The sequence below is a fragment of the Catharus ustulatus genome, chromosome 5, assembly GCF_009819885.2.
Source record: "Catharus ustulatus isolate bCatUst1 chromosome 5, bCatUst1.pri.v2, whole genome shotgun sequence".
Classification (NCBI taxonomy): Eukaryota; Metazoa; Chordata; class Aves; order Passeriformes; family Turdidae; genus Catharus; species Catharus ustulatus.
In genome coordinates this window covers 67227741-67449560 of record NC_046225.1, presented here as the reverse complement: position 1 = coordinate 67449560, position 221820 = coordinate 67227741, and the positions used below count along the sequence as shown (strand labels likewise).

Here is a 221820-nt window from a genome sequence, read left to right as displayed (position 1 = left end):
CCACAGCACTGTGGTGATTTTTAAAAGAAACTGAACAGGATTTCAGAAAAAAAGGTTTAATAAAATAGATACTGTTTGAAAGTTTTTGAGTTATATTGGAAATTACCTTAGTTCTGATAAAAGTCTAATTCCAGGCAGTGAGATATAATGCCCTGTGTTTGCACTAAGGGGTAATATAGATCACTCTTCCCTTTTGTAATCACCAATAATCGTTTTGTACTGTAAACCCACACACCAGTCAGTTTTTGTATGATATATAGTTTAAGTGAAGATATTTTTGTAAGCTATTTTCCAGAATTTAAAATAGATTTTAATATATTTTTTAAGCATCAGGTTAGTCAAATTCTCACCGTATAACAGTATATGTTGTGTTATGAAACTGTTAAATTCCTCATAACTTTAAGCTCCTCATGATTAACACAAGACCAGCTGGTTACTTTACCTTGGGATCACAGGAGCTAGACCCTTTGTGAAACTTTCCAAACCAGCTTGGGACTTGCTATAGAATCTTTCAAGCCAGTGAAGAAATACATTGAATTAAGCAGTCAGCACAGCTGGGTGAAAAACATCAGATGTGCCAGACTCCCATTCCTCAAATGCCCCTTGCCAGCCTTAGAGCAAATATTTGCATTACCTGTTTCAAGACAAGCTCTAGAGCTGATGCACCCAGTTCTAACTTCACACAGATTCACTGGTAGTAATAACTTCATCTGTTTTAACCTCTCTTTGAGATTTGTTGTAGTATATATACCTCCTGTAATTGTCCTAAGTGTCTAAAGAAGGGCACCTCCTCTTAGGAAATTCTCTGTGACCTGAAGGAGTTGTAGCTTAAGGGTCTTCCTAGTGTGAGAGCACACTGCAGTAGTGCTTCAGTTCAGTCATTTCACTGCAGCACACTTTCCTGCCTTCTTCCTAGACATTCTTTCCTCATTTCTTTTGGAATGAAATCATACTCAAAATCACTCCTGTCTGCTTTTAGTGACACAAGCCATGACATGTGCCACAGGGGCAGTAACAGTAGAAAGTGGCCATTAAGGGATTCTGATGCTGGATTGAAAGGAAATGCAAATACTGCTTGTCTTTTGAGATTGACTCTATGCAAGATTTTATTTCACAGAGTGTTTTTAACTTGCTGTAAACAGAAAGCTAACTGTGAAAATCAGGCTGTTCATATTTTCAATGAGATCAGGGTAGAAATGTGTTTGTCGTAAGATGTACATTTTGTGTCCTGGCTTAACAAAGCAGACACCATCTTTAATGTGCTTTGCAGTGAAAGTGGCTTCTTTGCAGCCTTACAAGATGAGAGGTATGGCATGGCTGGGAGCATACTTGAGACAGATTAATATTTAAAACTTCAGTTACAATTCAGTTGTCAAAGAAACTACATTACTGAATCTATAATGTGGCCCTCCGCTAAGAACACTGTATGCCAGCCAACTTGTTACAAATAGCTTTTGGACCAGCTACCCACTGGCCCATTAAATAAAGTTTGCTTTGTGTTACATTTCAGCATGTCCCCTCCCTTGCACTGAGTACAAGCGTGAGGAGTTGTAGGCGACAACTTATTGTAAACCAGTTCTTATTTGCAGGATTCAAAGTATTTTCTTTACTATTTAAGTTGTTTTCCAGTTGCAATTGAATGTGAGTTTATTTAAATCTTCTCTGAAGTGTGTACTCAGATGTAATTTCTTCCCTAAAGCATGTAGTAAACGATTGTGTGTTACTTTTGCTTTGGTAGGAATGCCTTCTTAGCACCAAGACATTGCTTGTTTTTTAACCACCAGCAGCGTTCCGAAAGCACTGAGTAATGGGTGAACAGATTTAGGTTAAATGAAGGGGGAAACAAGTGGAACCTTTTGGGTTAAAAGTAATTTGTTGGTATTTGGTAGATTTGCCTTAAGAGCATTTTGTCTTGCCATTCTCCTTTTTCAATGGCTATTAACTATATAGCAGATAAGGAAGTTATGTCAAAAACACTGCAAAGACAGTTCTCCAAGAGCAGCAGACCTGGTTTGTCTTAAGGTTTTGTGGAGCTGTCAGGGCTGAGCTTATGCTTCCATAATAAAAGAAATTTTAGGGTATAATGAGCAATAAATAATAGCAATAAGCAGTTTAATTAAATTCAGTCATTCAGGATCTTACCCGGTTGATGAAAGGGGTGGAATGAGACAGGGAACAAATTGACTACATTCTTTGCATAAATTAGACTTTTTCTGTGTACAATCCCAACTAAACTTTCTTCTGAAGGTAGAAATCAACTGAGTGACAATGGTAGGTTCTTTTCTCTTTTAAAAGAGTTTTGGTTATAAGGACACAATTGATAAAAGTTACAAGAGGGCAAAATACTTTGATAGTTTTTAAGAAGTTTAAGTATTTTAAAGTGAAAACAAGCTGCTGTAAAAACTTGAGTAAGCAATGTAGCAAGATTTTGGAAAAATTAATTACGTTAATTTAACCTAATACAAAGATTTTGGTTGAACTCTTTGTGCATGCTACCTAAGTATCCATTTAAAAATCTTGAGAATCCCACAGTCATACCCAGGGGAGCTTCTACTGTACATCAAGTTTTTAGCTGCATTCAGGTAACTGGGTATAAATGCTGCAGAGCATTTGTGAAGCATGTGCTGCTTTTGTCATGTGCATTTTGTGTGAGCTTATCATTCCCATCAGTCTGTGTATACACACCATCAAGTTGGATAAACTTGACAAGGATAAGGTAATGCACCCTGTGATGGGGTATAGTTTGAGGGCAATGATGAGCAAAAGCTTGGAGCCCCAATCTGAAAAGTAATTGTACTCAAGGAAAAAGGAAAGCGTATAATTTTAGATGTATGTTTAAAAAAAAATGCTGAAAATACTGCTCATTGAAACTAAAAGAGAAAATAAAATGCAACTATTACTGTAAGCGATTTTTCTCTGGTTATTTAAAAAAAAAAGAACTTGATGCATTCTTATTAGAGTTTTTCCCCAGTATCTCTTCTTTTCAGCAACTATCAAATACTAAATTAAGATATGCAAGAATACTTGAACTCTCTGCAAATGTAGCTATGCTGCACAATCACTATGCTGTGTGCAATTAACCAAGAACTCTCACAGTTGAGCTTTTAATTGTATCTAATAGTCATGCTTGCCAAAACTTCTCTGGGATTCTAGATGAGATCAGAAAAGGCAAAATTTAACTGTACAGCTGTATTTGTGAATGAGAGTGTATTTATCCACAGCAGTCCTGGGGAGGGATAATGTTACACAGGAGAAGAAATGGTTTAACTTGCCGAAGCTTGGTTTCCCAGCTGTTGGGCTTGCATCTTGAAAGAAATTTCTGGGTGGTCCTGCTGAACACTGGAGGATCTCTTGCACTACTCAACAGCTCAGAGACATCTTGTTTTGATTAACTTTGCAGCACTTGGCTGTTCCCTAGAAACTCTGGCATAAAGTTTGAAGTAGTAGCTTGATGTAGAAAGCACGTGCTGGTTTTGTCCTCAGTCAAAGTAATTTCTTTTACATCTTGTTTTTCCTTGTCGGCGTTGGTGGCGACTGATCCGCCGCTGTGTCACCTTTTAGTGTAGCTGTGGAGCTGAGGGACAGATCTGTGCTGTGGTAAGTGCCTTTGTCTGCAGAGCTGGAGACTTGAGTAATAAAGTCTTCATCTTTTTGTCACTCAGAGAATAAAATCTATTTAATTTCTGGAAATACTAGCCCTATAGATGAATCGCCAGGCACAGGGGGATGAAGCATTGCACTTTGTAGACTAGAACGTCTTAATTTACTAGAACTTTTTTGTTTTCCCCACTGCCTTTCCTGTCCTGGATAGGTATTGTGCTTTTTTTCGCTACTTTTTAGGCAGTGAAGTTGTAAAGAGTATTGCAGCCATCATTTGGGAATTGGCAGGGCTCCACCCCAGTTACAAGACAAAAAGCTTTGATTGCCTGTAGAATTCAACATAATTATACCATAAGTTTTGCATAACTGTTTGAAGAGATGAAAAGATTTGTAACTTGCAGGTTTGTTAAAAAGTTGGAAGTAGGAACATGAAAAAGTTCATGCAGTTTATATAGAATACTACCTTCAGAGTGAGCCAAACCTTCTGCTCTTCTATTGCAGCTGTAATTCTGCCTTAATTTTGTTTCTGATCTTTCCCATGGTGTACACATCCAAGTACAGAGCAGTCCCTCACCCCAGGTGCTGTTTTCGTATCCTTCGAGCTGCAAATGTCATGGGTAGATTTTGATCAAGTGCAACCTGATTGTTTTACCTCATTATTTACATTTTGGAGTTCTTTCAGCCAGGCTTCAGTGTTTGGGCTCCAAGCAAAATGCATCCCTGAGGGCTGGGTTTGACCATGCACTAGATGTCCACAGAGCTGTGAGCCCGATTAAGTCACACCATTTAAATACAAGGTTATTGCTAATCTAGCTCATCTTGAATTACATGCACTGTAAAACTTCCAGTCAATGTTGAAATAACATCTCCAAATTAGAATCTTAGTTTTTTTCTACCCCTTTCTTCCCCTGAGGAAGAGGCACTAAATGTGTTTTCATCCCTGTCTTGCTGTTTAATGGCTCTAGGATTGAAGCATCTGTCTTGTCCGGTGGAAAGGCAAAAAGCTTGCTAACTTAACTTTTCTTGGTGTGTCTTGTTAATGTTGACATTTCAAATACCATCTTTGGCATTTGATTTAACATCTATGAAAATAGCACAGTTCATTGTTTAACTTTTATTTCAGGCAAGTTCAGGCAGATACTCTTTTAATTACACTTTGTTCATAGTAATTTTTCTTTGCTGCCTTAACTGCTTCTAACTAGCACTGTTTTAAATGAACACTGGATGCTGCAGATCTGGGAGGTATTTTTAAGTGCTTTTGAGGCTTCTCATCCTTCCATCTCTTGGTAATGTGGCTTGAGCTCATTCCTTCTCCTCCTGTCTTCTTTGCTTGGCTGCCAGAGTAAATATTTCACCTGTTGAATGTTTTACAATAAAAGTTGTATGTCATCAATAGATTGGTATATGACTAAGTAACAGGGTAAGACTGAGTGATCCAAAGTACTTGGAGTTTATGAATTAATTGGGAGTCCTGAAGAGGTGAATCTTTAGAAGGGGACTAAATAAACCTGCAACGTTTTTGCTTTCACATTTTTGCTACACGATTGCGTGTAGCAATTTAAGAATATTGTTCAGATGTTTATCTTCATCAGTACCAAAATCAAATGCTTTCACAAATGATGTTTCAGTCTGTACTTTTGCTGCTTTACTGCTTTTGTGGTTATCTTGGGGATGGTTCTATCTATGCTCACTGAAGCAGCATATTTATATACTGCAGTTACTTAAATGTGAGCTTGTTGATAATACCTGTTCCCACTGCAGTGTGATCTGATAATATTTTTTAAAAAGTGAGAAACGTGATCTGGCAACTGGGAAATCTGCAGGCAGCACTAGCAGTAATAGTGAAAGGACCTGCTGCTTCAGAAAACATTATCTGGGACCCAGTCACTTTATCAATGGTAAACAGAGGCTGGTATTATGCTGACAGGTTAATTTTGCAACTCCCACTGGCCTGCTGAGGGGTTTGAGAGTATCCCTGCATGGGAAAGATACAGCAAACCTGGTTTGATTTGAGTTGTCTCAGATGACAGGATCAAGCAAATCTATGTTTCTTAGATCCATAAAAATCCAAACTGCATGTTATACCTTTGAAAATGGCGATGAATCCAGGGGTGATGATGGAGTTATAAGAAGTCATGTTGAGTTATCGTGTTACACTTGAAAAGATTGCTGCACCTATGTACTGGTGAAAGTATGAATTCATTGCAGTGAGACTTAGAGTGCCCAGAGTTTTTAATGATGGGTTAAATATCGTCAAAGTGGTTATTAATTATTAACTTAGTGAGGTCTGGCTCTCCTTTGTCTGTGCTGCTTTTGTTCTCGGTTTGACTGCATTAACTCTGGATGAAATATAAATGCCAGTCCCAAACTAACAATGATTAAACTGTATTATTCTGTGTAGCTTAATTACATGAAAAAAAATCAGGACAGGAGATCAAATTTATTATTTCATGTGTACTCAGTCATGTTTTATTGGCTGTAAAATCTCATGTAGACAGGATAACTTTGGAAGCCGGGTAGCATAAACAAGAGTTTAGCCCTAAATTGCGTATTTTGAAGAGATTTTCAAAGCCTGTCATGAGATGGGCATTCATTCAAAAGAAAATAATTAAAAGTTGACATTTTAGCAGGGCCCAAAAAGGGGTAGTGGTGAGGGTTGCCTGACATATTTTTTTTCCCTTGTGCTTTTCTGCTCTAAAGCTCCAGGATGTGATGCAGGAAGGAAGGATAGGATTTGTGCAGCAGCCTGGTGTGTGCTGTATGTGAGTAAAGGACCTTTTGTCTGCTGAGGGCCAGTTATGTACAGGAAGAAAGTATCCCTGTTTGTTAAAAAAAAAATATTCTCAACCATGAGCAGTTGGATGGTTCATTTCTGCCTGTTGCAGGTTGTTACTTTTTCTCTGTGCAAATATATGTGCAGATACATGACATGTCATCACCTGGATATATCATGTGTAATACGTCACTATCCAGGCAGTTTGTGGACCTTGAAGAGGTCTCCTTGGAGACAAAACAGCTGTGGTGCACCCAGGGACAGAGAAGCATTTGTGACACTTTCAAGGACATTGCATAACAGAGCCAGGATGATTCCTCCTGGGAAAGGGAGGCTTCATGTAATTGGTTACAAGATACAGCCCAGGGACCCAGGAATGGCAGGAAACAGCTTCTTCTCATCTTCACCTTCAATGGCTTTGTCCACTTCATATTATGCCTGAAAATGTTGAAGGTTCCTGTTATTAAAGGTGTGAGAGCATTTTTAGGTTGCTCCCAGCTTTTGTGTTTAGTTTTGTCTTGCACTATGGGTGCTTACAGAACAGCAAGGAAAAGAAACCCATTTTCAGTAAGCTGTGATAGTAAGTTGAAGGAAGGTTGCAGAACTTGAAACTGCTTCTTAGTAGTGTTCTTTATCCTTAGACCTTGAGTGTTCCTTTATATTTCATTATGAAAATAATAAATACTTTATTTTTTCTTTGAACTACAATTTTCCCTGTAAATTACTATTCAAGAGTCAGCCAGAACTGTCTTTCTTCTTTTTATACAGGTGCCTTTCATCCACTTGAGGAAAGCAAATGTGCTTTTTTTTTCCCCCCTCTCCTGAAAATCAAAAATACTAAAAGTTTTTCTCCTTTTTCTAGTTACAGTTGCATCTCCTCATGTTGCTGCATTTTTCTTTAGTGAGAGTCTGATGTTTTGAATTTTCACAGGTGATATTCTTGCCTTATTTGGTTTCTTGATCACATTCCAGAAAGTTTCTTCTTTGAAAAGATGTTACTTTTAAGTTACACAGTTTTGATGTACCAAGGGTTCTTTAAGGCAACATTAAGGCTTATCAGACACTGGTTTCCCAGATTCTCCTCCTGAAGGACAGAAGTGATGCTTGCTTCCAGTCCTCAGGAACCTCCCCTGATGGCCACAGCCTGTCTGACATCAGCCAGATTGCTCAGCCCCATGGGTGCATCCCACATCACCCTGTGGAGCTGTGTATCCTATCTTGTCTAAACATTCCCCAGTTTCATTCTCTTCCATTGAGGGTGAGCCTTCGTGGCTCCAGACCTTCCCATGGGTGGAACTGGGGTTCCTGGAATCCTCCACCTCATTTGCTGCTACTGGACATGAGCTTTGGTTGTAATTTTCATTTCAAAAACATGTTTTTATTATGCTTTTGGTACTTAACAAGAGTGCTGAGCCCAGGCTTTTCTCACAGCAGCCCAGCAGAGAGCAGGCACAGCCCCCAGTGCAGCCGAGGGCTCCCTGTGCTGCTGCTCCCCATGGCCCTCCCATCCAGGACAGGGCTGGGGCTGGAACCAGCTGCCTTTGAGGCCTGGGGAGGGAGAGCCTGTCAGGGACTGCTGTGACAGATTAAAACCTGAATTCACAGCCAGCTGCTGAAGTGGCCTCTTCCCAAGGTAAAGGCTTTTGTAGCTTTTCCAGTTAACTTGGAGCACTCCTGCCTTTCCCGCTCGCGCGGTTTAGCTTTGACTTTCTTCTCCTTATCTGTCACTAGAGAGTAATTGCCCCTTTCATAAGGACCTTGCTGTAACCTTGAACAGCAGTTCCCGTGGCACCTGATGTGCATTATGAACTATATATACTGATGAAAGAGTGAGGTACAGTCCTAATGTCTTCCTTGATGTTTCCATTTCAAATCTGTTTCAAGGAGCCCTTTCAGATGGGACATGAAAGCTCTCCCATTATTATAAAATTCCATATGAAATATTTTTGTTTTGAAAAAAGACATGTTTAGAATAATAGGGAAAAAGCACAGCCTTATCAGGCTGAAGCTGCAATATCCAAGCTGTTTCCAGTTGCTATTATCTGTCCTTTCATCTGGTTCTAAACATGAAATGGGCATTTCATTTTTAAATGCATACAGAGCCTTTTATTCTGGGGGATACTTCTGCACACACTTCAATGGAGATTTTTGCAGTATGTGGTAACTTAGAAGCAAAAGGTAGATGTTTTTATAACAATACTCTGACAGGGAGTGCTGCAACAGGATTCTGTACTGCAGAAGGAGAACTCTCCTTTCAGAATGTGGTTGAGGAGACTCAGAGAATCATAGAATGAGGTTGGAAGTGTTATAAATTCATGAGAAATTATGATCTCTCCAATGATTATTTATTAATAGAAAAAGCAGTAAGCAAACAGCGCTGGGTGTGCCGGGGAGTCACCGCTCCACCAACAACGCACACTACGCAGCATTAGTTCAGCTCTTTTATCCAGTCTGAGTTCTTGTTTTCCCTGTAATCCCTCTCTTCTTTCATTTCCTTGATTTCATGTTGATGGTTGTCTTCTGCACAGGTGTTAACTGTTGCTAGGGGGTCGTTTGCCCTCTTTGGAGGACTTTTGGATGAAGGCTCATCATCTTCCTCAATATCTTTTTCATGACCTTTTCTTTCTGCATGCATAGTTATCAGCTATTTATATAACTACAGTTATTTGCTTAATTCAGTTTTCCCAATTTGCTTATTTTTTATTCTATGCAAGCAGATATAACCACAAGTTCCTTATTTTTATGCAAGCAGACATAACCACAAGCAAGCAAATATAACCGCAAGTTCTCTTAAGCAAGCATTTCTCTTAAGTAAGCATAACTACAATTTTCTCTTAAGTAAGCTACAATTTCTCTTATCTTTTGTTCCTTGCCTTATTTGACTTTCTTAAAATTGATTCTTATAATCATCCCAAGCACTTATTACACAGCATTAGCATGGTTTTACTCTTGCCTCACAACATGAATCACACATGCATTTCTCACAGAAGGGACCACGTTGGGGCATCTGGTGAAGTGGGGTCAGCCCAGAGCACATGGCACAGGATTGTGTCCAGATGGTTCTTGAATATCTCCAGGGAGGGAAACTCTACACTCCCTCTGTGCAGCCTGTGCCAGTGCTCAGAACAGTAAAGTTCTTCCTCATATTCAGGTGGAACTTCCTGTGCATCAGTTTCTGCCCCTTTCCTCTTGTCCTGTTGCTTGGTACCACTGAGAAGAGTCTGATCCCTCTTCTTGACACTGTCCCTGCAGACACTGACAGACATTGATGAGCTCCCCTCTCAGTCTGAGGCTGAACAGGCTCAGCCTTTCCTCATCAGAGAGACTCTCCAGACCTTTCATCATCTTTGTCACACTCTATGGACCCACTCCAGGATCTCCATGTCTTTCCGGTCCTGAGGAGCCCAGACCTGTTCACAGCACTCCAGATGTGTCTCCCCAGGGCTGAGCACAGGGGCAGCATCACCTCCCTTGACCTGCTGGCACTGTTCCTCCTAACACACCCCAGGGCTCCATTGCCCTTCTTGGCCACAAGGACTCACTGCTGGTCCATGGACAGGACCCCCAGGTCCTTCTCTGCAGAGCTGCCTTCCAGCAGGTCAGCCCCAGCCTGTGCTGCTCCGTGGGTTTGTTCCTCCCCAGGTGCAGGACCTGGGTTTGCCCTTGCTGAATTTCAGAAGGTTCCTCTCTGCCCATCTCTCCAGCCTGTCGAAGTCCTGCACAACTCCCTGGGGTATTGACCACTCCTCCCAGCTTTGTGTTGGCAGGGAACTTGCAGAGGAAGCATCCAAGTCATTGATAAACAAGTTAAACAACACAGGGCCCAGTATTGTACCCAGGGGGACACCTCTGGTGACAAGTCTCCAGCTGGACCCTGTGCCACTAATCACAACCCTCTGAGTCTGCCACTCAGCCAGTTCTCAGTCCACCTCCCTGCCCACTCCCCCAGCCCACAGCTCCTGAGTTTGCCTACCAGGATTAGTGAGACACGGTGTTGAAAGCCCTGCTGAAGTCAAGGTAGAGAAAATCCATTGCTCTCCCCTCAGCCATCCAGGTAGTTGTTTCTCTGTAGAAGGCAGTCAGGTGGTCAAGCTTGATTTACCTTTAGTGAATCCATGCTGGCTGCTGATTACCTTGTCTTCCATGTGGATATATGGCCCATGCTTGCAGGAACAAAACGGAGTTGTTCTGGAGCCAGGTACCTTTTTGTGCTTGCAGACATGAGCTGGCTGTGGCAGCTGTTGTACCCATCTGTGGGTACAACCAGAAATTCAGAATTGCTTCGTGATTGGAGGGAACTGTGAAGGCTCCTAGGCTTTCTGCTTCAGCTGGACTTGGAGGAAAAGAAATGGGTGCAGAAACTCAGCTTTATTTAGCTTATAAGAGGAAAGCTGCAGAACTGCCAGGCGTGCAGAAAAAGGAAAAGCAAGAAAAAGAGTAGATGTGTTGTTAAGGGTAATGAGCAATGCACATTCTCTAGCAGGATTAGGATGGAACAGGAATAGACTTGCCAAGCTAAGGGAAAATCCTATTTTTGAAAAATGAAGGAGAAAAAAATCCTTTAATGAGTTTTGATAGGAAAATTGACAAGTATTAACAAGAATCAGGAAAAGTAGCAGTTGAATAGCCAAGCTATGCAAGATGTTCACAAATCTTCAAGATGAACTCAGCAGTGATTATGGGGAATAAAAACTTGAGCAAAAAGGCTGGAGAGTACTTGAACTTGTTGTTAGCTCAGTAATGTCTGTGATCCTTGCTGATGCTGTTTGTACAATTATAAGCTGGGCAGATGTGAGCCCAATGATCACTGCAAGTGCTGCCCTTCTGTAGAATCAAGGCCAGGATGAGAAGTCCCAGTGAGGAGTAGGATGTGTTAGTTCTGCCCAGCATTGCACTGATGCAGTTGTTTGATGGGGCATGGGTACAGTAAACTTTCTACTCCCCAGAATTTAAGACATGGATTCTCCTGCCCATCTCCCACAGCCTGCAGGACCTGTGTAGAACTTCTGGGGAGGAAGGGAGTATGCAGGCAAAGAAAATTTATGAGATAGCTCAGAGACATAATGGGAAACTCTTTGAGTGCTCCTATGTCTGTGCAAAGGCAAGACACAAAGACATCAAGAGGGGGAAGTAAAATGTAGTGAATAAAGTTAGAGAAGAGAAATGCATTGAGACACAAGTGGTGGCTGGGAGAATCAGACTGTACAGGTAGGAGCAGTGCAAAGCAGCAGAAGTGATTAGTGAAGCACAGAGCATGTGCCTGGGGAAAGCAGCACTGCTGCCATCACCACAGTGGGCAGGGATGCAGGGATGGACATGTGGGGTCCAGGGACTTCCTCTGCCTAATGTGAGAGAAGAGAAACTCGCAGGATGCCAAGTGAAAATTGAATGGCAGTGTGATTGTTGTGTGGTAAGGACACAATAAGTGGCATACAGGGTATTTTGGAATTCCAGCATGCTGGGATTAGAGGTCACGTGCTTAATACATGTGGAAGTAGAAACCTGCCTTTATTAATTGTGTTCAAATTGTTTTAGTAATACATAGCCAGACAAAACAGATCCTAATAATTCATAGAGCAGTGAAAGCAGCATCATGAATTCACTAGTTTCTTTAGCCTGAAAGTTCCTTCAGTCACCTCCCACGTGATGCAATAGCTGTACTTGATTAGCAAAAAATAAATGTGGGGGGAAGGAAGCAGCACAGGAAAACAGATACAGCCCCTGCCTTGGGAGGGCACAGAGGTGAAGGTAGCAGCAGAGAATGGGGTTTGATGCAAGTTCTCCAGGGAACGACAGGGCTTTCCCATGAAAAGCCTTCTTGACCTGAGGCCAAAGACTTCAACAAAGAAGAGACTTCTGCTCCTGATACTACCTTTTTTTTCTCTCTTTTCTTCCCTGAAGAAAAAGAGGACTGGTGAGTGATCTAAGATTAAAGGTGCAGGGTTGCAATTTTGGGGCATTATGTCAGTTGTGAGAGATCAGACCGTGAATTAAGGAAAAAAAAGTCAATTCAGAGGCATTACTAGAAACCCCATTATTAGAAAACCCAGACGTAATCTTTGATAAACCCATGAATATTTGCCAAGCAAAAGAAATTCCCTGGTGCATATGAAAGCTTAAGAGACAGCAGGCAGTGCTCTGAGCATGATAAAAAATTAAAAGCACTACAAGAGAGAGACCTGGGGTAGTATGTCCTGCAGAGCTAAAATGCTGATCCCCAGGGAGCTGCAATGCAAGCCAAGCAGCAGGCCAGTTCTGGGGGGAGAAAAAGAGGTAAAATCTGCCACAGATTGTGTAGTTTTGCTGCAGGTGTACAGCGTGGGCCAGGAGAGGAGGGCTGGCAGGGAGGGCTCCTTGGCAGGGGGAGCTGCTGCTGCTGCAGCAGGAGATCATCAGCCTGAAAGGAAAATTGGGCTCTTGTGGAGCTGGATGCTGTGTGCAAGCCAGTGTGAAGTTAGCAATACTGAAAGGGATTCACAGTCAGGAGACAGTAAATAATGAAATGCAGGGTTAGAGCTGTACATTTATCCCTGCAGAGGGAAAAGGGCAACAAGCACACATGACAAATGGGGAAAGTTACATTTGCTTGCCAGGATGTTAAAAGACTGTGCCATCCTCCTGAATCCATGGGGGGAAATTATTGCTGTGTTCAGGGAGTCTGAGGAGCAAGGAGATTGCTTAGCAAGGTAACATAAAGTATCCAGAGAACTCAGTCTTTAGCTATGATTCTGAGACAAGGATCAATCTTAGCTAATCAGACCTTTTAACAGTCAGTTTACAGGTACATACTTCCTGCTGTCAGCTCAGGCACTGGATTTACTGTCCAGTACTCCTTGGAGATACATACCCTGTGGATGATGCTGTGTCTGATACCAGTGTCCCAGCTTTCCACTCCAGGCACTGGGATGGCCACAAAGGAAGGACAACTTCACAGAGAAAACAAGTCTATGGCTAAATCCCAGCTCTGCCCACCTGTTCCTATAGCTGTCCTGTCAGCAATATAAACCTGGAAACACCCAGAGCCTTGCCCTGGTTTGCTTGCAAGCTGGGCTGCAGCCCTGGGGAGGCTCCTTTCACAGTCTTTCATACAGGGAAAATCCAGCAGAGGCCCTGGTGATGAGGGGTGGAGAGGACAGCAGCTGCCTCTCATTGTGGTGCTGTTCTGGCTGGATTGTGTCCAGGCAGTTTGTTAGCACTGCCTGCAGGTACCACCACCCCTGCCCTTAGTTACCCACTAAATCCTCTCTGGAGCATTAATATGAGTTACTTACATCTCTTCTGCTGCTTTTATTTAGCCTGGTTTGAGTTGCCAAGGAGCTTATTACACTTTGCACTGAACCCAGAGCAGCTGTGCAAGGCGACCCCCAGCCCATGCATCCAGCTCTGGAATGGCAGGCACCAGCCACTGGTGAGTCTGGATTTTGGAATGGTTTGTGAAACCCCCCATCGTGTCCTGGTCACCACTGGGCTGCTCCTGCTGGGCCCAGCCTTGTGGCTGGGATGATCTCCTGCCAGCTGCAGCATGGTCCAGCCCAGAGCTCCATCTCTGTGGGGTGGGGGGAGTTTTGCCTCAGCCAGCATTTCCAGGTCCTGTTAAACCTGAAAAACCACAATCCAGGATTCTTGCTTCAAATACATTGAGTGAAAATGAGGGCTCCCAAAGCTCAAGTGAAGTAAATTTGTCTCTTCAGATACTGCTTATGCACCAGGTATTTTTTTTTCCTCCTTTTAGAAAGAAATGGATGCATGGATTATAGTTGACAGTATTAGTGTCTGCTCTTAATTTTTATACTTTCACACACTTACCACTGCAGATACTAAAAGGTTTGTGTGAAGGGTTCACTCCCAGGACTCTCACAGGGAGTTTTCAGTATGCAAAGCTCCCTACCCTCCCATGTACCAACAGCCAGTGACTGCCAGGTCACATCTGCATTAAAAGCCACATTTGTTTTAAGTTAAACTTTGAAATCTTTAGTTAAACTAAAGTTAAACTTTGAAATCTGTTTAATTACACTGGTGTAAAACCGTTTGTGGATGCTCCTCTGTGTTTTAATTGAAATGTGATTTGCAGTGTTTTTTCTTTTGGAAAGCTGAATCTGCTTAAGAGTATCCACATGGCTTTGCAATTGGTTTCAATAAATACAATTAAAACCAGGTTTTTGCTTAAATTGCTGCAAGCTTTAATGCAAACAGGGTCTCTGCAAAACTGAAAATCCCCCAGTTATTCTGGAGCATTTTTCTTTCCTGGGAGACTGAACATTTTCATGAGCGCAGTGTGGACGTTCTCCAGTATCCAACCTTTTCCTGAAACAAGCAACCTACTTTGAGTTTAGCAGCCTCTCCCCTGCCCCTGACTGGCTCTTGTGCTTCCAATCAGGCACAGAGGAAACATTTAAACACGCAGCCCCTTTGCTTAGCCTCCCTGGCTCTGCTCAGAGCAGGAATCAGCCATGCAGCTCAGCCCAGGTAAGGCCACACTTACCATCCCCATTGCAGCCATGTCACATTTAACAGCTTTTCCCTCTCTAAGTGCCCTGGTTTACTCTCCCCCTCTCTCTGTGCAGTGAGGGGGCAAAGAGTAAGCCCCTCCCAGGAAGGCAAAGGCATGGTGAGAGCAGCTTGCACACAGCTGCAGCTTCACCTGGTGCAGCTTTCCTGGATGAGAGCTCAGGGCTGGGGTGGGAGAAGCTGGGGATGGGACAGGAGAGCTGCCAGGTGCTGCTGAGCCAGCCCAGGTCCATACCCCACCTCTGCACAAGGCTGGTGAGGATACTTTGGGCATGTGGCAGCTCCCTGCTCACCCTCTGGTGCAGCTGGGTGTGTTTTCCAGCACTGTGTGATGCAGTACCAGGGTTGCCACCCACGGATGAGCAGATCCTTTGAAAATCCACGGGAGCTTGCACCTCCTAAAACCCTCCTCTCTTCCATTTCCACATGCTGTTAAATTGCCCTGATGCCTAAGTGTAATCTTCTGGCTGTTCCCTGTGCCCATGAATTACTCAACATGGCATGCTGGATCCTTAGCTGCAGGACAGTTTTTCCAGTTGTTTGTTTTGAAAGCTCTTAAGAGCAATATACCATCAGCTGAGGTTTCTAATTAACTCTGAATAGCTAGTCTGCTGCCACTCAAGTATAATTCTCATTAGCATCTCAGCTAACAAGCTTCAGTGTTTGCCCTCCTAATTAGCTTCTAGTTAGAAGCCTTTCCCTATCCTAAGATGTGCTGTTGTTAATTGCAGTTCCAATTGCTTTTACAGCAAACTCCTGAGAGGCTGCTAAAGCTCTGGTTTATACAGCCTAATAGAGACCAGGGTCTGGGCTGCTCACAGCTACAGGTTCTGTGTTCTCCTCTAAGTGTGTGTCTTTACCACATGCTATGCAGAGAGAAGAGGGGACAGAGCCACAGCTCTTGAAATGAATGAGGAATTATTTTGCCTTTTAAACAGGTGGTGGAACTCGAGATGAGTCTGCCTAAAGCAAAGTACAACTTCCACAGCTAATGCTGCATTAAATGGCTGTCCAGGTGTTTCCCTGTGCAGCTGTCCATGCAGTGGCTGGTTTTCCATGCCCTGGGTTTCCAGGGGCTCCTGAGAGCCCCACGAATGCCCTGCTGCTGCTGATCCCAAAGCCACAGTATTTGTCTGTTGCCTGGACACAGAGTTTGTCAGGTTGGCTATTCCTTCTGGGCTCTGGCTCTGGATGGTATTTCTGTGGAATGCTCTCAGCACGGTTCAATGTATGCCTGCATTAACCCCTTGGCTCCCAGGGCTCAGGAGCCCTTAGAGCAGAGCTGTGCCCTGCAGAATGGGGAATTGGGCTCAGGGGAGGGGGGTCCCACTGGAGCACTGTGGAGCTTGCAGAGGAGAAAGGTGAATCTTGAGTTTCACAGGGCACCTGGAAGTAAAACTATTCTGTGCCTTTTCAAATCACACATTTGCTTCTCAAAGACAGGGAAAATATTGCTCAGCCTGTGAAGATTTACTAGGAGGCTGTTGACTGCAGACATGCCCAGGGCCCACCTGCTCCCAGCTCCTAAACTGAAACCCCCTTTTGCTGAGCCTTCAAAATGGGTTTAACACATCCCGTGCATCCTGCTGCTCTGTGTAGGATAAAAAGGGGCCTGCACTGAAACCAAATTCTGAATTTTATCATGGGGTGCCTGGATCCTTCTGCCTTGGTAATTTTTTCCTTCTCTTTTTTGAAGCTGAAGGGTAAGGTTTCGATGTTGCCAGGATAAAGTTAGAAGGTTAAGGTGAGTCTGTATTTGTCTTGGCAGAATGACTGTAATCCTGTGATCCTTTATCCTGCTGTGACTGGAGGTTCTGGGGGACCCTTGCATGGAAGCAGAGTCCCCCTGCAGCAACATGCAGGTGTAAGGATGTGCCCCATCAGACCAATTAGAGTATCCAATTCTATTCTAGAAAGAGAGAAATTCTGGTAATGAATATGTTTATGGTTCATAACTTATTAAAATTTAATTTAAGCAGGGCCTACTCACACTAATAGCAATAGATTTAATTAGTCATAGGTCCTTCAAATCTGCTTTAGAAAAACATGTAAGAGCTTTAGATGGACCTGAGGTAACTGGGCAAGTTGAAAGGGCGAGAGTGTTTACACAATGCTGCATGTCTGGTGCCATTCATATCAGGTCTAATATTCTGGTGCCAAATTATTCATTATCATTTTGTTAAAAATTCATTATCATCATGTTAAAAAAATTCAGAATTTAAAACACAGTCCTTGATGAGAAATCCTTTCTTGATTTGCCTTCCTATATCCAAATAATGTGTTGGAAAGTGAGAGAAATGATGGTGAGCAAATCTCAGTGTTTGAATCTATTTCAGTTATGTATCAAAGAAGTATATTTAAATGAGCTGCTTGACCTCTGTTATCTGCAAAACTGGATTCCAAATCACAAATATGTCATTTACTGTGCTGTACTTTAGTTACAGATGGCACCATGAAGTGAAGCACATGATATGATAAAACTTTTTTTAGAAGCTTTAAAGGAAAACTTGAGTTTGGGTTTAGGGAAAGAAAAGAAATATTTCCAGTGAGGGATCTGTAGAGTAAGTAATAAATACAGATTAAGACAAATGATTGATCAAAGGTAATAGAAAGAAGAATTCAGAACAAAGGGTTATTTTGGTAAAGCAGAGAAAGGCATAAAGCACTAAAGTGAAAGTTTCTAGGTGTACCATCTATATCCACCTATTGAGGGGCTTTACCTTCAGGGGAAAAAACCCCAAACCAACCAAAAGAACCCTTTCAGATCAAAATTGTGCAGATGCTACCACCATGTTAGTGTGAGCTGTCAGACATGAACTTGTATGTCCTGCATATTATATCCATTTGTGATAATAAAGTAATTCCTTCTTCTAATTATGTCCACTTTGTGAGGACTTTGATGCTCTTAATTTCTGGGAGAAAAGCCACCAAACACCACCAGAGCCTGGGCTGTAACAACTACAGCCCTTGCAAATTGCTGAACAGATCAAGCCAAGTGTGGAGGGCATCTCATGATCTCTGTCCTCTCTTACATGGTCTGCCCTAAGTATTTTTGTTATCAAACCAGTTTATGCATTGCTGGCTTATTCCCAGATTTGTCACATAAAGTGTTTTTCTTGATGTGATTATCAGCTAAATTGGTGTCATGATCTTTTTTCTTAAGGCAAGCAATAAATTAAATTGTGAGATAGAAAAATGGTGACAAAGTACCATTTATGCTGACAGCACAGAAAGAATAATGTTGAAACAACTCATAAACACTGATTGAGTAGGTCCCTCTACCTTGACTCTGTTTGGTTCAGAAAATGTTCATGAGGTTTTTTGAGTCTGGAAATGGAAAGGATGTTATAGTCTTGATACTTCTTTCTTCTAACAAGGCTGTGATCCAGGCAGTTCCTTACTGCAGAACAGCCTTTCTGCATAGATTGTTAGAGAGGGCATCCCCTTAATTATTTATACTACACATACCAGGTGTGCTGATTATGAAATTTCCCTGGAGGCTCCAGAAGGAAATGAAATCCTAATAAATGCATGAGATAGTGGAACAATGCTAGAATCTCCTGGATGAAAATCAGTCATCCATGTCAGTGATCCTCCTTACAGTGGTTTTTAGAAAGCATTACAAAAGCTAATCTTCTTAGGCTTGTCATCCAAACTGTCCTGGAGGTGTGAAGAAACTGCCCTTCCAGGGAACTTCAGTTCTCTTGTGGGAAGCAAGGGGAAAAAAGGCTACAGGAATACATTTCTTGTCTCAGGGAGGTGTGGAGGTGGCAGTGTTGATATTGATGTTGACTGAGCTTGTAATTGGTGTCATTGCACAGTGATGACTGAAACATGGTCGTGAAACTGTCTGGGAAATTTTACATCAAAATGCTGGCTGAGAAAATATGAGGACCCTGTTTTGGATATACGGGCTGTCCCTGCCTTGGCAAGTGGAGCATTTTAATTTGGAGGAGAGACTGGTATTTGTTTGAGATGCCTGTTATCCAGAGAGATCAGTGGGAAGAAAGGGTCCTTCTCTGCAGAGCTAAATGGAGAAATACCAAAGCCACTGAACTGAGGGTCAGAAAAGGAGAAAGACTTTGATGTGAGAGACAACAGGAAAAGCAACACAGGGGTGGGAAACAACCAAAAATTGTTCTGTGATTCTGTGATTTAATGTAATGGGGAAAAGACAACGCTGGTTTTAACCCAGAGCAATGTGCAATGACCATGACAAACTCAGTTCTCTTGTCCCTGTGCAAACAATACTATTTTAAAGAGGTGGAATGGGTAAATATATGAATGATTATATGAATTTTGCTGTTCTAAGGAGCAGCTAAAAGGGTGAGATACTTGCAGAGAACAGGCAGCTGGTGAGAAGACTTCATAATATGAGCTCAAAGAAGTGTGTATCCTCTTCTATGAAAAGGATTGAGGAGGACTCAATCAAGCTGGTGTTGCTCAGTAGAAGAGCAGAATGATGTTAGGAGTGCAAAGACATCCTTCAGAAAGTGGAGGTTGTGTTTGAACAGAGAAAATAGAAAAGAGCATACAGGCAAGTTAAATAAGGCAAGTTAAACAAGGCAGGTAAATCGATTTTGAGAAGCAACTTGGAAAACTCATAGAAACAATGAGCTAACCCCTTCAAACACATGAAGGGTAGGGAGCCTGTCCATCAGCAGGCTTGATAGGCAATTGCAGTGTAATAAGAACACTCAAAGTACACAGGGCTGTTGCAGCAAGGCTAAATAAATCTTTGCTTTGCTGTTCATTATAAAACATCTCAGGGAGTTCTCTTTTCTGGAGAATTTTGGTATCTGAAAGCATCTAAAAGTGGGTTTTAAACTGAAGTGTCAGCAGAACAGGTTTAGAACAATTGGATAAATGCGTAATACTATTGATAAAAATAGGTGGTAGCCATGGTAGCCACCCAAGAGTCCCAAATGTGGAGTTTTTAAATTAATGGTTTCCTTTGATATGAGCTAAATAATGGATGTGGCAAGTGAAGGTGGCAAATGCAAATGTTTAAAGGGCTGGGTACACTGGTAAATCGAGCCTGCCTCAGTCGAATTTATGGAAAATAAAATGGAGACTTGTGAATATGACATATTGGGTCAATGTAAAAATGAATTTTGTAGAAGGAAGCTGTCACATATCTGTGTGATTTGAAGCCCAGCAGCCCTTGTGCAGAGGTGATTCAGCTGATAAGGCACAGCTGGGCTTCCAAGGTCCCTTATCAAGTCATCAAACCCCTAAACAGTAAAGATACAAAAGGGAATGTGTTCCTGTAGTTTTGAACTGGTAATGGTTCTAATTAGGTAAAGGTAAAAACAGAGGGTGGGATTGAGTCATCCTTTTTCAAACTGCAGGACATCACCAGGTGGCAAGAAACAAAACTCTGTTGGTTTCTCTATTGTTAAATGACTTACTAAACTCTAGGAAGAAAAGGAGAATTGACAAACTCACCACTAAGAAATTTTCAAGGTAGGTTAAAATTGTGTTAAAATTAGGTTAAAATTAAATGGCTGTAAAAAATCTCCATTTTGTCACCTAATCTGGACATCTGCAAAGTAATGAAGAAAGGAAAAAGAACCATACATAGGCATCCAGAGAGATGTCACCATTCAGGAAAATATCTTGTCATTGTGAGTAGCTCTTGGAAGGTATCAGCTCAATCCTTAGGGGTGATCAAGATGATATATAGCATGTAAAAGACTTCAAAGAAGACCTAAAATTAACAAAGAGTTTGTGTGTAATCCCACAATGTGCCCAAGTGTTGCGCAGTGGAATAACTGTGTCTTGAATACAGAAGTGCAAACAGGACATATGACAGCTGCAAGGATGGTCATAGGCACAGAAGGGTTTCTCTGCCAAGAGATTTAAACACAGGTTGGAAAGGACCCCTGGGATCACCGTGTCCAGACTCTAGTCCTGCTGGCACCATGGCACACAGCTTTTCCATGTGCTTCATGTGTTTCTCAAATGCTGCCAGAGAACTGTCTGGTCCCTGAATGCACAGAGCTTGTTCAGCTCTGCCTGCATGTCAGTAGACAGCTGTCCTACTCTTGTTTCACCACCTATTGTGCATTCCCCCCTTGTTCAGCAGTGTCACTCATCCTGAAAACTGAGCTGGATCCTAAAACAATTTTTTTTGGGTTGCATCTGAATTATCTATCATATCCACTGAAAAGCTGCCCAATTTTCTCTTCCCTGTCTCTTCTAAGTTTGTGAAAATCCTTTTTCATATTTATTTTGACATCAGGGAAGGGAAATTTTTGAGTTTTGGCATCTGTGGGACATATGGGGAGTGGTAGGCATGTAAAGTGTGTGATTCTCTGCTGTTTCCCATAGTCCTCATTAAAGGAAGGTACAGAGGAATTTTTTTGCTTGTACCATTTAGAGAGATGGTTGAGATAACCATTGGGAGAGAAGAGTTCATAGTTGTTTCTGTTGCAAAATAATTGGTGACAAAATCCCCATATAGCTATAGTTAAAAGAATTATTCTCTTTTTTTAAATATCAGTTTTTCTTTATCTGAGGAACAATTCCATACCAGTGAACCCCTTTTCCCATACTAAAAATCAAGTCTGTGCAATAATGAATCAGTCATAACAAAACCACTACCTCACTGTAGCCAGTCACAATTGTCATTGAGGATGTGTTTTAGGTGGGCCAAAATTTTTTAGATTGTCCATGTAGGAAAAAAATTCTTTCATTTTCATTGCTTGATGCATCTTATTTTCTTGCTTGTATCACGAATCAGTGGAAGATGCCTTCAGTGATCCACACAACCATTTTACACCTGTGCTATTACAATACAGCCTAGAGACTGCTTTCTGGGAGTCAGGGGAGCTGGGAAGGCTCTGGGCACTCTCTGACTGTGACACTAGGACTGTGTCAGGAGAGGAAAGGAGAGGTACTGCCCTGGTCTATGGAAAAAAATCTGCAGTTCTGGTGCTGCTGCTTGTTTGAAGCAAGCAGATTAATCTCAGTTAGTGCCAAGCCCAGAAAAGGCATCCACTTGGATCAAATAAAATAAAATTTAGAATTTGATTTGTTTCAGAGGCCACACCAGTCTCCTGATGAACCACCCTTTCTGTCTAGGGACATAGATTAAATCTGAGCAGAAGCTGTCTTTTTTAGCATTCATTGGGAGTTTCTGCCTCTTAGGGCTACTGAGGGCTGTACCAACACCCAGTCTCCAGCTTGTGTGGAGCATCTTTGGTGACTGACCTAGACTGAAGTGTGAACTGGAGGGGATATTTGTTCAGATTTTGGCTGTGTTTTGCAATCACAGAAGTGACCGTGTCATTGATGAAGCTCTGTGTGAGTGTCCATCTCTCTACAACACTTGCCCAGGAGCTGGGCTGGAGGGTTTGGAGGTTTGAAGGCTGCTGTAGGAGAGCTCCACAGTGCTCTGTAGGAGTGCTGGGCTTCCCTCACCTGCTCTTTGCTTCCATGTTTTGGGAGAATGATGGTGGTCAGTCTGAGGAAACAAATGCTGCCAAATTGTTTAATCTGGGGAGTCAAATCAATGCTGAGCTCCAGTATCAATGTCAAATCAATGCCAAGCAGGAAAATTGTCAGCTGAGATGTGAAGAGGAGGAAGGATGCAGGGCAATGAGAGGAATAGGGGTGGTGGCACCAGCCTTGGGTGGCAGCCCACACTGGGAGTGACACAGTGGGGACAAAGCTTTCCTCACAGCTGGATCCAGAGGAAGGGGATGGTGTGTGCAGCTGGGTTTTCTGCAGTCTGGATTCTCTTTCCTTGTGGTGCAGAACACACATGGACAGACAGCACAGCAACTGCTGTGGATATCGGGCAAGCTCTGATCTGCACCTTGGTGCTGTGTGGGAAAAAAAGCCTGAGCTCAGATATCCCCTGTGGGGAGTGGATCCATCCTGTGAAATGCATGTGGGAAATCCCTCTCAACAGGCAGAGGGCACAGCTCATTCAAGTGGAGCATATTTACAGAGAGTTTTAGTTACAAAAGTATAACCTGACCCTGATCTAGGGCTGGTAAGACTGCACTCTGTATTGGCATGTGGTATAATTAAGTTTTGGATATTTGATTAAATAATGTGATAGTGCAAGGAGGATTGGCTGGCATTGCTCTCCAAAAGACAAAAGCAATATTAAACTTTGTAATGCTCCCACACCACTGCAAATGCTGAAAAACTAGCTGTAGCAAGCCACTGGAGACACAACCATGTGATATTTCTTCTGTAGCCATCAGGCTGGATGGACCATAGGCTGTATCTGTGTCCTTATCCTCAGACTTAGCAAAATGCAGGATTCACTTTCCTTAGAATGAAAAAAAAAAAAAAAGGGGGGGTGCTTCCAAGAAATTTAATCTCTGTGCAACTGTGTCCATCTTCCTAACTCAAGTCTCCCTAACACTTTGTGGTGCTCTAGATATCAAATTCCAGCAGCAGATGTGTTCAGAGCTGCGGGGGTCCAGTGAGGAGGTTGTGTTCCTTGGCAGAGATTTTTTAATTATCACCTTGCTAAGGTGAGTGGGAAATTCTGTCTAAAAATCATCAGCGTGGAATGACAGAGAGTTTTACCTCTCACTTTCTTATTCTGTGGGAGGGAGTTTAGGGCACTTGCTGTTCACTTTTAATGCTGCTGGATAAACTAGTGGCTGTGTCACCGAGAGGAGTCTGAAATCTAAATCAAAGTATTGTGTCAGATTTTATTTCTGAATGGGCCTGCAACAAATTCTGGAGATCCTGTACACATCTACCTACAAAACTATCTTGCCAAATATCTAAAATGAATTGCAAAGATTTCAATTTATTCACTGTTTAGAGGGATACCTCCTCTGTTTTGTAAAAAAGTGCCACTTTTCTACCTCATACCTCCTATTCTTAGGGTTAGTCTGTTTCTATGAGATTAAAATGTATTTATTTTCTCAAAATACTTACTTGCAACTTCCAAATAGTGCTGCCTGCCCTTCTCTTCTTTCAAATGTATATCTAAAGAATTGGAAGAAACAACAACTTTGAAGAAAATCAGGCTTACAGTATTTAAAAACACATGTGTAGACTTCCTCTTTTTAATTAAAACCTTTTTCCTAACAATAACATAGAGAGCTAACTGATACTAATTGTGTTGGGTTGTGACAGAAACACATTGGCAAACAGCTACTCTAAGCTGTTAACCAGTGTGTTTTAACAGCCACTCTAAAAATTCCTTTAAGAAATGCCTTTAGTTAAACTTTTGCAGCTAAGCTCTTTTAGTTCGAAGATGAAAGAGGTGCAAGAAGCTAACTAGGCACACAATCATTGGGAAAACTTGGAAACTTTCTACAGCCTATTGTACTGCAGAGAGTTTTATCATCTGCTTAGCAGTCAAGGAGCCCAGACTCTTTTTAACCTCAGCTTAAACAAACGCTTAAAAATTCAAGGTAAAAGCACTTTGGTGGTGACAAGAGAGATTTTCGTTTGACATTTTAACCCTGAAGTAAGGTTAGGACTTCAAATGGGGGGAACAGATGCTGTTTGCAGGATCTGGTTCCCTCCACAGTCTGTTTTTTGGTGTCAGCTCAGACTCCTGGAGCCCCTTTCCCCACCTGTATGCCCATGCCAGCTCTCACGCTGCGTCCCATGAGCAGCTCCCACACTCTGCAAGCTCCAAACCCAGCCAGGTGAGTCAAACCTGCCCCTGCTGCTCAGGTCTCGGCTCACAGCCTCGCACTTGCTGCTTAAGATACAAATGATTGGTGTGGTGGTTTTCATATAATAACTTAATGGTTTTAATACTCATCTCAGAAGTGGTCGAACTTGGGTTTGGGTCCTCCTTCTCCCAAGGGATATTCAAATCCACCTGTCCCTTCCCAGGCTGTAGGCAACCTCTCAGCCCTTCCTATTGAAGTTGTGCCATGGTGCAGAGAAGGATTCGCAGACCCGGAGAGGAGAAGCAAGTGGGGGCCTGACTGTTGCCTACCTAAAGGGGGGTGGGGAGCAGGTATCTGGCAGCATTCCCAAGGCTGCTTACTATATAATTTGCATTAAAACATCTCTGGATAAAAATCAAAACCAGCCCTGGAGGCAGAGTACAAACCCAGTGCCTCTATCCACAGCGGGAGGTTGCAACCACCTTGCCCTGGCAGCGGGCGCTGTGTCGGTACCACCCCAGCCACTCCCTCCTCCCCAGCCACATCTTTAAATGAACTCAGGGACTGCTCCTCACACCAGCACCAGAGCCAGCTGAGGAGAGCTGGCTGTGCCCACCACTCCCCAGAACCCAGGGGGCTTCACAGGCATCAGTGCTGAGAGGTTCAGCTTGGCCACAATGCTCGGATCTCAGCACGGAGGAAAGAAAAGTTGAGGTACCCAAATACCTTCTTTTGGTGGACTCTTAGGTTGGAGGAGGGGTGAAGTCATGGCTCATTTAGCTCTGCATTTTAGACTTGGAATTTCCTGTTGTGATACTCTTCAGGTCCCTGTGTGGCTTTGAAAGCCTTGCCTGAAGTGAATTAAGGGCGTTTCATTGTGAGATGTGACTGAAGGACGTGCAAGGTTAACTTCAGCTCTGGAGTGTCCAATTCTCTTTTGAAAATCACTGCAGTTTCACAGTCATTTAGAAGCTTTAGAAATTTCCCCCTTTGCTTGTCTCTGCCTTCTCCTTGTGTAAAACAGAGATTACAGTACCTTCAGGACCCACCATATGCTCAAGAAAGATTTGTGATTGCCTGAAGGACAGCAGGCTGAGCATTGAGTGTAAACTTGCTAATGGAAAAGTTGGGCAGATGAGAAAAGCTGGGAGAAATTAAACCTGCTGGTGCCCTGGGTGAGACTGAAATGACTTTCAGAGAGACATCTCTGGTGGTGAGGTGTGCAGATGAGAGTGTCTGTCATATTCTTTAGGCTTCAAGTGAGCAGCTTTCAGCACACAGGAATGAGTTTGTTGAAGGCTTATGGGCAGATCCAGGTTACTTATGATGGGACTGGGGATTGGGAAGGCTTTGTTGGTGGTTGAAAGGATAAAGTTTGAAAACCAAACCAAACCCAAAGGCTAGACCTTTACAAGATAGCCCTGGCAGAGTGTGGGTGACCCTCCTGGGCTGGTAGGAAATGTCTCCTGGCTCCCCTCCCCACGAGGTGCCTTGTCCTGCCAAACTCTCTCTCCCCAGATGCCAAGTTCTGCTCTGGGGCGCTGATCTGCTGTGAGGAGCCCTGCGCTGACTTTAAGGCTCATGGAGGATCTTCTGTTCCTAGGACAGCAGGTACTGAAGCTTTTCTTAGTTATAGAAGTGCTGGTTTGTGTGTTGAGCTTTTCTTTCCTTCTGCTCTTCTGAAAGCTGGGGAAGGGAATGGAGCCAGGTGGCTCGGGGTTGCAACTTCTGAATGTGTAGAAGGTGCTGTGCTGTCTCCTCTTAGCCAGAGGGGGTCAAGCTGGTCACTGTTTCAGTCCCTTGCAGGGAGTCACTTCACAGGTTGGTACCTGCTGGGCAGAGGAGCCCCTGATGTGACTCTGCTTTCTGTGATCACTGACCTGAGTTTTCACAGGGTTTAACTGGTCAGTGCTTTGTCCTTCAACCATTTGATTCCTTCTGATGCACTGGCTCTGGGGGTGCTCTGTGGATGGACCATTTCAGAGATTTTGGCCAGTAGGCTGGAGGGGTGTACTTTCAAATGTGTTGGCTTTTTCCTTCATGGTTTTGAGTCCAGCAACTTTTTGTGCCTCATGGGGGACAGGCCTTTTTGCAGCTCCATATTGGACTTAATATTTCCCCAAACTTTTACTTGCAGAATTCCCTATGAGAATGTTGCTTTAAAGACAGGCAAAGTAAATTCTTTTTGTTTTTGGTGATGCTTGTGTAACGTTACAGGACACAGAAAAACAACCTGTGTCATCCGAACATGGTTTTGATTTTTAGTAGTCTTGGTTTTGTCCTGAGATGGTGCAGTCTGTAAGGACATGCAATGCATTTCTGAGTTTTTGGAGGGAAAATATGATGCTCTTCCACTTTGTGAGGTTTAATGTGCCTGTAGAGAGACCTTTCCCTGGGCTCTATGGTGAGGCCATGGCCTGGTCTTGCCTCAGCTGCTCCTTCTTCTCTCCCAAGTCTGAAGTTGGAATAGTTACTGTTAGAAAGCAACCAGGTAAAATGTGTGTGTATATATATACATGTGTATATATATATTACAAAAACCATAAAAACTGTGTGTATTTATATGTGTGTGTATAAATAAATAGCAACACAGATGTTGGCTCTCTGTCAAGTTCAAATGAAAACCTTATTCACAAGATTTGCTTACAGTTTTACTGTGGTTTCATACTGAAATGAGCAATTGGGAATGAAAGAGAGTTGATTTTTTTACCATTTCTGAGTGCACTGCAATCATTATGTTAATAATCAAAACCAAAACTGATCTTGCTTTCTCATATTGTGGTACATTGAAAGTATTGAGAGGCATCTCAATTATCTTAAAAGCCAGAGTGATTCCAGAAACTTTGGCTGATTCCAGAAACTCACACCGCCTGTAGGATTTTAAATGCTTAGATGGGAACTTGTATGTGATGCCTGTCTTAAAGAGTTCTCACTTGTCAGATAAAAACAACATAGAGAGGCAGAGTAGAATATAGCACAAAAATGTTTCTAAAACATTTACTGTAATGAGATGTATAAAATACTCTCAGAATAATCCTGATAGTTGTGGTGACCAATATTCAGGGTCCTCTTCTGCTTTTACAGTAGAAGAGGCTTGAAAATATGTATTCTTTTCAAGCCAAACACTAGGAAGTGTAAGTCTGATCCTGATTTTGGGACCATTAATTTTATTATTGAGTGAAGTGTCTGGTCTGGTTCTGTCATTCCAGGGAGTGTTTTCTGTTGCTTCAAAACAAAACAAACCAAAAAAAATAAAGCTTTTTGGACCTTTCTTTCTGCTTTCATATCTGGATAAATGACTCCTTTAACCCTGCAAGGCACTGCAGAAATAGTACATTAATTTTTTCATCTGCCATGCCCCAGTGGTTATGGCTTTTACCCCGAGGTTGAGGAAGGCTGGATGTCAGTTGTTGTTACCTGATAGCTGTGTACAATACCCAGAGAGCACTGGGCAGATCAGAGGTCAGGGATGAGCTACAGATCAGGCAATGAAAGAATCTGGCTATTGTGAAAGCAGGTTGAAACAGGGATCAACACAAGCTGCAGAGGCTGGTAATTGGTGGCTGCTTGTGGTATTCTCCAGATTTCAGGCAGAGAAGATCAGAGAGTTCTACAGGAATATTTTGTGTAATATCAAGCAGCTCTTGTCAGACTTGCTCCTTTGTTTTGAGGAAGGCAGGATGTTCTTTTGGAAAACACCACCATTTTGCTAGGCTGGTTTTAACAGCCAGAAGAAATGGATAAAGGTTGGTCTTGTCTCACTTACAGAGCATGTCTGAAGTCCTTGTTTCTCACATGTGAGTTGGGCTGTCCAGTCACCCCAGCTCGTGTGTTCAGTGGTCCTGCCAGATCAGCACTTCACTTAAGTTCTCCTTAATGGATTCGCAAAAAGTGATAAAACACTCCAGTAGAGGCCTCAAGGAATGATTAGTTTAATCTTCAATTAGTTCCTGCTGAGACTTGATGAGAAATCATTTGACAGAGTAGGCATGAGCTTTAATACAATCTGCCTGTCCAGTTATCATGGAGTGCACTGTGCAGAGAGGAAAGAAGCTGCAAATGGAGAAAACCAGGACATAAGCATTGAATGTTTTACACTGCTGCCTGTGATGCATTTTTGGTCTGCTTGAGTGCCTTCTGGCATATTGCTCCTGGGCATTAAAGTCAGCATGTGGAATACTTTCATCTGTATGGCTGGTGAGATGCTGACAAGAGGCAGTTGTACTTTTTCTGCCCTTGCTTGGCAAGGTTTGTAGATCAGGCTGTTGAGCTCTTTTAAAACCACAGCAAAAGAGGAGCTAAAGCCAGACCAAGTAGTTTTTACAATAAGATGAGTGAGGTGGGGGGAGGAGAGGGCTGACATTTTAAATCCTTTGGAGTTGGCCAATTGCCCCTAATAGCAGTTGCATGAGAGTTCCTCCCCTGGGAAACACACTGTGTCCTCCTGAGAATGGAAAACACTGGCCACTAAAAGAGAATGAGACACTGTGCTGTGAACTGGTTTGGTTTTCTGTAAATTGTTTAGTCTTGTTTCTCTGCAATCAGATGGTGGTTCCTTGTTTCTTTGTTTAGGCCCCTTGTCCTACAGTCATCAAAGCTGTATTTTGTAACAAAGAATCCCAACCTTGCTAAGAACATGGGGATCCTTCTGGCTATGCAGAAGTCTGTCAGCTAAATGTTCAGGGATGAAACAAAATTAGAATTCCCTGGTGCCATTCACATCTGTCACAGACTCCCTTCCCTCTCTTGCTTGTCTGTACTTGTATCTTCACACTGTGTGTCTCCTGCATCTGTGTGGTGTTAGGTTCCATGCATTTCAGGTCTGCACTTCCACCTCAAACATCCCAGTTAGGTTTCTTATTTAAGCTGTATATGTCTCAGCTGGAAATAGGTTCAGTTTTCCAGTACTGAAAATCTGGTCTGTAGCTCTTCAGTTTTGTTACTCTTGAGAAAAAACTTTGCTGGCTTACTGGAGGCAGCTTTTCTGCCAAAAAGAAGTAATTTGAGTGCTTGCTAATCTGCCACAGGTGAACTGAGGCCAGTTGATCCATAATTTAAATTAATCTTTTTGATTGCACTTGCATGATTGACTCAGCTGAGAAATGGGTGATGGCAGGCACACAGTCACTCCTTTCAGTGTAGTCTTAGCTTTGCTTGCATCCAAATCTGCATCAGGGGAAGTTCAGATTGGGCATTAGAAAGGGATTCTTCACTGAGAGGGTGGTTAGTTACTGAACAGGCTCCCAGGAAGGTGGTCATGGCAATAAGCCTGGCTTAGTTCAAGGAGAGTGTGGACAATGCTCTTGGCTATATTGTTCAGTTTTTGGTAGTCCTGTGAATAGCAGGGAGTTGAAGATCCTGCTGGGTCCTTTCCCAGTTGAGATAGTCTATGATTCTGTGAATAATTGGACAATTAACCCCAATATGTAAATGGACCAAAACTTATGAAAGTGTGAAAATGTGTGACTGGTCATCCATCTTGGGTGTAGCCTCAGCCAGGCTCTTGTACTGCCCAAGGTGTATCCTTTGAAGGCCTTTTTAATAAATACCTACTTCATTCCTTTAACACCATCTAGATCTGTTCTAGGCAGCCTTTCAAGGCATTAGGATCACAGGACCCCAAATGCTGCAAATCTCAGTGTTAAAAGGGGCAATATTACATATGCATATTGCAATAAACCTTTCTACATGGAGATGGGTCATCCTGCCTATCATGAGACCTGAGAGGGCATCCTGAAGTTCCCAATTTTGTCTTTGTCTTGGAGATGGTAGCTGAAGAATTTGTGTGGATCATCTGCACAAAGGCAGAAGTCATCCTTTTGGGGGAAGGATTTGCAAACACAGACCACACAGGACTCCACAGGCTCCATCAGTAGCTCTCAGGGGAACTTAACTCCCCTGAAACAGTTTGAGCATGGCATTGGTAATACAGTGTAGTTCACTTGGAAGATGTTCATGCTTCCAGAGTAAGGACATGGGTGCTGTGGGATGGGTGATGTTGCTGTCAGCCCATCCCAGAAATGGCATCTACTGCAGTAGATATGCTTGTTTTCTATCTCAATGTGAGGGTGCTGGTGAATTTGGTTTTACTTGCCTTTTTGGCAGCTCTCAGATGAGGCAGGCTTTTAAGAACACTTTTAAGAGCACTGTCTGAACTTTATAGGTTGCAACACTTTTCTTGAATTTCCACTCCTGAGGCTGCCTTGCAGTAATACCCAAAACACCATCTACATTTTAGTATTTGAATCTTTTATGAACTGATATGAAAATCTCCAGTGCCCTAAATATTTTATCTGAAATATTTTTTAAAAAAATCTTTAAATTTTCCTCTGAGGAGCTGGAGAGCTGAGTGAACCCTTTTATAGGGGGCTGCAGCTGGGGGTAGCCTTGGGTCCCCAGGCAGAAATGCAAGATAGGCAGAAGCATTTCTGACTTTCTGCACTTGGCAGACATCTCTGGATTTTGGTGATTTTTGTTTTGGGTGATTAGACTGCAGAACAGCAGGGGCTAATCCCGTGCTGTCCCCCGGGGGCTGTTCCCGGGAGGGCTCACCTGGAGCTCTGGGCTCAGGGCAGGGATGCCAAGGGGCTGCTCCGTCCTTCCCACGGCCACTGCCAGCCTTGGCAGGGATCAGGGAGAGGCAGAGGGGCTGCACCAGCTGCGGGGTGGATGCAGCAGTGCCAAGGCAGTAGCAGGCTGCGAGCAGCGAGCCCGGGCTGCTGGCAGCGAATTGCCGGCAAACCGCGCTGCTACCCCGGAGCTGCTGGAAAAGAGCCCGCACAGCTCCTCTCCTCTCCTCTCCTTTCTCTGCAGCAGCAGCGAGCTCAGAGCCGCTTTTCCAGCACAGCCTCGGCTGCACAGAGCGGAGCCAGCCTGGGCTCGCTCCCTGCTCGGCTCCATCCCCGCTCCAGCCCGGGGGATGCTCCTGCTGAGGATCCAGCGCCCGTCGCTCCTCCCATTGTTTATCGGATTTACAGCGCTGCTCCCACCCAGCAGTGCCCGTTCTTGTGGGGCACAGGCGATGCTGTGTCACCTGTGCTTCGTGACACGGCTCTTCCCTCCTGCCCTGCCGAGTCACCGAGCGTCACAAGGCTCCGCCACGACAGGGATGGTTTTTCTTCTTTTGTCACACATCTCAAATCCAAACTGGATTAACTCGCGGTTTATGTCTAAAGCGGAGTGTTTAGGACAGGTTCTCAGAGGAATTTGCTTCTGGAAGAGTAATATTTGCATAGCGTTGTAGGAGCTGTTTTTAATGAATTAGACACTTTTCAGCATGTAACTTGCTCAAATGTGCTAAAACCCAAACAAGGCAGGAGGACTTATTGACTAACCCCAGTAAGTAAGCAGGGCAAAAATAGTTTATTTCAAGTAGGATTTGGGAAACCATTCATTGGAAACTGAGCGATTTTCATTGTAATTCTTGCTTGCTTGCAAGAAAAAGAGTATGTCTGATACTGTGTACTGCAGAGTTGTTCCATATCCTAAGGACCTGCAAATGATTTCTTAAGAGTAAGGAAATCTAGGAAATTCTCTGTGTGTTATAAATTGGGAGCATGACACACGTAGAACTGATGTGCTTTGCTTTCAATACTATATAACTAAATTTTTAATAACATAGACAGTCTTTTCCTGTATGTTTGAAAATTTAGGCACATGTGTGACTCAAAGTCCATCTAGTTTGGCATCCTGCCTGCATAATATTGTAAGTGCCAGACGTTTAGGCAGTGATTACTTGTACCTTCTGGACATAAGGGATTTTATTTTTTCCCTCTCCAATATGCTAACCTAGGGTCTGTAGCACAAGTGTCTGTGTTTCTGCTAAACTTAAAAAAATTAATAAAAAAAAAAAATAATCCCTCGTATTGCAATTTTAAATCTAATTGCTATGAACATACCAGTCTGTACCTGGTTTCTCCAAACAGTGACTTCTCAGGGTTCGCTGCAGTCCATGAGCTCCTTCTTCTAAAGCCCCATGTAATTCCAGTTTCCCCCCTTGCCTGCTAATGCTTCCTGATCTGACCACAAAAACTGCTGAAGCCTCATTTCCCAGCTTGTCTGCATTCACCTCGCTGTCTCTCGCCATCCTCTCTCCAACTGAATGTCGGTGCAAAGCTGGCTTCCATGGTTACTACTAAAATAGGCAAAGGAGATATTTTTGGTCAGAATCTGCCAGTTCAGCAAGATCAAAATGCTTTTGGGAAGTGTTCTGAATACAGTGAAATTTAAGCAGGATGTTTCTTGCAAAATGAAATAAAAACACCTCTCAAAAAAAAAAGTTCCCTCCAGCTCATCTGCACTTTCACAGAATAGAGTCCTGGGCTGCCCAGTGCCCTGCTCCACCACCAGGAAAATCTGTCACTCAGCCCTGTGGCAGGGCTTTTGTGTGGAAACCTTTATTTTTCTTGGTTTTGTTCTAAGTGTTGTCATACCAAAATCTGCCCAGCCCCACATCAGCCAGGATGCTTTCCCTCCAGCCAGCCTCCTCCACAGCACCATTTCTGCTGTCAGAATTCTGGACAGGTGTTATTTATTTTAGATGTACATAAAATCTATCCAACCTCACAATGGCTCTTGCTCAGTGATGTGTTGCTGTCACTTGTCCCTTCAGGTCTCTCCTGTTTGTTTCCCTTGTGGCACGTCCCAATTAAGTTGCAGTCCCTCTGAGGAAAGGGACTGCCCTTTTTAATGTATCTTGAGACACCTACAGTTTTTCCTCAGCCTGAATAATTTTTTTTTGTTCAGTATTTGAAATAGACCCTCCTGCAGTTAGGATAGCTCTGGGCTTCCTTTGCAAATGTTACTGTGCTGTTAAAATTCCCTGACAGGCATGAGCTGTGTCTGTGTGCAGCTCCACAACACTGACCTGGTGGCTCTGTGTTCACAGCCCTATGGTTTTCTGTTCTTTCTGCGCCTTTACAACCCCCCATGACCCCATCACCCAAAGAGACTGGCAGACTGAACAGTGCATGGACCTTACTGGAGTTCCTAAGCCAGGCACCACTGCCTGCAAGCTGCTTTCCTATTTCTGGGTGAGCTCCTCATTTCCAGCACTCTCCTGAGCACAGCAGCTTCATTGCTGGTCTAATGGAGGAGAAAAAAGGCAGCTTCTCCTCCTGATCATCTGCCCCAGCCTATCTTCTCTGGCCAAGCTTTTCAGAAGTGTTGGTAGAATATTTCCTCTCCCACAGAGTATTTCTTCTCTCATAGAGGGTCATAGCATCTCAGAATATCCTGAGTTGGAAGGGATTGACAAGAATGCATGGCAGGGATGATCCTCATGTCTGCCAGGGCACTGCTGACTCATATTCAACTTGCCATTGACCAGGACTCCCAGGTTCTTTTTCACACTTGTTGCTCTCCAGTGTCTCATTCCCCAGCCTGTCTGTACTGGCATTGCATTTAATCTTCTTTGCAAATTGCAGTAGGCAGCAGTCAGAAATACTAAACCCATAATTCTCTGTAAGACTTTAGAAAGTGGGCCTTCTAGCCCAGTGGATAACAGATTGTGGGGCAGGGGACAGCCTCCCAACACATGCAGCCTTTTTGAACCTACAGCATAGTATCCCCCTGCAATGCAAACTCCAACTGCTTTTGGACAAACACGTACACAGTACTGCACCCTTTCAAGCACAGTTATCAAGGTGTGTCTGCACTGAAATTCCCAGAGAATGAACACATGCTCTGCAGTAACTACCCAGTTCCAAGATTTATTATTACCCACATGTGTTAAGCTCCTGGTGGGTCAGACCAGAGGACTGCAAGGAGCAGTGACCTGCCTGTGCTTTGGAAAATCTTGCTTTTAACAGCTTGTCCCTGCCAAAAAGGGTGAAAGCAGCTTCGTTTGGTTGGTGGGGGGTTTCATTTTTTTATTTTAGTTTTATGTAATCAAGACATTACAAAATAATCTACTGAGTTACTCATATGTTGTAGAGTTGGACCTGTGTCTTTGAGGGGTGATGCTCCTCCAGCAGGAAACTCCTCTTCCTGGTGTCACTGCTCCAAGCTGCTGCCTGGAGGGTGTTTGCTGCCATTTGGTATCAAGACTCTCCTGAACCAAAGCTACTGTTCTCCCATTTCTAAAAATCCCTGTAGGCAGTGACCTGTGTGTCAGCATCCCTGTAGCCAGCTCCCACGGGGATTTCAGACACAGAAGTACATTTAGGAGACGCTGGAGATATCTCTTGTGATTTGCCCAGAAATTTCTGCCTGACTTCTACCACAGTCCCCATCAGCAGGATGGGACATGCTCCTCTGGAATCCCGGTGGAATGGCTGTTTGTGGGCTGGGCTCTGGTGCTTGAGTGACTGGAGCCGTTATTCCCCTGCAGGCACAGGGGAAAACACCATTCCCTAAAAGTTGGCTAAAGGAAGTTTTATTTGGCATGCATTAGCCCACCCTTGCAAAGCTGAAGGCTGTGTACACAGTCAGTTAGCACAGATCACCTGAGGTTTAGTCAACAGATAAGTAAGGATTAATGGAGTTGTCTGAACTCTGTGAGAGCAGCATTTAGAGGGGAACTTCATTAGATCCACAGCTGCAAATTATAAACCCTTCTACTCTGTTTGAGGTTTGTTATCTTTAGAGATATCACCATGAAAGGTGGAACAGCTGTGAGAGCTATTATTCAAGCTGATATATAACGATTGCAAGAAAGGTAGGGTGTTTAGACAGATGATATGAAGAACAGATTTGCAAGAGGATCTTTAAATTCGTGTTCCTCTGAGCTGGTGTGCATTGAGAAGAAAGGCACAAGTGAGATACTCAAGCACAGTGAGGTGTTCACAAGAATATCTTCTGAACTTGTCACAGCAGTGCCCATCAGAGGAGGGACTGGGGTGAGCAGGAGAGTGGAGAACAACTACAGAGGGAAGTCATGCACAAAGGTGTACTCAGTAGCTCTGTTAGGAAATTTAAGCAGGATGCTTATCAGCGTATATCAGTGGTTTCCAGGACTTTAATATCCTTATTTTATTGATGAGAACAGTTGCAGCTTCAGTTGCTTGCGTGGTGCTTGGTGCCAGGTTGGTCCTTGGCCTGGAGGACTCTGCCTTCAGGTGTCAGAGGGACTGCAGGAGGGTATCAGTGCCTTCAGCCTGGCAGAGCTGCAGCTTGTCATGTCACCAGTTACTCTGGGTTCGGTGACCAGCCAGTCTTTGAGGTAGATAACAAATCTTGACTGCCTCTAACTCGAGAGGGGCAGCTGAGTGCTAACAGAGCTGCTCCTCCCAGTGCCCTTGTTCTGGGCAGGGATTGCTCTTGCTGACACAGAGCTGCTCTTCCCCTAAAAGGTTTGCTGCTCCTGTCTTAGCTGTTTGTCCCAACTCAGGGACCTGGACAAGGGCTTGGTGATGCCTAGGGATTGCACAGATCTGCAGAACATCAGCAGAGAAGTACAGGCTGGAGAGCTGCAGGAATTATTTGGGGATAAAAACACTTCTCTTGCTTTTAGACCTACGTAGAAAACAGTCTCTTTATCAACCACTTGGCACATGTGCTTTGGCGAGGCAGAGGAGGCATGTGGGGTCTCTATAATTATTATCAACAACTTTTTAAGAGGAGGGGGTAGAACCTGAGTCCTTGAAACTTAGATTCCCTTCAGGTGCTGAGAGGAGGGGAATAAGGGAGGTATTATTAGAAAGCATTTCTTTTATTTAACAGATGTTAAATAGCACTATACCACTATATCAATCTGTCAAGTACACTAATAGGAAACAGCATATAGAAAAGTTGAGATGTGATTTTCACAGGGGAACAAATGCCCCCCTTCTGCAGGATCCCGGGGTCTGGGGGCCAGCACGGAGCACAAGGAGCAGCCACACATATGCCAGGCACATGTGGATGGAGAAGGGAAGGAATAGTTGTGGACTAGGACAGAGAAAACTTGGTGCATCTGGAAAGGTTTTCATCCACCCTGTCCTGGTTGTTGTACTTGAAACTGGATTAAAAATATCCTTAAAGCAGAGACCACACATACCTTTGGGTTTTGACAAGTTGTGTGTATCGTGCTATGGGTTTCAGCGGCGTTAATCGGCATTTTCACAACGTAGGTGGTTTAAAGTCTGAGGGAGAAAAACAAACCTCTAATGGATGGTTAAAGGTTGAAAAGCAAGCCTGGCTTTACAGTGGTGTGTGTTAGTTCCGAGTGAGACCCAAAGCCATGGCATTTTCCTCTTGGACTCTGCATTGCTTCCTTAAACCTGTCCTGGTGATCCCCAGCCACTGGCAGCCACAGGCAGCCGAGGTTGGTACGGTTTGATTAAAAGAGCTGCCTGAAGCCCAAGGTTAAGTGACGGGAATTTCAAAACAAAACAATAAATTAATAAAATGAATGTGTCATCAGCTGATCCTCTTCTGACCACCATCTGTCCCCTGATCATGTGACGTCTCCCAGCTGGCCACCCAAGAGACAAACCATGCAAGATCATCACCACAACATATGCTGCTATTTACACATTTTTAAAGGTAATAGTTGCTAGGCTGTCATATTAGTAGTTAAAAGCAGTTATTTGAAAGCTAGGGGAGTTTTTTCTTTATTTCTCTCCTTTTCATTTTTTCCCTTAGGAAGGCAGTGACTCAGCAGGTATATTTCTGACAGAGACATGTTCAGGGTTGGATCAGTGGAAGTTCCTGTGTAAAGTATATGTAATTCTAACCCCCCACACCCCCACCTTGTTCTGTGGTATGCTGTCGTGCCTTTTGTAATATGCAGTAGAATAAATAAGAAAGAAGGCAATGGTCCCACAAATGTCACTGGTGTACCTTTTAGGGACATTATGTACTCTCTTTGCCATCTCCAGGATGCAAACCAAGCCGTGCATTTTTAAACTATTGTTAAGATCAAGGATGTGGTTATGAGAAGACTTACAATTTATAGGATACTTAAGCATTAAGGATTGAGGCACAGAACATTTCCTGGGGATTAACGACTGACTGGGTGAGCCTCGGGCCATTAACCCCTGCCTGCCATTAATCTTCAGGAAATGCCCTGCAGTGAGGTCGTTATTGCTGTTGTATGCTGAAACAGAAAAATAATAATAAGAAAGGTCCGTGGATTATTTATTTATATTTTACATAACACAATTCTATTGGGACTGTAGGAAATGAACATCTTCCTATTTAGCTGGTCGTACTGCTGGAATAAATGCAGTTCCTGCATCTCACTCTTTTGTAGAAGATTATTGTCAGATTGCAGGAGTGTAAGTGGGGCAGGATTTGGCCCAGTGCTTGTATTGCAGTGTTTCATACAATGAATAAGCCCTGCTTCTCTGATATAACTGCTGGCACAATTTAGCCCTATATAAAAACCAGCTCAAAATGCTTGTTTTACAGCAAAGCAATTTATTCACAGTTCTAAGCATCTCACAGCCTTTTTTTAACTCGTTGAATAATCCTTTTAGGTTGCCCATAAAGCAGGTGAAATGCTTCTGCTGCAGTCCTAAGGCAGAACACAGGCTGCATAAATAGCATCTAAATTACTAGGAATACAAAATACACATACAGTAATACATACCTACAAAGGCAAATTCATACTGACAGGACTGCAGTGTGTGCTTATCAGCAGCAAAACATCTCGGGGAAAAAAAAAGTGGCTTTATATTGAAATTTTGTATATATTTCTCTCTATATAAACACTTAAATACTATTTTTGCATGTTCTAAAGCCCAGATGCAGGCTCCTTTTTAATGAGCCTGCCTGCTTAAACATTTATTAGCTTAGAGATGTATAGTTTTTATAAAGCTGGCTGAATCTTTTTGCAGAATATCTTTGCAAAAAAAAAAAAGCTTTTTTTTTTTTTTTTTTTTTTTTTTGTGTACATGGCCTCAGTCCTTGCAACCTCCTAGAGAGTCTGTCAAGGCACAACTTAAAAGCTCGTTCAGGCGACCATGACCCCCTGCTAGCAGATTGTCTGCCTAAAAGGTAAGGGAAAGCTAAAAAAGAAGTAGAAACTTAAAAGTAGCTTCTCAAAGGCTGCATAGATCTTTTTTTTTTTTGTTAAACCTAAAGTGTTTAAAAGCTTTAATATTGATGGCCTGTCAACTTTGTCCTGATTCTTTGGCTTTCAGTTAAAAGGTTTTTGTTGTTGTAGCTTATGCAGTTGCTCTGTTGCTATGGAAACGTGACATCAAAATGACGTTTCTCTGTTTAAAAGCTTTTAACTAAATTCCTGCCTGTCAGATGTAGGCCCCATTTTGTGCACTCAAGCTTCAAGCTGTTGCAAAAAGGTTTCATATGTTCTGTTGTCATTCAAATTCTTTATCCACATATGCATGTCTTGCACTACAAAAAACCTAAACTAAAAACTCAATCTATATTAAGTGTCCTCTTTTAAAACCCTTTTAGGTCAGTCAGCAATGGCTGCAGCAGAAATTCCCAGTTACATTGTCTCTTCTCAGACTGAGAAACACAGGAGGGCCAGAAACTGGACTGATGCAGAAATGAGAGGTTTAATGCTGGTTTGGGAAGAATTTTTTGATGAGCTGAAACAAACTAAAAGGAATGCCAAAGTTTATGAGAAAATGGCTAACAAACTCTTTGAAATGACTGGAGAAATTCGCCACGGAGAGGAAATAAAGATAAAAATTACAAATATGACATTCCAGTACAGGTAAGCTTCAGTTAATTCTTTTTATTTTAAGAGATTTTAGCAGGGACGGCGCAGTGATTTTTGCCTTTCAGAAAGAAGTCTCCTAGAGGAAATCTGTCGATAAAAGATTAAAGATTGTTCATATCGCTTTTAAAATTCTCTCTTGCCAATGCTGTTACGTCATTGTTAATTTGTTCCCCCGATTTCATGTCAAACTCTGGGACAACTTTGTTTCTTTAAAATTAACTGGTGTTGTTATGATGCAGAGGGATGGAAATGTATTTAATGGGGAAAAGAGATTTTTTTTTTTTTTTTTTTTTTTGCTCTTTGCTGAGGGGACTGATTGTGTTAGCTTGGCAGCCAATTCCTTGCAGTGAAACTCCTGCAGTTTCAAGTGGCCACTGAGGATCGGAATTGCAAGGCAAACTTAAAAAAAAAAAAAAAAAAAAAAAAAAAAAGAAGAAAACTAGAACAGAATAATGTTTGGGGGGGCTGATGCTCCTCGATTTTGGTCTCGTGAGTTGAAGGGTTACACTTCACGGGGCCAAGAAAAATTGAATGTCTTATTACTGAGTGACACACTTTGCTATAATTATGAGCAGCAGCAGTGAAAGAACTATTATATCTGCAGAGAGAATCAATGTGCACCGTCAATACTGCTCCAAAGGAGCCGGGGGGAGGGCGGAGGTGTCTATGAGGGGATGATAAAGAACAGGCAAGCAGTCAGGAGGGGAAGTTGGCTTCAGAAAATGTGAGGCATTTGTGAATTTGTTGTTCGCAGGGAGAAAAATAATTAGAACTTAACAGAAATATTTCCATTTTCTTTTTTTCTTTTTCTCTCTCTCTCTTTTTTTTTTTTTTTTTTTAATTCTTATCTCTATGAAGCACAAACTGCCTCATACTGGAAGTCCTGAGTGGTGATTTGAGCTAGGTGCTTGTAATGCAAGAAAATCAAATATGTGACTCTTTTATTTAATCTCTCCTCAAAGCTCATATTAATAATAAAAAAGGTTATTACAGCAGGCAACCATGTTAAAACTGCTCGCTTTTCTGTAAGGCACCCTTACTGTATTTAATGCAAAGGCTGCTCTTCAAATAGGAAACTAAGGAAAATCCTATAAACCCCTTAACTTTGAATGTCCTTCTACATTTCTACGATCCACAAGCATGATGTTTAACATCATTTGCCATAATATTAAACCTGATATTTTGTGGCAAATGCTAACGTCTCCACAATGTTTTACCAACCCTGCTGCAATCCTTACAGTTTTCTTCACCCAGACCACAGATGAGAAAGCTGGAAGTGAGAAAAATTTTTATCCAGCATCACCCAGCAATTCCCACTTGGATGCAGATTTAGGAGTCGGGAGTTGCTGGCTACCAGGCTTTTGCTTAGTCTGCTAAATCTGCAGTCCTCCCTGCTGGGAATTGCAGCTCTGAGATTTTACAGGTGTCTGTAGCAGCAACACTGCGCGATAGTTAAGTGCCGTAATTGCCAAGTGGAATAGGTTATTTCTGTCAGCCTTTGTTCTAAATTTACAGTGTTGTCATCAATCAGAGAGTCTCATTTTTTCCCTAATTAATGTTTTTACTTTAAAGTTGCACTGGGGGAAGGGAAGAAATAAAATCACTCGCATACATGCACTGTGTGAGGAACTGCACTTTTAAGAAATATCCTTCCATTTCTGTGAACTTCTCTGATTGCTTCTGTTGCATGCTGTCAATCTGTTTTTCTATTTTGCAGTGCATGCTTATTGATTGAGATGCTAATTTAGGAGAGTTAAAAACTGCCTTGTGTTGTCACAGAGCTGTTTCATTTTGTGCTCTGGAATATAAAATGCATTTTCTTATTGTTTGTTCACACATTGCTGTCAAGGTAAGGTGGTGTGGAGAACAGGGACAAGCAGAAGCTGTTACAATTTCTAGTTTTCTGGGTACTTTTTGGTGGTGTGTGAGGATAGGGAAGGTTGTGGTGAAACTGTAAATGATGTGAGTGGCCACTGACTGCTGGCTTTGCTGTGAGGCAGCCGAGTTTTAATCTGCGTTTGGGTGCCTGCAGGACACTGGAGGAAGATGCTTTACATCACTGTAATTCTGAGCATCATCTGCACTGTGGCACAAACTGGAAAAGAAGATCCTGAGAGTGGGAAAGTGCTCTATTTTGAGATAGTATTTTGTAATGATTACCTTGGGTTAGTGAGTGTAGCATAGCACCAGCAGCAGGAGTGAGGAGGGTGTTCTGCACCTAGGAGCATATTTCTTGCCCCACTTCAGGATCCTGTTCTTCTTTAGGCAACTTTGAACAGTTCTGCAGAGGTGGAGTGGCCGCTGCTCCTCCTTTAACAGTCAGAAATAAACTGCATTAAAACATTTAATTAGATCATATTATTTAGCTATGCATCACAATTTAATAAAGGAAGATAAAACCCCTGTCCTACAAATTACTGCACATACATATATGGATGAATACATATATATGTATTTTTTCCATGAAAGGAAAATACTTCTTGAATACTTCTACTAGTCTTTTTAACAAAGTTCAGTTTTAAAAGTGCTGTCACTGGCATGTCTTAGCCTGGGACATCTGTTGAAACAGATATTGATGATCGGAAACACATAAGGTTCTGAAATAGAAAGCAGTGAACATGTTTATAACAGTGCTCTCCAATTTGAGGATCCCATGGCATTCTAAGAGGCAGTTCAGTAAATATTGTTTTCTTTATTCTGCTTAGTGCAAGCCATTCATTATGAGTAGAAGGTGTCCAAGTCAGACAAACATATGTGTAAGAAGGGAAGGAGTGTTCTTTGGCCAATAATTATTGCAGTCTGCAGCAAGGGCAGCCTACACGGGTGTGTGCAGAGGCAGGAGGCTCAGAAGGGGCTCCCACCCCAGGTATTCACCCTGTTCTGGGTGTGTTTGGATCCCATGTGGGATCTTGTGCTGCCAGGTAAAGTTACTTCAGGTGTAGCTCAGTGTGCATGAGCATCTCTCACATAAGCAATTCTAGCGTGATCATATCTCATTCCTCCACATCTGAGGTGAAAACTTTATTCAGGTGTTAAAATGCCAAACAGAAATCTATTTTATCTCATTATTTCCTCCTTGAATTCTTGTGTTTATTTCTGCCTGCCCTATATTTCAGCAAGGTGACAAGAGAATGAGAAGATGTTTAGGGAACAGTTAGGCTGAGATGTGGAAAGCTTTCTTTATTAAGAGAAGTGAAAAGTTTGTGAATGCTAAAGGAGATTTAGAGGTGCATAAAATATGCACTATTTTTCAGAATGTAAAGCAGATATTTTTTTGCCGTAATACAAGAAGTTATTTATAAGAATTGCAAGGCAAGAAATGTAAAACTAGTTAAAGTCATATAAATCTGTATTGCACTGCATAATAAGCACATGGAACTCATTGACTGAAAATCATTGACACTAAGAGAGCAGCAGGTTATTTTATTATTATTATTATTATTATTATTTTTACTAAAGATTAGATCTATTAAATAAAAAAACAGATGTTGTTTGTCTTCCAATTAGGTAGAGTTATGAAAGACAGCAGGTTCCAGAATATTACTGGCTATTGATGGAAAAAAATCATGTGTTTTTATGGGTGAATGTGCCCTCAAAAGCTGTCTGTCAAATTCTTCAAGTATTCAGCACTGACCTTTGTCAGAAGAGACTGAGACGATGGACTGATCTGGCAGTGGTTCCTGTATTCCTCTGCATTATTGTAGTGCAAGTGCATTTGGAGGAAACTAATCAGGGAAAAATATACCATGACCTGAAGTAATTCTTACTGGAGTCTCAGTATATTAAGGGACCATTTCATCTACCATGGAAATTGACTGGGTGGAAAATTCTGCACAGCACCATAGGTGGAAGGAAAATTCTTTCTGCACCTGTATTTGAGTAAAGTTCTGCTTTTAGGGATTGCTGTAAAATGTGAAATATCTGCTGTGGATAGATCAGCCACCAGGTTTTTAATGCTCCACTTCAAAGATACCTGTGTGGTGAGCTGCATGAACCTCCCCATTTATCCATCCTGGAAGAAGGAAGGGCTGAGGCAAGCTCCTGGAATTCAAAGTTAAGCTTTCAAATGTGCTGGTCATCAAAAGTTTTCCTGAGATTAACATGCCAGCTCTTGAGGTTTAGCATCCCTCAGAGTATGTGCCCAGTTCTTTGTGTTGTGCAGCCTGCTCAGGGCTATCAGTTCATGTGAACCTGTAATTATTCCTTCTCAAAGAAAGCACTGTCCTGTCACTGCTAACGTGCTGATCTCACTGTGTCACAGTGCTCTGTGACTGCTGCTGTAACGTTGCCACTGACACAATACACACTGCCTTAGCAAAAGGAAGCAGGGTTTGCACAGCTTGCACACTGGTCCACAGTTTTGACTGATTCCTTCTGATGTTTAAAAATAAGAACTGTGTGAATGCAAATTTATTATTTTCAAAAACATCACCCTTCCCAAAGCCTAGAAAACAGGATGCAGCTGTTGCTCTTTGATTTGAATCACAGTCAATTAATGTTAATGATTGGTAAATTTGAATCAGTCTCATGATTTGAATGAAAGAGTAGTCTAATTTTTTATTTTCATGTGTACATGATAGCAATTAAACATTTTTGCTTGTGTAATCCGTTGCTATACTCTTTGACATTATGCAACTGGAAAATTTGACCTCTGTTACAGCAAATGATAAAATATGAGTGCAGCCAAATTACTGCAAAAAGTTGAATTTGAATATTTTACTATCTTTCTCTTTAATTTCAATAATTTATAGCAGATGCACAACTCAGTATTGTACTTTCATCATCTTTCTTTTCCTCACCATTCATTGGTTCATAAACAGTTGCTATTTATTATTTATTTTGAAAGCTTTTCCTAGAAACCCCAGGAGATGGATCTTGTATCCATTCCTTAAGGCTAGTAGTATCAAATGCTGCAATAATAATAAAAAAAGGGCAATACTGCTTTGAGCAAAGTCCAAAAAAATGAAGCAAATTATAGATTGCTTGCTTTTTGCTGACTAAATAATGATTTAAGAAAAAAAAACCTCTTTAGAACATAATATTGTGATAGTTTTATTTTAGAAGGTGGATTAATAGGCACAGAGAATAAAGTCTGAAAAAAGGCCAATGGCAGCACAAATAACTCAACAGTTGTCTCAGTTTATTCAGTGGAGCATTTTGGCAGTGGGATCTCAAAGTCTATTAATTTATTCACTTCTCTGGAATAAGACAAGCAATCACCTTTCAAATTAACTCAGTTGGCATGGTCTGGGTATTTGTCCACTGGAAATTTGACTTTGATCCCTGAGTTTTTGGAGAGCTCTCAGTTGCCTCTGCTCTCAGCTGGATTTTAATAGAGCCTCATGAAACAGCAACAGGTCTAGATAAACTCGGTGTGAATTTATTTTTCAAGCTCTGCTGACTTTCTCGCTTACCTCTGTTCCTTACCTCATTTTTCCTGCCGGGTTTGCTCACTCAGGCAGTGATGTGACCAATTTCAAAGTGTTAATGTATGGCTCATCTTGCTCTCTCGTTTCTGGACTATTGCATTCCAGCCTTTGTAGTGTCCTGTTTCTTTTAACATCCTCATGTTCCATTAAAACAAAACCCCAGCTCTATCTCTTGGAAGTGACCAAGATTGCTGTGAGGAGTAACACCAATGACTGAGGGCAGTAAATTCATCTCTGCTTTAGACTCCAAATTCTCCAGGCTTGCATTTACTTCAATGCAGGCAAAAGCTCTCAGCTGTCTCATGAGGTTTTCTGGACTTTTGCCAGTTGTAGAAAAAATATTTAAAAGTCAGTAAATCCTGGAACCTGATATTAGTATTATGAAAGTAGCTATTTGGTTTGTGTTAACCAGAAAGCTGAACCATCAATACTATTGCAGTGAATGTTCTCCCTATTTACCTCCATCTGCAGCATTTCTACTGCTCTTCCACAGGACTGACACTCCCTTTCCACTTATCTTCTCATCCCTTCCCCTGTTTTATCCTTTTTTTCAGTGTGTTTGAGCCAGACTCCATACAGGTAGATGATTGCTGCTAGTGCTGCTTTTAAGCTAACAGAGTTCTCTTGTCTACCTTCTGGTAGTGATCCCTTTTATTTAGCTCAGAGCTATGGTAAGCAGTCAGAAGTAGCATTAGTATTCATTCAATGCATTGAGAGCCAGAGAAATACCTGCGTTTATATTACTGCAATTCTACAGCTCTGTGAGCACACAATAACAGCTCTTCCTTCAAAATTGTCACAATTCTGTAAAAAAGGGGGTTCAGGGTACACAGCTGAGCTCAAACAACAAAAAGGTACTGACCTACTCAGGCAAAATATCTATTCCTGGAAACTTTCCACTGAATCATAGAATGGTTCAGGTTGGAAGGGACCTTTAAAGACCATCTCTTTCCAACCCCCTCCCATGGACAGGGGCACCTTCCCTAAACCAGACTGCTCAAAACCCCATCCAAATTGGCTTTGAACACTGCCAGGATGCAGCATCCACAGCTTCCATCACAGGGACAGCCTGTTTCAGTGGCTCACCACTCTTACTAAAAATTTCTTCCTTATATCCAGTCTGAACCTACAGTAAGGTCTTCCAGAGCCTTCTCTTCTCCAGGCTGAACAATCCTGACTCTCTCAGCCTGTCTCCATGGCAGAGCTGCTCCTGCCCTCTGAGTATTTTTGTAGCCATCCAGGTGGGATCTCAGGAGAGCAGAGAGGAAGAATCCCCTGCCTCAACCTGCTGGCCATGCTGCTTCTGCTGCAGCCCAGGAGAGTGGTTGGCTTTGTGGGCTGTGAGCACATTGCTGGCTCATGTCCAGCCTCTCACTGACCAGCACCCCCAGCTCCTTTTCTGTAGGACTGCCCTGGATCTCTTCATCCCCCAGACTGTAGTTATACCTGGCTCACCCAAAAATCACCGCAGGGGGAGGTGATTTAATGAAAGCAGATGCAAGTAATGTGGCTGGGGATACTTGGTGTCTTTATTTCAGCCTTCACTGCCCAGATGTCTCAGTCGGGTGTGCCTGCAGCAGAATTATCAGAAATACCAGCAGTAGAGAAGAACTGAGTCAGGAATCATCTCTGAAAGTTTGTGAAGATTGAGGGAAGTCTCTAGGGACCAGAAAAAGGCTGTTGAATCTTCAGAAAGGCAGGAACAGGAATTAAGAGCTCTTCTTTTCAACTCTTTAGAAGATCATTGAGCAAGAAGTTTTGGAAGCAGTTTTCAGTCACATAAAGGAGAAGGTGGTGACTGGGAATAGTCAGAATGGATTTACCAGCACAGAATCACATCTGACTGGCCTGCTTGCTTTCTTTTGAAAAAGACTAGATCTGTGGATGAGCATAGAGCCTTTTAAAAAGTTATTTATTTATTTTATTTTATTGTCTAGCTTGACAGTACCAACCCTTTTGACACAGTCTCCAAGAACATCCTTGTATCCAAGCTGGGATGTTATCCTTCAGATGGAAGGACTACCACCTGGCTAGAAAACTATCTGGATCTCTGGGCCCAGAGTAGTTGTTAATGGTTTGTATTCTGCCTAGAGGCTCATTCCCAGTGAGGACTGCAGGTGTTTTTTACTGGGACATGCCCTGTTTAATATCAACAATCCAAAGGTGGAGCCCATGTTCAGTATTCTGCAGATGATGCCAAGCTGGGAACTGCAGTGAGGGCAGGACTGCCACACACAGGGACCTAGACAGAGAAACAGGCTGACATGGACGCCATCAAATCCAACAAGGACAAATGCAATGTCCTGCTCCTGGGATGGCCAAATGCTGGGGCAGGCAGGGGTGGCCTGGCTGGGCAGCAGCTCTGCTGATGGGGCTTGGGGCTCCTGTCTGACTTTAGGCTGAATACAAGTTCTCAGAGCAGCCAGCAGAGTGCCAGCTCTAAGCTTATCCTGCCCTTTCTGATTTGCAGCCTAAAGGCTCAAGCCATGTCCCAGGGAGTGTGAATGCAGCTGCTGGACTTGGCAGTGGCCTGGCTGAGCTGTGGTCACTCCTGGCTTTTGCCATCTCACCCGTGGGGATGACTGACCACAGTGGATGCACTGCATAATTGCAATTCACTTTAAACCCCAGAGCTTGAACACTTTGGGATTTTCAACACAGGCAATCAAATGTGGCATGTAGGCTTGGCTACTAGCTTACAGTGGCATAATTGATATGTTTTTCATGCAAACAGCCTCAACAATTGAACTAAAAATAATCAATATTAATTGATGGTTGTTGTCAGGCCTGTGTTTAGCTATTTTCTGTCTGTGCTGGCTGGATATGCATGTATTTTCAGGCTGTGCTCAATATTCTCTGACTATGAAATTGCAGCAGTAGGTTGTGAAATATGTATGAAATTAAAATTTTGAATGCATAGAGGGCATAAAAGTATGGATGGCTGTGAGGCTTTGCTTTGCAGGACTATGATGTGCATTTCTAAATAGCTGGAAAAGCTCATCAGACCTTGCAAGGACAAGGAAAAAAGAATCCTTAAATGGCTTTAAAATCTAAGCAAATCTTACTGCCTTCTTTTCTCACTAGTGGATTTCCCCTTACTCTAGGCTGACAGTGGTTTAAAAGGAAGAACTTCAAGTTCTCACTTTTAAGTTTGGCACCATTTTTTAAATGTTTACATGTTATTTAATTCTACCCCTTGCAGGACTGGTGTGGGCAGGATGGATTGTGAGAAGGAAAAACCTGTAAAGCTTCAAGAAAAAAAGGGTGGGCCAGGTGTCCAGGAGTAGTTTTTATCCCCTTTTGTTTTCTTTTTTCTAAAAATGCAAACTTCTACCTTTGAGAATCAGATTTGGTTCAGCTTTTTGTTAATTTGAATGAAATCTGGTTTATGAAAATGGGGCATTTGTTATTGTTCTTGCCTTTCCTGTTGTATTCCCTTCCTGCATGTTGATTTAGAGTAACAAGATCCGAACTGGGAGAGGCAAATGGAAAGAAAGTTCAGGACTCTAGCTGGGCTCTGGAATTTCTTAGAGATGTATACTACAACTATATACCTCAGTTTTATATTTCTAAGTAAAAGAAAATAAAATAGCACTGGATAACTACTGGGATAGCAGCAAACTTGTCTGAGGACTGAATAATAAATCTCATAATAAAACATGTGAAAGACAAGATCATGGCTAATAGTCCACTGTAATGTAATTGTAATGTTTTTGTGCATGCTGTTTCTAATGCATTATTAACTGTTTTAGTTGTGATTGTTTGTTTTTTGGGTTTTTTTGTAAATTAATGAAACTCTGTACTTTTGCCTACCCTGATCTTTATTCTGTAACAAATGAACAGACGTCTGTATCTCATGGTTGTTACGGGCATATTTACCAAGGCATTTCTGGGCTTTTAGGCAATATTAGAAAAAGGATATGTATTATGTTGAGAGCCACTTGTATTCATTATAGAAAATAAATATTCATTCTTCAAAGCATGGAAGTGCAGGGCTGCCCTTAGTTGTTTAGTAAAGGCTGTGGTGTGCTGCCTAGTCCAGCTGTCAGGGACTGCTGTCAGATTGGTTAGTTGGGTATTCTTTAAGGGGAAGAAAATTATTCAACCACCAACACAGTCCTGTTTCCATTAGAAGTTGTATGGTTCTTTATTTGTATTGAATTTCATTTGGGGTTTACATGCAACTTTTTATAACAGGTCAAACCTAGGAAAAGAACCTGAAAGGCTTCACTGGAAGTTAAAGAAAAGTGGCTCATTCAGTTTGACTCCTAAATGTGACCAGAACAAATGTTTAGAGATAGATTTGTATGAAAAGTACTTTTTGTAGGAAAACAAGCTTTAATGTTGTGTGCCTTTTCTTCCAGGAAATTAAAATGCATGACTGACAGTGAAACTGTGGCACCTGACTGGCCTTACTACAAAACCATTGATAGGATCTTATCCAAAGTGACAGACCACAGCGATGTGAAAATGCATGAAAATCAGCAACCAGGTCCTTCTACATCACAGACAGAGGCCTCACAGTCTCCATCAGCTAAGTCTACACCTCTGTATTTGCCATATAACCAGTTTACATATGAAGGAAGGGAAGAATGCTTTGAAGATGAACATTCAGAGAGCTCATCAAGCTTGCTTTCTTACAAGCTGAGGTAGCATCTATTTTCCCCTCTTTTTAGTATTTTGCAGAATGAACTGAATTTGCTGTGTAGAGGGAACACCCTCACACATTTTTTCTCTAACAGCTCTTGTATTTTTTCTGTAAATCACAAATGAGATCTGTTCCCCAATCTCAGCCACTTTGCTGAATTAGGGCATTTTCTTTATTCCTTTATGAAAGATTGGAAGGGAGTAGGAGAACTGGGCAAAAAGTTGTATATTATTGCCAAAACTCAGCATGCATGTCACGGCTCACATCAGGGAGAGTGTTCATAAAAGGAGTACAGGCATGTTCAAGGGAGTCCTGTGGTGCAATCAGAGATATAACATACTGCTTAGATGATTTTTTGGCTTGCTCTAGTTTTGCTCTTGATATGAGTATGAAATTTCTCTGGCTTCAGTTATTATTTAAATAGTGAAAAGATGCAAAATAAATATTTCTGTGGACGCTGAAAAGCTGCCCATGCAGTTTGAAAGTACATTGTAACATTTTAAATACAATTGAGAATGTAATTATTTTCAAAGTAAATGCTAGTTTGAGATGTAAACATTTGATTCCTTTTTTTTTTGGATACGATTGGAGTTCCCTGGAAGGCAGGATTTTAACATAAGGCAGGGTTGTATTCTTGATACAAATTTTAGACTTTACTAGTTTCATTTTTCATCCAGAGTGGTGTGAAATAAGAGTTGATTACAGTTTTCTGGCAGGAAAAAAGTTGATCTTAGAGATCTTTATCATGAGTCTGTGAGGCTTTAACTGTAACAGTAAAATTACCTGTCAGTCATGCAACTGTAAAGATGTTGAGCTGGAAGAAGAACCAATCGAGCAAGTTTGAATTATTGCTTCCAGACCCACTCTTGGATGAATAAAACGAAGGTAAATTCATTCAATCATTCAAGCAAATAGTCCTTGAATAGCTGATTGTTTTTAAAAACTTTTTCCTTTTTTTGGCAATGAATATTTGTTAGGGTGCATAACTTGAACTATAGCAACCTATTTTTTGTTGTTGTTCATAAGCAACAATTTTTTTAAAATCCTAGTTTATTGTAAGTAGTTGATACTCCTGATACAGAAACTCACTTCGAGATTTGAGAACTCCACAGTCACATTTCAGATGCAATAACTTTATTCCCAATTGGATTTACAATAATATTATTTAATATTTAATTAGAAGGTCACATTTCCTCAGACGTTGTGGAGTTTATTCACTCCAGTACTTGATAACATCAGGCTTTAAAAAATGTTGGATGTTAAGTTTTTTTAGCTTAGGGACAACTCCAGGACAACACGGATTTTTGTACCATAAGAGATCAGAGGCCACCACACCAGGTTTCACTGCAGAACATAGACAGCCCTCACAGAGATCAAGTAAATCAACCCCAAACCCACATTTGCTGTGCCCACAGTTTGCAGGTGCACCCCCACTCATAGATGCTTTCATTTACAGCTAAAGTTGACTTAAGTCAGTAACTAAATCATAACTCTGGAAAATTTAGGCTATGATCCATTTTAGCCAGCTTCAGGTTTACTGGTTTATTTTTTAAAATTTGATCCAAGGAAATAACCTAACCTGTTTTAGTAAAAAGTATTTTAACTTTACTTGGCTAAATTTAGAAACTGCAGCTCATTTACATCTAGCCTGTGGTGGCACAGGCTGGCTTTCAGCTGCTGCAGGACTGGGGCAGGTAATGCCACTGAGCCCTTGTGGTGCTGCTGTTCCCTGCAGGGAGTGGCTGTTCTGGGGCTCAGGAGGATCTGGGAGCTGGAGGGAAGGGCAGGGCAGCTCTCAGGGTGGTAGGACCTCCACAACATTGGAGTTCAGCCATGCCCTTGTAGTCTCCACCATGAAAGAATTTTGTGCAATAGAACATTGTGCATATCACTTAACAGCAAGGTAGTTACACAGTCACAAGTTAAAATGCAGTTCCCCATTTAAAAAACAAAGGAGTTGAGCAGTAGATACCACATGAGAGATCAGTGTAATATTCAGGTGAGCATTGTGATTGGGTTAAAAATTAGAAACCACTTGTGATAGTGGAGCATGTCTGGAAAGAGAAAAAGTGTAATTCCAATAGTCATAGGGGGTTTGAAAAGCTTGTCCAGCTTTGACCTGTTTAATTTAGGCTGATGAATGAGAGCAGAGTAGGGAACCCTTTCTTTGCCAGAAGAAAATGCAGTGCTTGCTAATGATACTACATGGGTTAAAATCACTTAGAGCTGCCATGGTTAGACAAGGAAGTTAATTCTTTTAGAGTTACTAATGGAAAATTATGAACTGAGGAAGCAATTTTCAGCTTAAGCAATTAGTGCATCATCCTGTATTTGAAAAACACTTTGAAACAGCCAACAAGAGAGAAAAGAATTAGCATAAAAAATTAGGGTCCACCTTGGCTATTTTATCAATGCCCTTGCCTCTGAACAGTAGACAATTGATTCAACAGATTCAAACAAGAAACTAAGACAATTCTGGGAATTGCAATCAAAATGTTTTAGGTCCTCAATTTCCCTATTTTTTCTACTTCATGACTATGCAAAACAATTACTTTGATACACATTTTGAAAAATACACACTCATGTCTATATGTAAAATACAGACATGTTTTGCAGCTGTATATTTTACAACTTACATTATGGGATTTTTTTTCTTCAGTAATGAAAATCCTAATGTTATGGCAACAATTGATAGAGAAAAAAACTTTCAAACAGTAGTTCTTACAAAATAACTTTTAAACTTCTGAAAACTGTCCTGTAATTCCTTTAAACTCTCCAACACAGCTTTAGAGTGTCAGCTTTGTGTTTTCCACTGTATCTTTGAACATAGCAGGAGGCTACTTGGCTATATAAATTACAGCTTTAAAAAAAAATTCAATTGAATGTTTAACTTTCATGATAGCGAAAAATGTCAAGTTTTGTACTTCAATCACTACGTACATATTGTCAAGCTAAAAATAGTTGAAACTGGTTTTCTTTGCATTATGTTTGAAAAACTTTGACTTTGGGACCTCATAAAAAACCCCAAATTTTTCTGGTTGTGATACTTCAATTAATATGAGATAATACTAATTTTTGTTTCAAGTAGATGAGGAAAACATTGGGAATCCCTTTAAAGGGTCACCTGCCATTTGCTCAGTACTGTTCTAACACTGCTTCTAACACTGTTATACAGTACAAAACATCTGACAATAATAGAATTATTCTATTATGGTCATAAAATACAATGCAATGTGGTGGAGTCTTGTACTGCAGCTTAAACTTTTAAAATCCAAATTTCTGACACAACTATAAATGTCCTTTTATCTAATTGAAAACAGTGGTTTTTCACCCTGTGGATTAATTTACGGTCTTTGTTTTCACAGTTAAGTAATGACAGAACCTGATTATACAGGCTGTGAATGTAGTTCAGACTTCAAGTGTTCTGCCATTTCTACTGTACTGAAAATGGGGGTGAAGAGTTACTTTCATAGGTTAAAGGACCATAATAAAACCACTGTGTTATCTAGTCTGACTTCTTGTTAGATATTGTTTGAATTTGGTCATTCTGATGTGGAGCACAGAAATGTTGTGGAGAGGGTTCTGTGCCATCCTTCCCTCAGAAGTGCACTCAGGAGCCCTGTCTCTGCTGTCCTCCTCTTCTTTGTTTCTGTGATTTGCTTGACCCTGGGAAATACTAAATGTCTGGTCTAGACCTGATAAATTCAGAAGATGGAGAATTCACTCTTCCCTTCTTTCTAGTGGATAAGCAAAGCCTTGTTTAAGCCAGCCCCTTGTCTCTAACATGAATTTAATGAATAAAACTTTCAGATGTTACTTCCACTTACCTTTCTTTTCCGTATATTGGAGAACCTTTCAGTATGTTTTGCTTTCTGACAAGGTGGTTGTGTGTTGTGTGCCATGATTGTAGTGTTTTCGGTATTTTTAAATTTTTAAATGTAGATTAATTAATTTGGTATAGAAGGTTTACACAAGAAGAAAAAGCAAGAATTGTAACATGAATTAGCCAAGATAGGGATTAAAAGAAGTGCATTAACACTTGGTGATGATGCTAATTTGGGAAACAATATCTTTGGCAGAGACGTTACTATTTCTAAAATTATGCTACGGCTATTTAAATCTGAATGGGCATCATCTACAAAGAAGTTTGAGCTTTAGGCTATGTGCATTTTGTGGTGCTTCTTAACTTATTATGTAGACTTGTTATCCTAGCAAGGTGCTTTGCCCAGGCTCCAAGCCATTTTTGTGGTTCTTTTCTGTGCTTTACTTCAAGGATGAGTCTCATTAATCCCTGAATGCATTTGAATGGTTGAATGAGCCTAGTTTACCAGAGGATCCAGGTTGCCTCATTCTCAGTTCCTATGCTCTGAAGATCTTTATATAATCTCTAATATTAGTATTGTTTATATCCAGACCATTGTTAATATTTTTAATAAAGATATGGATTATGGAGGTCTGCTCAGAATTTGTATGTAGCTAAAAAAACCTCAAACAAGTGAGAAACAGCTTTTAAGTGTTAAAAGCCATAAATTCCAAGAACTGATGGTACAGGAGATCTGTTTGCCATGAAGTAGTCAGAAATGAGGAATTGTTGTTAGGGTTTTGTGAAGATAATACATTGTGATAAATAGAGAACTCTTTGTATTCAACTCCTGCTTCATTAATTATTCACACACATCCCTGAAACAAGCTGTATTGGATAAGTGTAAGCAATCAATCAAGGAAGTTTTAATTGAACAATGAATTAAATTAGTATTAGGTAGGCAGACAGCATTTGAGACTTGCCTAATATGTTGCCTGATTGTATCTGGAGGTTTTGTTTTGTTCCCTCTCATGTCCATTACACACAGTCAGTCATTTCTGCTCAGTCCCCTAGGTGAGATGGAACAATTTCTTTCCCTTGGTTTGCTTCTTTGGAACCCTGCCTGTCTGATTTAGAGCATAGCAGGGAAACAGCTTTGTGAGGCTCTGTTTGGAATACAGTCCCAGTGCCAGAGCTCTTCCACACTTTGCTCATGTGGTCAGAGGAATACCAGTGCCAATCTCTTGTAGGCACTGGAAGCCCAGCAGAAGAGTACCAGTGGATTGTATTTGAGGTTCTTTCTTCCCTAGACCTCTCTTTCCTGAGATTTTCCTCAAAATCTCCCTTCAGAGACTAAGCTTGGCAAAGAGGGAGGTGCTTCTTCAGCAGCTTGTGGATCTGTCAGGATCTGCTGCACCCCTGTTGTCGGAGGTGTTGGCTGACCAGGAATGTAGCATGGAAAATGGGCAACAGGAACTGACTGATGCTATACCAATCATCAGTCGCTGCTTATCTTGTGCCTGTACTTTGGCAAAGTACACATGCTCCCAGCTGGAACTGTTTGGGGATACTGATTCTGCTTGGGTTACATGATGCTGAACCCATATTCCTATCCTTGCTTCCCTCTTGAATTTGTTATTAAAAATTATTGACAGAGAGGGGTTTCTGACATGCTGCCCAGGACATCTCAAGAAAGATGGCTCAGTCTCTGAGGAAACACTTCAGTATTCGAATAACTCATCACTGGATGGGCATCACTGGACATTTTGCATTGTTTCACGTTGCAAGTGCTCTTTGCTAGTAAATTAGATTCTTTAGAGACTTCTTTTGTAGAGCCTTTCTCAAGAGCTCCCTTTCAGTAGCTGTTCTGCAAGAGGAGAGGACTGTAAGTGCCAAGTCCTTACTGTGAACTTGTGAGTGACCATAGAACCCTTTCACTATCAGTCAGTGGAGAGAAAAGGAGACTGGGAGCATCACCAAAGCTAGGGCTTTCTGAAAATTTCTGAAGTAAGTATTTCTTCATTTCTTTTCAATGAAGGCTAATAACCATGTTGTGTTTGTTATTGTCAACAAATGTAGAGAGTACTTGGGAGACCTTGAAGAATCCTTATGTCATTGCTTTTGGGAGCACTTCTCTGTGCTGAAACACAGTTCTGAGCTAGCACTCTTCAGTGGGTACTTTTTTAGTTATTAGCAGACTGCAGATGCTGTCGACAGATTACAGATTTCCTGCTCTTTTCTCTCTGGAGCTGTGCAAGGCACTTACTGTCTCGGATATATGGTTTCATGTCTTACAGTTCTTTGATGGATTTAACTGAAAAAAAAATCAGGTAAAATTCTTTACAGACTCTAGGAAAACACTTCAAAGATTATTTTCTCTTAAAAATAAGCCTTATTTTAGATCTTTCAATATAAATCACTCCATCTTGTTTCTTGTTTGTTTGTTTATTTTTTGTTTGTTTTTTTTTGGTCTCAGTTGAAATTCAAACCCAAATGGTGGCTACTGTTACCGAGAAAGACACACAATACTCAGTGCATCTCAGCCCCATGGACAAGCCTCAGACTTCCTTTCTCATTCCTTATTAAGGACCATTCTCACTAGTGCTTGCATTGACAACACACAAGCCCTCTTGTGGAGTGAGGTCGTACTGGTTTCAGAACAAGAGGTCTTACCACAGTTAATTTCTAACGCTGTAGAGGGAAGAGAACAGAGATTCATCAAGTTTCCAACATTGAAATCCTGTGTGAAGAAAAGTTTAAATTCAAAAGGTGACTTTGGCTGTAATAACATCACCATTTCAGAAAGTTTCTTGCTCTGCCTACCACAACGGATGCACTCTTTGTGGATGTGGTACAGTGATGGGAACCTTAGAGTAACAGAGTAACAGATTCAGCACTGTCCTAGACTGCTGTAGATATTTTCCACTTGCTTGGCCTCTTTGAGAATCACATTTGAAGTAATTCTGGCCGTTAGAGTTAAGGGAGACAAACAGAATTCAGTGTTAGCCAAGACTCATTCTCACAAGATTGTGAGGCTGTGATAATTTCAGTGATCAGCAGTAAGCTTGACCCACAGCTTGAGCAGAGCAGCATGTATTTATTTTATTCACATTTATTTGATGCCCCAAATGTGCTATATAGATGCTTCAAAGCTGAGTTTATTGTATACCTTCCAAAGTAGATAGTATCTCACCTTTCTTGGGTCACTGCACTCTTAAATGTCAAGGGGCTTCTGTCTTTTTCTTATATTTGCATTAAGCCTTTCAGGTGCTAAGGATTGTTTATCTCTCCTGCTGACAGATCTGAATGTCACAGTCACTGCAGCACAAAGCCTGTCAAGTAGGATGAGAACATGAATCAAATTATGATACAAATCTGCCACAGCTGAGTGACCTCACCCCATTACCCTTCTTCACATTACTAAAAACACATTCCTCAAGAGTTCAAGTTATGTTTATTCAAGGATGTCTTAAAATCTGCAGCATGTTGACATGGCATACTAGTCACAATTGTACTATCTCATTATTGCATTTCACCTAGAAGGGATACTGCATTTGGCAGAACACGACTGAGATTGCTGTTTATGTCAAGGGACTTCAAGACACATCATCAGATATCTTTGATGTTGGGGACTCCAGTCTGGAGTTACAAAAAGTGTAAATGAAGACATGGTCTCTAAGTTAGGAAAGAAGTTATCCAGCTCTAGCTGGAGGTTTCTCAGATGCCTTCTACTTGCTTTTCTTTCTCTTTACATTTTAGCATGATTCCTTCTTATGCTGCAGGCTGGCACAGATCTGTGTGTGTGTGTTCTCACTTGTGTGCCACGTGGGCTGGTTTTGACTGTGTTGCTCTGTCACCCCAATTCAGAACAGCCATGTGACCTTTACACCTCGAGAACACTGTCTTTATTGCCATGTCTATCTCTCTTCCAAACCAGAAACCCAGCATGACAAAGCATGGAGGAAATTCTCAAAGTATTCCCCAAATTGCACATGGCAGCTCTGCATATTTCAGATGAGGATGTCCATTGCCCTTCTCTGCACAAGCTGCAGCTCCTCAGTGTTTTTCTTGTCATGAGTGGCCCAAAAATGGAGACAGGACTGGAGGTGTGGCCTCACCAGTGCTGAGTACAGGGTGACAGTCACTGCCCTGGTCCTGCTGGCCACACCATTGCTGATCCAGGCCAGGTGCCATTGGCCTTCTTGGCCACCTGGGCACACCTGGCTCATGCTCAGCTGCTGTACACCAGCACCCCCAGGTATTTTTCTGTCTTTTCAGGCTTTTCTGTTGTTTCTAATGTTTTGTGATTGAATATAAAAAAAAGAGTGGTCAGTGCCACTGCTGTGTCTTGGCACAAGGGCAAATTCTGAGACTCGTATTCTGGCGTGGGACCAGCCTTACTGATGCAATGCTTTAAAAAACAAGTTGTAAGATACCACCACATGTAACCATGCAGCACTTTCTCTGGATTGGAATGGTTATTGCAGCTTTAAAATTGGAGTTTCAATGGCCAGATAAGCCCAATGTCTCTTCCAGTACAGTGTATAAATTCAATGTGTAAGACAAGTCAAGATTTTTAAAAAAAAATAAAAAATCCTGGTGTTCTGCAGGGAAAATTCTTATTAAAAACAATGGGATGTAAAACTTTAAATGCTTATGCTTTGGCACAAACTTGAGAGGGAATTTATTGGAGAACACAGGAGTTAAAAATATGACTAGGCTGTAGCTTGGCCAAGAATATGCTATCGAATTTTTGATTCTTTCTTTTTAAAAATATGAGTTTAATTTCTAACAAATATTCACATTTCAGAGCTGAAGAAAGACCAGTTAAAAAAAGAAAAATGCAAAACTGCAGTTTCCAAAAGAAGAAGCTAAAATTAATGGAAGCCATGTTGGAAGAACAAAAGAAGTTGAGTAGAGCTATGGAAGAAACCTGTAGAGAAGTGCGCAGGATCCTGGATCAGCAGAACATCATTCAAGTTCAAAGCTTACAGTTACAGGAGAGAATGATGAATCTACTGGAGAAAATGATCTCCAAGTCTAATGTGTAGTTTCCTTTGTGAATGCCTCTGAGATTACTATTGCTATTATAGATAACCATTTATTGCACACCATATGTGTGTCTGTTGCCCTATTCCCAGGTTTTCCATGGAAATTAAAACCCTAGTGTAATCCTAGTTCAGCAAAGAAAACAATGCAGGGTGAGAGCTATCCAGTATGATAAAATTAGTGCAATATATGCCTAAGTTGAATTATTTTTATACAGAAAGGTTAAGGGATAAATAGCTCGGGGAACTGAAGTACTATTTATGCCTAAGTCAGGTATTGTTTTGCAAACAGTGGTGTTGTGTATTGCTTCACATCAAGGACTGCAGCTTAATCTGTTTTAGGAGAATGAAATAGTGCATTTCTAAACATGGTTATTGCACCTTGACTTTCCTGATGATTAAACCCTGTTTTGAAACATATGCCTGATTTTATAAGTGACCTATGGTTCTTCTGAAGAACTAGTTGGGACCATGAGATACATAATTTTAAACTCCATGCCTGATATGAATAGTACTCTAAAGTAAGAAGGTAAAAATAGTCTATTCAAATACATTTTTGATATAAAAAGAAACCCCCCCAACCACCTTACTATATACTGAATACTAAAATGTACAGAAGATACTTGAAGTTGCTTTTGATATTAAACGTTTAATTTTTTTCATTATTAACTGGAATATGTTGATTTTACAAACAACCAGCAATGAAAATTTTCATTTATTCTCTATTACAAAAGTATTGTACTGTGTGTATATACATATATATAATGTCTATCAAATGAAATAAAGAAAAAGAAGAAACTTACTCCTTATTGCTGGGCAGATGGTATGCTTTGGGACACAAAGGATACTGGGAATGTTAAGTGCAGTGAGAGGTTCCCAGCTGCTGATTGCAGGGTAGAGATACCCAGATGGACAGGGATGCACCACACGAGGGAGCCGCAGCACGGAGGATTGTACCAGGGAGCTGAGATGGAGCACCAGCTCACCTTTGGCTCCTCCATGGAACCTGACATTTAAATCATCTTTCACTTACATTGGAAAACTGGCCGGCAGAATTCCCTATATGCCTTTTCCTTTTGTGTTCTCTTTTAAAAACCCCATATTTCTGCCTGTTTTACTGTATAGGCAAGAGCAAAGCTTGGATTCCAGCATAGAAATTAAAGGATTAGTACAAGGAACTCAGGCCATTTTCCATTCTCACTATTGAATAATGTCCCCTCTTGAAACTTTGTCTTTGAAGATGTTTGCATTCTCCTTTATAATTTAATGTGTTGTTGCCTAAAGGTGAGCTAAAATATTTTAAATCCTGACACAACAAATTAATCTCTAATTATGCTTGCTGAACAGGATAAAGGTTATACTCACCAAGCAAATGAATAATATGTGGAAATATTTCTTAGAAGATCGTCCAGGTATGAAGATTAAGAATTAATAAACATCTAAATTTGGCCCATTCCTACAAAGTTTAATGAATGATAACAGGATAAGGAAAATGTAGTAGAAGACTGAACTTGGAGAAAATGGTGGCTGCTGAAATATAAACAAACTGTCCCTCACCCCACCTTTACTACAGTGATTACATGATTGGAAAAATGCAAAGTTTCTTTTCTGATTCTGCAAAGATAGTTGTGCACATTTCAAATGAAGGTCTGTCACAGATTCAGGTAGGCTACATGTTCAGTGCTTCCTGACACTTTAACTTGTTTATGCAAGATATAATGAAATTCCCCCCTGACTCCACAGGAATTAATAGTATTTACTATGACTATCTGCTTGAATCATATAGCAATTAAATCCAATTAATGAGCAATAACAATGGCAGCACAGCTGAACTTTGTGCTGTAGTAGAGTAGGTAACCCTGCTCCTTCCATGTTATTACAGCTCCAGATCTGTAGGAACACAAGAATGGAGAAAATCTCATTCCTTGCCTGCTACCACAACGAACCATGTAATATAATAATTTTTGTAAATGTGTGGACCTGTATCTTAATTTGAGTTAGGTGTTTTGTCCCCAGAATTATATGAAGAGCTGCATTGCAAACAGGTAAATGCAATTTATAAGATTGCTTCTATGATTATTCCTGACTAATTCATACAAATTTCTTCTTGTATCGACACTGATTTTGCTGCTTTATGGAGCATTTACTCTTGAGAGCCAGAGGTCATGCCCGATGTAACCCTTCTTCTGATGGATAATACTCTTTTATAAGGTAGGATTTTGATGACTTGCTAATTTTGCTCTTTTGAGTTCATCCATTTTAAAGGTGAGTGACTAGAATGATACACAGCATTCCAGATGAGACTCTGAACTTTGTCTTGCCTAACTGCTTTAAAGGAAATGATGTTTTCTGGTGGCTGTGAGATTTTTTCCTAGATAAAATGTCACTTTTAGTAGTTACCTTTAGAAGCTCAACTTTAAACCATCATCTCTTTAACAAAAGGCTTTATTCCCATCCATGCAGATTACCTGTGTTCTAGCCCTGTTTTTGCCCAGAGAGTGAACACAGAAAAGCTGTAGACAAATATGACAAGTTTCATGTATGTCAGAACTTTTCTAATGCTTTTTGACAAGTTGAAAATTTCCCACCTACCCAGAGTTTCTTTTTGCTGCTGTTTCTTTTGTTCCTGTGAAGACTTAATGTTTACCTGAAAAAAATAAGTTGAGTGTTTTTTGTGGGGGAATTATTTTTTTTGTTTAAGGTAGTCACAGCCTTTTCATCTGTATGGGACAGTTAGCTGCAGGTACAGATATTTGAATATTTGTGATACTCAGACAAATTGTAACTTGAAAGACCTGCCTAGAATTAAAATTCTTGGTAGAATTCCTGGTTCTGCAAAAGAGACAGACACTGCTTCTGTGTCTGTATGAGTAGGGAGTTGAGTATAATAAGTATTCAAGGGGAGCACATGAGGGGTTACCCGAGTTTATAATTTTAACTATGACGTTAAAGGAACTCCCTCATGGCTTCTAGAAGTGTGATCAACAAAGAAACTAGCATAGGAAAACAAATTTCTTATTTTCAGGGCAGTAACAGGGTCAACTCAATTTGATATCACTTTCACCAAATGAAGTGCTTGTGTTACACATACGCACGCAGATGGTGCAAATGGAAAAATTAAAGAGGGGAGGAAATACACTGCCTGGAGGCAGGTGACTTTGTAAGTGATGTGACAATAAAGGAAAAGGAACCTGAGGAGGCAGATGAGAAAATGAGACATTGAGAAACATGCAAGTAATTGAAAAGGTTTTGATGAAAGATGGGAAAAAATATGTTGGACAAAGGGGCAATGTAAATGCCTTCAAAAAAATCCAGTAATGGCAGGGATGTGGAAACACAACACTTTAGAAAGTGAAAATAAAAGAAAAAACATAAAGTTGAAAGAGAAAACCTTGAGTATGAAAAGCTAACACTAGTAAAATTCTGTATATTTTGAATAGAGAGTCCCTACAGATAACTTAAACAAATTACAAACAGTGTAGAGCAAGGAGTGATGGGTTTTCCCACCAGAGGAAAATAAGGCTCTGAACAAACATTTGGAATCAAGGATATTTTTCACAGATGAGAGAGGTTAAGTAATTTGTAGGAGGATCCTGTTATAATTAAGCAGCATTTTCTCATGCTGGTATTAACAATTTGATGGGTAAAAATGTTTGCAAATGTTGGGGTTTTTTTTCTTTTTACTCCTTGACTTCAAACTGGAGAAGCATTTTAAGACTTCAGTTTATTTCAGGCCCTGCCAAGTTTAACAGTTATCCACCAGCCCAGGAGATAGATTAATGGATGGGGAATGTCTTTTATCATATCCTTCATAAACTGCTTTTACAAAGAAGAAAACCAGAACAAAAACACATATACAGGATTTATTTTTTTCCCCCCAAAGACTTAGCCTGTCCAGTTTGGTGTAGGCAAATAAGTCTGTAGACTTACCCTAAGCTGACAGCCTGGTTCTGTGAACAGTTGTCTGTTCTAAAGTAAATGGGACTACCAAAATGAATAAATACATTGAAATCCTTATGTATATGTTTGCAAGATCAGTTCCTATTCTGATAATGTAATGCGAAAGACAAATTTAAAAAAGAAATTTAGGAACATTTGGTGGTGTTATGTCAGCAAGTAAATACTAACCATCTGGTCTCTAGATTGCTAATCTATTTCCCCTGATTTTATGGTAGCATGCTTCCTGTGTCTGCAAGCTTGAGACTACATCATTAAACTTTTGTGTTGATCTTTTTTAGTGTTTTAACAGAAACATTTGAAATACTTTGCCATTTTGGGTGTGAAATTTTCTTCTATGCATATTTTTTCTGGCTGGAAATTTTTCATTCTGTTACAGCTTATTTTAAGTTGTTTATTGAACCATATTTCTAATAAGGATGAATATTTTCAGGTATGTTCTATAAAAAGCAGACCAGTCATGCACAGTGAATGACATCCAGTTATGTAGGGCTGATTAACTACTACCTGTAATTAGGCTGTAAGATCTCAGTTTGATCCTAGTATCACACAGTACCAGGTTGAAGGGACCCTGGTCCAGCCTTTCTTGGCTTTCTTTGCTGCAGCAGCAGCCTCTGGTCACTCATACTGAGCTTGCAGTCTACCAGGACCCTCAGGTCCCTTGCCACAGGTCCCCTGTCCCAACCCAGTCACATCCTCACCTATGCTGGACTCCTGGATTCTATTTTCCCAGGTGCAAATTCTTGTCCTTGGAGAACTTCATAAAACATATCAGAAGCCTTGGAGACATTGTCCACTGCTCACCCCAAATCAACTGAGCAGGTCATTGTGTTGTCAGAAGGTGAGCAGGTTTGCCAAGCATGACTTGCCGTTGGTGAATTCCCTACTGGATTTCCCAATCATGTGCTTCATTTGACTTGTGATAGCCCCTAGGAGAATTTGTTCCCTAACTTTCCCAGGGAATGGAGTAAAACTGACAGGCCTGTAATTTCCTGGATCCTCCTTTAAGCCCTTCTTGTAGATGGGGAGACATAAGCCTTCTTCCAGTCTTCTGGGACATCCCCTGATATCCACAACTTCTCCAGGATTATGGAGAGCATCCCTGCAGGATTATGGAGAGCATCCTTGGAATGACATCAGACAGCTCTCTTAAAACCCTTGGACATTTAACAACAGTTTGTAGGGGTCAGGCTCCTGTGATAGTTCACAGACAAGCTCTTCTTTCAGTGACAGTGTTTGTATAAACCTGGAGTTTTGATCCCTGGACCTGTGTCCCTAGGTGAAGACAGGGGTGAAGAATGTGCTGGGAACCTCTGCCTTTTCAGCACTATGGGTGACCAATTCACCTCTGCTGCATATCAGTGGGCCAGTATTTCCTTCTGTTAGTTGTTTATGTACCTAAAGAACCTTTCTTGGGTTTTTTTGACCTCTCTAGCCAATTTCAATTTGAGCTAAGATTTTGCTTTTGTAACTGCATCTGCTCACCCTGGCAATGTCCTTGTAGTTCTCAAAGGGTTTTCCATCTCTGGTACACTTCTCTTTCAGTTCTGCAGACTCAAAAGCTCACATTTAAGCCAAGGGAGTCTTTTATTCCATCTATTTTCCTTACCTGGTTTTGTGCAACTAGGAATGTCCTTGAAAAACTGACAGCACTCACAAGTTCCTTCATCTTCCATGGAAGCCTCCCAGGGAATCTATCCCAGCTGAGCTCGGAGCGAGCTAAAATTCTTGACTGTGTGTTGTTACCTTAGGGTAAGTTCTGGATTGCTATGCATTGCAAGAAAAAAAATGAATTGGTGCATACTATTAAAGGTATAAAATTTCCAACAGACTGAAATGTTGAGAAGCACTTATCACAGCTTGAGGAAGGCTTGTTTCACTGAGGGAAGCTATAGGAATATCAATTTTCTATGAACTGCAAAGTAAACATATTTAGAAAATTAATTAAAACTACTTTAAAAACTCTCCATGATCCTCATTCTTCTCCCTAGAGGTTTAACTATAATTTATCTTTAATTCAATATAATCAGATCAAATGCAATCTCCTTTATGAATCCATAAAACCTTGCCCACACAAACTTATATTAACTATAATGCCTATGATTTCTTTAAACTTACATGAATAAGGTTTTATGTATTTCCTTTTCATTTAACTTAACTTAGAACTTCACTAAATGAAGATGAAATACACCAGTGTTAATTGTTTAACAAAACTAACTGTCCACACAGGGTTTAAATCTGCAGTTCATCTATTCAAGGAGTTAAGCCTATTTAGAGCTAGTTTACATTTGTTAACATTTAGTAAAAAATGAGACTGAATTTCACCAGAGTTAAAATGGCATAATGCAGATTCTACCAGAAATGATGCACTTGTTTTGTTTCTCCTTGCTGCCAAGAAGTTCTTGTGATTTGGTTTGTGCATTCTATTGAGAATAACTCATGGCCTTAGCTTAGGAAGCTGGTTAAAAAAACACATACTGTACATTGAAGAACTTTACTCTTAAGCAGGCTTTCCCTCTATAAGATTATCAGCACGTGTTCATTGTGCAATGAACTCCACACTACATCCCACACATTGTGGTTTGTGTGCAGAAGGGTACCAGCATCTTCAGGTGACAGCCCTGTGCTGGAACCAGGAACCAGCTACAGCTGTGCCTGAGTCTCCTAGCTGGAGACACAGCAAAGTCTTGTGATCTCTTGCCCACTCCAAATGAAAAGGAAGTACTTTTGATTAGGTTTAAATCCACTGTTAACTAAAATATATCTTATGAAAAAAAAAATAGGCTAATTTTCTATTTCAGATGAAATTAGGATGTTATGCTAGGCAATACCTTGGAGGATGCCAGTTATCAAGGAAAGAACGTGAGAATGCTTATGGAAGGCCAGCCACAATCACCAGGACTGCCTGGATCACCTGGATCATGCAATTCACCACAGATGTTGTATCCTTAAAAAGGTGAAAAGGGAAGTAGGCCTGCCACAGGTTGAAATAAATAATCCATTAACATTCAACTTTTACTATGGGACTGAAATTTTAGCAGGAGGTAAGACCTTAACCTAGTTCTGAGAGGAACTTAAGAAGCCATGGTGAAGGTACTGAGAAGAACTCCACATGTGCTGTCAAGGCCAAAATGACTCTTAGCAAATGAACTTTCACTTCAGAAGGTCATTCAGAATAACTGCAAGTCTAGTCTTAAACCAAAGTTTTGGTGGAGCACAAAAAAATGATCCTCTTTTATGTAAGTATATCTCAGTGCATTTTATGAGAGTTTTAATTGCTGAAGTTATGCTAATAATCATGATGGTTTTTACCTGGAATGAGGAAGTATCTTCTAATTTAATTTAAAAGCCATTCAGAATCCAGTTATGAGCTAGGGGAAGATGAGGTTAGTCTGAGCTAAAGCAGATTTGAGAACCAGGGCAGAATCTTGTCATTCTGCATTATGGGTGGTGTTTGTACAAAACCACCTTTGCCAAGGTGGACCTAAGTATCACTCAGTCATGCCATGCCTTGTCAGCTAAGAGAGAGATCTCTTCTGAAGACAGATCTCTTCTCTTCAGAAGATACAACCACAAGCAGAGCTGTGTTTCTGGCAGGTGCTGTAAAGACAGACTGAACTTGGTCCAAAAGGAATTTCTATTTTTTCCAAAGTTTGGAGTAAAAAGCTTAGATGAGGAAATGAAAAAATGCTTGGACTTGACTTTGCCACATACCGACTGGAGCAAGGTAAAATGTGTTCTCTGGTTCTTGGGTTAACTGCTGAGAGAGAGGATCCCTCCTCCTCACTTTAATGCTGCATAGTTTGTCCTGCAGCCAGGGTCTTCTATCAGGGGAATTACGTTAAATAGGAATATGCAAAGTAGATTTCTCTGTCTATTACTCATGTCACCTCTGCAGTGCCTCAGGCTCTTATTTTCACTCAGTTTCTTTTCCTGTAGTCATACATGAATATGGAGAACTCTCAGCATGTTTTTCCCAAGGTTTAAGGATATGAGGGGCATTTGTCCCTCATCACTTAGGACATGTGCTTAGCGATACCTCAGCCAGCAGAGTCCTGATGTGTCACTCTTGGATGGTGCATGAACCTGGGAGTCACACTGGAAATGGTTCTAAAAGGAAAAAAGAGGGACACAGGAGCAGAACACTAGAGGATGTCATGCATGATCCTAGCTTGCTGTTTAGGTGCAAAGATAGAACTTGCTTGCTCTGAGCATTGCAGAATAAGACAATGACTTCTTTGGCATGATAGCTGGAGCCATGAGGAATAATTTCCTGAGATACCCCTTTCCCTTACAGCACCAAATATACATAAAAATTCTTCAGAATATGTAAATTCAGCTGCTGGATGATACACATTTTTAAGCCCAATGGAACTAAAGACACTCCGCTTAAATGAGCCCAGTGGGACAAGAGACACAGCTTTAATGGAGCCACAAAGTCCAGGTTAATTAGTCAGGCAATTTTGAATTAGAAAATGAAAGCTTCAAGGCTTAAGATCAACTAAACAAACAAAACCAACAATCCCTTTAGAAAGGGAAAAAAAATATAAAAAGGGAAAGAAATACACTAGAATATTTTTTTTCATTTGGGTGTATGTGTTTTGAAAATATTAGGTGTCCATGACACAATATGAAATTAAAAATTTGCACTAATTTAGGCTCAGCAAAGCATTTATCAGAAACTGAGGAATCTTGGGTATAGACTATTTGCCTACAAGAAACGGTGGGGTAGAAGTTTCTGTGCTTTCACTGATAACAAGTAAGGCCAAGCTCAATTCTTGGGTTTCCAGTTGTTGACAGAAGTGCATTAAGTATGCTTGTGTCCTTGAAGTAGGTGTTTTATCAGATGTTTTGGTTCTATAGAGCACTGAAGGTTTAACACGACATCACCTTTAATAACATGTAACCATACTTAAGGGAAGAAAAACTGACATCAGAACCCTTCTTTGTTTCTAGTTTTTGACTACAGCAAAATGTTTTATTTGAATTCTGTTAGTGATTTTGGAAAAATAAATACAGCCCATTCTACTACAGGGGAATACATTTTCTTAGGATATTAAATAATTATATTTATATTGTGGTGCTTTACAAAGGGACAGTCAGGACCTTGGCTGTGCCTGTTTTCTCACACAAAAAATTTGTTCCAGACAGTTTACCATTTGAACCTTCAATTTTGCAAGTGGCACCATTCACACATTTAAGTGCACAAAAGAATCTTTCCACACAAAATCTATTTAACTATATTTTAATGTTTAATTAAATATCATAGTAGGTAAGGACACAATTACAAAGCCAAGTAGATGCACAAGGATCAATTCTTTTAACCCTAAATAGGATTTGGGAGGCTATGTCCTCTACTGGCCAGTCAAGATTTAACAGAATGAGTATCCACCCCCCTTTATTTCTATTACTTCACAGCTCCTTGTAAGGGTTTTGTTCATAAGCATGCATGGATGGGAAACACCATCATCCAAACCAAAATACATTTATACAAAAATATTTTCTTCCCTTTCCCACTGCCAAGAGGGTCTCATACCAGGTAAAAGCTGTATTTGAAATAATGGGGAAAAGTATTTCTAAATATTAGATGAACTACTAAGCCAAGGTAGTTCCTGATGGCTGTGTGTTCATACAGTCCTCAGTGTACAAAACATGATCTTTACTGACCCTTTGAACTGGCTGGTTAATAGAAAGCAGATAAGCTTTTGGAATTAAAAAAATACTGAGTTCTGTAACAACAATTTTGCTCCCAACTATGTATTAACTGGCCAACAGCTACCTACAATGTATATGACACACAGTCTTCCTTGCTGTTCAGAACAAGCTAGGAAAGTTTGAGTCGTGTTTGTAAACTGAACAAGTATTTGATACTTACAATCATGTACAATTTTATTATTTTAAACAGGTTAAAAACATTAAATTATATAAGTGATATTTATGTGAGGATTTTTCTGTATGTCTAAAAACCCTTTCTGGAACAACCAATACTTGCATTCCTTTAACTAAGGTAATTAAACAATGGTAAAACCACAGACTTCGTGTCAGATGCTGGACTATGTTTATTTTCTGACTTCTCATCTGATGTTTGTGACAGCAGTAATCACACTCCATTACAGGATGCATTGTAAACCTCTCCAGATGAAGCCTGACAAGCTGCTTGTGACAGCCACCCTGTGATTGAGATGTCTGTATGCCCAACATTAAGCTACTTAGCCTTATAAGCCAAAGCTTTTCCAGCCCCAAAGCCACAAATCCTTATCACTTTGTTTCACACTCTTCCTTCCTTTATTGTCTCCAACAGTGGTGAAAACAGTAAGTTACAGCTGAGACCTTGTGTGGATTTTTGAGGGACCATTAATCACTTTGTTCCAGATTATAACATGAAGTCTTAATCACCGTTTCTGAAAGCACTGAAGCAAAGCACTAAATTGATTCAGGATGAGTTGGATTTTTCTGGCTGCAAGTAGTGTGTGAGCACACCTGTTGGCATGTCAGTCTTCAGCTCTCACTTCTTCCTTCCTGAGCACTCCTTAAGTAGGAAATTCTGCTGTAGTACAAAATAGCCTTCTCTGAAGCCAGACTAATCACATGCTCCTGTGCTATTATAATAGAGCAAGCAGATTGTTGGATATCACAAATATAACAGGTTCAGTACATCTGGAAGGGGTAATCTAACCCTGCCATGGAGTAATCAGTTTATAGTTGGCAGATGCTGATGGCACTTTTTAGCATCCCTCCTCTTTGAAACAAAGCATCATTCCTGTGTATTAACTCCATAAAGACACAGTGGGAGACCAGCAGTTACCTCTGTGGGATACTTACAATTCCACTTTACTTGTCACTTGCCAAGGGATTTTCTTCAGTTACAGCTGTTTACAAGGTCAGACTGAAATACATTGATCCATTTTCCATTCTATAGGCAAGGAGGTCGTGCAAGTCAGTCTTGGATCTGTTGGGGTAACATGGCAACAGAGGCAGAGGCAAAAGAGATAAAGTCTTGACAACCTCATGTGGAAGCTGGAAATAATTGGGCTGTTAAGAGATGTCAGCCCAAACCAACACCTTTGATTTGTGGAATGCAATTCTTTGCCTGTGACATCCTCCCAGTCAAAAAGATGAAGAATTATAGCTTCTTTGGGCAAACTTAAATCACTGGAGTAGTTTTTAAAATTACTGTCCCTCACCTGAAAGAATCAACTGCGGGGTTTAAAAAAATCAACCGCTCAATTTTCTTCCTTATGCTTTGAATTTTTAGCCTCCCTAAGGACTTAATAATTATTTTTATGAGACACAGGACATCTGAAGACGTTTGGAACTCTGTCACACTGATCTGCCATGATGTCCTCTGTGAAGATGAGAAAAAGAAATAGTGCTTATTTTAATTTTTTTTTTTTCCCAGAAGCTTTTCCCATAAAACAGGATAAGAGAGATAACAAAACTCAGATTGGTAGTAATCTCCTTGGGATAGATTGAAAAAGAAAAAAAAAAAAAGCAGAACGAGGAGGTGAAGGCCAGACTAGAGGAGCATGATGCTCTGTTTTTCCAAAGAGCTTTTTCCTTTGTGCTATGTTTTTGTTTTTCCTGAAGACTCTGGTGTCCTGTAAGCATTGCAGCTCAGGAAGGAGTTATTAAGAAACAATTTCCTAGACTGGATAAGAATTAGACCATTTACTGAAGTTAAACCATTAAGCAATAGTATTACAAGTTAGATGTTATCTTACAGACATAACAGCAACACTGAGTAGTGGGATAGATATCCTGCTCTGGAGATGGGAAAAAAACCACAACAAAACCCCAGAAAAAGGCAAGAATTCTCCTTCAACTTCTGCCTGGTAGGTTCAGTGTCAGGTTTTCTGTGCACAGAGAAATAAAATTAAACACCCTGCATAAAAAGGATTTCTACAAGTACACGTTAACAATTAAAGGGACTTTCTTTCAGCTAATCACAAAATCCTTTCAGGTTCTGTAGGAAAGTCAAAGAGATTTGGTTAATTTTTCCCTTTTTCTGACTCTTATATTCCTTACGAATTTCTTAACAGGTGTCAACTTCTTTTTCCCTCTTCTGTTTCTCCTATTTAAAACAAGGGCTGCCAGTGTTACCCTTTGGAAGTGCTGTCCGTGTGTATTTGGAACACTTGCTGCCGGTGCCCTGCTCCATCCGGGCGGCAAACCTCCTTAATTACTTAATTACCACCAAGCGCCTTAATTACCATCTCCTCACCCTCCCGGGATAAAAGGCCATGCTGCTCCCTCCCATTTGTACCTTTACCTTGCGCGCTCTGTCTCGCTTTATTCCCGGGCTTCAAAGGCGCGGCACACCTGTCTGAGGCAGCTCCCTGCCCCGTCTGCGCTGCGAGCCGCGGGCTCTCAGTCCCTCCTCGCACCGTCCTGGGGCCGGGCCGCGCTGTTCCCCGGACGCGCCGGGCCCGCGGTGAGAGCCCGAGCCTGAGGCCGAGCCGGTCCCGCTCCCGGCCCGGGCCGCTCCCAGCCCCGTTCGAACGGCCGCCGCCAGCCCGCGCCTGCGCACTGCCCGCCCCGCCGGAGCCCAGGGCGAGGCGAAGCGGCTCGGGGACACCAGCGAACTACGCTCCCCGTCATGCCCCGCGCGGCCAGCTCCCCACGGCTGGAGCGAGCGGCCGGAGCGCAAGGCACGCCGGGAGTTGTAGTCCTCCGGCGCGGGGTATTGTCTCTCCCCTTTCTCTGTCCGGGAACCCGACCGCCACCCCGCCGGGCGAGCGCGGTGACTGACAGCGCCGGGCAGCCAGTGGCCGCAGCGCCGTGCGGCCGAGCCCGGCGCCGTCTCCCCGGTGACCGGGGCAGCCGCTGTCTCGGCGGAGTAACCGGAGTCCCGTGGGACAGAGGTGAGTGTGTCCGAGCGGGGCAGCGCCCACCGCAGCCCGCCCGGCTCTCCCATCCCCCTCGCCGCCGAGCGCCCGGCCCGGGACCCCGCTGGGATGCGGCGAGAGGAGCGGGGACGGCAGATGGACGGCGGGAGGGGGGCGAGGGGGGAGGGGAGCGCGGCGCCGGGCCGAGGGGAGGGAGGGGCAGCCGGGAGCCCCCGGCCGCCCCTGAGCGCGCCCCTCGGGCTGCGGCGCTGCCCCGACCCCCGGCGCGCAGCGGGTCCGCCCGGGGGGGCGCGGGCGCTCCGTGCCCTCCCGTCTTTTACCGCTTGATTTTTCAAACCGTCCCTGCGGGCTCAGGTGCCGCTTCTCCCCTCCCCGCAGCTCCACCCCCCGGGAAGCGGCTGCCCCGGGAGCCGGGCAGTTAATGGGTAACCCCGCGGGGCGCTGCTCCAGCCGGGGACCCGGTGTCCGTGGGGTCACCCGCGGGATGTCCCCCGGGATGTGCCCGCACCGGGAGCGGGGCTGTGGGAGCGGGTGTGCGGAGCTGCGGCGAGCCCGCCGTGCCCTCCTGCTGCCCCGAGCCCGTCCCGCCTGGCTGGCGCTGCTGCCGCGGCGTCCCAGCACTTCTGGAACGAGTTTGCAAGAAAAGTAAGGGGGGAAAAAAAAGCCTAACTGACAACGAAACCTTCCCACCTTCTTAAATACAGCAAATAAATTAGTCTGAATTGTAGGCGCATGACTCTCTGTGCAGTAGCTTTAGAAAACTTTGTCCTTACTCACATGAGTCTTGTCAGACAAAACAGCAAATGTCCCATTTGTATCCCTTACATTTCCTACGCTGTCTTCAGTGGGAGAAGAGTTTTTATTAACAGCTGTGTTTTAGCCTGCTGTTATTAATTACAGACAGTATATTTTTAATGATCACACTAGGTACACCTAAAGGAAACAAAGTCTGTCTTGCTAATTGTGAAATGCTGATGAGATTTTTTGTTTTATTAAAACACTGTCATGCCCAAGTTCTCAAACAACTGGTAGTTGTCTTCTGCAGGTTGTGCTGTTACATTTCTTGTGTAACTTGTCTATAAACGTGTACCACATTTGAATAGTTAGTGGAATTCAAATGTTACAGCTTCATTTAGGCTTTGTGGGGACTTGGCATCAGTTCTGCCTCAACTGGCATCCCTGCTGAAGAGTCTTTTGCATTACTTCAAGACCTGTGTGAGGGATGGGGGAACAGTCTCTCTCCCCTGTGCACTTCCACTTTGCATACTTTATTCTCTTACAGTCCCACTATTGAAAAACAAAGTGAAGCCAGACAGCGTCTGTGCACATTAGCATGGATCCTGCAGTGCTGAGTGCTGCTCATTTCCAGAGGCTTTTGGGAGCAGGGGTGGTCAGTCGTGTACTCCTGATCCTGGCTGCCTCTGTAGCTGCTAAGTTACACTTTAACATAGACTGCAGCAGGAGTGTGCCTCCTGTTTCTATTCTTTTTGTTGCTATGAGATAACAAGACCAGAAGCAGGAAACAAACCACCCCTCTCCCTTGAAAGTAAGCAAATACATGTTATTTTCTTTGGAGAAGAGGGTTTGAAAATGTCAGGAAAAGCTAGCGTGGATATGTAAAAACATTCCATACAGAAATGCTGTGTTTGTGGGATGCAGTGCAATTCAACTGTAACTTTTGGTGGTTTTTTGGTGGTTTATACCCCACAAATAATTGATTCAAATGGTAGACCAGAATGTATACTGGCAGAAAACTTGAATGCTTTGTTTTGTTTTGCAGTTCTGTGTCAAAGCTGATGTGTATGGGCAAATTGTATTATTTCACATACTTGAACAACTCTTAATGTGTACATACTAGTGTTTTTGCCTGAATGTTCTGTGAAATATTTTGTAGTTATAAAGCTATGAAGCTTTATATGAGTGCAAGTGAATTGTTTTTTGTTTCACTGGATATGCTACGCTTTTTGTAATTTATTACTGGAAAATGATATTCTGACATGATTACTTTGGAGGTGTGGAAGTTTGTGCCACTTCTGTGCCATATCTCTTCAACTCTAGATTTTAAGCCTGCAAAGAAATTAAAAAAAAAGTTAGCAATTAGATAACTTGATTATTTAGTTTTGAGCTAGTCTGTTAACAGTTTGGCAATCTCTGTTTATGAGAAACTCTATTTTCATGATTTTTTTATTTACCTGTCATGCCATTATTGCAGTAAAAGATACTTGGATGCTGAGGGTTCTTGCAGAAGAGATACATTTGTCCTTCGTCTTGAACTCTTCTAGATAAATTTAATGAGCTGTTGTTTGTCCTGGGTGTAATTAGCATAAAAATTGCACAGTAATATTCAGGTACTGAGGGAGGGAAGAGGTGATCTAGTGAAGTAATACAGTTTTTCTTTGGTTAGCATTTTTTTGTCTTGAGTTTTTTAATGTATAGACACATTAATAGCAAAAACCCTTTGATGATGAGTTAGTTCTTAAGTTTACACCTACAAAATTTCACAAATATATTAATAGCTGAAAGTCTTCACACCTCTGGAACATCATTATTAGAGGAAAAGTAGCATCTTAGCAGCCTGTTTCATTTTTATAATTGTCAGGTTTTTGAATAACACTTTATTATCAGTGCTTATCACCTACAATAAATGCTTGATGTGTAAGAGTCATAGGTTAGGAAGACAAGTAGGTAAATTGACTTGTGAGTGGAGTTAAAAGGAAAACCTCTCTTAGCAAATGCAGAATTGTGAGGTAAGACAGCATTGGGGTTTGCCTCTTCCCCAACCTAACTACATTTTCATTGTGTGTTTTTTATAGTGGCATTTAGGATATTTTTTTACAGATCAGAGAGATAGCTGTAAAAATATCTGTTTTTCTTATCAACCACTTCAACATTACAAGAGTGAATCTTAAGTTTTTTAGTAGCAACTGCTTTTTATTTCATTTTTAAAAGGAGATTATTTATAATCTCATACTCTTGTAATTGTTTCTTTTCCTCTTGCAAGCTACTTGCACAGTTTTAGGTGCCAGATACTATTGGGCAGCAATAGCAGTGACCAGCACAGTTTTGGAGGGTACTCAGGGATCCTATTAGACTATTCTCCAGCTGAGAACAGGAATATTCATTATAAGGTAAATCATAACATATTCATGCTCCTAGACAGAAGATTTTTATTTACTGTTGGGCATTTCTTAGCTCTATTTTTTTTTTTTGAGAACTATATATTGAACTATTTAATGATGATTCTCAAAAAGTACTAGACCTAATTAGAGATAGCTGAATGCAGAGTGGCCTCTTGGTTCCCAAGTTTAGCCTCATCAGGAAAGGGTCAAACTACATGTAAGATATGAGACTGGACGTAAGTTGTTGGGACTTTCTTACAGCAATGTAAGGGTTAAGTTTGGGTAAATGTTTGCAAAGCACTTCTTATATTATGATTTCCATTTAAAGGTTAAGTGTGAAGTTCCATTACTTCTTAAAGCCAAGGTTTTTTTTTCCCCCTCTAATTATAGGAAAAGTATTGTTAATGAAACTGGATAATTGCTATATTAAAACAATTTGCAAAAACCATACTGCACTGAATAGTCACAGCTGCACCGTGGAGACATAAAAACCTGATCTCCCTTTGTTCAAAAATATAAAAACTAAACCTCCAAAAGTAAAGCCAACTGGATGTCTTCTGATATCTTGAAATCTGTCCTGTTTTGTGTTTGGAAGGATCCTATGGGAATTGCATCCTTCAGTTGAGTATTTAGCAGAATATTTCAGAAACAGCAGTGGTTTCTTAAATTTGGTAATCAAGATAAGTAGTTAAGGCGATCATCCTGAATAGTATTTTAGTTTTGGTTTGGTTTTTAATTGGTAGAACTTTGGAAATAATTGCCTTGTTTCTTCTAACCCAGACAGAAATACTGTGAAAGTAGTGTCACATTCTGAAAGTTACAGTAGTTTCACGAATACAAGCCGCACGGATTATAAGCCGCACTTCCGGTGCCTCGACAATGTTGCTGTCTTTGTCAATAGATAAGCCGCACCCCGAATATTAGCCGCACTTTCGTTCGTCGCGAGAATCCGTGCGCAGCTTTCACAAATTGGCCAATTAGTAACAGGATCGCGGCATAGCGGGCTTTACTGGCTCGGGGCGGGGCCAGGAAGGCTCGGCCCGCTCATGGTTGCCGACGGGGCCGGGTGGCCCAGCTCAGCGCCACGGCTCGGCGGGGCTGGCCGGGTGGTGCTGCCGCCGCCGCCGGGCTCGCTGGCCCCCCTCTCCCGTCAGCACCGCCCCGCTGCTGCGTTCGCTCGCCCGGCCGGCGGGCTGCCGCCGCCGGGCTCGCCGGCCGCCCCCTCCCGTCTGCACCGCCGCCGCGTTTCCTCGCCCTGGCCGGCACTGCAGGCCCCCGCACCGCCGGGCTCCCCCACGCTGCTGGCCCCAATTCTGCTGGGCTTCCCCCGCTGCCAGGCAGCCCCACCCGCCGGCCTTCCTGCTTCTGCCATGCTCCCCTGCACTGCTAGCCCCAGTTCTCCCGGGCTCCCCCGCCCTGCTGGCTCAGGCTCTGCCGCCCCCCTGCCCCGCCCTGCTGGCTCAGGCTCTGCCGCCCGCCCCCCACACTGCTGGCCCCGCCTCTGCCAGGCTTTCCCACCTCTGCCGGGGCCGGCCGGGCTCCAGCTTGGCTTGGGGCTGCCGCGGGCTCTCACTTCCGTGTTGGCAGCTTTTAGAATTTTGTTAATGTATTAGCCACCCCGGAATATTGGCCGCACTTCCGGGTTTCCACCAAAATTTTGGTCAAATTGGTGCGGCTTGTATTCGTGAAATTACTGTAATCACATTCTGAGCGTGGGTTTTTTGTTATTTGTGTAGCTGAGAGCAATGTCAGTAGGATTTCTTGGTCATTTTTTTGTCCAAGCAAGTAGGGGGTGAGACACCACTAATTTATCACATTTGATATGATAAATAAATGTGTTGTCTCTGTGGGTATGTATATTTATGTCTTTATGGGAGTGTATTTATCTAAAATGTTGCCTGCATTTTGTCCACATGCACAAGATACTTGCTTTCAAGTACCTTATACACTTTAAATATGTTACAATGTGTCTGAGTTAGGAATAAATCTGTGGACCAACTTGAAATACAGTAATTTCACGAATACAAGCCGCACCAATTTGACCAAAATTTTGGTGGAAACCCGGAAGTGCGGCCAATATTCCGGGGCGGCTAATACATTAACAAAATTCTAAAAGCTGCCAACACGGAAGTGAGAGCCCGCGGCAGCCCCAAGCCAAGCTGGAGCCCGGCCGGCCCCGGCAGAGGTGGGAAAGCCTGGCAGAGGCGGGGCCAGCAGTGTGGGGGGCGGGCGGCAGAGCCTGAGCCAGCAGGGCGGGGCAGGGGGGAGGCAGAGCCCGGGCCAGCAGGGCGGGGGAGCCCGGGAGAACTGGGGCTAGCAGTGCAGGGGAGCATGGCAGAAGCAGGAAGGCCAGCGGGTGGGGCTGCCTGGCAGCGGGGGAAGCCCAGCAGAATCGGGGCCAGCAGCGTGGGGGAGCCCGGCGGTGCGGGGGCCTGCAGTGCCGGCCAGGGTGAGGAAACGCGGCGGCGGTGCAGACGGGAGGGGGCGGCCGGCGAGCCCGGCGGCGGGGCTAGGGAACGCGGCGCGGCCGGCGAGCCCGGCGGCGGGGCTAGCGAACGCGGCGCGCCGTGGCCGGCGAGCCCGGCGGCGGGGCTAGGGAACGCGGCGCGGCCGGCGAGCCCGGCGGCGGGGCTAGGGAACGCGACGCGGCCGGCGAGCCCGGCGGCGGGGCTAGGGAACGCGGCAGCAGGGCGGTGCTGACGGGAGAGGGGGGCCAGCGAGCCCGGCGGCGGCGGCAGTACCACCCGGCCAGCCCCGCCGAGCCGTGGCGCTGAGCTGGGCCACCCGGCCCCGTCGGCAACCATGAGCGGGCCGAGCCTTCCTGGCCCTGCCCCGAGCCAGTAAAGCCCGCTATGCCGCGATCCTGTTACTAATTGGCCAATTTGTGAAAGCTGCGCACGGATTCTCGCGACGAACGAAAGTGCGGCTAATATTCGGGGTGCGGCTTATCTATTGACAAAGACAGCAACATTGTCGAGGCACCGGGGGTGCGGCTTATAATCCGTGCGGCTTGTATTCGTGAAACTACTGTAATTATTGTCAGATTAGTTCTCACTTGCTCAGATGGAGTTTATTGTAATTTTATGTAGCTGTAGTCCCGTGGTTACTTCTGCCAGTCATCCTCCAGACCTATGGAAGTGAGGGTTCATATCATGCAACAAGGGGGTAGTTTAAAGAGTTGAACAAGTCGTAATTTCTTTTATTTGTGTTAGTCATTTTCATGCATTTTAACCTGATTAGTGGGAGAACCTCTCTTAAAACAATGGAATTTGCCCAAGTATATTTAGAACAAGACATCCAGACTTCAGCGCTGACACCAAAATGTAGTGAGATATTCTTCTTCTTGCTGTTCATACAAAGCTGTTGTAAGTTAATTGCAAAGTCATGACTAGACTAATACTGGCAGCATGTGTCTTTTTCACTCCTTTTTTTTTTCTTTTTTTTTGAATTTTTAAGCTAAACTAAAACACATGGATGTTGGAATGATGGTCTGAAATGCATTTTTACAGTGTTTGCTGTCTGACAAATCGTTTTGAGTAGATTAATTGATGGGTGTAACAGTAAATCTGATTTTGGATCCCTTTGGTCTGATACATGACTGAATGTCCACTTGTCATTGCATATGTAAGTGAAATGCATGTAAGGAAGTTGAAGACTGAGGTATTTATTTTAAGCTGCTATTACAGTCAGTGGAGAGATACAGGCAACTCTAGGGGTAATTAATCTCTTTTAAATGATACATGTGGTACCTTTACACCTTGAGTGTAAAGGGTGTGGATGAGCATAAGCCCTCATTTTTATTTTGCTGGGAAAGGATGCATGAGCTTAAAGAAAGATTTTCTCCATGCTGTAAAATGTGGTACTACAAGGGTGCAGTAAACCAGAAGGTAACTGAATAGTAGGCAGTTTGGGGGAGTTGGGGAAGACATAACATGCTTAGTATAAAAAACACTGACTGTACATCAAAAGGCTTGGATCCTGTTCTTTGCCCTTCTGTCATGTTGTCATTTTGTCCAGCCACTTTATTTATTTAGTTGCAAATCCTTTCTCATCACTAACACTGTGGTACCTGTTATTTTTCAAACTGTTTTGAGTGTTTTGTTAATAGTTTTTGGTGGAGTTCACTAAGAATTTTTCTGAACAGTAAAGGGAATAGTGAGTACTAAAAAACTTGAAATATGGTGAGAATTAAAATGTCCTTTTTTTCTTTCTTTCTTTAGATCTTCATCAGATGGAGTGATGAAGTGATACTCTTGAAACATGATAAAAAACTGGACTAAATAAAAGCTTTCCTATTTTAGGAAAAAATGTCCAAAATGTACAGACCAGGAGAAACGGTCAAACGTCGACTCAACATGCACGCTCCTCCACGGATACGAAGTGTGGAAGTTGCTCGAGGAAGAGCAGGTTATGGGTTTACCCTTTCTGGACAAGCTCCTTGTGTTCTTAGTTGTGTGATGAAAGGAAGCCCTGCAGATTATGTTGGACTTAAAGCAGGAGATCAGATATTTGCAGTTAATGAAATCAATGTGAAAAAAGCCTCTCATGAAGACGTAGTGAAACTTATAGGGAAGTGTTCTGGAGTCCTGCACATGGTCATTGCTGAAGGGATTAGTCATATGGATTCGTGTTCAAGTGATGAAGAAGTTGGTTTTTATGATGGGAAGGGGTGGCTGAAACCCAAACCTGACTCTAAAGCACTGGGTATAAACAGAGCAGAGAAAGTTGTTGAAGAAATGCAGTCTGGTGGCATCTTCAACATGATCTTTGAGAATCCTGCTCTTTGTGCTGGTAACTCAGATAATTCTGCACCAAAACAAAGATCATTTTCAGTTTCTGCTGCTATGAAATTTGAAACTGGCAATGAAAGTGTAATGTCAAAGGAAGAAATAGCCAAAGTTCTGAATGACGATTCAGTTTTTAGAGTTGGACTGGAGAGTGCAGAAGATTTTGGATTAGATGCAAGCATTTTGAATGTTGCCATGATTGTAGGTTATTTAGGCTCCATTGAACTTCCTTCAACGACCGCAAATTTGGAAACCGAGAGTTTGCAGGCCATTCGTGGGTGCATGAGACGTCTGCGGGCAGAGCAAAAAATCCATTCCCTGGTGATGATGAAGATAATGCATGACTGTATTCAGCTGTGCAGTGACAAATCAGGAGTTGTGGCAGAATATCCTGCAGAGAAACTGGCATTCAGTGCTGTTTGCCCGGATGATAGAAGATTCTTTGGGCTAGTCACAATGCAGACAAACGATGATGCAAGCTTGGCTCAGGAAGATGAAGGGGTCCTGAGGACATCTTGCCATGTTTTTATGGTGGATCCGGAATTATTTCATCATAAAATTCACCAGGGTATTGCAAGACGTTTTGGACTGGAATGTACAGCGGATCCAGATACAAATGGCTGTCTGGAGTTTCCAACATCATCTCTGCCTGTCCTGCAGTTTATTTCTGTCCTCTACAGGGATATGGGGGAATTGATCGAGGGAATGCGTGCGAGGGCTTTCCTTGATGGTGATGCAGATGCTCATCAGAATAATAGTACAAGCAGTAACAGTGATAGTGGAATTGGAAACTTCAACCAAGAAGAAAAGAATAATAGAGTTCTGGTGGTTGATTTAGGGACCAATCCAAGTAAACACATTCCTAGCAGCATATGGGAAAACCCAGTAGGAAGGGGACATAATCAACCTGCTTCCCACTGGAATGGTTTCTGTCATGAGCAAGAGGGGAACATGCCTTTAGAAGTAATTCAGAATGATAAGTCTCAAAATGTAGGCAAACACTTGAGCCCTTCTGCTCGTATTGAAGTTCCACTGGTTTCCTCCCGAAATTCAGTGCCCCCATCAAAGAAAAACGCTGCAGGCACGGGCAATCAGAGGTGGCTGCCTGTGCACGTTTTACAGGAGTGGCAGCACGGAAATGCCAGCGACCAGGAGTCGTACACGGACTCCACGGACGGCTGGTCCAGTGTGAACTGTGGCACCCTCCCCCCACCAATGAGCAAGATTCCAGCTGACAGGTACAGGGTCGATGGCAGCTTTGGTCAGCCACAGCTCAAATCACACAAAAGTGAATGGTCCAAGAAGATGTTCTGCATTCAGAACAAATTTGGCCCGCCACACAGTATCAGGAAATCTAAAGAAGATAAAAAGGTAAGAATATGCTGGTGTTGATCCTTAACAATACCAAAAAAAACCCCTCACATTGAAACCCATCTGCCTGTGGCACTTTTACACAGTAATACTTGGATATTAAAATTTAAATGTGCATTATATAATTTGCACAATTTCAGATGAAGAAAATAATGCATTTCTCGTCTGCAGAGGCATTGCATATTCCTCTTTAATTGAGAGCAGCTCTGGAATTGTACTTCTGCTGGAAGTGTCTGTTAGGGCTTTCTCACTTCTCTTCTTGTTTCTTCATTGTTTCCAAATGTTTCAGTGGCACTGAAATGAAAAGGAGGCATGACATTTTAGCAACTTCAGTTTCTTCTGACCTTCAGCTACAAAAGAATGGAAACAGTCTGCATCTTTAGTCAGGTTCCTTTTTGTAGAAGGCTTGCAAATGTTGTTTTAGTGGCATCTATTTTATAGAGACATAGTCTAATCATTAGTCAAAAATCTGGATTATACACTTTTAACTGAATAAGACTGTTTTATTACAAAACTTCACTCCAGCAAACCTCTCAGTAAAAGCAGCATTAAAAACTGACATAAAAACCTGGGAGTGGTAGGTCACAAATCTTACATTCTGCCAGCAAGCCTGTAATTCAAATTTTATTTCAAATTACTGTTTCTTCATGTTTTGTCTACTATTAGAGAAAACAAGGAGACTTAAAAACCAATGAAAGGTGTGGGAAGAGTATTCAGCATGATATTACATACCCTTTGTAACACAACATTTTGCTGTTGAGGGAGCTAATCTCAGGGGAGTCTTTTGTTGATAATTGGAATTCAAGTAAAGTGGAGGCCATTGTTCTGATACTGAAAGGATCAGTAGCACTTTTGTATCTGAAATGTTTGCTGACTCCAGGGAAAGACAGAATCTTATACTCGAATCTTGCACTCCAAATTAGCCTTTGAGAAGCTTTGTCATTCCATGCTTGCATTAATGTTCACCTTTACAATACACCAGTGTATAACTACTATATGTACTAGTTTCTTTAAAACAATCTTCAGCACAAGAAGCATACAAAAGACTGTATGTAAAAGTTTTGTGTATTGCTTTTATGATTGTTTCAGATATCCATCATGCTATCCAAATCTGTTTTGAAAAAAATGTGTTTTTTTCTCACTTGATTAAAAATATACAACTGCTGATCAAGTGGACAATAGTAGAGGGTCATCAGTTGTTTCATACTGTTAGAAACAAAACCTTTTTGGGGATTAGGTTGCAGAACTTCAGAAAATTTTGGGTTTGGTATGGAATAAGAAATCATTTTTTGTTGATTTTACTGCACGGTAGAGCAAACAACTTTAGTGTACATTCTATTGTACGCTTTTTGTGCTGAAAATAAAAAGAAATAAACTATTATGTATAATAGTTATACACTGTTAAAGTGAACACTGCTACAGGCAGCAATGTTTTTCAGACCCACAATAAAATTGAATTTCAAGTGTTCTTAAATACAAAGTGATTCACACTTTCAAAAGCCGAACAGAAACGCTAAATTTGTAAACGTTGCCCACCACGCCACTTGACTCAATCCTATGTGCTGCTGTGAAGTCTGTGTGCTTCCTGATCTCTTTGCTGCTGGACCAAGGAAAAGGCAGCACCTGGTGCAGGTACAGGGTGGATGTTGGTGTCCCAAGTGCTGCACTGGATGCTGCTGGAATTCCTTTGGGGTCTCTGTAATAAGTTTGTGTCTGCAGTGTTGTCCATGACAGTAATATGGATTACATGTTTTTCAGAAACGCTTATTTCATGGAAGTTAAAATTAGACTAATTAAAATCTCTCAGAAAATTTTACACTTTGAGATGAAAGATGTATCTATAGAGAGAGATAAGTGGGTAAATAGTAATATTTCACCTACTGTATCATTCAGATCAGCATAAACCAACACAAAGTATCTCAGTCTTCCATTTTAAGTTTATCTGATAATAGACATTCTGTTCTTTGATTAATGGCAAATTTGTTTACAAGACACATTTAAAATGTTCCTGCATGGCTTTAGCATTTAATCTCTTCATTAAGGCTACAGACCCTCTTTTGCATTTGAATTTAATTTTTCAGTACTGTTGAAACTGATGAGAAAAGCTCATAAAGATTATTTGAAGTAATTCACAGAGATGAAATTGTACAATGTTCTCATCTGAAATCTTTCACAAAAATGATCAGGGGATGTCATTACTGATGATCATACCTCTGTACATCAGGTGCTGCAGAAATAGGGAAAATCTGTATTTGCACCTTAGAGCTCTAGTTCATTTTCATATGGGAGAAATTCAGACTTTGTTATTACTTTGCATGAAGGGATGAGGTAAAACTGCCCATTCCAAACCATTGTTCAGGTGGGTTAGCTCCTGTGTTCTAGAAAATTACATGTTCTCAGTTCCTGTGACCATTTTAAGTGGCAAGGACTTATTTTACACAGCTTGCTCAGACTCATTCCAGTTACTGCATAAAGTGACCACATAGGATTACATTCATATTTTTATAACCTGGTGGTTGAGTCTGTCTTTGGCAGAACAGTACTTATACTGCTTTAAATTGTCTTTTACATCAATACTGAAGGTAAAACATCCTATGAGTGGGAATGTAGAAGCCACTAGAGGGAGAAAAGTTTATCAAAGCTAGAGATTCTTGTGATGGATTCTGTGCTTCCATATGAAACATTGTCTTCCTTGGAATTTTCATTACATGTGGATTTCTGGATGCAATTCTGCTCTAGCAGAGCTGCTGTGCAGATAAACAGTGATGATCACAGCATGTAATTCTGAAAAATATGCTGTACTGTACAATGCTAGTGGGGGGTAAGATGGGCATAAACTACTCCCAGATTTTATAGCTGCACTTACAAAACATTTGTGAATTGTATAGCACGCAAGAGCAGATGTGAGAAAGTGTTAGTGAACATATCTATTCAAAATTGCACTTTCAGAACTGAGCCTGGGATGTGCTTCTTGTAAGTAGGAATAGACATGGGATTTCAGACCTCGGGTTACAAGCAAGTAAACACATTTTTTGAGCTTTGTTTTCCCTTTAGTGATGTTTTCAGCTCACAGGCTAGAATTGTGAATAATTTTGTGATAATTGGCAAACCCACTTTTAAAATATTAGTTTTCTTTATGCTGCTATAAGGCATTTTAAAATTCAATATAGGTGTGAATTGTAAAAAATAGTTAAGAATGCCTGATTTTATTGTTAGTGAAAGCATGAGGTTTCTTGTTTTCTTTAAAATGTTGTAATTATGAATTATCCCCAAATTACTGAATACATACTTTCACAATTGCTGTATATTTGATTTTCTTTTCTAAAACCTTTTAAAAAGGTTTCTGTGCTAACTAAATCAGGGAGATTTTGGTTCTAGTCCACCTCTGGGCCTTACTAGAAGATATCTCTGGCCCTGTGTACCTCTCATTTTGTTCCCTGCACTGAACTTCACGTTTTTGGTGTTTCTTAAAAGTGTCACATGAACAGATTTCTATTGAAACACCTAATGAGAATTTTTTGGTGGGATCCATGTCTTCTGTAGGTCTTAGATGAACAAGCAAGGAGAGGCCTGATGATTTTGCTGAAATTTACTGAAAAAGCAAATCATGGAAGGCAAGGTGCTTTTCATCTGAAAACAGCTAAGGAAGATTTCTGGTGCCAAGAAGCTCCTAAATTGCTCTAAGATCGATGCTGGGTTGGGTGTGTGCTCTTGTGAAGTCTGAGATACCAACGTGAGGAGCCTGGTTATGGTTTCAGTGGGGATGGAATAATACCTGCTTTTTTTGTTTGTAATCCCAGTTGCACTGTCCTGCCTTTGCTGTTGCATTGCTCTTTCCACCTTCTTCAGCATCCCACTAAGTTCCAGTCACTCACCTGCTTGCTCTTGTGCATGATTTTTGGGTGACGCAAATGAAAAGCACCATAAGCAATATGAAAACATCAGGGGATGTTAGAATTGGCAAGGGACTTAAGGAATTGCTGAACAGGGAAGCATTCCTTTCCCTCTAGACTAAATTAATATAAATAGGTTTGATTTTGTTCAACCCTCACTCTCTGTTTTCAGGCTAGTGCCTGGCCAAAAATATGTCCACCCATTACTGTTTTAAATTAAGTTTTACTGGGAAAATACTCCCTTTTCCACTGGAAAGCTTCACAACAGTCACTTTAGTCTTTGAGTTCTCTCTCCATAAGGACAGAATCCTAGGCATTGACCTCTCACCATTCTCTTTTTAGGAAAATAAAGTCTGTTTTTAATAGTGTGACAGTGAGTATAACATTGAAGATCAAAAGAGGTTTTACAATCTGAGCCTGATAACTAGCACTTGGGTCCTAGGTTTATTCCAAGTGAATATGACAAACCTATTGAAATGTAATTAAAAAGCTTTTTAAAATTTTAGGTATTGGCTTTTAGAAATCCTTTACTATTTCACACTTTTTATACTTCTATCTTGAGCACATTATTGTTTGTGCTGATGCAAAGTGTCAATTTGTAGTTGGGTCCTCTTTGTCGACCTTAGAGGAAGACAAAATAGGAAATCTTATTTTATGAGACTCATTGGATAATGGTATTGCAAAGGTGTATTTTTTTTAAACAATAAAATATATCAACTGCTTGGTAACCTTCTTAATTTAGGCTCCTGAAACTGTTGTAAAAATGTAGAAGACAGAAGTTAGTAAGCAGTGCTCTGGGGTTCACTAAGGCATCTTTCCTTGCTAATCTAGTTCATGGACAACTATTTTTGTTCCTTTGTTTTCATCAGAAGTTTAACTGTAACTCCTTCGGAGATGTCTTTGTTTCCAAAGCAAGTGTTACTGAAAAAGATATGCTCTCCAAGTTATTTTTATTTATTATTTTTTTTGTTTGTAATTTGCTTCAGATCCAAGAATTGCAGTTTTTTACTGTTGGTAACTGGATGGTGAACTAACTGCAAAGCAGATATTTTAGATGCAGAAACAATGTTGGCAAAGCTTTGTGGTTCCCATATTTGTTATTTGTTGTATAATTACATGGTTTTTTCCCTTTCCTTTAGAATTCTGTTTGCTCACTAGTTTAAATTGTTCCACCACAGCTGTTCTTAAGCAGAATTAATGGCAGCTGGATTGCTATTCTTATGCAGTACAATTTAATGTTAGCTTTCGAGTTTATAGGCTTTGATCTGATTTGAGATCTACCTATATACCTTAAAGAGAGCTCAAGAAAAATCCAAACCACCAAACTAGATCTGAGAATGTGCTACTGTGAATTAGTTTGCAAAGAGGCATCTGTAGGAAATAGATCTTCTGACTTTTCCTTATATCATGTAGCCTTTTCATATAAATTGTAATCTTCTAAAATTTTTTTTAAAATGTTTCTAGGATCTTCAGTGTATAAAAAGCCCAAATAATGCTGGCTGTGTTTCTTTGAAAAAGAAATTAGATAAGATCTGGACAGTAAATGTCTGTAGAACGATACTGACTTTTGTGAAATGTCCTCATTTCAATCTGTGTGCCAGAAAGAAAATGGCTTGGAAAAAAATATTTAGCACAGAATGAATTGAAATAATGAAAAAAGGCTTGATATTTATGTTTTAAACATAAAAGCTTTGAGATGGGAGATAATAAAGTTATTGTCTGTACTAAGAAAGATCTGAATCCCTTGAAGTTAAGAAGCTTTAGAGGAGAAAAGGAGTTGTAAAATACCAGTTTTTTCACTGGACAAGAAATAGGGCCATAGGGAATAAAGATCTTTAATTAACAAAAATAAATATGGAATTGCTAAAACTTACGTGAACTTGTACTTTTGGCATTCCTGATATCACTTGACTTATATATTCTGCAGTTTAATGGTATGGAAAGAAAACACCACCTAATTGTGTTTTCTGTATAGTTTCATTTCATACCTGCTAATATTTGTCCTGAGAAATACCAACAATCTTTCTCTCTACTTAGTGATATTTTTTTTGTTTTAAACCTCAGTCACCAATTACTTTCTTTCCAATCAGAAGTTAGCTTAGTCTTATCCTGTCCAGTTTTTTCAGAATTGTAATATAATTGGTTACTATAATATTATTTTTGAGATGGGTTACCAGGGTTATAAGCAGTTTTAAAAATGTGTGGACAGACAATGTATTCATAAGGCTTCTTTCTTATTTTACTTTTTTTCTTTTATGATGATTCCTGGTCCGAGTTTTGATTGTTACTGATCATTTGGCAACACTGAATTAATGTTCCCAGCTAATGCCTACCTAGTATTTAAGAAGATTTGAAACTAGTTGTTATGTCCTTTTTTGTATTTTTCTTCACATTTTCCCATAGTGTAGTAAGGTCTTTCTGTTGCTCTCTGATTTCAAACTACCAGTCTTCCAACTTATAGAAGATACTTTTATCTAGGTATACTGAGAAAATGACCTTACTTTTTCATATGCATAAAGAGCATCAACATTTGTGATTTTTTTTAAGTGATTAGGATAGTACTGAAGTGTAGATGGATGAGTATTTTATACCTAATATCCTTAGTACAGAGGACAAGCATTAAATTTAATTTACTTGGAGGTTCTGGTCAGGACAGTCTTTTTTCTGTATCTTCCTGGAGTCCATATAGATCTTACATGAAATTTTGCAACATTCTTCATTGTGTCATGGGCCAAACTGGCATTTAAAATGCCATTGTAATGGTTAGAAGGGAGTGAAATGTGTCATTATAATCTGATCAGTAAAGAAGTGTTCTTAAAAATCATCAAGTCTGTTGAGCAGCATTGATGAATATAGTGTTGGAATTCTTTGTCATCCTGGTGTACCTCAACCAAAAAAAAAAAAAACAAACCAGAAATTGCAGAGTAATTAGAGCAGTCTGGAGGGTGTCACATCATTCTGCTTTTGTCCATAGCACCTGGAGCCCTCTGTGCCAGCCCAGATTCCTGATCCCTGTGCCCCAGGACTTACTGTGACAGCCCAGGGGATGGGATCACACCAGCTCTGCTCCCTGGCTGCTTTATCTCTTTCAGAATGCAAGAAGACCTCACCCAACATATCCCATATTTCAATCTATGCTGTTCTCAGGCCCCACAGACCCTCCTTTTACAAGACCTGTGGGTTTCACTGCCAGTTTTGGGTGGGTGCACATGATGCTGGCAGGTGGGACAAAGGGGGTCAGGACCTGCTGTGCCCTGCACTGTCCAGAGGGACAGGCAGTCAGGAAAGTGGGTGCTTAGGGTGGGAGTGGGCAAGAGAGGAAGACAAAGCCACACAGTCCAGAGCAGGATTTGAGACTAATATTGATGGCAGAATAATATTTGCATCAGCTGCTTTTTTTCTGTGATACTTCCACTTTTTTTCAGATTTTGTGTGCTTTTTTGGCATTAACGTGGCAAACCTGTCTCCCATCCCTTTTCAGAAAGGTCTAAATCAGGAACTTTCTTTCTGAAGTCTTAAACCTGCATTCTTTTTAAAGATGAGCTTCCAATCCATATTGACCCTTCTGCTGAGGGGCTCAACAGCCAGGATTAAATTTGGCAAATTTTGAATATTCACAGAAGTAAGTATCAAATTATATGGTCAGTGTATCTGGGTTCCAAACAGTTATGCACTTCACCATACAGAGTCACAGAATCAAACCTAAAAACAGTGGGAGTTTTTAAAAGCTTCAATAGCTGGAAATAGGACAAATTAAAATTTGGTGATTATATAGTTTGTATGATTAAGTTCTCTGACACATAGAATGTACCAAATTCTATTGAGCTCCTTAATTAGTTGAGCTCCTTAAATTGAGGCAAGCAGTTCTGTGTGACCATTCTAGCATGGAGTGTGGTCCTTTTGTATTCTCTTAAAAGGCCAGCCCATAGGATAGTTTACTTGTTCCACCTGGACAGGAGGAAAAACATTTTCTCTGAAACTCAGTGCTCACTGGTAATGATATTTTTGTCTTAGAGCTCCTAGAACTTTGTTCATCACATTTAATTACCTTCTAATGTTTTTTAAAATCAAACACTTAAACTTTTAAAACTAATTCACTCCAATCTTGTGAGATTGATTTTTGTGGTGAAACAGTTTTGAAAGCATAGATCTATAAATGTAATGATCAGGCTTGTCAGTGTTTTCTAAACATTTTTGGTTATTAGCTTTCCTTCTTATATTTTGCTTTTCCTTCTTGCTGCTGTTCCACAGAGCAGGCAAAATCTCTGTTCCATCAGATTTAGTCCCTTTAGTTTCCTCTCAATATCACACTGTGATGTGTTTTCCATGAAAAGTTGTAAATTTGCTGGAAGCTGGCCTAAAGCCTCACAGTTTTTTCTCCTTTTCTCTCCTTTCTGGAGTCCTGCTGCCAGCTCACTGTATTTTTTTGTTGTCAGGGATGCCTGAACTCCTAACAAAAGTTTCCCCCTTCCTTTGTCTCTTTTACTCCAATACCTGCCTGTCTCCTTCCTTGCTAACCCCTTCCTGCACCTTCAGCTTTAGAACTGGTACCAGAGGGAAGGAAAATTATTAGTAATATCCAGACAGTAACTGCAGAGAGGCACAAGACTATTTAGCACAAAATGGAAATTTCAGGTTGTTGCATATGCTAATTTGTTACAAAGTTGTGATACTCATAATTGCACTTGCTGGAGTATAAAGGAGCATGGTACAGCTCATGCTATAGCTGGGAATTAGCTTTAAGCTAATTGAAGATGTTTTCTGAAGGTGTTTGGTTTCTTTGTGTTCTGAATAATTGATCAGGTTTCATTGACTTCTGTGCACTCAGGCTCCAGGTTACAGTCACATATTGGCTGGCACAGTTTCACCTTGCATTTCTTTGGCAGTTCCAGCTTAACAGAGTTCCTGTTGTGCTCGGGTTGGAGTTGGCAGCGAATACATGAGTTGTGCTGGCATGGCTGTCTGGGGATGTGCCTTAGAAACAGGATTATTTAATTCTGTAAACTCTAAACTCTAGTTTACTGTTAGTGGGGATGAGGGCACAGCCTGCTGCAAATTGTGAGCTTGCAGGACTCATGAAAACCCTTAAGCTGCCACAGCTGTTGAAAATCTTATATGGAACTGCTGCCTAACTTGTTTATCAGTTAAAAATACTTTTAAGAGCCCATCCTTTTTGGTTCTATGTTTAAATAATTAGAGTGATGCAAATCATCTCATATTGGAACCTTTTTGTTCTTTCTGTCCATCTGTTTGCAGTCTAACATGAATCACATCTTTCTTCACTCCCTCTGCCTTGCTAATACATGAAGTACAACGTTTTCCACTTTCTCATTTGTACTTGTACATCATTCTTGTTCTCAGACAGAAAATGTTCTCACTTGGACATGTTCACAAAATGCTGCTATATCAGTCCTCCCCTGGTGACCTGTTTTCAGTGCTCTCCTTGTCATATTTGCACTTGCCATTTCCTGTTACCCTAAAAAAATGGGTGATCTAGTAATTTATTTAAAAATATAAAGGACACTAACCCCATTAATTGTACTTTTTCTCTTACAATTATACATTAACTGGTATTTCAATCTGTTCTAATTTTTACTTTTTTTTATAAGAGTAGAAAAAGGAATGGATTTTTTTAGAGCATCAGCACTTTAATTCTTTTAATCCCTTGTTTTTTTCCTCTCCATCTGCCAAATCATAACAGGATAAAGGCTTTTAGAGATATGTTCTTTTATACTTTCACCATGATAGATAGTAGTAGCAAGGTGGCAAGTATCTGCATTGCAAATAGGATAGGATGTGTAGCTGTAGCACATACCTTTCACTGATCAACTAGTTTTCACAAATTTCTGTGCTTTTTGGTCAGCTTCTGAATTCCTAAAATTTCTGAGGTGAAGGCACTTAGTGACATGTCAGGTGGACTTTAGTTTCTGTTCTCTGATAGAATTTCTTATATCTTCTTGACTATTTAGATATTTTTGGAGTTTCATGGATTTAGCAACACTTTTTGGAGGAGAATCTTTAAGGTAGGATAATAAACAGTTCTAGGGCTTATAGGCAATCTGTACTTAAAAAAAAAACCCAATCAACCCTACAGCCTAATGTTGATGTAGCAAATTTCAGTGTTTCAGCTCAACAGCTAACAGAGAATGAAACAGGATATTTTTCCTAAGGTGGTTTAGGTTGGAAGGGATCTTAACATCATCTCGTTCCAAGCCCTTTGCCATGGGCAGAGACATCTCCCACTGCTCCAACCTGGCCATTTTTTGGGTCATACCTGTGTTGTTCTGAAATGTTTGTGGATAATTTAGTGGTTTTTAATATCTGTTTAACAGTGTAGTAAAGGCTTTTAGAAGTATGATGATTTCTTTTTGTCTAAGAGATTGCACAAATGACATTAATATCAGTCATTGCAGTAACAACCTCCCTGTGCTCAAATACTGTGGATTTCTTTAGCCATGCTGATTAGTACATTCTAGTTTTAATGGCTGTTTTCTCTTTAAGTCATGGATACTTTTATTTCCAGCTCTTCAGAATCCCATGAAAAACATTTGCCAAAATGGTGCTGTTTGCATAAGATGATTCTTTCCTTATTTGTGTGCATGTGTGTATGCACAACCATTTTTAAATTGATCTGGAGAAGGTGGTCTGCCTTCATAGTCTGACTGTCTGGAATAGAGTCAAGAAAAGATGAAAAGGGAGACTTCCCAGGAAATTAAATACTTGTGAATTGCAGTCTTTTTGGGTTTTTTAGTAATGTCCTCCTTAATTTCCTAGATTATTAATTTTTCAGAGCAAGGAAGAGATTTTTGTCAGTCGAAAATATTTTCTTAATTGCAATTGTTTTCCAGATGGGCTGGGGAAATGGTTAACTAAGTGCATTTTTATATTTTGTAATCATTGCTTAAGCATTGTTTTATCCCCAGGGTCACTTTTTTCTTAACCTGTTCTGATCTTTACTGTTCTACCCAGGGCTCAGTAGTCAGTTTTGTATAACAATGTCAAAAACCATAAATAAAAGCTTTGATTGGATACTAATTTACTTTCTCTTTTCTAATACCACACAATTTACAAGTGTTTTTTGTCTGCTCTCCCTCCTTTCTCTTTGTTATGCTTCTGACCACAAATAGGTAGGCAATGTTTATTTCCAAAATGGGGCATCTGGTGATAATTAATCTTATCTGGAATCTGCTTCTCAGTGAAATCTAATTAGATTTGTCTTTAGGCAGTTGGTTCTTCTTCCTTCAATTTGTAATGTTACTGTTTGAAAAAGTTTTTGAGTCTTGTCTTACTTTCCCAGAATCATAGATGGCAGTCTCTACTATTTAAATATACACTGGACAATTTATATTCTTTTTTGGGGACAAATTAGAATGAAAATGTATTTGTTACTTTTAATAGATATGTCTGCTACTGATAGGTTTTTATTTTTTTCCTTTCACCCTTTTATTTTCAATGAAAGATGAGGTTCTCTCAGGCATACATCTACTTTTAAGAAACACATCAAAGGCCATTAAGCATCCATAATGTGTTTCATTAGTTTCAAAGAACCAGTTGTACTCACACTAATGATGCCATTAATTTGCTGAGTTGTTGGTAGTCTGAGAGTTTTATCACTAATTCTCAGATTAAAAATGAACAAAAAATTAAAAATCACAGAACTAGCATGGTCATACTTGACTAATGGTGAAATAGAGAAGATGTACATGTATATTCATGTTGCTCTAACAGAAACATTCATACAGGAGGAGCCTTGCTAATGTTTTGATCAGCTGTGCAGCACAGTAATGGGTGTTGCTGAATTTAGTCAGGGGTTGAGGTGAAGCTCACAGTGTGGCACAGATTCCTGCACCAGGTGTAAGCTTTCCTTTCCCACAGAAAGGCTGTGAGGGATGGGGCAGGTCTGAACCACCTCAGCAGTACCTGCCTGGATGAACAGATGATTTTAAAAGTTGCTCAAAAACACAGGAACTGTCCTCATTCCACTGGGTCTTGCTTGTCGGCATTTACAGAGAGCAATTTTCCTCTCTTCACATTTATATAATCATTTAGCAAAAGCCATCTTAGCTTGTTTATACTGCACTTTTAAATGCTCTCTTAAAACCTTGGAAGCTAATATCCTGTCACTAGATTTTCAGGTTGCTTTGGCAGAACCTGCCCATTTCTCAGCCAATTAAAAAAGAAAAACAATCCAAACCAAACCCTCAGTAAATCGAAAACTGGGAGGGAAAGAGATTTAATAGAAAAATGGATCCCTTTTAATACTGAATGAAGTTGGTCTCTCAAGCCTGTTGAGGGGATGAACCCTGCTGCATACTTTGGATCCAGATTCCTGTTTTGTCTTGGCAATTCTCTGAGCTTGTGAACAGAATCTGTTGAGAGCACTGGTGATGGCCAAAGCCCAGTTCCTGTAGAACAGTTTTATCTCCATGGGAATTAGCAAACAGGCTGACATCTCCAAGGCTGTACAATACTCTGCTGCTCTTCTCTGCTTTGTATGAGTGGTTGTTGGCATGAGGCTGTGAAGATGTGAAATTTGTGGTTGTTCTTTTGATTAATGTGACCTGTATAGATTTTCCAATGAGTGATCAAAGGGAGACCAAAATACTTCAGAACTATGAGCACAGAAATTTGCCCAAAGGAAGAAATGAACATAAGTAGAAAATTTAATAAATATAACAAATCTGCCAAATCAGCAATTATAAAAGTACTAATAAATATATTTTTAAGCTTGCTATCATGAAGAAAGATGCTGACATGAAACAGAGGAATTTGCTCTGCTTTAAAGTTTTTTTTATTTTCTGAAGCAAAAAAGCATCAGTAGACAGGGAGGAATTTTCCCCACATTGAAGGGAATCCAAATTTTCAGGCACATAATCACAAGGTTTTGTAATGCAGTGAGTTTATGTACATCTGCTTAGCACCAGTCACTGACTGTGTGCCTAATTTTAGGTTCAAGCTTACACTTTGCCATTTGGAATAAACTTGTACATGCTGAGTAGCTTAACTGACATCTGGTGACTTTTTAGGGAGAAAGAGTATGATTATGGGGACAAGAGAAAACCATTGGATTTAATTACTGCAGCACCAATTCTAGTAATGGCACATCCAAGTGAGGGAGTTGCTTTTCTCAGAACAAAAGTTCCTGCAATTTTGTACTGTGTGATTTAAAAAGTTGGACTTTGCAGCAGCAAGGCTTTAAAAAAAAACCAGCAGTGAAAGTAAGATTTTTAAAAATGTGGAGAAACATTCCAAGAGAAGCTGGGTGAGATGATTTCTGGGATGGTAATTTCCTATAGAAAACGCAAATATTTTGTAGTAAAAAAGTTTCCAGTTAAGACAGGAAAGAGCCAGGATGGTCTTGCTTTTATTGCTGACATGTATCATGTGTGCATTTTAGCAGCCTTACTGATGACTCATGTTAGTACTTAGTAAATTCATGCTGAATATTTAAGGTACTTGACTTAAGACTGGAAAAGTCAACTTTTATGAATTTTGGAATGTGATTTTACAGGGGCATGGCAAATGACCAATGTGTTTTGAAATTGTGGTCCTGTTACATTTCCTTAAAACTCAGATATCACTATGATCAGCAATGTACTAAAATTAAAGAAGTAAATTGATATATATTTTCTGTTTTGTTTAGGGTGCAAAATTTGGACATTCAATGGGATTAAATCAGGCTCCTCCTCCACGCTCTTCTGCTCGAAGATCATTTGGAAGATCGAAGCGATTTAGTATTACTCGCTCTCTGGATGACCTTGAGGTAATTAACTGTCATTTAAGATTTAGAAGTGAGCCTTAGAGAACTTAACAGTAGATAATTGCTGAAAGAAAGTAATGTATTAGTGTAATAAAGTTACTTACTATCATATGACATTTTTGTGAGGGGAATACAGATTTCAGGTATCAACCTGTCTTTTTCAATATTTCTTTAAAAGGTTACATTGGTGCCAGCAGTGGGGAATTCTGACTTTATTTTCCCTGTATGGTCCTGTATAGATCCAAACAATACACTTTGCTGATCAAAATGTCTTAGAAATGAATGTATCATGATATATTGAAAAATCAAGTGTTCATCATATATTTTTGTTCAGCTGATGAATTTTGACAACAGTTGAGGAAAGGGAATTCCTAATCAACTTTGTGATTTTGGGTCCTTTTAAGTAAGTGTAATATTTTACATTGGTGTAACATCAGCTGATGTCTGGCTCTCAAACCCATATTAGATTTGGAGAAAACAAGGAATGAAAAGCCATCCTCCTGTTCTGCTGTAGGAGCCACCTGTAGGAATATGGCTTCATTGTATCTTTGCTCCTAGTGTGCCTCCTCAGGCAGGGATGAGAAGGTGAATGGAGAGATTCCTCCCTTACTTCTTTTCCATGCTTATTTGGAGGAAGGCTGGTGACTGGGGAGAAACAAAAATCTGTGCAGAACTCTTGGCACAAGAGCTATGGAATACATACACACCACTCTTCAGCAAGAGAGGGAATGTGGCACACTGAGCCCTCTAAATGGGAAGGAGGTGTTTAAAAAGCATTTGAGATGGGAGGAGGAAAGAAGGAGACACTGAGTTTTCTGCTGTGGGAAAATGTAGGAAGAATCAGTGCAGTGGATTTTTGGGAGCAGAATATATGGAGGAGCTTCTGGCATGCTTAGGGAATGCAGGTAGGAAGTGTACTTATTTCTCAGATTTTTTCTATTTTCTCTGTTTTTCATAGTGGTCTATTTTTATGTTCTCTGAAGCTTTTGCCTTTTTTTTCTAGTTATGGAAAATAATTTCTTTACACTCATAACTTTAATACAGTAACTGCATAACTTAAATACAGCAAGAAGTTCTGGATAAAGGTGTTTGGGAACCATTTAGCTACATCTTTCTTAATCAGAAAATGATAATTTTTCTAAGTTGAAAAAGTTTGCTGTTATATATATCCATTATTGACAGAATTTCTGGTTGCAGTAAGAGTGAATTCTCTCAAAATACCAAAGAGTCTAGTGCTGGTAATTCACATGCAGCAGGAAAAACATGGTTCTTTCCACAATCGTCCAGACTGAAATTTCATGCATGTTTTTTGCACATCTCATGTTTTGAGTGTTTTAAACATGAAAAATAAAATTTAATTTCTCTTGTTGGTGCTGTTTCACATTGTGTAAATATTCATTTAAATAGGCACTTGGGACTTGCCATTAATTTCAGAAAGATATGATAGTAACTGGCCTAAAAAGTCCTTTTTTCCCCTCATTATGTCCTAGTTGGTATTTGTTAGTGTATGTAAACAGAGTAGCACCAACAGGAGGGATTAAGAGTTGATCTGTGTCCCAACATTCTCATTGCTGCTGCAGTTACTCTGGGAGGGAAAACTTTCATTCTGGGTCACAATATGAATTGGACAAAGGGATGGTCTGTACTCAAGTCTGTATTTGGATGAATGCCCTTACTACATGTAGCTATGTGGGTGTGGACTGTTCTGTCCAACGACTTCTTTTCACTTTGAAATCTTTTTTTTTTTCTCTGCATACTGTAAGAGAATGATATCTTAGATATCCCAGCCACCAGGAGAAACATTAATACAGAGAAGAATTCCAAAAGCTTTGTATGTCAAAATAAAATAGTGTTGAGGTGTTTTAATTTTGGTTCAAACTTCAACACTGCTGCTTCAGCACTTGTCCCAAGTGCTCTTACACTATGTGTAGTAGAACACAATGTTGTTAGTACATGTTTACTTTATTTCAGGCTGTCTATTTAGGGTTGGTGGAAGAGGAAATAACAATAGCAGGAAATTCTTGGAGACTCCACCTTTGGAATAATGACCATGAATGTATTGTATAGGCTACTTGCTTGCTTTTGTGTTCTTTTTAGTTATCTTAGAAGAATGAGTGAGGTAATGATTCCAACATGAAATTTGGAAGCTAATATGCTTCTCTGAGCTTGTGGGTTTGATTCCTGCTGGCATCCAAGTTATTCTTCTAAATTGAGCAGTGTAAGTAGGTTCCATAGAGTTTCTTTTATGGGTGATTGCTGAAAACTGTTCATGGCTTACAGGTTTAAAAAGGCTGTATTTGGATTTTCTGTAGAAGTATGAGCAGTGTGTGAAACACCAGCAGTCAGTGTTGCTGAGTGCTGCCATAAGGTGGCGTGATTTCTTTGAAATTTGTTATTTATTTATTTTTCAAAATAATCTGTCCAAGAATACAGAACATTCATAGATATTTTAATAAACAAAAATATGATTTCATGAGAAAATATCACTTTTTCATTTAACTTGTTAGATTGCATCTGGCTATATGTGCACAGACAGAATTCTTGTAAGATTAGAATTAATGGTGTAGTTGCCCCTCCTTAAGTATTTTCCTCTTACCTGCAGAAGCTGTATTATACATAGAACAAACCAGACAACTTCATAGGATTAATGTCTAGGTGATGTTTTTACTACTAGAAGCTGTATACAAGATTATTTTAAAAATGCACAGATCAAAATGGGATGAGAATGCAAAATTAATGGTGCAGTTGTGCTATAATTGTGGTAGGCAAAACGTCTCACAAAATAGAAAATGAATAAATTTATTTCAGAACTGTGGAAAGTGTGCTTGTTCACAGTAGGACTGATTATGATTATTCTTTAAATTGGAACTGAATTCAGAAAATGAGCATATCTGGTATGTCCCCTAGTTATGTTGTTTTCACATGAAATATATTTAGAAAGTTTTCTTTATTAAATTACAAGAAATCTGGTTTTGTTAAGAACAGATTTATCTTTTATCTACCAATAAATTTTCCTATGTGAATAATTTGTTGGTGTGAAATAGTGTCCATTAACAACCATGTTAACATTCTGGTGATTTGGACCAATATTACTTTTTAGCATATCTTCTTGTTCATATTTTCAAGGTGTAACTTAAGCTAAAAGACCTTATGATTCTTTAATATTTGGCTTAATGAAAGGGCATGATCCTGTCTTTCTTCCCACTTTTCTAAATGCTACTACTCTCATCCTCTTGCACAACTCTGTTCTGCAAAAGATGTTTATAAATTTATAAACACATTAAAGGTGTCTCTGTGAGACTGCAGGCAGTAGAACACTAGCCATGTAAAAGTTTACCTTAAACACAGTAATTGTAATTCTTCTATTCATCACCAGTTTTGGTAACATTTTCAACTGTAGCCTATTCCACTCATCTTTTAATTTTTCTTGAAGTCTATTAAAATGGGGGAACCTTGCAGTATTTTCTTGAAGTCAAAAAATTTAGGTTCCTCTTCACCAAGAAGAACATTGAAAGCTGTTTTTTCCTGAAAATAATTGTACTTTTTGTATCTCTCTGTGGTTAAGAATAGGGCAGAGTAGCGTAATGAGAGACATAATTTCGTAGGGAAACCAGTGTCAAATTCTTTAGGTATTGCTAAATAATAATTTAATGCAGAGATATTTTAAAAAATAAAGATGATTTAATTCTTTTAACTAAATATCAGGACAAGAAAAGATGGCTGTTGCAGCTTTTCTTCTTTTCTCATCCTGTTTTGGAAACTTTAAAGCTATATTGTATATTATAACTACATTTGTTGAATCAAATTTTTGGAGTTTAGTAATGTTTTCAAAGTTGGAATATATCATGTATTTTTTTAAAAAATCTGTGTGAGGACTTTTTGTTAGAATGTTCCATCTTAATTATAACCATTAATAATGCAGTATTATTAGGTGTTATTATAGATAATAATACTTGATTTTCTTTTTCTGTTTTGTTAATTCTACTGAATCAACTTTTTGCATTTCATCTGCTCTTTGAAAGCAAACAGCACATCTCTTTGGTATGAGGTTTTTACACTAATGAATGACATGTCTCTGCTGGATATTAGCTTTGGCATCTGTGGGTGGCAAAACTCCCCCTAAATGCTCATTTGATTTAATAAAGAGTTTTTCAGTGGGTACCTGTTTTTGTTTGACTGATTTAAATTATCAGACAAGGCTTACACAGGGACATAATAGCTTACATTATACCAACTAGTATAGTGGACAATCAGATGAGATCTAAACATGCCCCAAACTTTTCCCACCCTCTCATATGATCTAATAAAAAGTATTAACTCTCCCTGCAGAGATTGCTTTATTGATATTCTTAGGTCATCACCATGGCCACAATGCCACCACTATGGCCAGTGTAAGCACATGATTTAAATCAAGAGGCCTCTTAATTCTCAGCTAATATCAGTGAATTCAAAATTTTTAAAGAATGTATAGTTTTGTCTTAGATTTCACCGATTAGTTAAAAATAAATTATGTTCTACTCTGTACCCCCTTTAAGTACTGCATCTTTGGCAGTATTTTGTCTCAGTTTTTATCTAAGATACATAACCAGCCAATTGGCAGTTTTGCTGTCAGCTTTTGTAAAAGGGGAAGGAAAGACCAAATGTAAAATAGCAGTGCATGCATGAGAAAATCTCCATTTTTGTATGTAAAAGGCAGCACTGTATTTTTAGCATGCTGATAATGAGTTCCTAAAGGCTTGATCCAATCTCATATATGGATATTCTGAAGTCTGAGTGCTCTACTGTGTTGGAAACTTCACCGACCTGTGTCCACAGATGAGCTTCTTGTTTCTCTTTTCCCTTGGCACCAGGGGTCACTTCTGGAGCAGTCAGAGGTGTGTTTAGTGATTTCAGACTCCCTGACTATACTGGCTCAAACCCTTTTCTGAACCATGATGTCTAGCTGTAAATACTGTAAGTCAGTCATGACATCACACATGGATGTTTTTACCTTGAATTCCTGATGTGGTCATGCAGCTGATCAGTAAGAAAAACATCCAGTGCTTTGTGCCAGGCATTCTTCTGCTTTGTTCAGACCCTGGGCTGCTGCAGTCCTGGCTGGAGTTGTTCACCTGCTGGGCTGCACAGTGGCCACAACCTGTGCTGGTAAGGGAAACACTGCCAGGACCTGGGGGCAGGCAGGGGATTGCTAGTCATGCTGTCCAGCATCATTTGGTTTCACATTTCCTGCTCTAGACTGCTCTGTTAAGAATTTCAGACTCACCATCCTGCTCTAGAGGATCATCCTCAGGCTTTTACTTTGGCATGTGGGATCTTATCAGGTAGTTTATTTTTATCTCTTTGAAGAAAGGAACATACTAGTAGTAGTATGCCATTTATTTTTCTTCACAGATTGTGCTCTAGCATTACTGTTAGGCTTTTTCTAGTATTTTTTACTATACCATAATTTTAAAGAGATTTTCACTATCTGCTCTTAAGTTTACATTTATAGACTTTTTCATGGAAAGTTCTTGTACTCCACTGTTTTGTAAAGGATCTGACAAACGTGGGTTGGTCAACAGATCAATACACTTGGGTGCAACCTCTTTATTGTGGATTTGAGGTACTTATTTCTACATACAATCCAGAAGTAAATTGGAGTTTTTTAAACTGGATTTTTTTTTTTTTTTAAAACAGACTTAAACTGTGCATTTTTTCCTCAGACACTGAGAATAGTGGGATTTGTTTTCTGTTACTGCAGTTGGTGAAATGACTGTCCTACTGTTTTCTCCTGCGTTTGGGTTATTTTCTTTACTTAAGTTTCTGTACAAATTTGCCATGTAAATTTGCATGTAAAAAGCAGAGTGGTCAGAGAATGTGCTGAGAGCTGGATCTCATCTGTGCTTTTTTTGTGAGGTGCATATGGGCAATGCTCACCCCATGCTGTGGTGCTTGAGAAGAAACCAACAGTGTTGCCTAGGATGAATTCCTTAGGGAATTAGGTCCCCATATGTGCAAAGGCAGTTGGCACTGTATAGAGAAATTTCTTCTGAGGAGGCAATCAGGAGATTGTCTGACCTTGTCTGACCCTGCCATTCAAGTGCTGTCCAAGCCTTGTTGCCTCCAGGCTTGGCTCTCCAGCACAAGCCCATTTCTGCCACCAGAACCAGAGACACAATATGTGCTTTCAGGGACGAGAGATAAACTTGTATTCTGTCTAAATTAATCTTGTAGCAGCCAGTACTGCCATTCTTAAGGTGTGTGACTAAAGGGACACAGGTGAATTCCCAGGCTGTAAATACCTCTGCAGTTTGTGGAACTACAAGGATCAGACAGGGTGAGCAAGTTCAAGAGAGCAGCTGAAGCTACAGAGGGGCTGCATTCCTCAGTTCAGCAATGTAAGATACTGGACTTTGGCATTGGCTCTGTTATTTTGGTTCTGGTTTCCTTGAGTAGAGACAGAACTCTTGATGCTCACACAAAAGGAGCTCTTACTAGGCTGGCAACCTCTCTGGAGTGTCTTTCTCCCTAACCCTAGCATTCTTCAAAAATTGGGCTTATTCTCTTTGAAGTGAAGCTGTTCCCTCTTCTGGGTCTGAGGCATGTGACATTAAGGCAGAATAATGCTGCTTTTTACTGCAGTGATTCTGAAATGCAGAACTATTTGCTGCTTAAGGGTGATTCTTGCTGGAGTTTCTTATATTACATTTGTTGATCCCAGGGCATCTTTTAAGGCTCTTCCTAAGAAGGTGAGCAGTGAGGTAAAGTTACTCCAGGTAGTAAGGATGAGAGCAGTCTCTGAAGATGAGACCAGGCTGCTTTTATAAGACTGAATGATTGGGCAACAAAATGGCAGATGAAAATGTATGCAGATAAATTTACAGTAATACAAATGAGGCAAAATAGCTCTAACTTCATATAAGAAATGATATATATGTTTCTCAGCACACTGTTTCTTCTCAGAAGTGAGGCCTCTGAGTTAAAAGGGAGAGTTGCATGTAAACAACAGCTCAGTACAGTAGCAATGAAGCAAAATCCTATATTACAGATTATTATGGAAGGAATAAATTATTCCATTGCATACAACTGTGGTTTGTTTTTCTATACCTGGTCTCCTTATTTTAAAATGTTCTGGTATATTAGAAGAAGAAAAGATTAGGAAAGGTGTAAGAAAGAGTGGAAAATCATGGGTGGCATAGGAAAAGTAGTTGGGATTGATTGCTCACTCTCCTTCGGGACAAGAAGTCGACACCATTAATTAAAGATAGCTGGAGCCAGGAGCAAAACAAACAGAGGAACAAGATTGTTCATGTGGGAGGTGAGTTGGTCTGTGGGATGCCTCACCACTGAGTGCTGTGGATGCAAGAAATTTGCATGTCCTGGAGGGAAAGTGGACAGGTATTTGGAAAAGAGAGCCACTGGGGATTATTAAGGAGACAAGCCACACCAGGTTGAGGAAATCTCTTGAACTAAAAATACCTGGAGTCGGGGAGAGTGTCATCAGGGAAATGTCTGATGAGTGTCCTTGTGCTGCTCATTGCTAGACTTCCTTGTGTGGCCACTACTGGAAACATAATACTATACTGTACATAATACTTTGTTAAAGCCATGATATGAACTGGCCCTGTGCAGAGCTGTGAGGGTGGGCAGGGCTTTTCCCTGGCTGTGGGACTGTGGGTGTCCCCTTGGCACAGGGAGCAGGGCCACCTTTCCCTTGCGGTGAGGTGGCTGGGAAGGGCTGGCTGGCTGCAGCATCTGCTGGTGCTGGGTGCCTGCCCTGGCACTGGGAGCTCTCATTCCCTGGTTGTGCCATTGCCCTGCCCAGAGCTGCTGCTCAGATTGTCCAGGCAGCTCCTGCAATGAGTGGGAATGAGGAACTGCCTGGCTGGTTTGGTGCCTCTCCATCCCTGCCCTCCCTCGCTGGAATGTCTTCTTGTCACATGACGAAATAATGACTAAGGAGGGATTTTTGCTCCGTGATGAGACCTGGTTGGTGTTAGAGAATAAATCTCTATTGAATGAACTGGATTGGTATTTCTAGAGCATAATCACAGAATACATACAGCACAAATTGATAGCATCTGCAAATTGTTTATGATTCTCTCTCATGCTTAAACTGCTGGGATTTTGGGTAGGAGTTTGTACCACCTAATTTTCACTGTCTTATCTCTCCAGTGAAACTTAAGAAAGAAAAAGAAGTCAGCTAAAACTTTTACTAGAATCTTTCAATTTACTTAATACAATTTTTATTCACAATTAAATACTTCTAAAACTTTAAAAGTACAGTGAAAAGCCCATCTGCAACTGCCTTCTTGACAAAAGAACTGGTGAAGGACGATAAAGATTATTTTGGGCAGAAAGGGCATGAGGTTTTTTTTCTGAAAATGCGCAGATATTGTGGGTCTGTCTGGAGAGTAGGTGTGGTATTTAAAATTATGAGAGTACTGTTTCACTTGGAACGTGATCCTTGTAAATGCCAATGCTCTGCTTGCTCAGAAGAACACGGAGAGTTTTGGTAGGATGAGATAGGTTGCACAATATGCATACATGTGATTGTAATCACACCGAGACACGTACATACATGCCAGAAACGGCAAGAAGTGTGCTGTGAGTCTTACATGTTTTAACAATATTTTTTTAAAAAGTATTTTTAGATTATATTTTAATTATTTTCAGTAGAGATTGGTGACTCGGTTCGTTCAGGTAATAGGCTCCTCAAAGGGGAATGTATTAAAAAGGGAATACTTTGGATGAGAAAGCGATGTTGACTCAATGCTTAAACAAGTTCGGACAAACCTTTAGGACAGAGTCCTGTGGGCCCTCAGTGAATGTATTTTACATTAGCAGATTGCTCAGCAGGGCTGGTGTCTTTACAGAAGCTTTATTGTTACGCAGGACCTGCCTAAACACCATTTTGAGAGCTGCCTGTTCCTTTTGATGAGAAGATACAGAACCAGTACTGAGGGCGGGGAATGTGCTGGGGAGGGAGGAGAACAGAGAGGTGTTGATAGGGCAGCAGACAGAGAAGCCTCATTTTTTTACTGGACTCTGGAAGAAGTAAATATGTGTTCAGAAAGAGCGTAATAATAAAGTTGAAGGACTGTTTCTTAACAATGAGATATTAAACCATTTATACATGGAGAAAACTTTTACTGGTAGTCAAGTGTCTGTAAGTATAAAGTTTTGTTTGTCTAAAGCGAGCAGAAAACAGGAATATGATTTAATGAGTAGTCTTCTGAGCTAAGAAATCTTGCTGTGAAATATAAAAAATTATGCTTCTAAGGATTCAATGAGGTTTTAAAGAGACAAAGTTCGTAAGTATAAGTATTTAAGTTGACTCTCTATATAAGCTCTGTTTTAAAATTAAGAATACACCATTTTTACAGTTATGTTTAAAATTCTTTTGCAGCATTGTATTGTTTTTAAAATGAGTGTAGTAGATATATAGATATTTCTCTTCTTTTTTTGTAAACCTTAATCTAATTTTTATTATACTTGTACATGTTTCCGTAAAGCAAAAATGTTGTTACAGATATGTTACCTTTTGTTACAGTGCTTTTTAAAAAGTTGTTCAGCTAAAGGGATTTTTCTTCTTGCAGCTGGATTTTTATCCAATAAAACAGAATCCAGATGGTGTGAGTTACTAAAATAACTGAAAATAAATGAAAGGTATTTATAGAATCCAAAATTTTTGAGGTATAGAGGCTTAGACCAGTTTTGGGTTCTTGTTGCTCAGAAAACACTTATTTTGCAAGTAAGCATCCTAGTTGTATTGTCAGATTTTGACATTATAGTAATTATATTTATGTCTATATATCTCAGAATAAGATTGTCTTAAATGCTAAAAGTATGGCAGCAAAATTTTCATATTTTAAAATCAGGAGGGAAATAAATAATTGCAAAGCATGGGAAAATATTATATGTGTTATTTACTTAAAATATAACCTTTTTCATGCTCACTTTTACATTGATTTCCTCCGAATCTTAACTTTTAGAGGCTACATCAGTATCAGGAAATTCAGAAGTGACTAAATGTGTTTCAGTGATCTGTCACTTAATCATTTCCTCTTTAATATTCGGTATAATTTTAGTTTACTCTTGCATTATAAGTTACCTTCCATCTGGATGTGCAAGTTATGCTGTTTCTGCAAGTATTTATTAATGGAGAGAATTCAGTTGTCATAAGATGTTGATCAACAGAAGGGGAAAACAAAACCAGGAATTGTTCACAAACATTTTTGCAGAAGTGTGTTTTTTAAATTTTCAGTTTGCAATCCTATAGAATTATTTTTCACACTTTACAATGTGGCTCATATAACCAGATATATTTTTTTAGAGCAGATTTCTGGATGGCAAAGCTTGAACTGAGCACTTGAGAAGGTGCTCAGGAGTCTGAGCAGTGTGGCAGACAGCAGAGGGCACTCGGAGCAGTCGTTTGCATCCTTCCCTTTGCTTCACAGGATTTACTGTAGGGGAAGTCTCAGTGTCTGACAAGGCAGCTTGTACTTCACTTGTTTATACACAAGCAAGTTCCTGCTGGTTTGGCTTCAAAATATTTTTTTGTTAATATTGCATTGGAATAGGAAGGACTCATTTCAGAATTCATAGAGGGAATTCACAATGCTGTAAATGAGAGAATCTTTTCTCATCAGCAGCACATATGGGGTCTGTTTATTGTTGAGTAACTGACAAATTATTGACAAAAATATATTTAGACAGATTACAGGAAATCTGGAGAATTAGGGGAGAAATAATTTTATTTTATGGCAGAGTTTTCTTAATTTATGTGTGAGCTTTTTGATGCTCCTGCTTTTTATTTCAGTAACTGGGGTCAGTGAGTTAAATCATATTCTTAACATGTGGCTGTCATGCAAGTAGTTGTTAATTTATTATGACATTAAAAAAAATCAATGCTTTATTAGATTTAAGATTTTTGGTGGTGCATTCTGCCAATGTCTCATTTAGTTTAGGACTCTGTGTGACGAGGAGCTGGTCCAGGGGATTGCCTCTTTCTGGTTGCCTGGTGGTTTTTGTGTGTTTTCTTCTTCTAGGAGTCAGGCATACAATAAATCCTATTAATCTTCTGACAAGTTAAAACTTATCCAGGCTCCCTGTCATTCTGTCTTTCTCTTCAGCTTTTTCTGCTCTGAAAACAAATGTACAAAAGCAAATTTGAGCAGGAAGTGGAGGGGAGGGTAGGAGGGAAAAACAGATCAACCTTATCTGGGGTCGCTACCCCTTCCCACAGTTTAGCTCCTAAGCAGATGGATGTGGGTTTACAAATGTCATCTTTGGTGTATCCAAATAAGGCTTTTAAAGCTGTTCTACCATATTTTAACACTTGCCATTAATAGCTTTGCAAATTAGCATTCCTTCTGCTTGTGACCTTTGACCTCTGAGTTGCCTGCCTGATTTACAAATATGCTACACAGAATCACAAGATTTTATATCTGTAGCTGCTGAAATAAGCTGTGAAAATGTAGAGGGATATGAATTTTTTAAAGGGCTTTCAGTGCCACATGACACTTCATAGCCATGATCATTAACTGCTGCTGGCTAATTGCTAGAGCTTATTTTTCAGTGTTAGTCGAGTCACTGCATGGAAAAAACGTGGACATGTAATGCTTAGTTCAGTGAAACAAAATCAACAATTCTTACTGTCTGTTTAAATGAAGGGATTATTAGGTTTACAGTGCTGAGTGTGAGTGCCTAGGATGTGTAAAACATTGCCCACCCACAGTGTTCCCAGCAATGCTCACTGCAGTTGCTCCAGTGAGCTGCTGGTCCTGTGTCCCACTGTTACACGTGGGGTTATTTTTCTCTTATTCCTTCCTATGGGTAACATTCTCATCTGTTCAAATAGTACTTTTGGTCTTTCTAGGTGATTCCTAGAGGATTTAGGTTGGGTGTTAAGTGTAAGTGCTATTGATAAAAGTCCTGTTTTGTGTTACCCCAAGGAGGTGTTACAGAGAAGTTTTTCAAGCATTTCTGATCCATTTGTGATTTTTACTCATCCATTGTAAGGATTATTATGCACCTGATTATTTATAATATTGTTGCTATTTGGTTAAAGTATTGAAAATGAAAATGCATTCTGCATCCCACTTGGTTTAATGTCAAACAAAATGCAGTATTTAAACAGCTCTGACATCTTTTTCTTTGTAAAGTTGCACATTTTGAATACTTATCCACACGCAGTAAAACTTCTGTGCAAGTATCATATGGCACTTGCTTCTGAAATCCTAGAATAATGGAGGGCGTAATTTGTAATTTTTAAAACACATTTCTTCCTGTTGACCCACCCACTTGTTTCCATTGCATTTTGTCATGGTATTAAATGCTTGTAGGAACATTCAGAACTTCAGTGGTGTGCCTGAACAAACAAGTAATCAATCAAAAAATTAACTGTCCATCACAGCAATTGGCTTATGCCTCTAAAATTCTAGTTAGAATAGGCTTCATCTGCATGTGAATTAAATTTCTTCCCTGATTGCTCTAAATTAAATTGAGAAGATTGAGTTTTTCTGTTAACCAAGTTTCTTCATCCTAAATGCAAAATGGGAAGATGTGCAGGCTTGTACATACTGGCTGTAGCAAGTCAGTCTCACCATGAAATATTGAGTAAAGGCTCTTCTCTTTCCTCATTTTCTCTCTTTATAAGTTCCAAGCAATATTTGCCCTCTTTATAGGGTTGGTTGTATGTTAGGGGCTCAACCTAGGAACTGTGTGAATGTGGGGGATTCCACATGCTGCACTGAACAAGGGAGAAAGTTCCTCTTCCCTAAATGTCTGCTAGCACGTCCACCTAGGGCTTAAGGACATCCCACTAGCATAAAAATGCCCAATAATCTCTCCCAGATTGCAATTCTGGTGTTTATTTTTGGCAGAAAGTTGTGTTCTGATTGCTTTAAAAATAACAGCAGTGAGTGATTTAGGTACTGTCACTGTTGTGGACAGCAGCAAACTTCCTGAAATGCTGTACTTTCCATATAGAGTCTCTTGAAGACACCGCTGTCACAGGCAAGTGAATTGCACTTCCCTCTTTCATTACAAGGAGCCAATTTTGCTCTCTGTTCCTGAGGCTCTGTGCACAGAACTCTCTTGGCATCAGCTGAGCACAGGTTCAGGTCGTGAGGGAGGAAGGGCAGAATAGCAGTTGGGTTCTGAAAGAAGAATTTTGTCTTTAGGGACAAGAGGCTACTCCTAGGTTTAATGAAATGCACCAAGTCTCCTTGTATTGTGGATTTTCATGTGCAGTTTATAGTGTTAACCACTGAAAAGTTAAGCAGATGGACTATTTGAGGTCCTATTTTGTTCTGGCTTGCATTATGTAAACCTCTGAAAATAGTGATTTACTATGTAAATGTTTCTCTAACTAATGTTAGGGTGATTAACTAGTGTTTTTTTGGAAACTGTCTTGGAAATCTGCTTTATTGAATACAGGACTACCATACGGTTCAGCGTCATTTTATTTTCCTGATTTGTTATAGGAAACGTTCTCAAATACAATCAGCATGATTTATATAAAATGATCGAGCTTTTCTGGTGAGAGATAATTGAGATCTAATCTGAATCCCTGACGAACCACAGCTTCCTGCATTGGCCTGTTGCTATTGGTAACATAAAGGGAGTAAAATAGAACTTCATACGAAATGCCTTTAAACTTTACTGGCATGTACAGGCATGGAGCAGCGTTGAATTTTTAGTTTAATCTTTGAGAAGCCGACGTGTTAAGGAAATGCTTTTTCCATATTAAGTGAAGATGAATTTAGGAAGAGTACTGCTAGGAAAAATAACTGCTGTTTCTTACGAGGAGCGGGTAAGTGATATGAATTATATTTAGCTAAAGCAAGGCATTGTTGCAGTGAGAAATTAGAATAGACTATTGTTATTGGCAAGAAATTAGAGAAGAATGGTATCAGCTTCAGAATGCTTTTTGCTTAGCCTTTAAGCTTTTTTACTTTAAAGTATTTGGGTTAAAATTCCTTAGTGAATGCAAACATTGGGTTTTATTCTCAGAGTAAAGTAATTTTGTTATACAAACTAATACTGAGATTTTGATATGTATTTATGAACTATACACGATATGTATAAAGCTAAAACCCCAATATGTTTATAATGTGTGCCTATTATTTAATTATGTGCAATGTATTTTGTACATGCTTTCTGTACCAGTATATCAATATTATATCCTTAGGTAAGGATGTATATATCTTGTATATATTTTCATAAAAATAATTTTAGGGATGGATTTGGCACTTAAGGCACTGTATTTATATGTGATAGGATTGGTTTTGTTTGGGGTAAAAAGTTGAACATTTATTTCTTAAAGGAATTTCAAATGTCACATCATTTATTCTTCATATGTTGTTTTTATAGATTCAAATATTTGACAAAATTATACTGAATGTATTCAGTGAAGTTATTGTACAGTAGTTGTACAGTATGTTTTTCCTCAGAACTATTACTTATATAATGCTTTTTTGTTAACTGTAGAGAATTGAAAAGTGAAATTGTCTAATAGTCCTCCTTTAAGTGCCGTTATGAAGGGGCACTCTTCTCACACAATTCTAAATCATTAAATTAATTGCAGTAATATTTTCAAATGGAGATAAAAAACCTGTAATGTTATGCTACTTTTTAGGTGAGAAGTACACTTGAGATTATTTATTAGAAGGAAAAACCAGCAATAACTGATGAATAATATGGCTTTATTTTTTATTTAAAATGTTAGAACTGTATATACCATATTGTGAGGCATGATCTCCCTCCCCCCCAGAGACCACTGGAGTTTATGGCATGAATTATATTGATGCTGTAATATATTTAAAAATACATTTATATCATGTAAATCCTGGAGTAAGGAGACTGAAGACCTTGGAATCTGCTTGTAACTCATACCTTGGTAAAAGGAGAAGTTGCTTCAGGTGATTTAAGAAGTAGTTTGAACAAAGCTAGATGCCAGCAGATGGTCAACTGGATGACAGGCTTTCCCTGAGATAAATGACAGAATGTTTGGAAATTGGCTCTTTGTATTCAGCCTGTAAATCTTCAGAACCCAGCATATTTCCTAGCATTATCCTCTATACTGAAACCTTAGGAGAAAATTAGTTTAGAAGGTTGGTGGAGTTAGGTGTGCTGTTCTAACCTGAAAGGCTTTTTTATAGGGACTTTATAAAATAGTGTGTAAAGTGATGCTGTGCTGTGCTAGATTCTGGCAGCACTCAGAGACTTCTGTGGATGCAGCAAGAAGTCGATGTCTGTATTGCAAGAATACAATGTGTGCTTTGGAAAGGCAACAGAGGGATCATTTTAAATCCCTTTTATTCTGAATCTTTCTGGATGCCAAGGAAAAAAATAGATGTTTCTGTTTAGTCTGTGATTCTGTCATTGTTAGAATAGGAGACAGAAATACGTCTTCACTCTCCTTACAGATTTCACCCTCTGTGTCTCAGGAGGATGGGAAACAGAGATGTCTTTTTGACTCAGGAAGGCACTCACCCCCACTGTAATGGCACAGATGATTTCATGTTGTTCCATTATATTGCTAAGACCTGGCATTTCCCAGTGTGTGTCACCCCTGCCAGTATTCCCCCTCTTTGCCTTTGTTCTGCTCCAGTATTTGAGCATGACTTTGACTTGAGTGATACATCTTGAGGGGAGAAAAAGGACATTTTTGTATTGTGCTACCTGGGTAGTTGTACACATGGGTTTATTTGCTCAATATAATGTCTGGGCTATAGGTATGGTAATTTTTTTGTTTTCGGCACATGTTGTTATGGCAGAATGGGACAATTCTCTGGGACTTGACCCATGTAAAATGGAACATATAAGATGGAGCTAAGTGGGTAAGAGTTTCTGTCACCTGAAAGATGTCATCAGACAAGCTTCATGCAGAGGTGCACACGTCTAGCAAGTTACAGGCCATGAAAGCTAAAAGATACAGCCTGTGCCAACCTTATGAACTTTGAGCCTTATGAATTATTCTCCTCTGTGCCCTCTCTCCCTTGTTGTTGGTGCAAGTTACTATGTTGTCTACTTCTGGAAAAAAAGCGAGGTACTCACAAAGTAGTTTTCTCCCTGATAATTACTGTAAGCATAAACTATTTTAGATTTGTTGATGGCAGATCCTGAACACAACATCAAAAGCTCACGGGCACTTCTGGTTTTTCCACCTAGCGAAGAGAGATGATGCAAAGGGAAATGTAACATGTTTTCTCTTACTCAGAACTTTGTGCTATGAAATATATGCTGAAGCATTTGCCAGTTTAGAGAGACCTAGAGCATCTTTTATGCTGTATGGTAAGTGGGAAGCCACTCTTCAGCTTGCTGGCCCTGGCACTGAGGTTCTCTTTCAATTCACAGGGATCAAGATCCTGCCCTGAAGTCCCAGGAGCAGAGTTGCATCCCAACACTGCGGGGTGTGTGTTGGTGTCTGTGTAACTCAGCTGCTAATCCAGCTGGATGAGCAAGCAGAGCTCCCATGAAGACATATACTGGAAGGCATTTTAGCTGTCCTAAATTAGATTTATTTTTTAAATTTTCGTAATTTGTTACCATCAGACTCCTGGCATATACCATGGGCTTTTTTCCTAAACCAATTTGGTAACTGGGGTAATTTGAAGAACCAATTTCAGTTCTTATCTGTCACTGACAGATTTGCTGGTTTCATACAATTAGATTTTATCTCTGGGTGATACCTCATATGTACATTCTCAACATATATGTTCTTTCATTTGGAGTTAATCACTTAAATACTATTTTAAAAATCTTCACATTAGCCCTAACTGGCACAGAGTTGTGCCCTGTTCTTCCTCCTCTTCCAGAAATGGCTTCTTACAGTTCAATTTTATAGCTTCAAAAGGAGCTGTTCAATTGTACAGCTTTCTGATACATAAGTTTTTCAATAGGTCGTTATTAATATATGTGTAGTGTTAAATTTAATCAAATAATCAAACTTTTTATGTGTAGTAGATCAAATTTTGTCCTGAAGAGCCTCCAGTGGTGGGAAACATCAGTGCTGAAGAATGAAAAACAGCCCCCAACATAAAGTGTATTTTTGAAATGAGATCATCACAGTATTTAAAAAAATCTGGTCTTGCAACTTATACCTTTCAAAGACAAATCTAGACAAGTTTCAGCTGAACAGTTTAGAGGAGAAACTTCTTTGTCTGAATGTGGACTGCATGCATTTTCTGACAGGTTTATACTGAGATTTCTAAGTACTCACAAATGTAGTTTGAACATAGTTCTGTGAATTCTTACACAGTAATTGCAAGCATTAGTTTCTTGGTTTTATTGAATTAGGTGGACTTGGTTACACAGATAAATTGAAAGAAAGGTTCTTAAATTATATTTTATTCTGGATCTATAGAAATACATGGATAATACTCATGGATAATACTTGTAACACAATAGATATATTTAGTGACTCTGTAATGTAAAGTGTATTCCTCCTATAGGTGCTTCCCTAAAATGTTCTAACAGAAATTACTGAGGCCTTGCTTGGAGAGACTTTAAGATGCCGATACATGTAATGTAATGTGCAGTAGACAAAGCATTTAAAATAAACATGAAAAATGAACCCGTGGTGTGTAGAAAGTTCACTGCATTAACTTATGCTAAGTGGATTGAGAAAAAACTCTGTGTCCATTATGATTGAGCTTTTCTGTGAAATGGCATAATTTTCTCTTTTAAATTATATTTTACAATTGTTAACTTCAGTTTTTGACAGAAGTAGTATGAGTATTCTTTCTGCTGTCATGAAAATCCTATTAATTTTGCTTCATACCTTGCAAAACCATGGAGAATTGTACTTGTTGTTTGAACCTAGGTTAATGAAAGCTGACAAAATAAATGACCATTCCTAAAATATAGGTATTTTGGAAGTGCTTTGGTTTGTTTTTGTCTAATGTATAAACTGATACTATTACTTTACTTTGAGTCATCCTTTTCTTTGTTCTTTGAGAAATGACATTGAAGCTGTTTATTCATTAACGTGCTATACAGTGATGTGACTAAAAAATTAGAAGCAAACACATTTATAAACCAGATTTCAGTAATGCAAATTAAATTTTCTAAATTACAAACATTAATTAAGTTATGGCTTCTGAATGCATAACATGATCACTAGACTTATGTGCAAAATAGAAAAAATGTCCTAAGCCCCACTAAAGGATTGTAACCAGAACTATGTTTTTGATACCTGAAACAAAGCTGTTAAAGGGAGATGCTTGGATATACTTTTCATTATGTTATTATGCCTCACAGATGCAGAAGCATTTATGTAGTTAAGCAAGAAGTGTCAATGTTTTTCCACTTAAAAAATCTTTTTCATGAGAAGTGTGTTTATGTTTATCTGAACTAGCACCAGGGGAATGATGTCAATAGAGGTTAGTTTAGACTTTGAAAGTCCCAGAATACTTGTGTCAAGCACCAGATCAAATCCTCTCCTGATGATGGGAATGGTGAGGCCACAACAGCTTGTAGCAAACTCTTCAGAGTGTTAATAGCAGTGTGAGAGCCTGCAGTGAAAGAAGATAATACTAAAGGTTTTTGTGGATTTTGAAGAAGAGTGGGAGTATTTGTTGCCAAGGCTGAAAAATACAAACTATGAAGAGGTAGCTGTTAGCTTGAATTGTGTATATATTTGTGCTTTTTTTGTGTGTTTCTGACCTTGAAGAAGATGTGGACACTGCAGGGCATTCTTTCCTAGCTTTTTAACAAGCAGTACAAATGGAAAGAGTATTTTTTTTACCATTTAGAAGGTTTCCTAAAGGTTCAAGGACACTTTCAATGACCAAGAAAAGATTGGCCAAACAAAAATAAAAATACTTTCTATTAGTCATTAAAAAATCAATGCAAAGTTAAATCTAAAAATCACTTGTCCTCCAGACTTCACTCAGCTGAGTGTCAAGGTTCAAGCATTGGAGTAGCTATTTGGGAAGTGGTCAGTACTTGGATTTAATGAGGTGTCAGATGCCTTGAGGTCATTTATGATCAAAGTTGAGAAGTTTAGGGTAGATAAGCACATAAACTTCTTCATTTCACTAGAATGCTAATCGTCCTTGAAATCTGATGTACAATATAGGAAGAGGTGGTGAGGAGTTCTTACTTACTGGAAGATAAGTTCCAGCTTATTGCAAGCATTCTGAACATCCTTTTGTTTCTGGGACAATCAGAAGTCACTGTCAGGGAAAGTTTTTAGAGTCACCTGATGACAAAACACTGAATTTTAATTTTTATGCCACATATCTCCAAATACTACAGCAAATTAAAGTGCATGAGATACTCTTTTGATTCATATTGTTTTCCATCAGGTCAGTTTTAGGTATCTACCTTGTCACAAGTACCAACTGATTGTGCCCATCTGAGAAGGGCTTTTGGGAGCAGCGTAGTTGCCACAGCAGAAATTGCTTCTTCCAGTAAATATTTGTGGGATCAAATCCCTGGACAGCAGTGGTTGAAAGGCCTGGGGTGAATTTCATGCTGGAGAAAAAACAACTGTGAGAAAGAACAGCTGGCTGCTTTAGATGCTCCTCTCTAATATTTTCTGTTATTAATAAGATGATAAAAGTAGCTGGCACTGCAAATACTGAGTGAAGCTCAAAGATTTCTGTTACTTGCCATGAAACTTCAGTAACACTTCTTTTTTCTTTTTTATTGCAGTCAGCAACTGTTTCTGATGGAGGTAAGCTGAAACTTGTCTTTACTTTTATAATGAAAAATAATCAATTTTCCACATTAAGCCATGTAGTATGTGCTAAATTATGTGATATATTACAAGATGTAAGTCCAACGTGGTGCAGAAGTCTGTGGCTGCTTTTTGGGAACTGTGCCACAGTGAAAATATTGCAGGATTATGTTCACATACTTTCACTGGTTTATTTGCATAACATTTTTTATGGTACATTTATATGTGCGCTTTTTTTATAACTAGGCTTCTTCATTCATAGTAATAGAGGCAGAGCTGGTAGACTTCTGTGCAATTGGATGGTAGATAAAATCTCATTCTGTTTTATTGTCCTTTACATACCTTGTTTGCTTTTAAAAAGCTGCTGTAGCTTCTGAGTTGTAAACTGTATTGGCACTTTTGTTGAGGTTGAACTTTAAGTGTAATCCTTTTGAGAAGGGGGTGAGTAATTTGATATTTGTAAAATCCCATCATGGAGCTTTTGCACTTCTGGAGTACTTCTAAGTAAACTCCTCTTTATTGCATATAAGCTAGTTTGTTTTGATTTTAACATGTCTTTAATGTTTTAAAGGATGTGTCCACTCTTTGTTAAACATTAGAAGACAATTTCTCTGAAGCTTTGAAATTAATTGAAACAGTTTAAAATGGCTTCCTTAATGGAATAAAGGAATTTGTATAGTGTAGGCTATCCAGGAGGTGGCTTTTCTCCTTGTCTTCTCTGGCAGGAGTGCACTTGATCTTGCAGAGAAGCTCAATGAATTTTTTGCATTTGCTGTTCTTTGACAACATTTCAAGACAAACTTATTAAATAGAAAGGGCCAAAGGGAACAAGCTGTGTTGCAGTAATTGTGTTGTGCTGTGTTGTAATCAGTGTAGTAAAATTGGAAAAAATATTTGGAATGGTAAGGATAATTTTTTTATATTGCATGCAAATGTAAATGAAAATTAGCAAAAACTTCTTCATATCCTAATTTCTGATTCCTTGCAACAATAAAACTTCCCTTGAAAAAAACATTACAGTTTTGGTCCTTTTGCTGGAGTGGGTGACTTTGTCAGGTATTTTCTCTACTTCTGACACAGTCTAATGCTCTACTGTACCTCTGTCTGTATGAGAAGGTAGACTCTGTGTTGTATCTGTCTGTAAATGACAAAACAACAAACCAGAAAATAGTAGTGTTATTCTGCATTCTATTTCTAAAACATAGCCTATGTTCTTCTGGGAAAAGTACATTTTTTTTTTGCCCCACACGTTACCTACTTGATATAAAAATCAAAGCAGACCACAGACTTTCTGATAGTATATGTAGTTGCTGAGGACCAAAAATCTGATTGATCTTTTTGTAGGTAAAATGCAATGTACTTGTTTCTTGTCTCCACAAGGGTTCTTGTTCTGTGTTAATGAAAGTAATTTAGTTGCTTATCCAGACTTTGAAATCTCTGTGATAGTACAATACAGTAATAATTTCAAGATTTTTATCATTCCAGCTGAAAATTTATTTTAAAAATTCTACTTATTATCAGTTCTTCCAGTATGACTTGTGTCTTATTCCAAATCCATAGGTAACTGTTTTCACAGTTAATTCTATACAGTTTTTTTAACTCATGAAATTTGGGGGCCGTGTAAGGTCACAGAGGTGAAAGAACAGCCAAGAAGTTATCTACAATTTTCTGCTGAGTTGTATTCCCTACTTTTTAGCTGGTTCAGAATTGAACATAAACTCTCTCTTCATTGCTAAATGCTACTTAAGAAGGGGTATAATTTGTGTAAAAAGCGGTAGTTGAACTATATTGAATAATATTGAATCAATGCATAAATACCCAGCTAGTGGGTTGGGAAAACAGGAGCCAGAGAGACTGTAACCAGAAAAAGTGAAATTAAATAAATTCCTAATTCATTTCGAGCTGCATTGAGTAAAAAGTTCTGATTCATGTGTGAATTACATTTTCTAGCATTTGCTTTCATTGAGTATGGCACAGCACTGAAATTTTTTCAGTTTTCCTTAATCTCACCAATATGCAAATAGATCCACAGACTTAGACATTTTAGGGTATGTCTGTTTCAGAGAAATTTTCACCAGTGTAACCAATAGTACAGCACTGCATACTTCCCTTCCTAGACTCAATCTTTATCATCACAGAATCACAGAATGATTTGGGTTGGAAGGGACTGTAAAGGTCAACTCCTTCCAACCCCTGTGCCATCCAAGCTGGCCTTGACATTTCCAGGGATGGGACATCTACAGTTTCTCTGGGCAACCTGTTCCAGTGTTATCATTGCTGTCAGAGTGAAAAATTTCTTATATTATAATCTAAATCTACCCTCCTTCAGTTTATAGCCATTACCTTTGTCTGCTCTTGTCACAAGTCCCTCTCCAGCTCTCTTGTAGCCCCCTTCAGGTACTAAAAGTGCTCTAAGGCCTCTCCAGGACATTCTCTTCTGTTTGGTATTATTAATTTTAGTATTTGTACATATAATTAGATACTATAAATACTATTGTTATGCTTTAGTTTGAGAAGAAAATTCATCTGTAAAAAGCAATTATGTGTTTATACAGATCTCTTCAGTATGGTGAGAGGCACAACAGTTCTTTGTACATTTTCTTTCCAAAGTTAATGAAGATTTATGTCATATGGCTTTTATTATGTTAGAGCCTGGCCCTGGAAACCATTGGTAGACATATCTTGTTGTGTTTATTTGATATTTTACATCCCAGCTTGTGCAAGGCTGGGATGTTCTTATCAGCCAAGCTCTGCACTTGGGCATTACAAGATAGCTGATGTGTAAATTAGTGTTGTTTCCAGACATGCTGACCAGTGGCAGCTCTTAACTGTAATTGATTTGTGTAATGAATTGCAGACAATCAGAATGCAAACTGTAATAATGCTTAGATGCAAGATTAGTGCTGTAAATCAACTAATCTGCAGCACCTCAGCTCCAGGAGTGGCAGGAACCATTTCATGTTACTACAGAGACCTGTAATTAGCAGGTTTCTCCTATTTCCCACCTCAGAAAGTGTCCTTTGCTCTGACTGTGGGAGCAGTGGCAGTGTGTACACAGCATGCAGGCTGTGCCTGATGTTCTGAGCACTGTGCCATCTGAATTGTCACAGGGATGATCAATAGTCCCCAGCTAATGTCTGACTTGGCTATTTATACCTGGGAGGCACTTTAGAAAGGGAAAACCTTAAGGTCAGAGGATGTCTAACAGAAGTGCCATCATCATTCATCTCCCAGACAGAGGTGGTGAGGTATCTGAGCTAGTGAGAATGTCTGAGTCAGTTCTCACCTGCTGTTCCCTGCAGAGATCAGTTCCACAAAGCTGAAGTCTGTTATTTCCAAATACTTCAGCCTAACAGATACTACATGCACATTTTTTTTCCCCTAAGATACTACTTTGTTGTAGTGTCTGCTGTTTTTTTGCTTTTAGTGTTCATCACTTGGAAAGAATTTTTGTAAGGAAAAGTGTTCCTAAAGACCTTTCTGAAAGGAATCTGATGTTTGCAGCAATAAATAATGCAGAACTGTATTTAAAAAGTAACTGAAGAAGGTAAGGCGAAAATTTTGCAATGAAGTGCAAAATAAAGCAAAACACTGTTTGCTTTTTGCACTATAAATACAGATGATTATTTCCTCTAACAGGTCTATGACTTATTTGTCAGTTCTGCTGCTGGTGCGTGCTCACTGTAGCTGTGTTCCACTGTAGCATAAATAATTCAAGTTCCTTTAGCAGCAGTGGCAAAAGGTCTTTTCTTTAAATTATTTATGTAGCATTTTATAATGCTTTGTGTTAAGTATACTATTGCTTCCCTCTGCTTGAAGCCACGAGGGTAAGGAATCAATTTGTTTAGAATGGTGTTAGAGGCTCCCAGGAATTGCTGTGGGGAAATGCATTAGCTTCCCTCATCCCAAAATTGCAGAGGAACAATGATGTGCTGTACAGTCAGACTAATCTGCACCCAATGGGTTCCGGGACGTTTCAGCTGAACTTGGTATGGATTCAGAAGGATGGCTTTCAGTGAAGGGCTTGAAGTATTTGATTAAGTGGCACCACAGTGGTTCTTATCAGCTTTATCCAGGTAATGTATTTAGTGATTAACTAGAATATCTTAATTATATGATTTGTGTGCCTTTCTATGATTATGAGGAATGTGCTTAGCTTCTCACAACAATAAAACGTATTTGTAGGCTGAAAAATGTATACATAATACATGCAAATGCATACAAAACAGCCTTCATGTATGGTATTCAGGCTTATGGCTTTACATTATCTAACCCAAAACTTCTGAAGCCATCCTATCCTGAATACTTTCAAGACTGAGTTGATTAAATGCCTGTTTTCTTACATAAAGCTGTTTTTGAAAAAGAAATAAAACCAAGACTCTCCATGGAATGTGTAAACCCAAAAAGTGCAAAACATTGTGTTTTGAGGATTTCTTAGATAGCATTTTTGTCAATTCTGCATTTCCAAAAGATAATAAATGAAACTGAATGAATTTGCCCTCAAAGTGGTTTTTCCTCAGTAGGTATGGTTGCTATCAAGCTGAACAAAAATAAAGTTAGGTCCCTGGGATTGGAAATGTTTGATCAAGGAGCCTCCTTTTACAGGGAATACAAGGTAAGCCGGTGGTGACGAAGGAAGGCAGGCATTTGGAAACTTCCCAGCCCTGCTACAGTCCATGCTGTCCATGCAGAGCTGGGATTTTTCACTTTAAACTCCTCTGGCATCCTGAGACTCCCAATTGCATTTTTTCTTTTTTAAAATACTTTACAAGGAGGAGGAAGAGGAGGAGGAGTCCACTTTGCAGAAACAGCCCTGTGGTGAGAACATTTGAGGGTGGGAGTCAGGGCTCTGTGTTTCCTCTGCTGATCATCACAGAGGGCTCCTTACATGAAATGTGTGACCTGGTTGAAAAGTTTCTCCTTTCCAAGGTGGGCTGTGTGTACCTAGGAATGCATCAGCTGGGAGAGTCAGGAAACCTGATGCTGGAGTCTTACATTGGGAACATTCCTCTGCAGGAGTGAAGCAGGAGTTATGCCTTATACAGTCTTAATTTAAGTGTGATTTGGATAAATTGGGTACTAATGTTAGAGTTGGGAAGGTGTTTTTCCTTCCATCTGACTTCCTTTTTCTCCAGTTCTAAATGGTATATCTGCACTGGGCTGTAACTGTTCTAATTGCAACTGATGATCTGGGTGGTAAAAGGAGCTAGAGTAACCAAGCCTTTTCTGGCAAACAACTTTTTCTGTGTTGTTTTCAGTTTGACAGGAGCCACAGCAGAAAACTCTACAGATTTTAAAAGTAAACTGACTGCACTTCTTCATTAAGGGAAACCAAAGCTGTGCCAGGGTTAAATATAAATGAAAATAGTTACTGTTGAAAAAAAGCCTGAATTACCTAAATTTAATCTACCAGAACAGAGACAGTTTACTGGGAATGAGTAATCCCTTAATGCTGTGTTAACACGTTGGAGGACCTGTGCCAGTAGTTCTTAGGTTGTTGGAAATAGAGTCTTATTTTGGCTCATTTGTTTTCATGGGATCTCCAGAGTGGGGAGCATATCAGAGGAGGGAGAACCCAGTGCAGTTTTGTAACTCTGAGGAGCTGGAGAGAGCAGCTGGTAGCAATTAAAGGTAGTTAGCAGTTACCACTGGTGTAAGCACTGGAGGCTGTAATTGCAGTTTGGTTTCCCTGCTGCCATGGGGAAATTGAACCCCTGCCACTGGGAGGGAGGTGATGCTGACTGGCTGGTGATTGCTGTGCTGCCACTTCCCCATCCCTTCTGAGTCCTGAGGCACTGGGACTCCAGGATCCAGAGCTGAGCACTTGGTGTGGCTGCTCCCTAATTCCTCTCTGCCAGCCAAGTAGGTTTCAGGGGTTTGGTATGTGGGATGAGTTTGCCTTTCTGACTTTGCCTGAAAGGAACAAGGAGATTTTCATCACTCATCACTGGAGAACACTGGGGATTGAACCCTGCAGGAGTGAGGCAGTATCTGAAATTGTTCCAGATCTATTAAGTGGGTGTGTATTTATATCCTGGACTGCAAAATAGAACATATCCACCTGCAGAGTTAAAGCAAAATATTTCAGATAATAAATATCATTCTCTTCAGAGTCACAGTAATGTCTTTCACAATAGTTTCACTGTGGTGACAGGTCTTCTCTGATGAAGTTAACAGTTGACTTGGTTATGCTCTTTCATATGTCTTAAGGGAAAAAGTGAGTAAATATTTATATAAGAAAATTTGGCATTATTTGCTGAATGTTTGTAATTAGCTTTGATTAATATGGTGATTAGCAAAGAAAATTATTTATATACCTGATTTGTTACTAGTGTCCTTACATATTATCATTGTTGAAAATAAAAATTTACATTTTGTTCTTCCCTCATCTATTTCTGTATCTTCATCTTACTTGTTTTATTTTTGTCTTAAAAAATAGTTTTGCTTACAGAAACTCAGAGTAGTAAACTGTTACATCTTCTGAGCTAAGAATATGTTTCAGAACTTTCAGAACTCTTATATTTTTTTTCCTTATCTTTACAGCTATCTTTGTAACTTTTCCCAGTGCTTGTAACTGTTTTTGAATGGGGCATTTTTTCAAAGCTCTTATTTCTAGGGAGGAACAGTAATGTTTTGTAATGTTTGGAAATGCAAAGTGCTTTTAAGTACTTCTAACATGAAAGGAGACTGTGGGAGATTGTATAAAGTAGGTTATTTTTTGGTGAAATTACTCATTGCTGTAGTTAATCTCAGTGATTAAATGAGGAAAATCATAAAAATGTCCCTGTGAAGCACAGTCCATTTCTGACTGGTTTTGAATTCAATTTTCTCAAACAAATTCCATCTCTAGTGAGCTGCATACTTGCTTTTCCATTTGGCATAAAATTGCTGAATATATAATCTATTTAATTTGATGGTATTATTTTCTCACATCTGTTACTGCAAAATTTTTCAAATAATTGAATGTCTCTGTTTTTTTCATCCCTTCATCAAAGTATCTCATTCAGTTTGGCATCTATGTGCAGCCTGTCCTGCTCAAAGCAGGGAGATCAGACCAGGTAGCTCAGGCTTTAGTTGTGTCTCCACAGTAAATAAAACCTTACATCCCCTCTGTGAAGTGTGTAGCTGTGAGTTCAGCATTACAGGTGTTACATCTGTGTACACTGGGAGGTGGAGGGATCATCCTGTAAAAGGGTGTGCAAGAAGCAAATGACAAATCTGTGAATAGAGCCCTGTTATAAACAGTTCCCACTCTTACTTAGATCAGTCGTTTCTTTCCCCTTTCTACTTCTGTGAACAAATGGTCACTTTGACATTTTTTGTGTGCCTGTTTTGTTTACTGACATGACAAAGATGACCTGGGGTTAATGCTTGAAACTGTTAGGCTGCTACACAAGGGGGATTTTTATGTTTCCCTGAATTCTCCATGGGTTCTTGTTAATTTGGGTCTCAGAATAAAAAATCACTTCCGTTTTTTCAAGATCTAAAGAATCTGGTAATTTCTCATTTTGAGGTCTCTAGATTATTCCAGTATGTTGGCTGGAGTCTGCAAGGGATCCCTATTTTTATCAGAAACCATAATAAATTGAGCATCTATGGTTTGATGTCTCTTACTTCCTGTGGATGTGGAAGGCATCCCTTACTAGCTCATGTTCCTAATGTTCTTTTCCACAATTGACTCCTCTCCTAAATTTTTAGTATTAATGGGCATCTTGTATTTCCATGTAAAATTTCACAGATTGCCTGTCTACCAATTGAAGTGTGTATGAAATTTTGTTGTTTGCTATCACCTAATAGGTTTTTGCCCACATTGTGGTGATTCTGAGTTCTTGAAGGTCAACTTTCCTTGGATAAACTTATGAAGGAGTGCAGTCCATAGCATGAGAAATATAAAGAGGAAAATGTGGTTTATTTTGGAGAACAAGAAAAAAAGATTTTGTTTTGGACCTGCCCCGTTTGCTTCAGTCAAGGGACTGCTGTTAAGACACTCATTTAATTTTACATTTAATTTTTTTTAAATTTACAGTGGAACAGAAGAAATTTGAGAGGTGTTTGGAGTGTTTTTTACTAAGGTATTCTTAATAAAAATGGAGAGGGTTATTTAGAAGTCTGCACCACTGTGAGCTTGAGCAGGAGGTGTGATAAATAAACAACACTGAAGGGTAAAAGTGAGTGTTACTTTATTGACAGATTTATTTTCCTTTATTAACAGAGCTGAACAGCACTGAATTGAAAGACTGCATCAGTGAAAACAGCCTCAGTAGCAATGCCAGCCTCCCCAGCGTGCAGAGCTGCCGGCGGCTGCGAGAAAGGAGAGTTGCGAGCTGGGCTGTGTCCTTTGAGCGTCTTCTTCAGGATTCTGTTGGTGTTAAATATTTCTCGGTGAGTTTTGAGGGACAATAAGAGGCTTTCCAAAATACCTGATACTGCTGCAGTAATTTTTCCTATATTTTTTTTTCTTGATGCTCTCCTTGCACAGGACAGAGACAGGAGTTCATTCATGCTCTGTTGTTATCTGAGCATCTTTGAGTTTACACAGGTTCACTGTTGAGTTCAAGAGTTCAGAGTAATGTTCAGATTGCCATGCATTTCTGCACAGCAGAAGTTTCAGGTGAAAATGGAAGCTATATTTGGCTTTGCCTGGGAGCTTCTAGAATGCTTCTCCATTTTGTAAAATGTTTTGGTTTTTTTTTTTTTTTTGTATCTGTAGCCTTTGTACAAGAAGAAGGAAGTACTTCTGGTAGTTTTCCTAAGAATGGGTTGTTCACATCTGGTTGTGAAACATTGGAAGCCACATAGAAGATTTTTTCAATGATAGAGTGGCTTATTTTCCTGCAGAAGGTTTTGAGAAATACTTTTTGGAAGTAGTTATGGTAATTAAGAACACTGGTTAAAACTGCAGCTTGAAGGAGTAATGCTGAGTATTTGCAAAGCATAAATACTTTGCAATACATAAATACTGTTCTGCACTGCACATTTATGAAGTTGTAAATAGCATCATCTCTATTTTGCATGCAAGGAAGCTGAGGATATAAAGTTTTACTTTGTTCCACTGAGAGTATGTTGCTGGTTTTGAATGTGTACACAGGGACAGTTTGTGCTGCCCAAGTAATTTTTACAATGCGAATATAAGGAAACCTGTGGTATGGGACAGGTAGATTATTGGAATCTGTGGTAACTGAGAAAGACTCTTTTGCTTGATATGAAAGTATTAAGAGATCAGAATGATTAATAAACAGATTTCCCAGCTAACTGATAGGGGAACCCAAAACCCACATTAACAGTGAACATCTGTTTGTGGAAACAGAAGAGGAAAGCAAAATAATAAATCCTGGATATTATGTTCCTTGTTTTAGCAGAGCAGTCTTAGAGTTAATACCATTTCTGCTTTCATACTGAGACTTCTTGTCAGGCTGGAAGGAAAATTACAATTCTGATCTCATGTTAGAGTCCATATAAAAAATGATGTAGTTCATGGGGCTGCTACTGAAAGTTCAGTTGACTTTACAATTACTTGTAAACCTCCAGTAAACTTGTGTACACTTACAGAATTGCTGCATTAAATTTTTAGCTGCTAAAAATTGATGATGCTTCAAAACTTACATTATAAACATTAAAAGTAGCTCCTATAGTTTTAATAAATTTCCAGATTAAACGGTTAAAGGTACATTTCATTTCTTCAAAAGCCAACCTCAGTTATTCTGGAAGTTTTACTTTTCCCCCCCATTTTACTCTAATTAGAACTTCTTTTTTTAAACACTGAAAAAGTGCATGTCTTAAAGAAATAACCATTTTAAAAAACAATTAGGGAATATTAAAGTTTGTTGTGTGCACCACCATTTTCTTGAGACCCAGGAGATGCCCAGAGCCATTGCTAAGATTTATTAACCTGGTTGCCAAAACACTGTGCAGTTACAGATTGCTGCCAGTATCCAGGAACACTGAGGCACCAGCATTTAATTCATGGCTCCATAGCAAATGTCCTGGTGCATTTGGCATCCAGCATCTGCTTTTCCTGAGGACAGCTTTGTCACAGAGCAGGAATTACTTTTTAAGGAGAGATTTTGCATATTTTGCAAATACTCACACTTTGCATAATAGCTGCTGCTTAGAGCAGTCAGCCAGGAGGTGGGAGAGCTGTTTGCAGGTTCCCCTCTCCAGGGGTTCAGTCCAGCCTCTGCAGCTTCCCAGCCATTCCCAACAAGTGCCTGATGCTCCAGCTGGGCACCACTCAGCCTCCTGGTGAAGCTGGGTTGTTGGACAGCCAGCTGTGCCCAAATCCTGTGGCTGCAGGGAAGCAAGTGGGAGCTGGACTCCAAGTTCACAGGGAATGTGCCAAGGGGGAAGTAGGCAGTTGGGTTCCAGTTCTTGCTCACTGATTTGATTCTCTTTTAATATGTAATTACATGTAAAGAGCAGAAATGTTCCCCTGACTGCTCTTTGGATTGTCTTTTATGTGTTTGGTGGCTCAGCTTATGTATCTGAACAACTGTAAATTCAGAGCTTGCTTGGGCATTTAGATTCCCTGTATTGTAGTTTATCTCAATTGCTTTCTTACAGCTGGACTCCCTAAACTCTATGTAAATCTAAAAAGCACAAATAAACTCAAGTTTAATTCTGTGGAGATTATTCTTACACAGCTTTCTGAGGCTGCTTTGTATGATCAGGAAACTTCACTGGTACCCATGTGATGATTGAGTGAAGGTTGTGGTGGATGAAGTGTTTTTTTCTTATATCTTTGTTTTTCCCCTGATGGTTAAAATGCTTTTAAGATGCTGAGAGAATATTGAATTACACATATTTGAATACAAACCAGTTTGTGCTTGCAGAATTTTCCAACTGAATGAGTACCAGTGTTCATTTGGACTTTAGGATGCTGTAATATAAATGTCCTGATTGTTGTGTGTTGTACTGGGAGATTTTTTTCCTCTCAGTATTTTCCAAAGAGAAACCATGTAACCACATCAAACATACTGAACAGTGATAAAGGATTTTTCTTTTATAGTTACCATGTGATACAAAAGACACTGTAATGAATCCAGAACTGATTGTGGGCACTTCTTGATAAACATCTACTCTGTTAGCACTGCAATAAATGACAGTTTATAGTGTCACTTTTAAATCTAGTTTATAAACTATTTAAATTTTTATTAATAGTTTGTTCACCAGTTTAAGCACTACTTTGCATGACATTTTAAACTTCGTACTTGCAAATGATTTGATTTTAACTTGAGCTATTCTTCTCAGTTATATGCATTTAAAAAGAAATGAGAAAGAGGAGAGCACCAGGTATGTATTGGACATACATTGATTTTTTACTTTAGAAGAAAACTGGATTGTGAGACTGATTGAAAACTTAATTTTCTGCAAACTTTTCAAGCATCATAAATATGTTGTTTAAGCTGGAAAGTAAATTTTATTTCAGAAATTTATTTATTTGCTTATTTTTTCCCCTAGGAATTTCTACGGAAAGAATTTAGTGAAGAAAATATTTTATTTTGGCAGGCCTGTGAATATTTTAACCATGTACCTGCACATGATAAGAAAGAGGTAAGTCAATGTTATATTTCAGTACCTTGTTTTACTTCAAAAATTATTACTCCTTTGAGATTATTGAAATTAATGGAGCTGTGCTTCATCTGTGTACTCTGACATCACTAAAATAGGGTGGGATGATCTAAATTGAAGATGTTGGATATATTTAAAGTGCAGCAAAGTGCAGAGGCAGCTCTGTAAGAATGAGGAAAGGTATCCTGGATGTAATGGCCAGCAGTGGTAGCCCAGTGCATGGAAGTGCAGAGCAAGTTAATTGAACATACCAAGGAGAGGCTCTTACCCTCTTTTAGCTGGACTGCCTCCACCAACCAAGACTGTGCTTCTAAATAACTTGCATTATCTGCTGCTCAAAGGGTAGGGCTCCCATGTTTGTTCACAAATTATGAGAATCTCCGTCTCATCCTTTTGAGGGAATCCTACATTGGTCAGACAGTTTGGGTGAAGTTTGAACTGTGTACTGGTTGGCAACACTTCTGTCTACACCACAGCCAAATCTAGTCAGGTTTATGTGGTGGAAACAGTTTAATCTTCCAAGTCTCTCTTAACTCTTTTGTCTACTAATGAGGTTTTCTTCTTCTACTTTCTTCTGTCTTCAAACAATGTATTTTCTGAACACCACCCTTAAGGGCTGTGGGCTCATCTTGGTGGGTTTTTCATTATTTTTGTGATGTGGCTGTTTCAAAGTAAACAAGTTTAAAACGAGTGGTTTTAACTGTAAATATTCATATATATACTTACCTTTTTCTCACTTCTAGAAATTGAATCTTAGAGGATGTATTTAAATAGTAACTGTTATATAAAAGGTCTAAAATCTAAAAAAATCTTCTCTCCATTTTACTTGCTGTGCTTCACTGCTTGATTATTTTATTTTTTATTTGGAGGACAACTTTTACTGTTTAGGAAATATTTGATGAATATTTGTAATCTTAAAGTAAAACCCTATTTATGTGCCTAAAACTGGCAAAGGCTGATATATGAAAAATACATATATAAAAGATTCAGGAGTGACTATCTGTTTTTGGGTGGAATATATCAGTGTAAGGAATGCCTAGCTAAAAATAAGGTTTGAAAACCAACATACATTTAGCATTTCTTTTCTGTAGCTTTCTTACAGGGCTCGAGAGATCTTCAGTAAGTTCTTGTGTAGCAAAGCTACAACCCCAGTTAATATTGACAGCCAGGCACAGCTGGCAGATGATATTCTCAATTCTCCCCATCCAGATATGTTCAAGGAACAGCAACTTCAGGTAACTATAGTAACCATAAATGCTCTATGTTTATGTTATCCTTTGCTTTATAACCTACAAAAATAGTTTTACATGCTGTATATTTTAGACTCCATTAGAAGAACAGAAAAAAGGCTGCTTGACTGTTTTTCTGTTACTTGTAGAGAAAATTGTCATTTAACTAAAAAATAATCTGAAAAGTACTATTATTGAAATAAGTGTTTAGTGCAAGTAAATAATTCCATGTGTTACAGCACCATTGCATAGAGTGTTTGCTGGTTTTCTTTTCTTTAGTGGAGGGTTGAGTCTAATTTTGGTTTCTAAGATGTCAGTTGTATTAAAGGAGTTCTTCTCTTATGCTTTAATACTACTGTGAGGAAAAGAGCTTTTAAAACTGTTGGAGTCTGAAGACCTCCGAAGTGGATGTATTTTAAATAATTATTGATAATCAGAAGAATTATGCAACAACACGATACACTTTAAATTTCCTTTAGAAGTTAAGTTTCCAGTGTTTTTTCCTAAGTCATCTCTTTGGTAACTCTTCCACCCTACCAGTTTATTAGTAGAAGTAATTTTGTTATCATCATTTTGAAATCAAGGCCATGGCTTTAGTGAACCAAGTGACAATCTTAGGACACAATCTCAGACCACATGGGCAATCTGAGCAGCTAGGTATAGTGTCACCTTCCTGCAAAGTGGAGATAGAAAAGTAGGTCTGACTGCTGGTCAGGTAGCTTCCAGCAATACAGCTACTCCTTACGCACCTCCCAAGCCTGAGCCTTCTGTGGGAGTTACCAGTCACCACCTTCCCAGACATTTTTCCATGCATTTGTCATCCTGGTGTTGTGGAGACTATGCCTGAATCCCTCCTTATCCTTTCCCATTTATTTGTTGGAGTACAGGGTGTCCTGATGAGTCAGATGGCAGGGCTGATGCAGGTTTTGTCCCTTTGAAGATGCTGTATCCTTAGTTGGAGGGCTGATAATGCAGGAGAAAATGCTCATGAGAAGTGCTGCTGTGGGATCAGTCCCACCACAAGGCCTATCTGTACCTGACCTGCTTCTGTCAAATTGGCAGTCAGACCCCTCAGCCAGACCTGTTCCTCTCACTGAAAAATGAAGTGAAGCAGGATGAGAGTTACTTCTGCTGAAGGACGTGGTCTGGGAGCTTGTCTGAAGTGCTTTTGTGTTGCCTGGCTGAGGTCAGTGCTGGGCAATCAGCTGCTTGGTGGCCCTTAATTTCTTGGTTTCAGTGAGTGGTTCTGCAGGTCAGTTTGTGGTCTTGGTGGATGGCACCACCTTGAGAACACACAGCTGTGGGTGGTGTAGTTACTGCAACACACCCACAGACTCTCAAAGTTCAGCTCATGGTGGTGACACAACCTTAATAAAGAGAAAGCTCTGCATTTATGCTCTTTCACAAGGTTTTTTAGATTTGAACACTGACTGCAGAGTGCCAGGATGCTGCTCTGGGTGGTTGTTGGATGAGTATGGTGCTGGGGAATAGGGGATGCTGCTGTGAGGCTGCAGAGGAGTTGCAGGAGTGTGTGGGAAGGTGGCTTGGAAACACTTGCAGCCCATTCTCTCACTGCCTGTTGGGAATGCACCTGGAAGTTGCTTTCTGTCCATGACCTGACAAATTTGTCCATGATCTTGTTGTTAGAGGTTGTAATGGCAGTGTGGATGCAGCCAAAGTACCTAGATAGGATTTTGTTCCTTTTTGTAAATTAAGAACAAGAATTTTCAGCTTTTCTGGATGGAGGACAATGTAGGTCACTTGAACATACTAAAATAAGAATAACATGGCATGTATTTCATGCAGAGTTGATAATGAATATAAATTTTTCTATTCTTGTTTATCTGAAGTTTTCAAATTATGCTTTTAAAATATGTGTTTCTCATTTGTAAGAGCAAGAACTAGCATCTGCTAACCTTTTCCAAATAAGCAGAAATCATTGAAATGTTTAAATATTATAATAATGCTAAATATAGGAAATCATGGCTGTAGTGTTGGCTAGAAACATAGGGCAGATGCTAATCAACTCAAGGGAAATTAATTATGCTCTCATGACTCTGTCCAGCAGAGTTAAAATGTTGTAATTTTTCTGCTGTATAAGTATGTTTAATTTGCAGACTGTCAAAGCTAGCATATACAGAAGTATTTTTCTATAGCTTTCCATGTGGAAAAGGGTACATTAGAAGGCCCAACAAAGATGACAAGCAGCACCTGAGCAGGAGTGGGAGTAGTCAAAAACATGAAGTCAAAAACATGGAAGTTGGCATTTCAGTTTGAGTTAAGTTTCTGTGATGCTGCAGGATCAAGTTCTCTCTGCTCTATCTTGTTAATAAGACAAGTTTTGGGCTAAAGTCTGTTGAGGAGGGTGTGTGCACCATCTGAAGCATGGTTTCCATCTCTGATGGATCACTGTCTCAGTGATGGCCTTTCCTTTATACTCCTGGGAATGCCATAACCTGCTGGGTGGTGCATACCTTCCTTTTTCTGTGGGGAATTTGTCATGTCCAAAGAGGCAGCCATTCATACTGCTTCTTCAGATCAACTGAATCATGGGAGGAGGTACAGAGCTAAAAGTGTGAATTCACTTAAAACAGCAGGTTTGCAAAAATGAAACAAAAAATTTAAACATGATTTAGCATTTAAGAAAAAGCTCTTTTTCACTTTCATAAATTTAGGTTTGGTTGAATCAGCCTCACATATTTGCTCCAGGCCTGGTATAGGGCTGCTTTCTTCCTCTGTGGTTAAAGATAAATGTTGGTCATTTAATGTAAACTGTTCTCTTTCAAGAACTACAGCACCTTGATTATTGAATTGTCCAGAGACACTGATGGGTTTTTTCCTCATCATTGGGCACATGACTGTGCTTTACTGTTAACACTTGTCAGTTCTGGGTTAATGGACATTATGATCTTAGAGGTCTTTTCCAGCCTAAATGATTCCAGGATTCTGTGAGCATTATATATGTTGTAAAGGACTCTCAGCTTCTCCTCTCATCAGCAATTAACTGTGTATCTTGTATCATTGCCTATTATTATATATTGTGATTGTATAATATTTGTGTGTTTGTTTTAAAACAAACTTTTCTTGTTCACAGCTACCTCAAAACACATTTGTATAACTTAATCCTGTCACATTCAGTTTAGCATGTTTTAAATGGCCAGCTTGCTACATGCTCCACATAGAATGGCATCAACCCAATGAAAGAGGATGGAGTTGTCAAGACTCCACAGCATCTCAGCTGGCACTTTGCACAAATCATAACTTTTTTTCTGAACTTGTAATAACAGAATAGATCAAATTATGTTTCACTTGGAAATGGATGCAGAGTATTTAGCCAGGTCTAAACAATATCATACCTATGCTCTTTACCTGATGTCCTGAATTTTGTGGGAGTTTCCTGTTGCAAAGTAGCTTCATTTTCTTGATGTGTTACTGGAATGCATGTAACCATTATCCACTGTGGTTTCATTTCAGATATTTAACCTGATGAAGTTTGATAGCTATACTCGCTTCCTCAAATCCCCCCTTTACCAAGAATGCATCTTAGCTGAGGTGGAAGGACGTCCTCTGCCTGATCCTCAGCGTGTTCCCAGCAGCCCCACTTCTAAACACAGCGTCAGTTCAGACAAGTCCAACATATCAACACCAAAAAAGGTGACCTTTGCATTGTTGTTATCTCAAAACCATGTTTTTAAAGAATGTTTTTCAAGTTCTCTGAAAATCAAAGATAATATATAAGATAAAATTAAAATGTGTGGTTAGAGATGCTGGCAAATACAATTGCAAAATTTTTGTATAGTCAGGAATATACATATTTTTTTATCCTTGCCTTCGAATCAATTTTCTAGATATTGAATTTCTGAATAAAATTTAAAATCTTCATTATTATTTAACTATATGTGTGTACAAATAAAAAGTAAGGGTTATTTTGCTAATGCACTAGTTCAGAAGCTTATTTTGGTTGAATATGGGAATTAAGATGTCATAATTTAACCTTTGCTGAGAGAAGACATTTTTCCAGAAGTTTTGGAGAAGCCTTAACCTAAACAAACTCATTTTTGCAGAGGGTAGTTTTTAATTTCTTAACTCCTACTAAACTAAGATAATTCTGTGTTAAGTAAGTACAGTTGCTTAAAAATTAGACCACTAGTCTTACTTGACTGATCCCTTGACATTATTTAGGGTTTATTTTTTCTTCTTGTAGATAATACCACCATAGCATTACATAACTGTATGGGTAAATTATAACTTTTCATTTTTCATGTCAATCACTACAGATTATCCCATCTGCCTTTATGTATTCTTCTGACTAGGAAACTTTAAAAAGGAGCATTTCAAGGAATATTCTAGTAATCTAACAAGAATACTAGCTTGTTACAAGCAAGTTTAGTTTAATTTCAAACATTCTTGACATTTGTATTCTTCAACTCTAATAAATACTTGATTATACTTGTAAATGTTAAACAGTACTTTGTCATTGTCTTTGAAAGTTGTTCATGTTCAAGCCTAGCCTAGGAAAAATACCAAGTGAAATTCAGTGTTTTAAAAGCAAGGCAAATGGCCTTTCCACATTAACTTAGGCATTACTGGTGAGCTGGGGACAGTTCTTTCATATTTGCTGGAGCTCTCCAATGGCTCATTTCCAGCTACTGTTTTGTACTCCTTACCAATTAGCATATTTCCATCTCTCTATTTCTTTTTGTTGCCACTGGTGAGGTTTTTTTGGGTTTTTTTGATTGCTTCTGAGAGGGATGCTGGCACAGAGACTTGTGCGTGGGGTAAAGAAAGCAGCTAACCTGGCCATCACACTCTTGTTTTAGGAAGAAGTGTGGGAAGGTTTATTTTAGACAATATACTCAAAACTGTGATCTAACCAGTGATTTAATTGTGTTTTGGTGATAGCTAAGTGGTAAGTCAAAGTCAGGAAGATCTCTAAATGAAGAGTCAGGAGAGGAGGACACTGAGAAGAAAAAAAGGGGAACATTCTTCTCATGGTCAAGAAGCAAGAGTTTGGGAAAATCACAGAAGAGAAGAGAAAATGGTGATTATCCAAACGGTGAGTATCACACTCCACTTTGTTTCAAGGTTGTTTCAGTAGATGTGACTGATCTCACCATGAGTAGTTGCTATCTAAGTGCATCCTTGGGAGTGACAGAGGAAAAGAACTGTCTAGTCAGAAGGCCATAGCATAGCTAATATTGCTGCAGTTTTGTGGAAGATGATGTACAAATAAACAGATAAAAACATGAAAATATTTAAATTTGTTTTTTTACTGACTTCCAAAAGACATTTTTTTTCTACTTTTTGGCACATTCTGCCTTTTTGTGTGCTGGTAATTGCTTTTTCAAGTACAGCGCTACTATTTTTATAGAAAGATAATTTCAAATCTTTACAGAAGAGTCCAGGAGCATAACAGTAAATAGTGCTATAGTTACAACTATTTAAAAATTCCTCCATCTGTGTTATCCTACTTTGCTTTCTTTTATCAGTAACACACAGGTATGTTCACTTTTGAACAGTCACCATCTGTTTTCACCTTCTCTGACTAAAATGAAGAAAGGAGAGTCAGAGGTGTGAAAGCCCTTGTAACCTGCTGTTTTGTTACTTAATTGTGTTTGAGAGTTCAAGGAAGAGTTCTCTTATGAAAGCACCTGTACATGTCTTCTAGAGGAGACAAAAGTTTTGCAGTAAATTATTGTTGAGTTAAAAATAATGAAGAAATTTCAGCGAAGCACCAAATTTGGTCCATATTTGATACTGTAGTTTTTGCTTCTGATAAATGCCCAGATCCACAAGATACCTTTGATCATAGGGATAATTTGAGTGTTCTTAGTACATTCATATGTGAAAAGTTATCAGAGGCATTTGCTGAGATCATAGACATAACCTTCTGAAAGTGACTACTGAATGTCTTAGATTTTAGTGTTCTAACACCATACTTGCCCTTTTAAAAATATTTATCTCCATTGAGAATATCTAAGGTAGTAGAATAATTTTTAAGATGAAATATTGAAATCTTGTTAAATCTAACTAAACTAATATTTTTTTTAAGAAGAGATTAGTTTTTTCTTTTTTAATATAAAAGCAAGTGGGTTTATTCAGGGGTTACATAACCAAGAAATACTTGACCAAAAGTTGCTTTGGTTTCCATGTTTCTGTGCACAGGATGAAGATTTGGTGGTTTCTTTGCCTTTAATGAAAAAAAGAAACATTTGTCACCCAACAAACTATATTTGAAATAGTTTTCTGTATTATGATAAATAATAAATAAACCTCTTTACTGATTGCTGATTCTTTGCACAAACAGATTCTTTTCAGTCCAATGGATTGTCATACAGACGGGAATCACAAGGCTCCATGTCATCCACCGCTAGCCTCGACTTGGTAATGGTGCCTCTTACTAATGAACCACTGGGGGAACAGATAAAACTGAATCACTCATTTTCTAAGTAGTGTGATGTAGGTTGTTTGCTGTAATGCCTTGGGGGAAAGAGTTTTTGAGTGATACAGTTGGAGCACAAGATGTAATTTTAGAGCAATTTTAGTGTTAGAAATTCAATGTAGGTTGTATTCATTTATTGCTTCTTACCCTGTCCTTGGATATGGTTTGCACCACATGTCTGTCTTAACATCAGGCACCAGTGAACTACCAGAATAAAGTTTCCCTTTTAAAGACTGTAGCTCTTTAAAAACATAAAAACAATTTGTTCTTCTGGCAAGAGAGAGAATCTGTTTTGAGAAACCACAAGTTAAAGCTTTCCCTCTTCTTGGCCTATGCAATATAGGGGATGCAAGTTGCATTAGGTTGATTTTTGTTGTGCCAGTGTCTGTAGTACTTCTCTGTTTCTTTTGAAGTTGTGTGTTCTTGTCATTATGACATGACTTGGTCCTAAAAACCTGAGAAGTTTGTTGCAAACACTGTCATGCTAAGAAATTAACAGTGAAGACACTGATTTCTAACTATCGAGTTCTACCTCACAGTGTAAAACTAATGAGGTACAAAATTAAAACAGTATTAATAAAACATAGATGTAATACTTTATTGCTGTTGATATGGAGGAAGAATCTAAAAAGAAAGAGATTTTAAAGTTTTTTTGTGCTTTTGTATCCCTCTAATAGACTAGATTCTGCGTAATTAACCATTAACTAGTAACTGTGTAATTTTATCTATGCTAAAAATATTGATCAGGGAAACAAGCATGGTGAAGTCATGTTTATTTCTGTTGCAGAAAAGTCTTGTCTTAAAAAATAGAAAATGCAAAGCCTCCCTAAAGCATCAACCCCTCATTTCTTTCCCACTCCCACCCAATGTAAGGCAGAAAGTTACTGTGGTTTGAATGAGAAGCACTAAGCTAAAGAAAAGAGAAAAAGCACGATGAGTACCCTAAAAGGCTGTCAAAACCAGTACTTTTTAGTGTCCTTTTAAGTTATAAGTGAGCTTTTTGTTAAATTTTTAGATATAATTTTCATATTTAGTAGTAGTGTTACTATTCTACTGTTACTCTAGAATAAAGGTTAGTGCCTAGCCCATAACATTGTAGTTCTAATTTCCTTTAATAAAAACAATTAATGGTCAAGAAGCAAATATTTTTAAAATTTTAATTTCTCTGTGGTGCATTTGTGCATAGAATTTTTATTATGTTGAAAGAAGAGGAAATTCTGAGAGGAAAGATTGAGGAACTTGGTGTTTAAAGGCATTCCTTAAATGTTGAGTCACAGGGTGCCAATGGTAATTTTTACATAAGCAGGACACTATTGAGCACGGACATTTAACTATTTGGATGCTTAATATGATTTTATTTACTTTTATACTTTAAACTTAGGAGTTCTGTAGCTGTTTTACACACTTGCTGTGTAAAACTTCATCTGTTCTTGAAATAAATTTAGATTGGTGCAGTAGTGTGTTCTTTATCTATTTTTTCCCCCCCAGGATTTAAATTTATCTGATATTTGTGGTGTTTGGAAGGATATCTAAAGCATGTTCTTGGCGTGGTTTGATCTATGCAGACTCTAAAAGTTTATACCCAGTCCTAATTTTCTCATTGGACACTGACCTTTCTTTCTTTTTCCTTTCAAGTCTGAAACCTCAAGATTGCCTGCATTTGTACCAGATAAAGACAAATCCCCCAAATACTGCTGTGTAAACCTTCCTGATGGCTCATCGAGCAAAATGGCTGTGAAATCAGGGTTCTCCATCAAAGAGGTGCTCTCTGGGGTCTGTGAGAAACATGGCATCAACATAGCTGCAGTGGACCTGTTTCTAGTTGGAGGTGATAAGGTACTGCATGTTCCTGGGCCTTTTTGGAAGCATTTCCATCCCCATTTTACAAATAAGGAATTCTGGTCTCTCCACACTGACATGCATCTCCTGGTACTGCCCATAGCTTTACATTGGCAGTGCTGGTTAATTGAAGGAGAACTGAATTATCCACAAAGAAAACAAATGTCTGGCTGTAGATGCTACTGCATCAAAGCCCAAAAACATTGTGACATTCAACTGTTCAAAGAGGAATGAGATGCATTAATGCTAGAAATTAGGTACAGGTTTTAATATGGAGGAAAATTTCCAAGAGAGCAATCTGTGTGGATGGTGCAGTGTGTGTGTGATGGCCCTTAGTCCAACAGAAGTGTCTCCAGTTCAAAGAGAAGCAGTGGACAGAAGTATTTATTCTCTTAAATTCATGCTTTTGATCCTTCCAGATGATTATGATGACAAAAATCAATGAATGTTCATAGTTACGGGATTTTTCTTGTAAAGGTTTTAAACACTGTTAGCTGGCTGTATTTGCTAATGCAATATTCTGTGTAATTTCTGTAAGTTGAAGAATCTAGGTTTGTTTTAAAAAACCAAGTTCCTGAAAACCTGCTGACTCCAGTGGAAATTGAGTTTTGCTCATTGGTCATCATTTCACACTAGCCAAAAAAACCCATGCTTTAATCATGTTCCATAGTGTAAAGGAGCAGTCACTAGCATGCATGCAACCTGTATTAATAAGATTCTGAATTACCTTAAGAAAATTTAACAACACAGTTGCTCTTTTTTACATAGTTTAAAATGAATTTGCTGTCTCTTCTTTTACCCCTGACGTGCTCTGTAGCCCCTGGTCTTGCACCAGGACAGCAGTATCCTGGAGTCTCGGGACCTGCGCTTAGAAAAACGCACTTTATTTCGGTAAGAGGCAAAAATGATGTCTTCCTCTGGCCTTTTCCACCCCCTTTTCCATTTTACTTTTTATAAGTGCAGTAAAGGATATGTTGCCAGTTACCTGTGCCGTGAAACAGGGGCTGTGCAGCTGGAGGAGGGGCTTTCTGGATTGCTCTTAGGATGCAAGTGGGATTTTGATGCCAGTGTTCCAGTTTAGGGATGTTTAAATATTATTGTGATGTCAAAATACTCAAACTCAGGCAGCTGTGAAAGCATTGGACAGATCTGTGGGTCCAGAAGGACCTTCCAGTTCAGAAAGAGACATGATTAGTAGGATGGAGTAGCACAAGAAAGATTTGGAAATTGAGCTGTGAGTCTCTTAGTGTTAAAATTAAATGGATATATTTATTGATGGCATGTTCCCATTCAGTTGTATCTGTAATTATATGCCCACCTGGAAAATTATAGTAAGAGAAATTGTATAAATAAAATTTATCTGATGAACACTGAATCTTTAACAAGTCAATTTTAAATTATTAGTATGGATATAATATAATGCAGTACATGATACATGTGGTTTTAGGTAATATATTTGTTAGTGTGTGTTTTTTTCAAAAGAACATTTGTATTTTTTTCCAAAATGAATCCAGACTAATCTGCTTGTTCAGCTAATCCAGCTTGTCTGGATTCTCTCCTGAAATAATTATTTCAGGAAAAAGTATTGAAGTAAAATGTATTACATTACTGACCTGGACTTTTGAAGTGAATAAAGTTTATTTTGTCAGGCATTCCTTATTTTGTCTCTATATTAGTTTTCCTTAGGAAGCTGGGCTAGTTTCTATTTAAAGGTACTTCAGGGTAATAAATACTGCATAGCATATTCAATTCTGAAATTGAGATTGAGCAGTCTTTTATTAGGTGTGAGCTTGTTGAGTCTCCAAGTTAAAAAGGAACTTTCAGTAGGCAGTACCATATGTTATTTGTGTGTTAATTAAAATGTAGAAATGTTCTACGCTATTCCCTTCTCTGGGTAGATGCTATGTAAGCAAATAGAGTCAAATATTTGGAATGTTTTCAGACAAAGGAGAAATACTTTGTGCCTATACTTAGTTACCTCAATATTTGCCACTTCTGTTTCAGTTGCCAGCTAATGATTAAAATGGATCATTTCAATTTAGTAAATGTTGAATTAAATAAAATATGAAAGACAAAGTTTCATTTATTCTGGCTTCCTGTGGAAAAGTCAACATGGCTAAACATCTTGTATTTAAGTAATTTTTGTGAGATTAAACGTGAGTTTTGTATTTAAATGTGACTGACAAAATTACTGATAATAGTAAGTATCTGATGATGATGTGCATTTCTTCTGATTGTTTTGTTAGTAATAAGCTTGATTTCATACCACAGTACTGTTGCAATCAAATGAGGCTTATGGAGGATGCAGGGCAAAGATGAAGGGTATTTAAAAAAAAAAACAACCAAACCAAAGCTAGGCACAGCTACGTGCAGGGGAATAGATACTGATGATTTAGTTGTTTGGGTTTAATTTTTTTTTTTTTAATTTTGTATTTCATTATTTTTGCTGTTTTAATAATGCAAAATTTTAAAATAGGTTCTGAAGAGCTGAAGAGAGCTGTCTTTAGCAGTAAATTCTAAGTTAATTACTTTTTCAGTTTGGTATATAAATTACTCTTACACCAATATTGCATCATCTGGTGCCACCAGCCCTAAAGAAGTGGCATCATCTGGAAGTCCACTGTGTTAGTCTGATTAAATATTAAAATACTTGTCCAAATCCATCTCATGTAATTGCATAAGATGTTGTGAGTTTGCCTTGTGGAACTGAGAAGAAATATTTTTCTTGCATCATGTTTATAGTCCAGGCATGGAGTCACTTTGGAAGGACTCCTGGATCAAACTGGTCAGAGTAATCTCCCTGTGAATGTGGAAGTGCTGTGGAATGCTTTTCCTTGGTCTGAAATAGACTGGATCAGGCCTTCACTGAGCCCTGCCAAGGGAAACAGTACAACTTTTATTTGTGTTAAATTTAAATAATAATAAATCCAATATAATAACAAAGAAATAAAGTCGCTTCAGTTTAGCAGAGATTCATGCTACTGCAATTCCAGCTAGTTACTAGCTGTAAATTGGTTTAACTTTGCCATAGATTGGATTTTACATATTTCTGTTCACTTTATTTATTGGAATGTTTCCCACTTAATGTTACAATTGCTGTGTTTCAGGTTGGATCTTGTTCCTATCAATCGGTCAGTTGGTCTGAAGGCAAAACCCACCAAACCAGTAACAGAGGTCTTAAGGCCTGTTGTTGCAAAATATGGTCTAAATCTTAATGAACTTGTGGCAAGACTAGTAAGTATTCTTTGATGTAATTCAAGCAGTATTTTTTTGTCTGGAGAAGGTCATATGATAGTTCCTGGAATGATTTCTCTCCTGAGAATTAGGCATTTAAATATCTACAGCTACATTTTGAGATTAAATATCTAATAGTTATAACCATTATGTAATAGTAGTTACTCAAATATTTAGTCTATGTCTGTTTTATGTTCTCTTCAGAACAAATCCAACATCCTAAATAAGCAAGCCTGAACTTTGCTTCCTCCAGAGCTCAACTCCCATTATTAGCCAGAGAAAGTTGTTTGGATTAAAGCTTTTGTTCCATTATCCTGGGAATCATGAAAATTGCTATAAATCCCCTTGCAGAAATTTTTTGTGAAACCAGACTGATTTAATATCTCTGCTACTGAACTCTTCGCTAGCATGGTCTCTTTTCTATTATGCTGGAATACCTAGGAATTTCAAGTTGATTTTGTAGTATTTCTAGTATGTATGCTGTCTTAGCTGAACCAGTCCAAGTTTTTCAGAAAACTGAAAAGCATGTTGGTTTAAAGCTGACTTAATTTAATGAAATTACAAAATTAATGAAATACTAGCAATATAGAATGAAAAATAATCTTCAGTGTCCTCCAAAAAACACGATTTGCTGAACGTACACACTAATGCTGCTAGAGTATTTGAGCACTTACAAATTTGATGATTTTTTTTTCTCCATGAATGTTGTTTTCCTGAAATACCATTCTTCTGACAGAACAGGGTTACACTCATTGAAATCAAGGTAGTTTTACACCACTGGAATAAACATTTTTTAGAATGGTAGAAGGATATATTGAAGCTACTTTGAAGCATAAAAATGCTTTGCTTGTTTTCTTTCAAAAATGTCAGACTGCATAAATTTGTTCTGAAAACAGCTTTTTCTCTATTACATACAAACTGTGATCCGACTTTAGAGTGGTGAGCAGGAACCACTTGATCTTGGTGTCCCTATATCTAATCTGGATGGTCAACGGGTTGTTCTAGATGAAAAAGAACCATCCAAGGGTAGAGGTAAGTTTGTATGAAAGCTTTTGTTTATGGTTCCAAGTCAGTTTTCTAAACCCTGACTATGGTCAGTTTTTCCTGTTGAGTGAAGGTGAGGTAAATGTGATTAAATTTAGATCTATCACATGTAGCATATATTCTTATTAACTAAAAAGCAGTGTAGTTTCTAAAGATTGATTAATATAATCTGTGATAGCAAGTACTTTTACTGTTGCTGTAAGAAATTTTGCAGTAGTAATGTTTGAATTTTTTGTTTGGACTCAATCACAGATCCACACACAGACTTAGGAGCACAGCACCCAGTAATAATACTGAGGATAAAGTGCCAAATATCTTTTGTGCATTTGTCAGTTATTCAGTAAGGAACATTCTGTGTAAGGAAAACAGATGCAGTTCTACAGCAGCTATATATACTGCTATCATAATATTCTTAACTATAAGAAAGTGGCAGAGCCTATTTCTCCAGTTTTTAGTGATGATTCCTGAAAATAATACCAAAAAGGATAAAACCCATGATTACCCTAGGCAACATAATTGGAAAAATAAGTTTATCAGCTAATCAGTTGATAATCTCTTGGCACAATTAACACTTTAGATTAATGTAAGCAGCCTTGAGAGTAAAGGTTGGGTTTCATTAGGAGACTTTTTCACAGATATTGAACATTTATTTTCAAAAACTAAATTAGGTATGGTTAAATTAAATAGATTTAGAGCACAGATCCTCTTTGAGGAAAAACAGGGATTATAAAGATGAGGGTATTTATTGAGGAGACTCAGATTTGTCATTTTTCTAACCAACAGAACCAATTGTTGTTTTGAAAAAAGCTTTCAATCTAAATACTCCCACAGATAATTAGTTTAAGGATTGCAAGTGAAGCCTAATCCAGTGTGCTGCCAGCAGCTATAAACGCCTAAGTCATAGAAGATCATTTTGGCAGTGGGTTTGTTCTGTGTCAATGTACCAGTGAAAGAGGGCTATGATTTTGTGTTACTATATTTGCTGTAGGCAGATTTAATTTGGTGGAGCCTTTTGGTGACTTAGAAGATGGCAAGGAAGATACAACAGTGTCTACAAAATAGTTGATGCATGAAACAGGATGGAAAAGATTCAACATGGCCTTTCAATGGTCTTTTCTGCTGATTTTCTTTTTTAAACTAAAATTCTGAGAATTGCAAACTTAATTACCAAAATGTTATAATTATTTGATCTAAAACAACTGAAAATGTAGTATGTAAGTGAAACTTCAGCATCTTTTAACTTTGAAACTCATGTCAGTGTGAGGAAAATCTGAAGATGGGAAGGAGATTCTGGTAGGTTTTTATTCTAAGTATCAGGGTTATCAACTGTGCTGACTCTTTATTTTCTGAGTACAGTAATTTCACAAGTATAAGGCACACCGGAGTATAAGACGCGCTTCCGGGTGTCGGCAAATTTCCAAACTTTGTCCATGTATAAGGCGCACCGGCGTATAAGGGGCACTCTTTCTTTTTTTTTTTTTTTTTTTTCTGCGAGGATCCGCGTGCAACAAAGTAATGAATTAGTAACGGAATTGCGTGATCGCGGGATTTATTGGCTCGGCTCAGGGCCAGGCGGGCTTGGCCCTGCTCGGGGCTGCTGCAGGCTCACACTTCCGGATTGGCAGATTTCCGAACTTTGTCCATGTATAAGGCGATCCGGATTATAAGGCGCATTTCTGGGTTCGGACCAAAATTTTAGTCAAAAGGGTGCACCTTACAGTCGTGAAATTACTGTACATGTTAGAGCAATTTTAAAGCAAAATTCTGTTGTGTCCATCATTGTCCCTTAAATCTTGCTTCTTTGGGGAATTATGAATCCCTAGTTACAGAAGGTATATTTTTATGTTCAATGTTTACAGAGAAACAAAGGGGCGTGTTAGTAAAACAGACTGCAACTGTATCTTCAAGAAGTCAAGGATCTACTGTAAGTCTTCTGCAACGGTTTTTCTCCATTAGATCATCTTCTGTTTCCTTCTAGAATTCTATATCAAAGGCTGCATTCACACATGATTTTGAATCGGCCAAATTATGTAACTAGACTGAATATAGCTGTAATCTGTCTGATATTTTTCCACTGTCAACAGCATTTTTTTTTGTCAAGAACTTTATCTTCATGATGAATCAGTTAACTCTTTCACTGTGTTGTGTTTGTTGTTTTGTGTCTCATTGGCTTATCTATGTTTGAAAATGATTGAACTACTTTGTAGTTCAAAGGCCCTTTCTGTTATGTGAATTCTTCAGAGTAAACAATATTATATTTATTTCTACATTTTTTGGGAGCTGCTATGGCAAATGCTCTTTGCCATAATCAAGACTAAACTAAAATGTTTGTCATGGTGTTAGAGAAATGTGTTTCCAGAAATAATTTTCCTCATTCCTTTAGGCCATATTATGTATAAAATAACAGAACCTGAATGTCAGTAGTACCTTAACTTTCCTTCTAATGCAGGGAGAGGGAAGAACTCTAGGAAAGTCTAATTCTATCAAAATGAAAGGCGAAAATGGAAAAAATGCTAGGGAAGTCCGGCTGTCAAAGAGAGAAGACTCTATTGCAAAGATTGGGAAAAAAAAATGTCAGAAAATAAATTTGGATGAAGCAGAGGGTATGTGAACTTTCTAGCTTACATATTAACATAAGTAGTCTTAGAAAAATTTTGTGTGTGTGTAGGTACCATGTGTTTAATAGTGTGTTGTGCAAATCATAGTCATGACCATTATAGTCTTGTTTGGTGTGTTTGAATTGTCAAGATTCTGAAGCTGAAGGTAAAATCTTAATACCTAAACACCGTTGTAGGTGCTCAGTGGGATTTTCAAAAGTGAGGGGTACCTAATTCCTGTAAAATAAAAAGGAATTAGTTACTCAACTGCAGTTGAACATCCCATTTGATACTCTTTGTAAGCTGTGTAGAAGCTTGGCTTTCTGTTCACATCTATATAAGTGTTTGACAGGCAATGTACTCAGGTAAGAATTTTTGTAAGTTTTCTACTGAACTCTGTAACAGCCAGGGCAGTGCAGTCTGGCTGTGGAGGAGATGTGATGGGCAACAGGAAAACCTGATTCAGCAAATGAACTGAAAAGTGTTTAGAGGTAGAAATAAGCAGAGGTTATTGGTAATCTTGCATTTCTTGAGTCCTGTTTTTACCTTTGTAACATCTTAATAGTTCTGGTGATATCACTGGAAAAAATCTCATAGGAGAATTTGCTTTCATATAGAAAGATGTCTATGGGCAAAAGAGAAGTAAAAACGATGTAGCACTTAGAAATTTTGGCATAACACCCCGTGCCCTAGGACATGGGCTGAAGTGATGGCCTGTCTGTCAGCCCTACACGCTCCTCCCTATCTTCCCATGTAGAAAAAAAAACCCTCAAAGGACATATTTGACGCACAGACTAAAATTTACTGCTGAAGTTACCCCATATGCATATCCAAAACCTGGTTATGCACATTTATACAGCAAATGAATGTTTACCTGTGAATGTTCATCTGTGAATAAATGTCCACGGACGAGAACTGAAAAAAAATGCAATGACTAAAACTTCTACTGCAAAATAGATGTTTTCTAATATAAGTGTCATTACAAAATATTAGTGCATTTTAAATTATTTTCTCTTGCTTACTCTTTTGTTAACTTGTTTTCCACATTTTAATACTTTCATTTTTTTTCCTAGGACTGAGTAAAACATTAACATAATTTGAAAACTTCAGAATTCGAGGCTTTCACATTTTATTTTGAGTTTTGTGAAATTTGTCTAAGTTTGGAAAATGCGTGCCAAATGTTGTAGACTGTTTTTTTAATGCAAAAACAAACAACTGTTCTATGAACTTTGAAATTTCAGAAACATTTTTGTATGACACATCTTAGAAATGTTGCATGTTTTAATATGCCTACCGCCATTTTGCAAAACTTTGGCAATAAGAAGCATTTTGAAGCTTCCATCTTGGCTACATTCAGATTTTATGGCATTTGAAAAAGCATGTTAAAAAGTCATTCTTACTAATACATTGCAAAGCCTGCCAAATATGAGTAGAAGATTTAGGAATAAGGTCATACAAGTGCAAGTGTATGACTGTATTATGCTAAGTTAAAACTAATGTTCTATTGCTTTATTTCTTTATGGCTTTTGCTTCAAACAGTATTTATAAGCTGGGTTGGAACTCTTGATTTTAATTAATCTGTTGGAGATGGCCTTTTAAAGCATCTTTTAATATTCTGTAGTTAAAGTGCTTTCTTCTTGAAAAATTAGGACATGCAGAGACCCTATATTAAGAACTACATATTTTTATATGTCTATGTTTTGTACCAAAGAGTTTGTTTATTGTTGCAATGCTTCTTTTTTGAGGAGTGGTATAATTCTTAGCTTACAATTGATAAGTTTCTTGTTGCCAAGTTTTGAAACTTTTTAGAACAGTGTTGATCTACTATGAGTATTATTTATACATAGAAGCATATTAAACCATTGGATATCATTAGGGACATGATCAGAAAATCACTTCTAATTGTGTTAAAACCTCTTTAAAAAGCTGCCCCATTGCTTTTGATAATGGTTCCTTGGATGATTACTGACTACCTGTAAGCTACTGATTCACTGCAGCTCCAGGTAAAATGGGGTTACTTAAATCATCATCTGATCATACCCTGTGATGATAACATCCTGGTTTAAAACTACATCATGAATCAAATTTAAGCTGTGATAAAATAGAATTACTCTGAGAGAAAGTCAATATAACGAGGAAGTTTGCAACATTCTGAATCTTTGAATGTTCAAATGGCATGCTATTTTTGAGTTAAGATGGGTAAAACCCATCCAGAATATAAAAACGTGCACCCATTGTCTGTAAGACTAGAGCCTTGTTTTGTATAGAGAATTAAAAAATCCGGCGTGTGTGTACAGATTTATTAACTGCGTAAAATAGAAGACGTGTTCAAGGCTCAGTGGAATGCAGCTGTTCTAAACTGCAAAACTCTTACAATAGCAATGCTGATGGTCTTAATTATAGTGATGCTAGTGAACATTGCTGCAATTGAAAAAGTTCCTAATTAACATGGGATCTTATTTCAAGGCAGCATTGAAAGAATTGAAGATCTTCATGGAAAATAAATGTGCTGAAAATGTACGTTTTAATGGCATTGCACTTTCTGACAAAAACTTGTCAATTTTGGGTTTTTCCCCAATAGAATTTTTTGAACTCATATCCAAAGCACAAAGTAACAGAGCAGATGACCAACGTGGACTGCTAAGGAAAGAAGACCTTATTCTTCCAGATTTTCTTCGTTTACCACCCACTGGACCAGAACCATCCTCATCTACTCCCGCAGGTCCTAAGGGCCTCAGCAAGCGAGCTTCAAAAAGTGATGGCAGTGATGGATGTACATCACCCAGTGGAAAACAGGAACCCGTGCAAAACTTTAATGAAAATTCAGTAAAGAAAATGGGTTACTCAGAAAACAAACATAAGTCTGCCTTGGCAGCACTCCACAGCCAGAAGACTTTCAGTGTTCCTTTCAGTCCTCCCTTGTCTCCAATTCCGCACACACAGGAGAACAATGCCACGGTGTGGAAAAGGCAGTCCAGAGAGCTGCAGGCTGAAGGCATTCAGATGGTAGATGATGAGAATGTGGCAGACTTGACTCTTGTGGCTGAAGGAGATATCAGCAGCCCTAACAGCACTTTGCTACCACCACCACCGCCAACGCCACCGTCAGACATCAGTAAACTCACGGAAGCCAACTATCCACCCCCAACTCCTTTTGCAGGTAATCAGGAAAAATCTGGATATCAAAGATCCAATTCAGGTATTTCTAGATTTTAATAGTCTTTCTTTTTGTGTGAAACTACTTTTCCTTGGCACTGTTTAATCAGTATTTGGCACCCATTAAAACGACAGAAAATTCTCTCTGCACCTTAATTTTATTTTATTTTTTAACCAAAAAAAAAGAAGGAAAACAGATTTTAATTGCCTTAGTCTGTTCTAACTGTAATACTTCTGGTTGCCTTTAACAATGTACTTTTGTTTGGATTTGGCATGTAACCAAATATGGCCACATGCAGACAAACCTTTGAAATACATCCACGTGCTATAATTATCTCATTCACCCTCAGAGTACAAAACAGCACATCAGCATTTTGAGCTCCATAGCACTGTTGTGTTCCAGATTTTCTGATCCATTTCTCATAATGAGATACATGATTAGGGTTTGGAAGTTTAAGTACTTTAACAAAAACCCTAATTATGTGTTGAAAATTGCAGTATTGTTGATGATTAAAATTTTAAATGGATAAGCCTCAACTTAAAATATATTTCACTAATAAATTTGATATTTGTGACTAAAAATAAAAATGTTATTTTTTTTAATCCGTACTTTGCTACACAGAGAAATAGATTGCATCTATCACACTTTCTCCCAGAATATTCACATATTGAGAAGCTTTCTATTAGATAATTTTAAAGAAAATATGTGACTTTTTTAGGATGTAAGTTTCATGGTCTAGCAATATCACAGAGCAATATTAGCCAAGGCTCAAGTATGGAATTTCTTTATAAACATGGACTCTAATAATAATTGCTATTACCAGAAACAGGATTTTGAAGACAATGGGTGTTGTGACATTGGCATTTTACAGTCATTGAACTGTGCATTTTAATGTAAAATATAAGAAGAGGTATCTATGTGCTACATTTATTTTTGATGTTTCACAAACATATGGTGCCATATTTGTATGATCACATTTCTTTGTGATGTGGGAATATACATTTTAATTATTTATCTTTTTACACAGAGTATTTGATACTGTTCTTTATCTGTATGGTTGATGATTTGTAAATACTTCTTTGGTTGTTGGATGCTTATAAATGGCAATGCAAATTATTTCATCCTCTTGGTATTTTAAAAGCCAATTCCTTTATTAGTAGTATCTGAGAAATGTTCTATAAACGCTACCACTTAATTTCTGAAAATGAGTATTGGACAGACTTGTAACCAGTGCCTATGAATAACAGAACCACAAAATGTACTTCAGACATATTGATGTATATATGCATAGATTTGTGTTGGTGTCTTTCTGATAATATGTCAAGTGTACAACATAGGTATTAATTTGCATATTTTTCAGTGAGAACTGTTAAAAAAACCATTTGCACTTAAAAAAAACTTCATGAATTTACAATATTTTAATGCATGCCATAAGTTTCTGTGTAACCACTGAGCTGTAGCTTTCCCTTTTCCCACTTTCTACTTTTTACTTTGTAGAAATCTTTGTGTAGTTTTCACATGTATTTTGTATCCTTGTTCTCTCAGGAGTAATAAATTCTAGCTCTAGTTACGCAAACTGGTTTTAAGCTTTCATTTTCTTCATTATTTTAAAATTCTGGTTCTGGATTAAGATTCTGATTGAAATTATAACAAACAGATTAATAGATATGAACTAGCAATTACCATGAGACAAAGCTGACAAATGTTAGATTTTTAAATAATTATACATCAAAGGTCAAATACTGTCTTGAAATGCTGATGGGTCACATGCAAAATCCGTAGCATTGGCGTGTGCTCCAGAAGCCAGATAAGGCAAGAGATTTCTTTTAATTACTCATAACACGAACTCCTGAAAGGAGAATTTCTTCTGTCTTTGGGTTCTTGGGCTAAACTTTATATTCATTACTTTCCTTCTTATTTTAAACTAAAGCAACTCTTCCCTGGTCTTTAAGAAGTGAGCTGGTGATCTCAGCTCATTTGGTGTGTAGTAACCAAAGTAACCACCTCTTTATTTGGTATCTTGGGTAAGAATGAGGGGTTGGTTGAGTGCTGGAGACCACACTACTCTCTTCACTGTTTGAGATGGGTCCTACCTAACAGCTCTGTGAAGCCTAATTTAAAATAAATAAATAAATAAATCTGCAGAGAGGCTTGTTGTGCTGTTAACTAGGTCTCATTGTGTTCTGGGGGCTGAAAATCCAGTTTTTCCAAAAGTCACTGTGTTCCCGCATGTTTGTGGGTCTCCATGAAAGAAAATTAAGCAGTTGAAAGTTCTGTAGCAGTTCCCCTCCTAAAATGATTCAGACTTTTTCACAACAAATAGCTAATACCCTTCATATTGAATTGGTTTTTTTTAATGGATTTTAATTAGCATGCATTCCAACTAATGTTCTCTACTTTCAGTGGTGATTGTGTCTTATTCTGTCATAGTCACCCATGAGAATTAGTAATCAAACTAATTTTGAAAACTAAAAATCTAAATTTCTTTTAGCTTTCTGACAAAACAGATTTATTTTTTTTAGGAATAACAAAAATTTTAAAAATGCATAAAACATCTTTTTTTACTACAATCTTATTGCACATATTAACTGTATTCTACACTCCTCTCACAATGCACTACTATTTAATGGGAACTGTATTCTATAAAAGAACGGTGATTTTATGGAAAAAATGTGGGCTGAAATAAAACTTTTCTATTTTCATGATTGGAGTTTGCATGGAAAGGCTGTTTGATGATGTACACAATGATAATAAAGACTTCTGGAACCTCTCTCCGGTCAAGAATCGAAATCTCAAAGGACTAAATCATTAATAATGGTTGCTTTTTTAAGTGCTTTAATGGTTCTTCATTCATAACCCCTATCAATGAAAATCGCATTTCTGATTGGTTTATTCCATTAAAATGTTAGGATATAAAGAAAAATAATGACTACATAATTTGAAGAGGTCTCTAGTCTTGGTTCCAAATTGACCAAAAGAAAAATGACGTGTGTGCTTGCCCTGCACAAGCTGGACCTATAAGTGCTGGGAGAAGGACTGGGAGGAGTGAAGGGATCCCTCGTGTTCTGTAGAGGGCAATTTGCTGTTGTAGTAAAGCCAGGCCAGTGTCCATCCCTCTAGTGGGCAATGCTTGAGGTTTTTTCCACCTGATCTAGAAAACGAAATCTGAACAATGGAAGGCGGCAAAATAAGGTTTGCATCACTCGGAGCTTTTGAGAACACATTTTCAAACTCAGTTCTTAATTTCTGAAATAAATGAAATGTTTTTATACCGTGTTAATACTTAGCTGTGAGGTAAATAGTAAATCAGTTAGCAACACAGGAGTCATTACTGATTCTAGTTGCGTTACTCATCAAGAGGAAATGTCTTTGTTTTGAATAAGCTTGCTAGTTCTGGCAAATTTCCCACTTTAAAAATCAGAGGTTTCTGGAATCTGAAGACATTCTTTCATGTCTCTGCATATAATGGTGGTCCCCATCTGTGGAAGAAATAATTATTGTGTGGTGTGATTGGCTTGAAGTAATGTATTCATTTTTGAAAGTGTTAAAATGGCAATTTAATCTCCTTGGCTTTTTTTGTTTGTTTGTTTTATTTTTCTTTTTTTAATTGCCTGGTACAGTCTGGGTACTTTGAATGTTGTCCAGTTTTTCCCAAGGGATTGGGCACATGCATTAGCCAAGTGCAAAATAGCTGCCATGGGGAACGGCAGCCTCCCAGACCTTTAGTCTCCTTAAGAACTGCGAGTACAGTAATTTCAGGACCATAAGGCGCACTGGACTATAAGGCGCACCCTCCAGGAGTCGGCAACTTTCGCAACTTTGTAGATCAGATAAGGCACACCGGACTATAAGGCACACTATTCTTTTTGCAGCGAGGAGCCGTGCAGCGTGCAACAAAGTAACGAATTGCTGGCAGGTGCTCAATTTGCAAACATTTTTCAAAGATCGGTGTAGCCTTTAAATGCAGCCCCAGGTGCCCTCCCCGTGCAGCGGGCCCCGGCACTCCTGCCCACCCCTGGCGCCGGCTGGTGCGGCTCCCGGCTCCCACCACACGACTGCGCTGCATCCCGGCTTCCCCTCGGCCGGTGGCGGCGCCGCTTCTCGACACTTTCCCATGACGCTTTTTCGCCACTTCTCGGTGCTTTCCCGCGTCGCTTTTTTGCCGCTTTTCTGCGGCTCTTTGTCGCCACTTCTTGGCGCTTTCCTGCAGCACTTTTTCGCCACTTTTCGGCGCTTTTTCGCTGTGCTTTTTCGCCGCTTCTCGGTGCTTTCCCGCGGTGATTTTTGCTGCTTTTTGGTGCTTTCTCGCCACTTTCCTGTGGCTGCGTCACTTCTCCCCAACCGGCGACCGCGCCGGTTCCTGATTTCCCCCGCCCGGCGGCCGCAGCTCCCGTGGTTCCCGACTCCCCCCGCACGGCCGCAGCTCCCACGGGTCCCGGCTCAGCTCACAGCTCGCACTTCCGTGTTCGTGAATTTCTGAACTTTGTACATCAGATAAGGTGCGCCGGACTATAAGGCGCACTTCCGGGTTTGGGGGAAAATTTTAGTCAAAAGGGTGCACCTTATAGTCGTGAAATTACTGTATTAAGCCACAGGCCTTGCACTGGGTTGTTTATTCAGCAATCTTCCACTGGTCTGAGTTGTTCATGATGTTTTTTGCCTCTACTACAAAGTAGCTGGGCATTTGGTCATGATATCAACTGGGCTTTTTCAAGGAATACCATTTCATCTTGAAGCAGGACAATTTGTAGCAATCCAGATTGAAGTGCACAGACTGTAGAAGATCTGAGTCCATCAAATTGTTCTTCCTTCTCTTAAAAAAATCCCTGTTGGTTTTGGGCCTTTTTTTTTTTTTCCAACTAGGATGAGAATTATTCTCAAAATGACGCCACAGTTAGAGTCAGTGGAATTGTCTGCCAAGTATGAAGGTGGGTTTTTTTTGTGTTTTTTTTTTAAGGAGATGTATAGACTAGATCCAGGAATGCAGTTGAACAGTTTATTGAAAACTACCTTTTAACAAGCATATAATGTCATTGGTTAAGATAGAGAGCCAGCTAGGGAAAATAAAAGCATGGTGAACTCTTGGTAATTATGCTTTAATAAAATGTCTATTGAAGTTAAAGAATTAATTTAGACAGTCTAAAGTGATGCAGCTTTTTTTTTTAAGAAACCATTTTGTTTCTGAAATAGATACACACTTGTACCCTCAAAATAAACTTGCTTCATTTCTTATGGGAAAGGAATCTTTCAGAAATTGAATAGTTCGTACCAGTGCTAGGATGTTTTTGTTGTGAAAGATAAGTTACGTAGAAATAAAATACAGGGTAGTCTCTCAGAGTGTAGGACTGGCTGTTGTTCCCAAAGCCAAAAAAAAAAAAAAAAAATCCATTAAACTGATTTTTTTTATTGTTCACAGAGTGGATGCAGTACTCCACAGCTGAAGAACTGTGATCAGACAATTAGAATAGAGATTATGGTGTTTCTGTGACTTTCACTTTTTTTGGCTACTAAATTTTTGCATTCTAATGGTAATGAATTCCAAGTGCAAAAAAGTTTGATAGTTAAGGAGATTAAGAGCAATCACATGTCTATCTTCAAAGTTTGAAAAAAACCTTTTTTGTAATAAATTATATCATATTTTACATAACTAATATTTTATATAATCTTTTAATTTGTGTAGCATCTTTTAGAGACAGTCTAGTGGTATTCCCTGTGTAAATCAAGATAACCACATTAATGAAAGCATAAGTAAAATTTAAAGAAAAGGAGGTGATTTTGACTTAAAAGATGTAAGAATGATATAAATGATTTTAACAAAGGTTGTTCTTCTGAAATAACTTACATCCTTTACTGGTTCTGTGTAAATTTATAGAAGATAATTGGATTCTGGATCAATATAAATAAATACTCATGAGAATCCAGAAATACTAAGGCAGGATGTGTTAATCCTCTTTTAATCAGAGCATGATGAAATGGGAGAAATTGCCTGCAGTACATGTTGTGATCAACAACAAACACAGGAGGAGAGTTTAAAGTAGACAAACGGGAAGCAAGGAAAACCTTGGGGAATGATTATTTGAAATGTAAACTTATTTTGATCAAGCAACAAGATAAACATTTTAGAAAGAATTGCAGATTTTATCACTGACTGGATGAGATGTTAGAAAAATGACAGCTGCCCTTTGAACCAAATGCACATGGGCTAAACCCAGATCCATGCAAACCTGTGGCAGCATTTGGATGATGAAATGAACTTTGTTGAATTATTGGTTGAAATGTAACCGGTAGCCCAGCAAAACCACATTTTAGACTTGCATAATTGAAAAATAACCTAATGAATGGCAGATTAAATTAAAATGGATTCAAGTAATTCAATCCACTATTTCCCAACATAGGACTCTCTGTAATAATTAAACCTGCTGTTACTGACCACTGATGGAAAACCAAAATGAAGGTTAACAATAAATGCTGGAAGATCACACTGAGGGTTGAACATGTATAGGCTGCTGCAGAGATGTTTTATCATGTCTGCTGCTTGGAAAGTTGTCAAAAATTGTTTCAGTTTTAGCAGTGGAGAAACAGAAAGCTTGAGCAAATTGGACAGTGTTACATGCGTGCCTGGATCAAAATTCAGAACTTTTCATTGAATTTATTCTTAGGCTGCTCCTGGCTTTTAAATGACACTGTGTGCAGTTCCCTTCAGCTGCTGTTGTAGCTGTGTACATGAGGGGTCCCTGCCTTCAGCAAACACAGTTGCACTGCTCCCTCTTTTGCATCCATATGCCACTGGTGAGCTCCCTCTTCCATGTGATATTCCAAATTTGTCTTTCTGGATAACGTTTGGTGCTTTGTTCTTCTTGTGAATGCTTTGGAGATGAGTGCAATGAAAGGATTTCCATCTGCCCGTTTCTAAACTTAATGCTGCAAATGTATTCCCAAAAATCCCAGGAAAAAGGTAAATAAACTGGTAATGTGGAATATTGCTGCTTTGTAGAATAACCCATTTCCTGGCTCGATGTCTTCATTTTACTGAGTCAGATTTCAAGGCACTTAGCATATGCTGCAGTTGCTGTTTCATCATGCAAGTGAAATTCAGCATATAAAGTCAAATTGCCTTTGAAAAGATTTAGCATAAACTGTAGGTAGGAATCTTTTATTAAATCCACTTTCTCCTCAGTGTTGTATCAATTAAGAGATAAAAAGAAGGAAGCTGCCAAAGAAAATTTAACCTGTGGTATTCTAAACCTTAAGTGTGAAGTATCCTTTTCCCTTCAGAAGCATAAATCACTTTACAAACTTAAAAAAAAGATTCTTGCAGTAGTAACAGTATGTCAGCCAGTGTGGAAGTCATTCATCCACCACTTAAAAGAATCCATGTGTGGGAGGGTTAAAGTGTAGAAGCAGTATTTCCTAACAGTTTAGGACAGGAAGGGATAATTCTCTCTCAGAGTGAAACTGCCAGATTATGTCCATGTTAAGGAGGGGTTACTTATACTGATGTATTTCCAGGACCCTGAAATGAACACCACTACAGAAGTGACCACCACAGGGCTCCTTTTTTCAGTCTCATGTAAGAAAAGGCTCTCAGGCAGTGTGGTACCACCTTGGCACAGGCTCCATGGAGTCAGAGACTGGAACAGTGTCTGCCCAGACTCCCATGTTACAGCACACCCCAGAGCCTTGCTGCTTTAGAGGCTGAGAATACTGATTACAGTAATTTCACGATTATAAACCGCACCATTTTGACTAAAATTTTGGTCTGAACCCAAAGTACGGCTTATAATCAGGTGCGGCTTATATATGGACAAAGAACGAAAAGTTACTGTTTTAGTTTGGAGGACAGGTGTCTGCTGAGAAAGGCAGGAACTTCTCTTTGAAATGGAGAATGTAAACCCCCTCTCTCCAAATTATTATAATTTGGAAATCAAGGGGCTTTCAGGCAAAAATATGGAAATTAGGAATAACAGTTCTTTACTAGGGAAATTAAAATAGAAATACAGTACTACAAAGAGACAAACTCCAAACCCTGACAAAGTCAGAGTACAACCTGACACCCCGTCAGGCAGGGTGTTGGTAGCAGTCCCATTAAATGGTGGCTGCATCCTCCTGCAGTGACAGATGTGATTCAGTTGGAGCAGTGCTCCTGTACAAGGTGCAGTTTCCCTCCGGAGGTCCAGTGGTGATGTGGAGAAATCCGATTTTCCACTGGAGTCCAGTGGAGAAAGGGGCTCCCTTAGTGTCCCAAATCCTCTGTTTTTATCTTGGTAAGAAATGTTGGGCTCTTCCCCATGGCTGGAGCAACTTCCAATGGGATGCAGTAATTTTATCAGTCCCACAGTGGGACTCAATGGCCATTAGCAGAAAATGACTCACTGGAGGAAGGATGGGTTGTGAAAAGATAAAGAAAAATGCCCTGCCTGGTTTCAATGGATGGCCCATTAGCAGATTATCTGCCGTTGAGATAAGGATCACTGTCCCCACCCTCAACAGATGGTGATAGAACAGATACCTTTTATCACATTCTGTATTGTAACATGCGGCTTATAATCAGGTGCGGCTTACGTATGGACAAAAAACCAAAAAGTTGCTGAAACCCAGAAGTGCGGCTTATACTCAGTGCGGCTTATAATTGTGAAATTACTGTACATTTGGGGGTGGTATGTGTCTGTAAATCACCAGTTCCAGGAATTGCCCCTGAAAACTTCAGGGTTTTTTTCACAGGAGTTATATTCTAAGTTTTATGAAATACTTCAAACAGATTTTTATCTGCTCTAAGTCAGTACAAAGTCATTAATCTGGAACTCATTCCCTTTAACTGAGATCAGATCCTCTCTGGCATTAGAAGTTAAAGCCTGGGATCAATGGTATGAAAATCAGCAGGACATTCTTGTTATCTTTCAGTAGAACTGAGAGCCATCTAAATAGTTAATGGTTTTGACAAGAACAGTCGAATTTTAGCAAAGGTAGAATGATAAGTGAAACACTCCATTTGCATGAAAGACATTTTATTAAAAATCGTAGCTAAAATTTAGCACATTGAAAATAAATGAATTTATTGATTGTGGTATAGAAACAATATAAATGCAAGATGTTGTGAGTGCACCTTTAAGTCCCCAAGCATCTCTATTAGACTTAGGGTTGTGTGATCCTGTCACCTACATTTGGCAGTTAATGCTGCTCCTGACATTTTCAGGTTTTTTGTGACCCCCATCTCTGTGTGGAATTTGGCCAAATGTTCCCTGAACTACCCTTATTCCTGGTCACAATGTCTTGTGATCTTTTGCTTAGATCTTAAAGTTTGATGAATATTTTATACAGAAGAAAATTTCCCTTTTTCTCTCTCTATAAAGATAGTTCTTCATAATGATAATCTTAAATTTGGGGTGCATGAGAATAATACATAAAATCCAGATATCACAAAAAGGGCAAACTTGGTAAGAGAAATGAGATCAGCCAAAACAGTCCCTGGTTCTAGTCACCTTTGGAAAAAAGCAGATGTGTGCAGCTAAGCCTTCTAAGCAGTTATTTGGCTGTGAGTCTAACACAGCAGATCTCTGGTTTAAAAACAAAAGATGACTTGCATCTTGCTGTCTTTAAACCAGCAGGACCATATTAACAGGATCAGATGCACAAGAAAATTCCCTGAGAGCTGTGTGGAATGCTTAGCAAGGGAGATTACCAATAGGTGTGATTCACCTGTGTGACTCCTGCCATAAGCAGTGTCTTCCTCTCTCTACTGAAGTTAGGTAGGACATCTGAGAGATTAGATTTTGGAAAATGTAATAACATTCCTGACATGCTTCAAACATGGCAAAGCATCTGCAGAGCTCTCTGTGGAGGTATGCATCACTTCAGTCAGGAATTATGAAGAGGAATTTGACCTGGGAAGGTGCTCTGCACCTTAGATGGTGCCCTGCACAGCTAAGTGTCTTCAGGTATTTGTTGCTCAAAAAAAACCATGAGACCGGTGCAAAGGTGTTAGAAACTTCATTGGAACCTCATTATAGAGCTCCACATGCAAATCTTGATTCTACTGAAAAACTTGTGGGATGCATTTATACACAAGCTGGTTTGGCAAATCCTGCCTATTATTTGTGTTAAATAGCCTTGCTCCATAAAAGCTTTTTCTTAAAAAAGGGAGGTTAAAAGTTACATTGAAATGTTCTTTTTGTGTAGTGCTACTTTTGAAATCATCTTCCTGTTTGGTGAAGATGTGCTAAGATCTTTTCTACTGTGACCAGAAAAGTGAAATCATCCTCACAGTATCATCCCTTAGTAATTCCATATTCTTTTGAATTGGTGTTTTAGACAAGATGTTCTCTATTACTGCCCTGCCTCTAGAAGTAATTTATTTGATGCTACAGAGAAATTGCTCCTGAAAAGGACAGAAAAATATGTCTTTAATGCGGATGTGTTCTTGTTCAGATGAGCTTATGTCTTGTGAAGCCTGAGAGCAAACATTGACTTTATTTTTGCTCTGTTCCTATTAGACAACTTGCACACCCAGTTGCTTTGTGTCGTGACTCAGTGACACCATAATTCCAAGACTTAATGGCATTTCTGATATTTAACTGTAGAAGAACTTAGCACCCAAATAAATACAGGAATACTTCCAGCAATACCTTCCATAGTGTTCCTCAGCAGGAGTTTCCAGCTCTTTCATCTCTCGTACCCTGTTAATGCAGGCTGTGTCTTTTGACTGTGGAAAGTGTTTCAACATAGTCCAAGTCAACAGATATGAGACCTTCCACCCCAATTAAAGATATTCCTTTATGTGACATTTTACAGGAGGATGTATTCTCAGTGCTAGGACAGCTGGGTGACTCATGCTCTGTCAATGCCACGTATTTGTGGTAATTTGTCATTAGTAGGCATTTCAGCAATTTGTAGCTCTTTTAAAGCAACTTGAAAGGAGAGTCACAGGTCTTCCTCAAAGGGCGTAGAATAGTAGATTAAAGAGATCAAGACAAGAATTCTGTACACTCATGTTAAGATAAGCATTCCAGAACAGAAGAATAGCATTTTGCAGCACAGCCATGCAAGCAGCTGTTAAAATTTAGCCTATGTTCACTTTCAGTAGGGAGATTTAAACACAAAGTGTAATATAGTCCCATTAAATGTTAGCTGCAATTTAGTAGGCTGGAGTCATGCTGGGCTAACAGGGCTGGGAGCTTTCTGCCTCTCTCTGCTCAGCTGATTTGTTTGGAGTTTGATCTAATTCCTCTGAAAAAACAGCAAGCCTTACTGATGATACCCACATTATTCATGTGGGGTTTCACTGTAGCTAAAACACGAAGCATTGCACTACTTAGGATTTTAACTTATTTTTGTTAAATAGAAAGCTTTAAGCCTCAAGAAGACCCTGGAGTGATTTGATTGAAACTGTATGAGAGTGCTTTTTTGTCTTTTTCATTTGCATTTCCTCCATTCTCCTTATCAAAAAGTTCTTGATTACGGTGATTATACATGGAAATTTCTTTTCCTTGCATAAAACTGTACCAATCACTTTGTGGAATGAACACAGATAAAATATTTGAAAGACAGCTATGGGATTTAACCACACCAGTTTCATGGGATTTGTGTGGCTAAAGGTGCTGGTCAGACACTTGTGGCACAACATTTGAGAATGCTTTGGGTAAAGCATGTTGGATAAGATGGTATCTTTTAGAAGATGGATAAAAAGATATGGAAAAAGGGAATTAAATATGAAAAGGAAGTCTCTACTCAGGTCTGCTTTTGTTCCTTGAAAGTTTCTCCTTTTTTTCCTGGATCTCAGTTTGATCTAATGAAAGCAGTTCTCTGTCTCTGAAAATGTTGCCCCTCTTTATATCATGATGAGGGGAACATCAGCTACAGAAACCATGTTGTTAACTGTGGTGTGACTCTGAAATCAACTCCTTCACCCTTCCCTTCTTGCTGCTGTTGACACAACCAAATCAGCTTTTGAATGTTTGCTTTAAGAAGCTCCTTGTAGTTTGCAGGGTCACCCCTAACACAAAACTGGATTTTGGAAGCTTGAGGGTTTAAACTACAGCTGTCCTGGGGTAGTGATGACTTTGTGTAGTGTAGAGAATAGGCCTGGATCTTGGCAACTGTGGTTTTAGATGTAACTCAGGTGTTTCTTGAGTGTTCAAACCCTCAGACCTGAGTGGGTTGTGCAGCCCTTCAGAGGGACCTCGACAGGCTGGAGAGATGAGCAGAGAGGAACCTTCTGAAATTCAGCAAGGGCAAACCCAGGGTCCTGCTCCTGGGGAGGAACAAACCCACGGAGCAGCACAGGCTGGAGCTGACCTGCTGGAAGGCAGCTCTGCAGAGAAGGACCTGGGGGTCCTGTCCATGGCCCAGCAGTGAGTCCTTGTGACCAAGAAGGGCAATGGAGCCCTGGGGTGTGTTAGGAGGAACAGCGCCAGCAGGTCAAGGGAGGTGATGCTGCCCCTGTGCTCAGCCCTGGGGAGACACATCTGGAGTGCTGTGGACAGGTCTGGGCTCCTCAGGAAAAGGAGCTCCTACAGCAGGTCCAGCAAAGAGCTACTGAGTTGGTCAAGGGTCTGGAGAATCTCTCTTAGGAGGAAAGAATTGGGGAACTGAGCCTGTTCAGCCTCGAGAAGAAACAACTGAGAGGAGCCCTCAGCAAGGTTGATAAATATCTAAAGGGAGGGTGACAGAGGATGGAGTCAGGCTCTTCTCAGTGGTGCTGAGCTACAGAACACGAGGAAAGGGGCAGAAACTGATGCACAGGAAGTTCCACCTGAATATGAGGAAGAACTTTACTGTTCTGAGCACTGGCACAGGCTGCACAGAGGGAGTGTAGAGTTTCCCTCCCTGGAGATATTCAAGAACCATCTGGACACAATCCTGTGCCATGTGCGCTGGGCTGACCTTGCTCGAGCAGGGAGGTGGGATCAGATGTCCCACTGGTCCCTTCCAGCCTGACCCATCCTGTGATTCGGTGATTCTGCAAAGCTGTTTCTTTTATTTGTGTCCTGTAAATTGTGGCTCATTACTCTATTGCAGTTCAGGACAGTGAACTGCAACTTCAAATAATCCCTTATTCTGCTAGAGAATTAAGCCCTAGCCAAGTAAAAATACGATCTCAGCAGGGTCCTGAAGACCAGTTCAACTGAAGGAACATCTTCCTTTCTGCTCCAGGGGAAGGTCTATATTCTCCTCCTTTGCCTTTGGGTTTGCTGATGTGAGAATTGTTTTGTTCTAGAGGTGTACAAAATTATAGCAAGTAGTTATTTTTAATGGGGTCTTTCTGAAAACTCTGAAAAATGCTATATTAAGACAGATACATATTAGTATTTCACATTTATCTTTGAGATCTAGTGTTTAGTTACCTACATGGAACATCAGTAAGTCTCTGGTGGATGAATATCCCAGCTGACTACCGTTAGGGCCTCAGAGAAGGTTGCAATATTGAAAACTGCTGAAACCAGAAGATACATAACTCTCCTGTTTTGTTTTGTTTTGTTTTTGTTTTGTTTTGTTTTAATTCTTCTGTTAGGTGCAAACAGAAAGAAAAATTACTCACAAGGGACTTCAGGAAACTCCTGTGAGCAGAGCTCTCACAAAGCAAAGCCCAGCAGAAGCTTTAACCCTCCTGGTGTGAGAGGGACCCCTGGGATGGAGCTCCCTGTGAACAGGATAATTGATGTGGATGGGGTCAAACTGGAGGACTCTGGCACACGCTCCTGTGACGATTCTGAAGGGAACCTCAGCTTTGAAGGTTATATCTCTGAACTGAGATCTTGCCAAGGGAGGATGAGGACTGGAGTTTACAGGACGTCAGATCTTCCATCTCTGATAGCTGTCAAGACTGAGAAGAATAAGGCCACTGAGAATCAGTATAAAGCTACTTTTGTTTAAATATCTGCTTTTAATTAAATTTTCTGGTATTTTGCTTGGCAGCAGCAGCAATAGAGACATGTCTTAGAGACATGTTTCTGCAAGATGTAAGTGGTTTTCAATATCCACTTGCCTTCAAAGAGCCTCCTAGAGACTGACACTTCTGATATGGATTGGAAGCCCTAGAGTGAAAAAATAGTATTCCAATGAAAGTATTGAACTATTTGGTTTTTCTTTTTTTTCCATTTCTATATTATTGTCCCTGGGATGATTCCACTGAACAGTGCAATTAAAATTATGATTTTGACTCTACCTTTCTTGTCTTTATTCAAGACAAACTAACTTTAAATTCCCCTGTCCAAACTTTTTATTTAAATCATTTCAGTTTTATCTTCTAGTGGTTTTCCTTTGTCTTTAGGATTCCCTGTGTTTTAGTAGATTTTTGAACTGTAATTAAAATCAGTTACTGGTGTAAAAAAGATGAGGAATATTTTCTTATTATCTTCCTGTCTGTCTCATAACATTTGGGAAAAGGTCCAAGTGGAATTCAGTCTTGTCTACTGCATTGCCTGGATATATACAAACAGACCATTGTTATACAAGCAGCAAGAAGCAAAAAACCAACAACAACCACAAACCAACAAAAACCAACCAAACAAAAAACCCACCCAACAACAACAAAAAAACCCTAAACAAATAAAAAATTGTGAATTTGCTGTGCTGGGAATAGCAGCTGCTTTCCTAACCAACACCGGTGGTGTTTCCATACCAGAGATGTATATCTAATTTCACAGTGGTGTGGTGGTCACTGGTCCCTCCTCATCACTGCTCTCAGTGCCTTTTAACTTTGGGGGAAGGCAATTTGGTTATTGCCCTTTTGATAAGAATTCTGTGCCCCTCATTCTTCTTGTTGTTCATTTTAGTTTCAGTTAATTTTCTAGCCTTAGGTGGAGTTCTGAGAAAGGAAAGATATTTAAGACTGTTGAACAAGTTGGTTTTGCCACCTTCTCCTTTTCCTCCATTAGCATTTCTTCAGGAGAGGTTGTAAGCCTGGACATGCAGAAGGGTACATGAAGAATTGAGAGTGTTGGAAATCTGCTCACCATATTGAGTGATATACAGAGACTTCTGGGGGTTCACTGGTTTGAAATTATTATGAGAATTAAAAATTCATGCTGCATATCTCCTGGACTGCAGATCCACACAGGCACTGGGTCTAAAGCATCAAGGTAAATATTGATTAATTCCTCTTTCTCTGCTCCTGAAGCATACCAAGAATCATGGATTTTTCTGAATAGCTGAGAGTACTGGATGCTGTCACTTAGTTTCTTAAACTCAAATGTGTAAGGTGAGAAAGAAGGTATGTATGATTTTGTAATCATAAATCAAGATTCCTAAAGCTTAATGTTTAAGTGTTAAATCAAATACTCCAGTGAGATTAAGAGATATAACACTCATTAGCTTTAATACTTTATATTTTTTCTACTGGTAAGTGATTTTGCTTTTGATATTGTGGAAAAATCCTTATTGACATTAAACTCAACTCAGAGTAAGCTCAAATGAAGGTATATGCAGTGAAAATAGCTATACTTTAAAACTTTCAAGCTTTAAACTAATTTTAGAGTCATGATAAAATTGTGGTGGTATAATGGTGATACTAGAGATTTGCAAAACACAGCAGGCAGAACATATCCCAGAGATGTGAAAATACTGATATATTTATCTATTTTTAAAGAGCTGTTTTTTTAATTTTAAATTTTTTTTTTAGTATTTTGCTAATAATTGCCCTTGAGCAGATATTTCTTTGCCCAGATAAATGGGTAAATGGCCATAATTTTTTTTCCTATCTTCTGGAAAATTAATAGCTTCATTCTAATCAAAACTAAAATTACAGCAGTCAAACTCAAGAGAGGGCTTTTTGACCTGGGATTATGATTTGCACTGTTTTTGTGGCTTAGAAAATAAAATCCTTACATCTGATGGATAGAAACTTGAAATTCAAATGCAGTCATTACAGTCTTTATTAATCTCTGATCAATATTTTAAATGAAAAAAGGTTGCTTATCTTAAATTGTGCAAGGGCACTCAAGTGAGCAATATAGAATTTTTCCTCTGGAAAAAGAGACAGCTGAGGGGAGATGCAAGAACAGCAGAAAAACCTTGAGTGCCATGGAGAGGGGGATTGATTTTCACACTCCTTTCCAATGCAAGGATCAGGGGCCATCAGGTGAAGCTAAGAGAAGCCAGGTGTAAATCAAAGAGCTGCTTCTCCACCCTCTCCTGTTTTCTATCCCCAGGATGCTGTGTTCAGAAAAACAAGCAAATGGAAGTGCTGCTCATAAATTCTGAGTGCAACAAAATGGATTTGACTGTATCAAGGATTCAAAGGGAATTTGACAGCATGGCAGCCAAGCTGTGTGCAGGAAAATGAAGGATGTGAAAGAATGGAGTTTTCTTTAGCACAGAGAAAACTCTTGGCATAATGCCTGGAAATCCTGTAAACAAAGGGACGTGGGAAAAGCTGTTTCTCCCCATGCCACACTGTCAGGCCAGTTAATGGCAGATTGTTTAAAAGAATGACTTCTTAGCTAGAACTAATAGAAATTAATTCCTTAGACTTAAAAATCGTTAATAATATTAGCTTTCCTCTCAGTATCTGGCAGAATATGAAAGCTAAACTGGCTGGAATCAGGAATTAATAAAAAGGAATGTGGGCAGCCTGTCTCTGGCTGATGGTTTCCAGTATTTTACTAGGGATGTGGTCTAGTTTTAATTTCTGTGTGACTTCAACATTATGATTTTTGTCTCCTCATACTGTGATTTACATTACTAATCAAATCTGCTTACAGTTAAAAATCAGCCTCATTGAAGCCCTGCTTGATAACTTGATCTTGTATCTTGCCAGTTAGTTCCTAAATATAATAGAATTCTAGCTGACTTTATTTCTCTTTTATTTTTCCCAGTTTTTCTGTGTGGAAACTCCACTTCTGCAGGGTTACACTTTTGTCTTCCTAATCCCATGATGATAAATAAAAAGGGTATTTCCATCCTTTTAGGTGGAAGAGGGGGATCTACTGACCTATGTCAGTACTCAAACCTGAAACTGCAACAACCAGTGATAAAAAAAAAAGTCCAATCCCAACACTCAGAAAATCCTGCAGCATTCCAAATCTTATTTAATGTAGCAGTTGTCTTATATTTCACTTGTTGTCATGGTATCTGATTTTCAATTGTAGTGGTTCAGCCTCATTGGTTCCACAAGTCACACTTTTGTTTTGGTTTAATTTTAAAGGCTTTGTGAAGAATAGAAAATATACATATAGACAAACTTGCAATGAGACTTCCCCCATAGGATTATTGTAATTTTGTGCCTTGTCAACAAGTCTGTGATATAACACACATGCAAAATAAGTCACTGCACAGTTTAGCTCTGGGAGGCTGTGTGACAAAGAACTGAGGGGTTATGAAGAACATAAACAGGCTTTGCAAAGAGACTTTGCAAGAGCTTCACTGCTCCGTGGGAAGGAGCCAATACCTGGCTGTATTGTCCTTTCTCATGCCCCTGGAAGTCTTCTGGGGGCTATTTAATGTCCTTGAAAGATGCTGTGTCCTGGCGCTGCTTCTCTGCTGGCAAATTTTAGTTTCTTTATGCCTTTGCTGTAGGTTGAATTGCATTATTGCTGCTCTCTTCTGATGATGGAATTTAATGTTCTTAACAGAAAACTTCTAGAAGATGTGCCTCAGCTGGCAACCTCCTTGTCTCACTGTAGCAGAGATAACCAGGACTTAGGAGCATATTTTTATTTTTTGGAAGTAGCTTGATTTTTGCCACAAAACCGAAACCCTTGCCAGTGGCTGTCTCTCAGCAGCAGCGCTACTGCTCACCCCAGCCCTCTCCAACACAGGTTCAACAGCAAATTCTGTCATTTAAAATGGTCTCTCTTAAGGTACCTGCTAGCTGGGAGACAGGGAGAGTGTGTGTGGTAGTGTGATGCAAACACCTGGAGGCATCTTTTCACAATTTCTCAAAGATTTTGAAAAGTTTCCAAGGGCTCAGTTAGGCAGCAGCAGCTCCTTATCGAGGGGTGTGAGAAGCCAAACCAGGTCTGAGGCACCTCCCAACTCCCAACCACAGGGTTTAGAAATGACCCTATTTTCTGCATGAACAGGCAGATTTCCAGGCTTTGTGGGATTGTTGCAAACCTGTGTGACAACAGAGCTGCTCTGTGGATAGTGTGGGTGTTCACCCTGCAGCAAAACAAGTGGCACATCCAAGTGCTTCTCTCTGTGCTCGTGGAAGAGCACCCCAAGTTTAGTGTGGTGGGGTGAGATTTGTGACCCCTAATCCAGTGCCAGTTAAAACACAGGAAAAGCTTTCACTGATCTCACTGAAATATTTCCTTTCTGTAGACCAACTGTCACTTTTAGCCAGGTTACTCTTGATTTTTTTTCAGAAAAAAAAGAACTGTTGAGAAGTGCTGGATGATCATGTCTGCAAGTTGTGCCTGCATTACTCAAAACATTAGCAAATCCAAGATGTTGCACATGAACCAACATGCTTTCTGCACTAAAAATAAGGAAATGCTTTATATTTTTTGTCCCAATTGATAAATCTGTTGTACAGTCTAAAATGCTGCTGTAAATAATTTGGTTTGCATCCTTCTGTTATTTATAGTTTTGTCTTTAAATATCTGCGAGATCAGTTTCTAATATGAAAATGCACATTGCTTTTCTTTCTCATCCCTTGTCTCCCCAAAGTATTAAGAAATCCTGTACTGCACAATAATGTTTATAGAATCTTAAGTGTGTCAAACTCATTAAAATGTTAATTGTGTATATAGTAAGTAAATAATTTATACCACTAGAGCTGATAATATTTAATTGATATTTAATTTCAATGTAGGGAAAAGATGTGAAAAATATTTTTTCAGTTATTCTGGGAACTGCTGCCGTTTAGACATTGCAGTTTAAATGCAAGTATGAGACAACATAAAACTCACATGCATTTCATTAGATTCTGAAAAAATATCTTCTTAAACCTAGCCTACATAAAGAAGTTCCTTTAAAAGAGGATTGTTAAAAATTCTTGCCAAATATTTATATACCTTAAAAATAGCTCATCCTCTGGAATTTAATAATAGTAGGGTATGTTTTTAGCCTTTAATTATTTCCTTTTGCTCTATTCTAGCAACACAAAGGGATTGCAAGCCTGAATAGCCAAATGTTTTCCAGGTACAGTGAAATCCTTCTGGCTTCTTGTGTGCACAGTCTTGGTGTGGTGTCTATCTCTGTGTGGTGTCTGGGGGACCAGTGCATCAGAACTGCTCTGCCCTTGCTGCTACCACTACTAAAATGTACTGGTGCTCTATCTACCAGAGAGAGAGAGAGAAAAGAAAGGAAGGGAAGGAAGGAAAGGAAGGAAGAAAGAAAAAGAAAGAAAGAAAAGTTACAGGGGTCCAATGCCTGTGTAAACTAAGCTGTATCAGTGACACAATTGTGCTTCAATCCTTGAGAAGTTCCCTTCTCATCCACATCCCTCTCTGTGCTTGGAACAATCTGTGCCAGAGCAAGAGGAACACAGAAGTCTAAGTACCAATAGTGGAAAATAATGACTGATGGGAGTGGGATGAAACCTGTCTTCCAAGTCCATGTATTGCAGTTTCCAGTGATAAATGTGAATCCCTGCAGGTACACAGAGCTGCAAAGCCACTGGAGCATTTCCATCGGTGCCCATAGCCTGTAGCAAAGTGTTGGGTGCTGTAAGGGCATCCACCCACCTCCCTGGAGAAGGTCCTGGAGTCCAAGTTTGGGAAATGTATTCTTAAATACCTCGTGTCTGCCTTGCCAGAGAACACCAGCCCGTTCCTCATTTGCATGCAAAGATCTGCTCACAATCTCAAAACACTCTTGAACTCAGTTACTGTGCAGATTCACACCTCAGTTCCAGAGCAGGCTGATAAACCAATGAAAGGCCAGCTAGAAGTTCATCTGAATAAAGCTTGGAGTGGCACATTCTTAGGCCAGGGCACAAAAATGAAATTAATGCTTCTCCCTATTCCTGAAAGAGGTAACTGGGGTCCTTCTTAATGATTTGAGGCGCTTCTGGAAAGATGGGACCATGTGATGAGGAGAAATTTAAATTACTGAAATTACTATTCTCCCTTATTTATAGATTTGCACATGAATCCTTTTCAGTTGCCATTTGCCATTATTTATCAGTATACCAGGAATATGAACTCCCTCACCACCAAGAGCTATGTAACCTCAGCCTCTTCCATGATTTAAAAATGTCCAGAGTCAGTGCTATGACCAGGATGAAGCAATGCCTGGCTGAGATCAGCCCTCTGTAAGCAGAGCAGTTAGCTGAAACTTGTTTGCAAGCAGGAGATAATCCCTGGTGGTGGGACCATATCTCTGATCTCGCCCTTGCTCATTGGAGTGTTGACTAAAGTTTGTGTGTTAGAAAATCCAGAGCAACACATGCTGCAACTTCATTCCCTGGTGAGATTGTGGAGGGAGGCAGATGTTCATCTCCTGTGGGAGAGTGCTGGATGGTGAGGCTCTGCTGGTCTTGCACCGCCTCCATCTCCTGGAAAAAGCTGGATGTCCCATTGCATCTTGCCTGTTTGTCTTATGCTCTTGTGAGAAAGGACTGACAGATGTATGAGATCCTGCTGCCATTCATTGCAATGACATCAGCTTGTACCATTAAAACACCCACTCTGTGATGTCATAAGACGTAATTTTGCTTGCTAGACACTCTGTAGTCAACAGGATTTGACCTCCTGTTTGCAAAAGAGAGTCCAGTTTAGTTCAAAGTATACTTAGCAGAGCTGATATGAAAGACATTATTTCTCTTTTAGGAGAACTCCTTTGGGATCTTGCCTTTAGGTAGACTTTAGGTGTCTACTCCAAAGCTGCCTTTGTATCCTAAACATGGGTGTTACTTTATGCATTTGTTAGGGATGTAATTAATACTGTCTGTGGATATAAGGAATTGTTTGTTTAATACCTTCCTGTATATAAAGGATGATTTGTTTAATCCTTTAACTGAAACATACTTTTGTACAGGTGACTCATACCTTAAATTTAACACTTCTATATTTTCAAGGTCTCCACTGCCTCATCTGTGAGCCTTGATACCTACCTCAGATGTAAATACATATGCAGGAGGCCCCTGAAGCTAGGTGGGGTGACTCTCATCTGCCAGTTCCTCCTGATCTCTGAACAATGTAAGTCAATGACAGCTCAGATTGTTTCAGCAGCAATTACACAGAGCAGCAATTACATTTCTGCAGCAATTACAAGGAGTGGCACTGGAAGTACAGGAAAATGAGGAGGAAAAAAGAAAGAGAAGGAAATACAGCAGTGATATTGACCATGTTGTGAAATCTTTAGCCTAAGCCTGTTCTTGAGGATGTGAGCTGTACACAGTCACTTCTGAAGTCAGGATTTGTGCAGTGGGGAGAGGGGCTGCTCACCAGAAGGGAGCCCAGGTTATTCCTGGAGCATCTCTGCCTACCTTACCTTTAGGAGTGCAGGGAAAAGGGCCCTGGTGTTTTGCCAGGGACAGAATCCCTATTGATTTGTTGAAAAAAGTGTGCATCAGTCCCCAGCAGGATGATATTATGGACTGGTAAGAGCAGAGGGAGATGACAGGGGCATTGGTAGAGTTTTTGTATGCAGTGAGAGGGCAGCCCTGCTAAGGGACACTGTCCCTCCTTCCAGGAGACAGCCTTATCTCTGCCTACTGATACATCATCAGGTCTCCCAAATACACCCCAGGGCATGGCACTGAGAGCCAAGGGTCCTTTCCTTCACAGGAACAAGACCTTGGCATCAGGGAGATTGAAGGGAGAAGCTTGAGGAGTCCCTTACAGATTTGCCACTAGATTTGGGGTGCACGGACCCCAGGGAAAGCCAAGGCAAACACTGTGCTAGGTCAACAAATGGACAAATCTAGGCTGAGTATCCCTATGATGATATTGAAAATCTCAGTGTCCAAGCAGCTGTGCTGGCCCTGGGCAGCTGCCTCAGCGACCCTGAGGGATGGGAGCACTCCCTGCACAGGGCACAGGTTTAGCAGAGGGCACCTCTTTGGCTTCCCCTGGTCACCATGGCCACAAGGCTGACCAGCTGGTGTCAGCTGGCTCTTCAGCCCTTGGCAGAGGAGTTACCTGCACAGCAGAAAACAACATCTGGTTATACACACACAAATATACTCATGTACACACACATATCAAAACCATACAGAAAATGTAAATATGTACATATATATACAGGTTTCCATACAGGATACTATTAGGCCTGCAGTCAGAGTGGTTGGAGCATTATTTGTGAACTCTGCTCTCCATCCTACCACAGGAAATCACTCCAAGGTCCAGGCAGGCTGTGGGGCTGGCATCCTTCCCAGGAGGTTGTCCCTTCCTTGTTAGTGCTCTTTCCCCTTCAAAAGGGAAGACTTCAGCTGCCTTCAGCTGCAGAAGTGGAGCCACTTCCCTCACCCATGCCTGACTTACAGGCCATTTTAAAGTATGCCATGGGGGCGTCTAATATGCTAATGAAGGAAGTGGGTGGAATTGCAGGAATTTGAGCACAGCTAAAAATGTACATGCCTAACAATTGCAAATCAGCCTGTGCTCAAGTTACCTAAATGTGTTGGCATCGGTGGAAGGTGGGTGCCTCCACACCTCTCCTTGTCAGCTTTCAGTGAGTACAGAGCTAAAAAAAACCCCACACGCCTCTGTATATGGGCCCACTGTTTCAGCCAGGGTTATCAGCAAAGGTTTGTACCAAAGTCCTTGAAAAATACAGTTACCTACTTTCCACTCTTATTCATGCAGTAGGAGGAAGAGTCTCTTCATGCAAACACACCCTCGACTGGTTGCAGGCATAGTATTTTAGATATGACATCTGGGTGTAACAGAATTAAGAGTTATCCTGAAATGGACTTCTAAAAGCTTGTTTAGATGGGGGTCTGGGATGTATAAATTAAGATTCTGCACATTGCAGATTGTAGCGAAGCTTTAAATCACTCACAGATTTGTGTGATTAGGAGTGTAAAAGCACAGCTCAGTTTTGTTTCTGCAGCTGAAGCCCAGCTCTTCCTTTGCTATATTGATATGGTTTATTTTTTCACAGCAGAACTAAGGTATTTTTGGATGCATCAAAAAAACATCTATAAGCACAGCTGCAGGTAAAGGTATTAAAAAGATGTACCTGCAATATATAGATACAACTGTATGTGGCCAGAACTGAGATTTTACAGAGAAGCACACATGGAGCCATTGCAAAAATGGCCCAGGGTGCTGGGCTGGGGAGGGTGCTGTGCCTGCTGCTGTGGGATGCAGGCAGTGGGGACAGGCTGAGCAGCTCTGGGCTGGGGAGGGAGGTGGACACAGCACCTCTGGCTGGGGTGGACACAGCACCTCTGGCTGGAGAGGGCTCACAGGCTCTGATTTAAAGAGGGTGGTACAGCTCAGAGTGCAGCCCCAGTAGTGTGGGAAGAGAAGGTGCTAGCACACAGCAAGATCAAGGAGGTCATGTCTGAGGGGCAGCAGTGAGAGAAGGGGGCAGAAGTGTCAGATGAACACTGGGGTGTGGGGTTTGCTGAAGTGTGATGTTTAACAGAAACAGGGCAAGGCCAGCTGGAGGAGCCACCTGGAGGAAATCCAGGAGCAGATCCATCTCCATGTGGAAAGGATGGAGAGGGGAAGGCTGCAGAGCTGCCAGAGGAGGTGCCAAGCCCTGCAGAAGGCAGGAGGAACACCCAGTAACACCCTGAGACCAGCCTGTGCACAGAAGGATGGCATTCCCTCTGCTGCTGTGCTCCCTGAGGTGTTGGAGCTGCTGGCAAAGGTCACAGACCAGGATGGGACATGCACAGCCAACGTGTCAGAGGGGTGAGAGTGAGCAGGGAGTGAGATGGAAGAAATAACATGATAGATCTGAGACCTGCTTCAGTCCCTGGAGAGAAGAGAAAGGAAATCAGTGCAGAAAACCCCAGAGCTGTGAGCTTGTGGGTGAGGGAAGCCAGGAGAGCTGCTAGAGCTCCTGGTGAGTGGGAGGTGAGGAGGAGTAAACATTTGGCTGAAGGCATATCTTTCTGTCCCAGGATTATCTGCTTTGTGCTGCAGCACCCAGTCCATGTTTGCTGGATCCCAGCTGCTCAGCAGCCAGACTCTGGCAGCTGTGCTTTTCCCAGCCTTGCTGCCTCCAGGAGTGGGGAGGGCCTTGGTAAAAGAGTAATTATGGTAGAGATTATCCCCAGTTTGGGGTCAGCAAAGTTTGGTGCAGGAGAGGACAGACTGGGACTCCAGCTCTTTCTGACAACCCTGTCATTTTTTGCCCCTGGGATTTCTGAAGCTCCCAGGAACACAAAAGGGACGACACACAGAGATGTTCATGGTTGCAACGAAGCTGGATTTGACACTATTTAAAGCCCATGTAAATTACTGTCCAGTTTGATTTGAGCCAAAACTTTTCTTTTTTCTTGCTGAAATAAGCAAACAAGCACAATGATTTCAGCTTTCTGTCTTTGCTTTAGCAGAAGAAACACAATGGCTTTTCTCAAGGCACCACTGTGGAAGACACAAGAGTAGGTGGAGGTTCACTTGTCACCCAGTGGTGAAGATGCTGGTTTTGGGTGTGAGTGACAAGATTGAGGTTGCACCATTTGCTGAGACAGGAGTGACCTGTGCCCTCCTGTGTTGGACAACTGAGGAGTTTGAAGGAAAGAAGAAGAAGGGTTCCTCATGCACTCACAGTGATGTTGTGTTGCCTTATTTATTAAAAAAAGTCACAGTGCCCATGAGTGTTGACCTCACTTCTGGTGATTTGAATATTCAGTATCAGAGACTCAAACTCAATTATTATGAGTTTTGGTAATGGCTCCCAGGATGATGGGAATGGTATCAAGCAAGGAAATCCTATCTGACATGGACAACAAGGTCTGTAATGTGGTTTGCAGGTCCCCCAGAGGAAAAAGGAAGGGAATTTATTTGGGTTTGTACATCAGTCTCATGTTAGCACTGAGTCCCAGGAGCAAAATTGCCACATGTGATTGTTTGCATCCTACACATTCCTGAAAGATAAATCAAAAGTTGTATTTTTAATGCCAGGAATTGTTCTAATTACTTCCTGTTCACATGTACTCATCAGGTTGTACAAAGGTCTTGGACAGAGCACACTTGCAGAGGCTTTAGATCCTGCTCTAGTTCCTCATGCCAGCAATGCTCCTGCTCCTGTCTCCTTATCTTATCTCCTAAGCTGGGTCTGGGCTTTGTATCAATAATGTCAACTAAAGCCATGAAATCAGATCATCTCAGGGGGCAACACTACCCCATCAGTTTGGGTTGCTTTATCACTATTTAAAGCTCAGAAATTTGCAAAAATCCAGGGGGAAATCAATCATGGGAAAAGTTTATGGATTTTCTTCAGTTTTGCAGTAGCTGAGTGGAAGTTTCCTCAGAAACATTTGCAATGGTCAGAAAATAATGTAAAAATGGAGAATACATGAAATCACCAGACAGCCCTCTCACCACCTTGGTCACTGGTACAGGGGAATGAATGCAAATGGATGTGTGTGTGTGTATGTGTGTGTGTCTAGACTTGTCTTTTCCACTTATGTCTAGTCAACTAATTGATGAAAAAAACCCTCTGCAATTTTATTATTTCATTTTGGTGGCTGACTCAGTTAATTTATGTTTTGTTGATATTTAATGATTTAGAGTAGTTTTTAATATTGTTTCATTATTACTAAATAGTTCAAAGGCTGGGCTCAGTCTGAGACTTCATTAATTATTTTTAAATTTAAAGTAATAAAAGGCATTGCAGTGTGAGAACTGAGGAAAAGGAAAATGTACGAGGCAGCATTATCAGTATCTGTTATACAGCCACAATAAAATTTCTTGTCTTTCTCCTCATTTATTGTGTGTTTATTTGCCTTTTTCCCATGATGCCAGTATAAAGAGGAAAATGACTGCAGAAACAAATGGATTTTAGCCTTTGATGCAAAAGAATTACAGTCTGCAAACATAAAAAATAATTCCTTGTTTTATTTTGAAACTTTTCATTCTTTAGTAGTAGCAGAATATGGCTTCAAATACATTTGGGTTCTATGTTTGGCAGGAAATGTTCAGTATTATGTGCAGAAAAATTAGCAATCAGAATGTGCCTTTCTATAAAATGAAAGCGGAATTTTCTTTGAACACAAGAGCTGGACTCTAGCTGGAGTTTCACTGATGGGATGAGTTACAATGCTCCAGGCCTTAAAGCTACCAAATATTCTATTACTACAAAGGCAGGTTTTCCTCTAGCTCCGTTTTCCAGATATTCTCTCTCTCCTTTATATAAATGTATATGTATACACTCGTATATTTATATCCATTTCGTATTTTACAGAGCCTCATTTGAAATGGGGACAAGGTGAGTGTTAGGGAATTGATCTTCAATTCCATATTGATTGTTTCTTTATCCTTGTTATTTTTCTCGTTGTTATCAGCTCCATAGACACCTGATTCTTATTTCCCTCTACACAAAGTTTCCATCACTAGGCTGGAAATAGTGAGTCACAGATGAATAAACTTGAGGTGGTGGAGAGCAGCTCTGCAGGCTCATCAGCCTGGCCCATGGGCAATGGTTTTGGCAGAGGTTCTTTGCACCTATGAACTCCCAAATGCCCAAAACCCTGTAAAGTTTATAAGAATTCAGTATCATAATTGAGTCTGTAGTTTTCAGACTAGTTTCCTGCCAATGAGATAAAATGTTTCTCAAAAAAAAGCCCAATTTTGACAATTCTATGAAATGCCTGAAGGAGGTAGACAGAGTTTCTTCTGTTTATAAATAGCTGAAAGATTCACGGATCATTTAACATAATTTACCAAAAAACCACACCTCAAATTCTGCCTTTTGCTATGGCTGTGAGACCTGTTCAGACACCTCTGAGCTGAACAAAGGCAGGCAGTGTACACGGAGTACCTGGGGTTTTTAGTGATTCAGATCCATCTGAACCCTGAAATCACTGTTCAGACCTTACTCAGGGGTAATTCCCATTTTATGGTGGGGCTTCTCTGGCAGCTATTGCAACTCCTGGCTTTGATGTCTTTTACTTTGTGCCAGCACTGTCCTGTCAGCTGAAGTGGCTCCTGATGTTGGTGTTTATGCCTTTTTCTCAATTTAAGGAATCAGTTTGAGCTAAAAGCTTGGAGTTGTGACTCCCCAGAAGGACACACTGCAGCTCTTGGAGATCTACAGCAGGAACTGTAACATCTGGGAGTAGACACACTGACAATGGACTGCATCCTTGCTTTTCTTCTCCATTCTCTTAGGCATGGATAAATGCTTCCCTACAACACACAATGGTCACCTCAGAGACACAGTATTTCTGGTCTTGGAAGTGGACGTTTTTTATTCTAGAAATAGGTGAAAAAGGATATTTCCACAGCCTTGAAGAAGTATCTTCCTCCTCCCCTCTTTCCTGCTTTTCTTCCTTTTTACAAAACCTTTGGGACCTCTTGAGTGGAATAGCAGGTAAAGGCTTTTCCCCCCTTTCTTTGCAAAATTTCAGTAACCTGGATGATAAGTAGATGTCTACAAGCCATTGAATAGTATGATTGGTTTGAAACCTGATGGCCAGACTGAAGATGAGGAATCTACATTTTAGCTTCGCCAGGCGTCCTCAGGCAGATCAGACTATCTGTACATTTTATTTTCAGATTTAAAATGAGTGAAAATAAGACAGATCTAGTCCACAAGTCTATTCTGAAGCTTTATTTAATTCAAATCTTCTGGCAATAAGCAATGAATAGAGGCAAAGATTTTTCTTCTGCCTGTTTGCTAGATTTTGGGAAGGAAATTCCAACTTTGCCTGCTTGCTGCTCTTCTAAGCCTTGCTCACAGTAGCAAGGTTTAGTCCTTAAACCTATGTAGGCCTAGTTCAACTAACAGGAGTTATTACTGTGATGAAAGACAGCAGTGTGTAAATTCCCTGCACCATGATAAACCATCATATCAAAATTGTGCAGGGATAGCTCTGCTTCACCACTGGGCCCTACTGCTATGGCTTTATTGGGTCCAAAAAAAAAGTAAAAAAATCATATTCCTTCCATATCTGTGCTGGTGAAACTTCAAAGGGCAGCACACAACTCAAGCAAGGACTTAAGCAAGCTTTTGTTTCTGTTGTTGTGGCTCTGGGGATTTTGGGTGTGAAGAGGTGTGGCCCCTGATTGACAGGACATGGCAAAGCCTCGAGCACAGACACTGTTGTACCAGCCAAACCTGTGGATTTTGGTTGTGGGGCAAGGTGGGGCTGAAATAGACTGCTCTGGTGAAATCAGTTTTAGCAATACCCTCTGCATCTGTATTAGAAATGATTTTGCAGTGCAGCTATCTCAGACAGGCGCTAAGACAGAGATGGCTTTGCTCAGGTGGTGGCAGAAGGGAGCTTTTTGGCACACAAAATGTGTTATCAGAGTAACATGTATTTTCTTTCTTTTTAACTTTCCAGTCTGTTGCTGGAAGGCTGCTGTTGCAAGTCACAGCTGGGCAAGTAACCATCTGTTAATGAGTAATCCTTGGTATTGGCATTGATCTGGTCCATATTTTGCAATGTAATGCCATCTCCTGAGTGGGCTTGCTTGGAGCTCCTTGTTGTTGCTGCACTATGCTTTAAATTAGCTCCTGAAGAGAAAGGAGGGAAACATCCAGATGATAAATCAGCTCTAGGTACAAAGAACATTGGATCAGCTTCTCTGGAGCTGCCCTTCAGTGCTTGCTGATGACACCAGGGACCATATCCAAGGGTCAGGCACTTTGTAAACTCTTCACTCCTGGTGGTTTAGGGAGAGTCTCTCCCTACAGGGCATTCCCTTCTACCCACAGAGACATTAATGATTAACAACGATAACAGCTCTGCTTGCTTAAAAAACTAAAATACCCTAAAGTCAAGTAAATCACAGTCCCTTGTGAAAGCTTGTTCCTGATTCACCCTCCTGCTTCAACCCAGCCCTGGAAGTTTTCCTCTGCCAGGCAAAACCTTCATGAGAGGAGAGCAAAGATGAAAGTCTGTACTCCTCTCACTGTTGTCTTGGCTCTGAGTCTGTGCAGTGACTGTGCAAGGATGGTAAGTGATTCTTCTCTTTCAGAGGGTGCATCAGCCCTGTGATGCCTGGTAGGACCAGGTTGCCCTGGGGTTGGATGAGTGAAGCCACTGAACAGACCCAGAGAAAGAGGGATTCAAAGGGAACACAGTAGGGATTATCCAGACAAAGGCTGACAGCAGTGCTCACTGAGGGAGACTGTGGGATGGCTGGTGCTGTACCTTTCTCTGTTTAAAGCAATGGATTACATCCATGCCTTGCTATGGAGGAGGAATGGGAGGCGAGGAAGGACCACAGAAATGGAAATCCTTTAAAAATCAATCTCAGAAATGTGTTGACACAAGCAGGTAGCTGCAGTAGCATGGAGGGAGAGTGCTCCACTGCCAGACATCACTGCTGTTGGTACTGAACAGGCCAGCTCGGGTGGCTATCTTCTTCTTTTCAGACTTCTCCTCATTTCCATGCCAAACCCTCGGTGTTTTTGCATCATGTATCTTGTGTCTTTTCTGGGGGTATGTCTGCCAAGCACATCAAGCACTCTGCTGAGCAGGTTGTGATGGTTTAAATTTGCTAGTTTGCTTAAACCCCATCACAGCCTGGCATCTGCCATGGACTAGCAGGACAGTTAGTCCACTGCTGCCTTATGGTCAGCATTGTGGCCTTAAGATCAGCCTTATGTCTCTAGCTGGGTTAAAACTAGCTCAGATATACTCAGATGATGCTATAATCTTAACTATCTCAGGGAATTACAAATGTCCTCAGATATTACATGTGGGAGCAGAGAGGAATGCTCATGTTCTAGGTAAAGATCATCCCTGGCTGAAGCCCTTGCTTGGTGGTGGCAGAGTCTGTTCAGAGTATAAAAACTGTTCTTTCCTCAGAACTGTTCAAGCCCTCTCTATATATCTTAGCAACAGCTTTTTCTTAACCCTCACTTTTTATGTTACCTGTCTAGTTCTATGTTCCTGATGTGTGTTTCTTTGCCTGATTTTGTGATACCTTTTTTTGCTGTAGCTCAATTGCCAGCACCTTTGATGGCAGCAGAACTTTTTGCATATTATCCGTTTTTTATTATTTCCTGTGGCTTAAAATCAGCTCAGTCTAGTGCTCTTTGCTTGCTGATTGGCAAACCCAAATACAGTTAGAAGTTGCTTTTGTAGCTAATGCCCTGGGGGATATAGCTAAATAGCAGGAAAAGGCAAATGTTGGGATATTATTTGTAACTGAACTGGCCCCAGAATGCAGGTATGCTTCCTGCTGAGAGAAATAGGAGATGTGTCCCTTGGCAATAGAAAGATAAAGTGGAGCAGAGATTTGGCCTTTGTGTTGTGCTGGGTTTTCCTGGTTTAGCTGGCACATTCAAGAGTTAATGTGTATCTACCCTCTTTCACCAGACTGTGCCCCACCAAAAATCACAAGCAAATAAGATTTTCTCAGAAGCATTGGCAGAAACACAATTTCAGGGCGCCCTGGAAAGTAGGTTTTTACCAGTAGTAGGGTTCCCAGAGTGATTTTGTGTCTCCAATCCACATTCTCTCTTTCTCTTTATAGCACCACAAATCTGGGGCAGGAAGAGGCTCAAAGCATGGGTTCACTCGCCCACAAGGTACCAAGTCAAATCCAGTAGGATTCATGACAGTAAGAATGGTCTGCCTGTCTGTGTCCGTGCTGTGCGAGTCGCTAGGAAGCCTGCGTTTGTTTCAACATGCATAAGGATTATAGAATGGTTATGCCAATATTAATTTCCGTTTAAAGGGGAATTTGAGATTAACTCAGGAATCTCAGGTAATTTTCCTTCAGGTGCAGATTAATGGGAAAGCGCTGATGGGATTTTCGTTTGTCTGAACTGGCACGGCATTATATTATTTCACAAGGTTGCTGAAGATGTGCAACAACCTTTAATCAGAGCTTCAGCTGCCCTGTAACTTTCAGGCACATGAACTTTTTTATGTACAGGTTCAGTTTCTACCCTGGCCCTTGATCTCTCTCTGGGAGAAGGGTTTGAGTTGCATGCACCTTTCTGGGTTGCATTTGTTCTGGTGGCACCCCAATGATCAGACGTGCTGGCTGTGGGACAGTGTTGTAGTTTCCATTTTTAAAGCTTTTATTGTTCTGTGCTTTTATTGTTAAAGATTACGTGCATTGGGCCATTAGTAGTGGCTTCATAGGTTGTAAAGCCTTCAGTGGCCTTTGGCATGCAATATATCTTCTGAATGGGGATGTATTTTCACAACTCTCCTGCTTGCTTATACTGGGAACATCAGACAAAGCTGATATTGGAACATTTGCTTAACTAGTTCAGGGAATGAAAACTGGGATTGACAAGGGGATGGCAGAGGGGATGGCAGTGGCTATTTCACACTGATAGAGAAGGAGGCAGCTAGGGCTGATGGAGTCACCATAATTCCAACTGGTGAAGAAGGTGTTGGACCACAGGGATAGGTTATTTTTTCTGCAGTGCCAATAACTGACCTCAGCAGCTCTTTGAGATGTCTGGGCCCATGAGAGTTAGCAGATATTGTAAAGGTGTGCAGGAGCCCCAGCCATCCTGGGAGGGTAAGCTCAGGACAAGGAGCAGTTGTACACCGTGTTTGAGAAGTGGAAATGTGCTGTGCTGCCAGTTTGGTTGAGTGCCCCGTTTCTCTCTTATGGCTGTGGTTGGTTTCCCATTCAGACTTTAGGATTTCAAAACAGATTACTTTTAGTTTAATGGTTAAATAAGCTCTGACAGTTTTTCATTGTCTTTTTTGTCTTCAGCCTCTCTCATTCTCAAGACTCATCTTGAATGATTTTTTCTGATAGACTCCCACTAGCCTTCCTTAAACTCCCACCATCCTTCCTTAGACTGCCATCACTGATGTGGCAAATACAAAACTTGCCCTTTTTAGACACTGGTCCCATCAGTTTCTCCCCACTTGTAAGGAATTTGCTTATCCCAAAGGGAAGGTGGTATGATCAAAATTCTCTCTCTACCCCCAAGCTTTAAAACCTTCTTCCTCCTGACTGTTTCTATTTCAGTTTGTACTGTCTGGTTCCTTAATTATTTTAAACAGATATTACAATGTGATAAAGAGCCTGAAAGGATACAACTTCAGAAATTATTTTAATATGCAATTACAATACTACATAATTAGAAATGATAATTGCAATTAATGAATATAATTGGCATTTGCTGTACCAGAAATGGTAGTATATTTTGAACTGAAATGATCTGAGATCTTTGTTCTGCTGCACAGTCCATTAATCTTTGTTGATTCAATCATTATGTAGGATTTGAAGCTTCTTCTTATGCACTAGACATTGCAGAGACACAGAATCCAGAGTACAGCTGAAAAACTTGCAGATATCTATCTTCATAATTTCATATAATAGTACATAATATAATTTGTGGGTTGGTTTTCAGCTGCATTATGAGTTTTTTGTATTTGTATTTCAGTGTTTACAGAGGATGGGCATTTATGCAAATTTCCTTTCCGGTTTGGTGGAAGGTTTCATCACAAATGTATATCAAACTCATTTTCCAGAAAGAAATGGTAAGTTGACATTGCTCACAAATGAAAACAGCATTCAAATGCAATGTCATCCTTTCAGTGCTTTAATCTTGCTTTTGGAATAATTAGCACGAGTTTGATGTTGTGCCCAAGGAGACTGGCGCAGTTCTGCTGCTGATGCTCATGGCCCTCGGGTCGAAGCATGTTCAGGGAAGGGGAGCCCTGGCACTGGGTTTCCACAGCCACAGGAGGCTCAGGAACTGCAGAAATGTTTCCTTGCTGCCCTTCCTATTGGAACTGCAGCTTACACGAGTGACAACAGCTTGTACAGAAAAAGCAGGACCAATAGAATGAGCTGGTAAAAACTCTCTGCTGAGGGAGAAAAGAGAGACACAGACACCTGCAAGAGAGGACTCCTGGTTAAGGGATTTGTGCAGGCTGTACTTGTACTGCAGCACAGACCATCTGATTTCTGAGGGAAGCTGTTTTCTCCCCACCCCCATGTCTCTAATTTCTATCCAGATTGGCACCAGAACCCCTTTGGACAGGGCAGTACTAAGAAGTGAGGTATTAGTCCTGTTTGTTGGTTAATGATTTATTCTACTAGTGTGTCTGAGGCCAGATCTCCTTCTTTTGGGCAAAGGTTGCTCTTTTACTTTTGCAGAAGCTGTTAGAAGTACTCATGATTCATTTTTGGGGTAGGGGAAGTCAGTGGGATCCCTACTGAATTAAAGCTCTGAATAAAAAAGACAAACTTTGCAGACAAACTCATATGATAGGCATATATTAACTGAAATCAAAGGCAGCAATGCAGAGAATACGTGGGTACCAGTAATGTGAAAATTATGCCCAGATGAGCCATGTCATAAGGGGCACACTTGCCTATTTTTAGTGCTGAGGTAATATTTTACAGTTTATTTTACTTTCCCAGGCAGGACTCTCATTTTTTATGCTGGACTGTCTAATTTTTTCATGATCTGTTGGCATCTTTCTGATGACAACATCTGTTTCAAGTGTAAGTGCTGGTGTAATGTAAACAACACAACACAAACCTGCTCACACAAATGGACACCAAGCTTCAGGCAAGGAAAACACTTCAGAATTTCCCCAATATCCATCAATACAACCCAGCTAATAAAGGCCTCCAGGAAACAAGAATTTGAGACTACCTTAACTAAAGAAAGCATGCTGGAATAAATTACCAGTTTGAATCCTGTCTTTGATGAACTGTAGCCACAAAGAGTTTGACCTTAGTACCCACTTAATTTCATGCAATGCTTAAGAGGGATCCTGTTAATACATGACACTGTGTATTTGTTTTTAGCCAGATAGGCCAGAGAAATGGAAAAACCTGTGAATGGATGGGGTCCAAGGTTAGAGCACACTTTAGAGCTGACCTTGAGCCACTCGCTCTTGTGCTTCCGACTTTTTAAAAGCCATTTACAAGCAGGGAGACAAAGAGGAGGACAGCTGGAGTTATTTGGATTTGACAGACCATTTCACCCTATGGGTGACCTTCTGACCAGTGTTTGCTCATCACTCATAAGCTAAAAGCAACTTAATGTGTGGCATCAGGCACAGAGATGCCGGGAAAAGAGCCCTGAACAGCAGTTGGGAAACCTGCTCTGTGCATTTTTTGTGTGACTTGGCACAAACCCCGGCTGGACTTAGACTGAACAGCTGATCCCAGGGACCTGGTAGGCAGCAGGAGAGGGCAAGGCTTGTGCCCTTCCTGCTCCTGCCTCCTGCAAGCTGCTAGTAAGGGATGGTGGGAGGCTGGGTCCAAACTGCTTCTTCAGGGGTGAATTCCAGGAAACCCCTCCAGGAGAGCACTGGCTTACTTCAGTTCATGTCCTCAGTGCTCAAGTCATACTTTGAGTCACAGCTACAGGGAGGACTTCACAGTGAAGGCCAAACCCAACTCAAATTTGCTTTAGATTTATGTTTTCTCATACTGCATATGACACAGATACTGTTTCAATATAAATCTGCTCCTGACCGTAGTAAGCTCTCCTACTGTTTTTGAGAGCAACAAACAAGTTGTATCTTTATAAATATTTATTGAAAATACAGGAAAGAAGACAAAATAATTGCACTATTTAAATAACAGACTAACAGCATCCTGTATTGCTTTCCACCTTAACTATAATCTGTTCTCACAGATAAATTTCCATTTAGTGGCCTATTACCAAGTCTTACAGTAAATCTTGCTAAAGGTATAGTGTAAATTTTCCTGTTGTGCTGAGAAAAAGAAAAATAACTGGAATTGCTACTGAGTTTCATTGGTACCTTCAGAAAGACAGAACAGTGTAGGGACAGACAAAATGTGGGTGCAGTGAACACTTGTGAGAGCAAAAGGGGAGGGTGGTTGGAACTGGACCAGGCTGTGGCTGCAGGGAAGCTGCCAGCACCCTGTCCCTGTGTCCCAGTGTAGGATGGGTTCCTCAGATTCTGCTCAAGGGGAATGGCAGGAGCAGACCTTGCCTGAGATTTTGGCTATAAAGTGGAAGGTGTTGACTCAATCCCTGCACAAGCCTTATCCTGTGCTTGAGTTCTGGATGGGTGGGGCCCCTGTGCAAGGGTGAGCTTAGGTCTGTGTAGGAAGGACATGATGTTATCATCTTCCCTGGAAACAAGAAGATGACTTTTGATGCGTTGCCCACAGACTGAAAACAGTGCAGAGGACAAGAACAGATTTTTGGCCAGCTGGATACGAGTTTATGACAGTCCTGGAAAGGAGTACCTGTGGGCTGAGCTGGGAGATGTCTAGCATCAGGCTCTGAATTTTCCTGGAGCTGGTAGTGGTTGGTCTGGTGTTGTGTCTCATGATCAGGACAACACTTAAAAAGTCTCAGGCAAGCTCCAAGTCTCAAACATAGTGACAACACCAGGTGTGATGGCAAAGCTCTTTCCTTACAACTGTCTGCCTCTGGCCTGGGGCTTTGTTTGTTCTCCAGAACATCCTATTGTTACAGTTCCCTATGCCCTTGGTGGGAAAAACAGCCTACTTTCCATTTATCCTGCCTGCCAGTTAGGTCTCATCTGTGACACACCCTTTTTTTTGTCCATTGCCATGTTGTTTACCATGTGAAAATGTTATTTAAATCCACCCCTTGTAGTCGACTTTTCTGAGTTCAGTATCTCTGCCTTTATGTTTTTACTTTCATGTCAACAATTTTATATGACAAACTGATGTAAAAATATTTACTATCCCATAAATTTTGAGAGTGGGCACTTTTGCTAATAGTATAAAGAAATAATTAGGCCATTGGGTTGATTTGGCTGCTGGAGGTAACATTCCACAAGACTGAAATGTCACCATATTTTTCTAAGCCTCCAATCAGACAAAACATTTTTAAGAGAAAAGGAGGGAGACAAACTTTGAGGATGAGCTGAGATTCTCCCAGAGAGTGAGATCTGTGGTGGAAAATATAAAAGGATTGTGCCACTGTGCAAAAGCTTGTCACCAAGGAGGCAGCTTGGCATCACAAGGGGAGGTCCAACCTCACTGTATTCACTGCAAGGCAATAGGGAAGGACTGGCTGTGGAGAGCATCGGGTGGGAGGACCAGTGGTTTGTGGAGAGCTGGTAGAAGAAACCTCTGTCACGGTCTCTGACAACAAAAAACGTTTTAAGATGGAAAAAATTGAGGTTCCTCCTTGCTTAGAACTTGTCTGCTGCTGGACAGTGACACAAGCAGTGCTGAGGACACTTTTAACTCATTTCTCATCTTCATTCTCATGCATACTAGACCACCCTTTAAAGAAAGCACAATCTACTTCCCACCAAAGGATATTTGAGGAATTTCCCTCAACTCCCAGCAGTTGCATCAGCTTTAATTCCTGTGAGTGAGCAGCCTCTTTAAGTATGTGCCATGTTAATGTGCACCAGACTACCAAGCACCTCTTTTAGTGCACCTTATGTAATTGAGGTCACCAAACTTAATATACATTGCCTATTCAGATGCTCCATAGGGAACGCATTTTAACTACCACATGGCATGAAATTAAGAAGGAAAATAGGGCAGTTAAAATGCAGACATGTGCTACAATAACATTTCAATCTAACTTGTGACATCCTAGGGTGAAGAATTTGATCACACAGCTGCTCAAGGAATGATAAAACCATGCATAATGAAAATAGATCATCAGGCACATTGAATTAATTCCAGTGTCTTTTAATGTCATGTAGCTGATGTCAATTATTCTGCATTGTAACTGGCTAGGGAGGATGTTTTGCTGGATGTTGCACTGGGACAGGACATGGAGCTGTTCAGCCTCAGTTCAGTCATGTGCTCCCTGTGTGTCCTTGGGGAAGCCTCCAAATGCATTCCTGCTGAGGAGGAATAGCAGCTCAGTGCTCCTTGGAGTGTCCTGAGCCTGAGAAAACAGACTGAGATAGCAGACATCAGTGAGGGCATGCAGGACAGTCCCCTGCTCCGAAAAAGGAGAGGTTTTATCTGTGCCTTTGGAAACCACCACTGTGTCAGTTATTTCCTCATTCCATCTTGCAAGTTCCAAAATAAGAATGCTTTAAAGGAACTGAGTCTGGAAACAGTGAAGTATGCTAGTCACTGAAAGGGAAAAGTCCCTTTGGGGAAAGTCTCCTGCCTCCACAGATTACTACAGTAACTGTCAGGCGTCAAAAATGGGCTGGGTCCTGTTTCGCTTGTTTTATAGTAAGTAAAGAAGAAATAATTTATTTGCTTTGGTTTTGTTTTTTATTTGTGCCTTTCATTTTCTAGTCCCAGAAATAGAAAGAATAGAATGTTGGGTTTTTCTGAAGGATTCATTGAAATCCCAGGTCCTGCATTTACATCTTATTTTTAATCTGTTTTTAATTTGAGAGAAGAGGAGCAGAGCAACTTTAACAAAAGAAAGCATATTTTTTCCTCTGTTCTTAAGAGAATTTGAATGAAACTGATGCTAACTAGAAAAAAACACAAGCATGAATTTCCAGGTTGCCAGAGTGTGAAGGTCCTGTAGTTTCAGTGCAAACATCCAGGTTGTTTAAAGATGCACTAAGCTGCACCTTTGATTCTTTTCAGGTGTGCAACAACACATAATTTTGACCGGGACCAGAGATGGGGACACTGTGATCTTTCATCCAGAGACCACACAGGTAAGGCAAGCCATTGCTGAGTTGCTCCAGTACCTGGCTCCTACTTTGCCACCTGCAGCAAGGAGGGACAGTGCCTTCAGTGCAGCTTTCATTTGTGTATTTATTTTGAAGCCAGCCTTCCCATCAGCTGTTTCCATAATCTCTCTGTGACGCTGCACAACCATAGCATTAGACTGTGAATATCACTCAGTCTTTAATTCACTCTCTGTTGACTAACTCAAAGCCATGGAGAGAAATTATGGTAATGCCAGCATGGAAATCCAAACTCCTGCTGGAGCCAAACACAAAGGTGATCATTTTCTCTTCCCTCTTGGCTTGGATGTACCTTTTAGCTTTCCCTTCATTTACACTGCTGCATTTTCTGTCTGTTTGGCCAGTTAAATTTTTAGAAGCCACAGAAACATTTGATACCCTGTACCACACACAGACATCACTTCCAGCTTTCCTTTCTTGAGACCTCATGGGAAAGAGCAGAGCTCAAACCCAGACTTCCTTGAGCTTTGGGCTGTGTGAGAGAAGACAGGAGGCCAGACATGTTCATTGCAGGAGTCCTGAGGGATAATGAAAGGATTACTTAGCTGAGCAGCTCTGTGGCTCTATGGTCACCACAGTGCTACAATTACCTCATTGCGAAAGTCTGTCTGAAAGGGGAAGTCAAGGTCTGTGGCAAAGTCACCTTCATATATAAAAGTCACTTGAATTTACACACTGGGTGAAAGTTCACCTGGGAATATGCATCAGCAGTCCCTCAGTGACTGGCCTTTACTTATCTCTGTATCCTTGGCTCCATGCTTCATGAGCTGGATGCTGGGGAATTCCATTTTATTAGGAATATATATCAATTCTCATTTCATACAGCCACAGACCAGCTTGAAAAATCAGGCATTGCACTGGTTGAACTTGATGCCCCTGAGGCCTTTTTTGGATCTGTGTCTAAATGCTGATCATGTTCCTTTTTTTGCCATCTCACTCTTTTCAAATGAGACACATCTTATTTAGTTTGCAGGATATGACCAATAGCCTTAGATATTCACTTCCCACTTTCAAATGCAGGGCTTTTCCCACCAAGCCCTCTCAGGGAGATCTCCACAGTGGCAGGAGTCTTATTGCCAAGCTGATTGCAATCTAGCAGAGCACTTGAAAAGCCAACTTAGCTGAATCACGCTGACAGTCTAAAATTAAGCAGTGCACAGCATCACCTTTTTAAATGTAAGTACTTTAAATTATTCCCAGCCTGGCTTTAAAACAGATTAGCAGTAGATCAGAAGCCAGTGACCTAGCCCCAAAACAAGCAGCAATGTATACAACTTTGTAATGCAAGTGTGCCAGACATGAACATAGACTCTATGGGCAGCTCATGCTAACAAGAGTCAGGTTATGAGGGCTGCACTTGGTTATTCATCAGCGGCTTCCCAGAGCTTAAAATGTGTTAGCTGTGACCTGTGACTGCTTTAATCCTCCAGTGAAACTCACTGTGAGGGTGACAGCTGGATGATTCAAGGAGACTCTTCCAGGAGCTGCAAGAGCTGTCCAAGCCTGGTGTTACACATCTGGGGGTGCCTTGTGCCACCTCTGTCCCTCTGCCTGCCCATCACCATTATCCTGCCAGACATCTGGCTGCCTGAAGGCCTTTTTGGGCTTCCTGGCTCGTTTTTGCTTTTTACCCACAACTGCATTGGATAGGGTGGGTTGGAATGCTGCCCTGTCTGCCTGCCAGGGTATCTCTGTCAATATACCCTAACATCAGTGAGGGCTTTTCCTGGCTACTTTCCTCCAGAAAAACAAAAGGGAAAAGAGAAAAAAAAAAAAAGAGAGAAAGAAAAATAAAAAAGAAATATAAAAAAAAAGAAAAACAGAAAAAAAAAGAAACAAAGAAAAGAAAGAAAAAAAAGAAAATAAAAGAAAAAAAAGATGGGATAGCTGGAAGAGATCACTGCTGGCTGTTGCAAAATTAAAGATAACCCCTCTATTTCTGGAAGCATTTAGAATTTGAAAAAATTAAAAGGGTTTTGTCTGTTATTTTGCTTTTAAATGTAAGTCAACTTAGTTTTTTTCAAGCAGCAAGCGCTGTATTTGGACTTGGGAAACGTTTAACAGATCATTAACCATAGCTTAAAGAGAACAGGCTCATGACAAAGGTGAAAGGAAAAGCAACATAATGGATGAAGGGAATTTGAAGCAAAAGAAGGAAAGTTTTCCTACTGTGGAAGAAATAAACAAAGTGAACAATGCTGACCTATAAACTGTGTAAAATAATAGTTTGGGGTTTTTTTTAATCCACTGAAGAATTAAATTTTTTCCTTGAAAAGCAAGGGAAAAAAAAGGAATTTCAGGGAGAGAGCATCCTTCAGCCATAAGAGGTTGGTGAGCAGTGTATCTATTGGCATGGAAGGAGCTTCTTTAGAGCAAAGGTTGAAACTCTTTCCAGGCCAAGAATTCAAAACGTTGGAGGTGCTTAAAAACCAATGTTAAGCAAGGGCTGGAGGCTTTGATCCAGAAAAATACATCTGCCAAATTCAAGGGAAAGTTTAACCAGGAAGGCCTCAGCTTTAGGATGAAGTGAAGCTTGGGTGGGAAGTTTCTGCTGGATGGAGGTGTTAGTACTGTGAATGTCTAGAAATCTTGGACAAATGACCAAAACCCCAGGGAGAGCCAAACATGGGGGAGAAAATTGCCAGAGAGTTTTTTAATGATCCCTCTGGACTGATACAGAAAGAAGTAGCAGAGTGGTGTGGGCTGTGCAGGCAAGAGGACGAGGCATCATGCCAGGAGGAGCTCTGAGGAAGGCAGGTGGCAGAGACAGAAAGTTTTTGTTGGGAAATATGGGCAGAAAGGTGAGACAAGGCTACTTCTCCATCAGCAGAGACTCAGAGAGGTGAAGCTGCAGTCAGGATGAGAGCTAGCAAGCATGGAGTGTTTTACCCATGAGGGTGCTTTAGACACTGCTTTAGACTTGGCACTGCCCAGTTAATGGATAGTTAATAGTGGGCAGGATTCCCCGCTGGGAACTGAGATGTGTCCATCTGCTTATGAGCAGAAGTTGTTCCTGGACTCCAGGAAAGATGTGAAGCAACACAGAACATGCCTGGAAGGTCAGACTGGAGTGGTGGGTGGGATGTACTTAGGGACAGATTGGGAAAGAAGTGAATGAGTGGAAGTGCTTTTTGCAGATTTAACAAGGGCACAAAAAATGCATGAACATTTGTTACAGCAGAAGATGGCTTGGAGATCAGATCATGGTTTGGATGCAGTGGGAATAGGAAATACACGATTTTCCTTTGAGGAAACATTACGGCTCTAGAAGTTTCATAACTATCAACAGCAGGAAGAGTAGGAATGTCACTGACTTTACTTGCTTTCCCTTGATGTTATCCTGGATTAAAACTACCAGTGAATACACCCAGACCTGCTATCTGATAGGAATTATATGACTCTCTTCTGAAGTAAATATTTTGATCCCTACAGAGGAACCTCAGATTTACAGTGCTGTAGCAGCCTTCAGGATGCACCCTTTGTGCTTCACTTCAACCCTGTTCGTGTGTGCCTCTGCATGTCCCATCCCATGCTCAGCACACACTGCCTAGCTGAAGAAGCACCTGGATTGAGTAACCCTGGAATGGCCCAGCAGAGCTTGACTAGCATTAAAAAGGAAGATTTGAATGCAGACAAGCTGATGGGCCAGCTCTGGAGCAGGTGTAAACATGCTGTTGGTTAACTTCAGGGAGATGCATCCCTGGGCACTGCCTGAAATCAGAAACACTCCTGACCAGCAAGACTCTTACTACTTTTGCACTGCACATTGCCAAGCAAAGCTTCTATTGCAGGTGTTGTCCTGGTGCCTTCCTCCTCTCCTACCACATTTTCCCATCATTCAGAAAATTCCCTAGTAAATGGAGATGTGCTAGACTGGTCCAGTTTTCATCTTTCTTGGCATCATTTGCTTGGATGTGCTTTGTGGTTTGCTTTGTAATTTCCCCCCTGATTCCAGCTGTCCATTCGTTTTGGACAAAACCCAAAATCCCACTGCAAATTCTTCTGTCGAGGGCTGTCCTTTGTGCAGTGTGGAGGAGATGTGTGATCCCGTGGTGGATGTGGCAATGCAGAGGCTGCAGGGCAGGCAGCAGAGGCAGAGCTGCAGCCTTCCTCCCTCCCCAGTGAAAAGGCACAGCTCCATCTTGTGGGCACCTGTCCCGTCCTCTTCCTCACCACAGTGCCAGCTCTGGTGACTTCAGGTGTGCCTGGACCTACCCCCTTCACACAACTTAGTCTGGGGGGATGAAGGTTCAGATCAGTGATTTACCATATGGTTTTTAAAAAATTTATGGACAAATATATTTCCAGCTGTAAACCAGATGGAAACGAACCCACTGTCAATTGCTTGGACAAACTTGGTTTTACAATAATAGATGGTATTAAACCCACTGAAGATAGAACCAAAATGGCACATGGAGCCAAAAGAACAAAGCATGACTTATACCATACTTATTAACAACAACTTCTTATGTGGCCTCTCTAGATCACTGTGCAAACAACCCCTGCCAAAATGGAGGGACCTGTTCTCTCACTCATAGGATGTACCACTGTACCTGTCCTGAGGAATTCACGGGCGAGGACTGCCAGCTGAGTAAGTACCTTCTACCGTGAAGAAATATGAATAGTAAGTGGAGCTCATTAATGTTTACTTAATGAAAAGGTAATGCTGTTGTGATGGGAGGGACCACTGCAGCATGAATGTTTGTGTAGGAGGATTTCCAAATGGTTGTGACAGACAATCCATGCCTGACAGGACAACTGAAAATAGCTTGACTGTACAATTATAAATCCAAGTATGTTCTGAGCATGGGAAACACAAAAACCCTCTTCCCCTTTCTTTGCTGTTTTTAAGATTTAAATATCCCTTATATTTTTGGAAATTACTAATATCTAGTAGGCAATGCACAGAGACGTGAAAAAGCAGCACAATTTCAGGTGATGCCTTATCCCTTCTGTACATGCATGTACTGGGTACAGTGATGCTGTCCTGCTCACAGGGCTTTAGGAGAAAACCATCCCTGTCCTGGAGCTGCTGCTCTACTGGCTCAGTGCCTCCACACTACGGAGGCTGGCTAGCTTGAGAAGCACTGTCAACAAACATGGATCTGCTCAACAGCAAAAAAGGGATGAGCTGGGAATGATAATAGAGATTGTGGTGCCATTTCTTGCAATAAATAACATCTGAAAGCTTGTGTTGTTCGTAAAACTTTGTTTCAGAGAAATGTTTTGACAACAACCTCTATGAATTCTTTGATGTGGGTGTGAGCTGGTCAAGAGCCCGACAAGGAGTAGTGGAGCAGTGCCTGTGTGTGAACAGCGAGATCGAGTGTGTGCCTGTGGAACACGAAAGTAAGGCACTGTTTGGTACCACAGCTGTAGCTCTGCATGGAATGGGGATAAAGGACAGTGATGGTATCAAAACCTGAGCACTGTCACACACCCTAAGGCTACCCTTGCAGCTCATGTACCCTCTCTAAAATACTGTATTTTAGCTTTCCTTTCTGAGAGTGAGTGGTCATAGTGACCCAGGAAATCCCATCCTTGTTTGAGGAAGCAACTATATGCATTAGGATGAGTTTTACGGATACATCTCAGTGTTTTCTTCAAGAGGGATGAAACCCTGATCTGCAGCATGTAAGAATATACAACAGGTTATATAGTAGAAGTGGTAAAATTTTTTCTCCAAAATTATAACCTGGCTGACAGGCACACCCTGCACACCAACAATCACTTCATATTGCTGTTTTGCCTCTGTGTTTCTTCCCAAGCCCATCCCAATCTTAAATTGCCAGCATGTAAATTTTATCCACCTCCAGGATCCCATAAGGCCTGCATTGGCCCCAGAGTCCCCCTGATTTTTGGCCCATTCCTGCAGGGGTGATGCTTACATTATCAAGCCTCCTCCTCGTAGGGGCTGCCAGGAACCCAACACCCTGGCTAGCCAGCACAGGATATGCACTTTGGGTTGTCACCCGTCTGAAGAAGCCAGCACAGCACCTTCCATTTGGAGGAGAGATGCTGGGAAGCAAACCATGTGCCTCACCTCTATCTGTGCTCTGGTATGGCTATTCCATTACTCAGTCTGGCTAGCTTTTACCCTGCTCACAAGTAAGTTACAGTACAAATAAGTTTCATACAAGCCCTTTGAAATATGTAGGTGCTTTTATTCCCACCTTACATAACTGGAAAATAAAGTATGGAGAGTCATTGGCTTTCTAGGACATTGAGATTCCATGTGAGAGTTGGGAAATTTGATAGGACTTAATATTTCCCAATCACAGATCTTAAATATTTAACTGAGCTCCCTACTAGATATGTTATTATAAATTCTAATAGAGCTCAGTGGCAAGCCTGGAATTGGCAGAACCCTCTGTAGAGAAAGAAATATTAATACCATCACCACTAGTAATAATAATCACCACCCCCATTTTACCTATTGTTCATTGATAGTATCTTTCAATAGCTGACATTATCCAATAGCAGTGAAAACAATGAGGCAGACCTTAGTGGGCAGAAATCAGTCGAGTTTCCTTTTCTTTCATCTGTCACAAGTGTAGGTCTGAGATAAGCAAAAAAGAAAAACTTCTCCCAAATGCATCTGCACAGAGGAGATGCACTAGAGTAAGTTAAAATGGACTGATCCTCTGAATAATTTGTACCTTTGGTTTGATCCTTGGTTATGTTTTCTTGTAGATTGTGTTCATGATCCTTGCATGAATGGTGGAGAGTGCAAGATGATTACCTCCACTGGGAAAACAGTATGTGATTGCAAAGAAAATTTTGCAGGGAAGTATTGCAATATTGGTAAGTATAACAACCTACAGGCAGACAGAATTAGGAGTTTTCATCTGGGTGTAAGGCTGGTGGGTTTGGCTCTGTTATATTCTGCATTTGAGACATCTTTTGTAACAGCTGAAGAGTCACACAGAACAAGGGTTTAATGTATTTATCCAGTGTAAAACGTAACACACATTTCACCACTGAGACTCTGGTTCTAAAAATATTTTTTCGTGCCCTTTACTTTATAGAAAATCAAAAATAGGAATCTTAATTAAATTAGACATGCCTATAAAATAAGTGCATGCTTCCATTTTACAGAATCAGTCACAGAGTTGTACTCTAGTGCTACTGCCTCCCTAAGATCCACACATCCTCTCATAAAGGAGGAATTGGCTTCTGACAAAATCTAGCACTATTCTTTGGTGCACTAAATGACTGTGGGACAAAGAAAATGCTCACCCTTTGGGTTACCTTACACTTTAAATTAATAAAAACATTTGTCCCAGTACAGGTTATACAAAAAAACAACCCTTCCTTTCTCTGGTGGGTCAGGGCAGAGAAATCTGTGGTTTTGGTATCTATATGTTAGTCCTATTTTGCATTTTAGATGCTACATAGATTTGATACAATCTTCTTCCAGGAGACTTAACATTTATCCCTGCAGGGGTTAAATCTGCTTGCAAAGCTTGCTTGCATGCTACATCTGCAAGTTATGCCTGTGGCTACTTTTTAAATAAATGTGCATTTTAGGCATAAATTTTAACAGACCTTCAGTCCCACCATCCTGTGACCCCATCAATTCACTGGCTGTGTGTTTCTGAGGGCATGAATCCCATGGCTCATCAAAACTGAGGACATGACTCCCAGTAGCTCTGGTGGGCACTTAATCTGAATGGGCAGTGGGGTAAAAACACCTGTCAATGAACCCTGCAGTTTGTATCTGGCACTCTTTTTGTTAGTCTGATAGTTAACAAATGGTGTAGCCGATTATTCTAGCTGAGGAAAAAAGCCCACATCATTTGGGAGACCAGCAGTACATCTGGAATAGCAAAGAGCAGGAGTGAATGGGTGAAGGGACAGTGTATGAGCTGGTCCTGAATGTCCACTCACCAGGTGCCTGATGAACCATGCAAAATGGGTTTGTGACCCTTTTAAGTCCTTCATAAGGAGCACTATTTTAGCTCAGTTGTTTTGTCCTTTAGTTACCCTGGGGAGATTGTCCCAGGCTTTGGAATGCTTCTGCTGTACAGCACGTGTGACCTGGTGCTCAGTTCAGGGCTGCACTCTGCTCATTTTCACATTAAACTGCTTTCCCAATTCCTGTTTTATTATCAGCTTCCCCTGCCCAAAGCAGCAATGGTGCACAGAGACATCCACCCAGCAGGGCCTGGATCATAAATATCAGGATGGCACTGTTAAAGCTGTCATACCAGTTTCTGCCTGACTAGCTTAGAAAAAGAAATGAGCAGGTGCTCTTTGATTACTTGAAAATAATAAAGCAAATATTTGGTTTGCTAAACAAGTGGCTTTGGATGTTTACAATCCATCTGTGTTCAGCTGCCTAACACCCCTACATGGAATGGGAACTGAAGAATTGTGTTTATGTGTCAGGGCCTTGCAGAGAGTCTTAAAAAAGAAAAAACTCTTTGTCAAGATTTAGTCACTCTAAATTAATGCAAATAAATGAGTCTTCAGGTCTATAGACCTGATAGTATCACCACAGTAGGGCAGTGGCATTCTGGTGAAAGTGCTACAGGCTTGTATTCTCTCAGCACTCAGAAATGATTTAAAAAAATTTTTTTGATTAGTTTTTCCTTTGACCCTTCAATTTGACACAGTGAACAGAAAGGGCTTTTTTCTTTGTTTTCTTTTTACTGTCTTGTATAGTTTCCCTTGTCTGACAGGACATACTTGTGAAGTTACCTTTTAGTTGGAATTGCTGGTGGCTATGATGCTTGATTCAGAGAAAGTGTTACAGTATTTCCTCTCCAAAGTGTATTTTATTCTGAATTATCAGTTAAAGAGGTAAGTTTAAAGCCAAGGTGTAATGCAAAAGTGTCTTCTTGTATTTCCTTTATTTTAAAAGCAGAAATCAATAAATTTAATAAACAGGAAGCTCATACTCTTATTGAGCTGTAATGTGTTTGATGTATCTCTTGACTTACACAAAGAATAACCAGCCTTCATATGTTTCTAATGGAAAACCAGCAAATTTATCTTAACATTATATTCAACAAATATTAATAAATGAAGTACCATCCTTCATCCATCAGATCACAAGCCTAAGTACTACTGTGACTCAAGCATTGGTACAATAGACTGAGGAGCAAAACCAACAGGAAAGTACTGAGAAATGCTTCTCTTGGTTGAGGACTTACTTAGCAGATGCTTGGATTATCTTATCTGTCAGACCTTTACCTGTTTTCCATGAATTTGTCTAAACTCTTTAGTACTCCTTTATGCTTTTCCCTTTCACAGTGTTCCATGTCAAGAAGTTCCAGAATTTAAATAGATGTGATGAAAAGAAGTATTTTCTATTGTTAACAAAAAATCCACTGCCTGGTAATTTTATTCTTTGAGCAATGAGTAACAAATCATAACTTTTGTAATTTTAAAGATACCTATTTATCTGTCCATTCCTTTTTGGACTACAGCATCCCTGTCAGTACTCAAAACTCATCTTTGATCTTAAAATTCTCTTGCAAACAATCATTATATATATGTGTGTGTATATGTGTACATCTCTCTATATATATTTCTAGTTATTATCATAAATGACCATATAGCTACTGGAAAATGATGAACTGACTTAAAAAAAAGAGAGGTGATAAAAGTAACAGAGGAGATATCCATAACAAAGGAGATTGATATACAAAAGACAGTTTCTAATATAGATTTCTTCTTAAAGAGGAAATTTTTAGTACTAAAGAAAAAATTGCCATTTTAAAAAGTGTTCTGAGACAGTTTATGTGCACAGGATTTCAGTGAAGTTTAATTTTGAAGGAAATGAGATACATTGCCAATATATCTTGCCCCAAACAGATGCTGTTTAAAATTTTTCAAGGACCCATGTTTAATTAAGTTAAATTCATAATAATTGCTATTTAATCACCTATATTCAGAAATAAGGATTTTGTGCTAAAAGAGTAGCTGCATTCTTTTTGGAAACTCATGCTGAGACAGCTCTGAATCCAGGCTCTAGGTGAAGATTCAGAATCAATTGTGAAACCATGAGTAGCAATGGTTGTCTCACTGAACACAGAAAGTTACCAAAGGGCCCAATCCAAACACTTCAGCAGTGGTAAATGTGGGCAAGAAGTGAAACCTGAGAAAAGTGTGAATGGAATATTTTATCTCTAGCCCAGGTTGGCATAGGGAATGGAGACTGAATTTATTTAGTAGATAATTAACTTCAGAAATATTTCACTTCACTGGAGATTAAAACTGATGACAAACAGTTATAAATATGTAATTTTGAAATTACTTTGACATTTTGTTATCTGGCCAGAGGACAGATAATTCATTATAATATGCATTTGTGGAGAAGTTAAAAGGGGTTAAAGGGTGAAGGAAAGATATGTAGAACTTTTTTTTCAGGGGGTAGTGCCCTTAGGTTTCTGTGGTTGAAACCCCACCATTGCATTCACATTTTACGCTTTACTTGATAATATGTGAACAGAAATGAATATATATTTTGCCAGACTTCCATGTCAAAGCACTTTGTTTTTCTTACCACTGCTTTATTACTGTTGGTTTGATGTCAGTTAGTAAATTTGGGGTACTTATTTGTATTTTAAATTTATTTTTTATTTATATTCTGATATATTAGTGGGGTATCTGTATTCAGTTTACTTAGTCAACAAGTCTTTTCCTGAAGCATTTGCTCACTGTGGTTGTGGGTTGCACTAGGTTTGAGCATACTGGGAGCACTGCACAGGGGATTATACATGCTGAGTTTTCTTTGGATTAAGGTTAGGTAGCCATAATGGTTTTGATAATATTTTGGTCATGACAAAATGTGAAGTTGGTGAAGGTATTTCTGAAAACTGCTTTGTAGTGTTTGGGGTATTTTCCTCATTGGGCTATGGGTAATGGAATTAGAGGGGTACCATAGCTTTAAAGAAAGCATGAGTTGGAATGCTAATTGTGGGAGGCTTCTGGTTATGTAAGGAGATGTGGTGTATGTCAGAAGCAGGTTGAGGAATTTCAGAAAAGGAAGATGATCAAATAGCTGAATATATAATTACATACAGGAAAAAAACCTTCTTGGCCACATCTTTTGGGGTTAAACTGGGGGAGTTTGAAGTAATAGAATTAGCAAAAATGACAGCAAACCCACCTGTTTTGTGGTTCTTTTACTGAAACAATGTGTTGGCAGTTTTCTACTAAAAAAACTACTTTAGTAAAGGAAATTCAGCTCTGGAGGCTGGAAGGAAAGTTTTAAATATTTTTTTATTGAAGAAGGCAGAAGATAATGAATTTTAACTTTCTAGTTTGTATTTACCCTGTACTAGAATGCTTTTGGATTAGTGTTTAATTTTTTGCTTTCTAGAAAAGCAGGGGGAAACAGGATGAAGTATAACAAAGTCAGCTGGCTGACAATGATAAATGTGCATTTAACCAGTCAGTCAGTCCCCCAATGAATTTGGATAAAGAGGTCTGGAAGTAAGACTTGAAAAGGATTTCTAAGTGGGGCTGAGAAGACGCTTGTTGCTTGCATGTATGAAGTGCTGGGCTTAGTAATCAAACTAGGCTGAAAAAGAATAAAGTCATCATTTCTCCACAGCTGTGGAAAAATAGATGGGACAGGTGGTAAAAAAAGCAACATTATGTATTAATATGGCTTGGAGAGGTGATTATGTTATTTGCACTGGACAAGATTTATAGGTCACCACGGAATTTGAATGAGGGGAAGGCATGGGTTCATAATGCAAGGACAATGAAGAGAAAGCCTAGAGCACCACTGCAGAAATAGGAATGGTGAGTTGGATTTATATCAGATTTTGAATTATTAACAGGATAAAAAGTATGCCCCAGTAGACTGTTGCCTGCAATGATCAATGGTAGGAGGCACTGGAAGATGAAATGGGTGAGCATGGCATCTTCCACTAAGCCCCCACCTCTGATTTATTGCACTGAGACAGTGCCACTCTAGGGCATGGTGAACAGGAGGCCAGAGACAGCTGTGGCTTTGCAAAACAACCATTCCAAGGTGGGAGATGTGAGCAGTGATAGACAGGCTCTTCTTATTTCCCAGCCTTCTTTATAATTTTAGGACCATAATAAAGCTTTTGGCTAATACAGAGAAAAACAAAAATTAAGAAGGAAGTAGTGTTTGCATGGAGGTTATGCATTAGTAATTTATGTTTGGCACCTTGGCAAATGTGGGCTAAAGAGGAGAGCTGATGAGCTGTGCTGGTAGCAGCATGGCATACAGCAAGGACCACCTCTGTAAGGATTGAGAGATAAGGCACATACCAAAGAAGGGGAAAAAAATTCTCAGGTCAGGGATAGGAGTAGATTCAAGATCCAGAGGACTTCTTTATTTTTGCATAGACATGCATTTTCCAGATGCTGGCAGGCACCAAGCTTTCTGTGTTTTGCTCTGTATTCCTACAGTGTTGCCTTTTTAGATGACAAGTCTTTGTTGTAATCTTAGTATAAACTAATATGATTTATATTAGAAGTTGCTAGTATGAAGCAGCTGTTTAGTCCTTACTCTTGTGAGAGTGCCTGACTTGGCAGCAGTGTTACTGGGTGCTGGTTAATTGAAAGCCATTAGGGTGTTTTTAATCCTATTTTTTATTTATTTAAAATGTGTCAGCTGTTTCAGTTCATTTTGTTTTATAGAGGGGACATCTCTTGAAGAGCAAGGGGACTGACATCTCTTATTCCATGCAATCTGTTGTCTTGTGTAATTGTCAGTTGAAGGCAAGATGTGATGGAGCTCATCCTTGAATTACTGTACTGTCTTTTTCTCCCATCTCCTGCTTTCTCCTCTCAGCCCACTCTGGATGCTTTGGGGGCTCAAGGACCCCCACCCCTCATTACAGTCTCTCTGCAGAGTACCTGCTCATCTGCCATCATTAGCTGCTGCACAATCTGTTTCTTTTCCTGCCCAGAGAGTTATTTTGGCTCATACTGTAAGCACATCAGGACCTACAGGTATATTCAAAAGAATGAAACTTTTGCTATGAAATAGGCACTCAGATATTCTTGAAAATGCTGTATGGCAGTCTGTGCAACTGTCAAAGTAATATAGCACTGATATTGGCTTCTTGTTGCCAGAATTTCTTTCCCCTAGCTCTTGACAACCTATTTCCTAAACACATTGCTCCTATTAGCTTTATATTTCTACCTATTGGATTGCACTTATGACACTGTAAATCATAATTATTACTAGAATTGAAGGTAATAAATAGAAAAATGAAATGGAAAAAGAGCTAGTCCTTCCTCTTATCTAGGATATTACTTTCCTTAGCTATAAGAAAATACTGGCAGAGTTTATAGATTTCTGGATTTAAATTTTTTATATTAAAGAATTTGACTTATTCAGAAGGTAACTTTGTCCATTAGCTTTTATAACAGATATAAATATCTTCAATTTTACCTCAAATGATTTAAGCATTGGCAAATATGAAGTATAAAATTGGCAACTTTGAAGAAGAAATGTATTTAAAAATGAGTCTAGTTTTAGTAAATGCAGTGTGCTATCCTTATGTCAGGATGCAACTTAAAGAGATTTTTTGTGCATGTAAATTTCATGTAAATCACTTATTTCCCCACAGACTTAACTCCATCCTTGTTTTACATAGTAATTTTCTGTTAGATTTATTGGTTACAAAAAGATGCCAGTTTTTCCACCTTTCTGCCTAGCTTTTAGCTCAGACAGATCATTTGTGTTGTAATTGGGCTACAGTTCCAGTGGAGATTCATTCCAGTGTTAGGTGCTGTCAGTCCTAACAGGTTTTGCTGTTATTCAACAAACCAAAAAGTGGCAAAATTATTTGAATCAATTTTTTGAAGCAGTTATTTGTTATATATATGTACAAACAGAAATATTGAAGTCTAGGTAAATATTATAACAGTATAATTGAATTATATTGAAATGTAGATACATAGTTCCCCGTATATTTCACTTCTGGTATGTGTTCATTAATTTTTAAACTCTGAAAGCCACAGTGGGTGCTGTTACTCCTCACATTCACAGACAGGCAGGAAAATGTGAAGGAATTTGTTTCAAGTTGGGAACAGTCCAGTCCTGGTGCTGCTGCCATGAAATCCTCTGCCCATGTCATCAGACTTCACATTCTCATCACTGAAGAGTGAAAAAATGGCAACTGGTTTCTTCTGGTGCCCACTCAGGCACCTTCCTAGATATTTACAGCGATTTTCAGTGCCATAGGGACACACTGGAAGATCAGTCAAATCTTCCTTTGGAAGCAGCACTAGGTTCATGTGGATATCTTTCGAAGCTCTCTTCATGGTGTTTGTTTCATTTAGCATAGAAATATTTGCTTTATTCCTTTCAGAACACCTGGCAGGGTGTGTGTGTCTGTGTGTTGTGTTTCAGTGCATCATTTGATGAAATGAGATGTCTATAAGAGTAATCTCCACGGTTACTGGAGACTCATTCCTCTCACACATTTGTTGCCAGCCCAGAATAGTGGTTGGCTGCCTGGGCAGCAGGGGAAGTGCAGCTCCCTGAAATCAAAAGCTTTCACACCTTTCACCTCTGAGAGCATCTCACAGCTACCCAGGAAAGGAGATCAGGGGACTTCTGGCTGAATGAAGGAACAACAAACCCTTCTGCAGGCATCCAGTGAGTCTGAACTCAAGTAGAAAAGAAATTTGGCTTACACCCTTGTAAAGGATGGCCTGAAGAGCATCCTGTAATGCTGAGGTCATGTGAGCAGCAAATTTTATTTGTTTTAATTTTATTTATGCAGAGGTATAAAATGTCCTTGTTCACTGCTGTTCATCTTGAGGAAACAGCAAGAGATGCTGAGTCAGGGAGGGTTTAGGTTGGATATGTTCTTTCCCTCTTCTCCCCTCTCTGTTCCTGTCATCAGCTTATATAGAGCAATACAGAAAATTAACCCAACATTGTATTTAATAAAATAATTACGTGTTGGTTAGGGATAAATCAAAGTATTTCTGAATGAAAGAGTTACTTTAAACCATCCTGTCCCAGAATCAGAATCAAAATCATTGATGGAAAACCATATTGTTATAAATAGAATGAAACAGCTTATGTATATCTGGAAAAAGAATACATTCAAAGTTCAAAAAACATAAAGAAAATTGATGGTGAGGTGTTTTGGGGAAAAGAAAAATGTGAAAGATTCATTGTTTTCTGCAGTTTCAAAAGAAGCTCATAAAAAAATGTTCAGGTATGTGATTATAGGACTTGAAAGAAGATCAGGAGACAAAAATTTCACAAAAATTGTGAAATGCTTTCAGGAAGTTAGCAATTAGAACTGGTTGGATAACTGCTATTTCAGGCTACTGTTATTTTTAAGACCTAAAACTGTTTTATTGGAAAAGGCAAAGTTTTGTTGTGACTTGCTTACAAAGTATAAAACCTTAACACATGTGGAATGTTTTACATGAGCTAGAAAATAAAATACAACAATAAATTCTTTCTGATTTTAAATTTAAATAATATTTTTTTCTGGAAACCAGCAAACAGGGGTGATGGCATAGGACTGCAGAATAAGTTGAATCTGCATTTGTGTCAAAACTTTCATAATCTGAAAGTTTCGGGCATTTCTCCTCTTAGCAGTGAGTGGTGGTAGTACAGGAAAGAACAAGAAAACGTTACATCCAATATTACATCCTCTATGACTTCCATGTAAGAAAATAAATATGTTTCAGAGCTATGAGACATTGTAGAAGCTGTATGGATTTGGGACTCAACAATTCCCAGACAGAGCAATCCATTAAGAACTGCTGCAAGCAGACCACCTACACACTGTTTCTGACACAGAGGGAAAAAGAGAGTTTTTCAGTGCTGTAACAGTTCATAAAAAGAGACTTAGAGGCAAAAGATCTATGTGATGGCAATAATTGCAGAGATATTTTTTAAATTGTTTTTCTTGAATTATAGATGATAAAAATGTATAAAGCTTTGCAGATTCTTCTCTTAGTGGGTACCATGGTGCTGCTGCCCACCAGTCAGATAAAGGTTTCTGGACTGGAGCACAGACCAATGGAAAGCTCCTAATGAAACAACTGTTCCACCTCAGAAGCCTCTCCACAAGGTAGCAGATTAACTCAAGTTATGCCTGTGTCCAAAATACTCCTTATAAAACCAAAGAGAAACAGAAAACTTCTTGAGAGAAATTACTGTTCCTCTCAACAAGTGCAAGATGTGATCTAAACTTCTTAGCTACAGAAGGAAAACGTGAGGGATGATTTAGAAAGTAGCCAAATTCTTCAGTTAAAATATGCTGGCAGCTTTGGCAATGACTGGCAGACCTGATGAAACAGAGACACATTGGATTTTAAGCCTGACAAGAATAAGCACAACTTGTAAACACAATCTGCAAGACGTCCAAACCATTGGCATTGCAGAATATGGCCCTGAGTCTGTATTGAAATACAATCTCTTGTTTCATTCTCATAAAAGTAGTCACTCTAATTGTTTCTGAAAGCAATAAATACAGTACAAGTAAACACAGCACCTGGCATAAATGAAAAAAAATTAGCATACAGCATGATTGTGGTATTTTCATGACATTGTTTCAGGCAAACAAAGAAGTGTAACTTGCAACTTGCTCAGAAAATAAATGGCAGCTTTGCCAAGACATGGTTACCCTTGCTAACAATACAAATGATAGACAAACTATTTTCTGTGAGCCCTGGATTGTGTTGTTAAAATATGAGTTTGATTTAATGTTATATTCATAGTCATTGAATAAAGAAGATTTGATTCAGGTTGAGGGTAGGAGAAAATGTGGTCTCAGCATGTTAGAAATGTCTGCCAGGCCAAGCTAGAAAGTGGGTGTAGCTAAGTGTTTGTATGCTAACTAATGTTCTTCCACCACACTTCTTGACCTTCATCTCCCAAATTTATGCCATATGCTTGCTTGTGGTTTTGAGGTCTGTCACTACACTGATGGCTTGGCAGGGTAATTAGCAGTTCAGTACTGTGGTTCTTTATTTCAGTCCTGGTTATGTGCCCTGGTTCATGTGTCACCTTATTCTGTCAAAATAAACAGATCTTTGGCAATAGCTGTCTGCACTGTGTGGTGTGATGGATTATCCTCCAGAGGGTGTTTTTCAACAGTTGGTCAATGATGTTATATCTTTAAGTATGTCTATAAGTCTAGAAGAAGATTCCACCAGTCTTGTGACATGTCAAGGACATGTCACGTTGACATGGCTGGGACAAGAAACCCTCTGAGGCTTGGTCACAATTAATCCTCTTTGTGCATTAGATGGTTTTGTGTTTCCTTTGGGATACTCTTAGCTGTGTTTTGAGGTGTAGGCTTTCTGCTCAGTGCAGCTATTTGTATACAAATGCATCCCCATATGTTTTTCAGCCATAATGCTGGTATGTGCTGTTGATAGATCTTGGCAGCTGAGTATACAGGTCATAGAATATGTATGTGTCAGACCTATCTGAAGAAATAGCCCATATGCAGGTGACAAAGACGAGGGTTTTGAATAAGAAAATTCAACCTATTAGTTAGAATTTTGCAAAATTAATGTATCTGCAACATGTAGCGACGTATTTGTAATATACATGAGTATATTATATATATGTATATGGGTACATATGAGGCCATTGAAAGAAGTATTTTCAAAAATCAGGCCTTTGAAGCACTTGCAGGGAAGGATTATTTTCAGATATTTTCAGTATTTTCAATATCTCTGGTTACCTGAAGCACCCTATATTTTCAATGGAGATTCAGTCAATGTGAGCAGACAGGCTGGATTGGTTTGCCACTAGAAATCTCTGTTTCTCTTAATTAGCTAAAAAGGGAGCCTCCAGAGATGAGCTCAGTTGTGTCTAAAATTAGAACAGAGGAATCCCAGCCATATTGCTGACTTTGCTACAGATTGCTGACTGAAATCTTCCATACACAGTACAAATTTTAGGTCTAATTTTCTGCCATTCTGTCTCTTGCTCCTGTGTAAAATGAGGTTAACTTAGTACTAATTTTAAGTAGAGGTTTTAACTTCTTGAGTTTCTTTTATCTTTATTAAAAAAAATCCTTGTTTGATGCATTCAGGTCTTGTGCAAGGTGAAAGGCACTACAGGGTTGGGCCCTCTGGCTCTCATTTGGGACCTCAGCTGTGAAGTGAGTATTTAACATGCAATCAGCATTGATTCCTGACCAGTCTCTTCCTCTGCCAGTCCCAAGCCAACGGTGCTACATTGGCAATGGCACAGATTACAGAGGTACAGCCAAGACAACCATTTCTGGACACAGCTGCTTGCCTTGGAATTCAGACCTGCTTTACCAAGAGCTTCATGTTGACAGCATTGGGAAAGCAGTGCAGCTTGGCCTGGGGCCATTTCCTTACTGCAGGTGAGGAAAGTTCTTGTTTGTCCTGCATTTGTACAGCAAGAGATGGATGTGTTGTGGAAATAAGAAGGGCCAGGGATCTCAAAGCAGGCGTTACCCGTGTCTCAGAAAAGCTAGACTGACTTTAGTAATCACTTAGCCTGACAAGAATGAAGACAAGATCTGGTAGATAGGCTCAATCAATAGCTGGGTCTGCTGAAAGAAGTTCAGACACAAAACAATTTTAGAAATTCCAGGTCCTTTTTTCCCCTGGGTAATATTTGTTTGTTTTTTTTTTTCAAATGAGACCATCATGCAAAACCTTTGAAATAGTTCATTAATGCTTATCCAAAAGGAGAAATCAATGGAGTAGTTAAATTGAAATGGCTAAATTTAATTTCTTATTCTTTGCTTGTGAAAGACATACCATAAAGAAGTATTTTCAAAAGAGAAAAGTTATTTGAAAATGAAAAATCAAAGCACTATATTTAAATAAGTTTGAAATGGGATGTCAAATTTATTTTTTGGATTTCTTACAAAGGAAAACTATTGCCAAAGATTTCCTAGCATTCCAATTTCGATTGCACCACATAGTGATAAACTACATTTCTGAAGTTTTCTGTTAAGCTATAATGAAAATAGCTTTTACTGTGTAGGTTTGTGCCTTCTCCTCAGTCACCTTATGTTCCCCCTGTTTCTGAGGTCTCCATGAGCTCAATGGCTATCCACAAATAAAGGAAATGTTTCTATTTAGAGAGAAAATTTCTCATCCTGGAGATGAGCAAATGCTAAACCTACCAAACTGTAGATGATTCTCCATAAATTACTGGTTGATGCCTGAGATTTTCTTTGCTTGATTGCTTATTTTTGTGTGTGTGTGTGTGTTTTTTGATATTTTTTAATGGAATTTAGACAAGTAGTTCAGGAAAATCAAAATGTACTGCACTTCCTAATTTGGTGATAAAAAGCATACACACATGCTGAAAGTAGCTCTTCTCTATCTAACACAAACTAACAATAAACAGTTCCTACCCCCTCCTTTAAACCCTTGATTTCCAGGGCTTGGTCCTCATGTAAACACTTCAGTATTTGATTTATGGTGTACTAGCACAGTGTGGCAATTTATCTGGCATATATTTTGTGCTTTGATAAAACTTGAGCCCCTTGATTTACATCATTTATGCCCAATATTCACTTTCAGATTTGAAATGCAGAGAACAAAATGGTGTAGGAGCTGATGTGTTCGTGTTCTGTAGAGCTGAGAAAAAAGCTTTTCACTCTTTTGTCAGCTTGTTACAATTTCTGGGGATATCTCTGCTGTACTATATAATCCTGCAGATATCTTCTTCTTCCAATAGTCTAATTTAGAAACATTGTTGGCGGAAGATGACTCAATCTGTGTTGCTTCTTCAGTTCTGAGAATTTGAAATTGCTCTAATCTTTTTCTGAGGAGCAGTCAGATTGAAAAAGAAAAAAATAATCGAAGAACCTTACAATAACAGATAGGGCTTGTGATAAATCCAACTGAAATTAGAATTACTGCTTATCTGGAGCTCTGAATTACCTTGTCTATCTTTCTTGGTTCTAATAAAGATCTTTCTGGGTCTTCAAAGTCTCCCTATATTCTTGGAGGTGTAAACTGGGCAGATTTCTGGTTACTTATAATGCACTGATAAAGACATAGAGAACCCCTAATGGAATCAACCCAAAATCTGTTTAACACCAAGGTAACAAAAGGCTAAACAGTTTCCATGAGTCCTTTTTGTTTTTTTAACCTTTTTGAAGAATACAATATTCTTGAAATAGTCTTTCATTTCCTCAGAGTCTACAGGGAATGTGAACCTGAGATTTGCAAATTCATTTTTGCTAGCTATTCTTGTTATGGATTTTCTATGATTCTACCTGTGTTGGAATCTCCTTGCCTAAAAAATAACCTGAAACAGGAATCTCTGCCATGGGATTTAGTTCTGAAAATAGCTGAGCTGATACCTGTGAAAGCACTTCAGTGTGGGCTGTAGTTAAACGCTGTTAGCGTGCTCATGCATCCAAATACTTGTAGGCAAGTTTTATGGGTGTTCAGTCATGTCTGTATTCCAGGTCCTAGAGAACCTTAGTCTTGGTAATTGTAAGATGAAGAATTATGTGGAAAGGCTGCTCACCTTTGTAGGTGAGCACTTTGTCAGCACTTTGTCAGATGGCTCAAAATCTGACAGTCCTGTCAGTCCTCTGCATGGTGCAAGAGGAAAAAGCAGAAAACCTTTGGGAAGCTTGGAACAACACTGTGGTTAATGCTTGTAATTGCCTCTTTTCCTGAATTAACTAGAAATCCAGATGATGATGACAAGCCCTGGTGTTACATCATGAAGGACAACAGTTTGTCTTGGGCGTATTGTGACATTCCAACTTGTGGTATGTAAAGGCTTTCTTAAAATCCATGTTATGAATGAAGGTTTATTAATACTACAACAAGGTTTCACTGTATAATTTTGAATCATCTACTGTTCCCAGGAGTGTTGAATATTTTACTGTTTCCAGTAAACAACGGGCATCTTTTGCATTTTTTGGAGTTGTGATACAATCTGTGATTCTTGTCCTGAAATAGCAGCAGTGTCATATTGCTGTTTTAGTCACAATCATGCCAATATCCCCAAATTTTCTGCTAGAATGTGCAAGGTGCCACAAATGACTGATGCTTTGGTAAAAGTTGTCATCACCCTGGGAATTACAGGCCCAGAAAAGGGGGTGGGCCTCTGTGAGCAATGAGAGCTCTGCCTCCTGAAGATTTATGAGACATGGTGTTTAATACCAAAACATAAGGATTCTGGTGGTCTGATGCCATATCCCTTTTTATCTCAGCAAGCAGGGAAAGAAGGCCACCAGTCCCAGACAAAGTAGATAATTCTGCAAATACCAAAAGACCATGTGGAAGAAGACATAAAAAAAGAAGTTTTGTGAGACCTAGGATTGTTGGGGGATCTTCATCTCTGCCTGGATCTCACCCCTGGACAGCAGCTATATATATTGGAGACAGTTTCTGTGGTGGAAGCCTGGTTCAGACCTGCTGGGTTGTGTCAGCAGCACACTGCTTTGCTAACAGGTAAATTCACCCCTTAGTGTGACAGTGGGTCCTCACACAAACCTGAACTGAAACAAGAAAGAAGATGAGATTATAAAAGACCGATGTGTCAAAAGGAATTTCTGGCAATTTGAACGACCTAAAAAATGTCTTGGACTACTATAATCTCATAAACCCTTATCTTGTTCCTCAAGGAGTCTCAAAGAATCTAAACTAAAGGAATAAGGTAGGGTGAAGCAGCACATAGAATGGGGCATCACCTATGCAAGAATCTGCAGGGGAATACAAGTATTTACCTTCCTCTTGGTTACCTTTCTGAATGTTTATGCCTGTTTTGAGATATAACAGAGATGATTATGCTACTGCTGTGTTTGGTTCAGAAAGGCTGAGACAGCCAAGCAATGATTTATTGGAGATGATAAATTACTGTTGGTTGACACAAATAGAGTGGGCTGAGCTTTACAAAAAGCCACATGGAAGAACTAAACTGTCAAACTTCTGAAGCTGATTTTCTTGTGAGATTTTTTTTTCTCCTGCGGGACACTGAGAAAAATATTGCTTTTAGGATGCTCTTACTTTATTCTAAATACTTAATTTTCTACAAATGTTCAACACTTTCCCTGATTTCAGTTTGATCACATGGAAGGGAAAAATATTACATCATTTGATACCCATTGTTCCTTTGCATAGTAAAGAAGCCAAGAGAAACAGAAAACCTTTTGCCAGAATATAGACACTGATAGCTTGTAGAGCTAATAATACCACTGTGAATGCTGTACTGAAGCATTTGGAGCTCAAGCCACAATGCATTTGTTTTTCAAATGTTGTGAAATAGCTACTAACTTTGGCAGCTGTTCAGGACATTTCCACCCACTTCCAGCTGGTCGTTTGGTATGTACAGATTTTCCATAATTACTGCATTGTAATTTGCACTCTACTGTTTGTTTAGTACCTCTGGTAGTCACAATTCCAACTGTTTTCCACTAGGCGACAATAGATACCTGTGCAGTTCAATTATTTCTTTTTCCTTTTCTGCAACACCTCTTGTTTTATTTCTTTTCCTGAATGAACCATCCGTAAGTCATAGTAGAACCATTCAGAGCTTCTAAAATTATTCTAAATACTATTCCAGAAACTGAACTTCCTCTGTTTTACAGGCCCAAAATTTGATTTTCAAGGAGGTTGATTTACTACTGCAAAAATACTGAGAAAATCACGGCCTTACATGTTGATCAAAAAACATTCTATTGTCTTCTTGTATTCCAGTAATACAGAATATACTTTGCCCTTTAATTTGTTAACCTTAGGCATAGTTGGAGCAGAGTTGCTGCTGTCTCTCTTCATTGCAATTGCCCAGAATCTCTTTCCTCTGAGTCCATGGCTGCTGATCATTGCTGTGCACTCAGTGCTGGGGGAGGTTCTGTGCTGCTTTCATACCTGACGGGCACAGAAATGAAAACAGGGAAACTGCAGTGATGCAAACCACTCTGCATCTGTGCATGATGTGTGACACCAGATATTTTCTTCTGCAATGGATAACAAAACATAGAACTGCTCCAATGTTGAAGACACTTGCTAACTAAATTCATTGTAGACTTATGCAGATTGAATTGGTTTTAGAATAAGAGTGAAATGTGAATTCTGTTGCTTTCCAAGCTGGAGAATATATTGCCTTTCCTAAAAACTTCCTGATTATTCCCAAATGTCCCTTACTTCCCAGTTGCTGTACTCATTAGTTTTCTTTCCTAAGAGCCTGGATATCAGAGGACAGTGGTCTTTTTAAAGTAAAAAAACTGATAGTTGGAAAAGATGGTGTGAATTGCAAATACTGTGTTCTCCACTGGATGTGAAGTTTCCCATTAAATCCATGTGCTTTTGGGACTTCATCAGGTTGCTTTTGATTCTGAAAAAAAGATCTAACACAGATAAGCAAATCTAAGAACTGGTGATATCATTTAGGTGGAAGCTTACCAGATGTTCCTGAATTGTCAATGTGCCACTACCTTTAAATCTTGGCCCATGCCAGTAATTTTTTTCAGGAGACTGATTTCCTGGAGAAATGAGATATCCACCACTGACTCATCCTTTGATCCTTCAATTCTTTCTGAGCAGTTTTTGTAACCATTGGCAAAGCTGAGTTTAAGTTGACTCAGTTAAATTTCTAGAAGAGGTGTTTACACCCCCCAAAGATGCTTGTTAGCCAAACAGCAGCTGAGCAGCAGTGCCTGTGGCTGGCCTTTTCCTTCTTTCAAGGAGCAGCAGCCTTAAATTAGGCTTATCAGGACCCACAGAACCAGGGTCTCACTGTAACATCTTTTTCCTTGCCCTCTGTAGGCAGGAATCCTGGGAAACAGATAAAGGCATTATGGGAGGGTAAACAATGGACATGTTGGGAGGCTGAGATTATAATGATAAATAGTATATCCAGCCACTGGAAAATCAGCTGCATTTGTCCTGCTTATCACAGAACTGCTTGTCTCTCTTTTTGTATTACAGTCCACTAAAATCCACTATTAGAGTAGTTCTGGGTCAACAAATATTTAATAAAACGACTGATGTAACACAGACATTTGAAATAGAGAAATACATCTTGCATCCTCAGTATTCCGTGTTCAATCCTATTGACCATGATATTGGTGAGTATTTTTGTTCAGACAGTTTTATTTTCCATTTAGTCGACCTAGCTTCAAGTTTAGATAGTCTGTTAAAAACTGCCTTTAGTGTGGAAAAATCATAGATACTAGGAGAGGCTTTTGAATGCAGAGGGTTCTTAATTCTACCAGAGTTATAACAGCATCTGAAAGCTAGACAAATTCACATGAAAAATAAATTGCAAATTTTAAATAATTATGATAATTAGCCCTTGGAGCAATTTACCAAGATGTGTGGCAGATTCATCATCACTTCAAGTCTTTGTGAGATTAGGCATTTCATTTTTTTCAACTGAACCAGAAGCTGTAGGCTTGATGCAGGAATTACTTGGTAAAATTCTATTGTCTGTATTGTATAAAGGATCTGACTAGATGAATGTAATAACCCCATCTGCTCTGAAAATCTGTGGTACTAAGAACCATTTTTTATACTGAGATAGATTTTAAAATCAGCTGTCTTATCAGTCAGAAGTTAAATGCCCTTCTGATTGACCTTATAATATTAGTCAGAATGACAATGGAGCAGCATCTTATTTCTTATTTTCTGATCTGCTCTTGTGAAAGTTGTCATGCCACCCCAGGGCATCAAGCTGTGTGAGCACTTTGTCTGTGAGACTGTTTAATAGCCTGACATTGGGAATATTTTAGGTCAGGCACATACTGGCTCCTTCTGCTCCCAGATGGTGAGTATTTTCTACACTATAGCAAAGAGCATTCAAGTTCTGTGTTGGTGGGAGCTCTGTCACAAGGAGACAAACAAGATTTGAGGCATTACTCTGTTCTGAAATATCCTGGTGAAAGCCACCCATGACACTTTGAGATCTCATAGCTTTTTTTAAATTACTCTGAAATTAGGTAGGCATGCCTCACCAGTTTGCTATGCCCAAATCTAGGGAGAGCTGAACACGAAGTGCCTAAGACAAGTCCAACTGCAAAAATAAACAAAGCAGAAACTGTGTTGTGGGGGGAGGATGCAGGTGCTTGTTCTGTCCAGTCAGTGATTTCTACTGATGCAACAGAAGAGTTATGCCCTGCTGAAAATATTTTCAAAAGGAAACAACTATCACATGAGTGTTTGCTAGGAAATTTGAGGGATTCAGAAGCAGGCAGAGTTAGTGGGGAAGAGGAGCAAGGTGAGGAAGAGCAAGCTGCTGAGTGTGGGAGCAAGGTTTGTGTGGGTTTCTGAGATACTTCTGTGTTCCACTAAGGCCAAAACATGTAACTAGTAGAGAAATAAGACTATCCAGTGAGGTCACTTGCTTTCCATACAGCTGTGCTCACAAAACTTTGAGCTTCCAAAAGGGCTAAAGGGAAGGTTAAATATGTGTGTCCACATTACCTCAGCTCTGTTCTCTCTGGGTGGTGTGGCCAAACCAACATGCTGCCCTTGTTCCATCCAGTACAAAGGCCCCTTTGCTGCTTTACAGCCAAACAACAGAGATTTTCTACAGGGGAACCAATTTTTGGAATCTTTCAGTATCACTCTCATGATGCTGCTCAGCTACGTATTTACACTGTTTTCAGCCCCATGACTGGTTACTAAAGATTGTGTAGATTATGTAATACTTGGTAGCTTCATGAAGCTTGGTTTTGAAATATCTTGAGGTTTTACTCCCTAATTTTAAAGATCTTGAGTTTTGCTGAACTCAGTGATAATAGGACTGAAAATATAAAAGCTCTTGGAGTAATTAATTTTTTAATGGAATTTGAGTTAGGCCAGTGGCCAGGCTTTCAGAAGCAGTGAGTATTTGCACATCCCACTTATTTCAGCTGAAAGTTGGGGATATGTCACTGTTATTTAACTATAAGGTGGGAGGAGACACATGTATTTTCTATCTTCCTCCTTCTCTACAAAGGCAGTGAAGCAAAATCTGCTCAGTGAGCATAGCATAAAATAAATATTCCCACAAGGGGAGTAGCTGAATGTTTCAGCCTTCAATTTGCTGTGAAATCAGGTGCTGTTGAGATGAGTCTGTCTGTCTTTGATTGAAATATCTTAATTAAGAGAGGCTTAGGGGATAATTAAATTTGTATCTGAGACCCATTACTGCCAATCCCATTAAAGAAAGGGAACAGTCACTTTCTTCCTCCTGTATTTTCTGTTCTGCAGCTTTGATTAAACTGAAGAAAAACGGCCAACGTTGTGCTGTCAAGTCCCAGTTTGTTCAACCCATCTGCCTGCCTGAAAGTAACACTACTTTCTCTAACCAGTTTAAATGTCAAATTTCTGGATGGGGACACAAGCATGAAAGTGAGTAAAATGTGAGCTGATGTTGGTAGAAAAAAATCATAGTAATAAAAACATAATGCTCAGGTATACGTCATACAACTGAGAGTTTGGTAAAATGTTTTGCAAGGGACTTCTGGTGGGATTCTTTTTACCTGCCTTTGGAGTTCACAACATTTACATCTGAAATAGTCATCCTGAACTTCCTTTATAGGTCTTGGAATTTGGAGTGTGGTTCCCTTGAAATGTTTGCACCATTTCAGGATGGAATGAGCTATGAGCTAGCTAGATCTCAGTGGACTGGGAGGGGAGAAAGCAGCTCATTGGAGTGCCAACCCCTGGAATTTTAGTAAAGTGAATCCTTCCCCTGATTTCTCCAGGTGGAGACTTCACCATGAAGAAACTTTGAAAATGTTGATAGGAGAAGGCCAGATAGACTTTGGGCTAAGAAATGCTTACATTCAGCTTGAGAAAAGTGGAAAAAAATCACCCCATCCTTTCTGAGGAGGAATTTCAGGATTATGAGGCTGGACTATGCTGCTTCAATGTTGAGATAGCAAAGACCTGTGTAGGTAGATGAGAAGGATTCAGGAGCTGGCTGCCACATTTTGGTGACAGATATAGTATGAGCAAATATTCCAGTCTAAATGTGTAGTCTAAAGACAAAAAGAACTAAAGGAGCCTTTGAAAAATGGATGATTTATTATAACATCTGGAAAGAAGTGAGGACAGGAGTGCTGGAGTACTCTTCCTGAATCTCTAGAAAATTAAAGAAGCTAAAGTGGGTTAATGGCTGGACATTTCAATGCTCTTATTTTAGGGAGTCTGGCTGGAGGATCAGAAAGTGATCACTATAAGAATTACTCTATTTTAAAGATATCCATAACATGAATATTACTAAGAGGTATTAAATATGTTCATTATATGTTAAATGTGTTGTATTGTGCCTTATGTTTTCCTGTTAAGCTCTTTACATTCTGTAAAAATTACTTTTCCTCTCTGGAAATTTTTTTAAGATATATCTGGTTATTCAGATGTCCTGCAAGAAACACTGGTTCCACTTATTTCAGAGGAGAAGTGCAGAAGTCCTGAAATTTATGGAAGAGAACTCACAGAAAATATGTTCTGTGCTGGCTACTTCGATAGCAAATCTGATGCTTGTCAGGTAATGCTGGCTGTCCTCTCTAGGCAGGTGATGGAAATATATTTTGGTCAGAAATGCTGCAGTGTTACAATACTTACATTTCATTTTACGGTGCTCCTAAAGAAAAGAAATGTTCCTAAAGAAAAGAACCTTATGTGATTGCTTCCACCTTCATTTTTTATCATGCTCAATGTCAACTGAGCTCTACAGAAGGGCTCCAGGGTATTATTTTCCTCCTACCTTCACATAAGGCAGTGGCTGTGCACTGGAGGGTGTATTGCTCCAACTGTTGGCTGAACCTGCACGTAGTGACAATGGATTTCTGCCCAGCTGGCAGGGATGTGCTGGTGGGAAAACCAGCATGAACCTGTGTGGGGACAAATCCCAGAGCTGTTGCCTCTTGCCTGAGGGGAAATAAGGACACCTGGGTAGGAGGTGAGGAGCAGTGGTGAGGCTTGGAGGAGGGAGCTGAGGTTTCTATAGTGGATGTCACTGAATGGTGTAGAATGTCAGTCAATTGGAAACTGTGTTATGTAACCTCAGTCTTTCATGGAATGACCTCATGCTCTCACTACTTTCAGTTATGTCACACCTCGGCTCTGAATAAGGATGCAGAATTGTTGTGGTGATAGATGAGGCTTCTTAAAATGAAGGATCAGATTATTCCTTACATAAAACTTCAGATTTACAGTTCAATTTGAAGCTGTATTAACATAAATTTGTGAAAAGGCAGCACATAGCTAATAGCTGGCAGTGTAAGTGGGGGAAAGAATAACGTGTGTATGTGCTGGAAGCCCCACAGAGGTCATAGAAATATCCAAAGAAAGGTGTCAGGAGTGAAATGGCAGCAGCCAGCAGTGGCTCAAGGCCAGGGCTGAGACTGAGGCTGCAAGGGCTCACACCAGCCAGAGAGATGGAAACTACCCTGCCTGCCCAGCTCCCCTGGCCTTTCCCAGGAAGTCAAATACAGAGACAGCACTACAGCTGATTCTCTCTTACTGCCCTGGAAAAACAAAAATTGGGAATGAGAAGGAGAAAAGAAAGTGGAGGGAAGGACAAAGGAGTTGCACAAAGACAAGTGGTCTGGAGAGAATGACAAAGTCTGAGAAACAGCGATTTAGAGTCACGGGTATTGCTGGAGAACAGTGCTCGTGACATGAACTCATTATTAGTGAATCAATAAAACATTTTTCCCTATTGTTAGAGTTGTAGTAGGGTCTGAGGAGAAATAATGTAGACCTCTTAATATAATAACAAATGTAGCTGATCTCTGGGTTTTCTTAATGCACACTTAGGATATGAACCTGTATACCATCTGTTATAAAAATATTCCAAGACCAAGAAACTTCAAACAATGTGTTTTCCTTGGTTATTTTTAAAATATTTTCTTGGAAACTTTTTTCTTATTTAATCAGTGCACTGATGCCAAAATTGCAATCAGTTAGACTAATTGTGAAAAATACACAAACAAGCAAGACTTCATCTGATATCCCTCACTTAATACAGAAATCATCAGTATAAAGGCAACACAATTTCCTTATGTATTTTGCATAGGAAAATAATGGTCTCAAATAATTAGAGTGATGTCTGCTTTTACCAGTACCATTTACTGAGTCACATTTTTAATTTCTAACATTTAAATTTCTTTAGAAAGTCAATCTAAGAGTAACAGTAATAATAATAATAATAATAATAATAATAACAACTTGTTCTGAATGTTTTCAAGGTTTAAAATAAGTAGAAATGTTCAAAATTAATCCTTGCTGTAGTGTAGTTTGGGCTGCTTTTTGGTTTGTGGTTTAATGAAAAGGTAAATACTCAGTAACAAATTCAAACACATGCAAAACTCCATATGCCACATAAAATTACAGCATCCCACAGTAACAAAGTGTGGCTGTATGCAACACCTTTCTTTGAAAACTCTCACATTCTCTGAAAGTTGCAATAAACTGCATTGAGAAACTCTCCAAATGCACCCATATAACCCCTCCAGGCAGTGCTGATATTACAACAGTGCCAAGCCTCAAAGACTTGTTCACTTCCATTGAAAATGATCTACATCAACCATGCTTTTCAGTAGGTGTCTGTACCTAAAAATTTAATATTTAAAAAAATCTGGTATTTTGATACTTTTGTTTAATGGGTAATTAAAAAAAATTTCACCATTATATTTGAGTGTGACTAAAAAAATTTTTTTTTTTAGTTCAAATCTCATGTGCAAACGTTCCTATTTTACAATTTTCCCACACTGATCTTCTGACTGCTTTCTATCAGGTCAGATAACCTTTGCTTACTTTTGATGCAGGGAGATTCTGGTGGACCTCTGGCTTGTGAGAACAATGATGACATCTCTTACCTCTATGGAATTATCAGCTGGGGAGATGGCTGTGGCAGAGTCAACAAACCTGGAGTATACACAAAAGTGACAAACTATGTAAAGTGGATTAACGAGAAAATTTTCCCCCGAAAAACTAGTTGAACAGTTAAATAAACTAACACTTGAAGCAGGGTTCAGAAATTCTTTGGTTTTATTCAAGTGGCATAAATATTTTATTATAAGCTGGTATGAAAAATGTTATGGTAATTTTTAGCAAGTTCCAAGCCAGACTACCAAAAGCAGGCCTGCTCCATCTGATGTCAACAGCTTGATCTAGCACTCTAGGACTGTGGATTGCTCAACACACATGACTGCCTTTATTTGTCTTAATAAAAAAATCCCAAACATATTGAGACAGTGCACAAAAGTCTACAAGTCTCTGTCTGCTTGGTGGATTACATAAAAACTGTTTGGTGTGTTTTGCAGTTTCTGGTGGAGCTGTCATTCCCAAAACCCACCCGCAACAATATTGTCCTTGTACTCTCAGCTGAAATTAAAAAAAAAAAAAAAACAAAACAAAAAAACCCAAAAGAACCCAAACAGGAGAATAAAAAATTAAATTCCCTCTCCCTGAGAAATGATCTCTTGAAACTCAGGGCAAGAGACACCAGGAGAACAATGTAGGTAAAGCTGCTCCTCAGCTAACTGCAACAACAGTTCTGGGGAAAGAAACCAGGTTTTGTTTCAACCAAACACGTAAGCATATTTTAATATAAACTAATTTCTATGTGTCCCGGTTTAAAGGGACAGTATTGCCAGGAAAAGGGAATTCAGGAACTCGCAGGCACAAAAAAGGTATAGGTTGGGAATAACAGTTCTTTACTGAAATATTTACAAGACAAACAAAAACAGCATCAGCTATACGAAAGAAAAAAAAAAGAAAACCAGTGACAGAACAGAATGGAATTCAGTCCCAGTCCCTTTGTCAGTCACCGATGGCTCTCCGATGGAGCAGGGCGGGCGGCGTCTCAGTCGCGGCTGCTGCAGGGGCAGGGGAGGGGGCCAGGTGACCTCACCCGCCCCAGGTGGAAGAAAAGGGTGAGAGGAAGGAAACTCTGCTCACCGTGGGCGTCCCAGTTCCCAGTTGTTCAGAGCTAGCAGAAAGCTTTAGCAGTCCAAATCCAAGAAGCCTGATCCCAACAGGAGAAACGGAACCTCTCCCCTCCAGTTCGGCCGGCGAGCTGTGTGTGCTCCTACCCCCAGTGTCCTCTTACTTGCGGAACACAAAAGCAGGACTCCACCTTTCCCTAATGGGCCATCATTGCTTCAGCAGTCCTTTATCTCCAGCTCTTAACGGCTAATAGGAGAGCCATCCCGGCTAGCTTAACATAATAATGGGAAAAATTTCTAAACCTCGCCAACCCACAACATTATCCACCCCAAATTTTTTCCATGCTAACATACTACATTAAATTAGAACCTTTAAATTACATACATACATGCAGTTACAGACACAGTATCATAGGTAGTTCACCCCAGAACAAGGTCTCCTTGGGGTATGCATCGGGTTTCTCCATCCTTTTGCATCACCCACCAGGTACAACCTGGTCCTTGAGCAAAAACCACCCCACGGACAGGATTGTCTTTGCTGGAGGCAGAGTTCACCCAAACAGTTTTCCCTAGCATACCTCTCATGTGTACCACTGGAACCTTATCCCCATCTGGTGTTCCCAAGAGCTCAGATTGGGCAGGGCCTGCTCGGTTAGTGGAACCTCGGGTATTCACTAACCATGTGGCCTTTGGTAGATTACTTTCCCAGTTCTTGAAAGTCCCCCCACCCAGTGCCTTCAAGGTGGTTTTAAGCAGGCCATTGCACCGTTCGACCTTCCCAGCTGCAGGTGCATGGTAGGGAATGTGGTACACCCACTCAATGCCGTGTTCCCTAGCCCAGCTGTTTATGAGGCTGTTCTTGAAATGAGTCCCGTTGTCTGACTCAATTCTCTCAGGGGTGCCATGTCTCCAAAGGACCTGTTTCTCAAGGCCCAGGATGGTGTTCCGAGCAGTGGCATGAGGCACAGGGTAGGTCTCCAACCATCCGGTGGTGGCTTCCACCATGGTCAGCACGTAGCGCTTGCCTTGGCGGGTCTGAGGCAGTGTGATGTAGTCAATCTGCCAGGCCTCCCCGTACTTATATTTGGACCAACGCCCACCATACCAGAGGGGCTTCACTCGCTTGGCCTGTTTGATGGCAGCGCACGTATCACAGTCATGGATGACTTGAGAGATACTGTCCATGGTTAGATCCACCCCTCGGTCTCGTGCCCACTTATACGTGGCATCTCTGCCCTGATGACCTGAGGCGTCATGGGCCCATCGAGCCAGGAACAATTCTCCCTTGTGTTGCCAATCCAGGTCTATTTGTGACACCTCTATCTTTGAGGCCTGATCAACCTGCTCGTTGTGTTGGTGTTCCTCATTAGCCCGACTCTTGGGGACATGGGCATCCACGTGACGAACTTTCACAGGTAGCTTCTCTACCCGGGTGGCAATGTCTTTCCACTCGTCGGCAGCCCAGATTGGTTTTCCCCTACGTTGCCAGTTTGCCTTTTTCCACCTTTCCAGCCAACCCCACAGAGCATTGGCTACCATCCACGAGTCAGTATAAAGGTAGAGCTTTGGCCACTTCTCTCTTTCAGCAATGTCCAGGGCCAGCTGAACAGCTTTGAGTTCAGCAAATTGACTTGATCCACCTTCTCCTTCAGTAGCTTGTGCAACCTGTCGTGTGGGGCTCCATACGGCTGCTTTCCACTTCCGGTTCATTCCCACGACGCGGCAGGAGCCGTCGGTGAAAAGAGCGTAGCATGTTTCATCTGCTGGCAGTTGGTTATACGGTGGGGCTTCCTCAGCGCGGCTCACTTGTTCTTGCTCCTCATCATCGGCGAGACCAAAATTTTCACCTTCTGGCCAGTTCGTAATTATCTCCAAAATCCCAGGGCGATTTGGGTTTCCGATGCGGGCGCGTTGCGTGATGAGGGCAATCCACTTGCTCCATGTGGCGTCGGTGGCGTGGTGGGTAGAGGGAACCTTTCCTTTGAACATCCACCCCAGCACTGGTAGTCGGGGTGCCAGGAGGAGTTGTGCTTCCGTCCCAATCACCTCTGAGGCAGCTTGGACTCCTTCATAGGCAGCCAAGATCTCCTTCTCTGTGGGAGTGTAGTTGGCTTCAGACCCTCTGTAGCTCCGGCTCCAGAATCCCAGAGGTCGGCCTCGAGTCTCCCCAGCCACCTTCTGCCAAAGGCTCCAGGACAAGCCATGGTTCCCGGCTGCAGAATAAAGCACATTCTTTACCTCTGGTCCCGTCCTGACTGGGCCAAGGGCCACTGCATGAGCGATCTCCTGCTTGATCTGGGCAAAGGCTTGCTGCTGCTCAGCACCCCAGTGGAAATCGTTCTTCTTACGGGTGACCAGGTAGAGAGGGCTCACAATCTGGCTGTACTCAGGAATGTGCATTCTCCAAAAGCCTATGGCACCTAGGAAAGCTTGTGTTTCCTTCTTGCTGGTTGGTGGAGACATTGCGGTGATCTTATTGATGACCTCAGTGGGGATCTGGCGCCGTCCATCTTGCCATTTTACTCCCAGGAACTGGATCTCTCGGGCAGGTCCTTTGACTTTGCTCTTTTTAATGGCAAAGCCGGCTCTCAGCAGAATCTGGATGATCTTTTCTCCTTTCTCAAATACCTCCACTGCCGTGTTCCCCCACACAATGATGTCATCTATGTATTGCAGGTGTTCTGGAGCCTCACCCTTTTCCAGTGCAGCCTGGATCAGTCCATGACAGATGGTGGGGCTGTGTTTCCACCCCTGGGGCAGACGATTCCAGGTGTACTGCACGCCCCTCCATGTAAAGGCAAACTGAGGCCTGCACTCTGCTGCCAGGGGAATGGAGAAAAATGCGTTGGCAATGTCAATGGTGGCATACCACCTTGCTGCCTTGGACTCCAGCTCGTACTGGAGTTCCAGCATGTCCGGCACGGCAGCGCTCAGTGGTGGAGTCACTTCGTTCAACGCACGATAGTCCACAGTCAATCTCCATTCTCCATCAGACTTGCGCACGGGCCAGATGGGGCTGTTGAAGGGTGAGTGGGTTTTGCTGACCACCCCTTGGCTCTCCAGCTCACGGATCATCTTGTGGATGGGGATCACAGCATCTCGATTCGTCCGGTACTGCCGGCGGTGCACTGTTGAGGTGGCAATTGGCACTCGCTGCTCTTCCACCTTCAGAAGTCCCACTGCAGATGGGTTTTCTGACAGTCCAGGCAAGGTGTTCAACTGCTTAATGCCCTCTACCGCTACAGCAGCTATTCCAAAAGCCCATCTGTATCCCTTTGGGTCTTTGTAGTAGCCACTCCTAAGAAAATCTATGCCTAGAATGGGCGGTGCCTCTGGGCCAGTTACAATCGGATGTTTCTGCCACCCCTCTCCTGTCAGGCTCACCTCAGCTTCCAGCAAAGACAATTCCTGTGATCCCCCCGTCACCCCAACAATGGAAACACGCTCTTCCCCCACATGTTCTGATGGTATTAGAGTGCATTGTGAACCAGTATCAACTAATACCCTGTATTCTTGTGGTTCTGATGTGCCAGGCCATCGGACCCACACCATCCAATAGACTCTGTTATCCCGTGCCTCTCCCTGGCTAGAGGCAGGGCCCCTCTAGCCCTGGCTATTACTCCTTTCCTGAACATACATAGTGGAGGTTCCTTCAAGTGGGTCTGACAGATCATCCTCCCTTCTGTAATGCCCAGCACCTTGGTCATGGGAGGTTGAGGCTACCTTCACTTTAGTGTAGCTCCCTCGGTTAGCATTTCCCTCCCTGAGTTGACGCACCCGTGCTGCCAAGACAGAAGTGGGTTTCCCATCCCATTTTCCCATGTCTTCCCCATGGTCACGCAGGAAAAACCATAGGTCAGCTCGTGGGGTGTACCCTCTTCCACTAGCTGAGGGGCGTGGGGCTGTAACCTTGGGGTATGAGGCTCGCACTGGTGCTGCTTTGATCTTCCTGATCTCCTCCCTCATCTCACTTATGTCACCTCTCATCCCCCTCACCTCCCTGATCTCCTCCCTCATCCCCCTCATCTCCTGGACCACGGAAGAAACCTGGGCCTGCACTACGCCATTCATCATACTGTGAAAATCCCTAAGCTTGTTAGCAACAGAGCTCACTGTTTCTCGGTGCTCATCAGCATTAATCATTGCAATGAAGGTGGTGTATTGAGATGGCCCTCGGTTTGCCAGGTTCCACAGCATGTGACCTGTGCACCTGACCTTGTCAGGGTCATTGTCATGCTGTCCATCCCTCCCAAAGAGTACCTCCAGTACCGCCACCTCTCTCAGCTGTTGAATCCCTTCCTCAACGGTTTTCCAATGCGTTCTATTATGGTACTCCTGCATTCTTTCTTTGTTGACAAACCTCTCTCTTACACTCATTAAAAGCCGCTCCCAGAGGGGAAGTGGGCCTGGCTCCCTTACGAATATTTGGTCCACACCTGAGTCCTGGGACAAGGATCCCAAATTCCTTGCCTCTGTACCATCCAAGTGCACACCTGTACCCATAAGGTCCCAGACCCGAAGTAACCAAGTTGTCAAAGCCTCCCGGCCCCGTCGCGCAATATCTTTCCGCAGATTGCGGAGATTTTCATAAGACAGGGACTCAGTGATGATTTCAACCTCTGGCTCCCCTGCTGGTTGTGAGGGCCCTCCTCTCTGGTCCTCTTTGTCTAGGTGCCTTGTTTTCATTTTAGACTTCCTAGTTTCTACAGGGGCGACTGCTGCTGGCTGTGAGTGCCCTTGCAATTCAGCTGGACCCTGGGCAGATGTAACACCTATGGGTTCCACTACAGCATCACTGGATTCTCCCCCTTTATGGCAGGGCTTGTCACCAGCTGGGGAGAGGTACTCCTTCATCATCTGGCCCATCTCACGTATCTCCTTCACTAGAAGCCCCACCCACTCCGGCTGGTTTCTTTCTGAGATGGGCTGTGGGGCAGGGTCAGGCTCTGGGGCAGAATCCCTAGTCTCTGGGGCAGGGTCAGGCTCTGTGGCAGTATCTCTAGTCTCTGGGGCAGGGTCAGTTTCTGTGGCCGCATCCCTAGTCTCTGGGGCAGGGTCAATGTCTGCAGCACCATCCCTATTTCCTGGAGTAGGTATCAGAGTTGTTATCCAGCTCAATCCCCCGTTATCTCTTAATGTTAAATAGGACAAGCCTATCAGTAACACCAGCCACTGTACGATATCATTAGCATTCAGAGGAAATCTGAACCCCTCAAAAACTGGTGGGGTAGACCCAAAAATTTGGGTGAGGGGTTGGGAGAAAATTTCCCCTGGTGTTATTCCCTCACAGTAGGTGCCATTATTAAAGTAATCCCAAAAACATGCATTTAGTGTGTGGTATCCCTGAATCCATGTACCCGCCGTCCAAAGGAAGTTAAAAATCCATGAATTCCTCACCTTATCAACCCATAAAGCAAGTTCGATAACAGTCACAGTAGCCTTAGTTACAGGGCCCATGCTTATGTAAGGGTTTGCAAATGGGAGATATACATGTATGAACACGTGCAGCCCAAACCAGATTAAACTGGACCACATGTTGCTAGCACACACAAAAAAAAAAAACAATTTCAGGCAACTGAAGAACTGTTATTCCTTAACCTCTGCCCCACGTTGGGCGCCAAGATCTGTCCCGGTTTAAAGGGACAGTATTGCCAGGAAAAGGGAATTCAGGAACTCGCAGGCACAAAAAAGGTATAGGTTGGGAATAACAGTTCTTTACTGAAATATTTACAAGACAAACAAAAACAGCATCAGCTATACGAAAGAAAAAAAAAAGAAAACCAGTGACAGAACAGAATGGAATTCAGTCCCAGTCCCTTTGTCAGTCACCGATGGCTCTCCGATGGAGCAGGGCGGGCGGCGTCTCAGTCGCGGCTGCTGCAGGGGCAGGGGAGGGGGCCAGGTGACCTCACCCGCCCCAGGTGGAAGAAAAGGGTGAGAGGAAGGAAACTCTGCTCACCGTGGGCGTCCCAGTTCCCAGTTGTTCAGAGCTAGCAGAAAGCTTTAGCAGTCCAAATCCAAGAAGCCTGATCCCAACAGGAGAAACGGAACCTCTCCCCTCCAGTTCGGCCGGCGAGCTGTGTGTGCTCCTACCCCCAGTGTCCTCTTACTTGCGGAACACAAAAGCAGGACTCCACCTTTCCCTAATGGGCCATCATTGCTTCAGCAGTCCTTTATCTCCAGCTCTTAACGGCTAATAGGAGAGCCATCCCGGCTAGCTTAACATAATAATGGGAAAAATTTCTAAACCTCGCCAACCCACAACACTATGTTCCACTGATGTAAAATCAAGAACGTGTCTCAGAGCTCTGCTGAATCTGGTGTGCAATTTTCCAGCAAGGTTAATGCAACACCTCCTGAGAGCTCACAGTCTTTCACTGAAGAATGCTAGAAATTGGAGCAGCTGATTTAGGTTGATACAGCCAGGACCTTTTGCAGACTGTGATCTGCTCCTTGCCCTGAGGATAGCTATGGAAATACTTCACCTTGATGATAAATCCCTAAACGTTTCTTTAATTTGACATTGTTTTGAAGATGTCTTAGGTTTTGTACTAACAAGTTGTTCAACTATTTAGATAATTCAGAAAGAAGCTTTCTTGTAACAGATTTTTCAATTGGATGCCTGAGGTGCAGTTTGACATTTTCCTTAGGGATTTGGTGATATCATAAACCACAGGCTTTACTGTCATGGTCTGTGGAATTGTTATGGGAACAATCAAAGCAATTATTACAATATACAGCTGTTTAGAGGCAGTGGACTCAGCTGTATTAGCAAAAACAGGTAAAAATGATTCAACAGAAAAGTCTGACAAAGAATGGAAAATTCTTTTTTTTTTTTTTTCCTATTACAGGGAACATTTAGCCATGTCAGATGTGTACATTTAAGTGTTGATGTGAAATGTATTTCTTCCCTGGTAGTGAACATTTATGAACTCTCTTAAGTTTTTCATGAAAAGTTGTTTTTTAAAATAATATAATTTTAAAGTGGTGCCTAGATATTCAGATGTGTGTTTTGCTTTACAGTACCTGCAGTGCCCTCATGGGTTTCTTAGTAGTGGTGAATGTTAACTGCAGTTAAAAGAGATTTTTTAAGGAAAAATAACCAAAACTTGCATCTGTGTAAGCACAAACATACAACAATGCTAATACAGATTAATGATGTAAACTGTTTAATAAAAACATTAGCCTCTGTTTCTTGAACTTAGTCTGTTATGTATTAAGTTACAGTAAGAACTTTGAATTTCTCTGTAGGTTGTTCTACAGGTTGAGAGCTGATAGAAGGATGAAATAACACTTTGTGCTGGAAAGCATCCAAAAATCTCTCTGTAAGGCTCAATTTCAGCTGGTGGTGCTCCTAGTTTAAGGCAAGTGTCATACACATTTCCTGTAGACAGATGTAAGCACCTGGATATGTTTTTCAGGTATTGATACTGTCGGTCCCAAGATTAAAGCCTTTAGTTTGTTTTTCTGAGGTACTAAACATTGGCTTGAAAAACTGATCTCCACCTCTGGGATCTTGATTTCAAAACAAGCTGAAGACTCTTGTGTGGCTCTGCCTCCCTGGCCATTTGCAGTATGAGTCTGGCTTGCTTAATGCCCTGGAATGAATGTGGCCATGTAACAGGAATGACTGTACCTGCTGCTGAGACAGGTACTGCATCAGCAGGAAGGAACTATTTGCTTTCCTTCGGAAGGGATTGATCAGGAACAGGTTTCCACTCAAAGATGAAGACATTCTGAATGTCTGCACTGTGACTCCAGTTTCACTTTGAAATTAATATCTATCCACACTGTGCACAGTTTTGATCCTGCAGTTTCATGTTGCATATACTCTCTTCTCTTGCAGTAAAGAAGGTGGCTGTTTGATAGGAAAGGTGTTAGATTGGTGTTTCTTACAATTTGTATAGTTTTTTTCAGCTGTCCTGTTTTCAAAATCTATGCTGCTTGTATCAGTACACAGCAACAAACAATAACACACTTTTAAAATATATATTGAATGGTCTGTCTTCTGTCCTCAAAGGTCTAAATGACAAATCTCTAGCTAATACTAATTTGAATACTTTGAATGCATTAAAAATAATTAGTGGCTTTCAAAGCAGCCTGTTTATCCACTGTGACTGCATTGACTTGGTGGAACTAAATGAAAATCATTTGATCATCAGCTGTGAGGTGACAAACACTGCATTACAAGCACAGAGCAGGGATGGCAAGGAGATGTCCAGGTCATGTGAGATGTCCTGAGCTCTCACACCCTGACATCAGTCACATTCCTATGGGGCACTCCAGCATCTGCCTCCTGCCTTTCTGTTGAGCATTACCCCATGGAAACTAATTCTCCATAATTTTCACCCCTTTAAGTGATTATTGCTTTGGTTAAAATGAAAACCAAAGTCAAATGTACTGGTGAAATTTTATCTGATATTTTTCCTAATGCTATATTGAAACTGAATTAGAATGCAAAGCCAGTTGAACAACCACTTTCCTAATTCATTATGAAACACACTTAAAAGATGGTTTTATTAAATTGTATGTTATTCCATGCAAACTGACTGATTTAAAAGGAAGAAATAAATGCAAACATCTAAAAAACCCCCTTCTATTATGCTGCTGAAAGAAAAATGTGTTGTAGTGCTGTTTAAAAAAAGCTGAAGAACTAATTACCATCAAATAAGATGCAGCACGAGTATTTTTGGAATAATGGACTCTAATTAGTCCATTTCTCGTGGAAATAAATCTGAGGACATCATTAACACATCTTATTCTATTAATTGTAAGCTGTTTCGGGTTTGGTGTGAGGGTTGTTATCTCGTGACAGTTGCATTGCAAAGAGGTAAAAAAAAAAGTGAGAAGAGTATTTTTATCTGGGGTA

The 221820-nt window shown here is 40.2% G+C and overlaps 3 protein-coding genes and 1 long non-coding RNA gene across 9 annotated transcripts; 3 read left to right on the top strand and 1 right to left on the bottom strand.

The window, feature by feature from the left end:
• Positions 1–38310: 38310 nt before the first annotated feature.
• Positions 38311–58823, top strand: MSANTD1 (Myb/SANT DNA binding domain containing 1). 2 transcript variants are annotated; one of them, XM_033061358.1, is made up of 4 exons: positions 38311–38403; positions 38827–39091; positions 48891–49175; positions 57787–58823. In XM_033061358.1, the coding sequence occupies exons 2-4, from the start codon at positions 38838–38840 to the stop codon at positions 58025–58027; spliced, it is 780 nt and encodes a 259-aa protein (XP_032917249.1). In that variant the 5' UTR covers positions 38311–38403; positions 38827–38837; the 3' UTR covers positions 58028–58823. The 2 variants fall into 2 exon arrangements, with proteins under 2 accessions (XP_032917249.1, XP_032917248.1); XM_033061357.1 differs by lacking the exon at positions 38311–38403 and adding an exon at positions 38637–38708.
• Positions 58824–67210: 8387 nt separating this feature from the next.
• LOC116996655 lies at positions 67211–70405 on the bottom strand. Its single transcript, XR_004417984.1, has 2 exons — positions 70251–70405; positions 67211–68930 (listed from the first exon to the last, which is right to left on the bottom strand). It is a non-coding gene; the product is annotated as an uncharacterized LOC116996655 (long non-coding RNA).
• A 354-nt stretch (positions 70406–70759) lies between these two features.
• RGS12 (regulator of G protein signaling 12) lies at positions 70760–158688 on the top strand. Of its 5 annotated transcripts, none has more exons than XM_033060740.1 (18): positions 70760–70842; positions 78167–80104; positions 93641–93760; positions 113405–113426; positions 121642–121811; positions 124887–124979; positions 126089–126232; positions 129701–129880; positions 131129–131282; positions 132534–132610; positions 134304–134504; positions 135325–135398; positions 137615–137741; positions 138677–138773; positions 140645–140709; positions 141235–141388; positions 143964–144542; positions 158047–158688. In XM_033060740.1, exons 2-18 carry the CDS (start codon positions 78254–78256, stop codon positions 158406–158408), a joined length of 4470 nt encoding a protein of 1489 aa, XP_032916631.1. In that variant the 5' UTR covers positions 70760–70842; positions 78167–78253; the 3' UTR covers positions 158409–158688. The 5 variants fall into 5 exon arrangements, with proteins under 5 accessions (XP_032916631.1, XP_032916630.1, XP_032916632.1 ...); XM_033060739.1 differs by having other exon boundaries at positions 143964–144581; XM_033060741.1 differs by lacking the exons at positions 141235–141388; positions 158047–158688 and having other exon boundaries at positions 143964–144193.
• Positions 158689–173439: 14751 nt separating this feature from the next.
• On the top strand, positions 173440–212042 carry HGFAC (HGF activator). Its single transcript, XM_033060801.1, has 14 exons — positions 173440–173508; positions 175037–175091; positions 176922–177018; positions 182024–182097; positions 186614–186721; positions 187348–187479; positions 188824–188934; positions 200276–200450; positions 202750–202835; positions 203283–203523; positions 205999–206138; positions 208264–208404; positions 209397–209545; positions 211830–212042. Exons 1-14 carry the CDS (start codon positions 173443–173445, stop codon positions 212001–212003), a joined length of 1749 nt encoding a protein of 582 aa, XP_032916692.1. The 5' UTR covers positions 173440–173442; the 3' UTR covers positions 212004–212042.
• Positions 212043–221820: the final 9778 nt, after the last annotated feature.

Bases quoted from the DNA above. Each gene is read 5' to 3' on its own strand.
- MSANTD1 (XM_033061358.1), top strand. From the start codon at position 38,838: ATGGCTGCAGCAGAAATTCCCAGTTACATTGTCTCTTCTCAGACTGAG. The intron at 39,092-48,890 runs GTAAGCTTCAGT...CTTTTCTTCCAG, and splicing joins AATATGACATTCCAGTACAG to GAAATTAAAATGCATGACTG. The intron at 49,176-57,786 runs GTAGCATCTATT...TTCACATTTCAG, and splicing joins TTGCTTTCTTACAAGCTGAG to AGCTGAAGAAAGACCAGTTA.
- RGS12 (XM_033060739.1), top strand. From the start codon at position 78,254: ATGTCCAAAATGTACAGACCAGGAGAAACGGTCAAACGTCGACTCAAC. The intron at 134,505-135,324 runs GTACTGCATGTT...CGTGCTCTGTAG, and splicing joins TTCTAGTTGGAGGTGATAAG to CCCCTGGTCTTGCACCAGGA. The intron at 141,389-143,963 runs GTATGTGAACTT...TTTCCCCAATAG, and splicing joins AAATTTGGATGAAGCAGAGG to AATTTTTTGAACTCATATCC.
- HGFAC (XM_033060801.1), top strand. From the start codon at position 173,443: ATGAAAGTCTGTACTCCTCTCACTGTTGTCTTGGCTCTGAGTCTGTGC. The intron at 200,451-202,749 runs GTGAGGAAAGTT...TGAATTAACTAG, and splicing joins GGGCCATTTCCTTACTGCAG to AAATCCAGATGATGATGACA. The intron at 203,524-205,998 runs GTAAATTCACCC...TTTGTATTACAG, and splicing joins GCACACTGCTTTGCTAACAG to TCCACTAAAATCCACTATTA.